Source organism: Eublepharis macularius, chromosome 6 (genome assembly GCF_028583425.1).
Source record: "Eublepharis macularius isolate TG4126 chromosome 6, MPM_Emac_v1.0, whole genome shotgun sequence".
Taxonomy (NCBI): Eukaryota; Metazoa; Chordata; class Lepidosauria; order Squamata; family Eublepharidae; genus Eublepharis; species Eublepharis macularius.
The window spans coordinates 134,586,862-134,819,380 of record NC_072795.1 but is presented as its reverse complement, the minus strand read 5'-3'; the positions used below and the strand labels follow the sequence as shown (position 1 = coordinate 134,819,380).

Genomic DNA, 232,519 nt, shown 5'->3' with positions numbered 1-232,519 from the left:
ACAGGCCTGTGCATGCGCAGTTCCCATGTGGGACTGCACAGAAGAAACTACGGTGAAAAAACAATTCTGTCAGTTTCTGTTCAGTGGATCTTCTCAAAATATCTGCCCCGATCAGACCAGGCAGAGACAGATTACGGTAAACGGTTTTATTCAGGAATTCCAGTACAACCAACTAACATAAGGCAATTGCTGAGAATGTCTGTTTAACTGTAACAATGCGGACTATATACTCCTTGCCCCTCCCCTTTTCCTATGGAATGGAACTGTTGGCTTTGACAGCCTTTCCATGCTAGAAAACTAAACTGCAACTATGTAACTTCCCTACCTTCTATGACAGACAGGTTAACCCCTGTCGGACATTCTGCCCCCCCTTCTTTTCAGCTCCCCCTCGGTTTATCAGGATATCATTTGTGAAACTCCTTAACTAACTTTGGAGCTTTAACATTTTCCGTTGTGACTCACTCTTGGTGACTTTAATTAAAATGTTTCCACCGAATAAGGTATAATAATTTCCCTCGTTTGCATTTTGAATCCAAAATAGATTCTACTTCATGATGAGGTTGGCCATTCATCATCAAAGGCGGGGGGGGGGAGTCCCTGGGTCTGGGTGCCACTGGTCCTTTCAATCTGGTGCCCTTTTTAGGAGGCTGCAATGGAAAATGGGATGGACATTCTTTAAATTCTTTGGCAGCTTTAATTTTACTGTTACTCCATTAATTACTTCTGTTATTTCAAATGGACCTACAAACTTCCAACCTAATTTTTTACTAGACTGTTCTCCCCGTAAGTTCTTTGTAGATACAAATACTTGTCCCCCTACTTTTAAGTCCCATTGAGTCAAGCACTTCCTGTCTGCTTGGGCCTTGTAGTCCTCTTTTGTTTTTCTCAAGGATTATGAAATTAGGTCCCACTGTTCTACAATTCCCCTCCACTAGTTGTGGGGTTTGGTTTTCTCCTCTCCTCCTTTCTCTGGAGGAGTGTCTCTAATAAACAAGGCACAGAAGACCTCAAACCCTTGGGTGATCTTGAAAGGCAATGCTCCTGTAGAGCTGTGAATGCTGTTATTATAACAGTATTCAGCAAAAGCTAAATATTCTGTCCAATTTGTCAGGTTTTCCCCCAGGCGCTGCTGCATTGGGCACCAGGGTACCTGGCTTTGGCACCGGGGCACCACTAGGGATCATGCAGGGTCCCGCTTTGTGGAAGGAGGGGAGGTATACCTCACCCATGCACCCTCTCAAGCCACCAGGAAGCCCGCTCAATCTAGCCCTGCCCTTGTGTCTGCTGCCCGCCGCCCTCTTTCCTTGTTCACTCATTTTCTCCATCCAACCTCCAACAACTCCTACTCCACTCCTCCTACACAACCCACCCTGCCCTGTGGGTGGATTTTCCTTTCAGCCTTTCCCTGCTCCACCTGTCATACATGGCCTCCTCCTGCCCTATAACCACGGCTCTGGCTGGCCCAGGCAGCTGCACCTGTGCTTGTTTGGCTAGAAGCACTGGGCCAGCCCACCTGTGTCTTGTTGGCTGGCTGCCAAGTTTCTCCTACAGAGTGCCTCAGGCAACTCTACCTAGAGTTGCATTGTTCCTGGCATCCCCTGGGCCAGGTTATTGCCTTCTAGATGGGCTGCAGGTTGGGGTGTGGCTCTGAGCTGCTGTGGCTGCTTCTCCTCCCTGGCTGGTAAGGTTTCTGTTTGGTTAGCTGCTGGCTGGCCATCTCCACTGCCTTTGCCCTCTCCCTCTGTTCTGGCCCCCTCTGGGTTGACCCCACTCTCCCTGCCTGGCCTCCTAGACTCCCACTGGAGGGTGGGACTAGCTGGCCTCCACCTGTCCCTTCTAATCCTCTGAGACTTGGGTGCTTCTTTCCCTCCCTCCTACGTAGGTAGGTTCTGGCCCAGGGTGTTTGCTGGGGTGGCTGGGCAGCTGTCTCCTGGCTATCTCCCGTCCCCTCCCCCTGGCAAGTCCAGGGGCTGCGCCTCAGACCCCGGACACAATTATCCTGCTGATAGTTTATATAGCATCTTAGAAATTGTTCCAACACCTGATTGACTCTTTCTGTCTGCCCATCCGTTTCTGGATGGTATCCCAATGACATCCCTTGGGTGATGCCGGTCACCTCCATTAACTACTTCCAAAATTTGGCAATAAACTGTGGGCCTCTATCTGAAATTACTTTGTCAGGGAAAGAGTGAAGCCTCACTACATGCAACATGAACAGAGTGGCAGGCTTCTTGGCTGTGGGTAGCTTGGGACAAGGGGCAAAAGAACAGGTCCACCACTACCCAAATCACTGTCTTTCCTTTATTCGGAGGAAGATCTGTGATAAAATCCATTGATACTACAGACCAAGGTTGAGGGGGATTCTCCATTGGTTGTAACAATCCTGGTGGTTTTCCCCCTCTCAGTTTTCCCATTAGGCACACTTGACAGGTGGCCACATATTGGGACACATCCTTCCTCGTTTTGGGCCACCAGAACTGCCTTTGGGTAAGATTCAATGTTTTGAGGTAGCCAAACTGGCTTGCTAGCTTACTATCATGGCAATTTTTTAATACTTCTCCCCTCAGTCCCAGTGGGATATACATCTTCCCCTTTTGAGACCAACATCCATTTATCCCTTTTTCCAATTGCTCTGGTAATCCCTCCCCTGATTCTTTTTCTAGTTCTCTCTTCACCCTCTCTTCCTGGCAGTCTTTAAATCAGAATTCCACATATACACATCCAAATAGTCATTTAATTAAACACCTTCAGATGTGTATGTGACACACGTCTAAAATGGAGGACAGCTGCTGAAGGTGTTTAATTGAATGACTATTTGGATGTGTATATGTGGAATTCTGATTTAACAACTGTCAGGATGAAGAGATGAAACGGGCAGATTGCTGGCTTCCCGTCACAGTTGTTATCATTATCATCATCATCGTTGTTGTTATTATTATTACCATCGTTATTGTACAAGACCATATTCACCTATATTGTTCCATAAAAACTATTTTTGATAGATTGTTGTTGTAGACCCTTTCTAATTGCACTGTCAAAAAATATTTTTGGATTGAATGGTGGTTACTTTGTAGACATTTTTGTCAGTTTCAGGCACTAGCACTTTAAAACTTTACAGATATTCTGGCTGATTACTGTTTAGCAAAACCTTTGGGTCAAAGGAGATGTGACATTACACAGTTTTTAAAACTCCAGTCCCAGGGCCTGCCAGTTCCGATTAGGGCCATAGCATAGCCCCCTTTTATAACTCCTGTCTTTATATCTACATGTATCAAAAAGAAAGGGAACTGCTGTGATCAGATTCAGACAACTGTTTCTATGGTAGTGGGATTTGTCTCTTGCAGTTACAATGAGGCACTTAAAGGTCTGTGATGTAAGCATAGTGGCAGGTGTTGTGATTGTATAGGAGTACTGTAGTCATTCACTCCATATCATTTGCAAAATACTATGAACCCTCATTAGAAGTCTTACTAGTGACAGAGGTCACCTTTTAAAAAAAATAACGCTACTGATTTTATTCTGTGAATTCACCCTGCACCAGACTCATTGAAAAAGTTTCAGGTCGTTTGGCCCTTAACTGAACAGTTGTCAACACAGGACAGGATGATAAAAAGGGGTATTGGGGCTGATAAAAACAGAGGTATGCTAATTATTCCAATGAAAAATTATGGGACATTTTTTTCATGATGCTGTCATGATCTGGCTGTGCCAGGAAGGCCTAGCAAGGCCTCAGAAGCCGGTTAGCAGTGGGAGTAGGCCTGCCTACACTTCCCAGGAGCCCCTGGGCCATTTTGGCGCTCTTTTTGGCCAATCACAACACAGGTGGCTAGTGCTGTATAAGTCTGGGAGGAAAAACACCTGTATTCCTCCTCCCAGGGAGCAGCAGGCCAGAGGAGGCTTCTGCTAGGGGGAGAGGCCCTCATCCAGGTAGGGTGAGAAGGCAGGCCTGGCAGGCAGAGGGACAGGGAGTTCAGTTGCACTAGGGCCTTCTGTTTATTTTGCTTTCACCCATTGATTGTTGCTAAGGCACCTTGTTTGCTTGCTTGCTTGATATTAACTGACCTCCTTGTAAATAAACCCTTTTGTTTGTTGTTACTCTGCTGGGTCCTCACGCCTGTTTATTGGCCAAGCTACGGAGGTCAGACGGGTTGGGAGGGTCCTCTGGGCCTTCTCAAGGGACCCTAAATCCCAGAGGGGTGGCAGCGTAAGGTGGCACACCCCACCTGAGGCATGACATGGTGGCTGTAGCGGTGGGATGGACTAATTTTGGACCCTGATAAGGCAAAGTGACATTTGGCTTTAAAGGAAAAAAAACACCTTTTTTTTTCCTTTTGGCTTAAGGAAGCCGCATTTGCTGAAGGTGCTTGCAAGACCAAGTAAAGGTCTGATAAAGGTGCGGTGAAAGGGGTTTTTGTTTATGTTTTAGCTGTCGGGTCAACCATATAGTGAGGCTGGAATATGTAGTGCATGCTCCTCTGAACTGGGAAGACAAAATCAGAGGATGCGCCTGTTCCTAGAAGCAAGACCCAAACAAGGGCTGCTGGGCGCATGTCTGAGAAGGAAGAGACAGCCAGAACAACGGAGCCCCCAAGTGAAGAGGTCTTGCCTCTTCAGCTACAACTTAAGCAAGCAGACCTTGAGCTAGAGAAAGGGAAAGAGAACCAAGCTCGCTTGGAGCTAGAAAAAGAGCAAGTGAAGCTGGAAACAGAGAGAATGAGGCATGAGCTTGGGATGGCTAAGCTCGCAAAGGTTCCTCCTCCTCCAGATGCCACGGTGAAAGAGGACCGTCAGAAGTACCCCTTGTACAAGGAAGGAGAGGACATCGAGGCCTTCCTGCAGAATTTTGAACAAGTCTGCATTGACTGCAAGGTCCCCCCAGAGCAGTACATGGAAAAGCTGAGACTGCACTTGAGTGGTGTTCTGGCTTCAGTGTCCGGCCAGATGGAAGGCGAAGAGAGAACAGATGACAAGCTGTTCAAGCAAAGAGTGAGAGAGAGAGAGAGTGGGATTCACCAAGGAAGGGGCCCGAAAGTGCTTCAGCAGAGAGATCAGTCTTGAAGGTAAAGAGTCCTACCCACAGTTAATACAGTGACTAGGAAAAGCCTTTGACTTGTGGGTGGAAGTTGCAGAAGCCGAGACCCTGGCTGAGGTCAAGGCCCTGATGTGCATTGACCAGTTCCTGAATCCTCTTCCTGAGCACATTCGGTGCCCGCTTGTGGACAAGAGTCCTTCTACCCTTCAAGAAGCAGGCCAGTGGGCGGAGTGACTGGCTGAGGCTTACAGAGGTACAGCATTCATTGGGACTGGCATAAGAGGGAGTCTCCTAAATCCCCACCCCAGTCCAGAAAGCAGCCAGAAGAAAACGACAGCCATCCCAGCAGCAGCAACCTGTTTTCACAAGTGCGGGTGGGAAGTCGCCCGTGGTGGAGAAGAAGGTGCCACGGTGCTTTACGTGCAATCAGTTGGGCCACTTTTGGAATAAGTGACCCAAGGCCAGGACTGACATGCAGCACATGATCCCAGAGAGGCCTCAGATTGCTTCGCCTGCATTTGATCCAGAGTATATTCCCCAGCACCACCAGAAGAAGGTCATAGTGGATGGCTATGAAGTTGCTGCTTGGCGAGATACTGCTTCTCTCCTGACTACCGTCCATCGCTCTCTTATCGCTGTCAAGTACCTCCTCCCGGGAGAGGAAAGGAGGGTAAGGCGCTTGCATGAAGCAGAAGGTATTGTGCTGCCCGTCACCCAGGTACTGATTACCTATGAAGGTTGGAATGGACTTTGGAAAGTTGCTGTGCACGATTATACCCCAGTGGCCATGTTTGTGGGAGAAGATTTAGCAGAGCATGTGCTCCAGGAACCAAAAGAACACGAGCTACAGTCTGCAAAACCTGAGGCCAACCAAGAGGGAGATGTGTACACGCAGTTTCTGAAAGACTTTGCAGACGTTCCAGAGGAACTTGGCAGATGTGCCGGAAACTACGTAGGGGTGTTAACCTGCAGCCAAACTAAGAAGCTGCAGCCAGCTGAATCTGCACCAGTGACTCCTCCAGATGTTGTGGCAACACCTAAAGAGGTAGAGCCCCCTCCAGTGCCCTCAGCTGCTTTCCAGAAGGAGCAAGAGGAAGACACAAGTCTCGAGGAAGCCTGTGAACAGGCAAGGAGGGACCTTCCCCTCAGTGCAGTCACCCGATCCCGGTTCGTGATGGACAGAGGCCTGCTGTACCGTGAGTCCTTTTGACCAGGTGACCAGAGTGGCTGCAAGCTGCATCGTCAGTTGGTGGTACCGGTCCAACATTGCCTCCGACTCATGAGCCTCGCCCATGATCACCCTGGCAGCCATTCGGGGGTAAAAAGAACCAAAGACTGGCTGAGACAGCAGTTTTATTGGGAGGGGATGGGCAAGGACATTGCCAGGTTTGTCCAGTCCTGCGAGGTATGCCAGACTGTGGGGAGGTGTCATGTCTGACTGCACCCATTCATTCATGCCAATGGTTCTGCTGTCAAGTGTATGCTTTATTCTGTCAGGGGTAACTCCATTTTGTATGCCTGGAAGTATTCTTACTGCTAACATTCCAATAAATTCTCACCCATTCCCAGGTGGCCGGATGTTTACCAGTTTGAAGCTTTTCCTGCTTGTGCCATGTCTGTTCTCTGTAGCTTGAGAACCCAAATATACATACTGTTCCCACACAGATCAAAACAGCTCCAAGTTGTTTGGAAACTGGGAGGGGGGATGGAACGGAGGGTAAAAGAGGGATGTAATTTTCCTATGTAGTCATTCTGGTCAACTTTCTACTAGAACTGCCTAGGGGCTTACCTTGCTGTTAGGTAGACCTTTGGATCTGATTATGGAAAGAACTGATTTCTGAATAAAAGTTATTTAACCAAGAACCAGTGTCTTGTTACCATGAACCAGGGATCTGTCTGCTGTAGCCTTTCATCCAGAGTCTGACATTAGGGCCCTGGATAAGGGTAAAGCCCCACTTCAGCCTCTACCTGTGATTGGCACCCCTTTTGAGAGACTGGCTGTTGATGTGGTGCGGCCCTTGCTGAGTAAAACCCCGAGGGGGAAACAATATATATTGACTATTGTAGACTTTGCAACTCGCTGGCCAGAAGCTGTGGCTGTTAGCCGTATCGATGCCAACGCTATTTGCCAAGCCTTGGCAGATATATTTGCAAGGGTGGGTTGGGGGTGATGGAGCAGCTGTGGCACAGCCATGGGGTTCAGCACTTGGTGACTCTCCCCTATCATCACCAATCAAATGGGTTGGTGGAAAGGTTCAATGGGACCCTCCGGGAGATGATTAAGAAGTTTGTAACCGTGCATTCCAACAACTGGGACTTGGCTTTGCTTCAGCTCCTTTTTGCCTACCGGGCAGTTCCACACTCCAGCTTGGGATTCTCCCTGTTTGAACTGGTCTATGGAAGGGAAGTCTGTGGACCTTTGGAATTGGTGAAACACCACTGGGAGGGCCCTACCTTCCCCAGAGACTAATGTTTTGGACTTTGTGGACAAGCTTCAGAACTAACTAAAGGAAGCTTTAACACTAGCCCATAAGCAGCTGCAAGAAACCCAAGGTAAACAGAAAACCTGGTATGATAAAAAGGCCAGGGAGCGGGTTTACCAAGACTTAGTTATGGTGCTGAAGCCTATAAAGAGCAATAAAATGGACGCTTCCTGGGTGGGGCCTTGCCAGATCAAGGACCGCATTTGGGAGGTGAAGTATGTAGTCCAGTCACCAGACACAGAATTTCCTCCTCGGGTTTATCATGCAAACTCCTTGAAGCCCTATCATTCTCAGGAAGTTATTCCTTGTCATCTTATCCCAGAGCTGGTGGAGCACAGCCCGGATCCCTGGTTGCAAACCGCATCAATGGGGTTCTGGATGGCTGGACCCCATGACTTGGTCTGGTGGGGGGGGGGATCATGATCTGGCTGTGCCAGGAAGGCCTAGCAAGGCCTCAGAAGCCTGTTAGCAGTGGAGTAGGCCTGCATTCAATTCCCAGAAGCCCCTGGGCCATTTTGGCGCCCTTTTTGGCCAATCAGAACACCGGGGGCTAGTGCCATATAAGTCTGGGAGGAAAAATGCCTGTGTTCTTCCAGGGAGCAGCAGGCCAGGGGAGGCTTCTGCTAGGGAGAGAGGCCTTCATCCAGGTAGGGTGAGAAGACAGGCCTGGCAGACAGAGGGACAGGGAGTTCAGTCGCGCTAGGGCCTTTTGTTTATTTTGCTTTCACCCCTCTATTGTTGCTAAGGCACCTTGCTTGCTTGTTTAATATTAACTGACCTCCTTGTAAATAAACTATTTTGTTTGTTGTTACTCTGCTGGGTCCTCACGCCTGTTTATTGGCCAAGCTACGGAGGTCAGAAGGGTTGGGAGGGTCCTCTGGGCCTTCCCAAGGGACCCTAAATCCCAGAGTGGTGGCAGCGTAAGGTGGCTCACCCCACCTGAGGCACTGGAGGGAAAATACATATTTTTAAAATATATTCTCTATTGTGAGTCATAATAAAAAGAGAGCAGTAATTTAGATACAGTGTGGGAGTGAGACTGCAGAACTGTGGGAATTGGCTGAGAAACAATTGAAGGAGAAGAAAATGCAGTGCTCAGAAAACAATAATTTTAGCAAAGGGATGTTTCTGAGAAAGCACAGATTGAGTTCAGCTTTTGGGGAGCTCTGAGAAATTAAAAGCTTAGTCATTAGCTTAATTTGCCAGAGGGCCTTTTATAAAATTCCACGGTTCAGATCTTAATGGAAATGTAATTCTAGCAATGATCCCTATGTGATGCTTTTATTGCCGTGAATTAGTCATAATCAGCAAAACCAAAACATACAAGGAACCATTCTGAAAATGCTCAAGAATTCTGCCCCCGAACACTTTAACATCCCTGAACCATTTGTGCCATAAATGCCCCACCTGGAATCTTTAAATTTTAATACAGGCATTCCTGAAGTCTAGTCACATTTTGTTATCCAGAATTTCACTGCAAATATGCAAGGTTGTAAAATTCTCATCTAATAAACTGTACAATTGCCCCCCTTGGGCCTGAAGCAATTTTCCTCTGCTATATGCGAGGTTGTGAAATTCTCATTGAATAGACTGTACAATTGCCACCCTTGGGCTCAAAGCAGTTTTCCTCTAGATCATATGGGCCAAGCATTTGGAGGAGCTGTTAAGTATCCACTCTGCCCTTCTCCTCTTCCCTGTAGTGTGTCACATGGTATTCTTTTGGATTCCCTGCTTCCCCAAGTGGTGGAAATTTCAGAGGACAACCTTCCACAGGCTTAGTGTTGTTGTGATGAGAGATTGTGAGAGCCTGATGTGAATCAGTTTGGTTCAGTGGTTAAGAGCGGCAGGACTCTAATCTGGAGAGCTGGGTTTGATTCCCCACTCCTCTGCTTGAAGCTATCTGGGTGACTTGGGCCAGTCACAGCTCTCTTAGAGCCCTCTCAGCCCCACCCATCTCACAAGGTGATTGTCTTGAAGATAATAGTAACACACTTTGTAAACCGCTCTGAGTGGGTGTTAAGTTGTCCCGAAGGGTATATATAAATCAAATGTTTTTAATATTATTTTGAAATACATATTTACAGGTAAATTTGATCATGCAAGAGTATACAAACTCCCTGGCACAGGGCTAAGTAAAGCATTTCTCTCAAAAGTTCACCCTTTGGAGAGCTTCCCACCCCCATCCACCCCCGCCAGCTGCAGCTGCCCCTTAGATTTCTCTTTGCTTTGCTGTCCACATTCCGACCCAGGGTTGGGGTGCGAATTAGCAGTAGAGCATTGTTTTGCATGCAGAAGGTTCAGTCCCTGGCATCTCCAGTAAAAAGGACTGGGTAGTAGGTGAGCGAGGTCTGACTCATGTGAAGGCAGTTTTATGTGTTTTAAGTTTTGATATTCTGCAACCTATAAAACAGCATTGGTCTCAAACCTCACCTTGGCTAGTACGTGTATATTTTGTGAAACTGTTAGCCACCTGCCATCTAAAGCCATAGAGCAAACTTATTTTTTAACCATTCAGTGCCAGTGACTCTCATTTGACACAGCACAATAGCATTTCCATTGGTGTTTCATGCTTCCCCAAAGGCAGATGTACCTGACCTTATTAAGCCTGTGGGCACCTTTGGGATTCTGAGACAGGTGGTGAACGCAACCACAAAATGGCCGCCATAGGAGGCAGAGTGACATACACATAGGAATCTCAAGTGCAGTGGATAAAAATGGTAAATAAAAATACTCACGGAAAGAGGGGTGAGAGAGGAGAAACATTGTGGTGGCAGCTGCCACTGAAATATTATTTTAATCTGCATAGCCAGTCAGATCCTCGGTGGCATATCAGGAGCCCTGCTGCACAAGACCCTCTCCTGGCCCCGTCCACTTTCTAAAAATACTTGGTGGGTTCCAAGAAAGGTGGCAGTGGGCACCATGGCACGTCAGAATCCCTGCTTCGGGGAGATACTGATTTGAAGATTTTTTTTTCTGGCATTGGACCTGCTGTCCTGTGGTTTGGGTTTTGTAGGGACAAGTGGGGAAGAGTGGGGTGGATAATTCGCTGCTGTTGGAGATGGAACTGCTTTTTTTTTATTATAAACAACCCTTCCTAATTATCTAAATCAGGAGTCCCAAACCTTGTTGAACCAATGGTCAATTTAGGACTTTTGAAAAGAGATAGTGGGCAGTGTTGTGTAGTGGAGCAAACAACAAAACACCCAGTTTTCTTAAACCTGAAGGTTTCTTTATTAACAGTAATTGTAGGGCAGGTAACTTTGCTCGTGGGGAAAAAAAGATACAAGAATACTTTAAAGGCAGTTCATGTCCATTAGGTCCTGGGTTGTCCTGACCTGGTTCTGAAGAGTTCTGGTAGACCTTGATGGTCTGCAGGATTATCGCAGGGAAATGAAACTCTGTCCCTCTTGCACTCTGGCTTTGACTGTGGCTGTTATGTCACGTAGCAGCCATAACTGCAAGTGGTACGTTCATGTCTAAAAGTCCTCAGAGCAAGTGTTCTGCCCTGCAACAACTTATAAACAGATTAGGCAAGTATACTTGTTCCTACTTAACCATATAAGGTAATGTGCCTATAAAAGCTTTGTAACCGCATCAATACAAGGTCTTTGGACTTCGGTTCTTAGGCCCGTGCATTTATGTAAAACTAGTTTTAGTTTAATAAATTGTTTGACCTTTTAAATCTCTGTCTTAGGGTGTCTTGTGTTGGCATGCTCTTGAATTCTCAGCACAGGAGTACTTATCCATGCTTTGCGCACACATGTTGTGGAGCACTTCCTTGTTGCTCCAGGAATGATGTCATTCCTGCCGTGACAAGGAAGTGAAGGCCCCCACATGGGGCTGATTTTTATCAAATCAGCCCCACGCAAGGGCCCCCACTTCCTATTGCGAGGGGAATGACGTCATTCTCAGCACAACAAGGAAGTGCTCCGCAGCGCATGGAAGCATGCTGCGGTGCTCCTGGGCCCATTCCCCGTGTCTCTTCCCCCACCAGCGAGGTAAGTGGTGGCAGGGGGAAAATTCTGGGAAGTGGGGAATACCCTGTTCCCACCTAGGGAATGGGATCCCTAGCTGGGGCCAGTCACAGAGCAACGGAAAGTTCCAATCCAAGCATCTTTCTATGGCGTAGGTGGCTGTTTCTGAATGGGTGCTCCCTACACACACAAAGAAAATGTCTCCTTGGCACCTTCTGCTCCAGTGAGGTAAAGGAAAGTCAGGATTTGCTCTTTGCTTCAGGGAAGAGATAATCTGGGGAAGAGGGAATGGCGCACCCAGAAGCCCATTGCTGGGCACCATTTTGGGAATCTAGATGGATTCTGAAGCCTGGTGCCGTGACCCAGTGCTTTGAGCACCATTGGGGCTTTTATCAACCAAAGAACACCACATGCTTGTGGCTGTGTCCATGGTTTTCTATACCACAATCCAGGCGATACACAGATTTTCATTTTAGTGTCCCAAAGTCACTTTAAAAACTTGGCTGCTGATAAGTGAAGAAATTAGCTTCTTAGCTCACAAAGAATTTTTAAACTGTTCTGCTGTGGTTAACAGATTCTCAGCTCTGAATCCACACCTATGCTCATTTTGTCCATTTCAATAGTTATGCCTATTTTTGGCACTGGAAATCACAAAAGGGATTAATTCGTCAGTCTGTAAAGCTTGGGAACTGTAGTGTGCCTTGTTTCTAACGGCTCAAAAGGAAAGATTTGGATGAATTGTGTTAATTTTTTTGTGACTGGTCTTTGGCAATACTGTTGTGTATGCGTGTGTTTGTTTCGCTAGGAATGCACTGTGACTGACTTCACAAGCAGTAATTTATAAACTTCTTTAAAAATGCAAATTTTAATGACAAAATGAGGCCACTCATTCTTGCCTTAGAGTCTGCAACAACACTCACAATAAGGTTATAAATTCCTCATCACCAGATCTTGACTTCTCCCTCCACCCCCCGCGTCCACATAAGAACTGTCATTCTGGATTTTACTTCATATACCTGCCTGACAAAGTGGGCTGTGACTCATGAAAGCTCATACTGAAATAAATGTTCGTGTTTTTCACTGCCGCTGGACTTTATTTTTCTGATAGGCAAATCATTGTCCTTTTTTAAAAAACAGTCTGATTCGTATTTTGCAGTCTGGAAAATTCCAAATGTTTAATCCCATTTCTTATGTGTAGTGTGCCCATGCATGATTAATAATTCTTATCAGATCAGTAACCCTTATGAAATAAAATAACTTCAGATGGATTTCAGAACTATTCTGTGCACATATAGAGAAGTACTATGCTGAATTGTGCTTCATGACGCTTGCATTTATTTGTGAGATTTAAAGCAGTTGTACAATATGTGCCTGTACAATATCTGCCTACAAAATAATCATAAAATGTTTCAACTCAAGAGCATTTGGAACAGCGATTGTCCTCTCCTGTTGGCACTGTCATCTTCCCACTGCACAAAATGTATATTCTGTCCACCCATCCCATGTGTATACAGGGAACCTGAGTCAGCTAAGCAACAACATTAGGTAACTGGATGTGTATGTAGCTCTAATCAGGCCAAAGTCAACACACTTTCTAAGTGAAGAATTGCAGGAAAAAGATCTTAAATTCTTGGTAGTGACTATTATATGCCTTCCAGAAGAACTGCTATAATCAACTAGTGAGGAACATGCAAGATAGGTTAGATAAGGGTTAACTCTGCATGCAAAAACTGTGGCTATACAGAGGTCTGGGAAAGGCTGCACAGGATACATAGAGGGGGGCCTGATGGATAATGAGTGAGGTGCTCTTTCTGGCAGAAAGAAGACGGCGACGCTAGTTGGGAGCACCTTGAGAATGGAGGACCTTGCATACACTGGTGAGAGCAAAGGGCTCTGGGGCTTGAATCTTGTGAACTAAGGCTAGGATATAGCCTCAGAAGCCTCCTGGAATGGCACATGCTCAGGGACAGCCCATTTTAGACTCAGAAGATGCATGCAACACTGACAGCACTGAACGCAACCACAAAATGGCCGCCATAGGAGGCAGAGTGACATACACATAGGAATCTCAAGTGCAGTGGATAAAAATGGTAAATAAAAATACTCACGGAAAGAGGGGTGAGAGAGGAGAAACATTGTGGTGGCAGCTGCCACTGAAATATTATTTTAATCTGCATAGCCAGTCAGATCCTCGGTGGCATATCAGGAGCCCTGCTGCACAAGACCCTCTCCTGGCCCCGTCCACTTTCTAAAAATACTTGGTGGGTTCCAAGAAAGGTGGCAGTGGGCACCATGGCACGTCAGAATCCCTGCTTCGGGGGGACTTCCTGTTTGGGATCCATGGAGGTCTAACGCAGCTCCACTTGCGGAGCTGACCGGACTGCCGTTTTAACCGGCCGGCGGGGTGAAAATAGCCCGCGGCCGACTGCTCTCAGGCGGGGAGCAGGCAAAGAACGCTCAAGACCCTAGGGTGAGCTAGATCTCGGACGAGGGGGGGCTCTACACAGCGAGTCTCCCCCCGATCCTTGAGGTCCCACCTTGCGACGGGTCGGCTATAATCTCTGCGGCAGTTTTGGGGCCAATTCGGCTGGCATAAGACCTACATACCCAAGCATCGATTGGGGGAAGAAGCTGAGAGGAGAACTTAAAATCGAAACAGCGATTACAACCCGAGAAAAGTGAAGAGAAGGTAAAGATCATTATCTTCTGAGACGGGACAGATTGATATAAACAGAGAGGAAAAAAAGTAGATTTTTAAACTGCAACAGACTAGTGAAAAGGAGGGGAAGACTCGGCAGGAATCGAATTTAAAAAGAGACTAAGTTTAAAGAAGTTATTAAAGAAATGGGACTATTGTTTTGAATACCTGTGGCTTTGGAGCTGTGAGAAAAAGACACCATCGCGAGATCTGCTGTGGGAAGACGGGAGACAGGAAGTGCGTAATAACAATAGAGTGGCTGGAGAGAAGCGGCCCTTGCTGGAGGGCAGGAAGTAGGGAATCGCCATTTTTGAAAGGGGAAGGGTCGCGGCTTCAGCGGAAGAGGAAGTAGGCCATCTTGGATTACAAAATCATAGAGAAACCATAGAGAAAAGACGCCCGACATTTTGGACTCTTTAAAACTTAATTTCTATAAGAAGACCGGGACATTTAAAATAGAAAAACGTTAAATTTTACGCCACGGAGTTAAGGAAGAGAGCGGATTCGTGGGAGCGAGCTAAAGCAAGCCCCACGATGTCAAAAAAAGAGTGGCAATCGGCAATAGAAAACCTGGATAAAAACCTGGACAAAAAACTTTTAGATATGATTAAAGAACTTAAGGACACGAAATTGGAGCTGATAAAAGAGGTTAAAGAGGTTACACAGACAGTAAAATCGGAGCTGTCAGAAGTGAAAAAAGGTATGGAAACAATACGAAGTGAATTACAAGGAACGCAGCAGAGAGTTAAAACAGTAGAAGACGCGATGGAGAATTTAGCAGACACGCAACAAACAGAGATGAGATTGGTGAAGGGGAGAATGTCAGTTGCAGAAACTAAACATATGGAGAAGCAGCTACGTTTTCGTGGCTTGCCAGAAGTGGAAGGAAAGTCAGCGCAAGAACAGATGACTGAGGTGTTGGCTGAGTACCTGGGGAAGGAGGAGGAGGAAGTTGTGGCTATCCTAGATGTGGCATATCGTGTGAATTCGAGAATAGCAACCCAGAGGAAACTACCAAGAGATGTGATTGTGCAGTTTACAACACGAAATATGAAAGAGAGGATTGTGACAAAACAGTTTCAAGATCCATTGGAGATTGATGGCAAGACGATTATTATAATGAAGGAACTGCCCAGATCAGTGTTACTGGACCGGAAAAAATATAAAGTGCTAATTCAGATTTTGAAGGACATGAAAATCAGGTACAGATGGGAGTTACCGGAAGGAGTGTCCTTTGAGTTTGGAGGGGCCAAAAAACGCATCAGATCTGAGCGAGAGATGGAGCGATTTATTAAGGACAATGAAAAAGACTTACCAACAAGATCATGAGTATGGAGTGTAAAGTATTATCTTGGAATGTAAATGGACTAAACTCACCGAATAAGAGGAAAAATACTTTTCACTGGCTACTAAAACAAAAATGTGACATTGTTTGTTTGCAAGAGACCCATATCAGAAAGCAGGATGTAAAATATTTAAAATCTGGAAAATTGGGCAAAGAATATGTAGCGGCCTCCAACAAGAAAAAAAGAGGAGTGGTGTTGTACATAAAAGAGGAGCTACAGCCAAAATTTGTTATGAGAGATGTGGAAGCTAGATTTGTAGCAGTGGAATGTATTTGGAATTTAAAGAGAGTGTTGGTAGTCGGACTTTATGCACCTAACGGTGCAAAAGAAAGCTTCTTTGAGGATTTAAGGAAGCATTTAGACGATCTTGCATACGACCAGATAATTCTTGCTGGAGACTTCAATGGAGTGACAGACTTGGAACTAGACAAAAAGACTACAACGGCACAAAAGAAAAGAGGACTATTACCAAAGCTTTTTTTTGAGTTGATTCAACAAGAGACTCTTGAAGATGTATGGAGGAGAGAATATCCTAAAAGCAGACAGTTTACTTTTTATTCTGCAAGGCATTCTACATTATCAAGAATTGATATGATCTGGGCCTCAAAAGACTTAGCATTATGGACTAAGGAGGTAGAAATAATGCCTATGGTAGGCTCAGATCACAACCCAATTATGTGGAAATTTGGAAAAAAGAGAAAAAGGAAAGCATGGAGAATAAATGAGGACTTGTTACAGGAAAGAGAGAATATGGAAATACTGAGAAGAGAGACAAAGTTTTTTATACAATACAACGTGAATAAAGAAGTACCAACCAATAAAGTTTGGGATGCTTACAAGGCGGTTGTAAGGGGCATACTAATGGACTTAAATGGTAGAGCAAGAAAGAAGAAAGAGGAGAAAAGACAAGAGATTGAGGAGAAAATAAAAGCCAAAGAAACACAGCTAAAAAAGAGACCAGGGAAAAAGAAGGTATACCAGGAAATTAAAATACTTCAAGAACAGCTAACAGCAATGAGCAATAAAGAATTGGAGTGGAATCTCAAAAGACTGAATCAAAAAGCGTTTGAGGGTGCTAATAAACCTGGGAAGTACCTGGCATGGCAATTGAAGAAGAAAAGGGAAAAGAAGATAATAAATAAAATTTGCGAAGATAACAAAACGTATTTGGAGCAGGCTACCATTAGTAGAGCCTTTTATAAATTTTACGCTAAGCTGTATAATAAAAAAGAAGTAAACAAAGAATCAATAGCGTCATATTTGGAGAAAACCAAACTTCCAGAAATCTCGGAAGCTTGGAGAAATAAGTTGAATAGTGAAGTAACTGACGAGGAAATAAGTAAGGCAATACAATCTGCAAATCTAGGAAAGGCGCCAGGGCCAGATGGACTTACGGCTAAATTCTATAAGACAATGGCTAATGAACTGGCACCATTCCTAAAAGAGGTGATGAATGGGGTTTTAAGGGATCAAAGGATTCCAGAAACTTGGAGTGAAGCGAATATATCATTGATCCCAAAAGAGGGCCAAGACCTGACTAATGTGAAAAATTATAGACCTATATCGCTACTTAACAATGACTACAAAATTTTTGCGAAGATATTGGCGGAGAGATTGAAGGGGTGGCTCTCGGAAGTCATAGAGGAGGAACAAGCAGGCTTTTTGCCAGACAGACAAATAAGAGACAACTTAAGGACAGTGATCAATGCTATTGAATATTATGACAAGCGTTGTGACAAAGAGGTTGGTTTCTTCTTTGTTGACGCTGAAAAAGCGTTTGACAATTTAAACTGGGACTTTATGTTTGCCACTATGGAAAAGCTACAATTGGGAGAAAGATTCATCAGAGCAATTAAGGAAATTTATAGAGACCAGACTGCAGCAATTGTGGTGAATGATGAATTGACCAAGAAATTGACGATAAGTAAAGGAACAAGACAAGGTTGCCCGTTATCTCCATTGTTGTTCATTTTAGTATTGGAGATTCTGATGATACAAATACGTCAAGATGATGAAATTCGTGGAATAAAAATAAAGGACTATTCATACAAGGTCAGAGCATTTGCGGATGACATAATGTTAATTGTAGAGGACCCATTGGAGAACATGCCAAGAGTGATAGATAAGATCAAGGAGTTTGGAGACTTGGCAGGTTTCTTCATTAACAAAAAGAAGTCAAAGATATTATGCAAAAATATGACTAAGCAGAAACAACAATTGTTAATGGAAACAACGGATTGTGAAGTAACAAGTAAAGTGAAATATTTGGGAGTCGAATTAACTGCAAAGAACATAGATCTATTCAAAAACAATTATGAAAAACTATGGACTCAGATAGAGAGAGACTTGATTAAATGGAATAGATTGAATTTGTCATGGTTGGGTAGGATTGCAGCAGTTAAGATGAATGTGTTACCAAGAGTAATGTTTTTGCTACAGACAATACCAATCATCAGAGACTCCAAACAATTTGAAAAATGGCAGAGGAAAATATTAGATTTTGTTTGGGCAGGCAAGAAGCCTCGAGTGAAAGTGAAAGTTTTACAAGATGCAAAGGAAAGAGGCGGAATGCAACTGCCCAATCTGAGACTTTATCATGATGCAATCTGCCTAGTTTGGTTGAAAGAATGGATGACATTAAAGAACAAGAAACTATTAGCCCTAGAGGGATATAAAAAAATATTTGGATGGCACGCATATTTATGGCATGACAAAGTAAAGGTCAACTCGATGTTCCTGCATCACTTTGTTCGGAGAAGTCTATACATAATCTGGAAGAAGTACAGAATTTATCTACAAGAAGGAACCCCTTTGTGGGTGGTTCCATATGAGGTGATAGACCCGAGAGCTGTTGATAATGAACAACAATGTTTAACGTATAAAGAAATAACTAAAACTGAAGCATCCAAACTTAGAATAAAGACACAAGAGGAACTATCACCTAACTACGATTGGTTCCAGTATAGACAGATCAGAGACTTATATAATTCGGACTCTGTAAAGGGAGGTATACGAATAGAGAATTCGGAACTAGAGCAGACCCTTCTTAAAGAAGATAAGAAAAGAATATCCAAGGTATACCAAGTACTGTTGAAGTGGTATACCGAGGATGAGATAGTTAAAACACAAATGGTGAAATGGGCTATAAACTTTAATAAAGAAATAACAATGGAGGCATGGGAATACTTGTGGAAAACTACAATGAAGACAACGACATGTATTAATATCAAAGAGAACATTCATAAAATGATCTATCGTTGGTACATGACACCAAAGAAGATTGCGCTAGGGAATTTGAATACTTCTAATAAATGCTGGAAATGTAAGAAGCATGAGGGCTCCCTCTATCATATGTGGTGGTCGTGTGAGGTAGCCAGGCAGTACTGGGGGGAAATAATAAGAGAAATGAGTGAAATTTTACAATTTCAAATTAATAAGAACCCAGAACTCCTGCTACTGAACTTGGGAATGGAGGGAATTCCAGCCCAACACAGGACGTTGATATTTTATATGACAGCAGCAGCTAGACTTTTGTATGCGCAAAAATGGAAAGTACAAGAAGTGCCAACTATTGAAGATTGGACTTACAAATTGCTGTATATGGCTGAAATGGACAAGATGACAAGAAAATTGAGAGATCTGGACTCAGGGCAGTTCAACACAGACTGGGAGAAGCTGAAACAATACCTGGAGAAGAAATGGGAGGTGGGAGGAAAACTGTGGCAGTTTGAGAACTACTGAAGTATTGAAGTAGAGGGGGGAGACTTTACCGGGGGGAGAAGAGATAAATGTGAATTAATAAGCAGTCAGATTAATAGATTGACATATATATAGATATATATAGGTTAACAAACAGAACATAGAGAAAATAATTAATTATAAGGACTAAATATAAGGAGCGATTAACTAACAATATTTTCTTTTTTTTCTGACAAGTTTTGTACCAAACTGAATGTCTGAAGATATAGATGGGTCAAATTGATTGACTACGTGAGGAGAGATATATAGAACTATTATAAAAAGATAGAATGAGTAATATATATAGAGAATAAGTCAAATTGTTTGATATAAACGAATGTATGATCTATATGGTTTATGATATATAGAAATACCTGAAATTGAAAAATTGGGATAAATTGTTTATCTAAGATGGAAACAAAGGCTTACAGTTTGGGCATATAATGTTAAAAATAGTTAAGGATGTACTGCTTAGAATAATGGAGAATATATATTTGTTTTAGATAGAGGAAGCTAATAAAAGTAAGGGAAAGGGGACAAAGGGTTGGAAAGCTGTTGGAAGTCAATAAAAAGGGGGGGGGAAAGAGAGGGGGTTAGAGATGAAAAAATTGGGGAAAATTGAATGTAAATGTGGAAATAATGGATTCTAACCCAATAAAAATTTTTCAAAAAAAAAAAAAAAGAATCCCTGCTTCGGGGAGATACTGATTTGAAGATTTTTTTTTCTGGCATTGGACCTGCTGTCCTGTGGTTTGGGTTTTGTAGGGACAAGTGGGGAAGAGTGGGGTGGATAATTCGCTGCTGTTGGAGATGGAACTGCTTTTTTTTTATTATAAACAACCCTTCCTAATTATCTAAATCAGGAGTCCCAAACCTTGTTGAACCAATGGTCAATTTAGGACTTTTGAAAAGAGATAGTGGGCAGTGTTGTGTAGTGGAGCAAACAACAAAACACCCAGTTTTCTTAAACCTGAAGGTTTCTTTATTAACAGTAATTGTAGGGCAGGTAACTTTGCTCGTGGGGAAAAAAAGATACAAGAATACTTTAAAGGCAGTTCATGTCCATTAGGTCCTGGGTTGTCCTGACCTGGTTCTGAAGAGTTCTGGTAGACCTTGATGGTCTGCAGGATTATCGCAGGGAAATGAAACTCTGTCCCTCTTGCACTCTGGCTTTGACTGTGGCTGTTATGTCACGTAGCAGCCATAACTGCAAGTGGTACGTTCATGTCTAAAAGTCCTCAGAGCAAGTGTTCTGCCCTGCAACAACTTATAAACAGATTAGGCAAGTATACTTGTTCCTACTTAACCATATAAGGTAATGTGCCTATAAAAGCTTTGTAACCGCATCAATACAAGGTCTTTGGACTTCGGTTCTTAGGCCCGTGCATTTATGTAAAACTAGTTTTAGTTTAATAAATTGTTTGACCTTTTAAATCTCTGTCTTAGGGTGTCTTGTGTTGGCATGCTCTTGAATTCTCAGCACAGGAGTACTTATCCATGCTTTGCGCACACATGTTGTGGAGCACTTCCTTGTTGCTCCAGGAATGATGTCATTCCTGCCGTGACAAGGAAGTGAAGGCCCCCACATGGGGCTGATTTTTATCAAATCAGCCCCACGCAAGGGCCCCCACTTCCTATTGCGAGGGGAATGACGTCATTCTCAGCACAACAAGGAAGTGCTCCGCAGCGCATGGAAGCATGCTGCGGTGCTCCTGGGCCCATTCCCCGTGTCTCTTCCCCCACCAGCGAGGTAAGTGGTGGCAGGGGGAAAATTCTGGGAAGTGGGGAATACCCTGTTCCCACCTAGGGAATGGGATCCCTAGCTGGGGCCAGTCACAGAGCAACGGAAAGTTCCAATCCAAGCATCTTTCTATGGCGTAGGTGGCTGTTTCTGAATGGGTGCTCCCTACACACACAAAGAAAATGTCTCCTTGGCACCTTCTGCTCCAGTGAGGTAAAGGAAAGTCAGGATTTGCTCTTTGCTTCAGGGAAGAGATAATCTGGGGAAGAGGGAATGGCGCACCCAGAAGCCCATTGCTGGGCACCATTTTGGGAATCTAGATGGATTCTGAAGCCTGGTGCCGTGACCCAGTGCTTTGAGCACCATTGGGGCTTTTATCAACCAAAGAACACCACATGCTTGTGGCTGTGTCCATGGTTTTCTATACCACAATCCAGGCGATACACAGATTTTCATTTTAGTGTCCCAAAGTCACTTTAAAAACTTGGCTGCTGATAAGTGAAGAAATTAGCTTCTTAGCTCACAAAGAATTTTTAAACTGTTCTGCTGTGGTTAACAGATTCTCAGCTCTGAATCCACACCTATGCTCATTTTGTCCATTTCAATAGTTATGCCTATTTTTGGCACTGGAAATCACAAAAGGGATTAATTCGTCAGTCTGTAAAGCTTGGGAACTGTAGTGTGCCTTGTTTCTAACGGCTCAAAAGGAAAGATTTGGATGAATTGTGTTAATTTTTTTGTGACTGGTCTTTGGCAATACTGTTGTGTATGCGTGTGTTTGTTTCGCTAGGAATGCACTGTGACTGACTTCACAAGCAGTAATTTATAAACTTCTTTAAAAATGCAAATTTTAATGACAAAATGAGGCCACTCATTCTTGCCTTAGAGTCTGCAACAACACTCACAATAAGGTTATAAATTCCTCATCACCAGATCTTGACTTCTCCCTCCACCCCCCGCGTCCACATAAGAACTGTCATTCTGGATTTTACTTCATATACCTGCCTGACAAAGTGGGCTGTGACTCATGAAAGCTCATACTGAAATAAATGTTCGTGTTTTTCACTGCCGCTGGACTTTATTTTTCTGATAGGCAAATCATTGTCCTTTTTTAAAAAACAGTCTGATTCGTATTTTGCAGTCTGGAAAATTCCAAATGTTTAATCCCATTTCTTATGTGTAGTGTGCCCATGCATGATTAATAATTCTTATCAGATCAGTAACCCTTATGAAATAAAATAACTTCAGATGGATTTCAGAACTATTCTGTGCACATATAGAGAAGTACTATGCTGAATTGTGCTTCATGACGCTTGCATTTATTTGTGAGATTTAAAGCAGTTGTACAATATGTGCCTGTACAATATCTGCCTACAAAATAATCATAAAATGTTTCAACTCAAGAGCATTTGGAACAGCGATTGTCCTCTCCTGTTGGCACTGTCATCTTCCCACTGCACAAAATGTATATTCTGTCCACCCATCCCATGTGTATACAGGGAACCTGAGTCAGCTAAGCAACAACATTAGGTAACTGGATGTGTATGTAGCTCTAATCAGGCCAAAGTCAACACACTTTCTAAGTGAAGAATTGCAGGAAAAAGATCTTAAATTCTTGGTAGTGACTATTATATGCCTTCCAGAAGAACTGCTATAATCAACTAGTGAGGAACATGCAAGATAGGTTAGATAAGGGTTAACTCTGCATGCAAAAACTGTGGCTATACAGAGGTCTGGGAAAGGCTGCACAGGATACATAGAGGGGGGCCTGATGGATAATGAGTGAGGTGCTCTTTCTGGCAGAAAGAAGACGGCGACGCTAGTTGGGAGCACCTTGAGAATGGAGGACCTTGCATACACTGGTGAGAGCAAAGGGCTCTGGGGCTTGAATCTTGTGAACTAAGGCTAGGATATAGCCTCAGAAGCCTCCTGGAATGGCACATGCTCAGGGACAGCCCATTTTAGACTCAGAAGATGCATGCAACACTGACAGCACTGGTTGGTAGGCAATGTGGGGACGCCGGCTGCACGAGGCATGGAAGGTGGTGCAGGAGCCTGGCCTCCCATTCTTTCCTGATCAACAGAACAGTCTCTTCTGCCTGCTGCATCTCAGGTTCTACCGTTGGCACCTTTAACATAGTGATGCACCTGATATCTGTGGCCACAGATTTACAGAGAGAATTCCGAACATGCCTTAGTTTATCAGCATTCAACATGCTTGATAAAAAAAAATAGTTTGTAGGATATAGCAGTCTAATACCTCATTTTCTTTGATGATTCATATTATTTTGCCTTTTGTTCTTGCACATGCAAGCTTCCCTTTATTCCCAAATGATCGTTTTATACCAACATTGTCATCAAATCCCCATCAGTGAGGCATTTGACAGTTTTGCTCTTCCATGACCAGTACAACCTGCATTATTATTTCAAGGCAGTACAGGATATGCTCATAGATGTTGTCTGTGGCCACAGAAGGCAGTATCAGCAAATTTTTGTGATCTAGTTGACATATTTCATATGGATTGGCATTAGAGTGGTGATAGTGTTAAGACAACTGTGTAAAGCATGCCCACTGGTGGAAAGTCTAGCCTGACCTTTCTTTAGCATCTCTGGCAAATTAAGTTGATTAATTTAGATTACTATAATCTGTTCTGCATTGGGCCCCCTTTGAAAATGGTTTAGAAACGTTACTTGGCCCAAAATGTGGGGCCAGGCTATGGTAAGGGGTTAGTTACAGGGATGCTGTTGCTCCTATGCTGAAAGATTTGTGCTAGTTACTCATCTGTTTCTGCGCGCAATACGAAGTGTTGGTTCTTACCTTTAAGGCTCTAAAAGCCTTAGGGCCAGGGTACTTAGCGTCTCTCTACACGAGACATCTGACAGATGAAAAACACGTGTCGGGAGATGCAATGTTAACTGGGAAGGGTAGTTTAAAAAGACAGAGCCTGCGGAAGGGCAGAGGCTTTGCTATATACACTGGGCTGTGAAATGCCAGAAGGGAAACTTCAGCCCATTATCATCTCTCCAGGTCCAAGTCTGGCTCTGGAAGACAGGTCCAGCCCATTTCCATTCCTGGCTGCCCACTGGTTGTAATCCCACACACTTTTAGACTGGAGAGGTGAAACTGACAGAGCCTTCTAGGAGGCAAAGATGAAATTAACAAACCCTCTGAGAAGCGATCTCTGCTGGCTCTGTCTTTTTAAACTACGCTTCCCAGCTAAGATTGTGTCTCCCTACATTTGATGAACATGCACCGAGGCGTCTTGTATAGAGAGACACTTAAAGAATCACCTTTTCCCATACTATCCAGCCCACCAGTTAGGATCTGCCTCTCAAGCCCTGCTCTCTGCGTCCCTGCTTTCAGAGATGAGATGGGTGGGCATTACAGGGCATTTTCTGTAGTGGCACCTCACCTTTGGAATGCCCTCCCTGTTAAGGCTCGCCAGGTACCTACTTTCCTTTCAGTTCCATGCAATTACACATCTTTGTACCCAGACTTTTAATTAGGGATTTACTCTATTAGTTTTTTTAATGGTCAGCTCTGATTTATGGATATTTTTTATGTTGCATATGTCCAGTGACTTATGTTTTTAATGGCTTTTAAAAAAACGGTGTTTTTTAATTGTAAGCTGCCTTGAGCAGGTCTATGAAGAGGCGGCCCAGAAATATTCTAAATAAAGTGATTGATTGAAAAGGCTACAGACTGACAGCCTAAGCAGATATATACCCTTTTAAGCCCATTGGCGCCAAATGACTTCGAAGGGTGGCTGAGGCGGGCAAGCCACCCAACGGGCCTCCTGCCGGTTGATACCGGAGGTTGTGCGATGTGTGTGCTGCTGTTTAAATGAATTTTACACTGATGTTTTAATATTTTTATGCTACCATTTGATTTTATATTTTCTGGTTGTAATCCACTCTAAACCCACTTGTGGGGCAACCAGAATATAAATCTAATTAAATAATTAAATAAATAAACTCTGCTTAAGATGTCACTGTGATTTCCAAAGTAAGACCCTCCACAGACCGCTGCCAGCTGTCGTGCCGAATCCAGATATGTAATTCCATATTTGCATTGTATGGGGAAACCAGGGTTATTTACCAGCGTTTTGGAGCAAGGGGTAAGAAACCTCTACTGGAATGAAACACTAAGCTAGAAAACTAAGGAGAAAATGAGGAGAGGGATCAAGAAAATGCTTTCCTTACTTTTAAAGAAACGGAGAACCTTCCTTCCTTGCTGCTGCTACTCCTGTGACAGTAAGAAAGCAGGTGTAGGGCTGCCCAAATTGCGCTCACATGACTCGCAGTTCTGCCGTCCCAGAACTTTCTAGGTTTGTATGTAGTCTGTGCTATATGAGTGGCTGCCAGGGACCAAAATGGAGCCTTATAATAAAGGAATTGTGTTGACGGTGTTGGGATACAGAACCATTGATTCCCCCCCCCACCCCCTTTGGAAGAATCATAGTTGATTCAAATTTAACATTTACTTCAAGCCATAGTGGGATAGTCATTAGAGCTGTGAAGAGCACAAAGGAAGAAACTGGTGCAAACAAGCACAGGATTAATTCTAGCATGTAGACAACAGAGAAGCACAGCTTTGGCCTGAGATCAGAACTGGCCTCATGAAAAACAAGGCAGTTTCATATTAAGGAGTAGGATCCCGTCACTAGGGGTGTGTGATCTGGTGTTCCTGATCTGGCTATATAGCCGGAAATAAACTGATTCATCATAATCTGGCTATGCCAGGTCACATCAGAGAATCCTGAACCAGTTCAGGATAACTAGATTATGATGGGCTGGATTAACCGGGTTAATTCGGTTAAATCTGGCAAAAGCCTATTGGCTGGCTGTTTCATGGGCTTCCTGGGCTTTGTCCAAAGAGGGGAGGGGGAGTGAGGCAGGAAGGGGGAGTGAGTGGCCAATTGGTGCAGGAGTTCTTGTCTGGCCAATGGGGGTTCTTGGATAGGAGCCTTTTTCAAACTGCCTATAAGAAGTTCAAAAAGCAGGCTTGGCTCAGAGCAACCTCCACTTTGTGTAGATCTGGTCCTCTGGAGACTGTGCCGAGTCTGCTGAGACTGAGAATCTCTCTACACGAGACATCTGACATGTGAAGAACACGTGTTGGGAGATGCAATGTTAGCCGGGAAGGGTAGTTTAAAAAGACATAACCAGTGGCAGGGCCCAGGCTTTGCTATACACTGGAACTGTGGGAAGGGGCTATGAAATGCCAGAAGCGAAACTTCAGCCCATGATTTTTCTGATGTGAAGTTGGTTCCTTTGCTATAGTTTGATTCTTTGGGTTTTGTTGTTGATTCAGCTTGCATTGAGACTTGCTTTGGGAAGTGGCTTTTGGCAAGGGATTGCCCCTTTGCTTAAAGTTTCTTTGCCTGAAAAGCCTTGGAAATGTTTCCCCAACGGGAAACAATGGAGAGTGGCTGGGGGTGGGGGGTGGGCCCCTTGTTCAGAGGCCTACAGCATTGGACCCTGGGGTCCAGTCTTCCTGAAACTTGGGGGATCTTTAGTGGACAGGATGAAGTGGGTTCCAGAGAATTTGGTGGAGTTTGCTTCCATGAATGAGGAATAATGGCCAGATAAATTTGGGATTCTCTATTCTTACCAAACAGGATTAGAGAATCTGACTGAATTTCAGGAATGCTGAATTTTTATGATTTCTTTGATACCTGGATCTGCATTAAACTGATTTTTTTTTTGGTGCACACCCCTACCAATCACAACATAGAACATATGGATTATAGACTATTCCATATTTAATGAGCTGAGGGCTAGCTTAATCATCCGTCTCCTTAAAAATATGGAACTGCCTAATATGAGACCACAGGTGACTTGATTATTATCGGATACAAATGATTCCGTTACTCTTTCTGTGGCAAAATACATAGGGGCTATAATGAAACATCAGAGACATGATTCCAAGGAAGGCTCTCCCCATTTTAATTTCTGCTTAAGGCAATACTAGATGGAGAACTACTCTTTTCCTATAGCGAGAAAGGCAGGGTCGAATATAGCTCCTGTGCTGTCTACTCAAGCGCAGGAGGAACCAGAGTGGGAGCAAAGTATAGCCTGAGAGCATCTGGGAGAAGAAGGAGACAACCTCCTAGTTATTCAGAACAACAAGCAAACCCAATTCAGAAGCTTTCACAAGGATCATGTGCAGAGGCGGATCTACTGTGAAACTAATGAAGCTTAAGCTTCAGGGCCCCGAATCTCAGAGGGCCCCTGAAGCGACTTTTTTTTTAATGAGTGAATTTTTCAACAAAAATTAATGGAGTTTTTAAAAAGTGTTTGTTATTAAAATAAGGGTATTTTCGTGATAGAATCGTAAGCCAGTGGGTTGAAGTACTTAATATTGACCTTGGAATGGAGCGTGCTCGGTGCTGTAGCCTCCCCTAAAGTGGGCTGGTTGTTCCCAGCAGCCCAGCCTGGCCCAGGAAGAAGCCACAGCAGCGCCAGAAGGGGGCGGGGAAAGGCCTGCCCAGATCTGGTCGTCTCAAGGCCTGCTTTGGATTATGGCAGGTACATGTTGGTAACCTGTGCAATTATTAGAGAGCTTTTAAAACAAAGGTGAAGTTCCTTCTTGGGAAGTTATTAAATGTTGGTTTGGAATTATTAAGACTTTTAATGGGAAATTCATGATTGTGAAAAATATGTGATTTTATAGTTATTAATCCTTTTAGTACTGTTGCAATACATCTTTCTTAGTATTCTATTTGTTAATGCTTCTGAGGAGTTCGGCCTGGCTACGCACCAGAAGGGTGGGGAAAGGCCTGCCCAGATCTTGTTTCAAGGCCTGCTTTGGCTAATGTAAATGTTGGTAACCTGTGCAATTAGAGATCTTTTAAAACAAAGATGAAGTGGGATTCAGGATTCAAGCGAGAAGAACTGCAGCTCTCCAGGTACAGCCTGGAAATGTCACCTGCTGTTCCAGTATTGTGAGCGTTAACCTGGACTTACAATACCTGTATCACTTATATGTTTAGGCTCTTTGTGCTGTGCATCTTTGCGGATGCTGAAGATATTTGTAGCCAATGATATCCTAAAGAGCCTTAATAACATCATCCTCATCCTCATCCTCATTATTTGATTTATATACCGCCCTTCAGGATGACTTAACACCCACTCAGAGCAGTTTACAAAGTATGTTATCATTATCCCCACAACAACAGTCACCCTGTGAGGTGGGTCAGGTTGAGAGAAGCTGTGATTGACCCAAGGTCACCCAGCTGGCTACACGTGGAGGCGTGGGGTTCTCCAGATTAGAGTCCTGCACTCTTAACCACTACATCAAACTGGCTGTCTTGCTATGAAGTAATAGCAACTGGACTGGAATGAATGAGGATTCCTATGATAATGCATCTAACATGAAGGGCTTGGAGAAAGGGTTGCAAGCACTCTTTAAAAACATTAACAGGTATGCAGATTATGTCCCATGTGCAGCCCATTCACTCAACCTTGTCGGAGTAAAAACAGTATCTGTGCCTGAAGTTGTTGACTATTTTGGCATTTTGCAGGAGCTGTACGTTTTCTGGATCACCGCGAAGATGGGGAATTTTAAACACACAGGGCAATCTAGATTTTTTCCCTAAAGAGTTTAAGTGTAACTAGATGGTCTGCTCAATATTGGTCACTCTTGGTTATTAGAAATGGCTATACATGTATTTTACACTCAAACATTATTTTTGAAGACTCAGAAGAGAAGCCTGAATGTAAACAAGATGCAAAGAATTTATACCACAGGTTGGTAAAGTTGGAATATGCTATTTTAACAGTTGTTTAGGAAGAAGTTCTTGAGCGTTTCAACAAAACAAGGAAGAAACTCCAAACCCCTGGTTTTGATGTATTTGAAGGTTATCTTTTGCTATTATCTTTACTTTTGTTTGTTAAAGAACTCCAAGAAAATTCAGCTGACTGGATTGCACACGATGAATCAGAAGCAAAAGCTTTGTGTGAAGATGTCATCTCAAGTTATTCTGATGCTTCCAAACACATTGTTACAAATAAATGTTCAGGTGGAACAAGCGGCAGGGCTTCTTTAAAAGGAGCTGACAAATTTAGGATAGAAGTTCTAAATCAACTCTATGACTGCTTGGTAATCCAGTTAGGCAAGAGGACTGACCCATCTGAGCAGATTGCAAAAAGGTTCAAGTTCCTTTCAGAACTGGTGAACAATTCTGAAATTGGACAATATTAAACGTATAATATCGCATTACAAAGATGATGTCGACCACAAATTAGTAAACGAGTGTTATCAGTTCAAAGACTATTTACACCTTAGGAAATCCAAGAACATAGACGAAAACACACCATTTAAAATGCAATGTGCAGAAGTTCTTCAGCTTATTTGTGAGAAACACCTGATTGAAGTGTTCCCTAATAGTACTATTGCGCTTAAGCTGTACTTGACCATGCCTATCACAAGCTGTGAAGCAGAAAGCGATTTCTCAAAGCTTTCGGTCTATCATGACTAAAGAATGCTTAAATTCTTTATGCATATTGTCTCTAGAAAATGACATTACAAGGAAGCTCTCATATGACAAAACTATGTGAATAGGTTGCTAGAAAAAACAAGTATTTTGTAAAATGTGCTTCATGTAGTATGTATTCTCATAGGTGTCTAAAATAAAAGATTATATTAACTATGGTCTTTGCTATGTTTTATTTTATCATTCTATGATGCATCATGGATGTATACAGTGTTGCCCTAATTTTCATCCCCCATAACTCAGAAACTATAAGGAAATCTTTATTCACACAAGTGACTTTGACATGTTAGATATCCCAGTACAGCAATTTTAATCAAAATCTGAGATGTAGTGGTTAAACTTTTTAAAAAATTGTGGTGATCTGCCACGGACAACCCAACTGAAGAAGGTAATAGTGGTTACCCAGACTTCATTGCTGGTGGGAAGGGTCTCAATGGCTGATTCCGCACATGTTGGATAATGCACTTTCAATGCACTTTATCAATCGTTTGAGGTGGATTTTTTGTTCCGCACACAAAAAAATCCATTCCAAATGATCTATAAAGAGGACTGGAAGTGCATTATCCAACGTGTGTGGAATCACTCATAATATGGCCCATTTTCAAGGGCTCTACTACACCACCCTGTTCTCTGCCATTTGGGCCTTGAGGTCCTTGCAAGGGCAGCAAGGCCCTTTGGACCTTGTTGGATGTTGCCCTATTGTTGCTGGTTGTGAAGGGGCCCCCATAACAGTTCAAGCTTCAGAGCCCCTAAAAATGTAGATCTGCCCCGATCATGTATCATTTGACCCTCTTGGTACAAGGCAAAACCCAGAATGAATCCTGACCTCCTGACTCACTAGGATGCCAGAGATACCCACCATGGATCTGAGACCCTTCATGCTGCTCCTCTCAAGAAAAGAATGAACTGGCACGTGGATTACATTTTCATTTTTATTATTTGAGATGATTGCTTGTTACAGTATACTCAGGGCTGTTTCGCATCTCTGTAGGCAGTTATATTTTCTTTTCTTTTTTTGTAAACACAGCATATAGTGTAGTAGTTAGTTTATACAAAGAAAACTTTGCCCTGCCTCTTTGTCTGAGGACAGGGCTTCCTTTTAAACCATTTTATCCTAATGAGATGTTCAGACCTCTTGCATGGAGAGAATGGTTTACAATGTTTGGCAATCTGACTCATTGATTTCTGTAATAATGGAAAGAGGTAATGGAAAGACACAGAACCACACAGCAGAACCCTAAGAGACAGAAGCAATACTTTGGTATAACCTTTGACTATGCAAGAGTATCCAAAAAGAACACTGGGTGACCATTCCGGCATTCTTCAGACAAACAAGCATTCCCCGCCCCCGCCCCCCGAACGAATGAAATTACAAACAAAGGCTGTTTTCACACTGCTTACCGGCCACGGATGTTCCGTGGCCAGTAAGCAGTGTGAAAACAGCCAAAATGCTGTAATGTAATGCCGTCTGTCAACCATCTCATAAAAGTTCAGTAAGAGATCATCTTCCAAAACACCACATTGAACTTAAAACATCACTTAGCTTTGCTCTTTAAGAAAAAACCCGTGGACATTTTTCTATACTTGTAGAGCAAAGTGAGCACATAAAAAAGGAACAGAGGCTTAACTAAAAATTTGCACATGAATTGCAAAAGAAAAAAAATACTTGGAGTTGTGTCAGTTTAGCATTCTCTGGAGGCTGGTGCAGATGCAATGCTGGCTGCCTGTTAACTGTGGTTAACCAATTAAGAAACAGTCTTGGGAACCCATACTTCCCCAATGGGAACTCCCTCCCTTTCCTTTCAACTGTGTTCTGTTTGGCTGCGCCAATGTTAACTATGGTTAAGTTAGGATCTTCATGGTTTCTATTTATCCAGAATCTGAAACTGCAGATTAAAGTGGGTTTTGGGTATTGGGATATGGAAAAATCTAGTTAATCTGAAACGTGGTTAACATTAGCATCAATAAGCTGCGGTGAAGGGGAGGACACACAGGGAAATTTGCTCTAAGGAAATGTTATTTCTTGAAGTTGACTCTCAGCTTGTTAATCACATTTAACTGGGGGCCAGCTTTACACCTGCATCAGCCCTTTGACTGTGCAAGGGGTGGTAGAAATTGAGAAATTTGAGCTGAGCGGACTAGAACCCACTGGGTGAGACTACAAACCAGGTCCCGTCACGTTAGCTCATTTCAAAACATCCTGAGCAGATTTGGAGACATCAGTAAAATGAATGTGAATGAAAATAAGTTATATCCGGTGAACATTATGAGATCCAGTCTCTAATACAGCATATCTGGTATCAAAGTTTTCCATTGTGCTAAAGTTTAGAACAGTTTAACCCTGATTTAAAAACAATCCCCCCCTCTTTTTGCATTAAGACAGAACAATATATTTTCTAGAGATTTTCAAGACTGTTAACGTTGAATCTCAACACTGACCTGAATCACTCAATGCTCTTAACTCAGAACTTGTTACTGCCAACAACATGGTAACACTTAAGCAAGCTCAGGAATTTTTGGAGCAAATTGTTCCCATTGTATCATTTGTGCTTCGTGCTTCGATCAATTCGCCTTTCCTTAGCATTGACCACAGAAGTAGCAGTTTGCAATGCAGCAACAGGGTTTCTTCCCCACCCCCTTTCTGACAGTTCCAGGACCAGGCCATTGCCCTAAACTACTGTAAGCATGAAGCTCACTGGCCACAAGTAATACCACACTGGACTACCTGGAAGCAGGCATGAACCACAACAAGCACTGGAACCGCAATATGACCCAGTTTGATATGCCTTTAACAGGAGAGAAAGTCAATTATAATATTCATCATGACCAGAGGTGGGGAGCACTGGAGGAACTGCCAAAATGTAGAGGAAACATTTCCCATTTTAGAAACTCCTGTTGCCATAACCAGTTATTATACAAAGAATGTGCCAAGGGGAGGGCCACTCTTTGGACACTTACTCCCCCTCCTGAGTCCGTTACCTTTCACAAAGACACTGTTAACTATCAAACTTGTCCATAAATTTTGCCGCTGAGGGTGAAACCATCCAGTTAGCATATACACTATCATTTGCATATCTTGAAAACACAGACATAGGGCCATCGCATCTTGTGAGTGGAACGGGGCTCTCCTCAGGCCAGTTCGGGTATGACATGCCTAAAAATGAAAACAGATAATTTTTTCTGCACTGAAGAACCAAAACTTCATGTGCAGACAGTAAGGCCCTTGGCAAAACTCCCTTCGACAATGGAAAGCCAAATTGCAAAATTAGGGGGGTTTTCCACCCAGAACAAATAGAGAATTATGTTTCAAAGGCACTAAATGAGCAAAGTTGCAATGCAGGCCAAAAACAATGGAAAGAAAAAAATAATAAAGTGCTCTTCGGAGATAGCTCAGGACAAGCACCTGACAATTCTTTGGATATTTTCATGGGAATACAATGGCAGGTTGGTTATTGCAGTAGAGTATTCCTGTGATAAGTAAAGTGCTCAAAGTAGTAATAGATAGGCCTATGCAATTCTGAAAACACTTAGCATGCTTGTTTTAATCCTGAAAACACTCATCCCATTGAAACCAATGGGACCACATGTAGACAAGTGGTTGTTTTCTGTTGTCCTGGGCACCAGGAACAGTTTCTAGAAGGGCTACCAACTACTATAAATGTCCAGTTCAACTCTAGCTCTTCTTTCCCCTCCTGCTGAATTGCTTAGTTTTTCCTGCTTAGTTTGGGGGAAATTCAGGACTGCTCAATTGCAAGGGCCGCATTAAGGCTAAGAGGGTTAAGAAATCAAACCCCAATTCAAGCGTTTCTTTTTGAACCTGAACCTAATGGTGGTAGGCCAGACTGTCCAAAGGGGCATTCAAAGAATTCCTTGACCTCAAGCCTAGCATTTTTTTTAAAAAAAAGACCATAAATTTGGGAACCCAAATATTAATCTGTTTTGATAATCGGGGCTTCAAAATGAAGCTCTGAACCAGTGCTTAGATGTTGAGAATTTTTTAAAAAAGATGGGGCTAAGAGTGGAGGGGGATGATTACATAACTTGAATTAAAATAATTTCAAAGAGTAAAATGGCATGTATTTGATCAGAGACAAAAAATTGCAGGAGTTTTGGCAAGAACCGTCTTTACTGTCCATCTCACCACCACAATATTAAAGCACATTCTTTTTAAAGACACTTGCGACAACATTCAAAACATGGCTTAGGTGCTGACATTTCCATGAGAAACCAAAAAGCATGTGAAAACAGCAGATGTTGCTTTGTTGTGGCCCTCACCAGTTCGGCTTCCCAAAGAACTCTACGGCTGCACTTGCTCTGCTCTGACTTCCCGGTATTGTAAGCTGATCCCTCCCCCCAAATTTCACTCCTAACTAAGCAGCCATGGCTGACTGGAAACTTGAAATGTACAGGAGACGTTGGGATTCGGGAATCTATCTGAGTAAGTGTGAGAAGAAGATGCAGTGGATTCTAACAGTGAAATCCAAACACCAAGCAAATAAAATTAATTTTAAAAAATCCCATCACTTAAAATTAGAGGCACAAAACATAAGCGCTTCCACCCCACAGATACACAAAAGTATAGTTTTAATGGGATATTTGCTAGCATTATTTTAAAACTCCCCCTGAGTGTACTTCCCTGATCTAGGAATTTTTTTTAATCATACAATATATATTTAGTAATGTTGCACGTTTTCACATCCTTTTAAATTTTGTTTTAAACACAGCTGCAAAAAATGGCTAAAAGAAGAACCTAATGCAGAGTTGGACAGTGACAAATGAAACAAACAAAAAAAGACTTGCCAAGCAAATTTTGGTTGGTTTCATTCAGACAAATAACACTCTAAAGGGTGTTACAGAGACTGTGAGGACAGTGCAGAAGAAAATCACTTTGGGGTGTGTGTGTTGCTAGAATCTAGTAAATGCATGTGAAATTCTACCATAGAGTTTGTTTTCAATCCATGTGGAAGGGAGGGTTCGAGGGAGGGGTGCATTATTACAGTCCACGAGGGGTGTCTCCTCTTCTGAGAGTCCATCATCGTAAAGCAAGGAGTCGGAAGGGGTAGAAGCTGCAAGGTCTAAATAGTCCTAAGCAGATAAAGAGAAAGCTAGGTTAGAGGTGGTTAATGATACCAGTTTGGGGCTATTGTTTCTATGCGTATTTCTCCATCCCTTAAAATGAACAGCAGAGTAGATGAGATCACCAGCAACTTCTGCTTCCTGCAAGAGTTGTATCCTTGGTGACACATTTGTTTGGAGTAACACTAGACGTGCTCCCTCAGACATATGCTCAATTACTACTCCCCATGAGCACTGATCCTTGCCAGCAAGTTAACCCAGTAAGTCTGGCAAGCAAACCTGGCAATCCTCCCCCTCCCCGATCCTCTGCCTCTTCCAGGGTAGAGAAAGGGTAATGAGTAAGATGATCGGCCAGGCGTGGAGGCCTCCCTAAGCAACCGATACACCAAGGTCTTTTAGCCTGTGTCGAGGGAGCTGCTTCAGAAGCACTGGGTTTCTGTGATGAATCTGGTTTGCTAGCGGAGGGCCTGCTGGAATCAGAAAGACCCCCACCCCACAGTCACACACATGCTGTTCCTGATTTCTACATTTGGGAATAACAAAGATTTCCTTTTCTCTATAAGAAAAACACACATTATTTTGGAATGAACTACTTTGCTAGCTCCAGTGCTCACTCAGAGCTCATAAGGGACTATGGTGTCTTTAAACAACGAAGGTACTATTACAGCCAAACTGTTGTGGAAAACTTCTTTCCCCTAATCTAGTACCTTAATTACAGGGGAAAACAAGGTTGCGCTTGCCTGTAACTGTTATTCATCGAAGTCTCTTCAGGCACACATGGGACTGCACAGGCCAGCTGCTCAAAGAGCCCGGGAGAGCTCAGGAGGGCAGGAGGGAGGGGATGTGTGCCTGAAGAGAAGACCTCAATGAACAACAGTTACAAGGAAGTACAACCTTGTTTTCATTTCAGTCTTCTGTGCAGTCCCACATGGGAGTTTAACAAAGCACTAAACAGAGGAGGCAGGGTAAAGCTCTCAATCAATCAATCAATCAATCAATCAATCAATCAATCAATCAATCAATCAATCAATCAATCAATCAATCAATCAATCAATCAATCAATCAGTTTATTACGGTCAAAAAACAGCATAATACAGAAACAAGAAATTATACTACCCTAAAATACGATTTAAAAATGTAAAACCAATATACGATTTCAAATGTAGTACCAAATGCATTAAAAAGTAGAAAGTTATATACATATAAATGTCCAAATAAGTAGATACAATAGTTATGGCAGCATTATCCTACAAAATTATGCCATCCAGTTTGTACCTTTTGATCCAAGTTCAAAATTTAGATTGGCATATATGGTAAGATACAACAAGTGCATTCATTCTAAATTTAAACATATCTAAGAACTGAATACAACTATGTATTAAAATGAATAAAATTTAACATCTGATTAACATTTCTTAGAAGAAGTAATAATATTCTGTCTGATTACACTAGCCAGGGCGCAGATTCTTGCTACCTCGGCAGTAATTTCTTTACAGCCATCAGCTAAAAGGGTAAAGCTCTCACCGGAACAGAGACACTGCAGCATCCCTTCTGGTACTGACTTCCATTGCGTAGCGTCTGATAAATATGTCTGCTGTCATCAGTTAGCAACTTTTCAAATATCCTACAAAGGAATTCCCCTGAGGAATGCTGCAGAAGACATTTGGGGTCTGGCTGAGTGTGCTTGGACCTCAAGGGAGCAAGGTAAGTACGTTAATTGGTAGCACAGCTTGTACAGTTTGGGCAGAGGGTACCTTACCCCAATCTGGCCAAGAGTGGCGTATAAAATGTTGGAGATCTTTCCCAAACAAGTTGGTAATGTCCAAGTAAAATAACAGTGTTCTCCTCACATCCAATGTGTGAAGGACCTGCTCTCCATCAGAAGTAGGCAAAGAAAAAAAAAAGACTGAAAGTACAATCTCCTAGGAAGTATGAAATTTGGATATAATCTTAAGGAAAATTTTCAAGCTGGGCCTGAGGACCACCTTCTCATTTTATATTTTAAGGAAATAAAGGTCCATCCTTAATGCCGCTGGCTCACTAGCTCTTCTTGCTGACATTATGGTCATCAAAAATGCCACCTTCATAGAGAGCTGGGCTGGCAAGCAAGTGACTAGGGGCTCAGAAGGCTTAGCGATAAGTTTGGCTAACACTAGAGAGAGTGACCACTGAGGTACAATCGGTGTGACAGGTGGAAACATATTGCCCAGTGCCCTCAAAAACAACTTGGCTGTATGATGAGAAAACAAAGTTTTGCTATCTACTGGTGCGTGGAATTGCTGCCACATGGACTCTGATGGAGGAGATCGAAAGCCCAGAACGATACAAGATCAGCAGATACTCAAATGTATCGCAAGTTGGGCATGTAGCAGAACAACTTCCCTGAGAATCACCTCTACTAGTGTGCATATATGATATTCTAATAGAGAGCTTCTGGGCATTTAGCAACACTTCTTCTACTTCATGAGAGAAAATAACTCGAGATAGCAGGACCCATCCTGTCACAGAATCACAGAGTTGGAAGGGGCCATACAGACCTTCTAGTCCAACCCTCTGCCCAGTGCAGGGTCAGCCTAAAGCATCCCTGACCAATATTCGTCCAGCCTCTTCTTGAAAACTGCCAGGGAAGGGGAGCTTACCACCTCCCTAGGCAGCTGTTTCCACCTTTGAACTGCTCTGACAGTGAAAAAGTTTTTCCTAAGATCCAGCTGGTACCTTTCTGCATGTAATTTAAGCCCATTGCTTCCAGTCCTATCCTCTGCTGCCAACTGGAACAGCTCCCTGCCCTCCTCCAAATGACAGCCTTTCAAATACTTAAAGAGAGCAATCATGTCCCCCCTCAATCTCCTCTTCTCCAAACTAAACATTCCCAAGGCCCTCAGCCTTTCCTCGTGGGGCTCAGTCTCCAAACCCCTGATCATTCTTGTCGCTCTCCTCTGCACCCTCTCGATTTTGTCCACATCCTTTTTGAAATGAGGCCTCCAGAACTGCACACAATACTCCAGGTGTAGCCTGACCAAGGCAGTATAGAGAGGGGCTATGACCTCCTGCGATTTTGACACTATGGCCCCTTTGATACAATCCAAGACTGAGTTTGCCTTTTTTGCCACTGCATCACACTGCTCATATTTAGTTTACAGTCCACTCTTACCCCAAAACCAAGCCCTGTGACACCCCACTACACACCTCCCTCTAATCTGATGAAATGCCATTGACCACCACTCTTTGGGTGCTGTCCTCTAACCAGTTCCCTATCCACCAAACTGTCCTATAGTCCAGTCTGCAGTCTTCCAGTTTACCCATTAGAATGTCATAAGGAACTTTATCAAAAGCTTTACTGAAATCCAGGTAAATCACATCGACAGGGTTCCCCCGATCCAGTAAGCTGGTCACTCGATCAAAGAAGGAAACCAGGTTGGTCTGGCAAGATCTGTTAGGAACAAAACCATGCTGACTTCCCTGGATCACTGAGTGGTCCTTCAGATGCTTACAGATTGATCCCTTTAAAATCTGTTCTAATATCTTCCCAGCAACAGAAGTCAGACTGACCGGCCTGCAGTTTCCCGGGTCATCTTTCTTCCCTTTCTTAAAGATTGGGATAACATTCTCTCATCTCCAATCTTGTGGCACATCCCCAGTCCTCCAGGAGGCCTTGAAGATGATGGACAGGGGTTCTGCAAGTTCTCTGGAAAGTCCTTTGAGCACTCTTGGGTGCACACCATCCAGTCAGATGTAGTCTGGATGTGTCGTGATGCCAAGCCTGCCTGTAGTATAACAGATCTAGTTTCCGAGGCAGGTGCATATAGCACCCCTGGTTAGTAGGGTCAATAGCTGGAACCATGGCTGTCGTGTTCTGCTGAGCATGTGTAATGGTAGAAACATGGTTGGAGGAACCAAGCCCGCTCAACAGATCTGCTTTCAAGTGGACTGAACTTGCAATATGGACAGCAGGAACGGAAACCCCATGACATAAAGCCTAGTCCCAAATCTGCAAGGCTTCCAGGAAAAGTAGATGCAATGTAGGGCTGCCAATCCCCTGGTGGGGATGGGGGATCCCCCACTCCCAGCCTTCCCCTCCGATGCCACTCACCTGGCCGACAAGGGTGGGGGGAGGCCTGGGGAATGTGCCTGGGAAGCAAAAATCTCCTGGGCCAGCACATACTAGGTGTACTCCCAGAGGGGTGCGGTGATGTCACTTTACAGCCTGGAAGCATCCCTGCCATTGGGCATGGTGATGTCATTTCTGGAAGTCAGGGATAACACAGTTTTGAACCCTGGAAGTGGCAGATGTATACATTTTTGACCTATCGAGTCCAGTTTTCTGCCCTTCTTGTCAGCAGGCGTGGAATGCACCCCCTGCCTGTTCCACAATCAGTGATGATCAAGAGTGGGGGGATGCATGAAAAGAAATGCACAGTTATCCTCTTTAGTTTTATACCTTCCTTCCACTTTCCTGGAGGTGGCTAGCACAGAGGAAGGTTTCTCCCACAAATAATTCATTAGTTCTACAGAGCCCTCTATCATAGAGAAGGCTGCAACCAAAGGATCCCCTGAATAAAGGTGTTGCAGGATCTTGTCCTTGGGTTTTAGCTGTGCTGAGGACATGTCAATATCCAAGGATTTTGCCATCCTCATCATAGAGTTTAAAATAATCATTTGGGGATATTGGTTCTTCATCCTCTATTGTGTCATCCGGAGATGGATCCAAGGATAAACTGGCACTTTGACTGGATTCAACTATATCCTTCTCTGAATCCAGCAGTTGAAAGGCAAGTGAACACTATGTTGGTACTCCTGGCACAGCCCAGCATCAAGTAGACCTTCTCAGAACTGGAGATGCTGGAGCCCTTGGAGAGAAAGGGCAACAGCTGTCACCCCAGTCTGCTGCAAATGGAAGAGGCATATAGCACAGATACCTCGGTAGACATGATAGGGGCCATGGCTTCCAGAATGCCTTTGACTCTGATGGCTCGGCTCTATGGTATGCTGTGCTGAATCCAGTTCATATACTAAGATGGAAGAGGATGGGGAACAAGATCAAACGGAGGGTGTCCTAGGCACTTCCATCAGTTTGGGATCGTTGCTCATGGCCTCCAGTTCTGCGGCCCTTTGTCAGGTTCTAGGAGTCTTGTGCCTCCAGCATTTGGATTTCATCTTAGCTTTCTTGATGGGAGGTTATGAGGCACCCTGATGCAGACTTGTGGCTTCAGGTGAACCCAGGGCTTTTTTTTCTGGGAAAAGAGGTGGTGGAACTCAAGACCGTACAATGACGTCACTTTGGGTCAACTGGAACAAGGGGGGAGTTTTTAAAAGTTTAAATTGCCCTCGATGAAAACGGTCACATGGCCAGTGGCCCCGCCCCCTGATCTCCAGACAGAGGGGAGTTTAGATTGCCTTCCGCGCCGGCAATCTCAACTCCCCTCTGTCTGGAGATCAGGGGGCAGGGCCACTGGCCATGTGACCATTTTTAAGAGGTGCCAGAACTCTGTTCCACCGCGTTCCCGCTGAAAAAAAGCCCTGGGTGAACGTGAACATCCAGGATGTGTGGATCCCAATGCGAACTGACATGGGTTGGAGTGGACAACAGGGCTCAAGTTGACAGCTCCCTCGACTGGGAACATTTACGATTCCAATCTGAGGTCATATCATGATTGATGGTTCTGGTCTCAACTCCCAGGGATGCAGGGATGTTGGGTCTTAAAGAACTGTGTGCTCTGCTGGGGCAGAACGTTGCTGCCAAGCTGCTGGTGCTGGTCAGTGCGTGCTCTCTTTAAATGAGTATCCTTTAAATGAGTATCTCTCCACAGGCATTTGGAGTAAACAATTGGCAGTGTTTGCAAGTTCCAGGATTATGTCCCTTGTCTAAACGCAGCAGGCAGAAGGGGGAACCATTCCTTTCCATCTTTAGTGCACTTTTTGAAAAGCGCTGTATCAGCCATATTAACACAATTTTTCTTATCTGCCCAAAGGAGAGAAACGGTGGCAAAGAAAAAAGATGAACAAAGAAAAGGATCCATTCGAAAATGCCTACATATGACAGACTGGGCTTTTATATAGTAGCCTTTTATATGGTAGGCTCTTTCAATGCAGTGGAAAAAGAGCACCTGAAGGAAGGGGAGTGACCTCCCGGGAGTGTGGGCTGTTTGGGCAGGAACACAGCCACACCTGCACTTCAAGAGGAAGGGGCGTCCCTTTGAGGACTTTTAAAGCTAAAAAGACCCTCAGCGGTTGGCCTGTACACTTGCAGTCCTGTGTGCCTGCACAGAAGACCAAATATGAACCACACTTCCCCGGTACTCAAATGGCTATTCCTTAGATGTGAATTAATCATCAGCCTCGTGGCAGCAAAAACATCAATTGCTCTAAAATGGAAATTGCAATCTGCTCCAACTATCTCCACATGGCATTTGAAAATATGGGATCATATGATAATGGAAAAGATTTCAGATGGTCTTCTCCGATTTGAAATTTACCCTAAAACAACTGGGTTCATTGAGAAATGGCTCCCATTTCCTGAGCACATTACCAAAAAGGATATCCTACCCCCAAACCCAGTATATCTGAAACTCTTATATAATAAAATTTAGTTATCTTAGCAATATAAGATATCTAGAGTTACTTTCTGTTGTGTGCAATGTTCAGCCGTGGAGTACATACTGGTATCATTAGTAGAATGTTACTGCTCATATCTCTCTCATTTGCAACTTGTTGTGTTAGCATAAACTTAATATGTTTAATTGGCTCTGATAATATGACCTGTTATCTGTAATTCGTTCTCAGATATATTGTAATCATTGAAACGTAATTATGATAGAATCAAAATTTGAAAAAATAATGGCTATTCCTTGCTGAAGATGGCCTTGGTGGTTAAAGATTTGACCAGCTTCACATTTTGTCTTCTGTCTTAAAAATTCCATTTTTGGCACTATCCAAAGCTGCCCTATTTAATGGATTTTCTAGGTATCTTCTGTCACACACAGCAAGAGGCCACTGCACACCGCCACCTTGTCCACTCCTGATCCCAGCTGGGTGAAGGAAGGGAGCAGGCATTGCCGCCTGCTCTGCGCTGACCCCGACCTGGGCTTCCCGCCGCAGTGCGCTCTCCGGAGAGACGGGCTGCCTCATCTGGGCTTCCCTCCACAGCAGCGCCTTCTGCAATGCAGCAGGGTAGGAAGTGCGTTGTCTGGAACACAGTTAGCCTTTCATATGGTAGGATTCTATTTAAATACCAGGAAGGGGCACCGTGTGATGTGCAATTACTTCCCGTCTTTCCAGCACTACTGTTCTTGTATTGATCTTTCAAATGTTGTTCCTTTGTCCTTGCTGCAGTTCCTTCTTCTCGAATTTGAATGGATGAAAAAACAGACAAAGTCTTACCAATGATCTGCGTATAAATCCTTGCGTTGGGAAATGATCTTCCCAGCTAGTTTTTATGAAGAGTGTGGAAACTCAGAAAGCACTTACCCTACTCTTTACCATCATTTTCTCCAATTCTTTACTGATCTCAGCAAATGTTGGCCTCTTATCTGGTTCCTGTTTCCAGCAGCGAAGCATCAGATTGTACCTGTGGGAAATCACAGAATAAGAGACTATTATTAAACAAAGGCTTCTGTTTTTCCTGTTGGGCCAAAGGTCTGCTAAAGGGGGGGCATGATCTCGTCCTCTGGACCTGCAGAAGAACATCCAGTCCCAGAAGTCGACAGCTGCACAAATGGAAGCGGAAATGCAGTGCCAATAGCACCTGAATTCAGTCTCCACGGGCTGCTCCGGTGAGCCCTTCTCACAGTCGCTCCACATGTTTCTTCTTTTATGAGTTCTGCACAGAGCCAACCCATGCTCCATGCGGACAGACATCACCACGGGGATTGGCTTCTATTAGAAAAACAAGCATGTAAACGGGCTCAGAAAGCTGCCTATGGGGGAGGGAAAGCTTCGCTTTTCTCCCAAGCTTTTTCCTCTGCACAAAAGAGTGCAGAAGGGAGACATTTTCCCATTTCTGCTGCTCCACGCGGACATATTTTGTGCACAAGCGGCAGCAGAAAGGAGAGAACTCTCCTTCCTCGCGCTGTTTTTGCATGGGGCAAAAAAGATTGAGAGAAAGGCAGGACCTCTCCCTCACCCGGTGGCAGCTTTCTGAGCCCATTTGCACACTCGCTAGAAGCCAACCCCTGAGGTGATGTGCATCTGCGCAGAGCATAGATTGGCCCTGAGCAGAACTCGTTAAAAAAAAAATAACGTAGTGATTGTCGTTGTACCAGGCATGCAATTCAGCACCAGGCCAAGACATGGCAGGGGAAGGCCCTCTGGCCAGCCTGCAGGCAGGGTTTGTTTTTGTTCAGATGATGGGGGTGAGGGGCCCAGCTCATGGATGTGCATGTTACTGGCTGTTTGTGCTAGGATAAATATGCACAAATGTAACTGGAGTCTTTCGTCTTGGCTCCTGGGAACTGGCCTCAGAAATACCATACATTTGGTCAGGGCTTTTTTTCAGGGGGAACGCAGTGGAACGGAGTTCCGGAACCTCTTGAAAATGGTCACATGGCTGGTGGCCCCGCCCCCTGATCTCCAGACAGAGGGGAGTTTAGATTGCCCTCCGCACCGCTCAGCGGTGCATAGGGCCATCTCAACTCCCCTCTGTCTAGAGATCAGGGGGCGGGGCCACCAGCCATGTGACCATTTTCTCTGAGGGCAACCCAGTGAGTTCCACCACCTCTTTTCCCAGAAAAAAAGCCCTGCATTTGGTAAGGGATGCAGACCCACCCTGCTCCTCCTCTGGCTTTTTCTCTGGGAGGGGGAATGTTGCATAATGGCACTTCTTGGCCTCCGTAGAGAAAGGTTGGATTGTGCTTAACATTATTTTACAACATACGTGACCGCTGCTTCCCCCAACCATCAGAATCCCCAAGTGTTTCTTTACCGTGCAAATCACAAGCTGCTTCTGCATGCCTGGCAGCAGCTTAACCGTAAGGGGTGCCTATGCAGAAAGGAGGACCTAGCAAAGTGTGGATCCTTTCAAGTGATTGCACTTCTTTGTTTCATTCTGAGGACTACTGGCATGCAGAATGTGGGAGGGGCCTTCAGCTTCCTGAACAAATCTGCACTTTTTAAAAAAAAGCGAGCAAGTTTCTAGTTATGAGTATCATGTTATGAGTGAAAATGTGCATGCAATGTCTGCTGAAATCCTAAAAACCAAAGGGGTAGCCAAGTAGAGTTTTCAGGGGTCGGCAGTTGTGCTTCAGTTTTTTGTCTCTCCCCCTTGACTAAGAAGACTAATCATGTCAAATATTAAAAACTGTGCAACTAATGCTTTATTTGCCCAGTACCTATAGGCCACAGAATGAAGCTTTACTTCAGTGCAGGTTTGTTTCTTAATAAGTGAAGGATATAGATCACGCTGCCTACGCTCCTTTCTCAGGAGGGAAAAGGAGAAACATACAGAGGCTGGCAGGTCAGAACAGCCAGGAAGGCTGAACAACAGGCAATATATATGTTCAGATCAGTTTTGGGTTGGTCTCTTTAATTAGAGGATTTGACTCCAGTGGCATCTTAATGACCAACAAGATTCTCAAGGCGTAAGCTTTCACAAGTCAAAGCTCCCTTCTTCAGAGACAGCAAATCCTGCTGTTCTACCACAAGACCAACACGGCTACCTGCCTGAAACTTTTTAATTACAAACCTCTTTTGTTCGCTGTCTTGCAGCTAGCACTCTAGCAACAGAAAGCAAGTTTAGCCAGGATGGCCCAGAAAAGTAAAATAGTAAAGAGTCCAAAGCACCTTTAAGACTAACCAACTTTATTGTAGCATAAGCTTTTGAGAACCACAGCTCTCTTCGTCATCTGAAATGTACTATTTTGCAACTACAGACTAACACATTCAAATCCTCTGGATCTACGGCCAGAAAAGTAAGTCACTATGAAAGTAAAACTGAGGAACATATTGCACACCTCTGAGAGATCTTGTTGAATCAGGAAGATTTCCCCCCTCTCAAAAGACACAGAAAAAGCAGTCCCTGGGGCTTTTTAAACATTACCCTGGCTATGTGGGAGTTGATTTTATGAGAACACCTCCTGTGTGGCCAGGAGAACAATAAATGTTAGAACCAGATGGATGGGGGCTGACTGCATGTGTCCCAACCACAGACTTGGCACTCTGTGGGGGCGGGGGGGCGGGGGGGGGGAGACACAACGCCATGTGGTGCGTCCTGTGCAACTGGACCCAGTCCATGTGGTTGTTTAACTGCAATCCCAGCTGGGGGGGGGGGAAGTGGCTCGTTCCTAGATCGGGTAGTGTTTAAACAACCTCACCTTCATCTCTGAAAAGGCACGGCTCACCCAGAACGTGTTACGATTGAGGGCATCCTAGCGATGAGTGTACTGTTCCTGTCACCTGCTGAGTGCATGATGCACTTTCTTAGGGGTGTATCAGAAAAAAAAGAAAAAGAAACAGTTGGGTCTTCTATTAACCACACTGTCTTCCAGCTCGTACCCTTGTTCCATTTGTATGTCAGTTATATGTCGGATTAGCATGGCAAGGGATGCCCTCTCCATGTTTAATTTTTTTTAAAAAGCAAAACATTCCAGCCTAGTTCTATTAATTGCAATTCAATGCACTGCAGCAGTGAGCAATTAACATTAGACCATAATCAGGGAAGAACAAAGACTTCAGATAATTTCAGTAGACTCTGATTAATGATCCAATATACCGAAACTGCATTGTTCTTGCGCCCATCCACTCCCCACAGAAAGACCCTCCTGGGTGCTGTAAGACAGCAGGGGTCAGCTGACCCCAGTCATCATTCCTGTTTGGGGGCAACTGCCCTTGAGCAAGCTCCTGGAAAACAGCTGTTCGCTCTCCAAGAAGCCTCCAGTATGCATAAGGGTTCTCAGGGGCACAAACATCTATTGGAGGACAACATGACATTTAACACAAGGCATCCCAGAGTCTCTCTACACGAGACATCTGACAGATGAAGAACACGTGTCGGAAGATGCAATGTTAACTGTAAAGAGCAGTTTGAAAAGACAGAGCCAGCGGCAGGGCAAAGGCTTCGCTATACACTGGAGTCATGTGAAGGAGTGGTGAAATGCCAGAAGGGAAACTTCAGCCCATTATACCCTCTCTCCAGGTCCAAGCCCGGTTCCGGAAGGCAGCTCCAGCCCATTTCCATTCCTGGCTGCCCTCTGGTTGCAATCCCACAGTTAGACTGGAGAGGTGAAATTGACAGAGCCTTCAGGGAGGTGAAGATGAAATTGACAAACCATCTGAGGAGTGATCGCCAGCTCTGTCTTTTTAAACTATGCTTCTCGGCTAACATTGCATCTCCCTACACTTGATGAACATGTGCCAAGGTGTCTCATATAGAGACACTCAGAATGGTGAGATTAGAATGTTTGCAGATATATGCGATAGTGTCACATGATCCTGAAAACATTCTAATCCCACCCCTGTTTTTTCCTCATTAGAAGTTATGTACTCACTCTTTGCAAGGCTGAAGGCAGGTGCCTCCAAAATTATGGGTTTTCCTCACTCCCAAGACCTTTCATTAAAGGTGAAGAACAGAATGTCTCTCCACTTGCTGAACACAGAGCTAGCCACCTGCACTGTTGCCAATACATGATAAGACTTTCTGCCTGGTAAAGCCCTAAGATGGAGCTGCTAATCATGTTATTATCAACCAGTGGAATTTGGGTAAGGTTTTTCGATCAACAAAACGTGCAGCTCGAAGGGACTTACATTTCCTCACTGCAGTTTTCTGGCTTCTCCATTCTATAGCCTGTTTTCAAGAGGTTAAACAGTCTTTCAGGAGCAATACCCGGATAAGGATTTCCACCCAGGGTGACAATCTCCCACAGCAGAACTCCAAATGACCACCTGAAAAGAAGAGAGAAATGCATGTACTGGGAGCATCAGGATGTAATGGGTTTATAGGAAAGGTCTCTCCTGTCCCTGTAACTGCATATGAATAAAGAAGGGCAAAATTAAGGTTACAAATGTAAAACTGCATGAAGGTTTCCAGTTTCTATACAATGACATACACAATTGCACATAGAATGGAATGCAGTGATTTTGAATTTTAGGATGTGAAATTCAGTTTTAGGATTATAAAATTTGACTACACTGCAAACAAAGCTTGTTAAATTTTTTAAATTGAAATTTTGCTGAACTGCAATTTGAACCTTCAGGTTTCATTTTGAAAAAAAAAAAAGATTTTTCCAGCTCATAAATAAACGAGGATTAATCAGTCACAAAACACAAAATAGAGAAAGCTAGGCATGGCTGCTCCATGGAAACCAATAGCAGTGAAGTGCTTGGCTGCACATTTCCCTGTTGAATTGGGCGGGGGGGGGGGAGGGTTGAGGTATGCCGAACAGTCATGGCCTCCGTGGCAGGGACTGAATCATCAGGCTTTGCATTTGCAAGCTGTGCTCAACTCCCCGAGATGTCTCTGAAAACCACACGGAAAACCTTTTGGAAACTCACTTCTTTCCCTCCATAGAAGCATTTGCTCCATTTCACAGGTTCTGAGCAACTGACTTCAGCAAGAAATGGCTGCATAAACTGAAAACCACTCATCTCACTTGGTCATATGATGCTTTATCTCTAAAAAACCATGATAACCATAAAACAAAAATCCCTGGCACAGGTTCCTTAGAGCCTGGAATCGTTGCGATAACCTTCCACAATATTTTGAAGCCCGTCTGTTCTCCCTTCATGCTTTTTGCTGTTGTTAATGCCTCCTCCACACCACATTATAATTCTCTCTAGGCTGATGCCAAACAGGTTTTACACTGATTTGGGATTTATTTCTAAAGACCACACTCATTCAAGTAATACATATTTTTATTCTTGCTCCACACACTCCTAATTTTATCCTCAAAATGGTCCTTTGAACCAGTTCAGAGAGAGGAACTGGCTCAATTTCATACAGTAAACTTCCTGGCCAAGCAAAGATTTGAACCCAGTCAGAGGCAGCATGTTGGTCTTTAGCTTTAATTTTCTTTTAAAAGGCAGGGGGCTGTATTCATCCCGGTAATTTTTTCATTTCTTAATGCATTTGTAGTTTTGTTAATCCTGAAAATAAGCCATGTGAGTGACGGAGGCGGTAGGAGAGGTTCTAAGTATTTTAGGAGCATCGTGGATGAATAAATTACCCTGCGGACAGTAGTGTGTGGGCTGGCTCTGCGGAACTGTGAGCCTGAGTTGCAGGAAAGCAAAGCTGTGTGTGTGTGTATTTAGAGGCAGATTGGAAAATACAGTACCTTGCAACAAGCCAAATATGTAGGAACAGCCTTGAAAGACTTCTGGAGGAGGCAAGAAAAGATGGGAAACTACAGTTGTGCTCACAACAAGCATGATATTTTCGAAAGCCTCCATTAAATTTGACAAAAGTAGTAAAATGCTTGGTGGCACATCCAGTTGCAGTTTATAGTGAGACCGTAGGGTCTTCAAGGCAAGAGGCATTCAGAGGTGGTCTGCCATTGCCTGCCTCTGCATAGTGGCCTCAGACTTCCTTGGAGGTCCCCCATCCAAGTACTAACCAGGGCTGACCCCGCTTAGCTTCCAAGAACTGACAAGATCAGGCTAGCCTGGGCCATCCAGTTCAGGACAGTAAAATGCTCACCAAATTGAAAATGTGTACGGAAATGCAGCCATGCCACGTGGGCTTTAGCTGCGTGGCTGGGCGAGTGCTAGCGGAGCCTCACCGCTGTAGGCCACATCCATTCTTGACCCTTGGCTTCCATGACTGTGGAGCATGGTGGTCTTTGCTACTTGGTTGCTAAGCATGAAAATAGGGCTGAGAGGACAATGCAGGGGTAGTGAAATGGCTCCTGTGGATATCACAAATGCTCTTTCTGGCTCCCTAATGCAGCCATATTCCCCTGTAGGGAAAGATCGTCTTGGAAAAGGGTCCTCTTACTATAGCAAAGGTCTTCAGTCGAGGACATTACACTCAGCTTTGTCAGCTTTCCCTCCTTTTTTTTCCTGCTCAGAAAAGGATACCAGAACAGTAACTTGAATCCTCTCTGCACTGTGTGCGCCTCAGGCCCGTTCATTGCTATAATTTAAACCTCAGGTATCTGGTATAAACATGTAAGTAGTTCCTTGCCAAAAATGTATCTAGTCCAGGCTTTGGTTTCCGAGTGTGACCAGCCAATGTCTCTGAGGGCTCACAGACGTGGCGAAAAGGCAAAATATACCCGTCGTTCCCGGGAACTGGTACACGTAAGTGCTAAAGGGAAGGTCTGTGGTCCCGTGGCAGAGCATGTGCTTCGCATACAGGAAGTCCCAGGCCCAACTCTCCAGTAAAAGGATCTTGGGTTGCCACTGCCAATCAGAGGAGAGAACACTGAGCTAGATGGACCAATAGGAACGGCCCACATTATGAAGTATACCATTTTGTCTTCAAACCTGGAGGTTCCATAAGCTCAAGTTGACTGATGAGCCCAGGCCACCAACAGTGCATTAGACAATGATTACCAACAACAATTCAAAACTATTGTTTGGGTCTAATAGTGTATCACTGCTAACTGGACGTTTAGCATTCATCTCCCAAGAGTCATGGAGTGGAACAAAGCCAGAGGTGAAGCAAACAAGCAGGTCAAAGCAGATCTCCAGATCAGTGCACAAAAAATGACCGGGTCTGACAGCTATTTGTTTAAATATAAAATATACCGACTTACACATCGCTTTGTGTTGTATAGATATGATCAAAGAGAGATTCTATTGCCATCCATTTGACAGGTATCCGGCCCTAGAGGAAGAAGAAAGATTACTGCTTTTTGGTGAGCTTGAGTATGGCTTCTCATGTCACACCTGACACGGACATTTCACTTCTGCCACATTTATCTTGTACAAATTGACAACCCCTCCCCCGTGACGTTTCTCCGAGAGTAACTGCCTTTTCCTTCACATGGATATCAGCAATACATATTTTGAGAAAGGTACAAGTTGTACCACCAATATATTGGTGTGGGGAGGGGTGTGTGTGAAGAGCTTGTGAGGAAATGGTGGAATCACTGAGTTTGGCATATCAGAATGCAGAGTGATGAAATCTCATTTCTTCCCCACAATGACGGAAAGTTTTCTGAGTTTTTAAATAAATGTTTTCTGTACAATCACAAAGGCTAGAAACTTTATTTAAAAACAAACGTGTTTTCATAAAGGTGTGATCAGTTCAACAAACTGTGTGTGTTTTTAGTATGTAGCATTGATTTAAAATACAATTTTGTACAATTTGTGTTAAGTGGTTGTAGGCTATTAATGTTATTATCATAAGCCATTTAACTGGGCATCCATTTGGGTGGGAAGATAAGATGTAGCTTAAACAAAAAGACAGAGAAAGGTGAGAAACATCCCGCAATCTTTGGTCACATTGCAACACTGTTATGGGAGAAGCAATCCACCAAAATATAAAATCTTCTTTGACTATAGACTATATATATAAGATTGAAAAAGGTAAATATTTATAAAGCATATCTTAAATTTTGAAGTCTGATCCTGTTACAATTAAGGAACCAGTCTTCATTCAATAGAACAGGCTTCACATTAAATTTTGACTGCACAATTCTAAAAATAAAACACTGAGTACTGTTAAAAACATTTCTAATAAAACAGAAGCATTACTGGCAGCTGACGGTAGTTCACCGAGGTGAGCAAAATGCAGGGCTTTTTTTCAGGGGGAACGCGGGGGAACGGAGTTCCGGAACCTCCTGAAAATGGTCACATGGCTGGTGGCCCCGCCCCCTGATCTCCAGACAGAGGGGTGTTGAGATTGCCCTCCGCGCCGTGGGTTGAGGGCAACCCAGTGAGTTCCACCACCTCTTTTCCCAGAAAAAAAGCCCTGGCAAAATGTAATTGGTTTAAAGGGACAGCAACCAGCCAAACTGGCAGACAATGGATGGCAATCACATGGCAAAACCCTTGGTGTGTGGAATGGGGTGGGAGTGCATGATTTTGTGCAAACCTCTAAAAAATTGCTCTTTTTAAATTGGGATCTGAATCTTTGTCTATACTCCAGTTCAGAGATCCAGAGGAGTTAGCCGTGTTAGTCTGTAGTAGCAAAATCAAAAAGAGTCCAGTAGCACCTTTAAGACTAACCAATTTTATTGTAATATAAGCTTTCGAGAATCACAGTTCTCTTCGTCAGATGCATGGAGGACAAAAAGAAACTGGTCAGATATAGAGGAGGAGAGGGGAGGGCGGAGTAGATGCAAACAGCTCCTTCTGATATGGAGATGCAAACAGCTCCTTCTGATATGGAAATCAGTTTGCTTCTGTTGAGGAAATCAGTTACCTCTGATAATGAGATAACCATTCATAGTCCCTATTCAGTCCCAGCTTGACAGAGTCAAATTTACATATGAATTCCAATTCAGCAGCTTCCCGTTGGATTTTATTTTTGAAAGGTTTCTGTTGAACTACAGTGACCTTTAAGTCTTTGATGGAATGTCCTGGTAGACTGAAGTGTTCTCCCACTGGTTTCTGGACGTTGCCATTTCTAATGTCAGATTTGTGTCCATTTATTCTTTTGCATAGAGGTTGGCTGGTTTGTCCAATGTACAGAGCAGATGGACATTGTTGGCACATGAGGGCATATATCACATTGGAGGATGAGCAGCTGTAAGAGCCAGAGACAGTGTAGTTGATGCCATTGGGTCCTGTAATTGTATTCCCTGAGTAGATATAAGGGAAGAGCTGGCATCTGGGTCTGTTGCAGGGCCTGGTACCTGTGCTGGTGACTCTGCTAGCCGATTCATGATTGAAAGTGAGAAGTTGTTTAAGCTTGGGGGGCAGTCTGTAGGCAAGGAGAGGCCAAACTAGATATGACGTTCAATCACATGAAAAAATGTCTGAAGGCCAGCTTCTCTAATGGGAGAGATGATTTTCAGAGCAGAAGTAGCATGTGTATCCATGGGGTGGGGGGTGGGGGGGTGGGAGAGGATTCTTAACCTGTCTCTGCTCACTGCGTTGTCATTACAACTCTCCAAAGAGGACTTAAGTGGGCTTTTTTCTCAGGGGCAATCTGTATTCTCAAGCTTCCAGGGTTTGCAGTGCCACATTGGGTCACGTGGTTAAACAGACCCAGCTCCCTGTCTATTTCCAATGACAGCTGGTGGCTCCTGAGATCCCATTCTATAGTGAGCAGAAGTCTGTATGCAGGTACTCCTATTTTAAGTAGGGCTGCACCTTAGGCAATGTTTTAAAAATAAGTCAGCGTCTCTGTTCTCTGGCTGAAAATAGCGATCGCAACATACTGAGGCTGGTGGTTTCCTTGGAACCTGTCAAACCTCCTGAGCAATAAAATCAGTTGCAGATATCAGTGACTCTATGCCCTACCTTGCTGCGCTTGACGTAGGAGTCCTCCTCATAAACATCACGTGACAGACCGAAATCAGAAATCTTCATCTTACGCCCTTCTGCTACCAACACGTTTCTGGCTGCTAAATCTCGATGTACAAGCTTTGGAAAAAGAACAGAAGACAGTAACCATCACATCAGTTTCTCTGAGGACCAGAAAGGTCCTTAGAGAAGCTAAGCAGGGAGGCGGCACCATACCTTCATTTCAGCCAGATACTGCATCCCACGAGATATCTGCCAGGCAAATGAGATGAGGTCTCCCATGGTCAAGGCCCGCTCATCCGGATTATCCAAGTAGCTGGAATTCCTATTGGCATCGCTGCCCACGTAACTGGGCCCCACTTTCCGGCTTTCCCTCAGAAAACTGCGCAAGGAGCCATATTTGGCATATTCAACTATTAAATACAAAGGCCCTGAGGTAAATAAAGAAAAAAAAATCATAAGTACAATTGGGTCAACTTGCTTGCAAGAATCAGATGATATGTCTGCTTTAAAAACAATCAATAAGTATTCCCTATGAAAAGCTGAGTGGGGTACAAGGCCAGAAGCACTGAGGGCTTCTACAGTCCGTTAGATAAGACACCTGCAGCTTCAATGAGCCTGTGAAAGCAAAGCAGTTATGGCACTGGCAATATGGCATCAAGTTATAGCATGAGACATTGGTTCAGAACAACAGGTCAGCATCAAATAATGGCATGGATGGGGCACAGACATGATACCTGGTCTGAATAGTGACCTCACAGAAAAAGCACACACTGGAAAGAGATGAGACATGCTTATTTCTGGAAAGATGCCTTTGGGTGACACACTGATTAATGGAGCAGCACAGTATTTCTTCTAGAGTCAAAGTGAAAATCTGTGACGTTTTTAATTTTTATAGGATATTTTGTGCACATCTTCATGCAAATTGGTTTGCTTGAAAAACCAACAGAAAGAGTTCAGTTTAAAAGGCATGCATTACATTTGGCAGCCTGTGGCAATTCTCACAGTATCTTTCTATTTCCTGCACACTAATTAGGTACGGCATTTTAAAGCTTTCAAGTGCATGCGTTCACAAAAAGGGTCTTGACATTTCAGTCCATTAGCAAGCTCTTCCTCAGAGCCTCCCGCATGAATCATCTCGGCAGGGCAACAATGTGGAATTTGCAAAGCTCTTACAACTTAAAACATACCAGGGTGGATACTAAGAATCACACACAGGAGAAGAATCATGGAATGGATCTCTTTCTCTGGCCCCTACAACTCTCTGCCCCTTTTGAAAGCTGCTCCTGGGGGGCTACAGTACCCTCGGAAGCAAACTGGGAGGGCTGCAGAAGGGGATTTAAATCTAGATCCATACAAACTTTACAGAAGGGGTCATCAGCAGAATCTGCCCTGTAACATTTTTTACTCTGTTTTGTAGAAACATTTGTTCAAGAGTAAGAGGAGGGGATTTCTGCCAATTTCCCCTTCTTAACTACAACCCAAGACAGAAGTTCTCCTATTCTGCAGCATCTGATTCAATTCCTAAGAGCCTCCTGAAACCTCAAGAGCAGCTTGGAGAGAGGGCAGGGGGTTGCATTCCTGTAAAGGAGGAAGAGACTTGTTCCATGAATTCTTCCTGTGTATGATACATAGGATGGATCTCTTCAACTTAACAGAAATGCTCAGCCCAGAAGCAAACACGACGCCCAGCATTTAACCCTCATGCACCAATTTTACACAAGGATGCTAACACAGGATTTAAATCTAGATCCATACAAACTTTATTTGAGGTGATAAAATGATGAATAAAACGAAATTTTATGCTGGAATAATTTAAATTCTATATCTACAAAAAAGGATTTTTTCAATCCACACGTATTGTGCAAAGTAATCAAATCTGCACATACTTGATAATTTTGCAAAAAAAAATTGTTTGCTTTTGATAATTATGTGGACCCCAATGCTTCACCCCTGACCCCAGGCAGACCTGTTAAGCTGCACCCCCCTGATTTCTGCTATCTCAGTTGGCAATGCTAATAGCTATACACTTTCAGACCTATATCTGCCTCCGTAAAGGTTGGGGTTTTTTTTCAAAGGGGGTAAAGTCCCAGGTAGTGGATTTATCAGTCCAGTAGCAAATTTTGCAGGGTATTCCTGACAGCTGTGCCAAAAGTAAACATTTTCCCCCAAGGTTATATTTACCCGGTGCTTATAGGAACATATAGTTGAATATCGTGAACTAGGCATTCCAGATAACAATTAGATTATCTTGCACTGGGCCACACCCTCCAACAAGGCAAAATTATGAATTATGGATCAGCTCCTTAATTTCAGCAAAATCAGCAAAATTTCCTTAAAATATGAAACTGGTGCTATGGAACAATGATCACTATCAAAGGTAATCCAACAAATGGCACACCGTTAATATGCCCACCTAATTGAATCTTGTATATCCTGCACCCTTAATGGCAACAAGTGACACAGTCTTCATGGTAAGAGACACACCACCAAGATCTCCCCAATGGATACTCAGTTTCCAAGCAGACAGGTGCCTGATTTTGACTGGGACCACAGCACAAGGGGAGAAGGAGCTTTAAGCCTCTTCCTTGAGCCATTTCCCCAACCATTAAGGAAACCTGCCAGGCTATGGATGACAGGACACTGCAGACAGATCTCTGGCCCATTTGCAGTAGAGTGCAGTAACAGCAGAGACCAGTAGATAGCCACCTGTAAGCTTGAGAAACAGTTAAAACACTAACAAAGAGCAAATCAAAGTACATCAAGCCTCTGTTTACAAATACTGGCATCCAGCATCAAGCACTGAGCAGTAGAATCAAAATTGGCATGGATGGCTGGGCAGAGACATATGTGACAAAACCCATTGTCACACCCTCTGTGGTCTCTGACTGGGTGCCCGGCTCCTTTCCATGGGGGGAAGGGTTCCCAGTGGTTCTTCCTTGGCCTCGGGAGGGTTTCCTTATCCCTTAGTCCTGGCCTTTTTTTGCAGAGAGTGTCCCTGCATGAATTCCTCACACCACCGTGCCTTCCACCTTTTTGGTGCCATCTGCTTCCCTGATTAGCCTGTAGTCTTGCAAGGAATCTCTCTCTATGGCCAATCTCCAGGCCTTCCCTCAGCTGATGGTCCCTTGGCTTCTTCGACCTGTACTGGGCCTTCTGCGGAGCATTCTGCCCCATAGTTCCCCCTGATCTTGCTAGATCCGTGTGAGTCTCTCCTGCCCTGCCACTTGCGAGATCTCCCCAAGCCTGGGCCTTTGGAGGTTCTTGCTGGGTTGCCTCCACCTGAGACCTGCCCTGTGCCACACCACTTCCTCCTTGCCTGGGCCTCTTTGGGCCTCCACAGGCCCCCTCCTGCCCTTCCCCTTGTTGGCCCATTGCCAGCCTTCAAAGGCCCCAGAGACTGGGTCAGGCACCACGCCTCCATCAGCAACGGTGTCCCACTTTTGGCCTGGCCATATTTACTTCTGCGTTGACCACAATATCTTGCTGCCTCATGAGGCCACTCAGCTGGCCACACCCATCAGTGCATGCGGGGCCCTCAACAGTGTGAACAGCAGCTCCACGGAATCATTTTAGATCCAGAAAACCGCATGGGACAGGGATTAAACCCTATCTCCTCACATTCCATGGTCCTGATCCAAATTGGACCCCACACCCCTAGGAGTTCCCAGCAGGGAACACACAGTACAAGTCTCATAAAAGGTCCTCTAGGGCAGACCCAGACATGACTGTGTAATGTTAAGCCCATACAGAAAGTTCGTAAATAAGCTCTTTCATCAAGCCATTTGTAGGACCAGGCAAATAACGGATTCCAGTTGAACCACAAAGCTTCCTGAGTGACCTCACTCAGTCTTAATTCACAGGACCCTCTTGAGGATAAAATGGGAGACCCCCTCCCCACATACACCACCCTGGATGTAGAGGAAGGGCACAACACAACTCTGATTTATACATCACCCTCCTTCCAGCCTACGCCGGAAATGTCAAGTTCTCTGAGGCCTGGCGAGCGTGCACATGGGATGTGCCACTGGCAAGTGGCCAGACTCCCCACTCCCTAGAGGGGAGGCAGCCCGCCAACGCCTCCCCCAGCCCGCCAGGCCTGGGGGTGCCACCGGCGAGCGGCCACACACCCCGCCCCCTAGAGGCCCTCATGAGGATAAAATGGGAGACCCCCACATACACCACCCTGGATATAGAGGAAGGGCACAATACAACTGTGATTTATACCTCCAAGGAAATTATTCAAAGAGATGCTTTGTTAAAATGATAGCAACTGTAGACTATACTACTGCGTACAGTCTACTATTGTAAGTATACATCTACTGGTTGTTTCTACATCATTTAATGTGTCATGTCAAATTGCTTGTTTGTTTCAGCACTGTTACAGCTCTGTATCAGATTTCTGATGGTTTTCAAGATTTCTGCAATCTACATCCTATTGTACTGTTTTTTGAACGTCCCCAGCTGTTGATCGTATTGAATTGCACTGTGTAATCCACCTTGAGTCTCAGTGAGAAAGGTGGAATATAAATAATGTAAGCAAACAAATAAATAAATAAAAGAGAGATGGTGAAATAGACAGCTGGACAGACAGACATCTGTTCCTTTGCACTAACTATTTCTGCAGCCAATTTTCAACTATTCTGTTTATTGAAGGTTTTCCTTACTTCTGAAATAAAGGCTACCATACAATTAACTAAATAAAAAGAGGGGGAGGGACAAAATGAAAAGATGAACACTAAAGGAAAACAATACCCAAGGACTGTATTTTAAGTAACAGGAAGCATACGAAATAATTACCTACTGCAGCATTTCTCAGTCTTTTGACCGCTGCAGCATACTTTTTTCTGAAACCAATCTGGAAGCACCTCACAAGCTTTACTTGTAGAGTATGTAAGAATAAAAACTACCTACTTTGTGTTTTGCATGAGGTATACTTCTGGTTTCAACTGGGTAAGAAAGCACAAGGTGACGAGTGGAGGCAGCAGAAGTTTAATGTGCTATTTGGAGATTTCCTGTGACTTGGAATAGGACTTCTTTTTAAAAAGGAAAATGGAATCCTTTTAGACTCATAACTGTGATGAAGAATTTCCAAGATGCTTCTGTATTTTATTCCAAAGGACCTACATCAGTAACACTGAAATCCGAAGCAGGGTCACTCCAGTCTAAGTCCATTGAAACGGGCTTAGAACGGAGTGACTCTGCTTAGATTTCCACTGTAAATGTAGGCCCAACAAAATCAAACTACACCTGCACTGAAGTTCTCAATTTAACTGGTCAGCGTTGAAATGCATTGGAGTTATTAGTTATCAAGTGGTGTTGATTTTTTATTTCAACTCTGTTCCCCGATCCCTGCCTCCACCCTCTCATAATTTTGGTTTGCATCTGTTTTCTTGGCTTACACAGCTAATAGCTCTTATATTCATAAATTTTTAAGTGCTTAGGTCTTTCTGGATGTAATGGCAAAATTCATTTGACAGACTTGTGCATATTTAAAGACGCTTGAAGCTTCTATGCTCAACAATAATTAATCGGCGTAATAAACTGATTATGGATAGGCTGAGTCATCCTTCTGGCCATGTCTTCTCGGAGATCAGGTAATTTCCCTGGTCAAAGATGCAATGGAATTACTACATCATACCTGATGCAAAGACACGGGGAAATTACTTGCCATAACATAGCAATAAATCATGCAGAGATGCATGCCCTCCTTTAATGGCCTGACCTCTTTCTTTTCGTGGCATGTGCTAGCATTATTCTTGTAGAACATCTCAGAGACCCACCAGATTACCAGGGTGTGAGCTTTCAAGAATCAAAGCTCCCTTCAGCAAACGCTGGAAATCCCCGACCCTGGTCTCTAAGGTGCTACTGGACCCAAATCTTGCTCTTCTACTACTGGCCAACATGGCTACTCACCTGAAATTATCTCCAGGTTCTTACTGAGTTACTGACCCACTTTTTGCTCCCACCATCAACTCCATGAATCCCTAGCACTTACCATCCTGGCTGCAAGCTCCATAGAGTTTGATGACATGTGGATGGTTGACCTGTTTCAAAAGATTGAACTCCGAAAGCAGATCTCTCAGTTCGCTCTGGGAAGCATTTTCTGCAGAACAGGGCAATAAAGGAGAGGCAGTTAGTTAAGTGGGTGTGGAAAGATATGAGATCACCTTATTAGGAAAGGAGTATTAGGAAAGGCCTGATTTTGTCAGATCTTGGAAACTAAGCATGGCCGGTACTTGGAAGGGAGACCACCAAGGAAGACCTGGCAGAGGAAAGCCATGGCAAACCACCTCTGCTTCTCACTTGCCTTGAAAACTCCTGGCTGGGGTAGCCATAAGTTGGCTGCGACTTGCCAGCATACACATACATAAACGGTTACATTTCCCCATAATATTACAATATTCACAGATGAGCATCTTTCTATTACTTGGCCATCTTTAATGCTTATTTGCTGCAAATTAGCATGCTATACAGTTTGTGGGAAGCCACAGCTAGTTTTTTATGTGACGATTACTAATGTAAAGTGACTACATGGTCATTTTTCATTGGAACAGCTATTTATTTACATACTTTTAATATTTATTCCCTGCTGTTCCTTTCTGAAAACGAACTCCAAGGTGGCTAAAAGCGCAACTTTTGTTTCACTAAGACAGGTGCAGCCTGTCTGCTGAAATCCTCACTTCTATTCACCTAGAAAAGAAATAGGGACCTTTTCCTTCTTTTCTAACCCATTCAGAGTTACTTGTCCTAACATCTAATTAGCACAAAGCTTGACACTGTGAGGTCACCAATGAGGTCAACAGTCCCTGATAGCTGTTGAGGTCCTTGAGGTAAAATAGCCCCCATAAAGTTGTTGGGGGTCCCTGAGTCTTCTCTTCCTGAGGGTTTTGACTCACTCAGGGATGGCAGACCGTTTCTCTACCACAGAGCATAACAAGTGGACCAGAGAAGAAACAAGAAACACATCATTGGGGTAGAAGAGACCATAGTAGGAAAGGTGTTTTGACAGATTCCAGAGGAAAGAAACAGATCTGTCCAATGTTGTCTGACAAACTGGTGAGTCAAGCAACAATAAGGACTTCTAAGAGTGTTGAAGAAAGATTTTCTTTAGGAAACAGGTATGGAAACTCCTGTCAATATGGCTTGAGGGACTGAAAATGGCTCCCTTGAATTTCAGACAGGATTCACAGGAGTCAAACGACAGTTCTCTATGAAGAGAAAATTAAGCAAGCATGTTTCATTTTATGCGTGGCAGCTTCCTTTTCTAGAAATGTACTTGGTCTGTATTTATTAAGTGGCCTCAGAATTGACAATTTTTAAAAAAATTTTGTGAGAGGATAAAATAGAGGGATATCAACTAAGGTGAGCAGTTAATAGGACAAAAAATAAACTAACCATGTGTGCTGGAATCCATTCCTTATGTTTTTGGAAACTGATCCTACTAGCTCAACTAGATTCCTCAACTAGCATGCCCTGTTGGCAGTTGGTTGCCCTAACAACTCCTGATGTTTCAGTTCCAACATTCTGCTATGGAATAAAATGCAAGAACTGTATGGTGGGTGTAGCTCCATGTGTTGTTACCCATCCTTCAAAGTGGGTGAGTTATTTGATGGTTTGGGATGTTGGGCTGGTTTAGCAAAAGGAAATGGACAGAGCAAACAAACACATTTCAGGAACTCAAACAGTAACACTGAAGCAGTAAAAAAGAGCATGAGATCAGTAGAACCTATAAAACTAACAACATTTGTGGTAGGGTATGAGCTTTTGTGAGTCACAGCTCACTTTTTCAGATTACTGAAGTGACACTGAAGTGACCCAACTGAAAGTATTCTCTGGTTATCATCATCATCATCATCATTTATTATTATTATTCTGCAGCCAGAATTCTCCAAAAGATTTATCACCCCAAGAGGGACATCAATTATTCAGATACCTTCTCACATGAGAAAAGCATGGTTAGGTATTCAAACAAACTCCACAGACAGACCTTTAGAAGTAGCCATTTTAAGTTATTACTTGCCCCACACATGAAAATGGCATGATTATTACATAATTTGGCCACAATTTGATTGTTATATAAACTAGTATTTGAAGAGTGTTTAGAGCTTAGAGGGCTCTACAATAGTACACAGAGAGCTTGGCTGGCGACTTCAGCTTCCTTCTGGCCCTACAGATTTTTAACTTGAAATTATTTTCTCAACTTTGTTGCGTGTTCCAGCAACTTATAATTGCAATTAATATAATAAGCATCCCAGGGGCATAAATGTGCTAGATTTGCTGGCCACTTATTTACTCCTGTGTTTTATTGCCATGCCCATATACTTTCAGTCAAGTTTGTGGTGCTACAGGAAAGCAAGGTATCTCTAGGTTTTTAAGGGGTGGAATATTAACAGGTCATTAACAAGTATAATTATAAAATGCTTCCAACTTGTCAATAGCATTTTTGCAATTCCTACCTCTTATCTTCTCCCAGTTCAGGGAACTGGAATAATGAGTGTACATATGTGAAGAGGCTAACCTGGTCCCTCCTCCACTTCTGTCACATTATGGTGCCAAACCCAAAATGCTAGATAATGGAAGCTGAAGATCTGGCCATGGTATATAGACAGAGGAACAGTAGCTGGAGAGAGCTGATGGGCAGAAAGTTCAATACAGTAAAATATCTGAAGGCAAAACCGAAAGTCTTCTAAAAAGCTCTTGAGGCACCTTTGATAAATGACAATTTAGATGAGTTCCATTGGCCCTCTTGCCCTATGAAAACGACTGTCCTCATGAACACAGCACAGGAAAATGTCAGAACATAAAAAGAACGCGTCTAGACACCTGAGTACAATTGTGGGGAGGGGGGCTGCCCTTGGAGAGCGTTTTGTCTGCAAGTTAGACCCCCTGACTTAACAATAACAACATCATCATTATCATCATCAGTTATTTGCAGACCTTTCCAGAGAGACAGTACCTTTGAGCATTTTCACAGCCACTGTTGTATAGCCAGCTTTCCCTTTGAGTCTGAACGCTGTCGCCTTGACAACTTTTCCAAATTCTCCTTCTCCAAGGGTCTTGCCAAGCACCAGATTCTTCCGAGGAAATTCCCACTTTGGGTCCTCCTGGCAGGAAGAGGGAGGAGTATGAGTCATGAGTCCATCAACATTTAACAGGTCTAATGGTTAAAAAGTGTCATATTAAGACCTGGGACATCTCGATTTGAAGGCCAAGCGAGTTCACCGGGTGGCCTTGGGCCAATTGCGCTCTCTCAGCCTACGCCACTTCACGGTATTGTTGTTGTGAGGATAAAATGGAGGAGGGGAGAAAGCTGTCGTAAGCTACTTTGGGTCCCCACTGAGAAAGAAAGGGAGGTATAAACATCTAAAGAAATAAATATTGTGCATTTTCCACTCCTCCCTACTCTGTCCACCGGGAGCCTCACTCTGCTTTGGAGTCAAACAGAAGGCATGGGAAATAAAGGCCCTGTTGGCTGGGGAGAGAAAACTTCTCTATCCTCACACAAAACAAGACACTCTAGTGATGGTCTGAGTGGCCATGAACCAAGTGTACATGTGCAGAGGGATACTTTCCCCTGCCAAAGTCAAATTCACCTGAGCCTATTTATGCGGTGATTTTGGAGAGCTTGAAGTTTGCAAGATTACTGAGCCAGATACAGCTGATCTGCATCTATAGAGATTTCCTCTGTTTGAGGTGTCTGAATACTGGACCATAACAAATAGTGGAATTTTCCATTAAGCAACTGCAGCTAGTGGGAAAAAATAAGGTGCAAACTGCAACACAATCCTGTGCACAAACCTGGAATTCATAAACACGCATGCTAAATCAGTATCATTGGAATACATAATTCACTAGCCAGGCAGCAACCTTGCCAGCACTGCAGATCTTGCCAAATAATGGAATTCTGGAAAAACTCAAATGTTGGAACATGCCGCTTTGCAAATCCATTTTCTGTACAGAACTTGGGATTTTAGAAGTGTGAGTACAGTGCAGAAAAACTTTTCCTGTGATTCTTGATTAGAGCTCCCATACTTTATTTTCATGTTCAGGGGTAGGTTGGAGTTGTGCCAAAATTTAGACCTGGAAAGCATAATGTCTCTGCTGATCTCAGAGCTATGAAAGCAGACAAGAGAGTTGCCAACCTCAAGGTGGGGCCTGTCGTTCTTTTAGATTTACAACTGATCTCCTCCTTGGAGGAACTGGCAGCCTCGGAGGGTGGGCTTTATAGTATCACATGGAGCTCCCTCCCTACCTAAACTTTTCCATTCCCAGGACACAACCCCCAAATCTGCAGGAATTTCCCAATCTAAAATTGGCAACCTGAAAACAGGAGAAGCTAAAGTTTGAAGTGTACCATACAAGTTTGAAGGGTACCGGACAAAAACAAAAAGCTGGGCAGGGTGTATTTAAAGCAGGTCTCACCATTCAGAGGCTTCGTGTTGTCTGCCAATAACAATAATCGATGAGATTGAGTCTATACTCCTTCTGCATGTGAAGAATATTATGAGGACTGAGGACACACAGTTCATGGTAGCTCTGTAGACCCTAGCCCTGAACCTCCTGGCCCTAGAATCTCCAATATATACTTTATGAGACTATGAAAACTAACAGTGCAATCCTAAGCAGAGTAACTCCAGTCTAAACCAATTGAAAGCAATGGGCTTAGACCAAAGTAACTTTGTTTAGGATTGCAATGTAATTTTTGTCATAGTTGGCAGCAATTATGATAGGTCATATATCCCTCCCACTCAAGCCTCAGTGATGCTAGGAGTGAGCAAAAAATACTCATTGCAAAAATAAAGCAAAAATATTGGTAGCAGACAGCGCCCTCAAGTGTCAGGCTATGGCAGATAGATCCCTGTACCATTTGCTCAAGAAAACTAGGCTCTTGGTTAAATGGCTTCATTCAGAAATCAGATCATTTCCACAGATATGTCCATAGGATTACTCAGAAGCAAGGTAAGTATCTAAGCAGTAAGAGCAGGCTGACAGGAACAGTGACCTGTGGGAAAATCCTCTTAACCCACACGTTTGCTCCTTCCCCCGCCCAAGAGGGGGACACTGAGAAAGCAAGAGATCAAAGTTGAGACATAGGAGTGCATGGGAGAGAGCAGTATACAAGGTCAGAAGCACTGAAAGTTTCTACAGTTCGTTAGATAAGGCACCTGAGGCTTCAATAAGCCTGTGAAAGGAAACAGTTACGGCATTGGTAATATGACATCAAGTTATAGCATGAAATATTGATTCAGAAACATTGGTTCAGAAATAACTGGTCAGCAAAACAACAGGTCAGCATTAAGTATTGGCATGGATGGGGCACAGACATGACATTCTGCCCCCCTAAAGATGGCCCTCCTCCTCAAGGGCCAGGTTTGTCAGCATAACGTTTGTGAAAGTTTGAAACAAGTCTAGGTGCATTCATATGGGATTGCTCTACCCATTCTTGTAAGATTCATCAAAGTCTTTCCACCTGACTAGGTAGAAAAGTTTCTTGAGTTTTATTTTAGAATCCAGGATTTCGTCAACTTCATAATGAATTTGTCCATCTATCAGCATTGGGTCTGGGGGCCCCCGTTCTGGATGCCATTGGTCAGGTGGGGGAGCCTTTTTCAGCAGTCTGAAGTGGAACACTGGGTGGATTCGGTTCAAATTCCTGGGTAGTTCAATTTCTACAGTTACTTCGTTAATTAATTTCTTTACAGGAAAAGGTCCTAAGTATCTCCACCACAATTTTTTGCTAGGTTGCTCCCCTTTAATGTTTTTGGTGGAAATATACACAAAGTCTCCTGGTTGTACTTTCCATTGTTCAGAGCATTTCTTGTCAGCAAATTTCTTATAGTCCTCCTTAGCTTTTTCCAACGTTTTTTGTATGATTTCCCATTGGGAAGTTAAATTAGTCCACCATCCTTTTAAATCTCCTGGTTGTTGGGACCCAGGGGTTGTAGCAAAAGGAAAGACGTTTCCTTCATATCCATATACTATTTTAAAAGGAGTAGCTCCTGTAGATCTGTGTATTGAGTTGTTATACGCATATTTGGCAAAATCAAGAAAATCAATCCAATCATCTTGTTGATAGTTAATGTAGCATCTTAAAAACTGTTCCAGCACTTGATTTGTGCGTTCCAATTGCCCGTCGCTCTCGGGATGATAAGCGGAACTAATTACTTGTTCAATCCCAGCAAGTTTGAGAAGCTCCTGCCAGAAGTTGGCAATGAACTGTGGGCCCCGGTCAGAGATCACCTTATTAGGAAAGAAGTGTAGTTTGACCATGTGTTTGATGAACAGGCTGGCTAGTTTCTTGGCTGTAGGGATTGTAGTACATGGAATAAAATGAGCCCGTTTTGAAAACAAATCCACTACTACTAAAACGACTGTATATCCTTTCGAGGGGGGAAGATCTGTGATAAAGTCCATTGAAATCACAGCCCACGGTCTAGGAGGGGTTTCTAAGGGTTGTAATAGTCCAGGGTTTTTCCCCCTCCTAGATTTACCCATTATACACACTGGGCATGAGGATACATATTGAGAAACATCTTTTCTCATTGCTGGCCACTAAAACTGTCTTTGTACTAAGTGTAGGGTTTTAAGATACCCCAAATGTCCAGCTGTGTTGGCATTATGACATTGTTGTAAAATTTCTTTTCTTAAGCTGTCTGGGATGTATAGTTTGCCCATTCTGTACCAGTGGCCATAGCCCTCCCGTTTCAGATCGGCTTTGGGCACGTTCCCCCCTCCCTTTCTGTTTCAGCTTTTATCTTTTCTCTCCACTCTGAGAGATCAGGTTTCGTGTTGCTTTGTGTTTTCGCAGCTTGACTGCGTGTTGTCACCGCTCCTCCCAGTTGAGCTGGTGAGAAAACCGTATCAATTATCTCCTCCTCCTGGCTGTCGTGTTGGGGTATGAGCGAAAGTGGATCTGCAAGGAAATTTGATCGGCCAGGGAGGTACTTTAGTGTGAAACTTGTCTGTGGTACTTGTCTGTGCCCCATCCATGCCAATACGTCATAGCTGACATATGGTGACCCCAGGTGACATACGGTGACCCCTGCTTAGCTTTTGAGATCTGACAAGATCAGGCTCACCTGGACTATCCAGGGCAGTGCAAAGCAAAAAGATGGACAATCTGTGACTCTGCATTTCTGGATGAGATTATTTGGAGGAAATTAAGATTTTTTTAAAAAAATATTACTATTATTACATCATACAAGGTTAGAATTTGGGGTGGGACAAGCCTAAAAGTAAAGGTGCAAGCACCAAGTCATTACTGACCCATGGGGGATGTCACATCATGACGTTTTCTCGGCAAACTTTTTATGGGGTGGTTTGCGATTGCCTTCCCCAGTCATCTAGACTTTATCCCCAGGAAATGGGTACTCATTTTACCGACCTTGGAAGGATGGAAGGATGGGTTAACCCTGAGCCGGCTACCCACAAGCCTACTCAGTTATTTAAAGGGTAAGGCCAGTCTACCTAGTTATCACCATTTTAGGTTCTCCTTTAACCTTTGACGTGTTAGTTTCAGGTAGGTAGATATACTGGTCTCAGTAGGATGTAAGTCTTGTGTCACCTTAGATACCAAGATTTTTAGTGCATAAGCTTTCCAGAGTTAACACTCCCTTCTTCAGTTACAGGAGGAAGCCTTTATATCCCAGTCAGCGGTAGGTGGAGTGAAGCAAAGAAGGGAGTTGGGATGTAAAGGTACAATGCAGCTTGATTAGAGCAGAAATTAGCATCTGTAGTGAGATAAGAATCCTGTATCTCTATTCAGGGGTTCCGTTGTTCTGAACCTGCAGATGAACTCAAGTTCAGCAATCTCACATTGTAATCTGCCCTTGCCCTGTACCTTTACATCATGACTCCCTTCTTTGTTTCTCTCCACCACATCCTGACTCCCTGAATCTGAAGGGAGCTGTTGAAAGCGTATAGACTAAAAATACTGTATAAATGAAGATGCAAAGACGACAATTTCTCAAGTAAGCAAATGAGCGTTATATGTTGTGCTAGAATGTTCATACAGCTGCAACAGGGAATATCCAAGTAATAGGGTTGTTAAGAAACATTCAAATAATTAGTTGCAGGCTTTCCAGAGAACTAGTTTACTGTAATCGAATTGCTCATTCAAGTAGAACAAGTGATCATTTATGGTTCCGTACCAAAGCACATATAACTTACCAAACAAGCTGTTGTATTAGATGGAACAGCCACAGAACTGAACAGAACATTTTCTACTCATACAAGTCTAATTTTCAGGAAGATAACTCAAAGCAAGTTGTTTTCAAATTCTCAAAAGTGTATGAAAATTAGCCCTTTTTTTTCCACAAAGGAAGGAACCTGTGCAAATATTAGCAATACTTATCACACATTCACATTGTTCAAAATGTTTTATAGAATGTGTTTGCTGTACTATTAACAAAGGAAAACTGTTGTCTCCAATTACAGCAGGGAGCCCAAGAGAGTAATTTGCCTAAGGCTACTGAGGGATTTCCTGGCAGAGGCGTGATTGGAAAGGGAGAATTCCTGATCCGAAGTGCAAGCTCTTATCCACGGTATTATTGATCCCCCCCCCCAATGACTCAAAGCAGTGTATGACAGTATTCTCCCCTCCTCCATTTTATTCTCTCAACAACAACCCTATGAGGTAGGTTCGGCTAAGAGAGAGCGAGTAGCCCAAGATCACTTAGCAAGCTTCCATGATATATTGAAAAAAGCCTCCTGGATTGCAGTCTGACACTATCCACTATACCACACTGGTCCTATACTATACCAACTGCATGAAAACACAGTACTATAACCTTCTGGGCATGACTAAAAGTTTAGACTGTGGTCTTGCTCATTCATTACAGTTGGCCCTTAATGGGGATACATATACACATCAAAAGAGACATCCAGTCTTTTCAGTGGGACTTGAATAAGCAACATGTGACTGAGGCCGACACAAATGAATATCCACACTGGCTGTGCATCTAGAATTCTGCTCATGCATGAGAATTGTCTTTGTTGGAGCACAGTGGTAGAATTCTGTAGGAGTCTTGATTGCACGGACATTATGTATAGGGATAGTAGTAGAGAGTGCCCTCAAGTCATAGCTGACTTATGGCAACCTCTGCTGGGGTTTTCATGGCAAGAGAGGTGGTTTGTCATTGCCTGCCTCTGCAACCCTGGTCTTCACTGGAGGTCTCCCATCCAATTACTAACCAAGGCTGACCCTGCTTAGCTTCTGAGATCTGACGAGATCAGGCTCTCCTGGGCTATCCAAGTCAGGATATGTATAGGGATATGTAAAATCATTACTGTTATTAGAATTTTAAAACAATTCTCAAAAATCCTCAGGTATTTTGTCTAATTCTGAAATTTTCTTGACAATTCAATTTGGATGAAGCTTTGGCCGTAACTCTACATTGTACCTCTACATCCATCCAGAAGGTTAAAAAAGAATGACTGGCCAAAGTTAGCAAGGCTGTTGCCACATTTGAATGTTAGAGACGCATAAACAAGCCACCTGAAAACACACTATCCCTCCCCTAGGAGGTCTGCTAGAGCACCTTCAGGTTGCCATTGGAAACCCAACAATTATATATTATTCATTTTAAAATGTATTGTTATTATTTTAGATATAACCTTGTTTTGAGGATGGAGAGGATAGGTAATACAGACCATTAGTCATAGTAGAGCAAGATTTCTTTCCCCTTGGATTTTTCAATTTAAAGTGGTCAAACCATGTGCAGAAAGAAAATCTGCTTGTGACTTGGTTATGACTCAACAATTAACCTGTGTAAATAGAAATAATTTTAATAAACCAATCGAACCATTTCCTATGGAACTTTTTGCTATTACAAAGTGGTATAGTACAATTGCACTCCTATGCACACCTACTTCCAGGTTAACATGTTGTGAGTATTCATCAAAACCAGTTTCAGTGTAGTGAACGTTACTTAGTGTGGGGATGCAAGGTTACACGACTCTTGGGGTAGCTCCTATGGAACTAAGGTTACTGCCATTTGAATAGTGTTATAATTCATCTGTCAACTTAATCCCAGTATCAGGCGTTATTATGTAAAGAGATGTACTGAATATATTGTGTGACACAATTTTAGCACCTGAGAGATGCAATTTTTTTTTGAAAAGTTTGATGTTTTCATATTTATTAGCTATTTATTACCAAATGATGCCTTGGGTGGGATGGAGATCAATTAGAGGTGGGAGAAAACAGAGTTCTAAACTGATGTATGCTACTTATAAGGATAAAGTTCCTTCAGTGCCTGCCCTTACCATCCAAGTTAAGAACTCTTGTTTTTGAATATCCCTGCTCCAAATCATGTAAAATAGCGAAGTTTCTCCTGCTAAAGGTTTTCTTGCAACAAGACAATACACCATTAATGAGATTCTTCCATTCTAAGCAACTATAAGCTGCAGGGATATATATTTTACTTACAGGTATTTTAAAGGCATCTACCGACCCTTGGTTTTCAGAGTCCATTGAGGGTCGCCGAACGTTAGTTGATGAGTAGCTTATAGGATAGGATTGGGCCGGGCGACGGAAGGTCATCTCTGCTGAGGCAATAGGTGGCTTTGGAGAATTTTTGTGGTAACGATGGATGAAGTAGGAAGAAAGGAGCACTGAAATAATGAAGGAAAGTAGGACGCCTCCTGCAATCACTGTTTTGCACATGTCATCACACAACGGCTCTGTTGACAAAGAGGGGATCCATGAGACCACAGGAGCCCAATTTCTTACCTTCCATGCCACTTAATATTCACATTTACAACATCTCTTTTGAGTCAAAGACTAACCACAGAGCAACACATTCCATTCAGCGTTCTAAGTCCACTCAAGTCAGTGGGCTTAGAAGGATGTAACTCGGTTTAGGGTGGCCCTATTAGTAAGGAAACATATAATTTAGTTACCTTAAGAAAACTATCCCTCAGTTGTTGAAGCTACCCTCACTGTTCCCTTCAATCATAAGTCTGTAATGGTCTATGCTATAAAATCAGGTTAGATCAAGATGAGGAGAAAATAGTCCATTCCCAAGTCAAGCCCTTTGACCAACAATTACTTGGAGGCTATCATCAGCTGAAAGTGAGGATAGCCCTGGGAAGCTAGCTGTGTCATTTTAAAAATTGTAATATTTCTATCCTGCTGCTCCATATAAAATCCCCAAGCCAGCTCACAACTAATCATTAAAAACCCACAGCAACAACCATGTAAATAATACACAAGCATCTACAAAACAAACTTTTCCAGAGAGGGAGACATGTAGCAAAAATAAACAAACAAAATGTCCAGTGGCACCTTTAACAAAATTTACTCCTGAAAAAGAATTCCTGAGCCAGAGTTCACTTCGTCAGATGACCAATGCAGACTAGCAGGTTTTTAATACAACTAAGATCAACATTTTTTAAAAAAAGTCAGCCACTCCTAAACAGGAAGAAAATCAACTACAGAAAATCAAAATAGGAGAGCTTTAGAAAAACCAGATGAAAGCTCAGTGAATAAAAACATTTTTGCCTGAGGTCTAAAAGACTACAAATTGGGCACCAGGCTGTTCTAGCAGAGCTACCAAAAGAGCCCCGCATCAACCAGTGGTCAAATTAATACAAGCAGACCCAGTACAGCTTTTATCTGGCAATTTGAATTGTGCTAAGAAATAAGATGACTGCCTCTGAAGATCTTTTAAAACCAACGAGATATCGTCCATATAGCCAACACCCTTTAAGCATCATAGCAGGCGCAGTTTGAACTAGCTGAAGTTTTGGGCAGTCTTCAAAGGCAGCCCCTCACTGCAGTACTCTATCCTGGATATAATCAGAACATGAATACCTGTGACCCAATCACACTTCTCAAGGAAGGACCACAGCTGGTGCACCGTCCCAGATGAGCTAAAGGTGATACAAGCTGCAGAAGAGAACCACGTTTTCATCTGCAAGCTCAGATTCAGCAGGATTCCTAAACCAAGCAGGATGGGTGTGACTCCCAAATGTTGTACACCTTCATCCCCCGTTTTGTAGCCACACTGGCAGCCCTTGGGTTCTTCTGCTTGCTGCTGTTCTTGGCTAGCAGAAAGCCACTCTCAGTTTTTTTTAAAGAAAGGGCAGGACAGCACAATTAATGTTAGTATTAGTATGTTTCTATAATGCCAATAAAGGTACTCTTTACAAAGTAAAAGCTATGTATCACTTCTGCAACACAGAATTTCACACCTGCTGTATGTATGATGAATGATGCAGATCTGAGTAGAAGCCACTATGTTGCAAGTTGCCACTGGCGAGGGAGGAAGTACTCCTAAAATGATAACTTACCCCCCAGCTCATACAGTGCGTTGGCCCATGTAGCCGCTGATGACATAAAAATTAGTTCTAATTCTTAGTTGCATGGACAGCCAGCATGGTGTAAATGGTTAGAGTATCCGACCAGGATCCAAGGCCCAGGTTCAAATCTCCAGTTGGCCACAGAAACTTGCTGGGCAACTCTGGGCCAGTCACACACTCTTAACCTACCTCACAGGGCTGGTGTAAGGAGAAAGCAGAGGAGAGGAGAATGATGTAAGCTGCATTGGGTCCCCCCCAATTGTCATTGATACTAACTGTACTACTCTCACACTGTGTAATCAGCCTTGGGTCTCAGTGAGAAAAGCAGGCCATAAATGATATATATAAATAAATAAGTATAAATAAAGTATATAAATAAAAAAAATAATTCAGACTCACTGCAAGCATATGTTGAGCTTAAAATGAATTGAAGAACACTGAGTTAATGGTGGTGGTAGGGAGAGTAGTTAAAATGTCTCAGAGTTTGCTATACATGAAAACCAAATGTTACGTTGTCAGGATGGACCGTAAGAAGGTTTTTGTAACTGAAATGTTACATATCTTTGCTTTTAAGCCAGTTGCCCTGGAACAGTCATTAATAAGATGTGAGACATCTTATTTGGATACATATGTTGAAGATTATGTCCCCTTGCGGACTCACTGATAAGAAAGATTTGTATCTTTTTTGTAACATTGTCCAGGATGGGGGGGATTTCTCTTATGTTAAGATAATTGAGCTGCAGATAATTTGCAATGAATTGACAAGTTGTTTTAATTTTGATCTGGCAAGGTAACTGTACTAAGTCATTAAAGAAATGTTTAGAAGTTGAATCATGCCATTCTTAAATTCATTTGCTGTAAAGGAAGATTGCGGGCTGTATGTCTGTGTCGAACAGCTCCATTTCTGCTCTCCCAATGAACAGTCAATGGAAGCTGATGGAATGCTGGGGCTGCAGGAAGTTGAGATCTGTTAGAACACTTAAGAGGAGAAGGATTTTATGCTGCTGAAGGAATAGCCAGCTGCTGACAGCTGTTATATTTTATTGTAACCCTCCACTGCTATGATAGTGTGGGATGATGAACTCGCATATTAAAAACAATGTATTCCAGTTAAATTTACTCACTCTTATGTTGTTGATCTTGTAATTAAAAGTTAACTCTTTTTTCATCTATTTAAGCCTAGTGGGCTGGATGCATATGGAATCAGGGAAAACAATACACATACACAAGTTATTCTGGTCACAACCAAGTTATCTAATGAACCAAGAAAAATAAATATTGAGTTGCCTTACTCCAATTATCCTGGGCAGTAGCTGGATGAGAGGTAATGAATTTAGGAAACTGGCTGTCCTGTCTGGTGAAGTCTCTGGGAAGAAGAAAAACAGGACCCTGTGTGTACTGATGGCGAATTGTTACTGCTCTAAACTGCCTGTGTAGCCCAGTCCCAGTGAAGTGAGGTTTATGGTGGGTGGCAGTGGGTAAGGGGATCACAATACTACCACCCCTTTTTTAAATAAAAAACCATTGTAGTCCTTCCTATTTGGGATAATATTACTACTCTTGAGATGTTCTATCACCATATTCCACCGCTCTTCGTGACTAGCTTTCCACATATTTATGATTTCTTCCTCAAAAAAAGAATTATTTGTTATTCTACACATTACATACACCTCCCATATTTTATTACCATTGCATCTTCATAGGTGGGGTATCCGATTTCCAATGTTTAGTTATTAACAATCTTGCCGCTGCCAACAATGTTGAAATCAAAACTATATATTCTCTTTTCAACCTACAATTGTGCCAAATATCAAACAACAACACTTTAACATTATAAGGGAAATAAACTTTAACCATTTTTAAAATCTCTTCATAAACTTCCCTCCAGAAGACCGGAATGGTAGGGAGTTCCTTTCATTCTACATTTCCTCCATCAGTTTTAAAGACTGATTTAAGCTTAGATGGAGTCAAATACCAATATGAAAACATTTTATAGTATTGATATTTAATACACACAATTCTCGATGTATTTGACGGTGAAGCCCAAATTTTTCCCAGTTCAATCCAGTTAACCCTCTCTCTCTATCCTTTTGACACCTTATGACATATCTTGGTAAGGGGAAATAAAAAATATCTACCAAATATTTATATATCTTCGATAACCGACCCGTCACAATATTATCTGAATCCTTTAGCAGTGATTCAAACGAAGTTAGTTGTCTTTTTAAAACATCCTTTCTTTGCAATGAATATATTAAATCACTTATTTGGAGATATTGGAACAATTCAATGCTGTTTTCCAGTTCTCTCTCTACTTGAGTTTTAGTTGTTACTTCTCCTTTTTTATCCCAGTCACAGTCTATCTAATCCTCTTACTACCCATGGATGTGAGGGTTTAGCTAATTGAAGGGGCAGAAACCATTCCTGGTTCAGTATACTAGCTACTGGTGATATATCTGGAGCAATAAACATTCGTAATTTATCCCAAATTCGTAACATTGCCCAGGGGAATCCATTTCTCTTATATGTTATGTTATTGAGCTGCAGACGATCTGTGATGAATTGACAAGTTGGTCTTGCAATGTAAACTGTACTAAGTCTTTACAGGAAATTTAGAAGTTGAGTCATGCCATTTGTAAATTCATTCAATGTAAATTGAGATTACAAGCTGTACACTTTACATTGAGAAATGCTGTGACCAGTCTAATCCTGAAATGGAAATTAGTAGTACTTTCTTCACAAGGAGGAACAACTAATCATTGAGCGTGGATATCTGAAGAAGTTACTCGTACAAAATGAGTCAACAGCTCGGGGAACTCATCAGTTATATTTATTGTTCAGTGTGACATGTTAATTTGCTCTACAATATACTTTTTGCACTGTCATGACTATATTTATACCTATTGTTTGGCATATTTATATTCATTGCCCAGGATAACGTATTGCAGCATTCTATAGGTATGTGTTGATTGTTTACAATATTACATTGCTGTTCTTCAATATAGTCCTTTGCTATTACGTGAATCCGTCCTTCTTTGGTTGTTTTGGATTGTGATCATACCAGCAGAGATTGCAGGGTAGCAGTTGGGGAATTTTTTTTAAAATGCCTTTTTATTCATGAACGAGCAGCTGGGATGGTGTGTGACTTTGCATTAGTGGGCTTCTTGATGCTATTAGTAATATTAACCTTATATTTCAGGAATTTTAAGAGATGCAGCTGCTAGCCTTTTCCATGTGATAAAGGCTATGTAAATGTTGGCTTCTTCCGTCATGGTTCATGGGAATACCTAGTGATGTTCCTTCATTTGAAGATGGATGGCAATTGTTGAGAACTTTTGTTTTTTTTTTTTGAAAAATTTTTTATTGGGTTAGAACATTTTTATTTTTACATTACAATCAATTTTCCCCTAATTTTTCGTTTCTAACCCCCTCCCTTTCCCCCCCTTTTGTTGACTTCCAACAGCTTTCCCACCCTCTGTCCCTTTTCCCTTACTTCTATTAAATTCCTCTGTCTAAAACAGATATACATTCTCCATTATATTAAGCAGTGCATCATTAACTCCTTTAATTATTATACACCCAAACTATACATCTTTAGATAAACAATTTATCCCATTTTCCAGTTTTGAATAATTCTATATAAACCTATATATCATAAACCATAAAAATTTCCCACATTTAAATCAAACAATTTGATTTGTTCTCTATATATTACTCATTTCAACTTTTTATGGTAATTCTATATAACTCCTCAGATACTCAATCAATTTAACTCTTCTATACATTCAGTTTGGTGCATATAAATCTTGTCAAAGAAAGAAAATATTGTTAGTTAGTCAATCCTCATGTTTAAACCTTATCATTAATTATTCTCTATCAGTTGACCTATACATATCTATATATATCTCAATCAATTAATCTAACTGCTTATAAATTCACATTTCTCTTCCTCCCCCGGTAAAGTCACCCCTCTCTTTTATACTTTTATTATATTTCAGTAGTTCTCAAACTGCCACAGTTTTCCTCCCACCTCCCATTTCTTCTCCAAGTATTGTTTCAGCTTCTCCCAGTCTGTGTTGAACTGCCCTGAGTCCAGATCTCTCAGTTTTCTTGTCATCTTGTCCATTTCAGCCATATACAGCAATTTGTAGATCCAATCTTCAATAGTTGGTACTTCTTGTACTTTCCATTTCTGCGCATACAAAAGTCTAGCTGCTGCAGTCATATAAAAAATCAACGTCCTATGATGGGCTGGAATTCCCTCCATTCCCAAGTTTAGCAGCAGGAGTTCTGGGTTCTTATTTATTTGAAACTGTAAAATTTCACTCATTTCTCTTATTATTTCCCCCCAGAACTGCCTAGCTACCTCACACGACCACCACATATGATAGAGGGAGCCCTCATGTTTCTTACATTTCCAGCATTTATTAGAAGTATTCAAATTCCCTAGCGCAATCTTCTTTGGTGTCATGTACCAACGATAGATCATTTTGAAAATGTTCTCTTTAATATTAATACATGTCGTTGTCTTCATTGTAGTTTTCCACAAGTATTCCCATGCCTCCATTGTTATTTCTTTATTGAAATTTATAGCCCATTTCACCATCTGTGTTTTAACTATCTCATCCTCAGTATACCATTTCAGCAATACTTGGATATTCTTTTCTTGTCTTCTTTAAGAAGGGTCTGCTCTAGTTCCGAGTTCTCTGTTCGTATGCCCCCTTTTGCAAAGTCTGAGTTGTATAAGTCTCTAATCTGTCTATACTGAAACCAGTCATAGTTAGGTGATAGTTCCTCTTGCGTCTTTATTCTAAGTTTAGATACTTCAATCTTAGTTATTTCTTTATACGTTAAACATTGTTGTTCATTATCCACAGCTCTCGGATCTATCACCTCATATGGAACCACCCACAAGGGGGTTCCTTCTTGTAAGTAAGTTCTATACTTCTTCCAAATTGTAAATAGACTTCTCCTTACAAAATGATGCAGGAACATCGAGTTGACCTTTACTTTGTCATGCCATAGGTATGCGTGCCATCCAAAAATTTTTTTATATCCCTCTAGGGCTAATAGTTTCTTATTCTTTAATGTCATCCACTCTTTTAGCCAAACTAGGCAGATTGCATCATGGTAAAGTCTCAGATTGGGCAGTTGCATTCCGCCTCTCTCCTTTGCATCTTGTAAAACTTTTACTTTCACTCGAGGCTTCTTGCCTGCCCAAACAAAATCTGATATTTTCCTCTGCCATTTTTCAAATTGTTTAGAGTCTCTGATGATTGGTATTGTCTGTAACAAAAACATTACTCTTGGTAACACATTCATCTTAACTGCTGCAATCCTGCCCAACCATGACAGGTTCAATCTATTCCATTTGATCAAGTCTCTCTCTATCTGAGTCCATAATTTTTCATAATTATTCTTGAACAAATCTATATTTTTTGCAGTCAGCTCAACTCCCAAGTATTTCACCTTACTAGTTACTTCACAATCCGTTGTTTCCATTAACAATTGTTGTTTCTGCTTAGTCATGTTTTTGCATAATATCTTTGACTTCTTTTTGTTAATGAAGAAACCTGCCAAATCTCCAAACTCCTTGATCTTGCCTATCACTTTTGGCATGTTCTCCAGTGGGTCTTCTACAATTAACATTATGTCGTCTGCAAATGCTCTGACCTTATATGAGTAGTCCTTTATTTTTATTCCTCGTATTTCCTCATCTTGTCGAATTTGTATCATCAGAATCTCCAATACTAAAATGAACAACAATGGAGATAACGGGCAACCTTGTCTTGTTCCTTTACTAATCGTCAATTTTTTGGTCAATTCATCATTCACTACAATTGCTGCAGTCTGGTCTCTATAGATTTCCTTGATTGCTCTGACGAATCTTTCTCCCAGTTGTAGCTTTTCCATAGTGGCAAACATAAAATCCCAGTTTAAATTGTCAAACGCTTTTTCAGCGTCTACAAAGAAGAAACCAACCTCTTTGTCACAACGCTTGTCGTAGTATTCAATAGCATTGATCACTGTCCTTAAGTTGTCTCTTATTTGTCTATCTGGCAAAAAGCCTGCTTGTTCCTCCTCTATGACTTCCGAGAGCCACCCCTTCAATCTCTCCGCCAATATCTTCGCAAAAATTTTATAGTCATTATTGAGTAGTGATATAGGCCTATAATTTTTCACGCTAGTCAGATCTTGGCCCTCTTTTGGGATCAATGATATATTCGCTTCGCTCCAAGTGTCTGGAATTCTTTGATCCCTAAAAACTCCGTTCATCACCTCTTTTAGGAATGGTGCCAGTTCATTGGCCATTGTCTTATAAAATTTAGCCGTAAGTCCATCTGGCCCTGGCGCCTTTCCTAGATTTGCGGATTGTATTGCCATATTTATTTCCTCATCAGTTACTTCACTGTTCAACTTATTTCTCCAAGCTTCCGAGATCTCTGGAAGTTTGGTTTTCTCCAAATATGATGCTATTGATTCTTTGTTTACTTCTTTTTTATTATACAGCTTAGCGTAAAATTTATAAAAGGCTCTGCTAATGGTAGTCTGCTCCAAATACGTTTTGTTTTCTTCACAAATTTTATTTATTATTTTCTTTTCCCTTTTCTTCTTTAATTGCCATGCCAAATATTTCCCAGGTTTATTAGCACCCTCAAAAGCTTTTTGATTCAGTCTTTTAAGGTTCCACTCCAATTCTTTGTTACTCATTGCTGTTAACTGTTCTTGAAGAATTTTGATTTCCTGATGTATTTTCTTTTTCCCTGGTCTCTTTTTTAACTGTACTTCTTTGGCCTTTATTTTCTCCTCAATCTCTTGTCTTTTCTCCTCTTTCTTTTTCCTTGCTCTACCATTTAAGTCCATTAGTATGCCCCTTACAACCGCCTTGTACGCGTCCCAAACTTTACTGGTTGGTACTTCTTTATTCACGTTGTATTGTATAAAAAACTTAGTCTCTCTTCTCAATGTTTCCATATTCTCACTTTCCTGTAACAGGTCCTCATTTATTCTCCAGGCTTTCCTTTTTCTCCTTTTTCCAAATTTCCACATAATTGGGTTGTGATCTGAGCCTACCATCGGCATTATTTCTACCTCCTTAGTCCATAGCGCTAAGTCCTTTGAGGCCCAGATCATATCAATTCTTGATAATGTAAGATGCCTTGCAGAATAAAAAGTAAACTGTTTGGTTTTAGGATATTCTCTCCTCCATACGTCTTCGAGAGTCTCTTGTTGAATCAACTCAAAAAAAAGCTTTGGCAATAGTCCTCTTTTCTTTTGTGCTTTTGTAGTCTTTTTGTCTAATTCCAAATCTGTCACTCCATTGAAATCTCCAGCAAGAATTATCTGGTCATATACAAGATCGTCTAGGTGCTTCCTTAAGTCCTCAAAGAAGCTTTCCTTTGCACCGTTAGGTGCATAAAGTCCGACTACCAACACTCTCTTTAAGTTCCAATTACATTCCACTGCTACAAATCTAGCTTCCACATCTCTCATAACAAATTTTGGCTGCAGCTCCTCTTTTATATACAACACCACTCCTCTTTTTTTCTTGTTGGAAGCCGCTACAAATTCTTTGCCCAATTTTCCAGATTTTAAATATTTTACATCCTGTTTTCTAATGTGGGTCTCCTGCAAACAAACAATATCACATTTTTGTTTTAGTAGCCAATGAAAAATATTTTTTCTCTTATTCGGTGAGTTTAGTCCATTTATATTCCAAGATAATACTTTACACTCCATATTCATGGTTTTGTTGGTAAGTCTTTTTCATTGTCCTTGATAAATCTCTCCATCTCCCGCTCAGATCTGATACGTTTTTTTGCCCCTCCAAACTCAAAGGACACTCCTTCCGGTAACTCCCATCTGTATCTGATATTCATGTCCTTCAAAGTCTGAATTAGCACTCTATATTTTTTCCTGTCCAATAACACTGATCTGGGCAGTTCCTTCATTATAATAATCGTCTTGCCATCAATCTCCAATGGATCTTGAAATTGTTTGGTCACAATCCTCTCTTTCATATTTCTAGTTGTAAACTGCACAATCACATCCCTTGGTAGTTTCCTCTGGGTTGCAATTCTCGAGTTCACACGATACGCCACATCTAGGATAGCCACAATTTCCTCCTCCTCCTTCCCCAGGTAATCAGCCAACACCTCAGTCATCTGTTCTTGCGCTGACTTCCCTTCCACTTCTGGCAGACCACGAAAACGAAGCTGCTTCTCCATGTGTTTAGTTTCTGCAACTGACATCCTCCCCTTCACCAGCCTCATCTCTGTTTGTTGCGTGTCTATTAAATTCTCCATCGCGTCTTCTACTGTTTTAACTCTCTGCTGCGTTCCTTGTAATTCACTGCTAATCGTTTCCACACCTTTTTTCACTTCTGACAGCTCCGACTTTACTGTCTGTGTAACTTCCTTGACCTCTTTAATAAGCTCCAATTTCGTGTCCTTAAGTTCTTTCATCATGTCTATAAGTTTTTTGTCCAAGTTTTCTATTGCCGATTGCCACTCTTTTTTCGACATCGTGGGGCTTGCTTTAGCTCGCTCCCACGAATCTGCTCTCTTCCTCAGCTCCGTGGCGTATAATTAAACGTTTTCCTTTTTTTTAAATGTCCCAATCTTTGCCAAAATTAATTTTTTATATCCAAAATGTCGGGCGTCTTTTCTCTATGGTTTCTCTATGTTATTATAATCCAAGATGGCCTACTTCCTCTTCCGCTGAAGCCACGACCCTTCCACTTTCAAAGATGGCGATTCCCCACTTCCTATCCTTTGGCAAGGGCCGCTTCCCTCCAGCCACTCTATTGTTGTTACGCACTTCCTGTCTCCCGTCTTCCCACAGCAGGTCTCGCGATGGTGTCTTTTTCCCACAGCTCCAAAACCACAGGTATTCAAAACAATAGTCCGATTTTTGTAATAACTTCTTTAAACTTAGTCTCTTTTAAAATACAACTCCTGCCGAGTCTTCACCTCCTTTTCGCTAGTCTGTTGCAGTTTAAAAGTCTACTTTCTTTCCTCTCTGTTTTTGTCAATCTGTCCCGTTTCAAGAGATAGCGATCTTTACCTTCTCTCCAGCTTTCTCGGGTTGTAATCGCTGTTTCGATCTTAAATTCTCCTCTCGACTTCCCTCCCCGATCGAAGCTTGGGTATGTAGGTCTTATGCCAGCCGAATTGGCCCCAAAATTGCCGCAGAGATTATAGCCGACCCGTCGCAAGGTGGGACCTCAAGGATCGGGGGGGAGACTCCTTGTGTAGAGCCCCCCCTCGTCCGAGATCTAACTCACCCTAGGGTCTTGAGCGTTCTTTGCCTGCTCCCCGCCTGAGAGCAGTCGGCCGCGGGTTATTTTCACCCCTCCGGCCGGTTAAAACGGCAATCCGGTCAGCTCCACAAATGGAGCTGCGTTAGACCTCCATGAATCCCAAACCGGAAGTCCCAATTGTTGAGAACTTTTGAAACATGCATAGCTCAGGAAACTCATTACCATTCTTCATGTGTTTACAGATGGTCATCACATTCCTAGCATTATCTCATCATTAATCATAGAATCATAGAATCATAGAGTTGAAAGGGGCAATACAGACCATCTAGTCCAACCCCCTGCCCAGTGCAGGATCAGCCTAAAGCATCTCTGACAAGTATTCATCCAGCCTCTTCTTGAAAACTGCCAGTGAGGGGGAGCTCACCACCTCCCTAGGCAGCTGATTCCACTTTGGAACTACTCTGACTGTGAAAAAGTTTTTCCTAATATCCAGCCGGTACCTTTGTGCATGTAATTTAAGCCCATTGCTTCGCGTCCTACCCGCTGCTGCCAACTGGAACAGCTCCTTGCCCTCCTCCAAATGACAGCCTTTCAAATATTTCAAGAGAGCAATCATGTCCCCCCTCAACCTCCTCTTCTCCAAACTAAACATTCCCAAGGCCCTCAGCCTTTCCTCGTAGGGCTCAGTCTCCAGACCCCTGATCATCCTCGTCGCTCTCCTCTGCACCCTCTCGATTTTGTCCACATCCTTTTTGAAGTGAGGCCTCCAGAACTGCACACAATACTCCAGGTGTGGCCTGACCAAGGCAGTATAGAGAGGGGCTATGACCTCCTGCAATTTCGACGCTATGGCCCCTTTGATACAACCCAAGACTGAATTAGCCTTTTTTGCCACCGCATCACACTGACCTATTGTTAATAAATATAGTTTTAAAGTTGTTCAGTTTTTTGATAGGTTTCCTCTCTTTTTCCTTCTTGTTACTGGAAGAAAGTTAGACATCTGAAATGAGACTCTGCTATTCTGGATGGTGTAACCTATCCTTGCATTTCATCTTTGGCCAAGGGCTTCCAAAACACAAGTCCAGTGGCCCCTTAAAGACTAACAACATTTATTCCAGTATGAGGTTTTGTTTGACAGATTTCACTTCTTCAGATACAATTTATTGTATTTTTTATCTTATTTATGTTATTTATAGTCCGCGTTTCTCACCGAGACTTGTGGATTACACAGTGTAGGTCAATACAATCAATAGCAAGGACATTTAATAAACAATATTCAATAAACGATGGGAAAAAAGAAACATTTACTTAATTGGAAGATGTGTACTTCCATCTATCGTCTTTACATTAAAAAAAATCCCCAAGAACATAAAAGCTTTTATCAACACAAGATGAGAATGTCGATTAAAAAGTGTTGGAGTCTTCAGTACTTACTGTGCAGTTTTAAAAATGAGTCAAATAATCTTCAGGCTCACCTTTGATATCATCTTTCTCACAATAACAGTTTTCTTCTGGGAAGCAGTAACAAATTCCATTTCCTGCCTTGATTCCGGTAAGACCTCTCTCATGACCACCAATGATGTTGGTATCTAAATGAAATACAGATGTAAGCAAGCTCCGTTCAAAGGGTAGAGCTTGATGGTTCATGTTAACATGTTTATTCTGATGAGTATTTGAAAACTGGTTCAAGTTAAAGCAAGGCAATTGTCCATGGGCGAGAAAATTAAGAAATGTCTTCGGGGTTTAGTTTTTAAAATGGTATGAGAGCTCATTTTGTGTCATCAGCAAGGTGATTAATATTTGCTGCTAAAGACTCGCCCGTCTTAAACATGATATTAGCAATCAATGTAAAGATGTGAAGTAGCTCTTCCATATTTTTCCGTAGGCATGGATGAGGAAGTGCCGTTAAATTTATGGGGTGGACACTGTAACAGAGAAACATCCTAACTATCAAACATGATACGGGCTGGAGGGGGGATTGCCAAGGGATACTCAAAGAACTCGTAGTACCTATCACTGGGGCTAGGTGACTAGTTCCATGCTTGCTCAGTCCTGAACATTAGCAGTCTAGAGCAACAGCACAATTATCTGACCCACCAAACAGATTTCTTAAGCTAGAAAAATCTTTCCGCGGCTGCCCTGTGCATCTGCAGTCCCTATGTGGGCCTGCATAGAAGACACTCAACGAACAACAGTAAGTGTAACCCTGGTTTTTCATTATCTGGATGGAAGAGACTGGGAACCACCTGTATTCTGTCCTGAGCTACTTGGCAGATCTGATACGTACAATGACTAGAACATAAAAATAAGACTTATAGCACAATGCACCAGACAAATGGATGATAAAATGTCTAATGCCAGACATAAAGCGAAAAAAAATCTCATGTCTTAGATGATTAAGTTGGCCACACTGCTACTGAATTTCCGCACATTAAAATGGCAATAATAATACCTGGCAGTTTTTGCTGAGCACTTGAAGATACTCATTTGCAAAGCACTCAAACAAGTACTGAGAGTAATTGTATTATATTATTCTTGAGCATTAAACTCGCTAGGCAGGACAGGTATTATTTAATAGAACCACGCTTTTTTTCAGAACTAAAACACAAAGCACAGGTTAATTGCAATGTCAGAGCCTAATTTAATAATATTTGCCAAGAAAATAATTTCTGTCAGGATATAAACTTTATTACTGTATCCTTTGCATCTACATTAATCCCAACCTTGCACCTGGAAAACTCAGAAATGGCCTCCGCAGGAGAGGAGTTGTGGTTGGATAAGCCCCCAATCCCCCCCCAAACAAGAAAATGCCAGGAATAAAATGTTTTTCACATACCTAAAGGAATTTGGGGGATTGTGGCCAATGGAATTATATGCTTTAACCCTTTACCTAAATAAATTGTGTCAATAATTAAAATATCTAATATCCAATCTATACAGTCAAACGTGAAAAAAGAGAACCACTATAAAATAAATCAACCTGCACATGTATTTTGTCCCTGGAATGATTCCCAAATGCCTTATTCCTTAAAAATAGTCACATCTCCTACTCTCCCCACTGACTCATAATCAGACCAGTTAAGTTTATAGATAATCATGACATCCCATATTGTCCTGCACCAGACCCCCACCAAATGGTTTTCTGTCAGGTTTCCTGGGTTTGTAATCATTGTTTTTGCAGCTTCTTAGAGGAGATAGCTGAACCCCTTTAGCCCATGTGACTGCAGTTACAGACTTGCCCTAGTCCCACCTTTCAGGTTTAACAGTAAAGAAGTTCTATATAGAAATGAATACTGCATAAGCAGCCGGTCCAGGGGTGGGTGGGGGCCTCCTTGATCTGTTTCCTGTGGGCCAATACACAAAGGACTGCACAGTTCCCTGGAGTTTTAAACACCACCCCCTGGAACTTTTGCACAGCTGAGGTACAATTGGTCTCTAGGACTTGGATTAAAAGATGATGTAAATTAAAAGCAGAGGAAACACATCTCATTTTTTGTTCCATGTCTTAAGTGTTAGCAATCAGACCCCTCCTCCTGCTGAGGGGCAGTTTATGGATATGAAATCATAAATACCCTCCCTCGTATAGCATACGTACAAGGCACTACCTGGCCTGAAATAAAACAAAATGGATACCAGCCAGGTAAGAGCCTGGAAAAATATTTTAGAAGAGTCAGAGGGGTTGACTGAATAATAGCCCCCTCCACGCCCCAGAGAGATGGATAACTTAGGACAATGATGCTCCCAGAAAGCCCTTGACTCATCTCATCAACGCCCACCCTTACTTCCCCACACCCATCTACCCTAATCAAAAAATGCCCAAGCTACTCAGCAAACCTGGTAGCTTTTCCCATCCAGTACTCAAAGAGTCATCAAGCACCATTCACACCTATAGTCCACCTCAGGAAGACCCATTAAGCCTCTCCGAACTCCATTGTTCACCTCTGGAGAAACCCATTGTTTTGAGGGCGAAGATGTCAGCTTGCCCCAGGGAGCATTTTGCCCTATTTTGCCTGGACTCCCGAGCTGCCATTGAGTGTGTGTGTGTGTGTGTGTCTTAGATCCGAACACACATTCCCAAATCCATTTGTGCCTCTTCTTTGTGAAATGCTAGTCATTTTTCTGTTGCCTCTATGGAGCTCTAGCCTTGAGACTGGTAACTATCACCTTCCCCAAAACTGCTTCCCCCCCTTTTCCTCCCTAATTTTCTCTTAGTTAGCCCTGTATATGTGCTGTGTGTGGTTTTCTGTATATTTTCCCTTTCATTTCTCTTTAATAAAAAAAATTCCAGTTGCACTTCTGCCTGGCTTATTTCGAGAGTTCTCTTAAGGAAAAAACCCCCGTAAACACTGGTGGAGAATCCCAGTTACCCTTTCTCGCTTTATCTCATTTAAGCTAATTTCCCCCAACTAATTAGGAGACTGCCTATTTGGATAACACAAAGAAGTGTTCTTCCCCATTCAACTATTTTTGCATATACACCTTGCATATATTACCTGAACTCTACAGGCATCTGAGTACCTCATTTTGCATTCCAAGTCCAAAGAAACCTTTTCACTTTACTCAATTCAAAATGCACCCAAGCATTACAAAGTGGACAAATTCATTCTGAGTCAAATATGAGGGACTTCATAGACATATCTGCAGCAAACAAATTATATACCAACATGGTATTCTCTTTTATTATTCATATTCTTGAGCAGTTTAATAACATGGTGTGTGATCTGTCATCTATAATTGCTTGAATAATTTCTAAAACTTCATAATAAGACTATGCTTTTCTAACATGGGAGTCCTCATGCAAGCAGCTGAAAGCAAAACTTGCCCTGAATGCAAAAAAATTCAAATACAGTGGAACTATATATCTGAAGTGTGGGGAGGGGGGGCACAAACCTAAAGCAATCTCTGCCTTTTGGGTTCTGTATTTTTTGGATTTTGGGAAACCAATTTTCAGCCTAGAAGCAGAAAAGCAAAACTGATATAAATCGAAAAGTGAACATGGAAAAGGCTGGTTTACATACTTGTGCAATCTTGAGGACATATCCTTGGATCTTTGCTCTCAACTGTATCACATTTACCATCTGGGCAGGTCCTGATGCTAGGACTGCAAGTAGAATAGTTTGGAGTAATTCCTAGAACAGGAAAAAAACAAAGGGAAGATCATTCCACATCACTTTCAGCACCTCCAGGAGCGCTGCAGTGCAAGAATGATGAATTTAAATATCACCATGAGATCTTACAATAATGCTGCATAGTGGTTCCACGCAGGACAATGCCATAGTACAGATTACAAACACTGAAGTTTTATCAGCTTGTATAGTTTTTTGCAGCTGAAAACTCTTTGCACATTCTTTTGGGAGAGTTCCAGATAGATGTTAGTCCTTAACAACAAAACACCATGCTGGAGTAAACTGTGTTATTCTTTAAGATGCCACTGATCACCTGTTTTCTTTTGGATTTATCAATCCTGTACCACCATAGAAAAATATCTACGAGACGTACAATAAGTATGGGATTGGTGACTGAGGCTGGTGGGCCTCAATGCACTACTGTTTAATTCCATGGAAAAGATAAAAAGAAAACGTAGTCCTCCTCTTCCCCATCCGGATAATGATCCCATTGTTGGTAGGAAGCCCTGAGATTCATGCTTTTATGTCTTGAGATGCCTTCTGGCCTCTCTTTGTTATAGCTCCCCGCTGCCCTTTTACTGTGCGCAGACACACACACACCTTTTGCCAACCAAACGAAACACTTTATGCATCTGACAAAGTAAACTCTGGGGGAGGAATAAAAAGTTACAGTCTACAAGCCAACTGTGTATGATACACAAAATGGACAAAACGCAGATGAAACTTGAAACAATGTGACAATATTCTATGCTACCTTAGCAAGGTAAAGTGGTAGAGAAGAAAACTGTGGACCATCCAAGGGATAATCTCTTATCCCAGAGATCCCAAATATAAAAGTTCACAATAAATTGGTATGATGTCAAGATCCTGCTATATTATTATTAATTTACTTCTTTAAAAATAAAGGGCAAAAATCAAACGTGGACAAAAGTGAGCGATAACATGTATTATATAATTCTAGCACTAAACCCAACCAATTCTAAAAAAATCCATGATGACTGATGGCATTGGGCTGTAAGAATTTAACTCTGGGTTTATGTGCTGTTAACCCAGACATCCATCCTGACAGTTATATATTTATTTTGATTTTATTTATCTTGATTATATCATAGATCATATAATAATTATGCCATAGAGGACAGAGGCTGTCAGAAATCTTTCCAAATTCCTGCACAAATTTCACGCAAAAGCCTTTTTGGAGGGAGAAGTATATAAAAGAGGAATGCAGAATAGAAGGGAAGATACCTTCAGTTTCTCGCAACTGGGCTGCAACTGGGCAAAAATACCTCTCTAGAAACACTGAAATTGTAGCTGGAAAATGAATAACAGCTAACACCCTTCATGAGGAAAGAAATTGTTTCATTTGGTAGCTTAGGAATCGTAAGGAAACATGGGAGGTCCCCTGTTCCTCCCTTTCAGAACACCAGACAAAGGTCTCTGTTGATGGAGGCACTGACTTGCTTTGATACTCTGTCCGTCACAAATTTAGCTCCAAGGAGGTTGACTGGGGAATATCTGAGCCTACCTGTCCCACTTCCCTTTCGCCACTGGCACCTCCCCGTTAACACTCCGAGGCCACCACACTCTTCACACTCGGATCGGGTCTTGCTTCTAGCACACGAGTCTAAACAGCCTTCATCATTACGTATCACTGTGAAGAAGGGAAGAAGACTGGATCACCAGACAAACCTAAAATAATCTGTATTTACAAACTTCTTGCAATCCAAACAAAACAAAAAGGAAAATTCTCTTAAAAGAAACACTTTGTGATGCAGCAGAGCCCTATTTGACCAAACATTTGACCAAAGCCCTATTTGATAACATAGACAGTGAGTCCACAGATATACCCATGCCTTTAATTTTTTCCACAATATATGCTGAACAATTTGACACATTGGGCTCTGAAAGCATTTGATATATAAAGCTCCCAGGGTCACAATTATAATGTAAACGTAGCCAGTATTTAAACGTCCTAAGCCAGGCCCTCGTTTCCACTAGAATTAAACCTGTTTCTAAGCAGATAACTGCATATGGGACACACTTCGGAAGGCCCATGTTAAATTAAATCAGCAAGTTGCTGTTCTCTCACTCTTTAGAATTCTTTATTCATCTCCCAGAGCTAGGTGACTGACTAATGATGTTTTTTCTGCACTGTTGTCTCTTGAGAGGGGTACAAGTCAAGGTTGTCCTCTTTCTCCTCTCATTTTTTGTTTGGAACTCCTGGCCTGTGCCATTAGACATAATAACAGTATCCATGACTTTGTACATAACCCTCTGGAATTTAAAATTATCCTATATGCAGATGATCTTTTATTGTTCATTTCAGAACCTCAGTCTTCCATTCCAGTATTAATGAACCTGATTAATACTTTGGTGATGTGTCTGGCTATTTGATTAATTGGACAAAATCTGAATTGATGCCATTGGGAAACAATATATCACAGAGTGTATTTGCTAATGGACATTTTCAATGGTGCCCAGATGTCATCACTTTATCTTGGAATATTGATTCCAAGAAAGATTAAGTATATGATTATGCAGGGCTTTAAAAAGTTGATTGCTGATATATCCTTGGATTTGGACAACTTGGGCAACTTCAAACCCATCTCTATGAGGAAAAGCAAATATGCTCAAAATGTTTATTGTACCTAGAATTAGATATGTTTTGCATGCAATTCTTTTTTATATACCTTGCAGATGTATTCATAAATACTTTGTGTTGGGAATTGGGGGGGGGGTGCCCTTACCATTCCAGCTTTCTCTAAAGTGGCTGCAACTTCCATTTAACGAAGGAGGATTTGGCTTTCCTGATCTTACTTTATGTCATCAGGCATACTTATAACTTGTATGAATTACCGGGACTGCTCCTCCCAGGGGTATGGTCTATGTTGGGCTCTTTTGGTAGTTTCTTGTCTGCCCCCCCTCCCCCTTTTAAAATGAATGCATTAGGGGTCTACTCATGTTAAACTGGATTGCATTACTCCTGCAGTTTCTGCAGTTATGGTGCATAATGTCACAACAATATCAATTTTGATCCATTTTCACATGCTAACAACATTATGAGCCAATCCAGGCCTTCTATGGAAGGCCTGGAGAGATAGGGGGATTTTACTTTGAATCAATGGATAGGTTATGATGATGAGTTTCTGTCATTTACTCAGCTGTCTAGATATAATTTGTCAACTTTTGCTGAATGACAATATTTACAACCACATTTGTTGGTATCCAAATATGTTCATGCAACATTGCGTTTTTTAGTGTCTCCTACTTTTGGAAACTCTCACTGAATCTATGCAAAAAATGAAAACGACAGTATTTGTTTATAAATATTTGATGTCAGTTAATAAATATAACATGCAGAATCTTAGGAACAAATGGAATAAGGAGTTAGATTACCCAGTTTTGCCTAAGCAATGGGATGCGGCCTTAAATACTGTACCTGTCACTTCTGTGGATCTTAAGCTGTGACTTATTCAACAAAGAATTATATTTAGGGTATACTGGACAGCACAGCACCTTCTCAGAAAAGGACTAAGTACAGTGTCTAACTGCTGTTCCTGTACTTCATAGGACACATCTCTTAAGCATATGCTCTGGCTATGTCCAACTATTCATCCTTTTGGGGAGAAAGTTATCACTCATATTAACTTTGTATTAGAATATACATTTAACTTTGAAGATATTTGAATATTTGATTCCTTTGAAGTCAGCTCAGAGACTCCAGTCTGTACAGCGTGCCATAGCTTGGTTATTATATGGAAATAGGCAGAGCTCCTGATATTACACCCACTGGCTGCCCACCAGTTACCAGGTTCAATTTAAAGTACCGACTATCAGATACAAAGCCCTGCATCGCCTTGGACTCTCATATTTGCAGGATTGACTGTCATACATTGTGCCACAACAGTTTCATTCATCAATCAGGGGCCTTCTGTGGGTGCCTCCCTGAAAACAGGCAAGATCAACAACCAACGGTACACATGCTTTCCATGTTGTGGCCCCCACCTTGTGGAATGGTCTGCCTGAGGAGGTCAGGAGAGCTACAACACTCCTATCATACCACAAATTATGTAAAATGGCACTGTTTAGGAGGGCTTTTCTATAAAGGTAACAGAGCTATAGGGGTGTGCATTAAAAAAAAATCTGGGAAATCCAGATTCAGATTTCAGGGATCTGAAAAAGAAAAATTGGGATTCCTGATATCTGGAAAAGATTATCTGATCTGTTTAAGAAAGATCAGAGAATCCTGGATTTATTAGCCCATTGTTCCCTATGGGAAAAACTATCCGGGGGAGGCATTTTTCAAGAAAATGCCACCAAATTTTCAGAGAACCTACTCCAGTCCTAACTATCCTCTAAAGGACACCAAGTTTCAGGAAGATTGGACCCCAAGGTCCAATTCTATGGGCCCCAGAAGAAGGTGCCCCCTGCTACACTACATTGTTTCCTATGGGGAAAACATTTCCAAGCAGGATCTCAGGCAGAAACCCACAGGGGCAAGGCTGCCAGTGGCCAAGGGAACACTCCCAGAGGCAAGAGGGATCCCTCTAGAACCAAACTGAATTAAGGGGACCAACAGCAAACCAGAGAAGCATGCCAGGAAAGAGGATTCCACCCAAACCAAAGCGAAGCGAGGGACGCTGTTGCAACTTAGCCCAGCGGAACCAGCGTCACCCAAAGACGCCGGGCAGGCAAGGAGAGCTCCTGTAGGGACTGGCCACTCCCTCTCCCCTCTCCTGCCTCACTCCTTCCTTCCCCTTCCCTCTTTGGGAAAAAGTGAGAGAATCCCAGGAAGGATTCAGCCAGAGGCTGAAGACGCGTTTTCTGGATTTACTCGGATTCGCCCCAGGATCTGTATCTGGGTTCCCAGGCTGGATCCCGGACTCCCTGATTTGATTCAGGAAGGCTGGATTTAGTTGGACTGGCAAAAATCTGGCTTTTTTCCTGACTCATGGATCCAGGGCTATACTCATCCTTTCATTTCATTTATTTATGTATTTCATGCTTTCCTCCCCAGTTGGCTTAGAGCATCATTCTCCCCTCTTCCTTTTTCTCATAACAACAATCCTGCAAGGTAGAACATGTTGAGATTATGTGACCAGGCTCAAGCTCACCGAGGAAACTTCCATGGTAGAAGTGAGGATTTGAACCCAAGCCTCCCAGGATCCTAGCCCCAAATTCCACCCACTACACCACTCCAACTCTCCAAACAGGAAGGTCCAAGGTGGCATTTACAAAGGGAAAGGGGCTGCAGACTGTGTGCCGGACACAGTCACGGCCTGCAGCACGTATTATCCAGTTGTGTTATCCAGTTGTGTTATCCAGTCGTGTTATCCAGTTGTGTCTCTGCATTGTCTTCTGCAACCACATTCGCTCATTATCATCTCTCCTCTTTTCTCCATTTGTGACTTTTTTTGTCTTCTTTTCCTCCTCCTTTGCTGCTTCCCCCCACAGCTAAAAATTTAGACTCTAAACTCCATGAGGGTATAATTTTGTGAATATTATTCTGCAAATAGCCCATGCACGTTGAGGGCATAAGTTAATGCCAACTGCAAAAATGACAATAATTCATTTATAGTCCACCTTTCTCACTGAGACGCAAGGCGGATTACATAGTGTGAGATTAGTACAATCAATATCAAGGACATTTCCATAAACAATGCCACAGGGTAACTAAATTAAAATTTACAAAGAAATAACATTAGCAAGAATCCAATACAGAACTGAAGAAATGCTGAAACAGAGCATAAGCAATTCTAGGGCTGACATGAAGCAACACAGAACTACCCAGTAGGGTCATACTTAAAGCAACAGGTTGTACGTAAGGCAACATAGTGGTGAAGTCTATGGCCCCTAACTCATTAATGAAGCATCTCTTTGAGACCACCTTCCTATAATACAGCCCTCCTACCTGAGTAAAAAGCCCTTTTGAATAATTCAGTTTTGCATTGTTATTTTACAGAAAATAGGCATATTATATGATTGACTGAATATTCAAAAATTCAGTGATCCTCAAGGAATTCTGAATACATTATGAATAAAGCATCAAGTACATCTTGTGTGGATTCTTAATCTGTAAGAGTTGAGCTTCTTAAAAGAATTCCCACAGGGATTCTTGGAATACACCATGAACCGGAAAGTATGACTCTGGTGTGTTCCAGAGTTCTCTTGGGGTACATCTAGATTAACAGCAGTACTGTAGGGGCCTATTAAAATGACAGCTCTTCACTCACAACATCAAGACTTAATTCTAAGAAATACCCCACAGAGAAGCTTTCAAAGATCCCTCCACAAATGGTAGTGACACCCAGGCCTTGCAGCCAAAGTCTGTTCAAGTAGAGAAACATTACAACTGAGGCAGAGGCAGCCCAGCAAGCAATGCCAAGAGGCAGCTCTGCTCCAAAATTAAGGCCAGTCACCCCTCAAAGATTTCCCCCTGCCCCCAGTACTGCCCGCAGTCACAAACCTACCTTTCCTTATGCCTCATTTACATAGAAGAATGTAACTGCTGCATGAAGTGGTCTGAGTATAACAACAACAACATTTAATTTATATACCACCTTTCAGGACAACTTAACGTCCACTCAAAGTGGCTTACAAAGTGTGTTATTATTATCCTCATGACAATCACCCTGTGAGGCAGGTGAAGCTGAGAGAGCTCTGAGAGAGCTGTGACTGGCCCAAGGTCACCCAGCTGGCTTCAAGCGGAGGAGTGGGGAATCAAACCTGGTCCTCCAGATTTGAAGTCCTGCTGCTCTTAACCACTACACCAAACTGGCGTATAACCAGACATTTTGCATGTTTTAGCTAATGGAAGACCTCAGTTATTCTGAACCCATCTTGCTACAAAGTTAAGCATTCACTTACGTTTTCCATCCAGGATAACTGTGAGGTAGCTGTGAGCTTCTTTTTTGCTCTGCTTCTCTACAGCCAGGACAGGGTACTGGATTTCTTTGCACTCGGGTTTCCGGAGCACAGCAGAGTCATTCACATAAAGGCTTCCATCCTTGTCTTCGTGGCTTTGCACAATATTCACAGCATAGCAACTGACATTTGGGGCCTGTAAGCTGTACATGATATTGATGCCACAAAACCTCATGCAGTTGTTGATGCAGATTTTTCCTATCTAGGCTCAAAAAAAGAAAAACACACAAAATCCAATGAAAACATTACCAACAAAAAACAAAGCCAAGGTGAGTTGTGAGTCCGTGACAAACATACAGCTGTTAAAGCCACAGGCAAGCAATCATGTATTCTAGGTTGACAGACTCCCAGTGATTCTCAACACACAATTTTACACAAACTTGATGAGCTGGTGAGAACTGGATTGGTAAAAAAAATCAGATGTGACTGCGCGGAACAGCTTCTCCAAAGGGCATTTGAGTTTAAGAGATGGAACTTTTGTTGCTTTGCATAACTGTCTTAGCCCAGGTCACACACCCCAAGCATATTTCCCTTTCCTCTCCCTCACACATTCACAAACACCCTCCTCTCTTTTATCCACACTTTTCTCTCCAAAGAATTCCAAACAAATAATTAGCTCTGAATAAAGCACATATTTTGCATTTTTTTTCAAAATAAGCAAAGCACAGAATCAGATTTTGGCCTATGGATGGGCCTGGTCATATTTGCAAACCCTGATATGCAAATTTATGAATACGCAAGTTTTCCTTATATCATGAAATTAGACTTAAAAAACAAGCTTTCTTTTCATGATCCACAGAGTCAAAAGTTTTGCTTTAATCTATATAATACAGGCTGATTTTCTTCTGAAATCCCCTGGCATGCTCCATTAACCATTGTAAATTTGCAATACGATCTCTAGTGCCTCTTCCTTTTCTGAATCCAGCTTGAACATTTGGCACTTCTCATTCTATATATCGTAAGAGTTTCTGTTGTAGAATTTTAAGCATCGCTTTGCTTAACTTGGGAGGCAGCCCAGAGGGGCAACAGGCCCAGGTCCACGTCCTGCTTGGCAAGGGCTCGTTGGTGATCTCTGAGGCAGGCAACCAGGGCTCGCTTGCAAGTTTTGGTGAGATGGTCTCTGATGCTGCTGGCATGTGGTCAGCTGGTGCCTCTGCTGTACCAGCCCCTTCCTGACCTTGCTGCTCTTCCTCTGAGCTCTCCAGGCCTGAGTCACTGGCCTGGTCAGAGGGGTCATGACGACCTATGGAGTCCCATATGGGAATTTAATCTCATATGACTTTTGCCTACTTATGCTCTGTTCAGTAGTGTTTCACCTCTGGGTTCAGTGAGCAAGCAGTTCACTCTGAAGGCTCACAACGAAAGGGCTTCACGCCTTCAGGCCACCCTACGGGAAAGTGTCCTGAAGGAGACAGAATCAGCTTCAGGAGACAAGGCCCAGAGAGGCCTCCTCAGATACACTGGTTCCAGCCTCAACCTCGACATCGTCTCCATGGATGGTTCCACGACCACAATTTTCACCTTGGAGCTAATCTGAACCCCTCTACCCCAAAAGCCGAGTTCAAGTCTAAATATTTTGAGAAATCTGCCAGGTCTTCCACCAAGTTGCCTCATTAGAAAAAGACTGGATCATGCACCACTTTGCTTCCAGCAGAAGTCTTGGATCCAGCGCTACTTTCAAGGACTCCTCCGCCTACTCCATGGCCAGGGCATCATTCACCGCTCTTTCTTCCTGAAGGTAAAATTCTAGAAGGATGGGAGACCTCCATTCCTATCTCCCCACTGCCCCCTTCTCGGGAGTTCAGATATCCAAGCTCGAGAGGTGTTTCCAGCATTCCTCCTTTGGATTCAGAACTGTTGTTGCATAATATCTATCACTACCACCACCAGCCCCACCACTACCATTACTTCCAATATTCATTTGATAATAATAACAACAACAACATTCGATTTATATACCGCCCTTCAGGGCAACTTAACACCCACTCAGAGTGGTTTACAAAGTGTGTTATTATCCCTGCAGACTCAGAACAAAACACTGAGTGGATACCTCCTCACAAAATAGTAAAGAGTCCAGTAGCACCTTTAAGACTAACCAACTTATTTGTAGCATAAGCTTTCAAGAACCACAGCTCTCTTCATCAGATGCAAGCTCTTTTTGTCAGATGCATAGCTCTCTTTGTCAGAGGATGCATCTGACGAAGAGAGCTGTGGTTCTCGAAAGCTCATGCTACAAATAAGTTGGTTAGTCTTAAAGGTGCTACTGGACTCTTTACTATTTTGCAACTGCAGATTAACACGGCTAACTCCTCTGGATCTATGACCTCCTCACAGGATCCTGGCCAGAGCCTAGCCCAGCTGGAAGACGACAAAGAAAGTTACCAACTTCTGGAAGATATACAGATACGCCTGCAAGCTGACTCATAGTTAAAAGCTTCACATTCAACAGCAGAACTAAAGGCTGTCATTCTTACTTGTGAAAAGTTGGCAGCATTTCTGTTCACTGTGAACTGGTATGTGATATTCGGAAACTGGATGCTGACTGGAAGAATGGAGATGTTAAAGTGCAGCATGAGGGATTTGTCCGGACCCTGGTATTCTGTGTCATTGACGATAACGTCCAGTTGGAAGGAGCGGCTTTCAGTAATTGAAATAACTTTATTTAGCACCAGTTCTGCAAAAGAGAAAAATCAAATTCATCCCTTGTAAGCACAGTGGAGAACACAGCTTTTGGGGAAAAGTAAAGAGAGGATGGAGGGAGACACCCAATGGACAAAGTGAGCAGGATGAAGAAAGAGAAAAAAATGCACAGTAGCAGAGGAAGCCACTAACAAGGAACTAACTGGAATTCACAGCTGAGTTAGGTGAGTCAGGGAGAGAAAAAAATCTCTTTGAAAATATACCTTAACTAGCTTGATACCCATGCTTCACTACAGTATTTAACTACTTTAAATCCAGTTGTAATACTTACGGGTATGTAAGATTTTTTTGGTTTTTGTGTGTGTGTGTTTTTGAGCTGCCAACCCTAGTGAACTTTAGGGGAAGACTGGGAGGTGCATTTGACCTCAGGACACATTCAAAGACTCTCAAGAGCAAGTGCAGACTGTTTAGAATGTGTGTGGGGGGGTGAGAACCAATCAGCCCACATATGCAAATGTCCTTGGAAGGCTGGCCCAATCAGGGAAGAGTGGCTGAGCTGGCAGTGGGCAGGGGCACAAGCAGGCAAGCAGCCTGCCAACCCCACAGGGAAGCTGTATCCCTTTAGGAAAACACATTTGACCCCTTGTTTCTCCCTTAGGGGGTGAATTTCTTAAAATCCCTTCTTAGTGGGTGTTTACATCATGAAAGGAATGTTCTCCACAAATATCACGCTTCTAGGGTTTGGGCTGGGTGTTGATAAGTCAGTCAGGACACTTCTCTTTATATATATATAGACAGATGATACTAGGATTGAAAAAGGAAGATAGGAATAGAAAATGACAAGCAGGGGATCCATAAGGACTCACCCTGTGGAGGGGTGTGTGAGTCCTTATTCCCCCACCCAAACTAGTCCTTCTCCCCATGTTATCTCTGCTTTCTCTCTCCCTTGCAGTCCACTTCTCCTGCTGCCTTCCCTCCTCTCCAGTCCCAATTTCTCCTCTTTCTGCTCCATTTTTCTTTCATTCTTACACTATGGCTTTGTTCCCCCACTCCTACCACCCAATCCCCCTTCTTGTCTTTTCTGCCTGCCAATTCCTCAGCTCAGGTTTCAAAATGAAACAGAATCAGCCATTTTTGGATTTCCTAGGCAACGGGGGATTGTTATCTGTGGTTGTCTAGGCAATCTAAATTAGCTGCCAAGATCTCATGAAGCAACTGTACAAGATCTAGATATTTTAAAACTTTTAATTAAATTTTATCCTCTTGTTTTTTATTTTTTTTATTAAGAATTTTCAACAAACCTGGGGTTTCCTGTAGATTTGTAGAAAATTCTCTTTCAGTATATGACCCTTCTTGTGGATTTTTGGTTTGTACATTGGGGCCAGGATCAGAATTGGATATATAAATCATCAGAACTGTACACTAGAGCCACAATGCATTCCAAAACGGGTTCCATGTTACGTATCTATAGACTTGTTATTTACTGTGTGTGTGTGTCATGCCCTCAAGTCATAGCTGACTGATGGCGACCCCTGGTGGGGTTTTCATGACAAGCGACTATCACAGGCAGTTTGCCATTGCCTGCCTCTGCAACCGTGGTCTTCATTTGAGATCTCCCATCCAATTACTAACCAAGGCACACCCTGCTTAGCTCCTGAGATCTGACGAGATCAGGCTCACCTGGGTTATCCAGGTCAGAGAACTTATTAAAATATTCATTAAAATATATATATAACCTGCCTTTGATAAAAGTCAAGTGCAAGTTATTAGAGCATGTCCTATAGCAGACTTTGGACCAAAGCTATTGACTCCTGATTCAATGAAGTATGAGCAAAATGGCAAATAGGGGTGTGCAATTTGAGTTTCCAGTTCGGGATAAATACCCGAATCTGACCCAATTTGTAAAGATTCAGGATTTCTGAATCTAGCCCAACATGCTGGCCCCTATTTGGAAATGCCAAATCAAAGCTTCCCGAATCGATTCGAGTTGCTTCCGGAAGCTTTGGGGCTTTAAAAACCCTAGCTGGCTCCAGCTGACCCGTGGAGGATCCCCCGCAGGCCAGCTGGAGTTTAAAGGGATGTTGCTCTGCCACGCAAGCAGCAGGGAAAGGGCCCTTACAGCGCTTCAGATGGCCTGCAGGGAGAGATTCCCCCTCTGGCCAGCTGGCATTTAAAGGGCCTTTTCCCTGCCGTGCAAGCGGCAGGGAAAGAGCCCTTTCCGGGCTTCAGCTGGCCCGCATCAGGTGAAGACTAGCATTATGTTTCAAACTGAATGCCTCACTTTTTCACCCGATGTGATTGCACTGGGTGAAGAAGTGAGGCGTTCAGTTTGAAACTGCTGTCATTCACCCGATGCGATCGAGTGAGGAAGCCCTGCCGCTTCCCTTTGCCCACTGCGGAAGGGGCCAGGGGATTCCCTAGCCCCTCCTGCAGCGGGCCAAGTGTGTGTGTGTGGGGCGGGGGTTAAACCTACACTTTTCTAGCCTCTTGCAAGCGGCTAGAAAAGTGTAGGTTTAAACTTCCCACCCCGCCACTTATTTGACCCGATGGGAGGGGGAGTAGGGAATTAACTCACTCCACTTGCTAATAATTTAGAAGATTAATGAGGCAAATAAATGCAGCAGTGGTTGCTTTTATCACATGACTACTCTGCTTATAAATAAGTACACCCACAAACTTACTGTATTCATGCTGAGTTCCTCTCACTTGGCTGCCATTTGGGTTGAAGTAGATCTCATTGAATATATGCTCCACTCGAAAGGTTTCTTTGACCCATGCATCTGATGTGCTGATAGTGCCGGTGTACTTCTTTCTGCTATTCTCAAGTGGGAAAATCGGAGTAGTGTCTGCATCATAGACCATGAGTGTTGCTAGAACAGTGCCCTTTAGAAGAATCAGAGAACAGGAATCAGGTGAGACGTTTTTGTGGGTGCCCTGTACATTGTAAGGCTGGGACTTAAACATTCCCATAAGACACAAAATTTTGATCAAAAGTACTTTTATGTAGGATGGATTTACATAACTGTGCTTCCAATGAAATGATAGAAAAATACATTAGACCTCGTTCCCATGAAACATCAACATCATATGTTGATTCTCCTTTTGAAGATGTGCAGATATTGGCCAAGATAAATCTTGAAGAAAAGTCTACCACAATGAATTTGTCACTATGTGAATGAGGTATCCATCAGCCTTCTAAATCCTTCTATAGTTCATTCTCAAAATAGTCTAATTAAGTTCTTTGATAGGGTATCTTAAGATCAGAAGAGCTTCATCCTCTATTCAGAGATCTTTGATATCAAGTAAAGAGATAGCCCAAGGTATTTTGGTGTCTGAAGGAAGAACATGTTTCAGTTTGGAGTATGTATATACAAATAGCTAGAAGATTGGGTGTCATTTCAGCATGATGCAATACTATGCTTCAAGGTCATGCGTATCAACATCATGGCCAACGGCATGGGTTCTTCCGATGAACAAGCATTCAAGAAGGCAAGCACTGTTTCCACAGAGATACTCAAACATCAGGAACCTTGCTGAGCCTGTGGGCCATTTGGAATTTTGAGAGGGAATGTAGCGGGTGCAACCATAAAATGGCTGCCATGGAAAGTGGGACGAATCTCAAAATGGCTGCCATTGGTACCATTACAAATGTTGGGAGGTTCCAAGTTAAGTATCATGCTATACTTCCAAACAGGTGCTCCCACAGGTGACATCTCCTAGGTTTTTCTGAAACACCTCCTGTTACGACCCCTTTCTTTCTCTCAGTTAGATTTTTCCTTTAACTCTTTTCTTCTTCCCCCCTCTGGGCAGAGTGCTGCCACCAGGAGTTATATTCCAAAATAACTTAAATTTCCCCTTTAATAACGTGCCCAAGCGTCAAGCCCCTTCGTGGGACTATGTGGCCCTGAGGATAGGAATGGGATATGGGAATAACAGATACTCTGGGAGAAACAAACAAAAACAAAATAAACTTTTATTTTTACAATAAGCGTATCATTTTCATATTATTTCTTAAGCTTGATGGTTTCAAAAGAGTGTTATTTGTTCTTAAAGTTACTTTTCACAGACACAGTCACACAGATCTTCTCTCAGGCACACACACAGTTTGCCTCTCTTGCCCTGACCGAATGTTCCCTCACAAACATACATAGTTCAGGCTTCCGCACAGGTTATATTTCTCTCAGAAATGCTTAGACTCGCTCAGGCTGCACACAGCTTGCCTGCTTTGCCCACACCGAATCTTTTCTTTCCACTCAGTAACTGAAACTGCAGTTCACTCCTCCCACTCCCAGTCATCAACCAGTCATATCACTCCCTCATCCCTCTCTTTCACCCCCACTCTTCATCTGTACCACACCAAGCATTTAAAGACACACACACACACATTTGAAATCATTACACCTTCCACTTGACCTGCTCCAGAGCGGTGGAGGAAAGTCAGGATTGGTTCTTTGCTTTGGGGAAGAAGAAAGTGGGCACCAGAAAAACCACTGTTGGGCACCATGGAGCCATGTTGGAGAACAATAGCCTGTACAGAGTATTCATACACTGGACTGCAGCATAACCAATTGTTTTCCATGCTGCCAGATGCGCATAGGAGGGCTCTGACACGTTCATTTATGAACAAAGTAGAGCAAAACTACACAGTGTGCACAGGCCCACCCAAAACTTTATTTATTTAAAATATTTATATTTTCACATTTCAAGACAGCTTCTCACTTCTCAGCCTTTTGGCTAAGATCAGTTCTTATCAACTTACAAATCACATCAAAATTTAAAATCAACAAAATAACCCCCGCCAAATAGCACCCCCTTCCTCCTAATCTGAAGTGACTTCAATGTTTTGTGTAAATAGTAGTGGACAGAATAACTTGTGGTTTACATAGCTGCCTGATTACAGTCTTATTTTTTTCTTAAAATAGATCTTAGGATCATGGCCTGAGAGATACCCCGTTTAATATTCTGCCTCATGAACTGTTCCAGAAAAGTCACACTGGTACTCTGTGTTGTGCTAATTTGGTTGATCGTAATAAAATTTCTTACATGAATTTAAGTTTTGGATTAAAAATAATGGAAGACACAGCTCCCCCACCAAGTACCATGACTGCTCAGCCTCCATTTATTTTAACTGGACTACCACAGGGCTCCGATATAACCTGGATTATTAGTTTTAGCCTCATGCTTTCCCTGGCCAATACTACAGATGTAATTAACCTTAGTGATACGCAATACATGGATTATTATTTTGCAAATCAGTAGTCCTTCCGTTTGAATTTTAGATAGCCCCAAGAAAGTGACGAAGGTAAAGTTTGGCCTGTAGGTGGCAGCAAACACCCAAAAATTGTAAGCTCCCAGCTCCCTTCCGATGGGAAATCTGACAGCTATGGAAATACTGCCAAAGAAATTCATGGGCATAAGACAAGGCAAGATACATAGCTGAAAGAAATAAATACAATCTACAACTGCATTAAAAATAACTGTGTGTATCACAACATAGTTTCTGGAAATTTTAACATAATTTTTATGTGGAAGAGAGCACTGATGTAACTGCAGTCTATGAACCGTTCTCCAAAGACAGAACAAAGATTCCAAAACAGTTGGGAGCTGGCTAAGAGGCTGGTCCACGAATCTGGTTGAATACTACCTGTGCCATGAGTTCACCAGGTGACCTTAAGAAATCCACCCCCACCCCCACCCCCGCTCTCTCTGCCTTATCCCACACCTGCAATATCACCATTTACCAATTATAAAATTGTGGGCTGCATCTGTCTAGTGTCACCAGAGGATAGGAAAAGGTGGGGAATGTTCCACGAATGTGATTATGTTGTGGGTCACATTTTCCCTTGACATCTTCCACTGATTGTTGTTGTTCTATGAGTTTGTTTTTTAAAAAGCCCTACCTGCCAGGTGGCGAGCCCCATCTTTTGGGAGGAAAAGGTTATTTGGAGGTTTTATTTCATATGTTTTAAACTGATTTTTTTTAAATGTGATTTGTAAGCTGCCATGAACCACAAGTTAAAGGCAGGACATAAATATTTTGTTCGCCGCATTTGTGTGTGCTTTTTGGAAAGACCTACAGCTAGTGCGCCAAGGCTGCCTGTGCCTTCTGTCTTTCTTTGCATACTTGCTTGAGTACGGTACTTATGGCTAGCAATCTCCTGCCAATTCCCTCTGTTGCCTGCCCACGCCTCAGGCATCAGCAGGAGAAACTAGGAAGGGGGGAAATAGCAGGGAAAGGCCTGGTACACCAGGGGCACGTTGGCACCACTTCCAAGTTAAACTAGAAGTGGCGAAGAATGCTCTGGCATGATGTCAACAATGTGGTGACATCACTTCTGGGAGTGTGGGAGTGACGTCAGTGCATCATCAGCAACAGCGTGGCATTGATGATGAGTGGTAAGACTCCCCCATTGTTTCCTGGCAACCCTACGCTGGAGAGAAGGAGCAGGACAGTGAGGGGAGATCACTCAGCACTGGGGAGGATTCCGTTCTATCACAAACAGGTGAGCTGCTCCCCCTCCTCCTCTCCCATGAATGGCATGTGACTTCCCATCCTGTATTCGCAGTTCAGTGTATCCCAAGTTGCTGCCCGAGGATAATGTTGGGTCTCCGGCCTGGAAGGGCTGAAGACAAATGGCTCTTTAGCTTGATCAGAGATTTCATACAGAACTCTCTGGACACAGAACCAAGATTTATCTTTCAGGGACCAGAACTATACAGAGCTGTGGAAGTAGCTGTGGATAAGACACGTATTTTAAGGAAACTGTAAGAACTGTGAAAGCGTCCACCGACTCTGTACAGCAGTGTTTTCAACAGGGAATCTTTACTAAGCTCTTTCCCAGAAACTTGTGTACGCCAGTCATTGGACCCCGACGGCAAGAACGTACGCATGTTTATGATCTGGCAGGCACCTTGTTTTGCTTTGGACTGTAACAAAGTTCAGAGAGAGTAGATACTGGTAAAGCTTCCTTCCAGAGAAGTTCCCCCACAGTCACTGGTCCTCTTGTTGAGGAGCCCCCAATACATTTTCAAGAACCCGTGGGGTCCCCTGGCACATAGCTGGAACCAAGAGACGTTCCACAGGCATATCAGCTGCTGATCATATCAAGCTGAATGACTTACAATGTCTTTTCTCATTGTTTCTTAAGGTTTCTTTTTCTGTGCAGTATCTCTAAAACAAACTCCAGAAAAAGACTCCAATAATCTCACAAAGCACATTTTAGTCTTCATAAATAACACGCAGGGCCGGATCTAGCACTCCCGGCGCCTGGGGCAACGCTTGCTGGCCCTCACACACGCGCACAGCGCGTGCACGCTCCTGACGCGGCATGATGATGTCATTTTGATGACGTCATCACGATATGCACCGGAGGCAGTGCGGGGGGCTGAGAAGCTGCCCGAGCCATTCGCTTCAGAAGCGAATGGCGCGGTCGGCTTTGCAGCCCCCCACACTGTCTTTCGCCTGCCCCGTGGAACAGGGGGTGACCGGCTTGCTGTGCGCCCTCTGTCCTGCGGAGCAAGCAAAAGTCAGTGCGGGGGGCTGCGAGGCTGCCCACGCCATGTGCCTGCCCCACGGGAAAGGGGGCGGCCAGCTGCCCCCTCTCCTGCGGGGCAAGCGAGTGGCATGGGCGGCTGCGCTGCCCTTTGCCTGCCCTGCAGGACAGGGGGTGCGCTGCAAGCCGGCCGCCCCCTGTCCTGCGGGGTAAGCAAAAGGCAGCGCGGGAGCCTGTGAGGCTGCCCGCGCCATGCACCTGCCCCGCGGGACAGGGGGCGGCTGGCTGCCCCCTCTCCTGCATGGCAAGTGAATGGCGGGGGCGGCTGCGCTGCCCTTTTCCTGCCCTGCAGGACAGGGGGTGTGCGGCAAGCCAGCCGCCCCCTGTCCCGCGGGGCAAGCAAAAGGCAGCGCGGGAGCCTGTGAGGCTGCCCGCACCATGCACCTGCCCCGCGGGACAGGGGGCGGCCGGCTGCCCCCTCTCCTGCATGGCAAGTGAATGGCGTGGGCGGCTGCGCTGCCCTTTGCCTGCCCTGCAGGACAGGGGGTGCGCTGCAAGCCAGCCGCCCCCTGTCCCGTGGGGCAAGCAAAAGGCAGCGCGGCTGCCCATGCTGCCCCCTGCACGCTCTGGGAGCTGCTTCCGGCGCCCCCTCCCTGGCGGCGCCGGGGGCAGACTACCCCCCTGCCCCCCCTCTAGATCCGGCCCTGATAACACGGGAAAGTCAGCTCCCAACATAACACTGGGCATTCCTGGCCCACGGCTGAAAGCGTTCCCATGAGTGCTGCCGCAAGGAAACCTCCCCCCGGAATCCTTGAGCACAACAGTCGATTCATGGAAGCTTCTTCCCAACTGTATGTGGACCATCAATCCCAGCATCAGTTTTCCACACATATGTGGGCACAAAAGCATTTCAACATAAACTGGAGAATGTAAAATATCATGGGAATTCTACAAGATTCAAGTCCAGATCTCCAGGGTACCACCTTGCTAGAGTTAATGCTCCCTTTGTCAGATACCACTACTGGATTCGGATCTTGCCGCTCCTGCCATTCTGCAGAGCAACACAGCTAATAAGGTGAAACAAAGTTTACAAGACATCCTCATTCAATAGGATTCCAAACCACCAACCAGGCACAGTACAGTGTGGGGGAGGGGGAAAGCAAATACCTCTTTCCTGCAGAACTCCACAACCGCGTCGGCTGTGTTGGTGCCGTTAGGAAGGAAAGGGGGCGTGTCATCTTCATCCAACACAGTTACAAGTAAGGGCACCTCTTTGGAGGTCTCCTTGGAAGCATCTCTCACAGTGCACTTGGCGAGCAGCTCGTACTTCTCCCGTGTCTCCCGATCTAGAGACCGCGTCACTCTGATAGTTGTGGTGTTTTGATCGTAATGAAATGGCAGAGATTCATCTGAAACGTAAGTGCAGAAAGTGCATCTCTTTCTCATGAATCACTAACGGATCAGGAGCTGCCCTATTTTAAGTCCCCCATGACATTCTGATGGGCAAACTGGAAGACTGTGGACTGGACTATAGGACAGTGCGGTGGATAGGGAACTGGTTGGAGGACCGCACCCAAAGAGTGGTGGTCAATGGCGTTTCATCAGATTGGAGGGAGGTGTCCAGTGGGGTGCCGCAGGGCTCGGTTTTGGGCCCGGTACTTTTCAATATTTTTATCAATGATCTGGATGAAGGAGTGGAAGGGCTGCTCATTAAATTTGCTGATGATACCAAATTGGGAGGGGTAGCAAACACCCAAGAAGATAGAATTAAAATTCAACAAGACCTGAATACTCTGGAGAAGTGGGCAGCTGTGAATAGGATGCAATTCAACGAAGACAAGTGCACAGTATTACATCTGGGCCACAAAAATGAGAAGCACAAATACTGGATGGGGGATACACTTCTGGGCAGTAGTATATGTGAAAGGGATCTTGGGGTAAGAGTGGACTGTAAACTGAATATGAGCAGTCAGTGTGATGCGGTGGCAAAAAAGGCTAATTCAATCCTGGGTTGTATCAAAGGGGCCATAGCATTGAAATCGCAGGAGGTCATAGCCTCTCTCTATACTGCCTTGGTCAGGCTGCACCTGGAGAATTGTGTGCAGTTCTGGAGGCCTCACTTCAAAAAGGATGTGGACAAAATTGAGAGGGTGCAGAGGAGAGCGACAAGAATGATCAGGGGTCTGGAGACTGAGCCCTACGAGGAAAGGCTGAGGGCCTTGGGAATGTTTAGTTTGGAGAAGAGGAGGTTGAGGGGGGACATGATTGCTCTCTTTAAGTATTTGAAAGGCTGGAGGAGGGCAGGGAGCTGTTCCAGTTGGCAGCAGAGGGTAGGACCCAAAGCAATGGTCTTAAATTACATGCACAAAGGTACCGGCTGGATATTAGGAAGAACTTTTTCACGATCAGAGTAGTTCAAAAGTGAAATCAGCTGCCTAGGGAGGTGGTGAGCTCCCCCTCACTGGCAGTTTTCAAGAAGAGGCTGGATGAATACTTGTCAGAGATGCTTTAGGCTGATCCTGCACTGGGCAGGGGGTTGGACTAGATGGTCTGTATGGCCCCCTCCAACTCTATGATTCTATCAAGTGGAAGGAGGGGGAGCCCTGCAATTCTGTGCCAGAAGTCCACAATTTACAATTAATACCCACAAGAATGGTGTCAAGATGCAGGCAGGGCATGAAGCCGGTTGCCAAAGCAATGTGAGCAATCTAGAGCTGCTCTCAGCCTGTGCCAGAGTAGCAGGTGGTACAGACTAAGAAGCCATCCCAAAGTGCTATGCTTTTAAGACCAACAATAAAACAAATCATTATTATATCTACTACTATAGTGGGTGCCTGTCCTATCCCAGGGCACCCTCCCCCTGGGGGAGAAGGGATGGAGCAGGAGCACTGCCCAAAGGAAGGCAGCTGCCCAGTTGCAGGGTGCAGGAAGCGCCGCGGGGCCCACATGGGGAAAGGATGAGCAGTCAGGAAGAAGGCCACCCCCTCCTAGCTCCCTGTGGAGCAAAGGCCTCCTCTGGGGCAAAGGCTTTCTCAAGAGTAGGAGCAGGGAAGCAGAAACTGGGAGCAACAGTGGAAGAGGGCAAAAGGCCCCAGCTGAAGGAGGTGAGGAAGGCAGCTGACAAGGAGCTGTGGGTAATTAGGACTGGAGCCTTTGCAGGCTGGAGAGTACCTAATCATCTGGGTAGTGGCATTCCTGGTCTAGATGGAAGCCAGCAGGAATTTTTCCCATCTAACCCAGGCAGATAAGTTTCCCCTCAGCTTAACCCTGTGGAAAGAGTGCACCAGCCAAGTCAGGAGTTTAATGAGTTGGGAGAAGGACTGGAAAAGCAGCTCCAGCCCCTAGGCGTGAGCAGAGGAAGATGATGATGAGTAAGGAACTGGCTGGGCTACAGGGTGGCACTTGGTCTCTGAAGCTGGCATTGTAAAGAAGCCAAGCTGTTGAAGGGCAAAACAGGGTTGCACCTACCTGTAACTGTTGTTCATCGAGTGTTCTTCTGTGCAAGCACACATGGGACCTGTGCATGCGCCGTTCCCATGTGGGACTGCACGGAAGACACAAGGATGAGCCCTTGGCTCAACGAATCCCAGGCACCCTGGCACCTAGAAAAGTTATTATGGCACGTAGTATTTTCAGCAGTGATTTTATTTTTATGATCCTCAAGAGAACAACCTTATGTCATAGAATCATAGGGTTGGAAGGGACCTCTACGGTCATCTAGTCGAACCCCCTGCTCAATGCAGGAAATTCACAAATATCTCCCCCACGCGCGCACACACCGTGACCCTTAGCCCATGCCCAGAAGATGGCAAAACACCTCCAGGGTCCCTATCCAAACTGGCCTGTGGAAAATTGTTACCTGACCCAAAGGTGGTGATCGGCATTACCCCAGGCTTGTAAGAAGGGGCCACAAAAATATAATTTGCTGTATAACATAAAATATATGTATATGAAGTTTTTGTCAATGTTTTACACCACTCACTGGTGGTAGAGAAATTTTTAACCCTTTGGTTTTCTCAGCATTCCAGGCTTAAATTGTTGGAATTCTCTGCTTGTAACCCTATTTGTCCATGTTCAGTTATGAGGACTTTGTTTTTATTGCTGTGTGAGAAATTAATTTCTTAACCATATGCTTTATAGACTTTCCAATGTTCAATTAAACAGTTTTTAAAAGCAAGAATGGAATTAAGAGAAGGAGAGATTAGGTTAGGATTAGAGGTTAGCTTTTTGTTGTGATGGCAAAAATGGCAACTCCATATTTATATACTACAACAACTCTGTCCTAACTTTAAGTTCTGAGAAAACCGTGGATTGTTTAGGATTCGGTTTTATGGCGGAGTTAATTTAAAAATATGGTCGGTCATTAAAATACAAAACTCTAAAGGCTGGAATATAAGCCTGGCTCCTAAATATTGGGGCTTGCTCCTAAAGCCAAAGAAAATTTGTTAAGGTTTAAAGCAATCTATACATTTCTGGTTTGTTGACTGGTCTTTGGCACTGTGGAATGCAGATGGAAAGAACCCACTCCCTCAGGGAGGAGAGATGAGGTCCCTGGCCCTGGGGGCTTCGTCATGGTTTCTGCAGCAACACTTGGCCCCACAATTAATTTTTTGAAAGAAGCGCTAAATTAAGTTCAGCCCCAATCCACTGCCTTGATTTTATATAACCCCAAATGGAACACGTTTGGTCTCAATTCCATTCTGTCCGCTCCAGCCATACCTCCAAACCTGCTAAGTCAGGGGCAAATGCTTTGATTCTACTCTCTGAATGTAGGTAACAACAACAACAACAACAACAACAACAACAGTGTTGCTTAACTGTAACTGCTGTTCATCTAGGTCTTCCATGCAGGCACACATGGTACTGTGCACGCGCAGGCCTGCCGATCTTGGAGATTTTTTAATAGCTCAGAGCTACTAGGGGGCAGTCTCGCCCTTCAGCGCACCTGCGCGGCCGTCTTTCCCACCGAAAACAGCTCCTAAAGGGTGGGGGACCCCCAACGTACCCTCAGTCCTCTTTCGCCGCCATACTGCAAAGGTAAGCACTAAAAGTATTAGCGGGGAAGGAGGGAGGGTATGTGTGCCTGCACAGAAGATCCAGATGAACAACAGTTACAGGTAAGCAACACTGTTTTTCATCTACAGTCTTCCTGTGCAGTCCCACATGGGAGATTACAAAGCTTAAATACCTGGGTGGAGGCAGTAAATTCCAATCACGAGAAGATCGACTGCAGGGCCGCTGTGCCAACTGCGGTCTCTCTTCTATCTAGGATGTCCAAGGCGTAGTGCGTGACAAACGTGTCTGCTGAAGCCCATGTCGCTGCTTTACAGATGTCCTGGATCGGAACACCTCTCAGGAGGGCTGCCGAAGATGCCTGGGATGGAATGCACATGAACTTCCAACAGACAAGGTAAGTTTGCGGTTTTATAACACAGTAAAATAGTTTGAACTACCCAACGAGCCAAAGCCTGAGAACTGGCCTTTTTACCCTTTTTTCGACCCCAGAAACACACAAAAAGGTTGGAACCAACCCTAAAAGGCCTAACTCTATCCAAATAAAATAAAATGGCTCTACGAACGTCTAACGCATGTAGAACCCTTTCAGCCTCTGAAGAGTGGCTAGGAAAAGGTTGGTAAGGATATTTCTTGAGAAAGGTGAAACTTCGAAACCACTTTAGGCAAAAACCCCACCTTAGTTCTAAGAACTGCTTTGTCCACGTGGACCTTCAGATAAGGAGGCTCACAACGTAAGGCAGCTAACTCACCCACTCGTCCGGCTGACGTAACAGACACCAGGAAGGCCACTTTCGGAGAAAGGAAACGTAAAGGACAAGCGGCCAGGGGTTCAAAAGGTTTCGACATAAGCTTAGCCAAAACCAGAGGCAAGGACCATTGAGGGACTAAAGGCTTAACCGAGGGGAACAAATTGTTTAAACCCTTTAAAAATAACTTTGATGCATATTGAGAGAATACCATCTTTTTATCCACAGGAGGGTGAAAGGCGGAAATAGCCGCCAAGTATACCTTAATGGATGCATTGGACTATCTCCCTTGTTTGAGTTCCCAAAGGAATTCAAGAATCTCAGGTAAGGAAGAAGCCGGGAAGTCCACACCCTTCCCCTGGCACCATAAAGTAAACCTATTCCATTTCAGAGGGTAGGATTGGCCAGTAGACAAACGCCTCGCATTCTCTAGGACATAATTTACTTCTTCAGAAAAGGTTCGTCCTGCAGGATAAGCCAGGCCATGAGTTTAATTTTGTCTATCCTGTGGTGAAACACCTCCCTCCAGAGCAGTAGGTCCGATTCAAGTCTGCATTCTCGAGGGGGAGTGGAACCAAGGCTGACGTGGCCAGTATGGGGCTATCAGAATTACTGATGTCCTGTCCGCCTGTATTTTGCTGATGACTCTGGCTATCAGAGGAAAAGGAGGAAATGCATAGAAGAGGTGATTTGACCACTCTAGTTGAAACGCGTCCCCAAGAGACTCGTGGCCTGCTTCGCCTCTTGAGCAGTAGTGGGGAGCCCTGTGGTTTTCTTCTGAAGCAAACAGGTCTATACCGGGACAACCCCACTCGGTAAAGACTGGACGTAAGTAATCGTCTTTTAGGGACCACTCGTGATTGTCCCCATGCAACCTGCTGAGATGGTCCACCATCGTGTTGTCTACACCAGGAGTATGGACTGCTTGTAGCCATATTGAGTGATCTACAGCCCAGTTCCAGACCTTTATCGCCTCTCTGCATAGAGTAACAGATGCAGTGCCCCCCTGTTTGTTTATATAAAACATGGTGGCTGTATTGTCTGTCAAAATCTAGACTGTCTTGTTCGTCACGAGATCTGAAAAGGAAATCAAGGCATACAACACTGTTCTCAGTTCAAGCAAACTGATATGTTCCTGACGCTCCAGTTTGTCCCACCTCCCATAAATGTAGGAGTCATTGCAACGCGCACCCCAACCTAGGGTAGATGATCTGTCATAATTGAGATCTCGGATTGTACAAGTTGGAATCATTCACTGGAGGAAGCTACAAGGGGTTCGGCCATACTAGACTTGATATTAACCAACAGGGAAGAATTGGTAGATGAGATGAAGGTGGTGGAGACCTTAGGGGGAAGTGACCATGTCCTTCTTGAATTCCAGTTGCAGTGGGGAGCCAAGGAAGTTCGTAGCCAGACTCGTAGGTTAGATTTTCGTAGGGCCAACTTCGATGAACTCAGAGGCTAGATGAGAGTCATTCCGTGGGGGAGTGTGCTGGAAGGAAAAGGAGCGAGTGAAGGGTGGGCCCTTCTCAAACACGAGCTTTTGCAAGCTCAAGCCTTCACTATCCCAGCAAGACGGAAACATGGTAAGGGCTCCAAGAAACCGATGTGGATGCACAGAGAGCTCCAGAATAAGCTAAGGGAGAAAAAGGAAATGTTCAGGAAATGGAGAGAAGGACAGACCTCTAAAGAGGAGTATATGAGGGTTACTAGGCACTGCAGATCAGCCATCAGAGAGGCCAAAGCTCAGTACGAGCTGGGTCTGGCCAGGAGGGCTTGCTACAACAAGAAAAACTTCTACAGATATGTGAGAAGCAAACGCAAGGTAAAAGAGGCAACTGGACCACTGTTGGGAGTAGATGGAGAAACTCTGATGCAGGACAGAGAAAAAGCAGACAGGCTTAATGACTTTTTTGCCTCTGTTTTCTCCCTGAAGAACTCAGGCACATCTAGAAATAGTAGAAAATGTGGCAGGACACCTGAGTGGCTAATTGACATTGACAGAGAGGTAGTGGAGAGGCATCTGGCTGCACTGGATGAATACAAATCCCCTGGGCCGGATGGGGTGCACCTAAGAGGGCTGAAAGAACTTTCCAGAGAACTTGCAGAACCCCTGTCCATCATCTTCAAGGCCTCCTGGAGGACTGGAGATGTGCCACAAGATTGGAGAAGAGCGAATGTTATCCCAATCTTTAAGAAAGGGAGGAAGGATGACCCGGGAAACTACAGGCCGGTCAGTCTGACTTCTGTTGCTGGGAAGATATTAGAACAGATTTTAAAGGGATCAATCTGTAAGCATCTGAAGGACCACTCAGTGATCCGGGGAAGTCAGCATGGTTTTGTTCCTAACAGATCCTGCCAGACCAACCTGGTTTCCTTCTTTGATCGAGTGACCAGCTTACTGGATCGGGGGAACTCTGTTGACGGGACTTATCTGGATTTCAGTAAAGCTTTTGATAAGGTCCCCCATGACATTCTGATGGGCAAACTGGAAGACTGTGGAGTAGACTATAGGACAGTTCGGTGGATAGGGAACTGGTTGGAGGACCGCACTCAGAGTGGTGGTCAATGACGTTTCATCAGATTGGAGGGAGGTGTCCAGTGGGGTGCCGCAGGGCTCGGTTTTGGGCCCGGTACTTTTCAATATTTTTATCAATGATCTAGATGAAGGAGTGGAAGGGCTGCTCATTAAATTTGCTGATGATACCAAATTGGGAGCGGTAGCAAACACCCAAGAACAGAGAATTAAAATTCAACAAGACCTGAATATTCTGGAGAAGTGGGCAGCTGTGAATAGGATGCAATTCAACAAAGACAAGTGCACAGTATTACATCTGGGCCACAAAAATGAGAAGCACAAATACTGGATGGGGGATACACTTCTGGGCAGTAGTATATGTGAAAGGAATCTTGGGGTAAGAGTGGACTGTAAACTAAATATGAGCAGTCAGTGTGATGCAGTGGCAAAAAAGGCTAATTCAATCCTGGGTTGTATCAAAGGGGCCATAGCATCGAAATTGCAGGAGGTGATAGCCCCTCTCTATACTGCCTTGGTCAGGCCACACCTGGAGTATTGTGTGCAGTTCTGGAGGCCTCACTTCAAAAAGGATGTGGACAAAATTGAGAGGGTGCAGAGGAGAGCGACAAGAATGATCAGGGAACTGGAGACTGAGCCCTACGAGGAAAGGCTGAGGGCCTTGGGAATGTTTAGTTTGGAGAAGAGGAGGTTGAGGGGGGACATGATTGCTCTCTTTAAATATTTGAAAGGCTGTCATTTGGAGGAGGGCAAAGAGCTGTTCCAGTTGGCAGCAGAGGGTAGGACGTGAAGCAATGGGCTAAAAGTACATGCACAAAGGTACCGGCTGGATATTAGGAAAAACTTTTTCACGGTCAGAGTAGTTCAAAAGTGGAATCAGCTGCCTAGGGAGGTGGTGAGCTCCCCCTCACTGGCAGTTTTCAAGAAGAGGCTGGATGAATACTTGTCAGAGATGCTTTAGGCTGATCCTGCACTGGGCAGGCGGTTGGACTAGATGGTCTGTATGGCCCCTTCCAACTCTATGATTCTATGATTCTATGATCCACCAATCGAAGGAAAGGAGGACTCTCCGAGGGATACTAAGCTTCTTGGACTGAGAGTCTCTCTCTCTCCAACAAATACAGAAATAAACCACAACTGTAAGAGGCGCATATGTATCATCAGCAGAACTCCCCACAATCAACCAATCATCCAAATGGGGAAAATACAGCAGCCTTGAACCCTAAGGAAGGCAATGACCACTGCAATGCACTTTGTGAAAACTAAGCTTCTTGGACTGAGAGTCTCTCTCTCCAACAAATACAGAAAACTCTCGGGTCGTGGATAAACCAAAAGGGAGGACTCGTTACTGGAAAATTCGAGTACCATAAGTAAAATGAAGAAACTTTTTATGTTCCTGAAAAATCGAGATATGAAATCCAAAACCCCAAAGCACGACTGTGAGGGTAATAGGGTCAGCACCGTCTGTAAGGTGGTCATTTTAAACCTGTGGACCTTAACAGATTTGTTCATCTCGCAAAAGTCCAGGATAGGGCGGAGACCACCATTCTTCTTCTCTACTACAAATAAATTAAAATAAAACCCCAAAGGTGAGGTTTCGTTTGTCACCTCTTCAATAGCACTCTTGTCTAAGAGGGCTGAGAGTTCATCTAGCACCCCAGGTTGACAACTTGGAGTAGAGAAAGTTGGGACCCAGAGACAAGGAAACTGAAAAAATTCAACTTTATAACCATTTCTAACTATTTGTAAAACCCAAACATCAGAGGTGATATTGCACCATTCATCAAAAAACAAACTCAGCCTGTTCCCAAGAAAACTTGTGGGATTGGGGTTGTTCCTTGGCCTGTTGTTGATGACCTCCCTGCTTATTCTTGTGCCCTTGCTTCCTTCTCGAAAAGGACGATTGCGGGCTTCAAAAGGGAGGTCCTCGACCTTATTCCTAATCTCTGCTGGTAGAGCTGTGGTCCTCAGCCACGCAAACCTACGGAGCACAACAGCAGAAAGTAGAGACCTGGCGGAAGTATCTGCCATGTTTCGGCCCACATTAATCTGGTGGTGGGATAGACGGACAGCCTCCTCTTGAATCACTCGAAGGAAGACTCTCTGATCTTCCAGCAGTTGTGGAATGAACGTAGCAACCTTATTCCATAGAAGCAGTTGGTATGCGGACATCATTGCAGCATAATTCGCAATTTTAATTCCAAAGGCCACAGAGGTATACATCTTACGTCCCATGTTGTCAATCTTCCTGCTCTCTTTGTCCGAGGGGCCAGACAGGGACCCCTGCTTAGGCTTCGCTTGCATATCCTCGGTAACTAAAGAGGACGGAGGGGGACGAAGAGACAGGAATTGACACTTGTCATCTTTGACCCTGTAGAGATTTTCCACCTTCTTGTTCGTAGCAAGGGTGGAAGCAGGCTTCAAGTTCAAGCCCAGGAGAAGTTCAACTAGGCCCTCAATCATAGGAAAAGCAACCGCGGGAGTCGATCCAGAATATGTGTGTTTAAAAATCTTGTCCCTAGAACGTGGTTCCGTAGAAGCCACTTCAATCTCAAGAGCCTTAGACATCCATTGAAGGAGCTCATTGTAAAGCCCTAAAATCACCTGTGGGTGAAGCGTCCTTGGACAGACCGATCACACCCTCAGGAAAATCAGATGGAGGAGAATCTTAGGACCTTGAGCATCAGAACCGATCCTCATTCTCAGCATCCGACAGCCTCAGGGATCGCTTCGAACCCGAGTACAAACACGCACGTACTGATGGAGATCTAGAACGCTCTCTGCACCTATAATCAGAAAAGTAAGAACTCTATCTATGATAGTAGTGCAGGGCCTGGTTGTCCCGAAAATGGTGACGGTCATAATACTCCTGAAAAGGGAAATTGGAATGCCCCGAAGGTGTGAGCGGCTTCTCTATCAGGATCATGTCCTCCTCTGTCAGGCTTTTAGAACATGTGGTACTGGGGGGACAGATTTTAGAGATACTCTCTAAAATCTCCTTATCCTGTTTAGAAGATTGACGCTTCTTCTTCTTCTTTTCCAGAACGGGACCAGATGGATCCGAAGAAGCCATAGGAACCGAAGGTTTTGGAAACAAGGAGAAACTGCATTGGCTCTGAGAAGACCGCTGGTTCAAAGCCATTCCACTCTGAGGCCTCCTTGATTCCGATGGTCTTGGAGTTGTGGAACCTTCCCATGGAGTTGGAGAGTGAGAAGCAACTGCTATCGATGCCGAAGGAGTATGTGACGGTCTCAACTCTGGCGCGCTCGAATCCGAAGAGGTAGGTAAAGGTAGGTAAAGGACTTCGCACCTCTGAAGTGGTTGGTTCCAACAGGCGGGACTCGGTGTGGGCCGGAGAGGAACGGGAGCAAGGTGTCTTGGTCCCCGAAGAACTCGGTCTGGGCTGGGTAGACTTTTTGGAGGTGGCAGAAGGCATGGTGGCAAAATTGGCTGCCGCCATGGCTCACTGCCATAAAGAGGTTTGCAGTCTACCCGCCCTTTCTTCTCTGGCCTTTGGAGTGAAAGTACGGCAGTGTTTACAAGCCTGTGCGTAATGGTTCTCCCCTAAACAATACAGGCAATTAGAATGACCATCAGACCAGGTCATTTTTCTATCGCACAAAATGCCCCATTTGAAAAAGGCTTTCTCCAACATTTTCACAGAGGAATAGGAACGTCGTCAATGAAGAGCTACTATCAGAACCTTTAAGGTCGTCAGCAAAAGAGGAACTGGGGGTACGTCAGGGCGTCCTGCCCTTTAGGATCCATTTTCGGCAGGAAAGACGGCTGCGCAGGCGCACTGAAGGGCAAGGGCGCCCCCTAGTGGCTCTGAGCTATAAAAAAAACTCCGAGATCGACAGGCCTGTGCGTGCACAGTCCCATGTTGGACTGCACAGGAAGACCGTAGATGAATAACAACATTTGGCTTATATACCATCCTTCAGGACAACTTAACACTCACCCAGAGTGGTTTAACAAAGTGTGTTGTTATTATCTTCACAACAATCACCCTGTGACATGGGTGGGACTGAGAGAGCTCTAGAAGAGCTGTGACTGACTAAGGTCACCCAGTTGGTTTCAAGTGGAGGAGTAGGAAATCAAACCTGGCTCTCCCGATTAGAGTCCTGCCGCTCCTAACCACTACACCAAACTGGCTCCCACTGCTTAAGGAAGGGCTAGGGGAACACAGGAAGGAGTTACAGCGTTCACTCCTCATAGCTGCCCATACTGCCTATATGCCCTTTCACAGATGGCAGTGTGTACAGCTAGGAATGCCACTGTCATGGCCACCAGGAACACTGATGCTTTGTGTACTACCACCCACATGCCCTTCTCCAGTAGCACTAGGCAGCATATGCAGCTGGAAGCAGAGGTGACAAAGCCCTCACAAGGAGCCGGTAGAAGAGTGTAAGTGTAGGCATCAGAGATGTCTGACTAGGGAGTCTGCAGCAATGGGCCTCACCAGCAGCCACAGGCCCTGGCAGCTGCCCCACCTTGCCATTTGCTGATGCCAGCCTGATCTCAGCAATAAGCAGCAGGTATGCAGAGTAGAGGCAGGCAGCCATCTTGTGCATATTCTATGGAATCCAGGCAGACAGGTTCAGGCTGTCAGGTGCTCAGGATCACCTGTCATATTCAATACCCCCTGCAGCTGAAGCTGGTGCTGTTGGGGTGATTCCGTCATTTGAACCCGGGGTGGGAAACTGAGAATGGGAGGTGTTTGATCCTGTTGTAATCCCTCCTGAGTCTGGAAGCCTGCTTGACCTTAAGAAGTCCATGAATCACACTGCCTGTTTTCCTGCCTGCAGAGTTAGAGGACTGTTAGGAGAAAGGAGGGAGGGGGATTAGGAGTAGCCTTGGAGCACTCTATGTCTGCTTGATACTTATCTGTAGCCACCAGTTGTAGCAAGGATGGTGTCAGTGTATGATACTGGCATATTATTAATAAAGAACTGTTACTCCTGAAGTGAAGTCTCTTGAGAGTTGTTTGGCATCCTTACACAGGCTGGGGGGAGGGGCGGGATACAGGCAGATGCCCATCCCCCCTAGGAAAAGAAGGCTCAAACCAGAGGAGATGAGAGGAAGGACCTGGGACTTCTGTTCATATCAGCAAGGATCAAGTTTCTGACATGTTCTGTTGTCTTTAACTTTATTTAAAAGTTTGCACGGGAGTCCCAAATTTGGATCAGGACCATGGCATTGGTGGTGGAGGGAAGGGAAACAACTTTTTACCCCAGCCATGAATCATTTTTTGTCAGCACAACTTTCACACTGGAAGTCAGTTGGACTGGGAGAAAAATGCTGAAACTGACGAAGTGTTCGGGAGTCCGGAGCATGGAGGAATTCACTTTCTGCTCCTGCCTGCTCCATATGAAAACTAGGCCTCCTCACCCACACCCCGTCCTTTAGCTGAGGAACCTCGCTCGCACACCAGTGCTCTCATGCCTCCATGTGCTTTGTCATGTAAAACAACAACTTTAATTGCCAAATAGCAGGATTTGAGTCCAGTGGCACCTTAGAGACCACCTTAGAGATTTTCAGGATAAAAGCTTTTGAGAATCAAAGCTCCTGAACATTTTTTGTTAGTCTTGAAGGTGCCACTGGACTCAAATCCTGTCGTACTACAGAAGACCAACACAGCTACCTACTTGAAACTATCTTAATTGCCAATAGTCTATGGACACTTCCTCCTTTCTGTGGGAAATCTGGCAGGGAAGATCATTTGGGAGATTAATATAATAAAGGATTCAACCCAAATAGATGAGGGAAAGATTACAGATGGAAATGTGTTTCCTATTGAAATCAGTGGAAACAAAAAAAAGGAATATAATAAGAAAACTTAACTGGTATGTCTGCAACGTTTATTAGGACATATTCCTAAAGCTCATAGACTTATGGTAATAGATTTTCTTTATTCTGGCAATAACATTTCTTGCACAGAAATGGAAAAGTGCAAAATATTTGAAAGTAAGATCTTGGTTAGACCAAGTGTGGAAGATAGCAAGATTATTAAAATTAACTGAATTAGTTATGCTAAGGGATGGACAAACTAATCAGGTTTATTTTTCTGAGTGCTTGAAATCTTTTTTACTAATTTTGGAGAGAAAAGTTACATCCATCTATGTATACAATTGTGCATTATTTTTTAAACAGATTGATTAGTTTACAATTGTAATAACTAGTTTATAATTACACGGGTATTTGAAAGATGATATAGTTGGGGAGTTTTTTAAGCACAGTAAGCATTTGTTTATTATTATAAGATCATTTATTGGATGTGATAGATTATTCTTTGAATAAAGATTTAAAAGAACACTGAACTGGAATAATAACAAAACAAATAAAGGAATGTTTATAAACTGAATCTAAAATGAACCACTTTTGTTATCTCATCCCTCTTCATCTAACAACAACAACAACATTTGATTTATATACCACCCTTCAGGACAACTTAATGCCCACTAAGAGATGTTTACAAAGTATAATTATTATTATCCCCACAACAATAACCACCCTGTGAGGTGGGTGGGGCTGAGAGAGCTCCTAGAAGCTGTGACTAACCCAAGGTCACCCAGCTGGCTTCAAGCGGAGGAGTGAGGAATCAAACCTGGCTCTCCAGATTAGAGTCCTGCCGCTCTTAACCACTACACCAAACTGGTCCAATCTGTGTTTGGGGAATGCCAACTGGCAACATTCTTGCTTTACCTGCTATCACCTTGTATGAAATGCTGATGTTCTGGCATGGCTGTTGCTGAGGGAACAGCTGGAGCTGGTGAAATGTTCCTGGCGGTTTGTTCTCCTTGATTTGAAAAGAGAGGTCCATATCCGTGAAACACATTTGGCCCAGTGCCGTGGAATGGCAAGATGGCATGGTAGCGTTAATGACAGAGAGTGTCACCTTGGCATGTGGTACATGCTGCAAATTGTATGAATGTGCACTTTGACATTCTTTTCCTTGGAAAGGTTGGGATGAGAGGAGAACTGGAAATACCAGCTTCGACATTGTCGCCCAGCTTCCTCCAAGTACTGGAACAGGAAAGAAATCATAAAGGAATGCATGATGACTTAGAGTTTTAGCAATTCCCCCATTATTCCATCTAGCTAAACCCAACTGTTAATTTCCTCTTGCCCTGTACGAACCCATTTCCGAAACCCAAATTTTCACAACCTCCACTTTCCTTACGCTTTTCTTCCTGCAGTTCTGAATAGGTGCAGGGGTGAAATTCATGTGAAGGCTGACCTACCTAATTGATCTCTTTTTTTGTAGTCTTGTTTAACACACACCCTGTGCGCTCTGCCCATATTTCTGTTTCTTTTTTGCTTGTGGGCACATTATACTAGTCTGGATTATGGTGGGTTGACATCAGGGGCAAGGGAAACCTTCTTTCGGTCTTAGAATTCCACCCCGAGTTATACAGAATTGGTTTGTGGTTGGTCACAGTTCAGATGAGAAAAACACAGGACTCTTGCCCACTGAGGCACTATTTCTCTCATTTGACAGCATTTTATGATACTGTAAGAAGATGATTAATACACACATTTGTTGTCTTTTTAAAGTAAGGATGTGTTTCTGATACTCAAAGACACAGGGCCGGCTCCAGCGTTGCCGGCACCCGAGGAAGCTTAATGCTGCCTCTGTGTGTGCGCGCGCGCGCGGGGAGCCTTCCAGCCCTCCCATTCAGTTGCTCTGCGGGCCAGGCATAGCCGGACACCTTGGCCGCCGGCTGCGCCTGGCCCGCAGAGCAACTGAACGGGAGGCTGCCTGCTCAGCTGCCCCACACTGCCACCGCCAGCAAGCGTTCCTGGCCGCCGCCACTGGCGGCAGCTCCATGGCGCGTGCCCCTGCCCCCGGGTTGGCACCCCTCCAGTGCCTTAGCACCCTGAGGCGGCTGCCTCAATGGACAGCCCGGCCCTGCAAAGACACTATACTCATAAATGTTAAACCATGATTTGGCATTATATGGGAAAGTTAAATCCCATTTCCCACCACTTTTCATATTTTCTTGCACATGCTTCCATCTTTCATGGCAAACAATTTTGACAATATGTCCAAGTTAGCAAACTATGGTTTGCAATTCAGGTTTCTCGGTTAAGTTCAGACTATAATTGGCGGGTTCAGATGTGATGGCAAACTCGGTTTTGCTGTGAAAGGAGAAGTATGGCAGGGTACACGAGGAAGGATGGGCTCATATTAGCCTAAGGCTCACTCACGTAACACCAAATCACGGAGTTGGTGCTATGCCCAAACCAAACCACTATAGCTGTTTCGACCACCATAGCAAGGACTTACTGTGTCACTTACACATTTTATGCAAGTCTTTCTCTAGACTCCTGTTGAAGAAGAGAAGTCCTGTATTCTCTTGGATCTGAAACCATAGATTTTTATGAATTCCATCTCTCTGGATAACGAGATCAGGGCAGAGCCCAAAGTGGACCTCTTCCTCCTCAGAGTCTTTCAAGGCATGGATGCGCAATAAGGGCAGTCCGACGGGCTGATCAATGTAGACATTCTCATGATATTCTTTCCTGGGAACATAGAGTCCAAAGACAACTAGAATGGGAACAGAAATTAAGGAAAGTTAATGCAAGATTCATGGTATCTGTGCTGCAGACATATTTGGAAATGCACTTTGGGAAAGTCCGCAGGGTATTTCAACAGAGGATATTTTTGTTTGGCTTGTTGTTCGGATGATGCCAGCTGGTATAGGTCTGCAAGACCAAAAAAAACCTGATTCTGTGGATGGGAGGAAAAAACAGACTTGACGATCGACAACGTTGTGTCCAGAGTACCTGACGCATTTCAAGCACCTGTCTCTCTGCCCTCCCCCTCCCCCTTCTTTTTTTTTCATTCAACATATTTCCTGTTTATAGATTACCTTGTGAACAAACACTCTCCTTCCACTGGCTAACTCATGAACCTATATCAAATCAGCACTTTGTAAAGTCACATGCAAATTTATCTCTAGACTTAAATCAATTTAAGAGTCATGAGTCATTTTCAAGTCTTACACACAAATGCCGCACATAAAGACTCAACAAGTTTGTGGAGCCCATCTATGGCAAAGGCAGCAGATCTCTGTGCAGTGGATCTAACTGGCTCTTTTGATCTGAATGCCACTTTTATTTCCATGATACTAAGCAATTTGAGAATGATTTTTTAAAAAAACCATTTCCTATAGCTCCATTCTCAGCAGGCAGATTTGAAGTATGGTTCTAACATCTCCCAAGATTGCTGCCTTTGCTTATTTCACACAAATCTAATCGTGGTAAAATTTGTTATCAAAGAAACACAGGCAACCAGGTGGGCTTTGCTTTACATAGTTATTTCATTAAAATCAATGGGTCTGAAAATCACCCAGGGACTGTCAGACTGTGGCTAGATAAGGCTCTTCCTACAGGTTCCCCTTCAAAAGCAAACAAGAGTCCATTGTTTGAATAAGGAAACTTTACTGCAGAAAAGGTCCATTATAGTCCACTGTCCTGAATAGGAGACTCAGGATGGTACACGATCATTGTTACCAATGAAGGGCAAAGCATGAGGTACAGAGTAACAGTTACCCACTGAACCAGCCTCCCCCCACAGTTCTCAAAACAATATCTTTCAGTCTTGGGAAGTTGCTCTCTCTCAAGGCCAATGCTTGGTGGAACGGCGTTAGACAAAACAATCTCCTCCGGTGAGAGATCTGCCTGGGAAGTGGTGCACCTGTGGGAAAGCACTTAAACACTAGAAGCATTAGAAAATGGAGTCAGTACAGTTTACATATACATTGGACCTGACATTCTGCCCCCCTTAAAATAGATCCCCCCCTGGTTTATATGGGTAACGAGTATGAAAAGCTTTGGTTAATCTAGGAGCATGAACATGTGCAGAGTTCACCCATTCATCATAACCAGAATCAAAGTCCTTCCACCTAATGAGGTAAAACAGCTGTTTACGTTTGAGTTTTGAGTCCAGAATTTGTTGCACCTCATAGTGTATTTGGTCGTCTATCAGAGTAGGGATGGGTGGAGCTTTGACATGCCAGTTATTATCTGTTGGAGCTTTTTTTAAGAGGCTGACATGGAATGTATCATGAACATGGCGCAAATTCTTGGGCAAATCTACCGCAACAGTCACTTTATTGATTACCTTGCGCACAGGAAAAGGCCCTAGGAACTTTAACGCTAGTTTGCGGCTGGTCTGGGCTAGTTTTAGATTCTTGGTGGAAATATAAACATGATCTCCAGGTTGTAATTCCCAACCGGCCGCACGATGGCGATCTGCGTATTTTTTGTAATCCTGTTTGGCTTTCTCGAGGTGTTGTTTGATGAGAGTCCATTGTTGAGCTGCCTCCCCCCCACCATGAAGATACATCTGGCGAACTAGAAGAATGGAGAGGGGGAGCGTCTAGCGGGAAAGGGTTGAAGTGAGCTCCATATACAATTTTGAAAGGAGTCTCCCCTGTGGAAGCATGCACACTGTTGTTGTATGAGTATTCCGCGAGAGGGAGAAGGTCCACCCAATTATCTTGCTGGAAATTAATATAACAACGAAGGAATTGCTCTAAAATCTGATTAGTTTTTTCGGATTGCCCGTCGGTTTGCGGGTGGTGGCTTGAGCTGATTCCTTGTTCAATATTCAACATTCGCAAAAGCTCCCGCCAGAAGTTGGCAACGAATTGTCCGCCGCGATCCGAAATCACCTTGGACGGAAAAGAATGTAATTTTACGATGTGTTTTAAGAATAAATCTGCCAATTTCCGCGCGGTGGGTACAGCAGTACATGGAATAAAATGTGCTTGTTTGGAAAACAGATCTACCACTACTAAAATGCAATTATGTCCTTTTGAATCGGGCAGATCAGTGATAAAGTCCATGGAGATTATTTCCCAAGGTCGGTTAGGTGTTTCTAACGGTTGCAGGAGGCCCGGAGGTTTTCCTTTCCGAGTTTTGGCGCTGAGGCAAATGGGGCAGGAACCAACATATTGGGAAATGTCTTTGCGCATGCCCGGCCACCAGAATTGCCGTTGTATCAGATGCAACGTTTTTAGGTACCCATAATGACCGGCCGTGGGGGCATCGTGACATCGCTGCAAGACCTCCCGGCGGAGGCTGCCGGGGACATAGAATTTGGTCCCGGCCAACCAGTCCCCCTGTGGGGATTGAATCAGTTTCGTTTTGGGCGCTTTATCCCCCTCCTTTTCTACTTCAGCTTTAAGTTTCGTTTTCCAGTCTTGGCTGTGTGGGAGGGGCTGGCTCGCTCGACTGCGGGTAGTTACCACGCCTCCCAACTGCTTAGGTGAGAAGACAGTGTCTATAGTCTCCTCCCGTTTGCTTTTGTGTTGGGGCATGCGCGACAGGGCGTCGGCCAGAAAATTAGTTTTGCCCGGGAGGTAATTTAGAGTGAAATTGAATTTGGAAAAGAACTCTGCCCATCGTAATTGTTTGGCATTCAGTCTGCGGGGGCTTCGAAGGGCCTCCAGATTTTTATGATCCGTCCACACCTCGAAAGGGTGTCTCGCCCCTTCTAGCCAATGTCGCCAGTTTGTGAGGGCTGCTTTGACAGCAAAGGCTTCCTTCTCCCATACATTCCAATTCCTTTCAGCCTCAGAGAACTTCCTCGAAAGGAATGCACAAGGCCGTAGCCTTTCATCCTCCCCCTTCTGCAGTAAAACCGCCCCAATGGCCGTATCGCTGGCGTCGACCTGCACTATGAAGGGAGAGTTTTCGTTGGGGTGGGAGAGGACGGGTTCTGAAACGAACTGTTTTTTCAGGCATTCAAAGGCTGTTTGGCAATTGGAAGTCCATTGTATTTTGGAGGAGGGTTTCTTTGCCTGGTCCCCTTTGTCTTTGGTTCTTAATAGGTCTGTTAGGGGGAGCGTGATTTGGGCGAAATTTGCAATAAAGTCTCTGTAAAAATTGGCAAAACCCAGGAAGGATTGTAGTTCCTTACGGGTAGTGGGAGTTTGCCATTCTCGGATCGCTTGTATTTTAGATGGATCCATCTTCAAACCCTCTGAGGAAATACAGTAACCAAGGTAGGTGAGTTCGGTTTTGTGGAATTCACATTTGGCTAACTTGATGGGCAGTTTATTTTTCATTAATACAGCCAGAACCTTTTGAACTAGTTGGATGTGGTCCTCCTCAGTGTCTGAGTAAATTAATACGTCATCAAGGTACACCACAACTCCTTTATAGAGGAATTCATGTAAGACTTCGTTTATCATGGACATAAAAACGGAGGGGGCTCCCGCCAAACCAAACGGCATAACTAAGTATTCAAATTGTCCGAGGGGCGTATTAAACGCTGTTTTCCATTCATCCCCTGCCTTTATACGAACGTGGAAGTAAGCATCTTTCAAATCTAATTTCGTAAAGATCTTACCTTGGGCCACGACGTTGAGTAGGTCTCGGATGAGCGGGATGGGATAGGCGTTGTTGGTTGACACAGCATTAAGTCCTCTAAAGTCCGTGCATAGTCGGAGTCCCCCATCTTTTTTCTTCACGAAGAGAACTGGAGCCGCATGGGGACTATTGGCCGGGCGGATGAATCCCCTTTGGAGATTGGTGTCGATGAATTTCCGGAGCTCCTCCCGTTCACGGGGATTCATGGGGTAGAGTCGGCCTTTGGGCAGGGAGGCCCCCGGCAATATCTCTACTGCGCAGTCGGTTCTTCTGTGCGGGGGCAAGGTATCTGCTTCCTTTTCGGAGAAAGCGTTCAAGAACGGCCAATAATATTCAGGAATTTGTTTTATGTCCTCCCGGGTGAGAAGAGCCGTTTCGGTGTGGGATGGATCAGCGCCCCAATTTTGGTCCCATCGATGGGTTTTACAGTTCGCGTGATTGAAGGTGACGCATCCTTCTGCCCAGTTAATGTGGGGGTTGTGATCACAGAGCCACTTGCTGCCTAAGATTAACGGGTATTTGGCCGTCGAGCTAATAACGAAAGATCTCTTCTCCCAGTGTTGGCCCATGCCTGTGACCACTGGAATGGTCTCGGTGGTAACAGGGTTCATGTTAGTGCCATCCATTTGTTCAAAAATAACTGGGTTCTTCAATTCGCGGACTGGCAGGACCAATCCGTTGACTAAGGCTGGGGCGATGATATCTCTTGAACAGCCCGAGTCAATAAGGGCTTGTACACGAATGTGCATCTTCCTCTCCGGGTTCAGTAAAGTCACTGGCATGAATAGTATGGACCCAGGCGGCCGGTCCCGTGTTGGGACGGGCTTGGGGTGGATCTGTCGTTTGGGCCCTTTTACGACAGATCCATTTCGTTTCCCGACGAGGGGCTTTCTGGATTCCCCTCCACACCTGGGGAAGCGGGGTCGTATTCCATCACCTCTTCCGCCTCCAGCCCCCTTTCTGAAGCTGGTCGCTGGGAAGCGCCGCGACCTCTGTGCGCTCGTGGAGCTGGAGTCGGGGTTGGACGCCGTAGTTGGAGTGGAGGTCTTTGCACAGGCCGGTAGGGGCATTGTGCTGCAAAGTGACCGGCTTGTCCGCATTGCAAACACAGCCCTTGCTGCCATCTAGCATCTCTCGCTCCACGAGTGGCGTATCCAGCGCCCCGTCCTCCCCTCTGTAGAGTCAAGGGTCTCCTTTGTCCCGTTTGTTGTTGTTGTTCAACCAAACGGACTTCCAAGATGCGATTCTCAACTTCGCATGCAAGTTGGATCCAGCCTAATAGCGTAGGAGGATTGTCCTGCATAAGGGCTCTATCTAAAAGTCTCGGGTTTAGCCCTTGCTTGAATAGGATAATCTTGGTGGATTCCTCACACCTAGGGCATTTGGCAGCTAGTTGTCGGAATTTCGTAATATAGTCTCTTGCCGACATGCTGCCTTGTCTAATGGCTTGCAATTCCGTTCGGGCCCTAGTTTCCTCTAAGGGGTCCTCGTATTGTGCACGAATAGCATCCACCAACCCCTGGAGAGTATTCAGTTCTGGGGCCCCAATATTGTAGAGACCTACATACCAATCCGCAGCTTTGCCTTGCAAGCGAGAACCGAGATGCTCAATTTGGCTGGCCTCGCTACCAAAGAGGTGTCCCCACCGGTTGAAGAATTGCACCACTTGCACTAGGAAAAATCCTAGCTTGGAGGGATCTCCATCAAAAGTAGCTTCCAGTTTCACCCAGCCCATCGGGAGGTCTTGTCTCGGAGCCGGTGCAGGGTAAAAATCCGTCGGAAGCATCAATGGCCTTTGAGGTACGAGGATGGGTCGTTGGGGACCCGGTTGTGGCAACGGTGCTGGTTGCGCTGGCGGCGGCATCACCGGCTGAGCTGGCGGTGGCGGTCTTGGTTGGGCCGGTGGCGGTAACGCTGGCCGAGCAGGCGGCGGCAACCGCGGCCGGGCTGGTGGTGGCAACACCGGAGGCGCCGGCAGTAGCGGTTGAGGTGCAGGTGGCCATCGCGGTTGGGTCATGATTGGCCGTTGAGGGGCGGGTTGGTGGGGTCGTAATGGTATAGGCCCCACCGGTTGATTTGGAGGTGGTAATACGGGTTGGTCCGGTGGCAAACGTATTGGTTGCTGTAAAGGTATTAGTTGTGGTCGAAGCGGAAGGGGCCGCAGCAGCGAAGGCCTGATGGGTGGTGGACCGCGCGGGCTTGCCCCTCCCGGCGTCATTACTCTGGGAAGCAGAGGCTGATCTTGAGGCGCCGGTAGACCTTCCCTTGGGATTTGCTGAATGGGGACAACTTCTGGCGGTTGCTGAGGCAATTCCTCCCTAGGAGGAGCCGGAGGTTCTTCTGACTGATCCGGCCGGACCGTTATTGGAGAAGCGGGAGGGGGTATCACCAGCGACGCGGGTGGACGGCTTGGCCCTTCTTCCCCGTCTCTAGGCCCCTCAGCTGGAGTCTCCTCGGGAGGTGGATCCCCGTCCTGTTTAGGGGTTTCCGTTGGGGCTTCTCCAGGTACCTCAACTGGAGTATCCCTGCGAGGCGGGACTTCGTCTAGTTTAGGAAGTTCCGCGGGGGGTTCCCCTGGTTCCCCAGGGCAGGATTCCTCCTCACCTGAAGGCGGCGGCTGCCACGGGGCGACATCCATCGGATAGGAAATAACGCTTTGGAGAGTAGCTATTTGTACAGCCATTTCTTCTGGTGATAGTCTCTCTCCTGCCCCCATCGCTGCGATTAGATGAATGGCATGAGCCAAACTTTCCTCCATGTCGATCAGTTTAGCTTCCAACTGTTGCATTCTACTTGGACCCGGTTGCCCCATCGTGGAACCTCCCTCAGTTGCAGTCACCGGGGAAAACGGCCCCCAAGGCGGAGGGTCTCCGTGATCGACTTGCGATCTCGCTGCTAGAATTCCTTTGGCTAGGCCCGTCACTGCCGAGATGCCGGAATCCACAGCATGGGTGCGACTTTGCATCTGCACCCAACTTTGTTCAGGAACTTCCGTTGGCTCTTTCCACGGGGCAAGTTCCGAATAATCCCAACTCAGGGCGCCGCGGCGGGATGTGTCCCCGTCCGTCTGTACGGTCGTCCTGTTCCAAAACAGCCACGGTTGGCTGCTGTCCAATTCAGGGACAGTCTCTAGGCTTCGGCGCCCGTCCATGGAAGCTCGTGGATGTAGCCCACTGGCCCGGCGCTCTCTCGTTTTTCGGGGTCTGGCCCCCCACTCCGACGGCGTAGGTAACGAGATCAAGGGGAGAGCGGCAGCCGTCGGCCTTGTCCCCTCACTGCCGAGATCGATGAGAGGCGGAGTAGTGGTCGAAGCTCCGGTCCCGGCTGGCACCGGTTCCTGAGGTTCTTGGTGTTGCGCTGGTTGACTGTCGGGAGACGCATACGGATCAAACAAAGGATCCCTGTCCGGGACAACTTTGGATTCCGCTGGGCCCGACTCAGGCATGATTGGTAACAAAATGTCAGACTGTGGCTAGATAAGGCTCTTCCTACAGGTTCCCCTTCAAAAGCAAACAAGAGTCCATTGTTTGAATAAGGAAACTTTACTGCAGAAAAGGTCCATTATAGTCCACTGTCCTGAATAGGAGACTCAGGATGGTACACGATCATTGTTGCCAATGAAGGGCAAAGCATGAGGTACAGAGTAACAGTTACCCACTGAACCAGCCTCCCCCCACAGTTCTCAAAACAATATCTTTCAGTCTTGGGAAGTTGCTCTCTCTCAAGGCCAATGCTTGGTGGAACGGCGTTAGACAAAACAATCTCCTCCGGTGAGAGATCTGCCTGGGAAGTGGTGCACCTGTGGGAAAGCACTTAAACACTAGAAGCATTAGAAAATGGAGTCAGTACAGTTTACATATACATTGGACCTGACAGGGACCAGAACGCAGAGGTCAAAAGCAGGATTACCTGAACTCTTATTGCCTGCTTCATGCAATTTCTTACACTTTGACACTTTTATCACTTCAGGAGCTTTGTCAAGGCAGCTGACTGGCTCCACCAGTTAGGGCTGTGGCTCAATGGTAGAGCATCTGCTTGGCATGCAGAACGTCCCAAGTTCAATCCCTGGCATCTCCAGCTAAGATGGGAACTATACGAAACACTTGATACATGAAGAACAGGTGTCAGTTTTCCACAAGTTTCCATGGGAGACAGAATGGCTGCTCAATGCAATTCTCTGCTCCTCTTGCTACCCTAAATGGTAGAGAATCATATCGAGTGGCCATTTTACCTCACTACACTTCCCATGGACACGTGTTGGGCATCTCGTGTTGTTCCCCTCTAAAAGGATCAGATGGTAAGTGATGTGAGGGACTACCACTGCTGCCAGCCTGAGAAGGCCATTGATCGATCCAGATTGGCCTTGATAGATCAATGGCCTCATTCAGCATAGGGCACCTTCTTGTGTTTATTCCCCAAACGAAACTGTAATTGGTGCCTAGAAAAAAGGCACAGCCAAGATACCAGAATTGTCCTGGGGTCTTTTCACACCCAGGTTTCCCCACAGCTCAGGAGCTGACTTGCAGCCATTTTTCTCTGATCCTCTTCACATCATTGTTTTCCCTTTGTTATCTTTCTGTGTTTTCCTTATCGCTTGTCTGTGCTTTCTCAAACCACCCAATCTGTGAAAACATGGAGAAATAATAAACAAACTACAGAACAGCTGCAAATGGGAAATGATGTGAGAAAGTTTGGAGAACAAACACTGCAGGTCATCGCCCAAGCCATAGGGAAGCCTCCTTGTGAAAAGATCCTTGCTATCAGTACAGTACTTGCCACTGCACTTGCATACACGATAGGAAAGGAAGGAAAAGACCAAGTGACATTGCTGAAGTTCATAGTTTCAAATATGAACGGTGATGGCAGCAGTACAGTCCAAAATGGACCTTTGGACACTTACTGTGAAGGGTCCTTCTCCTCTGAGGAAAAGAGGACATCTTGGGTGATTCCCACCGTCCAATCAGGGAGGCAGGAACTAATTTTCTTCCTCTTCCTGTCTGGCATGTGGGACACCCTCTCTCTTCAGTTCAGGTGACTCCACAAAGTAGTAACATTGAATTTATCATTCAGCAACTGTCAATACTGAGAGAAAAAACACATGTTGCATTAACATGTACTGTAAATAAAGCATAACCCGGAGGAGGTAGAAGAATGAGGCAGCAGGGTAGAGGACGACGAAGACCCAGGGAGGGCAAAATGTCCTCCTTTCCTCAGAGGAGAAGGACCCTTCACGGTAAGTGTCCAAAGGTCCGTTCTCCCTCTGAGGCGGAGGACATCTTGGGTGCTCCCAAAGCAGTTTCCAGTTTCTGGGTGGGATGTGGTCTTCGTCCACGATCACGCACTGCAGTACTTTTCCACTACAGTCGCTGTCCGCTGAATCATATAGATTTGGTTTGTATCATCTTAATAAGGTCAAGACTGACAACCTTGTTGCTGCCTTGCAGACTTCTTCTACAGAAGTGTTCCTGTGTAATGCTGCACTGGTAGTAGCACTCCTCAAAGAGTGAGCTGGTATTCCACAAGGAACCTCTACGAAGAGAATTTTTAGGAGTTTTGATAGTGTATGTTTTGCTATTGGCACCTACCCCTGCCGAAGACATTTTCTTCCCCAAACTGAGGGGAGATATATTTAAGAACAGTAAGACTGACTTTCTGATTTGCACTGTTCGGAGCAGATAGGCCTTGAGCCTCCTTCTGACATCTAGGTGTGTCAGAGCCTCTCCCTAGTCTATTTAGGGTACAGGTAGAAATATGGTAACCTTATCTCTTGCAAACTATGCAGTTTGGAATACGCTTTTGGAAAACAGCATGAGGCATCATCTTACCATTGTGAAAGATACAGAGTTCAGGTCTGACTAAATCTTCTGGCAGACGCGAACATAATAAGGAAGATAGTCTTCATTCTCAGCCTTCTCAGGGGAACATCCTTGACCGGTTCAAATGGATGTTTGATCAGGGCTGTGTAAAATGTCTACTGAGTGAGGGCTTCCCAATAAGAGTTGTAAATTCTGAGCATAAACTATTTTCTGAATGCTAGGAGAGTGCTGGCCACCTCTCTGGAATATCCCCATCTTAGGAAGGTGTTCCTTTCTATTTCCACACAGTTAAGCAGAGTAAGTCTAAATGAGAGAGCCAAATCGGTCCCTGCTGTAACTTGACCAGAGAGGTCAGTAGGATAAGAGGTGGAAATATCACCATCTGTTGGAGGGTGGAAAGGCATGGTCTGTTACTGGTAAGGGTAGTAATACACAGAGGAGGACTAATGGCCACTGCAATGTCAGGGCATCTGCTTGTGGGAAGAACAAACCTTGTCATGTACCCCAGTAGTTGATGGCTGTGTTGGGACGCACATAGGTCCATGAGGTGTTGTGAAGTGCAATGTTATCCATTGGATGAGATGTTTCTTAAGGAACTATCCCCGTTGTCCCCTCAGCCAGTCTGCCTGGGAATTGGATATGCCTTTGGTGTGTACAGTTCTGATCGAAGCTAGGTGACCATCCTCCCAGGTAAGTATCCTTGCTGCCACCTTGTGCCACCTCGAGGTCTTGAATCCCCCCTGCTTGTTTATATATGTTTTGTCTGCAACCGTGTCCATGCAGATCTCTGAACTGGAACAGGGCCAGTTCAGAGACAAATTGCTCACCTTTATAAGTCATTGATAGGAAGACATGCCTAACCTGATTCTTACACCTGTAAATATTTGTTGTTCTTAAGGGGTCATGAATCTTTTGCTTTGCATTGGGTTGGTGACCTTGGCTCAGATGGGTTTTGATCTGAAGTGGTATCTGAATGGGAAGATCTGTCTTCTCCATGATCTGTTGTTAATGAGAGCTAAGAAAGGTCTGAAGTGGTCTTGCCTATAGACGACCCCAAAGGTATTGCATTGTAGGTGGCCACTAGCCAACCCATCAGTTTCAGTAGTGTCATGCTCTTCCTGATTTTGCACTCTGATGACAGTCTCAGTCAGCTGTTTGGTCTTCCTGACCTTTTCTTGGGTGAGGGATAGAAAAAGCCCTTTTGGTGACTGTGATCTAACCCAGGTGTTCAAACTTGTAGGAACTGAATGGTGAATTGAGTGTTGTGGTGAGATTTTCTCGTGAACTTGAACTGATCAGGAGATCGTCTGGGTGCAAGTGAACATGAATACCCCCTGTCTCTGAAACGTATGATGGGGTTGATCGTGAATTTTGTGAATACTCTTGGTGTGGTGGACAGGCCAAAACAGGATGGCTCAGAACTGCCAACTGTTGTTGTTGTTGTTTACATAAAATCTTAGGTATTGTTGATGGGCTGTCAGAATTGGTACATGGAGGTATGTTTCTGTGAGATCTGTAGATGTCATGTGTTCTTCTGATTGATTGGTCACTGCAACTGAGTGCAGAGTCTCCATTCAGAAGTGATACAATTTGATAAACTTGTTCAAAAACTTTGAGGTCTAATAACACCCTCCAGTCCCTGTTCTTTTTAGGGACTATGAAGAAGATTGAGTAGACCCCTTCCTGGTGGGCAGCTTTCAAATTGTATGGAATAGCCTTGTGAGACTATTTGTAAGGTCAGCCTGCTTGTCAACCCAGGCTTGACGGTAAAGAGTAGTTGGCCTCTCACAGGGACAGCTAGCAAGTCCTGTCTTAGAGATCTGGGTATTAAGGTTGGATCTCTTTCCATGTGTGGAGAACTGTCTGTTTGATCTTGGGACAAGGTAAGCATTATCCCCACAATACAGCTGGAGAGCTGGGACTGAGAGGACTGGTTTATCCAAGGCCATGTGGCAAGTTCATGGCAGTAGTGAGATTTGAACCTGCAGAGTACTGCATCACTGTTACTTAACCACTATACTACAAGTGGGGTCTTGAAAGGACCCCCCTCATTAAACGGCTGCCTAGATTAACCCCAGGATGGCCATTTGGAATCTTGTCTGGACATTAGTAGTGTGTGTTGTGAATAAAAGGCTGAGGGCCAATGGATCGCCTCTCAGATTGTTTGAGTGTTTTTGGCAACACATTCTTCTGTCCTAGGTCTCAATCTAGATCTTTCCCAGGGCACCCCCAAATAGCTTGTCTCTCTGAAAGAGGTAAGCCAGGACGATATTTTTAGAATGTGAATCTGCTGGCCATGCTCTTAGTCAAGAGCGCCGGCTTGTTACTGCTGTCAAGACCATAATCCTGAAAGAAAAAGGTAAATGTATCCAGGATGACGTCTGTCTTGAAGGTATTGGCCCTTACATTTCTGTTTGCACCTTCAATGGGGGCAGCTATTGTTGTATGGGAGGAGCTGGATCAGTTTCCAGATCCATACTCCTGACACTCTTGAGGCAATTGAAGCAATAGCTGTAGCCTTAATAGCCATGGTCACGGCCTCGTGAGCTCGTTAGCATGGCCTCTCTCCTCTTGTCTAAGTGGTCTCTGACCGATCCTTACCCATCTTCTGACCACAGCCCAGATGACTGAAGTGTAGCCACTGGAGTTTCGATCACAGGTACCTGCAACAACTCATAGCAAAGAAAGGTAGTGAGTACAGTTTGTTTTGTTTTGGGACTAAGTTTGGGGATTATTAATTGGCTTATGGTTTAGACCACTCAGCCTTGAACCTTTTCCCCCAATATTCTGGAAATGGGAGGACCTTTTCTGAGGAACCTTCACTATGAAGAGATTCTTGTTTCCCTGGACTGGATTTGGTATTCCCAGTCTAAGGGTCCTACTCCCCCAAGGGTAATTTCTACAGCTCTAAGGCTATGAATGTCTTAGGTAGTAAATACTGGTAGACCTCAGATTCAGACAGCTGGGCTGACTGTTCTGGTAGGGATATTTCCTCCTCTTCCACATCTGAAGGAATTCATCCTTCTCCCTGTCATTACAGACTCTATCTGAGGGCGATTCCCCTACTCCGTGGGGATCCCTGACTGATAAACATTACAAACTGCCTTATTTTGACTCAGACCATCGTCAGTGTTATCTCCTCAGACTGACAGCAGGTCACCAGGGTCTCAGAAAGAGATTTTTCCCCTCATCTACCTAATCTTTTAAACTGGAGTTAATGGGGAACAAACCTGGATCTTTTGCATACAAAGCAGAAGCTCTTCCACAGAGCTACAGCCTTACTCATGGAGGGAGGAGGAGGTAGACACCACACCACTATTTCCTCCCTCCTGGTTAGTCTTAAGAGTTAAAAGGTTCAAAGACACCAGCAAGTTTGCGCCCTTTATACATTACCCATCTGACAGGGAAAGGCAGGGCTAGATCCTGTTGTAAAAGCAGGGCTAAATCCAAAGGGGAAAGGCCTGCTGTAAAATCTCCAGCCAGGAGATTGGCATGGGCACATTCACATGGAGCCAGGGCTGAGGAGATTCCTGGAATCTTTATAGGGCCGAGGTGCTTCTGACTGGCAAAGTAACAGGATTTCCTCCCTCATAGTCAGTCTAATTGCTGACAGGAATTCTGGAAGTATAACACGCTCGGGGGAACACTTACGTGGCACTCCTGGGCTGGTCGGCTGGAGCTCTGGGTGTCTGGATTATGTTTCAGACGTGTCTCTCCTGCCAGGAGATTGGCAAGCACATCTTTGAGATTAGGCGGGAAGTCACTCATCACGTTGTTTCCCGCCAAAATTGAGCTCTGCCAGGTGGCGCTGTTCTCAGCTGGCTGGCTGAGGCGCGCTGTTTTAACAAGCTCCCTCTGTGGAAGATGGGGCTGTTGAGAGGCCTGCGTCTCTTCCAAGGCCATTTCCTCGCCAGGGAACCCATACAGCCTCAGAGGCATGGTGGGGCCGGCTGGGCCTGTTCCCGCCGCCGGTAGGACGGCTCCGTGGGAACAGCCCATATTCTCCTCCATGAAGCTTTCCTCAGAGTCCGATGACTCTCTAGAGGCCATATCGTCCTCTTCTTTTCTTTCTTTGGCAAGAGGAGTAAAAGAAGAGGAAATGGGAGGAGAAAGACTAAGGAGTAAGGTAAAGAATGGTTTGAGGAAGAAAAAAGATAAATAAGAGATAGAGAGAAAAAAGGCAGCAGAGCTAGTCTGCTGAAGAACTGCTCTCCCTGGAGGCAGGAACAGAACGGAGGAGAAGGTGGTCCCACATGCTAGACAGGAAGAGGAAATTCCTGCCTCCCTGATTGGATGGTGGGAATCACCCAAGATGTCCTCCACCTCAGAGGGAGAAGTTCTCCTCCCTCATCTTTCTTATGTACCAATCTGCTGTCTGCTCAATCCACAGAGGGATGAAGGTCTCATTTTCTCTCTCTCCAGCACCTTGAACATTTGGAGGCTAAAACCGCATGTCAAGTGATAGGAATCCTAGGACATGTAGTCATGGTCCCTGATGTCCACTCTAAAGATGCACATATGAAAAACTACATTTACCAGGATCCCTTGCAATTGGAATATTGATGAAAAATATATTTAAGGTTCCAGGAACAGGAATGGGAGAGGAGCAGAGCTCCTTTTGGAGACCTCCTCTTGCCTGAGAGGTCTTGGGAGTTTCTAAGGGAGATTTTGCCATCAACAAAGAAGATCCCAGGGAATATTGCACATTGCAGACCCATGTTCCCATTTGGAAACATTACATAATCTTCTTAAACAGGGCTTTTTTTCAGCTGGAACGCGGGGGAACAGAGTTCTGGAACTTCTTGAAAATGGTCACATGGCTGGTGGCCTCACCCCCCCCCCCTGATCTCCAGACAGAGGGGAGTTGAGATTGCCCTCCGCACCGCTCAGCAGCGTGGAGGGCCATCTCAACTCCCCTCTGTCTGGAGATCAGGGGGCGGGGCCACCAGCCATGTGACCATTTTCTCCGAGGGCCACCCACTGAGTTCCACCACCCCTTTTCCCAGAAAAAAAGCCCTGTTCTTAAAACATCATCATGAATCATGATATCACCAGGTCCCATGATGAATCCTGACTTCGTGATTTGCAGCTGATTATTTCTTCTACATATATTGTTCATTAAACTAATAATCTGGTGAAGTAATAAACCAGGTGGATATTTACAAATAATTTCTCATCAAACAGACAGGAGCCTTGCAGCTTTCTTAATTGGCAGAATGAAAAGAAACAGCTACCGAGAGGACTGGCTTATTCCTTCTTGCCCTTGAGAGATAATGAAATCATTATCGACGTTTTATTTTGTGCCATTACCAAGTGTGTTGTTCATGACACATATTAAGACATAAATTCTCTCTAAATGTGTCATTCTTTAAAAAAACACTTACGTAATAACAGAAAAAATGTACAACTCTGTCAATTCTTCCTTGCAGTCCCTACATACAGATCTCCCTCACAGAACACGCATGTGGTGTTACTTCAAAACCTTCTTCAGAACTGTTCTTTTTGTCAAAGTGTTTGGTTGAACCCCTTAAAACCTCCTTAGATTCATGGAATGACATTTGCTAACATCATCCTTTGATAAATAAAATAAAATGAAAATAAAAGCCCTTACCACTCTTTATCCACCCCCAGGCATTCCTAAGGTCCATTTCAATAATCACTTAAGCATTTGTGTAGCATTTTTATTATTCAAAGTGCTTCAAGCATTTTATCAAATTCATAGGCCAGTTTTATTACCCCATATTACAGACAGATTGCTACCAGTTGGTCTTAGGCTGCTGAGGTGACATTTGGATTAGATCACAGAGGCTAATGATCACTGATGTTAAGTTCTACATAGTTAGTTATATACATGGGTTTTACTGTTTTTTTGTTGGTCACTTGCTCTGAATTCTGACATCGTTTGGGCCTTTAACTGTAAAAGGTTGCAGACTCCAGTCAAAGGTTTCCGTTCTCTAAGTATTATAGACTATAAACAGTGTAACCTAAGAATTCCTTACACTACCTTTGTGGTACTTTCAGATAGTAGCTTTTTATTTATACGGGGAAAACTGGGCCCCACAGTGGAAAAAAATATACTTTTCTTTTGTTCCCAGCAAGTTACTATATCTGATTGAAAACAGCCCATGTTATTAATGTAATTATACACCTATCCATTTCAATTGTCAAGCCAAGCCATTGTTTAGACAGAGGAGATAATGATGCAACCAGGCTAACATAGATACATGCTATTAATAATGTGCTATTTGTGGCTGAGCATCTGATTTCAGCAATCAATTAGAATGGGAGGAGGGAGGGGGATGGGTCTTAAAATGGTTACTTTTATTAATGATGATTGACAATTAAGTTTGATTGAAAATATTTAACTACCAGCTGCTTTACCATCCTTGCATAAAACAATAAAGTCGACAGGCCTAAGTAGTTGTCAGTCTCAGAAGAGAATTTGCACAAAATCAATTTCACATGCGCTTTCGACCAGTTGTACAGAAAAAGGACATCCATGTGCACATAAACAAATCCCCTCTCTGCAAGAAAAGAGATGCACATTACTAGGCGCATACATATTCAAAGCAATTCAACACACACAGTTCAGGAGAGTGTTCCTACATCACATTTGTGACCGGCGCATAAGAGTTTCATCCTCAAGGCTTTGTAGCAGACGATGTTTCCACACAACAGATGCACAAAATGAGTGCACACAGACAATCCTCTCCCATACAAAGATGTAGTGTCAATAGTGTATGGCACTGCCAAGTTTACAGTATGCACCACCAATCACAGCAGACCCCACTTTTTTGCCAACTGGATTCAGAACAGAAACCAAGGGGCATGGGTTACTCTTGCGTTTCTTATCTCTCTGTGCTGTTTTCACTAGTGGTATGCATTTTTTTAAAAAAATGTATTATTTGGATCTAGATAGCCACAATACCATATATATTTGGTATTCTGATATTAGGATCCAAAAATACTGATTTAGTATTCAGATCTAGGTTTTATTCAGCTATCGTTCGGCTCCTTATTCACTAGGAGGAATATATCCAGAGGGGTGGGGGGGAGGGGGTTTTGTGAAATCATCACCAAAATTGCAGGAAATCTTTTCCTTACCACCCACTAAAGACCCCCCCCCCAAATTTCAAGAATATTGGACCCAGGGGTCCGATTCTATGGGCCCCTGAACAAGCTGCCCCAAGCACTCTCCATTGTTCCCTGGGGGGGGGGGATTCCAAGTTGGCTTTCTAGCAAAAACCTTAACCAAACACACACAGAGGCAACCAATGGCCAAAGGGCAAGGCCCAATCCCAATGTAAACTGAACCAGGAGAGCCCAAGAGAACCAATGTCAAACCAAAGAATCTGTCAGGCTATGGCAGATAGATCCCTGTACCATTGCAACAAGAAATAGCGGCTCTTGGTTAAATGGCTTTATTCAGAAATCAAATCATTTCCATAGATATGTCCATCGGGTTACTCAGCAGCAAGGTAGGCATCTAAGCAGTAAGAGCAAGATTGACAGGAATAGTAACACATGGGGAAACCCTTCCTCTTAACACACACATTTGCTCCTTCCCCCTCCCAACAGTAAATAGGTCTTTTGGTGCAAATTTGCCCTGAGAACGTCTCGCATAGCTGTACTATCAAGTTGAGTCACTGAGAAAACAAGACAGCAATGCACAGGAGTGAGCAGTATACAAGGTCATGAGCACTGGAAGTTTCTACAGTCCGTTAGATAAGCACCTGCAAAAAGCCTGTGAAAGAAACAGTTATGGCATTGGCAATATGATATCAAGTTACAGCATGAAGCATTTGTTCGGAACAACAGATCTGCATTAGCCTTAGCATTAGTTAATGACAACAGCATCAGCATTGGCGTGGATGGGGCTCAGACATGGCAGAATCTCAATGCCAAATTAGAGAATCTCAATACTGGTAACAATGGCTGTACCCGTAATCTCTTCATAAGATACACAAGGAGGGAGAAACCCCACGGGTAACTGACAGAACTTATGGTCCACGCCAAATACTTAATCAAGTGAAAAATTCTTTAAAGTGCAAGTGCAAGTGCTACTATAACCATTCAATAAATATTTAACAGTTCATTCTCATGCAACTACATACACATCACTTATTATACAATACATTGAACTCTACAATCACAATAGGTACTGCATCGACAAAATTTGCCAGGTACAACCGAAAATCCTGAAGATACGACAGTTCTTTTAAATATATTTCTTCAATTTCTCAATTAACACTCCTTCAGTGTATCATCCTCTCCATTCAGATGAAAATGGATGTGCAGGTAAGGAACAAGCCCTTCCTCACGCTCAATCTGGGGCCGGCTACAAACATCAGATTTCGTGCCCACTTCGTCAGGAGCGTGTTTCCTATTAAGGATAGAGGTACATCAACTTCCCAGTTTCATTACATTAATACCTTAAATGTTACAAAATTCCCCTATTATACTTACACATCACATCAGAGGTACATTTTCGTAATACAAATTGGCAAACAGTCGACCCGAAGAAAGGCGGCCGTGCATTCTCTGGCGCGCCCACTGTTCATGTAAATTACACTCTTATCGCGGCTGGCTAATTGATTACCCTCCTCGTTAAAGCTACAAACCCCCACTAAGTCAAACCCCACCGAGGCAACCCTATTTTATAAATAGCAGTTAAGTAATAATTCGTTGTTCAATCCCTTTGGTCTAACAGAGTCGAGCTTGAAGATCCAGTAAGCCTCCCGACGAAGGAGCCAAGACTGGACCCCTTCTCGCTCACCTCAGATTACAAAGTAAACCTCAACAACCTTGGAAAAATCTTACTGGGGCGGAAATTAGAGCGATTAGATCACTGAAGGAAGATAATACCATCATAATAAAACAAGCAGATAAAGGAGGAGGAGTGGTTGTTCTGGATCGGGAGGTGTACCTAGGGGAGGCTCGGAGACAGTTGGGCGATACATCTAGTTATTTAAAAATGCCGTCGGATCCAACAGACCATATTAAAAACATCATCAGGGTGGTCTTATGCGAGGCTAGAGAATCAGGTGACATTGATGAATTATTGTATAAATCCTTACAGACCCAGAGCCCCCGAACACCATTATTTTACATCCTACCAAAAATACATAAAAAGGTCTTCCCTCCCCCGGGCCGCCCAATCATTTCGGGTTGTGGGTCCCTTTTGGAACCACTTGCCATTCTTATTGATTCTGTTCTCAGACCAGTGGTGGCTGGAATACAACCCCTACTACAGGATACCAGGGATTTCATTAAACGTATAGAAGAGGTCTATATGAAAGAAAGAGCAGGGTTTCTCACTATGGATGTGTGCTCGCTGTATACCATCATCCCACATGAATCGGCACGAATGGTCGTGGAGGAAGCTCTGACTATTAATCAGGACTGTCAGCTTCCGAAAGAATTTTTGCTCCAACTGTTAGACTTGGTGCTTGAAAAGAATTATTTTCGGTTTGAGGAGGATTTCTACTATCAGCTTAGGGGAGCAGCGATGGGTAGCCCGGCGGCACCTAATATAGCCAATCTGTTTATGAGTAGATGGGAGAATCGATTCATCTTACACCCATCTAACCCATTCGGGATAAATATAGTTAAATATTTTCGATTCATAGATGACCTTTACTTTGTGTATGAGGATATTGAAGGTGTAGAAGATTTCTGTGGCTGGCTTAATAGCAGGGATCCTGATGTCAAATTTACTTGGCAGTACAGCAAACAGAAAATTAACTATCTGGATGTCATCACTTATAGAGGTGGGGATAATAGGATTGGAGTAAAAACTTATAGTAAGGAGACAGATAAGAACTCTTACTTGGATTTTCAATCCTTCCACCCGCGCCACTTAAGGGAGAACATCCCCTTTGGGCAGTTGCTTAGAATCAAACGTAACTCATCATGCACATCGGATTTTGAGAAAGATGGTAGGTCGTTATGTAAACAGTTTGTTAGGAGGAACTACCCAGAAAGTGTTGTACATAATGCTTGGTACAGGGCAGGACTGGTGGATAGGAAATCCCTTTTTGAACCTAAGACGAAAGAACAGAACAACAGAATAGTGTGGGCATTAGACTTCACACCAAGAGCTAATCAGATCAGAAAGATAGTTTCTCAACACTGGAATCTGGTGGAAAGCATAACGGGATGTGAAATGAAACCTAGGGTTGGTTTTCGCAAGACCAAAAGCCTTAAAGATATGTTAGTAAGGGCTGATGTTAGTGGGGGAACCCATGTACAGCGATTACCAAAGGGGAACTTTAAATGTGGGCAATGTCAGATTTGTGCGATGCTATATGAAGGCAAGGAGATCTCCATTAAGGGATATAGACATATCATTGGCCATTTCGCAAATTGCCAAACGAAAGGGGTCGTATATGCCCTTGAGTGCCCATGCGACTTGATATATATTGGCTGCACTCTGAGACCCATCAAAGTGAGGGTGCTTGAGCACATTTCACGAATCCGAAACAACGTGATGGAGGCACCACTTACTCAACATTTTAAGGAACAGAATCACCAGGAGAATAATTTTAAGGTGATGATTTTGGAAGTGGCCAATAGAGGTGAGCGAGAAGGGGTCCAGTCTTGGCTCCTTCGTCGGGAGGCTTACTGGATCTTCAAGCTCGACTCTGTTAGACCAAAGGGATTGAACAACGAATTATTACTTAACTGCTATTTATAAAATAGGGTTGCCTCGGTGGGGTTTGACTTAGTGGGGGTTTGTAGCTTTAACGAGGAGGGTAATCAATTAGCCAGCCGCGATAAGAGTGTAATTTACATGAACAGTGGGCGCGCCAGAGAATGCACGGCCGCCTTTCTTCGGGTCGACTGTTTGCCAATTTGTATTACGAAAATGTACCTCTGATGTGATGTGTAAGTATAATAGGGGAATTTTGTAACATTTAAGGTATTAATGTAATGAAACTGGGAAGTTGATGTACCTCTATCCTTAATAGGAAACACGCTCCTGACGAAGTGGGCACGAAATCTGATGTTTGTAGCCGGCCCCAGATTGAGCGTGAGGAAGGGCTTGTTCCTTACCTGCACATCCATTTTCATCTGAATGGAGAGGATGATACACTGAAGGAGTGTTAATTGAGAAATTGAAGAAATATATTTAAAAGAACTGTCGTATCTTCAGGATTTTCGGTTGTACCTGGCAAATTTTGTCGATGCAGTACCTATTGTGATTGTAGAGTTCAATGTATTGTATAATAAGTGATGTGTATGTAGTTGCATGAGAATGAACTGTTAAATATTTATTGAATGGTTATAGTAGCACTTGCACTTGCACTTTAAAGAATTTTTCACTTGATTAAGTATTTGGCGTGGACCATAAGTTCTGTCAGTTACCCGTGGGGTTTCTCCCTCCTTGTGTATCTTATGAAATTAGAGAATCTCGGCAGAACCCAATTGAAGCAAAGGGCAATGTTGCAAGCCCAACAGAACCAATGTCACTCACAGAAACCAGACAGAACCCAGGCAACACCACAAAACAGAACCAAGTACTAACACCAATCATCCAGCAGAACCAGCAACCCAGCACGAGCACCGCGATGGCAAGCAAATACAGTAGCAGGGCCTTAAGATCCCTCTCCCAAGGAAGGCCTCGGAAAGGGAGAGGGAGGGATAATTTGGGATAAGCCAAGTTCTCCCTCTCTCTGCACTCTGCAGCTCAGACTGTCGTCCACTGGCCAAAGGGAGCCTCATCAAGACAGAGCTGCAGCAGCTTCCCTTTCTCACTGGCCCGCCTCTTCCCTCCCACACTGTAAAGAAGAAAGTTTAATTAACACAACGCAAAAGCATTCGGTGTTAGTTTCATTCCTGGGGCTTCTGCAGGTTTGCTTCTGCTTGTTTCAATTTAACACTGGCACTTACACGGTGTTGATTCTCTGCTTCCCCTGCCACCCTCTCTTCCTGTCCCAGCAGCAAGAGAACAAGACTTTGGGTGCTGCTTTTCTTGATTTTCTGTACACAATTGTGCGAAGGTCCAAGGACTGAACTGGCTGAGCTGGTGGTTTTTTGATGTGTGTGTGTGTGTGTGTGTGTGTGTGTGTGTGGAGGGGGGAGATTCCACGATGTAGTGTGCATTTTATATAGTGTGCCAATGGGATATGAATATTTGTCAGAGATGCTTTAGGCTCAGCCTGCATTGGGCAGGGGGTTGGACTAGAAGGTCTGTGTGGCCCTGTGATTCTGCGATAAAGTGTCCTGCTGGTTTTCTATCTAAGTTTAACTTTGGAAAGAACATTCTGCCCCCGCCCCCCGACAAAGGGTGCAGGCACAAGAAGAATGTGCTCATTCAGTCACTCTCAAAGTCCTGAAGTTCAGAAAACCGAAGCTGACCTTCAGGAAGATCAACAGCTCAAGTCTGCAGGGGAGCACTAAACGAGACAAGGAGGGGCTCCCCAGGAATCTATGTAGCCACTAGAAAAGAGGAACAAACCGCCCGAGGAGATATGAAATATAACAAGCAACCAATCTCATTGGATAGTTCCAACAAATAATATCAAAGTGCAGCCAAGCTTAAAGTGCCAATCATGTATCATACATCCTATATAATGCAATACAATAAATACATGAGGTAGCATAAATATCTAGATCAATCTTGAATAAATATGAGTAAAGTCACAGTCACATACAATAGAGTTTTGGTCACATAAAGTCTTCCAGACCAACTGGTAATTATTCGTCTTTATAAAATCACAGTCCTTATCGCTATTCCTTTCAGAATCATAGATGTAGAGGAAAGTAAGTAGAGGGACAAGATGTAGCATCAAAAGAAATTCACAAATGGTTTTTATTTTCTATTTTGGCAGATATTTGCCTTCCAGGGGAGTGAACGTGCATCCAGGTTCAAATCCAGAACATGAATGAAACGAAAAGCCAACGGGTTTGCCAGCGTGTTTATAATCCTGTTTCGAACCACTCTTCTTCAAGGGCAGAAAAACACTTCAATGGTTGTCCATATTCTGTAAGCAGCTACAATTTCAACACCAAGTTGGCCATATGTTTGATGGTCACGGTGCCAGACACCTCTCCCACTAATGCGAGACAACTCTTTCACATAGTCACTGGCAGCCTTGCAAAGGGAAGGCACCATGGTCCGAGCAGGGAGCGTGTGCCAAAGACAGAGTTCTTGGAGCAGCCCGTGGAAGCCAGTATCTTTGATGACGAAAACAACTATTCTAACTACACTAGCAAGCTGTTTAATTTCTGTTCAAGAATCAAGCAACTCCCTTCTGAAAAACAGAGACTTAGGGTTGCCCTATGGCTGCAAACACTTCTTTTCTAATCCACCTGACCTGACTTCACTCAAGCAAGGTAAGCAGCCTCATTGTTTTACTGTGGGTCTATTTATCTATTTGACGACAAAAACCAGAACCCTTCTTACTGCCTGTACAAGCCTCTTTAGGCAAAATCTCTGCTTATCCCTAAACTGAAAATTAATCTGTGTTTTTAAACAAGGCCTACAGGTCATCTACATTAAAACTTTATTCGTTGACCTAGCAACCTATTAGTTTGCCAAGCATGCAACAACAACGTAGAACAACCCTAGAAGAGCTCCCCAAAAGTCCACTAGAGGCAAAAACTGCTGTGCAGCATAACTGCTCTTCTTAACTGCTCTTTAATACAGGCAAAAAATAACCTGCCCTCCCACAAGAACAGCAACTCTGAACAACTACAATGAACTGCAAACAACTCTTTTGCGAGGAATGGAAATGGGCTGGAGCTGCCTTCCAGAGCTGGGCTTGGACCTGGAGAGAGGTTAGAATGGGCTGAAGTTTCCCTTCTGGCATTTCATAGCCCCTTCACACAGCTCCAGTGGATAGCAGTGTATAGCCTGCTGCCAGCTCTGTCTTTAAAAACTTTTAAAACTATCCTTCCCGGCTAACATTGCATCTCCTGACACGTGTTCTTCACATGTCAGATGCCTCATGTACAGAGACTCTCAGATGATACTACGTATAAGGAAGAAATCTAGGAGAAACTTCCGACACCACATCTGTGCCTGTTCTGCAGTAATCAGTGTATGTGACATTTGAACAGGAAAAACATCAATATACTTAAGGCCTAATCATACAGTTTCCAGATTGTTCAAGAAAACCTGACTGCACTTTTCAGGCCTCTGAAGACTGGATTTTACACGAGTATGCTCTATTCAAATGTACCACACATGGATGTCTGAGGGATGGGACGGGAAGGAATAATCCGTAGGAAGAAAGTATCACCCACTGCAGACACCCGTGCAGCTCAATAGTATAGTGTGGTGTAGGATACTGGAGACCCCATATCCAGGCCATGAACCCCATATCCTCTGCCATGAACCAGGCTGGGTGACCCTGGGCTAGTCTAGGGTTGCCAGCCTCCAGGGGGTGACTGGAGATTGTTATGCCTGCCAAAGGCTATCTCCTCCAGTGCCCCACCCAGTAAGGCCAGGAGTAAGAAGAGGGTTTGATTTATTTAGTTGTTGCAACAGTGGGAGGGAACCAGGCCTTAGAAGCCCCCAAAATTGCTTCCCTCGGGCTCCTCCCTTGAGCAGCAGAGGTTTTATAGCATTTATGATATCACAATATCATCATACCTAATTACAATATGATTGGTTCATAGTTATGTCGCAACTAGAAATTTCAGTACGCGTGTCACCATCTTTTTAGTGCAAAGTCAGCTCATATCCCATTTGCACATGTCTGATCCTGCAGAATAAGCCATTGTCTAAATATGAATTGCTTATAGCAGACACATACGAAATTGCTGCTTCTATTAGTTCCAACAGCATGTTAATTATTATAGCTGAGCTTGGCCATGGAATCAAGATCTCCCAGAACTGCAACTGACCTCAAGGCCACAGAGATGAGTTCTCCTGGAGAAAATGGCTGCTTTGGAGGGTGGACTCTAGGGCATTATACCCTGCTGAGGCCCCTCCCCAAGCCCCACCCTCTCCAGGCTCCACCCCCAAATATCTAGGAATTTCCCAATCCGGAGCTAGCAATTCTCTTTGACTTGCTTGACTGGGCTGTTGTAAGGATAAAAAAAGAGGAGAATGATGTGCACTACCCTCAGGGCTTAGGAGAAAGGGTTTCAAAATGTATTAAGTAACTACACTTTGTGTGTGTGTATCGTATAATAGGAAACTCCCAAAGAGAAGTTCTTCCCGAGGAGCTGATGCTAAGCAGATGCAACCTTCAAAGCAAAAACAGATTTCTGCCGTTTGCTGTATCATGTTAACACAACTGCATGTTTTCCTCACTGGGCACACATTCAGGAAAAAAAATTAGGGATTGAAAAGGTTGAAAAGAATTAAGGACACTGACGTCAGCTTAAAGAAAACTTTATTGATAGTTGTGGAGTAACAGAATGAATATTAAAGTTTTTAGCTCTTCCAATACACCGAGGACTTTAACTGCAAAGGCAGGCTTTTCTATATAGACACCGAAGGCTGTGAAGCCACGGAGGTGTAGTGGTTAGAGTGTTGGACTAGGATCTGGGAGGCCAGAGTTTGAATCTCCACTCTGTGAGGGAAGCCTGCTGGGTGACCTAGGGCCAGTCACACAACCTCAGACAACCTACCTCACAAGGTCATTGTGAGGATAAAACGGAGTGTAGAAGAATGATGTAAGCCATTCTGGAAAGAGAAGCAGGGTATAAACGACACGAATAAATAGTGCATTAAGAACCTGAGGGTGGAAATACACGTTACTAAGTATCTAGGAATGCTCAAGTGTAGGATTGTATGTGTAGTCCTTAATTCACGTGCAGGCTGTTCTTACTTGGGGTACGTGCATGCAGCTTTCACGGGAGCTCCCTTTGTGTGATCGCATCTGCAAGAGATTCCGGAGGGCTGTAATTCCAGCCACTGGTGAGGCTGAGGCCAGTGGATCAATTGAGCACAAGAGTTCTGGGCTGCAGCAGGCTGTGCCAATCAGGTGTCTGCATTAAGATCATAATCAGTACTGCAAGCCATGTGGAGCCAGGGCCCACCAGCTAGCCCAACTGGCCCAGGTCAGAGATGGAGCAGGTCAAAACTCCTCTCCCGGTCAGTAGTGGGATTGTGCCTGTAAATAGCACGGAGGCCAAAGTCTTCCCCCAGCGTATCAACCAGTACCAAGAAGTTTGCTGCCTCTGAATACGGAGGTTCCTTTTACTCACTGTGGTCAGCAGCCAGTTAACGTCGGGCCTTTTCTCCACAAATCTGTCTACTCTCCACAAGTTATTCAGATTTCACAAGATCCTTCCTTCAAGAGTTCTAAAATAGGTTAATTTACCTTCATCCGATGCTCCTCTCTTCAGGAAAAGCTGCTGGAAAAGAAAGATAACGTGCCATCTCTAGCTTTACTTTTCTCCTCTTCTCCATTCCCACCATTCTTATTCCTTCTAGCAATTCCTCCCAGCAGCTCCTTTGTGGCATCGGCCCATTCGAGGGCATTTCCTGACCTTGCTGTGATACTCTGGACGTGGCTTTCATGGGAGATACAGATCGCCACCTCCCCTTCTGCAAAATGGGGCTTTCCAGAGAACCCTCGAGTGATTTTGTTTTTGATTTTGTTGCCACTTATTGTGATTGCTTATGTTTTATGTATTTTATTGCTTTTGTGTGGTAGTGCGCTTTCTCTATGTCACCTTCAGTCTATGTTTTTGGTTTTTTTTTTAAATAAGGCAGTGTCATGTCTGCCTGCCATTCATCCATGCCATTCATATATTCTCTGCTCACTGTAGTGATCTATTCAATATATTGATACTCTGTGTGCTTTCATGTCATGCTCATATACTGTAACCATTATAATCCAGCCATCCTTGGCCTGCCTAAAAACCAAAGTACTAATGCTGAGCCTGTTATCTCTGGAGTCTGCTTGTTGACCTTGCAACTGTACTGTAACTTTTCACAAGAGACAGAGGGAGTGGATTCTTGTAATCTTTTACCTTTCTCTGCCCAGACAAAGTTATTGTGTTCTCATGAGACTTTGGGATTTTCGTGCCTAGTTGCTAACTGCCCAAGGGGAGGGGGGAATCATGATCCTTATATCCAGGTGCATCTGTTTGTAACCCCATTCCTGCCAACTTACTCATCTATGGATGCACCCATGAACTTACTGGATCTCTAAAATAAAACCTTTTCATCCAAGACACTGGAGTGCTTGCTGTGAGGGGGTTTGGGGGGGTCTATCTGCCATAGACTGCTGTCCCTAGAACTGACAGGCAGTCTATAAATATTTCAAATAATAAATATGACGTCGTGTATAGATGCAAAATCAAAAAGAGTCCAGTAGCACCTTTAAGACTAACCAATTTTATTGTAGCATAAGCTTTCGAGAATCAAGTTCTCTTCGTCAGATGCATGATCCCAACTGGTCAAATACAGCAGAGGAGGGGAGATAGGGGAGAGAAGGGGACATATATCAGAAGGGGACAGGATGCAATTACGGGGAGGCAACCAAAACATTCCTTTGCTAGTAAATGTAAACATCTCCTTTTGGTGTGGAGTCAGTTTGCCGTGTTAGTTTGCTGCAGTACAAGCCTCCAATTCCTATGTAGTATAAGCCTTCGATAACCACAGCTCTCCCTGCCAGATGCATCTGACAAAGAGAACTGTGGTCCCCGAAAGCCCACGCCAGGCGTCACTGGGCTCCCCCAGACCACGCCTCTATAAAGGAAATCTGTTACCTGTGATAATGTGATAACCAGTCATAGTCTCTATTCAGTCCCAGCCTGACAGAGTCAAATTTGCATATGAATTCCAATTCAGCAGCCTCCCGTTGGATTTTGTTTTTGAAAGGTTTCTGTTGAACCACAGCGACCTTTAAGTCTTTGGTGGAATGTCCTGGTAGATTGAAGTGTTCTCCCACTAGTTTTTGGACGTTTCCATTTCTAATGTCAGATTTGTGTCCATTTATTCTTTTGCGTAGAGGTTGGCTGGTTTGTCCAATGTACAGAGCAGAAGGACATTGTTGGCACATGAGGGCATATATCAGATTGGAGGATGAGCAGCTGTAAGAGCCAGAGACACTGTAGTTGATGCCATTGGGTTCTGTAATTGTATTCCCTGGGTAGATATAGGGGCAGAGCTGGCATCTGGGTCTGTTGCAGGGCCTGGTACCTGTGCTGGTGACTCTGCTGGCCGATTCATGATTGTAAGTGAGAAGTCGTTTAAGGTTGGGGGGCTGTCTGTAGGCAAGGAAAGGTCTTCCACCCAGGGCTTCTGAGAGAGAGGTATCATTTTCCAGGATGGGTTGTAGCTCACTGATGATACATTGGATGGGTTTGAGCTGGGAGCTATAGGTGACAACCAGTGGTGTTCTGTTGTTAGTTCCTTTATGTTTGTCCTGGAGCAGACTGTTTCTGGGTACTAGTCTGGCCCTGTTGATTTGTTTCTTCACTTCATTTGGTGGGTACTGTAGTCCCAAAAATGCTTGTTATAAATCTCTTAAGTGTGAGTCTCGGTCGAGAGCATTGGAGCAGATACGGTTGTAACGTAAGGCTTGGCTGTAGACAATAGACCGAGTGGTATGTTTAGGGTGGAAGCTGGAGGCATGTAGATATGAGTATCGGTCTGTTGGTTTCCGGTATAAGGTGGTATTTATTCGTCCATTATGTAGTTGTACAGTGGTGTCCAGGAAGTGTACCTGTTGTGTAGAGTGGTCCAGGCTTAGGTTGATAGTAGGGTGAAAGTTATTGAAGTCCTGATGAAATCTCTCAAGGGCTTCCTTCCCATGGGTCCAAATGATGAAGATGTCATCCAGGAATCTTAAGTATAGTAGTGGTTCCAGTGGATGGGAGCTGAGGAAGCGTTGCTCCAAGTCCGCCATGAATATGTTAGCATATTGTGGTGCCATGCGTGTGCCCATGGCTGTGCCATTAACCTGTAGATATAAGTTGTCACCAAATTCGAAGTAATTGTGAGTGAGTACGAAGTGACAAAGTTCAGTGGCGAGGTGTGCTGTGGTTTTGTCCGGGATAATATTCCGTATGGCTTGCAGTCCATCTGCATGTGGGATATTGGTGTACAGGGCCTCCACATCCATGGTTGCTAGGATGGTGTCATCTGGTAGGTTGTCAATGGACTGTATTTTCCTGAGGAAGTCAGTGGTGTCCCGTAAGTAGCTGCGTGTGTTGGTGGCATAGGGCCTGAGGATAGAGTCCATGTATCCCGAGACTCCTACTGTGATGGTGCATTTTCCTGAAACAATTGGGCGTCCTGAGTTACCTGGTTTGTGGATTTTGGGTAGTAGGTAGAATCTTCCTGGTCGTGGTTCCTGGGGTGTGTCTGTATGGATGCATTCTTGTATGTCCATGGGGAGTGTTTTTAATATTTTATTGAGTTCCCTTTTGTATTGCTCCGTGGGGTCAGAAGGTAGTATTTTATAGAATGTTGTGTTGGAGAGTTGTCTTTCTGCTTCTTGTATATAATTATGTTTGTCCATGATGACAACTGCTCTGCCTTTGTCAGCTTCCTTGATTACGATGCCAGAATGTATAGATGGACACAGTTTGAATGGGAAAGCTCCTGTGGGTTGGTATTCATCCCTTTAGGGTCACATGTACAAACTTCCTAAGAGAATCATGCTAAAAAGCAATCAGTTTTCCCTGTTTGTAGAAAAATCTGGCCAGAATTTTGATTGACTGGTGATTGTAACCATCATGAAGCCAATTCTCACTCCCCTGTCCAGAGAAATTTTTTACAAAACAGGTTGGCTTTTTTTTAAAGAGTAAAAAATGTTTGACAGACAAACGTGACAGGTGTCCTGATTTTTTAAAAAATGTCTGGATGAACACTGAACTTAGGCCCAGATGTGAGTATCATTAGAGGGATGAAAACAGGAGGCAGCAGAGCTTGCCGGCAGCGGGGGGGGGGGGGGGGGGAGATTGTACCTAACAGGCAGATAAGCCTACATGTATTATGGAGGTTATATCCTAACTAGCCAACCCCTTCTGGGAAGAGAAGTATTCAGCCTTTACTCTAGTGATGCTTTCTTTCAATCAATAAGTGATCAAGTTCAATAAGTAAGGAATAACTGGATGAGATGTAACTGTTGAATAAAAGATTCCTATTGAAGTGAAAAAGAATTCACTATGGAGCACGCACAGCCCAGCAAAGTCCAGTTTTATTGGGCAGTTTATGGCATCACGTCACATCTGGGTCAAATTTACCCTACTCTTTCAAGCCATCAGAAAGAAGAAGATGCCAGAAGATAGCATCGTCATTCATTTTTATTTGACAGCCATTGACTGCAAATGCAGCCACTTTCCTCGTCTTGCTTATAACTAGAACCCCAGAAAGGCACTAAAAATGCCCTTGTGAAATCTCTGGAAGAGGCTGTGTGTACATTTGCACACGCACACATACTAGGACCTAGACCAAATGCTCCAACCTAAAGGTTGCTCCTTTTAGAGGAGGTGCTTGTATATCTTCAAAGGAATGTGCTTTACCAACCCAAGAACTACTTGAAAGCTTGCATTCCCAAGGGCTACTTACACATTATTTATTAAAATATTTGTGACCTTTATTCCCGCTCATCAAAGAGGGCTCATCAGCATGTACAAAATACAGGCACAGCAGAGAGAGAATTAAAATCTGAACCATTAAATCACAACCACACCATCAACCTGAATAACCAAATAGAAGAATAATGTGCCATTGAATCGCAACCAACTCATAGTGACCCTTCCCATGGAGCCTTCCAGTCATAAGATGAGCAGAGGTAATTTGCCATCATCTTCCTCTGTCTAGCATAAGAGCCCCGTGACGCAGAGTGGTAAGCTGCAGTACTGCAGCCCAAGCTCTGCTCACGACCCAGAAGCCGGGTTCAGGTACCCGGCTCAAGGTTGACTCAGCCTTCCATCCTTCCAAGTTTGGTAAAATGAGTACCCAGTTTCCTGGGAGTAAAGTCTAGATGACAGGGCAAGGCAATGGCAACCCACCCCGTAAAAAGTCTGCCAAGAAAACGTTGTGATGCAATATCCCCCATGGGTCAGTAATGACTCAGTGCTCAGTTCCTCTGTCTAGCAACTCCAGTCTTCTTTGGTGGATTCCCATTCAAGAACTGCCCATGGCCAACCTTAAGTTAGCTCCCAAGCCCTGACGAGCTCAGGCAAACTAGGCTAATCAGGCTGCTGAATAACTAAATTAGCCTCCACTCCAGCTCTTCCTAAACAGAACTGTTTTACGCTGTTTTACACTAAAGCTTACCAAGGCCGCAGCCCTCGTTACCTGTACTGGACATTCATTCCAAAGGGATAGCACAGCCACCAAAAATGCTTGTGATTGGGATGGGACAGGTGTAATGATCTCGGGTGGGAGATCAGACAAGTGAAACATGTGAGAAGACATCAAAGACTTAAAGGTTGCTGTAGTTCAACAGAAACCTTTCAAAAACAAAATTCAATGGGAGGCTGCTGAATTGGAATTCATATGCAAATTTGAATCTGTCAAGCTGGGACTGAATAGGGACTATGAATGGTTATCACATTATCACAGGTAACAGATTTCCTTTACAGAGGCGGGGTCTGGGGGAGCCCAGTGGCACCTGGCGTGGGCTTCCGGGGACCACAGTTCTCTTTGTCAGATGCATCTGGCGCAGAGAGCTGTGGTTATCGAAGGCTTATACTACATTGGAATTGGATGGTCTGGTTGTTTTGCTGCTACAAACCAACACGGCCAACTCCTTTGAAGCCTCATACAAGCCAATTAATCTCCATATCAAGAGGAGATGTTTACATTTACTAGCAAAGGAATGTTTTGGTTGCATCCTCCCTCTCCCCCCCTAATTGCATCTTCTCTCTCCTCCCCTCCTCCCCCCTCCTCTTCTATATTTGACCAGTTTCTGTACCATGCATCTGACGAAGAGAACTTGATTCTCGAAAGCTTCTGCTACAATAAAATTGGTTAGTCTTAAAGGTGCTACTGGACTCTTTTTGATTTTGCTACCACAGACTAACACGGCTAACTCCTCTGCATGTGAGAAGTTGTGAAGGACTTTATAGGTAAGAATCAGCGTCTTAAACTGAACCTGGAAACATAGGTAACCACTGAAGGGATTTTAATATAGGCATGGTATGACTAAAGCTAGGTGCTCCAATCAGCACAAAAATCAGCTTTATTCTGTATGAACTGGCATTTCTATATGGTCTTCAAGGACAGCGCCACACAGAACCCATTGCAGCAGTCCAACCTGGAAGTTATAGAAGCAGGGGTCAGTGTGGCAAGACTGGCTGAATCTGGAACATGGGATGATTTCCAAAAACAGACACGGTTGTGGGGAGCATTCTTCACATCCAGGCTGACCTAATTATCTATCAAGAAGGCTTGATCAAAAAGTCTCTTCACACAGTACATCACAGTATGTCCCACTGGATTCAGAGGAGGAAGTACAGTCCTCTCCAGAGCATCAGCTTTGCCAGCCAGACCTTATCTTAGCTGGTTCCAGTTTGTTCTGCCTCAGCCACCTGACTGCAACACCCAGGTACTGATCAAGAACAGACTGCTGCCGACGGGCCTATTTAAACAAACAAAGAGCTGGGGATGGCACCCTACTGCAGGACTACAGACAATCTCCCTGAAAGATCCGATACAGATGTTTAAATGCGCTGATGAAAGGACAGGAGTTTGCAGAACAAATCCCACAACTCTGATTCAGAATCACCAATGAAAAATTTCTTCAGGAACATCGTCAAGGCAATGTTGTTCACCGGCAGTGTTCTGGGGGGGCGGGGGTAGGTGTTCATACCACTCATACCATCAGAGAAGCCCTTCACATGCAAGAGACTGCAGTTCCCCCTCAAGGCCTGCTTTGCTATGACGATGAACAAGCCCCAGGGGCAGACACTGAAGGTGGCAGGAATTGACTTGAGGGAGGACTGCTTCTCACATGGGCAGTTTTATGTGGCCTGCTCCAGAGTGAGCTCACCCAGCAGCCTGGTGATCCCAGCACGTGAGGGGAAAACCACCAATGAAGTCTACAAAGAGGTCCTTCAGTAGAAAAAAACCCCGGTTGTACATATTTTTCACTTTATTTATTGCACTACAATCTTTTCCTTTTAAAATCTCTTCAATAAATGTTACATTTCAAAATTCACTTCATTGGTTTTCAGCATCAACACACTTCGCTTTATTCAAACACCTTTGTGAAGCTCGGGTACTATGCTATTATACTACAAAACCAACTCAAAAAAACCCAAACCACAAACCAAAAAATGTTACATACCCGTAAGTATTATAACTGGATTTAGAGTAGGTAAATACCGTAGCGAAGCACAGGCATCAAGCTAGTCTATATATATAAAGACAAGTGTCCTGACTGACTCATCAATGCTCAGCCCAAAGCCCTGGACCTAGAAACATGAAATTTGGGGAGAACTTTCATTTCATGATGTAAATACCCACTAAGAAGAAATTTTAAGAAATTCACCCCCTAAGGGGGTCTAAAGGGGTCAAATGTGTTTTCCCAAAGGGATACAGTTTCTCTGTGTGGTTGGCAGGCTGCTGCCTGCTTGCGCCCCTGCCCACTGCCAGCTCGGCCAGTCTTACTTGATTGGGCTAACCTTTCAAGGTCATTTGCATATACAGGCTGATTGGTCCTCACAACATTCCACACCTCATCCCACCCCTACCCCCCAAGACAGTTGGAACACAGAGGCTATTTGCGTCTGCAGCTTGATTGGTCCTCACCCTCACACACACACGTTCTAAACAGTCTGCAGTTGCTATTGGGAGTCATTGAATGTGTCCTGAGGTCAAATGCACCTCTCAGCCTTTCCCTCAAAGTTCACTAGGGTTGCCAATCTCCCTGTGGGGCCTGGATTTCCTGTGTGGCTGGCAGGATCTTGCCTGCTTGCACCCCCTCTCTCTGATTGGTTAGCTGTGGAACTCTGTTCTAAGGTAAAAATCAGGTCAAGGAAACTGCAGGCAGTTGAAGAAAGACGGTTCAAGAGTCCTGAATTGGGATAACATGCTTAGCTTTATTCAAACACCTTTGTGAAGCTTGGGTACTATGCTATTGTACTACAAAACCAACTTAACACCCCCCCCCCAACCAAAAAATGTTACATACCCATACGGTCTGTCTTGTCTAGTCAGATTAGCAGAGAATCTAGGACTTGAGGAGAAGGTCTTTCACATCACCTCCTATCTGACCATTTTACTGGGGTTGAACTTAGGACCTTCTGCATGCCAAGCAGATGCTCTGCCACTGAGCCATCGCCCACTCCTTCAACAGCTTTTCTCGTTTACCATGTCAGTTCCAAGTTAACCTCTGTCCTGTAGCTTGGCCAGCTCCCTTCTCATCACCTCCACCTAGTCACACCTAGGTGTTATGGCTCCTTGCCTAGCCTGAGTCCTCTCCCCACTTATTAAGGCCCTGTCCTGGCCATTTCATTCTTTATTCATTGTTATTCCCAGAGGGAGGGCACGCTGCCTAAGTCAGGTGGGAAAATTTCCTTTGGGGTTCCCTCTGGGCTAGGAATGTTTTTGTCTTTGAAAAGCTTTCCCCCCTCCCCTGCCTCCCCACGCTAGGGACATAATGCTGTTTTCAACTACAGTTCCCACATAAAATTGTGTCTGCCACATGTTAAAAAACATGTGCCTGGCATCACTTGTAGCTTAGCATTGGTACGTTAAAAGGTCATAGCCAGATGATGCCTGTAAAGACCGACTGATACTTGGTCCCTAAAAAAACCCACATCCAGCTACTATTTTTGTTATTACCTGTTCAGGCTTATCCATATTTAGATATTAAAATCTAGATTTAATGACAGCCTTAAAATGGTATCCCATACATACATTATGATGTCTTATCCAACATTAATATTTAAGCTTACAATTTGGAGAGTATATGCAACACAAAGTATTGCTTTTTCTTTTTTAGCAAATGCAAATGCTAGTGTTTATAATTAAACTGCATCCAAATACAGTTTTGCGCTGAAAGATCTTGAACATTCAACAACTAACAAATTTGGGGATAGACAGAAGGGTGCTCTATCAAAAGTGACTAATTATCATTAAGGGGGGGGGACAATCTGGCACGAGAAAAACATATATTCAGAAAGGGCTGTTGTGTAGGCAACTCCTTAGACTTAAGGCCTGATACCCTGTTCCAGGAGAGCCCCGTGGCACAGAGTGGTAAGCTGCAGTACTACAGCCCAAGCTCTGCTCACAACCAGAGTTCAATCCTAGCGGAGACCGGGTTCTTATAATCGGCTCAAGGTTGACTCAGCCTTCCATCCTTGAGTACCCAGTTTCCTGTGGGTGAAGTGTAGATGACTGGGGAAGGCAATGGCAAACCACCCCATTAAAGGTCTGCTGAGAAAACGTTGTGATGCAACGTCCCACCATGGTCAGTAATGACTCAGTGCTTGCACAGCTTTACCTCTTACCTGTGCCAGGGCGAGTATGCCACGAAAGCCAGTGTGATGTAATGGTTAGAACAGGGGTCCCTCATCTTGTTGAACCTCTGACCCTTTTAGAATTTTGATGGCAGTGAGTGGGTGCCACCACAAAATAGCTGCCATGTTGGGCTGGGACCCAGCAAAGAATGGCTACAATGGGATACTAAAGTCAATCACAAAATATTGGAAAGCTGAAAGCTCCCCACCCCTCATGTCCAGTTGATCAGACATGCCCTGTGAATTCCATGATGAGAATGCAACTCCAAGGATCACAAGGGGCCAATGTGGATTGGGAATGTAGCATGCAGTGAGAAAGGTCTTAAAGCTTCCCTGCTCTGAGCTTTGTCCCAATCTGATATGGCCTAGGAGCCACTTTGGAGGGAGCTAATGGGAAAACTTGAGATGTACTGTTTGTTTTTTAATTTTTTCCCCCTGTTTTGCACTAATAAAATAATTTAAAATTTTTTTAAATGTACTAATGGGCTGCACCTGTGGAACAGGTAAGTTTCCCCAAAGGGGCAAACAGAGAGCCCAAGAGCCATTTCTGGTCAGGAAACCAGCACAAGAGGAAGGCTTAAACTCCACAGTCCTAGGACCCCACATAACTTAATTTCCAAGTTGGGAATTCCTAGACCTCGCTTGTTGACCAGACCTGGGAAAAGTGCATCATGCTTTTAGGTCCTTCAGTATAAGATAAATTACAAGGTTATTGTCAAAAGAGATGCCAGTATTTATGATGTTCTCCCCTCTTAGCTTGAGTCCTGAATGCCCCAAAGGCACCCGTATTCCATAAAGAGGTTCCTGTACACTGTTCCAGCACATACCCCCTGAAATAAAGCCCTGATTATTCTGAAGACAAAACAGAAAGGGCGCCCTAAGCCCCTTGGAGGAAGAATAGGCCAGATTTGTCTCAACTATGACTGGGTTTTGGGGGGTGGGGGGGTTGTCAGGTGGGATCAATCTTGGCTAGGTCCAGTCTTGCCCTTTGCATTCCAAAATGTAATTAACACTATTGAAAACAATATGATTTTCTTACATTGCTCTTTGTGTCCAGGCAAACAGTTATACCATACTTTTGCATGGAAATTTCCTACCTGACCTCTCCCTCTAGACTTTGGTGTGGGGGGAGGGGAGTAGCATTCCAAGTAAGGAGAACTATGGCTAGTAAACATCTCAGTCGATGTCCTCACAGCGAAGAAGTCAATCTCCATTAGAGTTGCCAAGTGTTCGGTTTTCACCCGGACAGTCTAGTTTTTTTTTGAATTGAGTAAAAATACTGGACATCTGGTTTCTCCCTTACAATGATCTGAGGGGGCAGATGAGGGGCACAACCATAGAAGAAATGCAGACAGTTTGCAAAGACCCGAGCAGTTGCAGCCCTAATCAAGTGCAAGAAAGTAATTTACAAACCCCAGTGTGGTTGCTAAGTGATTAAGTCTCTGCAATGCATCAAGCTTTCTGCAAAGCATAGCTCAGCCAGTGTAAAGCATAGCTCAGCTCAGCGAGTTCAGTTCCAATCTGTGCAAGCAAAGGGCTCAGGTCTGCAAGAGAGGCCTGTGCAGAAAAGGAGTTTGAATTTTACAGGCACCTGAGCAACCCAAGGCTTTTCTACTTTACAAAGGGGGAAAAATCTTCAGCCAGGGACTGGCAGCCCTACGTGGCCATGTCTTCTTGGCAAGTATTCAGGGCCTGAAACATTCCTCCAGCCAGATGCAGCAATCAACGGCCTCTTAGGGAACACAGCCCTACTTGGATTGACTTATAGGTAGGGAGGTGGGGACAGGAGCTAGACATGGATATGGCTTGAAGAGAGGCAGCTACAATGGGTGGGGGGAATCCCTTAACCTGTTCTCACAGTGAGCTAGGCCACGGAGAGTCTACCCTCTTTGCTTCCTAGTAGTTAACCATTTGGGATAGCCCTCTAATCTGTAGATCTGCAGAAAGCGCCTTTCTCCCATCCCTTAGTTTTGGACAACAAGTGATAGCGGTAATAAGATACAAAATCCTATGGGAGTCCTGTTGCATGCCATTCCTATAGGGGGTCCTATAGTAACTATCTGCTTTACGTGTTGTACTTTAAAACACTCTGAGTGTGTTTTAAAATACATTCTGTTGCTAAGGAAGATGGAGGGCTGTGCGTAGCATTTCAAACAGTGATGTGGGTTTTCTGGGAACATTTGAATCGGGAAATTTGTGCCATTCAGATTTAAATAAATAATTTCAATATTTACATAATGTTAGCGAAAGAAGACAAAATACAGAAGCATGGAGCATGTACAAGCCTTGAGGTTTGTCTATGTTTCATAACGCACATTTAGCCCATCTTACGTGGTTGACTGTCAACACAGCAGCCCTCTCAACTATTAGATAAACTTTGAGGAGCCTTCACACCTCCACTTACGTTGGAAGAAGACTCATTTAGAGGATGGATGGACGGACACACACTCCAATATATTTACATGTGTGTGTGGGGGGGGGGGTGGGATTTTCATGGGAAAATACAGCATCAGAAAAATCTCTGGAAAATTTTCTGCCCCACATCACTGATTGCAAATGAGAGACACCAGGGGTACCTCTTGGGGGGACCTGCCATTTGTTCTGGAGGAAGCATTGATCTTCAATTTTAAATATGGAAAGGTGGGTGCACTTGCTTAGTGGGGTACAAAAGGCTCTTTGTATATGCAGAGGTTCTTATTTAACTTTGTATCTATTTCTTCAGAAAAGAAGCATTCCTGATGAGTGGGCTGGAAGTGTTAAACATAAGGTTGCCATCCTCCAAGCGGGGCCTGGAGATCTCCTGGAATTACAGCTGACCTCCAGACCAAAGAGATCAGTTCCCCTGAAGAAAATGGATGCAATGAAGGGCAGATTCTACAGCATTATACCGCACTGTGGTCCCTCCACTCTCCAAAGCCCACCTTCTGTAGGACCCACCTCCAAATCTCCAGGAAAATGTAAATATAAATAGTATTATCTTCTGAATAGAATCTCTCTCTCGCTGTCTGATTATTTGAAGATTCTTACAAGACTGTTTCCCACCATATTGTCACTGTAATTGCTCAGTGAATGACATTCTGCTGTGAAGTGCTCTAACATACCGGAAGTAAATCAAGAACTATCAGCACGACAAGAGTCTGTATTAATATTTATAAAAAAGTGGCAGATGGCAAAGATAATGTAGGCAGACAGATTCCAACTGAAATGAATAAATAAAAACACAGAGAAGCTTAGAACATTCTGGCTGCATCCAGCGATCACAGTTCACTGTGGTTAAAAAGAGGGATTATTGAACTAACCAGAGATAGTGCAGTGGCTGGTTGAAAATCCAGTTAAGAGTCAGCAGCACTGCTTTGCTGTTAGAGTAGGCTGCTTTGCACCAAGGCAGCCTACCAGAAGAGGGAGCCGCTGGCCAGAAACAAATGACTGGTTGCCACCATCCATAAGAGCCTGGAGGAGACAGAGTAGCTGACCCAGCAGCTGCCCAGCAGGGTTGCCAGATTGGTCCAGAATAATACTGGAACCTGGGGGGGTGGGCGGTATTGATGTCAATACTTACAATTTTTAATATATTCAGTTGTGTGCTTTGTGCGCATGTGCTCCCACCCTGGCGGCCACTGCTGGGCAGCACCATGCAGCCACAAGAAGCTGGGGGAGCAACTCTCACTGGCACCACATGCAAGGCTTTGTGCCTAGGCTGACTGGCCCCTCCTGGGCGGTGCCACGCAGCTTCGGGAGGCTGAGAGGGTGGGCTGGCCACTCCCAATGGTACCACACAGGAAGCCAGTAGCTCGGGCTGGCTGGCCACTCTTGGGCGGCACTGAGCAGCCGCAGGAGGCCAAGCAAGCAGGTGGGCTGGCCACTCCCAATGGCGGCACGCAGGAGGCCGGGTGCTCAGGCTGGTTGGCCACTCCCAGGTGGCACTGTGCAGCTGCAAGAGGCCAGGCACCAGGGTTGGCTGGCTACTTCTTTGGGCCGGCAGTGGCATTCAGGAAACTGGGCTGGTGGCACCAGGTGTTCAGTTTCTGGAGAACATTTCTCCTGGACAGTCCGCAAAAATACCTAGATATCCAGGTGAAAACTGGACACCTGTCAACCCTACTGCCAAATTGACACAAGGGACCAATGGAGATTCACATGGCCTTGTACAGACTAAGAGTCAAGGTAAATAAGAAGCCAGGCATGGGTTCAAACCTGTGGCTGGTGACGCAATATTACCTGGGAACTGTCGTTTTCAAAGACAGAGCCGCACACTGGGGGATGGGGGAGAGGAGGGATTCCTTCTCAGCTCTCTGCCTAGCAGCCGTCACTGCTTCTATCAATTCCTCAGCCAGCTACCTTCCCCTTCCTCCCACTCTGGCTGCTCACCCACCTCCCTCTCCCCCCCCCCATGCTCTGTGGTGGCGGCACAGGTTGTTGTGTACCTCTGCCAACTTCTTACTGCCTTCACTCCCACCAGGGGAACGAAGGCAGGAGGAAGGTGGTGACGGTGTGCAATGGCCTCCACTCTCCCCCAGAATGTGTGTGGGGGGGAGGAAGGCAAGCAGCCACCAGAGGCGGCCAGGTGGAGGGCAAGCTCAGAGGAAATCACCTCCACCCCCCAGCATACGGCTCTGTCTTTGAAAACTACAGTTCCCAGGTAAAATCGCATCACTAGCCACGAATCTGAACCTGTGCCTGGGGTCTTGTTTAGCTTGATTCCCAGCCATAGATCCTCAGTCAGAGTAACATGCGTCATCTTGAGTAAAGACCAACATGCTGCCAATATAAAGACCAATACAATCCTAGAGAAACAGACTGGTTAAGAGTTTGGGAGATAGCTAGAGTAGTGAAATTAACTGCACCAAAGCACAAAGATTCTGGGAAACTACTTTGCAACGAGTGCTGTGCTATAATAAAAAGACGCAACATTTTAGCTCTTGGGAAACAATGTGGGGAGGGGAAGGCAGGAGCCCCTCCACCCCCCCCCCCCCGCGCCACAGTCCTCCAAAGGGTCTGGCCCTCCTCAGTGATTTTTAGAGTTCTAAGCCCCCCCGGCTCTCAAATGGCGTCTTCCACCCGTGGCAGGCCCATTGAGCTTGACCCTGGAGGCCTGCAGGGCGGCCCTGGGCCAGCCACACACTCTTGGCCTAGCTTACCTCAGATGATTGGCGTGAGGGAAAAAATGAGGAGAGAACAATGTCAGTCATTTTTGATTTCCACTGGCGAGAAAGATGAGGTATCAATGAATGAATGCAAGAATGAATCAAAGAATAAGTAAGAAATCCAGAGAAAGCCTCTTTGTTGTTGGCTGGACACGTGCCAGAGAAAACAGAAAGAAATATGCCCACCGACACCTCAGATGAAAGTGTTTTTATTGTGAGAGTTGTGATTCTCTTTTCAGAGATTCAAGGAAGCTGTGAGATCAGCATTCAATTAGTCAATTCAAGAAAAGAAATAGCATTACCCATGTTCCTTAAAAGTGGCAAGAAAACATCCTTATTTCTATTCACAAAGTGCCAAAAAGTTACGCATGGAAAGGAAATACTCTTGGGGAGAAGCTATTCTATTTTGTTCCTCTTTAAAACTTTATTTCCTGTACTTATGTATTTCAAGCACCAGAGCTTGAGGATCAAGGACACGTATTGCTATTGAACTTTTCAATTGAAAATATGTTAGCGCATCCACCGCCGGCACCAGGGTTTCTGGCGCCTGCGGCCACCCTTTCATGTGTGTACATGCAGCATGCGCGCGCCCCCCCCCCAGACTGTGTGATGCCATCATCACGTGATGACGGCATCACGCAGTAAAGCCAGGGCCATTGGCTGGCAGGTGGCTGGGGAGGTGCGAGGAGGCTGCCCGTGCTCTGCCTGCCGCCCCGGCTCCCTGCAGTCCCTGACCTGTGGCTGCTGCTCCCACCCGGGGGCGTGTGGTGGTGGTGGTGGCGGCGGCGGTGGCGGTGCAGGGCTGGCCAGCGGCGGTGGCGTGGGCCAGGCACACCAGCTCCGTGGCGTGTGCCTCCACCCCCGGCACCCCCTCCAGTGCCCCCTCCAGCCCCGCAGCGCCCGCGGCCCCCGCCTCACAGCCTCAATGGTGGCACCGGGCCTGAGCACATCTTTTAATTGAACTTATAGCCACATGTGTGTGTTTGTTTTAAGTATAATAGAAAATCTATAAAACTATTATTGTAAACTATTGCTCATATTTGTGAACTGCCTTGCTTAATTAATCATGAAGACTTCTCTTTCTAGGAACCCTTAAATACTTTTCCACTGCAGATCAGTACTATGAGCCACTGCGGTGTAGTGATTAGAATGTAAGAGTAGGATCTGGGAGGCCCAAGTTCAAATCTCCACTCTGTCCTGGAAGCTTGCTGTGTGGCCTTGGGCCAGTCACACATTCACAGCCTAACCTACCTCACAGGGCTCTTGATGTGATGTTAAAATGGAGGAAAGGAGAATGAGGTAAGCCACTTCAGGTCCCCACTGATGGAATAGGCCTTGGTCATTGGGGGGTGCTGCATGTCTGTATGTGTAACTCTCTTTATAGGATGCTGCTTCTCTTTGTTTAAGGTGGGAACGCCTCCTGACTCCTCCTCTGTGTCTCTTGGGTGAGTTTGTCTCTTCTTGCCTCATGGTCTTCCAAAGAGGAGGATGTGTATCTCAGAGCTCCTGCCATGAAGGCCTCATCCACAAACCCACCTGCAGCCTTGCTGCCAGATTCTGGCCATGGTTTATTAATAGGGCAAGTGACTCTTTAGATTAGGACTCTTTCTCTCTACTCCAAGATATTGATATGGGTGGAATCTACCTCAATAAACAGTAAGTTTTATCTTTCTACAATTTGTCTGAGGATTATTTACTGCATGTTGGTGTGCCTTCCCTTTTTAAAAAGTGACACACATCTTTATCCATGTGGATATGCTTCTTTTTTTATTCAAAAAGAACCATCTCCAAACTGTTCCAGGGCTGGGAAAGCAGAGGCACCCGGGTGATGCCGCCCAATCAACACCAGGGACACTTGAACAACCTGGTGATGTGAAAAGCAACAGGGATTAGCACAAGAGCAGGGAAGGGCCTGGGTTCGGTTCACATCCTGTTCACTGGTTGCAGGGACCTGATTTTTTGACAAGAGGCTCAGTAGTTTGTTGATCTGTTTGTTGGTATCTGACAGGTTGCTTCATGGTTTTCCTTCACCATAGCCCTCCTTTCGAACCATGCAGCACACAGCAACTGGCTCTTTGCGCAGGCACATCCTCACAGCCCAATTGAGTTCTCCTACCCCAATCCTTGCTGCATAACTGCTCTGATCAGCAAGCAATTATCTAAATATATAATTACATGAACCACACATTATATAAATCATATATATGCCGTGTTTCAATAAAATTCAACCCTTTTGTGTTCATGTAAGTAGTCTTTAGTGATGCTAATGTGCACAGATCAGTTTGAATTCGTGGAGTCTTTGTGCATGCCCATTTTTGGGGGGGGGGGACCCAATGCAAACCACTTCAGCAGGTGTTTGTGTCCATATGGCAGAAACCGAACACACTGGGAGATTGACTTGCCTGCATTTCAAGCCCAATTAGCAGATACAAGTAAATTTCGTAAAGCTTCCCCACAGTGGACTACTTTAAGTACAGCAGTTCAAGCCTGCTGTGGAACTGACTCCCAAGCAGACACCGCACCACTCCACCAGACCTCCAGTCTTCTCCGCAGCCAAAAACCCTTTTAAGAACTTCAAAAAGATACTGTGTTTCTGTAGCATGTCCTATAAAGCTGCCTAGTCTAAAAGCAAACTAGGAGGTCAGCGATAAAATCCAGCCACAACGGGGGAGACAAATGAGCCATATGGTTGGAAATCTACTGCCCAAACGGGTCCATGGATTGCTTGAACAAAAGTGAAGGGCCAGTCTACATGTTAAACTCATTAAATGGAGCTGGCTGGAAGTGACGCTGTATCCCCAAAGCGGCTCTAACATGCAGTGCAGCTCATTATATGGCTTTTTCCGAAATACATTTCTGGCAGTGGCTGAAGCAGTTGTGCAAATTCTCCACGTGATGAGGTGTTCTACATGTTAGAGCAACGGCATGAAGATCCTGCACGGATGCTCAAGCCAGCTTCACATAATGAACAATAGCTCTAATGCCAGAAACAGGCAATCTCCTCCCGCCCCAGGGAACTAAAGAGGGGCCGCTATTCAGGGTCTTGACACTCATTTCATTTTTATCACCTGCTAAACAGGCTTGCTGGGTTTGGTATTGTCTCAAAACCTACTGAACTTCACAGGGCAGAGGAAACCATCGACACAAAGGAAATGCACGTGCGATACCACGCAACGCCTCTCTCAAACCACAAGCAACAGCAGTTAAAACTGCAGTTCTTGATTTCTCAGGGCTCAATTTGTAGACCAGAGTTTCCCAACCTTTTTTCCAAGGAGGCAACCCTAAATTAATTTTTCAAATTATGAGGAACCTCTACCTATGAATACATTTACAGGCCATGAACAGTTGATTCCGGGGAGTACTATTCAATTACTGCTAAATTATTTCTGAAGTGAGCTGTGGCTCATGAAAGCTCACATCCTACCACAAATTTTGTTAGTCTTACAGGTGCTACTGGACTCTTGCTCTTTTCTACTGCTACAGACAAACACGGCTACCCATCTTGATCTCTCTTGCTAAGTTATTGTAAAGAACATTTATTTGTAGAGATGTGTGTGTGAGAGAGAAATTACATAACCTTAATAACCACAGTATTTCAAGAGGTATTTGGAAATTTTTTCCAGTATTTCAGATTTTCAATTTATAGAACCCCAATTCACAGAACCCCTGATGATGTTCTGTGGAACCCTGGTTGGGAAACACTGCTGTAGATCACAAAGGAAATCACAGGAAGAGATTTCAAAAGGCTTCCAGGGACCTGGTCTTGAATCTTACTACCTTCCTTTCCTTTAGTCATTCTATGGCAGAACAACTCCGACTGAACCACAAGGGCTGCCCTGTTCAGCCCTCCAAGACATCTAGTAGGCACCAGTGGCCACCGAACCTCCGTCTAGTAATGTGCCACTCTCCCAACCCATTCTACCCTCGGAGGGGTTTTCTCTCCATCTTATGGCGCCACTACCACCAACTGGCTGTTTTAAGAATTACCTGCTGAGAGGGCCAGGGCTCACAGCTTTCCTTCCCATGTTACCATTCTAAGCCCTGCCTTGTGCCCAGAAACTGCTTACCATGGAGATGGATTGCCGCATTTGTGCACACCCAGTGAAATAGTGATTTCCCAACTGATCACTTCTCTTCCCCTGGCGCCTGTTTTGAATAGTGTGTTTGAATGGTGGAGGTCTATATGGTACAAAGAACAACTACCAACAACTTGCAACATTCAAAATAGTAAAGAATTAGTGAAAAAGTAAAATGTCCCCTTCTGCATGCTCTTGGTACAGCAACAGATTGAGCAAGGGACACAAAAGAAAGATGTAAATACACAATTCTTCTGCCCCTCTCTCTATACGTGCCCTAGCTGATCTTATTCCAAGGCAGCCTCTTTAAACTTAGGTGTTACAGAATTCTAGCAGCCTCCCATTACCAGGGCTTTTTTTCAGCAGGAACGCGGTGGAATGGAGTTCTGGAACCTCTTCGAAATGGTCACATGGCCAGTGGCCCCGCCCCCTGATCTCCAGATAGAGGGGAGTTGAGATTGCCCTCCATGCCGCCAAGTGGCACAGAGGGCAATCTAACCTCCCCTCTGTCTGGAGATCAGGGGGCGGGGCCACCAGCCATGTGACTATTTTCTCCGAGGGCAACCCGCTGAGTTCCACCACCTCTTTTCCCAGAAAAAAAGCCCTGCCCATTTCCTTGTAGTCTTGGTCCAGGCAGCCAGTCCTTTTGTCTGCTCCACATGGCAATGGCGGCTGGCAAGACGGAGCTCAGGTGTGAGAGTTCCTTCCTCCAGAATGGACCTTGCAAAAGAGACCACCAAAATGGACCCCTCTCCCTCTGTGCCAAGGGATTTTATCATCTCTGTCTGCCCACACCCTGTTGGTCAAAGACTCCTTTCCTGAAACTGCCAAGATACAATCTAGCCACTCATGCTCCCAAGTGTCTGTGATCCGCCTATGTGGCAGACTGTCAATGAAGGTGTGAGCTGACCATTTCATTGTCCTCGGTCAGGATGGCCATTAGCATTTCCAAAACTTTGATGGTGGGTACTTGGTATTTGGAAAGGCTTGGGAGCAAATTACTTCCCCCTTCATGTATATTCATATATTCATGTAAGGGAGAGGAAAATGTCTAAAACTCAAGGTGGAAGTTTCATCGAGCCCAAATCTCCAAATAAATGCATTTCTCCACACATTTATATAGGAGGTGTGACTTGGTGTTTAGGCACATGACTGAAGCACAGGATCGTTCCACATCGTTAAAAAGCAAACACAACCCTTGGGAACATTTCTATAAGGTAGGCATTTGATCAGTTCCCCCTTCCTAAACCTTTGGCTTTGTCAAATCAAATACCAGATAGTATGTTTGATGTGAATACGGAGCATGGAGCCCCTCAAAAGGGCAGACAGACCCCTCCCTATGACAAACAGCACAAGAGGAAAATAGCACAAGAGGAAAGCTGAAACCCCTCCCTCCCCATTTGCCACGCTACCAAGCCAAATCAGGCCCCAGTGTACTTCAGAATGCTAGTTCTCCAACAACATGTAGGACTGCAAGTTGGACTAGGAAAACACTGATCTAATTTGTGTTGAGCATCAGCCTCTTGGATGGTTCTATGTTGGAAGAAGGGTCAAATCCACAACCTGCAGGCCACAGCAGGGACTCAGGCTCTTTGGCCATTTCTGGCATCTCAAAAGATCACCCCCCCAGCACACTGCATAAAATGATGTTTACAAAACTATATAACATGACTGTAGACTCTTGTCATTAAATTGATTTATGAGCATTGCTGACTGATTAATTACTTTGTTTTCTCAAAGTTCCTTCCTGCTTATTTGTAAGGAAATAGTCAATTAAGAAGCTAATGAATTCTCTCCAGTGACAAAATTAGTTTGGGAGGCTGTGACCTCATGGAAGGAGGCATCAAAGCTAGTTAACACGACTGCCCTCTTCCCACCCCCACCCCCACCCCCGCCACCATGTTCCACGCATGAAGGAGATTCTGATGCACAGCAACTACCCGTTTAAGAAGGAAAACCAGGAACTCTGCTGCGGCTCAGGCGAAAAACACCCTACATCGGAAATGGACTGTAACATTAAGAGCAGATAGAGGTACTAATATATAAGCTATGGCAAAAAGTTTAATCCCTAAAGACTCGGAAGTGCTGCCATTTTCCACTTTCAATTTTAGACACACAGCAAGATCATTACGAAACTTTCAACAATTGGGGTCACAGCAAATCTGCCATAGCTCAGAGCCCCAAACAAATGGGATCAGAAATATCAATCTATGAAGTGAGTCGGGATGTCTTCACCTGTAACATTTTTATCATAAAATAGTTATTTAAAACTGATCATGTGGAGAACTGATTATCTGGCAGAATTTGGGGCTGCAGAAAATGCCACCCAGAAAGAGAATAAAGTTCACTGGATGCCCAATTGCTACAGATCACGAGAGTCCTCGGCACATCCGTTTCTGTTCTGCTTCTGGATTTCTTGTGGCTGTGCACACTATTCTTGATATGATTTATCCTTACCTACCTTATAGAGTTCTTAGACATCTAGACTACTGAAAAGTTATCATCTACACTAATGTGTCTTTGGTAGTCCTGTTCTGTTTCAATGGGAAAGTGGGAACTAATTCCAGGAATATCTACATCTTTTTATGTTTATTTAGTGCTTGGTCAGGCACTCTATAATATATGGTGTGTATAAAACAAAAACCGCTAAGGAACGCCTCATAGCCGAAACGCATTTCATTACATGTGTATAATGGTGTATGTAACAGTACCTGGTCATTTTTAAGATGCCTGTAAATGTATGCCATCCTGATGTGTATTGATGCAGTTGTTCAAGAATTTCTACTCTAGGAGAAGGTACTTAACCAGAGTGATATTGTTTTAATCATACAGTTTTAGTTCTTGGAATTTGATTAAAGGTTTTGCTACTTCTTTTTTTGGCATCAGTCTTGGCACTTCTATGTATAATTTTTTTTTTCTTTCAACCTTTTCAGTTACTCAACCCTTGGACAAAGCAATTTCTGTTCAGTTTGATAAAAGCTTTTGCTTTGAGCTCTGCTTTCATTTTCTTTGAGCTCTACCTAAGCCACTAGGTATATCTAGGAAGTGTCCTCTGGGCTGTCCACTGCCTCTACAGGGTGCCACTAATCTCTGCTCCTACATCCCTAGAATACACTCCTGATCTCATTCAAGGAACTTCCCTCTGAGTCTTGGACGATATGTAACACATCAAAGAATTATTTGGAGTCATTGCCTTGCACCGTCGTGGTGTGTAATAAGGAGAGGGCTTGGCCAAAGCCTCTACTGCAAACCATGCAAAAGCAGAGAAGGCTAAAGAGCTTCCCAGCTGTGGAGAAAATGGCAGAGGTGCATGGAGGCACATTCTTGGGACAAGAAGCACGCTGGTGAATAGACAAAAAGCAAGGGGGGGGCGCCTCAGCCATGGGTATTCATCTGTCACAAGGTGGAGAAACCACAACCTAGCAATTACAATATCAAAACAACCATCTCTCAATCCTTATAGCTGTAAAGTGACACACTGCATATATTTTAAATAGTTCATATGCCAAGTTAAATAGTTCATATGCCAAGTTATATATACTTTTCATACAAATTTGTACTGTAGAAAATAAATACAAAGACCAGAACATTCCGTAAATATTTCACAAAGCTGTATAAAAAGTCAATAGCTGTTCTGTAGAAAAGTGAAGTGTTCAATCATATAATTTATATTGTTTGGCCTTCCTTTTTTTTAAAAGCAGATATTCTTCTTTTCTTTCTAGGTGCATTCAAGAGGAACACAGAGAGTCCAGATTCCAAGACATGGGTGAGTAGATGTAAGGGTCTCTGGTGAAGAAAAACTTAAAATAACACACTTGTTTTCTTCCTGAATAGGACCTTACAAACAGGGAGCGCAACCGCTGATCCCCAGATCACTGCCTAACAGTAGGCCAGCAGTTTAAACCGTGCGTTTCATCAGAAACCTTTTCAAGGACATGGATTTACAGGTCCAAAAATTATTGTCAACAGATAATCAACATGGTTTCTACGCGCTTCAAATGGAGGGCCATCAATCAGAGCAGCCATATGTAGATCCTGGGGCCGCCTCTTTTGTTTGTCTTTTTATCTGTCACAAGGAGCACGCTAACTTGCTTCTCAGCGACAGCACACCTCACAATAACAAAGTAGGGCATCTGCTGGATTTTTCATCTTGTGCATTTAATTCTGTGGAAACCGAGTTTGGGATAAGGTTAATGAGCTCTGGAAAAATACCGTCAGCATTTTCAGTTCTTTCATATGTAAACTGAATCCTACTCCCCTGCCTTTCATAGTGAATCGTCCTTATGGAACAACAGGAAGAATAGATCACATATTCTACAACACGCTGTATCTGAGATGCTTTCTATTAAAAACTTATTTTTTTCCAATTTGCTATCATTCAAAGTTGCAAATCAACATTCGCTCAAGCATCACAGTCTTACCATTTCTGGATCAACCATTTTCCCTAAAAGAATCAACATTTATTGTCTGATAACTTCTGCAGAGTTCACTCTTGTTATTAAATGGAGACCTTCTTCCATCTGCTAAACTTCCTAAAGGGAAATTCTTACTAAACTGCTGTGCTGCGGTCACACGAAGCATCATATCCACCCTGCAAATTGGAAGCACCAATTCCCTAATGCCTGTTTAATTACAGTTTCTGATGTTTATTGTAAAGACATATGACAGCACAATTCGCCCTGGCTCCACACTAGCCTTGTTAATGGAGAGTGGAATTTTTTTTCATAAAACTCATTTTTTTAAAGATATAGCCATTGCTTCCTCTTATTCTCTTTCAAACAAGAAATTTCTCTTTCATTTCTCTGAGCAACTCAGAGAGCGAAAGGCATGGTGGAGGAGAAACATATGCACGTGCTCCCCCATTGTACCAGTGACGGAGGAGCCGCTGGGTGAGCAGAAGCCGAGCTCAACAGAAAATGCCTCCAAATAGGTGGTTTCGACTGAGCTCAGCTTAAGCGCGACCTGCAGTTCCTCTGCCTCGGTAATTTTCCAGCATGATAGGGCAGCAGGAATCACCTCCAAATGCGCTGGAAAATGTTTTCTGGCTTGACAGGGAGTGCACGTGCACAAAGCGTGTGCCAGGCAAGTAAGTACCCCACTGCCCCCCTCCCCCGTCAATCAGGTCTCTGCACCTCCACCTGGGCCCCTAGCAACTCTACCAGGTATGAGAACATTCTGTTGGTCTTTAAGGTGCTGCTGGATTTGAATTGTGTACTGCTACAACAGACCAACATGGCTGCCCACGTGATCCAAAGAAACAACGGTTCTTGGATCGGCCGTGGGGAAAATCAGCTTCAGGTGAAAACCTGTATGATCATTTGAAGCTGCCTTATAATTTTTTAAAAAAAAAATTAAAAAATATTTCCAAAATAAAGAGGGTACAGAAAGAAGAGGGGGAGTTACAGGGTCAAAGGAGGGGTAGGATTTTGCACTACAAGAGTTATTAAAATACAGAGTACTCAAAACACATCTTAATCAGAGTTAATCAATATTAAAATAAAGAATACATATACTATTCCAGCTACTGAGTATTTTCACATTTACCTTCACAAACTAAATACATTATGCAATCTACCTCATCATTAATATTTGACCATTTCCATCTTATCATAGCTTTATATTCAATATTTATCAATATATAAACTTCATTCCGTAATTGCTGCACTATTTCATCTTAACTTTTTATGTAACTGATTAATATAGCAATCATCTCTACTTGTCCCTAATGTTATCAATGTTTCCAAATCTCCAAACTATTTTAGCAATTAGCAATAAAATATTTAATTATATATTCATACCTTTCTTCCCGTTAGACTATAAGCACTAATAAGCTATACACAATAAGTCAGTGCTTTATAGAACTACAACTTCTTATTTATTTTATTCTTTATAAGCAAAATAATTCCCCCATTTCTCTTCAAATTCACTTATTGGTGTTCTACTTATATAACTCGTCAGTTTTGCCATCACTGCATATTCTGCCATCTTGTCTTTCCAAATTTCCTTGGTTGGGCATTCATCTTCTTTCCATTTCCTCGCAAATGTCACTCTTGCCGCCGTCAACAAATGTCTGAATAATTCATGTAATGTTTTATCAATATTTTCTGGTATTATTCCCAGCAGCATAGTCTGGGGTTTTAAGGCAAAATCTAGTTTTAAGATTTTTTGCATCTCAGCATGAATGTCTTTCCAGAATTTTTTACTTTTTTTGCATGTCCACCACATGCGATAAAAAGAGTCATCCGCTTCTTTACATTTCCAACATGACCCTATGTATTTCTTGTCCATTTTCTCAATATCCTTTGGCGTGATATACCATCTGAAAAACATCTTATACCAGTTTTCCCTTAGCGTTTGACTTGCCGTGAACATTATACCCTTTGTCCAAAGATTCTCCCACTGTTAAAATGTTATTTCTTCTCCAAAATTTTGCATCCATTTTACCATGCAGATTTTAACTTGTTCTGTTTCTGTATCGTATTGAAGTAAAAGTTTATAGTTGTATAGAAGCTGTCTTATACTGAAGCAGGGTACTGGTTTACTGGAGACAGTAGTGTAGGCTGGCAGGATTTGGCACCTTAGAGACCAACAACTGGCAGCAACTCTCCAAATCTCAGAGGCTCCCACATCACCCACTACCTGATCCTTTTAGCTGGAGATGCCGTGGACTGAACCTGGGACCTTCTGTATACCAAGCAGCAGCTCCACCACAGAGACACAGCCCCTCCCTCAGTTCATAAAACGGACAAAGTGTACAAAACAAGGCAGGATGGATGTTCTCTTCGATTCACATTTTCCTCAACAAATTCCACAGATCCAGCTGAGATTTAAGTTCAATAAACAAATGAATAAGCCCCTTCCCAATCCAGCTCATAAGAAACGAAAGTCTTCCACTGTTGCATTAAAATGTATATTTTGTGGCAACAGTTCTACAAGATGCTGATTCCCGTATTTCAGTCAGCCCCATGCACAGGAAATTCCTTTGGTTCCAGTGTGAACATCTCCAGTACACAGTCCTAGCATACTCATAGTATTTATGAAACCGAAGGGAGATAACATTTCTCAAATGCTATTCTAGAGTATGTGAATGCCCAGAAAAAGACAGCAGTGGGCTACACAGTATTATCTACACCACTCACCCGCGGGCTCAGGCTTCCCATATGCTTGGCAAGTGAGCTTGCTACTCTCCTACTGAACCGAGGCCATGCTGATGGGGACAGGTGTGGTCTTTCCTGTACCTGATGTTCTTCAGGTGGTCATTTGTGGCAACATCCTTCCCTACCATAGCTTTCCCTTACATGATTGCAGGGAATTTCTTGTGAGGAGGACTGAAGAGGCCCACCATTCCCCGATGCACATGACTCACGAGTGGGAAAAAGCTCTGAAGGGGAGATGAGCACATCGTTCTCCGAAAAGCTCTGGAGCCTCCCATGGTGTGGGTGCACATGCAGTTCCCACTTACAATAGCACAGGTGACGAGTTGATGAACCATAGTTATAGGTAAGTGAAACCAAGATGTCTCATTTGCCAAACTGAATATAATAAAAAAAAAGGGGGGGGGGAGAGGAGAGAATAGTTACCGTTGGTCTTTATATTTGTTCACATAAGTTAGTGGGAAAAGAAGAAAGCAGCTGAGTTTCTAGAGACCTTTTCCAACAGCTTTTAAGTGCTTATTTCAAAATTAAAGTTTCAGTAAGAATTAATGCAATATTTGGCAATCTTCCACACCGGGGTGGGGTGGGGGTGGGGGGAGAGAGACGCTTGCTTTTCATTGCATAAAGACTTTTGCTCTCACAGCTCAAATTGAAATGTTCCTCTTTTCTCTCTCTCTCTCTCTCTCTGCAACTATTTGGATAGTTTACTGTGCTGCAGTAGACGGGTATTTCAATTTGTTGCAAGGATTTTTTGAAGAAGTTGCCAAGTTTATAGATATAATTTACTGGCAATCTAAAAACTCTGAAACGGAAAGGAGAAAAAAAAAAGATCAAACCAGTCTAGGACATGGTTGGCAAGCACATACCAGTTGGATGCAGACCAACAGCCTCTTGACTTTATTGGCACTCAGGACAATTAAGAAATGCTCCCTCCCGTCAGGAAGGCATTCAAATGAAGCGGCTCTCACACTGGTCACTCTTCCAGTGATTTAGCCCAGAGCACTTCCACTGGGGAAGAAGGGCAACAGTCCATATATACAAAGGCATCCAAAAGGAATCAGAGTTGCCACCTGACGGACTGGGTATGGGGCACAGACCCTTATGTCCTCCGATACTGTAGAAAACAAGAAATGAGGGGAGCAAGGATTTGGCCAGCCATTCCTGTTTTTTCCCCACAAGCATGGGATACCTGAAACCTTGCTAGCCACATTGTGTGGGGGGTGGGTGGGAGGGTGAGACAGGGCTGGGAAAGGAATGGGTGGAAGATGGTGACCTACCTTAACATGGGCTAGCCCTGAAGAAAATCTATCATTACAGGCAAACTTCCCTGCAGGGCAAAGAACAGCTGCCTGGGGCCACTTCAGTTCTCAAAAATAGTGCAGGAGAAGGCTAGATGAAGCCGCTTCTCCTCGTACAGCACAGTTATGAGCAGAATACGGCCCTGCACGCTCAGGAAACACTGAACCTCTGCTGCACGAGGACTTCGGCACTTCACTGGACTCCCAGGAGGCCAAAAGGTATGTTTTGAAAAGGGGGAGGGGACTTCCAGCTGAGAGGGGCAAAACAAGCCCACTCCAAGTTGGCCTGGATTTCAGAGACGTGCATAGAACAAATCCAAACTGGAGTCAAAGCTTTTGGCTTGTAAAGCTTAACCCCCCCCCCCAATGGATCCGATTTCAGAATTAAATGAGGGTTCCCATTCCATTCTGTCGACATTAGATCAAATTCCGTTTCAATGGACTTATGTAGAGCCATCTGCTTATCTCATGACATTTGACTGGAACATCTGCCTTTTTAATAATAATAATAATATTTGATTTACATACCACCCTTAAGGACAACTTAATGCCCACTCAGTGTGGTTTTCATAGTGTGTTATTATTATCCTCACAACAATCACCCTGTGAGATGGGTGGGGCTGAGAGGGCTCTAGGAGAGCTGTGACTGACCCAAGGTCAATCTTGGGTCAAGAAGAAAGGAAAGGAGGTGTCGTGTTCTGGGAGTTATACTCTGTCCCTATCTTTACCACTTCTCAGGAAATGAGCCAAGAGTTCATCAAAATATTCTGGTTTGGGTGTCAGCATATATTTTACTAATTTTTTTAGAAAAAAATCTCCTTGTACTAACAGAAGAGTTACATTAAGGCACTGTGAGCACTGTCAGGTGTTGTGCAGTCCAACATTTTGTGCTCCTTTACAACTTAGCCTCCACGCAGCTACATTTTCCATTGCTCTTTCACAGCTGCAGTTCTCTTGTTCTGCAGGTTGATGGTGTGGACCCGTAAACATGGCTTCCAGGTCACGTAAAGGTTGAACAAGAATTTACTTAACATGTCCAAGTTAATGACATGGAATACACATTTGAAGGAATGTTTCTGACAGCAATGAGGAAAATAAACAAGACCCACATAATGGGATCAGAAATGGGACTCTGGGGGTGGTTTCTTAATAAAATGGCCCAGCTAGTGTAATTCCCAATTATCACCATGCTAGGCTGAATTTCAAAATATTTATAATATCTCTATCATATAATTATGTATACAATTATGTTTATAATTGCATCAGTATACAATTTCTCAGCAAAATAATACAGCTTCCCACAGACAAATACAGAGGTAGTTGGAGTCTCTAATTGGTGTCTGTTTTTCTTCCAATTCTTTGATGAAAGCTTCCAACCCTCCACCAACAAACAGGCCACCAATATGCGCTTGTTTTCATGTGCTCCTTCATGCCGCTTATCATATCCAAATATCTTATGGAACCAAAGCCTTTGAATAGTGTTTCCTTCTGACAGCAATTTGTTCTCCTTAGGAATAATTCCTCAAGGAATAAAGGCAACTGTCTGTTTTCTTCTGCACCGGCCCAAGATTTGTCGCTGAGAAACTGTGTACTGATGCAATTGTAAACATAACTGTATACATAATTAGAGGTATTATAGAGATATTATAAATCTTTTGAAATTCAGGCTAGCACGGTGATATTTGGAAATTACACTACCATTTGTACATGGCCAAGAGTCCCCAACAAGCACCCTTGGGATTCTTGTCATAGATATAGCTAAAACTGGATATGACCAAGAAAGCCATACAGGATTCCTTGGCACCCAGGAACAAGGCCAGCCCAGCCCCATAACAGGCCACAAAGGGAGTTTAGGTGCCTCACTGGGTTGGTTTGAGGATAAAACGGAGGCAAGGAGAACGGTGCAAGTTGCTTTGGGTCTCCATTAAGGGGAAAAGGAGGGAAAATGAAGTTACATAAAATAATGGAAAAGAAATCACTACTGCTAAAATAGTGTGTGGGGGGTGTCGTTCAAGCTTTTTTTGCTCAACCCCCCCCCCCCATATTACAACATCCATATCTCACAAGACTTTTGTTCATACAAAACCAGCATTATCGGCACAATCCTTTCGGGTGGTCAAAGAAGATGCCCCCTCATTTTTACACCAGGAGAAAAAGCTGGTGGGATCCAGCCCCACATAAGTCAACATTAAATATGTCTGCCAGCTTTAAGGAATGGCCTTTTAAAATACACTGATGGCACATTAGGTTACTTCTTGATCATACCCTAAAATATAATACTGGCCTTACTGAAAACAAATTGCTTCAAGCCCTGTAGGAAGGATATATGCTATGGTAACATCAAAACTTGACTATTGTAATGCACTATACATAGGTCTCCCATCTGAGTTAACTAGGAGGCTCCAACTAGTGCAAAAGGCTGCAGCTCGACTGTTAGCAGGAGCGAGTAGGAGTATGAGCATCACTCCCATCCTACAGTCACTCCATTGGCTACCGTGCTCAGTTCAAAGTATTGGTTATCACAAAGCTCTTCACGGCTTTAGTCCAGCATACCTACAGGACCACCTCCCTCCCTATGTCCCTCCACGGCAGCTTCGTTCATCTGAACAGGGTCTCCTGCAGGTGCCAGCCTGCACATGGATGAAATTAGCAGCAGCCCGTACACGGACTTTCTCTGTGGTGGCCCCTACCCTATGGAACGGCCTGCCTGAGGAGGTCAGGAGAGCCCCCACTCTCCTGGCTTTCTGCAAACAATGCAAAACCGAATTATTCAAAAAGGCTTTTTTTTCTCAGATAGGAAGGCAGTATTGTAGGGAGGGAGTCTCAGATGTTTTGTTAATAAGTTAGGAACCATAGACTTCACTGTTCTGTTGCCTTACATATTATCTGTTGCTTTAAATATGTACACCTATATACTACCTGTGCTTCATATTGTTTAATGAAAGTCCTAGAACTGATTATGTTCCATTTCAGCAATTCTTCAACCCTGTATTGGATCCTTGCTGATGCTATGGCTTTGTAAACTTGCATTTATTTTACCCTATAGCATTGTTTATGGAAATGTTCTTGATACTGTATGGAAATGCCTTTCCTTGTCCTTGCTACAGATTGTACTAATCTCACACTATGTAATCCGCCATGAGTCTCACTGAGAAAGGCGGAATATAAATGACATAAAATAAATAAATAAATATTGGTTTTTAATTATGGCCTTGGTTGGAATGAGGAAAGTATATTCAGAGATAGAGGATACATTTGCTGGACTTCCTTTTCTCCACAGAGGCTTCATTATCAGAGAACTGTCCAAAGTTAAAGTTGTTCAAAGCCTTCCCCCGCTCATAAATTTTTCTAAGGGTGAGAACCAATAATTGGGAACCACTTAGTCAAATCACTTCAATGCTTACTGTGCCGCAATTGTGGAGAACTGATTGTCTGACACACAATAAATCCAAAAGAGTCAAGGGCAAGTTAGAAGTATCCTCTGGGTATATTTGAATTCCTTGTCTGTAGGCAAGGAAAGATCTTCCACCCAGGGCTTCTGAGAGAGAGGTATCATTTTCCAGGATGGGTTGCAGCTCACTGATGATACGTTGGATGGGTTTGAGCTGGGAGCTATAGGTGACAACCAGTGGTGTTCTGTTGTTAGTTCCTTTAGGTTTGTCCTGGAGCAGACTGTTTCTGGGTACTAGTCTGGAAAATGGTACCTCTCTCTCAGAAGCTCTGGGTGGAAGACCTTTCCTTGCCTACAGGCAGCCCCCCAACCTTAAACGACACAATCATGAATCGGCCAGCAGAGTCACCAGCACAGGTACCAGGCCCTGCAACAGACCCAGATGCCAGCTCTGCCCCTATATCTACCCAGGGAATACAATTACAGGACCCAATGGCATCAACTACAGTGTCTCTGGCTCTTACAGCTGCTCATCCTCCGTGATATATGCCCTCATGTGCCAACAATGTCCTTCTGCTCTGTACATTGGACAAACCAGCCAACCTCTACGCAAAAGAATAAATGGACACAAATCTGACATTAGAAATGGAAACATCCAGAAACCAGTGGGAGAACACTTCAATCTACCAGGACATTCCATCAAAGACTTAAAGGTTGCTGTAGTTCAACGGAAACCTTTCAAAAACAAAATCCAACGGGAGGCTGCTGAATTGGAATTCATATGCAAATTTGAATCTGTCAAGCTGGGACTGAATAGGGACTATGAATGGTTATCACATTATCACAGGTAACAGATTTCCTTTACAGAGGCGGGGTCTGGGGGAACCCAGTGGCACCTGGCGTGGGCTTCCGGGGACCACAGTTCTCTTTGTCAGATGCATCTGACGGGGAGAGCTGTGGTTATCGAAGGCTTATACTACATTGGAATTGGATGGTCTGGTTGTTTTGCTGCTACAAACCAACACGGCAAACTCCTTTGAAGCCTCACACAAGCCAATTAATCTCCATACCAAGAGGAGATGTTTACATTTACTAGCAAAGGAATGTTTTGGTTACATCCTCCCTCTCCCCCCCAACTGCATCTTCTCTCTCCTCCCCTCCTCTTCTATATTTGACAAGTTTCTGTACCATGCATCTGACGAAGAGAACTTGATTCTCGAAAGCTTATGCTACAATAAAATTGGTTAGTCTTAAAGGTGCTACTGGACTCTTTTTGATTTTGCTACCACAGACTAACACGGCTAACTCCTCTGCATCTATGACAATAAATCCAGTGTGTGTTACCAACAACCTAGGCTTAACAGCACCCTTAGTAGTAAGCAGTCAGCTTTTAATCTGCTACATATGGTTTCTGGTTATCTGTAACAACGCTTTGAGGCATTTCACTCCTAAAATGAGAGGTGCAGAGATTCAAATATACCCAGAGGATACTTCTAACTTGCCCCCCCCCCCCAAGAGCTGATTTTCTTTACTCAATGGTACTCTACACATACTCAGGTCTAAACTACTAGTTTTTTCCATGTTTGTTTTAAATGATAGTTTCCTCCACTTCTCTCCAAGAAGAGAAGGGTGTGGCATTGGGGAGAACTTTAACCCTTTCCTCCTCTTACATTTTATCACTAGAAAAAGCCATTTCTGAGCTGTTTTCACCCCTACTAGGGGAAATAATGAGTATCTGTATATATTTCCTAGTAAACGCCCCTTAAAGGAGCCCTTTCTTTCTTTTTTTCTTTTTTAAAGTCTATCTATCTAGTACTGCTGGGTGAAGTTAGGGGGCGGACATTGCTACCTGCTCTGTTTCTGATCCCAGCCAGGTGAAGGCAGGAGGCAGGCATTACCGCTTGCTCTGCACCTGATCCTGACCTGGTTTTCCCACCGTGGCACTCTTGGAGTGATGGGCTACCACTTCTCGTCTTCTCTCCACGGAAGCGCCCTCTGGAAGCAAACCAGGGTAGGAAGAAAGTTGTCTGGAACACAGTTAGCCTTTTATATAGTATGATAGAGAGGGAAACTTGTCCCTTTAGGATGCTGTGTTCCTTCCTTCATATGACTTGAATCCTCAATACTATTTCTAGTTTCATAAGAAACCACGAATCCATTAACCTATCAAAGAACCATTGTTTCATTGGATCACGTGGGCAGCCTGCCCCCCTTCACATGGTTGGGATCAGGCATGGAGCAGGTGGCAATGCCTGCCCCCGCCTTCACCCAGCCGGGATCAGGAGCGGAGCAGGTATCAATGCCCAGCCCCCTTCACCTGGCCAGGATCAGGCACGGAGCAGGAGGCAATGCCCACCCCTTTCACACAGCTGGGCTCAGGAGCAGAGGAAATGGCAATGCCCCCCCCACCTTCACCCAGCCAGTATCAGACACAGAGGAGGTGGAAATGCCTGCCCCCCACTCCACCCTGCCTGGATCAGGAGCGGAGCAGGTGGCAATGCCCTCTCCCCCTTCCACCTGCCAGAATCAGGTGCGGAGTAGGCAGCAATGTCTGCCCACCCTTCATGTGGTTGGGATCAGGCATGGAGCAGGTGGCAACGCTTGCCCTCTGCCTTCATCCACCCAGGATCAGGAGCAGAGCAGGTGGCAATGCCTGCCCCCCCTTCACCCTCCTGGAATCAGGTGTGGAGCATGTTGCAATGCCTGCCCCCCCCCCTTCACCCAGCCAGGATCAGACATGGAGCTGGAGGCAATCCCCTCCCGCCTTTACCCGGCTGGGATCAGGTGCAGAGCAGCAGGCAATGCCCACCCCCTTCACCTGGATGGGATCAGGTGCAGAGCAGCAGGCAGTGCCCGCCCCCCCCTTCACCTGGCCGGGATCAGTCACGGAGGAGGAAGAGGAGGAGGCAATGCCTGCCTGTCTGCCCTCCCCTTTCTAAAGCCTGTTCTATTTTTTTTCCCAGAATGGGCTTTGTTACTAGTCTGAAATAACTGACTTATTGTGGCAACTTGGTTAAAGGATATGCTACAGTATGCTTCCCAATAAATATCAGTGAACTCTCTAAAAATAACTACACAGATATAGTCTAAGTTGATTAGCAATAATTGTTCTGACTCAGTGTAGACACTGATGGGTGATGTCATGTATAATATTCTCTTTAAATGATTTTACGAGATGTAGCTGTTTGAAGAGCTCTTATAAGCAACGACATCTTCCTGGTTTTAGAGTGGATGCCAACAGTCTAGTATAGGCCTAAAAATGACATGATATGAGATTATATCTTGGTGGTTTTATGCTTCTCCCATTTTATGTGGCTAGAGAAAAATGGAACAGAGGAACCTCTGAATACACCTTTGAACACAAACACACACAGACTGTAAAGTGTTCACTTCATACATGATGACAGAACCCGGAGGGGAAGGCAATGAAGAGCAGTTCTCTGTTAGGCTGAAAACTGTTGCTGAAAACAGTTGCTTTCCCCTGCTCACATGAGGTTGGTCTACTCACCACCATCATTGTATTCAGGTGCTCGACCCTTGACAAGACAGAGGTGGAATTAGTTGCCCATTAAACAGGGGTGGGGGGTTATTTAAGGCACTTGTCCGTCAGAAAGCAAACCTGCCACATTTACACTGCTACTTTGCATACTGATGAAGATACTCTTATAAATTCTTGCCAAAAATTGAGTTATTACTGGATCAGCATCTGTCAACAGAAAAGAGATCACTCAGGTTCCAACTAAAATGACTTTTTAAAGGTGCCATTATAAAGAGTTTTAATATGTTAATGTTTCCATTGCATTTGTATCTTACAATATCTTATTCTGCTATGTATTTTATTCTGTTTTACTGTACTGGTTTTCATGCTTAAGACCTCCAGTCAAAAGAACTTACCAATAAAAAGAAAGGAGAAACGAATGCCAGAATTCAGCAGAAAGCCAGCTTAAACTGAGACCCGTTGAGAAGAGACTTTTTGGGTGCGCTGCTTTTGGAAGTCTGCAAATATCTGATGAAAATATACAGGCTTGGATCCAGTCAGGGCTCATTTGGAGGGGGGACGCACCAGAACGCCATTCCTGTAGTTCCCCCAACAATCAGGTGGCCATGCCCACCTGACTGTGAAAAAATTTGGGCCATTTAGGCCGCGATCAGGGCCGAAACAGCCTGGATCAGCTGCGGGAACACTCCCCTGCCCAGTACCAACCCGATCCTGGCCTTTTAGGCCCCAATCCGGGCCAAAACGGACCCAAAATGGCAATTTTTTGCCATTTTGGGCCCGTTTTGGTGTGGATCGAGGCCGAAACTGCCCAAACTGGGGCCGAAACCATCTGTATTGGGTCAGTGCCAGGCAGGGGAAGCCTCCCCCACCCAGCACCGACCCAGTCCCAGCTGTTTAGGCCCCTATCCGCGTCGAAACGGACCAAAATGGCTGTTTTCACCTATTTTGGGCCCATTTCAGCACGTACCGAGGTCCAAACCATTCAGATCAGTGCTAGGAAGGGGAAGCCTCCCCTGCCCGGCACCAACCCAATCCCAGCAGTTTACGCCCTGATTCGAGCCAAAACGGGCCCCAAATGGCCATTTTCGGCCGCGATCAAGGCCGAAACAGCCCAGATCGGGCCTGTATGGGCCTGGATCGGGGCTGAAACCATCCGAATTGGGTTGGTGCCGGGAGAGGGAAGCCTCTCCCTCCCAACACCAACCTGGTCCAGGCCGTTTAGGCCCTGATCCGGGCCAAAACAGGCCCAAAATGGCCATTTTCAGCCTGTTTCAGCCAGGATCGGGGCTGAAACCATCCAGATTGGTCGGTTCCAGGTGAGGGAAGCCTTCTCCGTCTGGCACCGACCTGGTCCCAGCTGTTTAGGCCTCAATCCAGGCCAAAACGGGCCCAAAATGGCCATTTCTGGCTGTTTTGGCCCTGTTTCGGCCTGTTCTGGGCGAAACCATCCTGATCAGGTCAGTGCTGGGTGGGAGAAGCCACCCTTGCCCAGCACCAACCTAGTTCTGGCCATTTCAGCCCCGATCCGGGCCGAAAATGGCAATTTTTGTCCATTTTGGCCCCCTTTTCCACTGGGATCAAGGCTAGAACGGCCGGGATCGGGTTGGCACCAGGCGGGGGTACCCTCCCCTGCATAACACTGACTTGGTCCAGGCTGTTTCAGCCCTGATCCTGGCCCAAACGGGCCCCAAATGGCCGTTTGGGGCCCATTTCAGCCAGGATCAGGGCCAAAACCGCCAGGATTGGGTCGGTGCCTGGCGGGGAACCCCTCCCCTGCCTGGCACCGACCCAATCTGTGCCGTTTGGGGCCTGATCCAGGCCAAAACGTGCCCCAAATGGCCCTTTTGAGCCATTTTGGGCCCCTTTCGGCCTGGATTGGGGCCAAAACAGCCCTGACCGGGCCATTGCGAAGTGGGGGAACACTCCCCCCTCGGGCAGCCGCAAATCCCAGCCATTTCAGCCTGGTCAAGGGGCGTTGTATATGCTAATGAGTGATGCTAATGAGTCCCTGCAGCTCTTTTTCTACTAAATGACCCCTGGATCCAGTGATGTACAAGCAATAATATAAACAGAGCAGTTCTCCTTGCACAACATCTTGTGCAACACCTAGCACTTTCCTCCCTATAAATTAAAGTGCTCAGAAAATGGTTGTGCAGTGTCTTGCACAATAAGATGCACAAGTGGGATGCCAGAAGTCTGACAGGGCAAGCGATTACTGGTCTTTTCCGTGTTTCTGCTTGGCTGAGATCTCGAGTGGAAATTTTGCACCACATTTTGCACTCTATGTTTTTGAAAAGGGACTTCGGGGATGTTTTGAATTTTTGACCTATTATACTCTTCTAAATAGAAAATGGGTTAGTTTTGTACCTGTTATGATGTGGGCAAATGGCATGAAGGTCTTACAGACTCTGTTACATATCCTTGTGTTGAAAAGTGATGAAAAACCTGAAGTATCTGTTTTTTAATACGCAGACTGAGTCATTAAAATCTTAGAGAAACAGATCAAGTTAATTGAGGAGGAGACTATTTAAGATAGTGAAGATAGTCTATTGAACACCGTGTCTCTTGCTCAGCTCTGTTATGTCTCTGACCAGGGAGAGGTAAGTCCCAGTAGCAGATGACCCAGTAGTGAGTAGGGGATCCCAGGCTGTCTGGAAACATAGAGTAATACGAAAGTATGGCATTTGTCCAGATCTAATTCCCTTTGGGCTTCACATCAAAACAGAACACCAAAATAATTCTTTTCTGAAGCAACCTGGATTTTAATTCGCAGGGCACATTGGTAGTCAATTCAGTTCACGCAACCTACATATGTAGTGGTAAGCTTTGGAATTGTTCTCTTGAAACAGCAGGGAAGAGAAAGAAGTTATTGCTTAAGAATGATTATTTATACAAGAGTGAAGTGGAATATGCAAACAATCTAGTGAGTCATCTGTTGCCAAAGCTTTGCTCTTTCTTAAAATGTATTTTCCGACGTGTTGTTCAATGTAGATTTCCATCTTTCACCACTTTTCCTTGGCTTTACAGAACAAATATCTGCTTTCCCTCCTCTGTTCTTTTTCTTTTTTAATCTTTGTATTTATCCCTTTCCAGCAAAACAGTGTGGCTAAAAAGTTCTTAGCTTAAGACCAAACCCAACTCTGTTCTGAGCTCTGAACTTTATGGGCGAGCCTCGCAGATCGGAAAATTATAGCAAGGCCAATATCTGACAATAGTTACCCACATTAAGCTAAAAATATAAATTGTGCATTTACCATTTCTACTTCAAGTTTTCCACATGTATTTTCCAGCCTTGTACCCTTCAGGTCTGAGCAATAATGATGTTTGCCTTTGCAAGACTATTTTGAGATCATAAGATCGTTTATGATCTTAAAAACTACATTTGCCAAGTAATCCAACAGGAGGAATGCGGAGGGGCAAGCCAAGGGGTCTTTTGGCCTCATCCAGAAGGAAGGTTATTTCTTGCACAAAGGACCTTCTCCTGTTGGGTTCAGCATCCCCCCTCCGGTCCATGAGTCCTCCTTTCCTTTGTGTTTTAGCTCTAGTTTCCAAGCCACACCCAGTTCCTGCCTCATTTACCTGGCTCACAAACACACAAAGCTGCTCACAAACACACAAAGCTGCTTTCCACCAAGTCCGACCATTGGGCTATCAAGCTTAGTACGGTCTACTCTAACTGGCAGCCACTCTCTAAGGCCTCAGGGAGAGGTCTTATTATATATTGAGCTTGGCGCTCAAAATGATTTCAGCCCAAAGTAATTTCAGCTCAACACAACATACTTTATTGCAAGCCAGAACAGACAGGCCCAGACAGAGATAGAAGCTCAACATGAGCCTATATATACACACAAATCCCGCCCTGATAATAACCAACAACCAATAGCAACATGCACCCTAGAATACCATCATTTGCATTAACTATATACAATGTATCAGATTGGCAGGCCAGCGATTGGTCTTTATTACTCAGGACCAATTGGCTGCTGCCTACAGATGGTAATCAATGAATGTGCAGACATCAGGAACCTCGGCACAACTTGAAGCTCAACACAGCGCATAACACTCAATGAACCAAGATACATTAGAGGCCTTGATAAGCCGAAATTCAACCCAATACATAACAGGTCTTTCATGTCATCTATTACCTGACCCTTTTGACCAGAGACATCGGGGATTGAACCTGGGGTGTTCTGCATGCAAAACAGAAACTCTACCACTTCTTTAGCACTATGGCCCCTCCTCTCATGAGTAGGCCATTACTTCTGCTAGACTCATGATTTGGTCGTCTAGCACTGGATATTCATTTTCAGATTTATATCAACTACTTCCATCCGGTATTAATCAATGTTGCTATCGTGCCTAAATGTTTTCTCATTTTTTTCCCTAGTTTTTTCCCTAGTTTCTCTTCTTCTTATGTTTGCTCCAAAATAAATGTGACAAAGTTCAGTATTACTTTTTTCAATGAATATGTATAAATTGTGTTTGGCCACTGAAAACCATTTTCTGTAACAGTCTGCCATAGTCTTTAGTGTTTCTGAATTATTGTTGTTAAGCGCTTTCAATAAGAAAAGACGTTGGACTCTGAAACTCAACTGACATGTTCAGGGCTGCTTCTGAATTGGACGTGGTCAATAGGAGTGGCTTTGGAATATACCTGCTTGTTGTATCAGGGGTCTTTTGGGGACTTCTGAAGATGTGAGAAACAAGGATTGGCTAAACATAACTGTTCCAAACTCTGAATAGAAAAATGACAAGCAATTAATTTGTATGTCAGCACAGCAAACAGCGTGTGCATGGGTGGGGGAAGAGAAGCTTGCTCCGTATGAGCTATTTTTCTATTTACGTAGGGGGTTTTTAACACAGAAGAATGCCTTCGTATGCATCTGCCCTTCTACCATTTTGACACGAAGAGTTGATCAAGAGTTAGCATTTAATTTTCTTACTCCAGCAAGAATACAAATAGCTAGGAAATGGGAAGGCATACAAGGTCTGTGTTTGGATTAAAGGTATTTGGGGTGATCTATTATGATTAAACTTACTCATTTGATAAGATTTTGAAATGAAACAGTAATTACAAGATTAAGAATTTTTATGGAAGCTGGAATCGATTTATAAATTAGTGGGATAAATGATCTCATCAGAACTTTTCTCCGGAGCTTTTAATTCTTTTGAAGAGGGGTTTTTCAGGTGGCTATTTTTATATTTTCAATCTTTTGTCATCTACGTCTATGAACATTCCGTATTAAGATTTTTAAATTTTTTTTGCTACTTCTCACATCATGTTTGATCCCACTCACCAGTCATGCCCATATTTAAAAATAAGCAAAAATGAGAAAACCAGAATGTGACAAGAAAACACAGTGCTGAACCCACAAAGATAAACACATTACACAATGCACCTCTGAGATCTATACAGATCTCTGTACGGGGCTTCAAAAATAATTCTGCCACGAAAACAAGCATTTTGTAAACACACCCTGTGCTTTGTTTTGCCATGCGCTGATAACAGCATCCTGGACTTTATTTCCTCACATTGGTATTCTAACCTTCCCCCAAGCAGCTCAGGTGGACTCAACCCATTTTGTCCCGATCAAACCAAAGAAGTAAATTTGGCTGAGAAATAACATCTTGGCCGTTTCCAGACGGCTTACCTGGCTCCAGAACGTTGCGCCATCTTGCGGGGAAAACGCGAAATATCGCGTTTTCTCGCGCGAGTTTTGCGCGACATCATGCAACGTCGCGCAAAACTCACACGAGAAAACACGATAGTTCGCGTTTTCCCCGCAAGATGGCGCAACGTTCCGGAGCCAGGTAAGCCGTCTGGAAACGGCCCTTGTCTAAACCCACTCAGTAAGGTTTGGAGGATTTCAAACCAGGTTTCTGTACAATATCAACCCGTCACATCGATTGGCCACGAGCACCTGCAGCCTCGGAGGCATGTCACGCTGCCCACGTGTGCCAGAAAGAAAAGATGCAGGAAGGACTTGCAAACAGGGCTGCTGCTGCTGCTGTGAAGTGTGAACCAGCCCAAACAGCTGTCCGGAAAGACGACTTTTTCAAAAAAAAAAAAAAAAGATGAATGAAATGAAGACCAATCTGACACTTTAAAAACTCCCATTTTTAAATGTGACTCGTGTCTTCAATTCACTTATAGTTTTACAGTTTATTCTTCTATGTTGTTTACAGTCCTGTTCAGGGCTTTTTTTCAGGGGGAACGCGGTGGAACGGAGTTCTGGAACCTCTTGAAAATGGTCACATGGCTGGTGGCCCCACTCCGATCTCCAGACAGAGGGGAGCTTAGATTGCCCTCCGTGCCACTCCAGCGGCGCGGAGGGCAATCTCAACTCCCTTCTGCCTGGAGATCAGGGGGCGGGGCCACCAGCCATGTGACCATTTTCTCCGAGGGCAACCCACTGAGTTCCACCACCTCTTTCCCCAGAAAAAAAGCCCTGGTCCTGTTTGTAAAATATAGTTTCAAAGAGTTTAAAAGGCTCAGCAGTTTAATTTTTTGTGCTCTGTTTGCATAAGCACTCATTCTTCTCCAGTAACAGCTGCTCTGATTAAACTTTTCTTAAGGGGGGTGGTATTCACCTCTGCCGCTGCTCCACCTGTCTCGCTGGCCTCAGTAGCTACCCCCCTTTAAATCTACGGCCTATTGTTCTTGGATGAGTACCCTTCAAATGAAATGCCATCTGTGGTCTCTGTTCCTGAGGCAGAGGAAGCTGACACCAGGTAATGCAGTCAAGGCCTCTCCTTATTGCTGTATCACTTATCAGCCACGGGCAATGAGGCGAAGACGGCGAAAAACCACCAATATCCTTTTGGTTTCTGAATGTCAAACCATCCTTACCTGTTATTTATTTTCTAGTAATCTCTGTCATCAAATGCAGATGTTTACTGAGTTTACTGAGGCAAAAGGAGAGCTCTTTGCTTCTCAGGTTCCCGCTGCAAAAATGATTCATGGAAGCTTTTAAATGGGCCGGATGGATCACAGAAATGGGTGGCAAGAATCTGCTTTCAATTAATTATGTCTTTCTTGCCCCTTTTTGCAAGCCATTACCCTACAAGATAAGTCGTTTGCAAGCTTGGTAACAGGATAACATTCAATCTCTAGAAGAGGGGTTCGTAAAAAGCATGAGCAAGGCTAGTTCAGGAGTATGATGCTGTAGGGAGCGCCGCTTATTTTAAAAAATATATCAGGTATTATGTTCGAAGTCTTCCCACCACAAACACAGAAAATTTTATCAAAAACAAGGAGCTTATTCTGCCAATGAAGAAAGCTGACAGGAAGAAAATTGATTCATTTGAAACGTGGTGCTGGATAGAGGTGGGCACGAACAGCAATATGAATAAAAAAGCCACGAAAAGTCCAATCAGCTGTTCATGAGTGAGCTGTTCGTGAGGCCCCGTTCTGGGCAAATGTGTTCGTTCCAAGCCCGTCAGCCCTTCGTAAAGTCTGGCACCTTTCAATCAATTCCCCTGGCAACATAGGCATGGACTGTCTGAACTCTTTCTGGCTTTCCTTCTGGCTTATAACCCCTCAAAGTAGCTTCCAGCAGATAGTCCAGTTTTTGCCACTGTGAAGAGAAAGTGACATTAAAGGGGGAGACAGTGAGGACTATGTCCCCTGCAAATTTGGTAGGTATTGGACATTGAGATGGTCAGTTTGTAACCCCTCACATTAGCTTCCAGCAGACAGTCCAGTTTTTGCCACTGTGAAGTGAAAGTGACGTTAAAGGGGGAGACCCATGGATCATGCCTTTCCCAGCTCAAGTTCAGCTAAGTCCCAAGGTGGCCATTCTGGTTCCCACGAACCTCCAACTACGAACATGTTCGTGAACATGTCATGCCCGTCGATGTTCGTGAATCCCTGTTCGTGGATGGCAACAAACAATGAACATCGTGTTCAGGTTTTTTTTCCTGTTCGTGCCACCTCTAGTGCTGGAGGAGAGTTTTTGGATACCATGGGCAGTTAAAAAAACAAATAAGAGAGTACTAGATTAAATCAAGCCTGAATTCTCCTTAGGAGCTTAAACGACAAAACTGAGGCTATCATACTTTGATCACTTCGTGAGTAGACAAGACTCTCTGGAAAGTTCAATAATGCTAGGAAAAGAGGAAGACCTAAAACGAGATGGCTTGACTCAATAAAAGAAGTCACGTCCTCCAGTTTGCAAGATCTGAGCAAGTCTGTTAATGAGAGGATGCTTTGAAGGTTTTTCACTCATAGGTTGGAGGCAACTTGACAGCACATAACACACGAACAAGCCCGGCAAAGGTTGGTTGGATCTTGAACATTTCTGTTGATGCAGAGGACATTTTTGCTAACCCCCTCACCCACTATAGACCTTGGTTGCCCCCTTCAGGCTGTTCCTAAGGCCCCCTGTCCCTAGGAGTGCCAACATCCAGGTGGTGACTGAAGATCTCCCAGAATTACAACTGATTGTCAGGCTACAGAGCTTGGTCACCCTGGAGAAAATGGCTGCTTTGGAAGGTGGTCTCTGTTGCCTTATATCATGCTGGAATCCTTCCCTCCCCAAACCCTGCCCTCCCAAGGCTCCATCCCCATATCTGCATCTGGGGCTGCAAGAGGGGAAAGCAGAGAAGGTGCACTGTGCGTGTTATGCGTCGTCGAGTCCCTTCCAACTTATGGAGATCCTATGAATGAAAGACTTCCAAAATGTCCTATCATTAACAGCCCTGAGATGCACTACACTGATAGCAATCCTCCCATCAGCAGAAATTATCCCAAAGTAAGAGGTACAAACTAACCATTATTAAAATACAGCACAGTTTTGCATGATGTCTGAATCGAGTTTACTATTATGGTCCATTTGCAAGCTGATGGATTTTCATGGGGATGCTGGCTTCCTGAAGATCACTTGATATCCTACCATCCTTCAGAGGGGTTAGAGGCTCTCCATAACAGTGGCTTTCAAATTGTGTTCTGGGGAACCCAGGGGTTCCTTGAAAGCAAGCCAGTTTGGTGCAGTGGTTAAGAGCAGCAGGACTCTAATCTGGAGAACCGGATTTGATTCCCCCCTCCTCCACTTGAAGCCGGCTGGGTGACCTTGGGTCAGTCACAGCTCTCTCAGAGCTCTCTCAGCCCCACCCACCTCACAGGGTGTTTGTTGTGGGGATAATAATAATATACTTTGTAAACTACTCTGAGTGGATGTTAAGTTGTCCTGAAGGGTGATATATAAATTGAATGTTGTTGTTGTTGTTGAAGCTTAGCAAGGGTTCTTGACCACGGAGATCAATAACATGGTCAAAGTTTCTCCGAAAAACACCTTAAACCACAACACTGGTTGTGCTTTAAGGTGGCCTCTCAGGGCCATCCTGGGTGACCACCTTAGCAAGCCTAGCCCCAAACCCCAAGCTGTGTAAGAATTGATTATCTTCAACTATACTCCAGAATTTTCTACAGGTGGATTCCACAACAGACAAGTCAACTTAGAATGAATTCCTGCTGTTTGAAAGTTTACACTCATTCACTACAGGAAGCACAACAGGAGAAGCTGACAAAGTCAGGATAGAAAAGCTGCGCGAGGTGTCCAACTCGGCCTACCTACTCCTAAAAATACCAAAAATGCTTAGAAACAGCTATCTAGCTAGCATGCGCATTCTTCTCACAGCCTTCCTCCAAGGAGATCAGAGCAGCATACACGGATCACCTTTCCCCATTTATCTTCACAACAATCCTGTGAGGTAGGTTAGACTGAGAGAGAGAAACTAGCCCAGAGTTACTCCATGCCCTTGCAAAGCAGGGATTTGAATCAAAGTCTCCTTGCCTAACACTCTGAACACACCAGCTCAGGAATGTGGGGCAGAACTTTTTCTGATGTTCTGTTTTTCTGTGGAAAATTTTCCACTCTACATATGTAAAAATAGTCTGTTTATCTATAGTTGTCAGGGCTGTTATGTTGCAAATAGGTCATGTTAGGTGTGCTAAATGTGGGATGTGAAGCATGGACAAGCCCCAGTGCTTGTTTACCATCCAGGCTCATACATGGTATATTTGTCTTCTTTTGATAACATTCTTTAAATTTTGCTAACATTTATTTCAGTATTGAAATTATCTATTTAAATTGGAATTGGAAATTTTCCCCAGAAAACTCACATCACACCACTGTTGCTGAAAGAGCATTCTTCTTTTAAAAGGAAGTGAAGAGAGTTCAAACTAAACTCCTTCAAAAGTGGCAAATCAAGATGTTAGTCTGTTTGTAGCAGTAGAAAAGAGTAAGAGTCCAGTAGCACCTATAAGACTTTTAAAAAATTGTGGTAGGGTATGAGCTTTCATGAAGAAGTGAGCTGAGTATCTGAAGAAGTGAGCTTTGACTCATGAAACCTTTCATACTCTACCACAAATGTTGTTAGTCTTATAGGCGCTACTGGACTCTTGCTCTTTTCTACTCCTTCAAAAGTGGTTTATTTCAAAGCAGGGAAATGGGAGACGCTGGCTAATTTGAGTTTGAATCACCTATCTCATCTCCTGTTTCGTTCTTCCTTTCGTTCCACCCCAAACCTCTGGGAATTTCGGCTGGAGTAGTCACCCACATTCCTTAATAACTTTACTTTAAAAATTCAAAAGGAGCCACTGCGGCAGACTGTTCCACTTTTCAGCATTCAGAATTGGTACATAATGTACAATGTCTTTCACAGCAATATGCTTAACAGCGCTTCTTGCTCAAAGGAAGACATCCTAATTCACCTCCATTGTCTGTGTTAAGAACACTTTTGACAGCTGCCACTTTAGGCATTCACGTATCCCAACAGACAAGACACAGAGTTGACCTGCACTACAGGAAGTTTTAGGCATTCAGGAGTATCAAACATTTCAAATACAGATGAGCTTGGAAGAAAAAAATTGCAGAATTCAGGGGGAGGAGCATGGCTTTTAAAAAAATTTCATTTATACCCCGAAAGCAACTTACACCATTCTCCTCTATTTTTTCCTCACAACAACCCTGTGAGGTAGGTTAGGCTGAGGGTGTGTGACTGGCCCAAGGTCACCCAGTGAGCTTCCATAGCAGAGCAGGGATTCGAACCTGGGGCACTGAGATCCTATTCACTACACCACACCGGCTTTCTTAGTGGCAAAGCATCTACTTTGCATGCAGAAGGGTCTGTTAGTAGGAGACGTGTGAAATTTTATTTACATAAGAGAGAGAGACTTTTTTTTAAGTGAAAGGTTCATCTTGACTGCCACAGTGAATTTTTTGCACATACTGGGCAGAGCAAGCCAAGTGCAAACAGGTTTGAACATATGACTAAACATAACTTTTAAAATATTTGAAACCAAATCTTGAAAATACTGGGATGTATGCCCAGTAAGGAATGCTCAAACACCAACTGGTTCAACTGGTTCAACTGTTCACAGTCTAGACCTGTTTGAAAGGTAACTTCTTACTGTATAGTACAATTAGGGTTGCCAGGTCCCCTTACCCTCCAGGCAGGAGACCTGGAACACTCCCGGGCTATGTGATGACATCACTTCCAGGAAATGACATCATTGCACAGGCCACATGACACCCCTGGGAGCACTTTTGTGCTCTGCAGGGGGCTGAATCGGGCTGTTGCGGAGCACAGGAGTGCTGCCAGGGTGGCACTACAAGCCCTGGAATGTTCCTGCACATTATCTATGTCATTCTGTACATTTTTGCACAGCCTTATAGGAGGTCTGGCTTCCTCCTGTATTTTTAAGTAATTTGACCACTGATGACCCTGTGTAGAATCATCTCACCTGCTGCGCAGATGCCCAAACGAGACTACCAAGTGAAACTCCACCATCACAACAAAACAAACAAAACTCCTCCATCAGAGCTGCAAAGCTGTTTAACAGCTGTTTAAGGTGGACAGTGGACAGGTGAAAAGACTAGACATTCAGCTGACAAGTGACTTCAGCTGTCACTGTACATTCTCCTAGCAAACATGTTTACCACAAAGTTCCTTCTCTGCAACCAGCTTACCACAAGCTAAGCGACAAATATTTTTTTCCCAGTGGCTACTGCTCCCACAGTAAACCATCCAGACTGCTTGTCACATCTCTGGCACTGCTCCCTGATTCAGCAATGAGATTTTAGCCAGACTTTGCGTTGCTGTAGGAAGGCAAGGCAGCTGCAGTCTCCTTCCAACCTGCCCTTACACTTCTTTTGACCACCATCTCGTCCCCCATGCAGAGATCTCATGCCTCCTAAGTGGGGAATCGGAAGTCTCCGCTCAGAAATAAAGGCAATGTGAGCATGCAACAAAACAAACAATATGCCTGAAAAGTTGGGGTCTCAACCATTGTTCACGCAACTGTAGCTTCCTGTTCTACTTCAGAGAACTAAAGAAGCGACCGTGAATCCCTTCATTTATAACTCAGGAAAAAATGAAGGTTTCAGGAAGTTTCCAGAAAGGTGCCTCCTTTGCTCTGCAGCAGAATGTATTTAATTTGGAGCATTCCAATCCCCTCCCCCCACCCTCGAAAATAATCAGGAAGCAGCGGACGCCAGAAGGCTGGTTATAGACTCATCACGATTAAGTGCTTCCTTCTGGAATATCCTGGAATTAAACGAGGAAGCTTTTTAATGATGAAATGTATTAGACTGTGAAATAGGTTCCCCCCCCAGGGTAGGGCCGACTTAAGAATGTTCAAGCTGGTAAGAAAATGTGCTTTGGGAGCAATACTGAAAGCTACAATAGTAAGTTTCCAACTTCCAAGAAAGATTTTAAAAAATCAGTCAGGTTTAACTAGTAGTTACCTTTTATATTAAGGTCTGCTTGCACATACATTATATTAATGCATTGTATTGTTTCCCCCCAAGTGACAATAAATGTAAGGGCAGTGAGCTAGGGGCTTGTAATAGCTGTTTGCTCGTAAATATATAGGTTGAATAGGTGGGAAACAGGCAGGCATACTGAACCTTAATCCTCTTCTGTTCTCAAGGCAAAGTGCCTCCTCCGGCTCCACGCTCTGAAAACTGATTTCTCTCACTGATCGAAATCCATCACACCATTCATTTCAAGCCCATTCTCTAGCATGTGGGGCTTCAGCCACCCTCCAACATGGAGGCTTTCAGTACAGCCTACCCAAAGACTGTTAAGGAAGCATAAGCTGTTAGCCATCCACTAAGAAGCTATCCAAGGACCTAGAAAGAGATGGCTTTCCTTTCATTTTGCACAACAGAACAGCTGTGCCCATAACAATATAATTTAATTTTACCTATGTCTTACATGTTGCCCTCCCAACTTTTTGCCTAAAGCAGCTTACAATTAATCAAAGAACAAGAGAAATGTTCAGAAGAAATTATACAATAAAAAGCAACACGAGGGAAACAAGCTATAGCAAAGAGCAACCAGAAAATGCCACAGGTAAAGAGACAACCCAACGCCCACTGGAATAAAACTGACTTTACCTGGCACTTAAACACTGGCAGCAAAAGGACTGCTACACCTCCCAGTGAAGAACATTCTAGAATGGTGGCACAGTGTGGTGCCACGAACCACGAACCCCTGATTTCTATCATATGTATGACTAGTATAGGGAACCAGTTAAACACCAATGGGTATGTATTGTGTGTACATTTTTTTTCAACGCATGGAGCGATATTCTTAACTAACTGTTCTCCCATGATTAGGGCTCCCAGATCTCCTTACTCTCCTGGCAGGAGAGGGGGAATCTGGCACTTACCAGGGGTGTCTTCGTCATGTGTGCGTAAAGCTGCCGATTTGGGCCTCTGCGATATCACCAGTGGGCGTGATGATATCACTTAAGGAAGTGATGTCATCATGCCCGGCAGGAATGCTCCTGCTGTGCACACTTGGAAGGTTTTTTGTCTCTTGGGCCTGTTCTCTGGGCCTCCACCCCCCACCCACCCCGCCAGCCAGGTGAGTGGTAGAGGGGGTCAGAGGCTGGGAGAGTGGGATACCTCAACCACACTGGGGGGGGGGGGGACCTAGCAGCCCTGCATCATCTATTCCATACAATATCCCACCAACAGACTGTATTGCCTTTGGTAATGGGTAAACAAGTTTCTATCAAGGCACTGCCAAATTGCTGTATTGTCGAAGGCTTTCACGGCCGGAGAACGATGGTTGTTGTGGGTTTTCCAGGCTGTATTGCCATGGTCTTGGCATTGTAGTTCCTGACATTTCGCCAGCAGCTGTGGCTGGCATCTTCAGAGGTGTAGCACCAAAAGACAGAGATCTCTCAGTGTCACCACCTCTGAAGATGCCAGCCACAGCTGCTGGCGAAACGTCAGGAACTACAATGCCAAGACCACGGCAATACAGCCCGGAAAACCCACAACAACCACTGCCAAATTATCTACTAAAGAAAATATGAACGGGCAGGGGGTAGTCACACAGTTAATGAAATCTGACTCCTATTATTGAGTATACTGAACATTCTGGCAGATTGCAAGATGCTGAATGCCGCCTTACAAGGCTCTGAAACCTCAGTTTAATGCAAATTTTATCCATGCATGGAGTGTGCCGTGTTTGTTTTCTTCCCAGAAGAGAAGGCGGACTTCACTTGTCAGAAGTGTCAGCTGGTCAGGCTTTTGGAGGAGAAGATTCAGAGTCTGGGGGAGAGGATCACCACCCTTCAGGAAATCAAGGAAGGGGAGAATTTTATTGAGAAGAGCCTGGGGACTCTGCACATGCATGAAGAAATAAGTCCAAGAGAAGAAGGAAGAGTCGATCTCCCTTCTGAGCCTCCTCTCAGTTCTGCAGTACAAACCAGAAGATGCGGACTAAGTTAGGCCAAGCTACAAGTGACGAATGACACTTGCCTGGCAAGTGAACAGACGTGTATTCCTCTCTGTTCACTTGCCATTCACTTGCACTCCACTTGATCAAGTGGAGAGCAAGTGAATGGCAAGTGAACAGGGAGGAATACACATGAGTCTGTTCACTTGCCAGGCAAGTGTCATTCGTCACTTGTAGCTTGACCTATAGGCAATGCTCTGATCCACTGGAGCTCAGGAATCATTTTGAGGTGCTTGAGATAGTGATGGAGACAAAAGTGGAAGGAGAACCACAAAGACCTGGAGGAGGGAGTGAAGAGGGTATGGGGCCACATGGAAGTGGAAGAAAACGGAAGGTGGTGGTCATCGGGGACTCTCTGCTCAGGGGTATGGAACGTCATGTGTCCAGGCCAGATCCCCTACTCTGAGAGATTCAACACATCTCTGGGAGCCAGAATTCGGGATATTAAAGACCGACTGCCGAAACTGATCAGACCGACTGATCAGTACCTGTTTGTGCTGGTTCACGTGGGAACAAATGACACAGCCGTGAATAACATCGCAAGAATTAAAGAGGACTATGAAGCTCTTGGAAGGCAGTTGAAGACAGTGGGGGCACAGGTGGTATTCTCTTCTATCCTTCCTGTCAAAGGAACAGGAATGCAAAGGGAGCAGACCATACTTGAGGTGAATCATTGGCTGAGGTGGTGGTGCCGGCAGGAGCACTTTGGGTTCTGGGACCATGGGAGAAGCTTTCTTAGAGAAGGCATTCTAGCACATGATGGGCTTCACCTCTCAAGTCAGGGAAGAAAATGTTTGGAAAGAACCTGGAGAGCTGGGGGGCCAAGGAAGTTCGTAGCCAGATTCGTAGGTTAGATTTTCATAGGGCCAACTTCAGTGAACTCAGAGGCTTCATGAGAGTTATTTCATGGGGGAGTGTGCTGGAAGGGAAAGGAGTGAGTGAAGGGTGGGCCCTTCTCAAACACAAGCTTTTGCACGCTCAAGCCCTCACTATCCCAGCAAGACGGAAACATGGAAAGGGCTCCAAGAAACCGATGTGGATGAACAGAGAGCTCCAGAATAAGCTAAGGGAGAAAAAGGAAATGTTCAAGAAATGGAGAGAAGGACAGACCTCTAAAGGTGAATATATGAGGGTTACTAGGTACTACAGATCAGCCATCAGAGAAACCAAAGCTCAGTATGAGCTGGGTCTGGCCAGGGGGGCTCACTACAACTCATACCCATCCACTAGCACATTCCAGTCATGGGAATCATCCCACCAAGTCTCAGTAATTCCTACTATATCGTAGCCCTCTGTTTGCAATAGAAGCTCAAGCTCTTCTTTCTTATTGCCCATACTTTGGGCATTGGTATATAGACACTTGTAGCCTTGTACCTTTGTTTGACCTTTCCTACCCAGGTGGGTCCCCACTGTTTTCACTTCGTCATTGAAATCACCATGTCGATCATCCCCTTCCCCTTGCGGCATCAGTTTACTTTCTAGAGAACTTTCGAGAAAACTTTCTAGAGAACTTGCAGAGCCTCTGTCCATCATCTTCAAGGCCTCCTGGAGGACTGGGGATGTGCCACAAGATTGGAGAAGAGCAAATGTTATCCCAATCTTTAAGAAAGGGAAGAAGGATGACCCGGGAAACTACAGACCGGTCAGTCTGACTTCTGTTGATATTAGAGCAGATTTTAAAGGGATTGATCTGTAAGCATCTGAAGGACCGCTTAGTGATCTGGGGAATTCAACATGGGTTTGCCCCCAACAAATCTTGTCAGACCAACCTGGTTTCCTTCTTTGATCAAGTGATGAGCTTATTGGATCATGGGAACTTTGTTGATGTGACTTACCTGGATTTCAGTAAAGCTTTTGATAAGGTCCCCCATGACATTCTAATGGATAAACTGGAAGACTGCGGACTGGACTATAGGACAGTTTGGTGGATAGGGAACTGGTTAGAGGACCGCACCCAAAGAGTGGTGGTCAATGGTGTTTCATCAGATTGGAGGGAGGTGTCCAGTGGGGTGCCGCAGGGCTCGGTTTTGGGCCCGGTACTTTTCAATATTTTTATCAATGATCTGGATGAAGGAGTGGAAGGGCTGCTCATTAAATTTGCTGATGATACCAAATTGGGAGCGGTAGCAAACACCCAAGAAGATAGAATTAAAATTCAACAAGACCTGAATACTCTGGAGAAGTGGGCGGTTGTGAACAGGATGCAATTCAACAAAGACAAGTGCACAGTATTACATGTGGGCCCCAAAAATGTGAAGCACAAATACAGGATGGGGTGTTGCACCAATATAGATAAAAGCACATGACAATCAATACTAAGCAATACTAGGCCATGTACTTGTATTCTAGATGAACTTTCAAACTTTGCATGAACCGTCTGTGTGTTTTTTTCTAAGTGTTAGGTAATTCTGACAGGTGTGCTTTAATCTTTTGACAGTTAATTAAAATAGTGGACTCTATCGAGATTAATGTTCCTCTATCAGAGATTCAACCAATAGTGATCTCTCAACTTAACTTTTTCTGACACTTCTCAGAGATTTATAGTTTTGTTCTGCAAGTTTGAGTATAACATCATTTTTTACTAATTGGAAGGTTATACAATAGAAACTATGAATATTCAGTGAAGCATCAGATCAATTATCATTTGTTTGTGCTATCATGTGAATAGACCTTAGATATTTGCTTATGATGACTTATAAAAATGCAAATTCAGATAGAATGTCAGAGCTCTGATGGAAGAAATCTCTTGAGAGAATTTAGGTGAGAATTTATCTTTACCTATGCATTTCATAGAAACTTTGATTATGTTAAACTTGGTATTTATCAGGATAAAAAGTTGCAAAGTAATACTGAACACTATATAAAATAAATGTACTGATAAACAGGTGGTTCAAAGAACTTAGCTGTTTGAAAGGTCTGAAAACTAATTGCTGAAAGCTTTCCAAGAGAAAAGATGCATCTTTCTTTTGGTTAAGTAGAAGCTTAGTTTCAGACACGGGCAAAAGCTCGTTACAGAGGGATACACTTCTGGGTAGTAGTGTATGCGAAAGAGATCTTGGGGTAAGAGTGGACTGTAAAATAAATATGAGCAGTCAGTGTGATGCGGCGGCAAAAAAGGCAAACTCAGTCTTGGGTTGTATCAAAGGGGCCATAGTGTCGAAATCGCAGGAGGTCATAGCCCCTCTCTATACTGCCTTGGTCAGGCCACACCTGGAGTATTGTGTGCAGTTCTGGAGGCCTCACTTCCAAAAGGATGTGGACAAAATCGAGAGGGTGCAGAGGAGAGCGACGAGGATGATCAGGGGTCTGGAGACTGAGCCCTACGAGGAAAGGCTGAGGGCCTTGGGAATGTTTAGTTTGGAGAAGAGGAGGTTGAGGGGGGACATGATTGCTCTCTTTAAATATCTGAAAGGCTGTCATTTGGAGGAGGGCAGGGAGCTGTTCCAGTTGGCAGCAGAGGGTAGGACGCGAAGCAATGGGCTAAAACTACATGCACAAAGGTACCAGCTGGATATTAGGAAAAACTTTTTCACCGTCAGAGTAGTTCAAAAGTGGAATCAGCTGCCTAGGGAGGTGGTGAGCTCCCCCTCACTGGCAGTTTTCAAGAAGAGGCTGGATGAATACTTGTCAGGGATGCTTTAGGCTCATCCTGCATTGGGCTAGAAGGTCTGAGTGGCCCCTTCCAACTCTGTGGTTCTGTGATTCCGTGAGCGTTCCCATGTAACTCGTCTTGTGTAGAAAGACTCCGAGCAAAAGGCAGGAATGGAGCCTGAGCATTCTGTGAGCTTGTCTTGGCAGTTACTGCCATCATGTCTCTGCTGCCCTCCTGATGACTAAATGATCAGCTTATCTTCCTCAGAGACTGCACACATCCATTTTATTTTATTATTGGACTTACAGTTCGCTCTCCTCACCAAGCAGGCTCAGAGTGGGTCACATCATTTTAAAAGACATAAAACAAGAAAAAACCGGTAGCACAAAAGGAGCAAATACAATTTCACAAGTCCACCTTCAGCAGCACACACTGCACAATCCCATATAACAGTCATTTTGGGTATACGGGGGCCAGTGACAGTCAACAAATGAAAAAAAGCAAGAACCAGGCAGGGGACCCGCTGATGCCAGAAGCAGCAAAGGTCCAGGCGGCAGCTGCCTCGGCCGTTGTGGCTTCCCAGATCCTTCTTTACCATCTTGGTCTAGCAGAAGTGAAGCAAAAGGGGAAGGGAAGACCAGACAGGTGCTGCATGGAGGATTGCTGCTCTCTTCTCTGCTTGTCTTCTTGTTCCCATAATTTATTTTGTAACTTCACCCTCTAACTCTAAGGAGACTCCCCCCCCCCTGAGAAAGCAGGAATGTAAAGAAGGCATTGGAGAGGAGTCCCTCAGAAACACATTTTGATAAGCCCTGCTTTCTTGAAGATGGGATCTCCTGAAGCTTCAAGGGAAGAGGGAAGAGAGCTTATCTACCACCCGAGGCCCTCAAGTACATCCATCAGGCTAGCATCTCCATTCTGTTTGCACATTTAACTTCTTTAATTCTCTGTGTCTCCTCTCGTGGGAGTTTCTGTGCAAGAGAATCCACAATAGGCCCCAGAAAACACTGGTGAGGCAATCAAGGCAACTAAATAAGCAACCTTGCACAATATATGAAAATATTCACACTCATGTGTAAAACAGACACACAAAATTATCCTCTTCACAAGGTGTAAAAAAAACTAGTGTAAGATGAGAATATTAAGCAGTGATTCCTAAAATCAAAATTGGAAAACTACCCATAAATCACTAATGTTCCTACATCAACCTATGTTACTGAGCCAAGCTACCAGTTTCCTTTGGAGCCTTGCTAAGATTATCTATATTTTAAACTCCCACATCGAAGTTCCACAAACGACACTGTAGTATCTGCTAAATATAACATTAAATTAGTTTTTGAAATGTGTGTGCCATTAGGTAACCATTAGGAATACTGTATCCATTTCCCCCAGCAGAATCAGAGAAAATGCTGATTTAGTTAGCCAAATTCCTAAAGGTAATTCAGTTCAATAAGAGCATTTGAATTGTGATTAGCTCAGCAAACTCTTTAATTTCATTTCAGCTCTTAATAAAACATAGTTTCTTCTTGAAAAGAATCCACAGACAGGAGTCATATCAGGCAATTTTTTATTCTTTTAACTAGATCAAAACAGTTTTGATATTGCGGTATTGGAACAATTTTCTTGTCTCCACAGAAAAACTGAGGTGACTGCCTGGGATACTCCTATGTGCCAACTATGGTCTTCCGGCAACCTTCTCCTTATTACACCCTTCTTTAGGACCATCCATATGGTTATAGCTAGGGTACAAAATGAGAGGTGATGGCCTCCTCAGGGCCGCCACCGCCATTTTAAAGGACTTTTAAGTGCCACGCACTGTGACAGATGGAGGCTCTGTTCTCTTCCCCCCCCCCCCACCATGCCTTTTCAAGTGCTGAAAGAGCTTTGGAGATAGCCTTCCATGCTGTGGCCTATGGCCCCTCGTGGCATTTTTAAAGCTCTTTAAAATGGCAATCGCAGTCTGGATCTGCAGATACTGTCATGTCTAGCTTGGCCATAGGTCACAGACTTTCCCCATGCTGGATCCAGCCCTTTGTAACAGCCCACCAAGGTGGGTGAGGCAGGTACCTTCACTGGCTATATTTAGTAAAACACATTTAAAATTATAAACAGATTGACTAGTGGGCAGACAGCTCAACAGCAATTCAGTTTTCTTTATTAATGAATGCATGCCTTGCCATACTAAGATAAAGAAATATTAGAAATTTGCATCAGAAGACACATTTCTTTACTCCACATTGTCATATACTGATTGAAGTTTTCATAGTCAGTTCTTTGTTTTTATCCATAAACAGCTGCAAGCTGATTAGTATAATAGCTGTCATTTGCATAGTTTATTCTGTTAGATTCCTGCACAAAAAAATGCCAGGTACTGAGTTGCAGTCAGGTAAGCCAACTTCCCAGTTCAAAGAACAGTGACCAGCCGGTCAGCGTCCACTTGAACTTTCAAGGTTCTCGTAATGAAAACTGACTGCCACTTAACATATCCTAATCTGGTATGCAGATACAAGATTAATGTCCACAATCAGTCCACGTGAGAAACCTAATCTATTAAAGTAGTGCGCCCTATCAATCATGTTCAACTGAATTCAATGTTTCACATAAAAATGTTAGCTTTTTAAGCTCTGTATTAATTTCCTTCCAAGGAATCTTTGACCATAATAAAAACTCATCAAGAGAACACAAGCTGGACTAAAAACAGAACAAAATCTTTGTGGGTTTTTTCCCCCTACTATACTAGAACGGACCTTGAAAAATGATTTTGAATGTTTAAAAATCAGATCAAAATGTGGCACCAGGTTACTGGTTCAGAATAAGGGCACAGCACACAATGTACCAGTCTCTCTCCCCACCCAACTAACAGCAGCTCAGGAGGAAGAGGAAAGTATGATCAAACTTCACTTCCTCGAGACTACAGCACCATCCAGTTCCTATACTTCACTTTTTAAAAAAGGACAGGAGATCCACTCAGATCTTCTGCTTAACATGCATTTGATCTTAAGACAGGGACCGGTGAGATCTTGTTCAGCTCTCACTGCAAGATCTCCAATTCCAAAAGCTCTTTTCCAGACATTATGCTCACGCATACTGGGAGCCCAGCAACCACATGTCGATCCTCCCAATACATACAGCCATCGTATCACCTGCACAGGATCAACGCACGTATTCTGCAGGCACATACCATTGCGGTATGCGCAACCCAAAATTTTTTCCAGGGTTCTGATTCATGTGCACCCAAGCTGTGTGTTCACTGTTCAGACAATGTAGCAACCACATGGGTAAAACGTCCTTCTAGTATGTGTGGTTGACAGGCTCCTAGTACATACGGCCAAAACATCTGAAAAGGGCGAAGTACTTCCTTTATGGACCACTTCCTCAGATGCCGGGACACAGGCCAAGGGCTAACGTCTCACTTCACCCCACATACTGCCACAGAGGATTCAGTCTCTTCACGGCTTACTCTCTAGTCAGGGAAACGGGAAGGGGCAGCAAAGATGCCTAAAGCAACTGCTCTGCTAAGCCCTCTGCTGCTTTTCTTATCAAAGAAGATTTTTTACCAACAAATGCTTCTGTTCCCACCTAAAACACTAGCCTTAGGCACTGGCTCTTTTTTCAAGCTCTCAAAAATATTATACTACATTTTATTACAAGCCATCAATTCTTTTAAATGCTGGCCATTTTCACACTGCTTACCGACCACGGAACATTGCGCCGAGCTCCCAGAATGGCAGCATCTTCCTGGCGCGAACAGGAATCCATGACGACAGTTCTTGCGCGAAATTGTGCCAGGAAGACGCTGTTGTTCCGGGAGCTCAGCGCGATGTTCCGTGGCCGGTAAGCAGTGTGAAAACAGCCGCTGTCACGTGGATCTATCCCACCATTTGTTACTGGGTACATTTTGTACTTTCTGTGAAGCCCCACAACAGAAGAGGGATACCCAGGTCTGAATCCCCGCTCTGCCATGGAAGCTTGCTAGGTAGGGGACCTTGGGCCAGTCACACACACTCGGCCTAGCCTACACCTCACAGGGTTGTTGAGAGGACAAAATGGAGGGGAAGAGAATGATGTAAGCCACTCTGGGTCTCCATTGAGGAAAACAGTGGGATACAAATGAAGTAAAATAATAAACCCATGTTCATGATCTTTAGAAGAAAAACCAAACTTAACAAAATGAAAAAGATTCCTTCATGACTCTAGACGCAGAGGAGTTAGCCGTGTTAGTCTGTAGTAGCAAAATCGAAAAGAGTCCAGTAGCACCTTTAAGAACCTCTTAAAGAACCTCTTTAAGAACCTCTTAAAGGTGCTACTGGACTCTTTTTGATTTTGCTTCATGACTCTGCTTACATGGCTGTGAATAGGGAGATTTAACATTACTAGCCCTTCTACCCTTGCACAGCAAAATATACCCCATGTTAAAAGTCATCTCCCAACCGCGGTGCAAGAGATTCTCTCCTGAATGACCATTCTAACCTTCCTTGGCTTCTGCACCTAAGATTTTTGTTGGCTTAGACCCCAGTAGTCCAATCTGTGTTCATCTAGAGGTGATCAGACAATTGGGTTGCCAGGGACCTGGAGTCCCTCGACAGGGGATCCCCAGGTCCCTGTAGTCTCCCAGCGGGGGATTGGGAGCCAGTACTTATCCCGGCTTCTTTTATCTGTGTGTGCGTGCTCCCGGCTCGTGTGATGGTATCACTTCCACGAGTGATGTCATCTCGCGGGGTCAAAGGGCGCCCCCGGGTCAAAGGGGCCCCCTATTGCTGCTCTCACTGTGACCACGGCTGCTCGCTCTTGTCGCCACCGCCACCCGCTCTCGCCACGACCCACTCTCATTTGGCACACAGGGGCTGCAGTGGCGAGAGGTGGCAGCGGGCAAGAGGCGGCAGCCGCAGCAGTGACAGGTAGCGGCAGCAGTGGCAGAGAGCAGCCTGCTTTTGCTGCTGCCGTTGCTGCCGCCGCCACCCACCAACCAAGTGGGCACGGGCGGGAAGAGTAGGATTTGGGGATCCCCCGCCCCAGGCGGGGGAATGGCAACCCTAACAGAAAAAATTAAGTATAACTGAGCAACAAGGAAAGAGTCCACTATGATGCTACCGGCACATATATCAGGAAGATTCCTATGTTGCAGTTTGACTGAACTAATCATGGATTTCTGTTCTTCTCCCTGACAGAATGGTGAAGAATGGTGGTGAGGGAGCAGCAAGAGGAAGGCAATCTCCCATACTGTTTATCCATGAGGCCATTTTATCTGTCCAGTATGTTTTTATCTTGGTCTTCCTGTAAGGAAGGTTGGTACATAGTTATGTGGGGCTGCCACTGAAAATGACTCGGAAGTCTCAGCTGCTGCAGAATGCTTCTGTCCCTCTTCCATTCAACGACTGGAACATATTTATGAACGGATTGGTCCACTGGTTAACTTCTGGTGTGTCTGTAACCTTGAATGGCTTAGCGCACACATATCTCAGAGATTCTTGGGCCTTATAAGAACCCAAGCATTGTTTACATCTTTCCCTTCTTGATATGCAAGCATTGTGGTAGCAGGCAAAACCTCTGCAGCGAGGAGCAGGGCTTCTACGGCAATGGCTCAGGGGAGCCTCTTGCATGCTTCCTCCCTACCCCAAAGAGGATATAAAACCCATTGCTTCCAAATGCCGTAAGGCAGCTGAACAGGTGTTTCTGGTTTTGTGGTGCTGCCACAGGATAACATATTGTTTCACTAGTCACTATTAACAAGATCATTATTTATACGATTCCTCTTTTACATTCCATTTTATTATTGTTGGAATCGGCTTATTCTTTATTTTTCTTGGAAGTTCTCTCAAGCCTCGGAGAGACAGGACACAACTGCTTTAACCAAATAAACTTCACGAGCGTTATCTCCCTTTTAGAACAGAGCCCATCATTTCAAGAAATCAGCTGCATAACCAACTTCTGTTTTCGCTGTCTTCATAGTCGACTGCAATCCAAACCGGAAGTTCTCAAACAGTGTGCCACAAGGGAAAGGATATTCTGAAGCTCTTGCTCTCTCCACCATTCTCAGCTTTCTGTTGCACCTCTGCATAAATCTCTGGCCTGCGCATAGGCGCACACTCAACAGTGACTGAAGCAGAAATACAGGAGGGGATGTTTTTAAGGGTGATCATTGCTCATGCTAAAAGTAAACCTTTAAGGTTTATATGAATTAAGTATGTGTACCCACTTTACTGGAACTCTGCATGGCCAATGTCAAGTTTGTGCTGCCGTCACATCAAGTTTTCTCCCCAGCTACTAAGTTTGATAAAAACTTCCTTAAACCAGAATGGAAATTACAGCTCCATGAACATCACATTGCCCAAATAGACTGATACACAGCAAAATTTATACAAGTTCTTAACTCAGCCCTTGACTTTCTCAAGGACCTGACTTCACTGTTTAATCTCATTAGCATTTCCTAGAAATTGAGACTTTAATATACGTCCTACTCATTTAAAGAAAATTCTTCCCAGCAAAAAAAGGGAACTTGAAAGGAACATCAATTTTTAAAAGATTTTTTTTCCCTCCAGAAAGCAGCAAAGGATATTTTTACACATGACTACACTGCTTTTATTAGTTGGAGAATAGAATTTACTGACAATTATTAACATGCATTCTTGGCCCAAGTAGTGGGAGAGAGGAAGAAGGCACTTTTAAAACCAAGATCCAAATATTTTGTTCTTGAACCAGACTCAGCCACTAGTAAAGGCAACAACATTGTGTTACAAGAACAATAAGGCCCAAGAAGATAAATCCAATCATATTCTATCTAATCAATATCAAGCAATGATAAATCATATTCTATTTGCCCTCAGGAATAATTCCAAACATTGCAAAACAATTCTTGGTTTGTACTACTGCTAACTGGTACCAAATTAACTCTTTGTAAGAAAATCTGTCTTTTATTTATTTATTTATTTCAGATTTCTATTCCGCCCTCCCCAGGGCAGATAACAACATATTAAAATACAAAATACAATAAAAATAACATATTAAAATACAATAAATCCATACACATTTAAAACAGGATGGTGGACAGCCTTCACAGGGAGGGTTAAGATTTTATACACCCCTTTTTTCAGGCCGGCGGAGGCCCAGTCATATGCCTGGCAGAACAACTTCGGGTCACCATATAGCATAAAGCAGTTATGATATATATTCTGGGTTTTGATTTGGGTTTTTTTACTCACTTACCAAAAAGTTACTTCCAAATGGCTTACTTCTCATACCATCTGTAGGCTTATCCATTACGGAGCAAATATGAGACTCCCAATTCCAAGTTACTTTTGTAAACAATAGTGCATAAAGGGGTGTCCCAAAATGAGACTGGGTTGCACTGCTCGGAGATGCAAGATCCTTTCACTGATTGGCCTCTCCACGGCAGCTCCAAGCAGGGATGGATTTGCATGAACAAATGTTCCTCCAAACCTATCCAAGGCAGGAGAACCCAGAGATGGGTTGGAAGGGCGCATCAGCAAATGGAGGAGGTTTAGGCACATATATTTACCTGCCACTTTCCCCCTAAATATGATCACCTCCACATTACTGAGAGCCAGGAAACAGATGCTCGTCAGCCAGGACATGTCGTTCAACCCTATAAAAAGGGTGTAGCAGTGTGGTGGAGGAGAGTGCCCTCAAGTCATAGCTGACTCATGGCGACCCCTGGCGGGGTTTTCAAGGCAAAAGACTAACAGAGGTGATTGGCCATTGCCTGTCTCTGCAACCCTGGTCTTCCTTGGAGGTCTCCTATCCAGTTACTAACCAAGGCCAACTCTGCTTAGCTACTGAATCGGACGAGATGAGGCTCACCTGGGCTATCCAGGTCAGGATGTGTAGTAAGAGTAGTAATATATTTATTGTCTATAGCCACAGACCATTACATATTTTGCAAACCATACATCATGTCAGCTAAAAACAATTACATCTAATATCATAGTTTAAAAAGCGTTAAATAAAATAATACAGTCCTAGCAATCATGAGACCACCCCATTCAGTACCACCTTAGATCTATAATCCTCTTGGCTGCAAGTGCAAACTGAGAGATTCTGTAAGATGCATAGTTATCAATGTCTGATAACAAAAACACCAACCTCTCGATTTCAGAATATGCATTTGTGGCCGGTAGAATTCCAGCCAAAAATTTAGCTCTACGCACACTATATAACAGGCAACAAAATAGGTAATGCAGAAGATTCTCCACTGCGAGAGATCCACAAACGTGACCATCAGGGATCATTCTAGGGAGATTTGGAAGACAGGGACAGGTTTGCCAGCATTGAACTAACATATGATGTCACTTCCAGTAAAAAACCAACAGTGACGTCATGATGGTACTCTAGAATTTGCCCCCAACTCTAAACTATAGTGGTTTGGACTAATCCTAGCATGTCATTCCAACATCATTTCTGGCTTTTCGACTGAAAGAATATTCCCCCCCCCTCTCATTTTCTCCTTGCCAGACTCTGAAGCACCAGTGAGAACTGGGAGAGTTGCCAAAAGTTGACTCCCTCAGTCATTCTGAGAGGTTCTTGCTTTCTACACAAGAAGCCAACACCAGAAGAGAATAAAGAGGAAGGAAAAAGAAAGAACAGAGAAAGAGACTCAGGCAGGTAAGAAGGGAAAACAAAAGAAAGAAAAACAGACAAGAAGGTTGGGAGGGAGGGAGGGAAATAAATAAATAAAGGTGGTTTTAAAAAGAGGAGGTGGTTTTAAAAAGAACAAGGGGACACATCTCCTTGTCCCCTACCAATTATTTGGGGGTAAGATTTTCTTCCTTCCCTAACCTAAATTTCAATACTAAGACTCCTGTTCCACACAAAAACTATAAATAAGGGACTGACCTCTTCATTATCATTTGTGACTATGAGACACCCTACGCAGTAAGCAAATTACTTTCCCCATAAAATCTAATGACGCTTATTTATAAGACTTATATTCTACCAGCCCACAGACTTACTCAAGGGGGGGCTCAAGTAAAACAGCAAAATAACATCAGAAGAACAAGCCATAAGGAGAGGAAAGCAGTACCACAAATGGTTTTGCCAAGGATCCAGAGATGTGCTGTCACTTCGTGAGCCTAATATTGTGTATACAGCTGGAAAGGAACTGGGCCATGTAGATGCTTTGAGTCGCCTACCACTACCTGCAATGTCTACAATGGTAAACAATGACAATCGTGTCTTACTCATAGATTGCCTTGCCTCTCTGCCAGTGACAGCTAGACTGATAAAGGCATGGACTGATACAGATCCCATATTAGCTGAAGTCAGAGAATTTATTTTGAGAAGATGACCACATATTTTGAAAGATAAAGAATTTGTATTATTCTATCAATGTGAACTGGGTGTCTATGACGGATGCATATTATGCGGCATCCATGTAGTAATTCCAAAACAGGTACAGGAGACCATATTATAAGATCTATACCAGGCTCACCCTGGAATCACAAAAATGAAAGCTTTAGCTAGAAGTTACCAGTGGTGGCTGAGAATGGACCAAGAAACTGAGCATACAGAACAAGTGTGTGGATTGTGCCAAGAAAGCCATAAAATGCCTATTGTTGCTCCCCTCCATCCTTGGGAGTGGCCAAATCAACCTTGGAAGTTGATTTGGTCCCCTGCTGTGGATGGATGCACATTCTAAAGAGGTGAAGATTCAGCCTACGTCTACGTCAACTAGTGAAGCTACCACTGAGTAGTTAAAGAATGTGTTTCAGTATACACAGACTGCCTGAAATGTTTGTGTGACAGATAATGCAAGTTCCTTTACTAGTCAACAGTTCAAAAGATTTATGGACCAAATTGGTGTTCAGCATGTTACAGCTGCACTATAAATATCACTGTATCATCAAATGGACGAGCAGAACGTGCAGTGCAGCCCTTAAAGGAAGGTATTTCCAGAATACCAGGTGAAAGTCTCAATACTAAGTTTGGTTGTTACTTCTTCAATTATAGAAGTAAGCCACATTCTACCACAAATCTGTCTCCATCTGAAATGTTGATGGGATGGAAATTGAGGTCCAAGTTTGATTTGTTACACCCATCCCTAACAGGATGTATGCATCACAAAAAACAACAGTGACAATGGCACCATGACAGACGAGTGAAGGGACTTTTTTCTGACTGGAGATGCAGTTTGTCAAAAACTTGGCTCAGGTCCATCGTGGATACCTGCTATAGCATGAACAGAGACAGGCCTATTCTGTCACCATATAGGACGGATGAATTGTGCGAAGACATGTGGATCAACTGAGGAGACGAGTTGTCTTGCCCTCAACTGTCCCTAACATGGCATCCAAGCAGAAAGCCATGGGCCCAAACTATCCAATGTCTCTTTCAGTCTTAGGAGGTCCAACTATACATCTCTCCAGGAGCCCGGTAACTAACACTGAGAATTTGGACAAACCAATCACAGAATCACAAAATCACAGAGTTAGAACGGGCCATACAGACCATCTAGTCCAACCCCCTGCCCAGTGAAGGATGAGCCTAAAGCATCCCTGACAAATATTCGTCCAGCCTCTTCTTGAAAACTGCCACTGAAGGGGAGCTCACCACCTCCCTAGGCAGCTTATTCCACCTTTGAACTACTCTGACCATGAAAAAGTTATTCCTAAAATCCAGCTGGTACCTTTCTGCATGTAATTTAAGCCCATTGCTTCTGGTCCTACCCTCTGCTGCCAACTGGAACAGCTGCTTGCCCTCCTCCAAATGACAGCCTTTCAAATATTTAAAGAGAGTAATCATGTACCCCCTCAATCTCTTCTCCAAACTAAACATTCCCAAGGCCCTCAGCCTTTCCTCGTAGGGCTCAGTCTCCAGACCCTTGATCATCCTCGTCGCTCTCTTCTGCACCCTCTCGATTTTGTCCACATCCTTTTTGAACTGAGGCCTCCAGAACTGCACACAATACTCCAGGTGCGGCCTGACCAAGGCAGTATAGAGAGGGGCTATGACCTCCTGCGATTTCAATACAATGGCCCTTTTGATACAACCCAAGACTGAGTTTGCCTTTTTTGCCACTGCATCACACTGACTGCTCACATTTAGTTCACTCTTACTCCAAGATCTCTTTCGCATACACTACTATCCAAAAGTGTATCCCCCATCCCGTATTTGTGCTTCCCATTTTTGGGGCCCAGATGTAATACTATGCACTTATCTATGTTGAATTGCATCCTGTTCACAACCGCCCACTTTTGCAGAGTATTCAGGTCTTGTTGAATTTTAACTCTATCTGTAGAAGTTGGGTGTTTGCCACTCCTTTACTAGATGATGGACAGAGGCTCTGCAAGTTCTCTAGAAAGTTCTTTGAGCACTTTGGGGTGCACACCACCTGGTCTAGGGGATTTGCATTCGTCCAGTGCAGCCAGGTGCCTCTCCACAACCTCTCTGTCAATGTCAACTAGCCACTCAGGTGTCCTGTCATGTCCTCTACCTTCTCTAGATGAGCTCGAGTTCTTCAGGGAGAAAAGAGAGGCAAAAAAGTCATTAAGCCTGTCTGCTTTTTCTCTGTCCTCCATCAGAGGTTCTTCTTCTACTCCCAACAGCGGTCCAATTGCCTCTCTTACCTTGTGTTTGTTTCTCAAATATCTGTAGAAGTTTGTCTTATTGTAGCGAGCCCCCCTGGCCAGACCCAGCTCATACTGAGCTTTGACTTTTCTGATGGCTGATCTGCAGTACCTAGTAACCCTCATATATTCCTCTTTAGAAGTCTGTCCTTCTCTCCATTTCCTGAACATTTCCTTTTTCTCCCTTAGCTTATTCTGGAGCTCTCTGTGCATCCACATCGGTTTCTTGGAGCCCTTTCCATGTTTCCATCTTGCTGGAATAGTGAGGGCTTGAGCTTGGAAAAGCTCATGTTTGAGAAGAGCCCACACTTCACTCGCTCAGATAATCAGTGCCGAAAGAAAAACAGTATTCATTTTTATCTCTTTTCTATGTCTTTATCTATCTGTTTAAGAAACCACCTGTCCAAAAACTTTTCCATCACAATTTCTTTCTAACACTGCACAAAATGTGTCTAGACACATATTACAATATTTATGGCTTGTTCTAGCACAAACAGCTGCAAAACTGGAAGAAACTTCATACTGCAACCCTTTCACACCCCAAGCATCTAACAGAAGGCTGATGAAAGACATAGGGCAGAAGTCAGAGAGGGAAACACCACCACCTTATAAGCAGCAAAACATTTTCTGTTCCTAGAAAGTATTCACCCATTGCTAACTGTTTACCCCAGTACAATTCCCAGACAATTCAAACCCCTTTTTCTATACTTCTGTGCCAGGCTGGAAAACCAGGGTCGAATCCACATTCATCCATTACCCGCATATTTATCGGATATCTTCCGTTTGCCTCCAATCCGCAATTTTTTCCTCTTCATTCACATTCCTGCTTCCAAACCGTCTTTCTCGCGCGTCCCTCCGGTCACACGGCCACTCAAAAACCACTTTTTTGGGCGGGACCTTTTTTTCCCGCCCATTTTTTAAAATTTTTTGAGCGCACTTTTCCATTATTTCGATCTTGCCTTATAAAGAAACATCGTTGAAGATAATGATGCCTCTCTTTCCCCCACTGACAGCACTGATGGCTCTCTCCCATTTCTTTTTTGGAAATTTGGAAGCATGTGGGAAGCTTTCGTGGGCATTTCCTATGCAGGACAGTTCAGTGCCTGAATTTTACTGAAGTTTCACTTCCTTGGAGTGTCATTATTTTGATATTTCATAATTTCGATATTACAGTAATATAAAATAAAAATATAAAAAACAGTTTAAAAAGAAGTTTCGTGAGTCCGTTCTGAGGATGGATTCACCCCAAAATGATTTTTTAAACTATCAGATTTGATTCAGAAACAGCATAATCAATAAATCCAATGCTATGAAGTCAAAGTCTTTTGCAGACTACGGAGCACTTGCAAGTTGAATCAGCCAATAGGAACTCTCGGAACGGCCGGAGAGACAGGAAGGGGGGTGGTTTTTAAAAAAAACCGCGTAAATTGCGCATTGGCCCGTTCACGGCCACCGTGAAACTCCCGTTGAAAACCTGTGACCACATATTCAGGAGAAATGCGAATGAAATGCATCTGTTTAATGAGGTAATGTGACCGGCACTCGGGATTGCGTGGGGAATGTGGGGAACATGCGACTTAGAATGAGTAATGTGGATTTGACCCAGCAGGGTGTGGACTTCATTCCTACTTGGTCCTTCCGCTAACTAGGCATTCAACCATCCTGAAAAATCTAAACTATTTAGAGGAAATGTATTCTTATTCAAACTAACACGTTATATTCCTGTGTAACAGAGCCTAAACGTGTTAATCTGAAGCCATTTTGTTTAAAAACTACCATTTTAATCAGACATCATGTCTTAGACACAAGATGTGTTTTTTCCCTTTCACTGATCCGAAATGCTGTGCCCTTTGATCGGAAACAGTGTGCTGTTTGCTTATGGCTTGTGGACAGAAGTGGGAAAACAATCGATTGGTCACTTTAACTCTCTGTATCTTTTCAACTGTCCAGAGGTGGTTCTGGGCATATTTCAGCAGCCGGGAGGGGGGGGGATGAGAATGTCAAGCCGCAGATTTAAAATGTTTTTTCTCTTCTGTAACTTTTAGATTCAATCCATTGAAATAGTAAATTGCTGTACTAAGCCACCTGTTTCCTATGAGAAGAACTTGAACACCCACTTACAGTTAAGAAGGAAACAGATAGAGGAACTGGTTCTTTTGATAATGTGAGCTGAAGTTCCTCTCTCTCTCTGGAAAACAGTTCCTTTCGCCCGTGGAAGTCACTCGGATCTGTCTAGAATCAGAACTGTGTCCACCTCACATTGTACATTATCATTCTGCTGACAGCACACTGACATAAGACTCCTATTTAAGCAACACATAGTACATGTATGCATATATTCACATAGGCTACTAGGGACAAATCACACAGAATAACTTAGTAATCATACAATATATATATCCTCATATACACAGCTACAATTACATAGTTATAAGGAATTTAGGATACACTGAACCAAACAAAATGGAGTCTGAATGAACCTTTGTACAATTACGTGGTGCAATGGGGTATGATTGGAATGGGTCAGAATAACCTAGGGGATTTTTGTTGATACATGTTGTCATCATTTGAGCAATAATGGTAAATATTGGGGGATTGAGATGACCCAACTGTTTTGCAGACTTTATGATTTTTAGGTGGTTTCCTTGCCAGAGATGGCTCCGAGAGATCTTATTGGTGGAAGAGAAGGGAAGAGACTATTCAAGAATATAAGAATGAACCTTGCAGATGGCAGAGGCAAGAAGAGGGGAGGAAAGAATACAATCTCTTTCCTACCTCTTCCCCTTTCCTTTTCAGACCCAGGAAAAAGGCGAAGCTCTCTCTCTCTCCACCAATACAGACTCCTTGGTTCATCTCGGATTGGTAAGACAACTTATTATGCTTCATTGCATCTTACTGAGCATCCTTTTAGCTATGCTGCCTCTATCTCCATCTGGCTTTATAGTCTGGCTTGTTAGAACTTTGCAACATGATTTTTAAAAGCTGTTCTCTGTAACCTGTGCAAGTTGATCTGAATAAACCTATCAAATTCACAACTTGGTCTGTGTCACATCCTTTGCTCTTTCCATTTGGGGATACTCTTCCAGTGCAAGATCTCTCTTTCGCATATTAGTGTCGATTTGACCAAAAGGTTAAGCCAACACACAACCCCTATAGCAACAATTTCAACACGTCGACTGTCTTGGGGTCTTGGAACAGCTACAGACTGTAAACTCCTTCTTGAGGCTTCATAGACTGCAGGTGAGGTCCAGACAATTTATTTTTTCCTCCATACAAAAGTAAATCTCTGCATTCAGAAAATCAGTGTCCCTGCAAAGACTACGCTAGAATTCTCTGGCATGCTACTTTTCTATGCATTTGGGAATTTTGCAAGCCTTACTTGAAGTCTGAAATGGTATAGCCTCAGTTCTTGACAGATGCCATTAGCTCTTGACAGATCAAAAGATTAACATGATATGAGACATTTGGCACATTGCTTTGCTATAACCTTGAGTATGGACCAGGGATGAATAATTTCTTTAACTCTAGTGACAGCAGCTTAGGTTTCTTGATGCTACTGTAATATAATCTTCTAACCTATATTTGAAGACTCAGAAAAGCAGGTAACAAAATTATGCTTGTAAATGGATACTACAAAGGAATTACTCTCTCTCCCCACTCTTTTTTATTCGTCGGGTTGGATTTCAGCTTTATCAACCCTGCAGAATAGTACCTTAAGATCAGGGGCGGCGCGTCAATGGAGGCAAGTCGGGCAACTGCCTTGGGCACAGAGGCACCGGAGGGGGCACCCGGGTGGGTGCGCGTGCGCAGCGGAGCAACCAAGTGGGAGGGCTGAGAGGACGCACGCATGCCAAGCATTCCCCCCATCCCCTGCCTGTCGCCTCATAAACTGGAAAGGAGTGGAGGAAAAGTGATGTTTCTTTTGAGTGACTGGGGGGGGGGGGGATGAGACGGAATAATGACAGAAGAAAGCAAAAGGGAAGGGAAAGGAGAAAGTGGGAAGGCCCTAGAGAATCAGCGGGGACATTTCTCTCTCTGCCATATTCCCCCTCCTCTCTCTCTCTCTCTCTCTCTCTTTCTCAATTTAAGCCTTGGGCGAAGCTTCCACGTGGAGCAAGAGACACTCTAGCTGGCCGGGGAGCAGCAAACTCCCATCTGATCTTTTCTCCCCCTTGCGTCCTTCTTTCTTTTTTGCTTCCCCCCCACCCCACCATGTACTAAAAGGAATGACAGGAGGATTGCCCATTGGAAATAATAGGAGAGGCTTGAAGGCCCATTGGAGATAATGGAACCCAAGGATGCCAATTTACTTGCCTGGGCTCCATTGAAATGCATCACAACACAAAAAAAGTTGCAAAGAGAATGTGGAATGGATTTTCCATAAAGGTCTCTGAGACCAGACAGAATACTCTGGGAGTGGAATGATATCCCCCGGAGTGCAATGGCTGTGCCTAGCTATAGAGCTTGTGCTCCAGGACCAGGAGGACAGGTTTCAGAGTGGAATGACAGTTCATGGAATAGGCTCAGTGCCCTGGGACTGGAAGGACAGCCCCCAGAGTGCAGTGCAAGGACAGCCCCTGGGAGTAGAAGCAGCGTTCTGGGACTGGAATGACAACTCCCAGAGTGCAATGTCAGCCCCTTGGAGCAGAATCTGTGCTCTGGGAAGAAATGACAGGTTGCACAGTGGAATGACGGCCCCTGGTAGCAGTAGAAGCATTCTTGGAGTGGAATTACAGGCACCACAATGGAATGACAGCCCCTGGGAGTAGCAGAAGTGTTCTTGGACTGGAATGACAGCCCCAGAGTGGAATGACAGCCCCTAGGAACAGATCCTGTGCTCAGAGACTGGAATGACAGGTCAAAGAGTGGAACGACTGTTTCTGAGAATAGGGTCAGGGCTCTCGGACTGGAATGACAACCCCTGTCATTCCACACCTTGTATGTGCACACCTTTAAAAACTCGCAGGTCTAATCGCGGATTAAAATTTAAATTAAGAAATAAAAATTAAATTAAAAATGTAAAAAGTTTTCATTTTCCCTACATTTCTTGTGTTTTTTAAAATTGGTTAAAGGGGGGGGGGGCGCAAGTAGATGTCTCACCTCAGGCACCAGAAACCCTGGCACCGGCCCTGCTTAAGATGGAGGAAGTTCCTCCAGTTGAAGGAGCCTTCCCCACCCCATGTGGCTCTTCTAGCAGAGGAAGAGCCACTTAGGTTTGGAGGAAGGCTTCAAACTTCGCAAAGGAGGGTGGCAGGAAAGAGCCCAAACTGGACTTACACCTGCTCTGTGTCAAGTTGTGGGTAAAGTGCCGTTAAGTAACAACTGACTTACGGAGACTCCAGCAAGTTGCTTTCAAGGTAAGTGAAAAGCAGAGGTGATTTGCCATTGCCTTCCTCTGGGGAGCCTTCCTTGGTGGTCTCCCATCCAAGTATCGATCCTGCTTAGCTTCCAATATCTGACAAGATCGGGCTATAACTGCTGCCTGAAGTCAAGTCAGGGAACCCGAAACCATCTAGAGACAGACGTGACGCGAGGGATACCCAACTTCCCAAGTGCTCCGGGGCCCCGTGCAGCTCAAGAACAGGGTGTGAGGCTGTCCTCCTCCTACCATGTGGCACCCATCGCAGACATAATACCTAGTTTAGTCCTCAGTTCGTTTGATGATATGCAGCAAAGGTGTACACAGTATAAAGGATCTTACCTTCTACTTGCCCATCACAATTTGGTCTATATGGGTCTATATGATCCAGACAAAGTTAAACATTGACTTGCTCTGCTTGCTTCAGTAGGAGAGGTCAAATAATGTGCTTGCCCATTGAAATCAATGGGATTTAAAAGCACAGATCAAAGTGTGTTAAAAGGACAACAGAAATATTCAGATTTTTGTTGGCTAAAATGTAAGATCTCAGAAGCTAAACAGGGTCAGCCTTAGTTAGTACTTGGATGGGAGACCTCCAATGAAGGCCAGGGTTGCAGAGGGAGGCAATGGCAAACCGTCTCTGTTAGTCGCTTGCCATGAAAACCCCACCAGGGGTCACCATAAGTCAACTATGACTTATGACTTGTGGGCAGGATTTCATTCATTTTTTCAAACGTTAAAATATACCTTTTGGAGTTAACATTTCAACTTCTGGGGCAAAGGCACACAAAAGGTCCCCACATATATGTCTAGTCATATGGTTTGTTCATTGTCATATTGTTCATCTAATTTAAAATAAGGTCAACATGGGTAGCCATGATAGTTTGTCTGTAGCAGTAGAAAAGAACAAGAGTCCAGTAGCACCTATAAACATTCGTGGTAGGGTATGAGCTTTCGAGAGCCACAGTTCACTTCTTCAGATACATGTTGTTGTATAACGTATGAAGTAATCCTTTATGACAGAGGCAGGCAATGGCAAACCACCTCTGAAGTCTCTTGCCATGAAAATCCCACCAGGGGTCGCCGTAAGTCGGCTATGACTTGAGGGCACTCTCCACCACCAACCCTTTACAAAACATGGCTGGAGCCTCTTTGAAATTCATCCCAACTGTCACCCTCCCACACTATAAAAACACATGGACCTTTAGGTCACATAAATATGAACGCTGTGTTACACATCTTCCAAAGTGAGGCAATAGTTTCCTTGCACAACAGGCACCATTTGTGTAGGACGTCATTCATCCCCCCACTGAACACTGCCCCATGAAGAGTTTGCAACTTTCAGGATTCAAAACTGACTTTTGATATCCGGGTCCACAAGTCCAGCACCCAGACAATAAAGTACACGGTCAAGCAAGACCCACCTCCAAAGGGCGAGAAAAAAAAAGATGAAGAAAAGAGCCTTACAGGAGAGACAAGGTTGATCGTGGTTCAAAGAAGTCAAGGGGGTTCCCCCTTCAGGCTACAATCAAATCAAATTTATTGGTGAGTATCAACCGATCCACAGACCTCTCAGATGGAGACGTACCCACCCAGCCCCAATTTTGTTCCCGGGGGAACAGCAGGCCCCAGAAAGAGCAGAAGGACCCAGTGGGGGTCAGCAATGGGAGGCAGGAATTGATGGAAACCATTGCCCCCTCTTCTGAAACCTGGAGACCGCAAGTCTTTGGAAAGGTCTAGCTGGATACAGGCCATGGACTTCCAATCTCAACTTTCATGTACGTCACTATGGAATAAATAACAATACTTGATGGTTCATATAGTGGGAAGTCTAAAACTTTTAACTCCCATTGGAAAAGTTGAATTAAGATAAAGAGAAGAAGAGGATACCGTGCAGGGAGGAGCACAGTGCGGTTAATGAAACATTCAAATGCATTCCCCACGGGCCATGGACCTGCAACGTTTCCACAGTATTCAAGCAACTTTGAAGAATAAGGAAGAAGAAACTGAGCGAAGTCTGCAAACACTCACCAGACCAGAGTTCAACACCAACCAAGTTTTTAATGCAAACATTCCAGTAAAGTGTGCGGTAACTTTCAACCTCCCTCTACAGCCTTGAATCATAAACAATGGATTCTGCTGAGCAGATTCGGGTCAACCATGTTAGTCTACTGCTGCAAAATAAAGCAGAAAGAAGTCCAGCGGCATCTTGAAGTGAGTTCTGATGAAAACTCAGACTAGAATAAATGTCGTTAGTCTTTGAGGTGCCACTGGACTCCTTTATTTGCCTGTGCAAGGCCAGCTGAATGCCGGCGTTTGGATATTCCTACACAGCTCTTGAGCTTTTGGCCCGGCCTTGCATAGGAAACCTTCCCTGGACAATCTGCTTTCTGTTTAGGGTTGCATTGCTGTTGCTGCGAGCACTTCTCATTTCTGCCTGCCCTCCCCTCCCCCAGCACAGAAATGTAGCTAGAAAGATACCAATATTTCTTTTCAAAAAGACAAAGGAGCCCCACCAGGAAAAGAGGGGAAAAAACCCTGCTAACCTTATTTCTGAAAGACATTCTTAACATCACCTGTGGAACATCTTTTTTACTGGTTTTCCTTTTGTGAAAAACCAGGGGCGATACGCAGCTAACACGTGTTTATGATGAAGCAAGTTCAGCTGGGCTGGTTTGTACATACGCCCCCTCCCCCCAAAAAAAACTTTTTGAGATTTCAAATCGAAAATCTGTTTTAGAATCATATTCCTCGGCCATGAAACAGATTCTAGGAAGACAGAAAGGAATTTTATATGAATATTATGGCGATTACAAAGAAGATAAAGCACAAACGTGTTTTCAAATTCTAGATTAATTTGTACACTAATCCACGTTCCGTTCCCTTCGACATAATGTGTTCAGAATTTTAAAATGCAAAATCACTTTCCAAACTGCAAATGTTTGTAGTTCTAAAAGTACCACACTGCCAGTGGGGAACATTGCATTAAGAAAAGCTGTTGTATCTCTCTGTACTGTTCTCTCTCAGTGCCTTTTCTTGGTGTTGAAACATACATTGCAAGCACCTCAAGGGTAGGGAGTAGGATTTTCCCTTGTACTCAAGCTACTCTGTAAAGCAGTGTGCACACTGACCACATTAAATGTATGCAGGGGAAATTAAAGGAAGCATGAGGCATCCACAAAGCACACTGGCAAATGCATTAAATACTTCGATAAATAGTAAAAGGGGACTTCTAATGTTTGTATTCTGTCCATTTTATACCTGTTTTCTCTCTCTCTCTCTCTCTCTCTCTCTGTGTGTGTGTGTGTGTGTGTGTGTGTGTACACACACATGCTGTCAAGTCAAACCGAATTATGGCAACCGCCATATTTTCATAAAGTTTTAGAACACAATGAAAAAGAGGTACAGACCTTTACCATGAGCAAAGAACAAAGACAGACAAAGTCTTGTGGCACAAAGACTTAAAATATTGTAAGAACTAAGTTTCCAGCGGAAACAGCTCTGGAGCCCCCAAGAAGGATGCCAAAGTCCCCTTTTATCATCATCAGAACTCATGATTATTTAAACCCACCACTGACGGGTTTTCAAATGATTAATCCGGGCAAAGCATTAAGTGAAAACAAGCGATAGAATAGCCAAATGCCCCACCTCTAACGCTGCCAGTGATTTCAGTCTGAAAAAGGTGTTCTTTGTCTTACGGGGAGGGGTTAATGATTTAAATGGGTCCCCCCACCCCAGGAGACTACCGGCAAGACTCTTTACAAAACACCAACTTTGATTTATTCACGTAAACATCAGAAACGCTTTGGCAAACACGGCCAGATGGAGTCGGGGAGGGGGGAGATAATGGCTTTTTTCTGTTTGCCTTAGAAACTAAACAGCTGCGAGAAGCATCATCTGCTTAGCCAGCCAATAACTTTTCATCTTGACGCTTTTTTCCATTTATCAAACTGAAGACAATTTAATATAATGGGAGGGTGAGGAAAGAGAACCTGGCTCGGGGGGGGGGGCACACACCACCGTCTAACTCTGTCCTATTGTGCTTCGAATTTGGGGCATTTCATACAATCGAGTTTGAATGCAGATAGACAACAGTGTCACTGCAGATACGAAAAAGTTATAGAAATGTTCAGGGCTAGGAGAGGTGAAAGGCAGGGGCCCGGTCCAAGCACGTGAAGGCTGCACCATGGCTCTGAAGTAACCCGCACTGCCCTCCGCCGGAGCATCTAGCCCAGTTGTAACCGTTTCTTCCGCAGCAACGGCCACCGTGTGACTTTCTGAATTAAGCCAGATGGGTCTTCTGCCTTTGAAACGCAACCCCTACGCCTGTAGACCCGCGAGTTCCACTGCCGTCAATGGGACCTGCTCCCAGGTAAGTCATCAAATCGCAACCTGAGCTCGGGATAACCAGGCGCGGGGCTGCAGCGGCGCCCTCCCACCGGCTTCAACGGGATGAAGCTACAGTGCAATCCTACGCAGAGTTATTCCAGTCTAAGCCCACTGATTTCAATGGGCTTAGACTGGCGTAACTCTTCCTAGGATCGCACTGTTTAGCAGGTGCCTGCGGAATCCCTCCAGCGGTCGGGGATCAAACCACCGGAGCCGATGTACGCCTGCTTGGAAGGAAGCCCCACGCGAGCCGATGCCCTCCCGCGTCTTTGCGTTGTCTGAATCGTGCCCTCAACCTCCCCCTTCCATCAGCTCGACTCACCTTCGCCGAAGAAGAAAAGACTCACGGCCCACTTGGCCAAAGGCATTTGCCCCTTGCTCGGTAATCCCATTTTGCCTTCGCGCCTTTCCAAACGGCGGCGAAGCGCTCTCGGCGCGCTTCCAGAAGAGGCTCGGACGCCACACGCGTGCGAGAGGCCCCCTTCCAAAAAGAGAGGACGGGGGGGGGCGTTGATTTTGGCCGGGGTCCCCCAGTGCCTCAGTCAGGTCGCCCCATGGCCAGAGGGCTTCCCGGCTCTCTCCGCTGCTTCTTCGATGGAAGGGCCGGCGGGGCCGGGAGGCGGTGCCCGCAGCGGTGCCAACTTCGGGTTTCCCGGGGCGTGGGAAGGTGTGGCCGCTCGCAGACTTCCCGGCCTTCCGGGCTCAGCGCCTCGGGGAAATGCGGAGAAACTCACAACCGTCCGGGGGCCGCTGAAGCGCCGATGCTCAGCCCCGGCTCGCCTTGGCTTGCCCGCCGGCGTCGAAGGCCCTTCGGCCACCGGGGCGCGCCTTCTTCACTGGCCGCCGGAAGGCTGGGGCGAGGCGCGCCGCGAGCGAGCGGGAGGGCTGGCCGGTCCCCGGGCGCCGCGGACCCGAGGGCGCCGCCGCTCTGCCCCAAACGCGCGGGACGCTCCGGCCAAGGATGCTGCCGCCGAGCCCCAGCCAGCCGCTCGGCCCGTTGTGCGGGAGCCAGGCCGGGGGCTGCGCTTGCCGCTTGCCGCTGCCGCCTGGGGTGGTCTGGTCCGGTCTCGGCGAGGCGCTTCCCCGGTGCTGGGGGCTGAGCCGCGCTCGCCTAATGAGGCTCTTGGCAAGGCAGCCGGCAGGGCAGGGCAGGGCTGGGCAGGGCTGGGCTGGGCTGGGCTCTTCCCCCTCGCGGCGGAGCGGAGCGGCGGCTGGAAGCGCGCAGGCTGGGCAGCGAATGGACGAGCCGCTTCGCCCAACTTAATGAATAAATTGCAGCAGGAGCGCGCGGAGGGGGGGGGGAATGGACCGGGGAGGGGCCGGGCCGGGCCGGGCCAGGCGGCTGGCAGGAGCCTTGCGGCGAGGGGCTCTGCAAGAGAGAAGGCAGCGGGGGAACAGCCAGTGGCGCCTAGTGGTTAGAGCGCTGGGTCCAATGCCCCGCTCGCCCCCGAGGCATGCTTGGACAGCTGTCTCTCAGGGCTGTTGAGAGAAGAAGGTCCTTAAGGGAAGACTCGGTGGAATTGTCAGGATGTTAGGTTAGGATCTGGCAGCAACCCATTTTCCATCAGCAACCCAAAGAGCGACTGCACCCAAGAAATCAAAAGAAGGTTGAGACTTGGAAGAGCAGCCCTGAGGGAACTAGAAAACATCCTCAAAGATAAAGATGTCTCCCTGGGACCAAGATCAAGATAATCAAAACTATGTTATTCTCCGCTACTATGTACAGCTGTGAAAGTTGGACAGTGAAGATCCACGGCTTGACTAGCCGTGTTAGTCTGTAATTGCAAAATAATAAAGAATCCAGTAGCACCTTTAAGACTCACCCACTTTATTGTAACTTAAAACTTTCGAGAATCACAGCTCTCTTCGTCAGATGCATCTGGACTCTTTTCTATTGGACAGTGAAGAAAGCTGACAGGTAGAAAACCGATTCATTTGAAATGTAGTGCTGAAGGAGAGTTTTGTGGATACCGTGGATGGCCAAGAAGACAAGTAAGTGGGATCAGATCAAGCCTGCCGAGAAGCTAAAATGTCAAAACTGAGGCTGTCGTTCTTTGGTCACATCATGTGAAGATAAGATTCTTTGGAAAAGTCAATAATGCTAGGAAAAGTGGAAGGCAGCAGGAAAAGAGGAAGACCCAAAACGAGATGGCTTGACTCAATCAAGGAGGCCACGGCCTCCAGTTTGCAGGATCTGAGCAAGTCTGATAACCAATAGGACATTTGGGAGGTCTTTCATTCATAGGGTCGCCATAGGTCAGAGGCAACTTGACAGCACATAGCACACACACACTTTGGCATGGACTCCTTCTCAGCTAAACCTGCCTCACAGTGCTGTTGTGACGGTGAAATGGAAGAAGAGAAAGTGGGCTATGAATCTTGAAGTAAAATGTTTGCAGCTCTGAGCTCCTTGCAGGATTGGGGTAGGCTGGGCCCAAAGCGAGCTTCGTGGCTGAAGGGAGATTTGAACCAGCATCTCCTGGGTCCTAGTCCAGCACTGTGACCACTACACCACCCTGTCTCTTTAGGTTTACCATCCCTCTCCTAACCCTTCTTCCCCTCCCCTGAGCCAGGTGGATTTATGTTCACAACTCTGAACTCCTTGAGAGAATCTGTCATACTTTTATTCCTACAAGGACCTCAGAAAGGCACACATGGCTCTCTCTTCCTCTGTATCCTCACAGCAACCCTGTGAGGTAGGTTAGGCTGTGACAGAATGATGGCTCCAAATCACCCAATGAGTTTCAGGGCAAGGAGAGATTCGAACCTGGATCCATCTGGTCTTAGTCCAATACTCTGCTACACTACACCGGCTCTCCCAACAACCCCAGTGAGGTTGGTCAGCTGAAAGTGCAGCTGAGCACGGATCTGAACCTGGTCCAACACTCTAACCCTTATGAAACACTGTCTAGATAGATAGGATCAAAGGATACGGTTTAATAATGGAGGGCAGAGTAAAGAGGAACTATGAACAGACTTGTTATAGCTATTGCTGGGCCGACTGTCAAAAACTTAGAGAGGGAGCACTAAGTATATACAGGAGGGCATCATGTCAGTGGAAAGGACCCCACCTTCAATCTGATCCTCAAGTTAACATGAAAAGTGGCATGCTGACCACATGGGCATGGCTTCCCGAATGGCTCTCGACCACACCAAGGGAACACCTGACGTTGCCTTAACTCGACCGAGATTCTGGCTAGCAGGGGCTCTGCAGGGTCTTCCATATCACCTGATACCTTTGATGGAAGAGCGATCCTGATGCCCTCAAGGTGAGAATCAGACACTCTGCCCCTGAGCCACAGCCGCTGGCCACTGGTGGTGGTGACATCCCATCAGTTGCCATCTGCACACCCGGCTGCAAAAAACTGACAGAAGCAGGGGAAGTTTTTTCTTTAAGACCAAGGAAGAGAGTTGGTATGTTTGTAGGAAAATAAGGGTGAGAAGACGGGCAGTCAAGAGGGAGGTCCTGAGGATTATGCCCCTCCCCCCCCCCGCTTAATTTTAGCTCTGAACGTTTCTGGAGGTTTTATGGTGAAGCAACATTAGCATGGGCCACTGCATAAAAGAGTGACCCAAAGATCTGGGTCAGAGGTGGGGAGAGAAGCAGCGGCTCCAACAACTCGTGTCCTGTAACTGCCCCCGAATACAACCGGATCAGGTTCAGAATAGTAACTTGCCCCACCCCAACTACATTAAAGGTGCTGAATAATTCATCCTGGGGAAAGCAGGATGAATTCTGCCTGAGAGGGAGAGATGCTGGAGGGGAGGCCACCTCCCTGGCAGGCGCCCAGAGCAGTCCAGGACGCAGGCATCTTGCTTATTAGTATAATGCCACTTTTGAACCACAAATGAGAAGGGAGGGGAAAAAACTTTTAACAGCCTATTAGCCTTTCCAGCAAGTCATCAATACTCAGCTAAAAGCTCCAGCAAAAGAAAACAGAGCAGAGAATGGAAGCTTTTTAGACCCTCTGCCGCTTTGCCCGTGTAATAAGGTGGTTAGCTTATCACCACTGTTACACACATCTACAAACCCCCAGTTTTGGCAAGGGAAGGTTTGATAAACGTTGTATGCTCAGGGCTTTTTTTCTGGGAAAAGAGGTGGTGGAACTCACTGGGTTGCCCTCGGAGAAAATGGTCACATGGCTGGTGGCCCCGCCCCCTGATCTCCAGACAGAGGGGAGGTTAGATTGCCCTTCGCGCCACAGAGCGGCGCAGAGGGCAATCTAAACTCCCCTCTGTCTGGAGATCAGGGGGCGGGGCCACCAGCCATGTGACCATTTTCAAGAGGTTCCGGAACTCCGTTCCCCCGCGTTCCCCCTGAAAAAAAGCCCTGGGTATGCTGCAGGCCAGCTTGAGCCAGAGATGTGATCCAGGATCCTTTCACCTGCTATGCAGCAACAAGCCTGGGTTTGACACCAGTGGCACACTCAAGTGGCCGTCCAGACTGATCCCGGCTCTCCTGTAAGCGTATCTGTTTGATATGAGTCTTGACCAACGTGTTTATTGTGTTGAGCCTGGTGAGTGCCATGGTAACCACAGATGGGCTTCTGGTGTGCCTTTGCTGCTTCAACAAAACATCTCTTCAGACCAGGAGACATTACATTAGTATCTCCAGGCAGCATCTGACCAGAAAAGCTGCATAGGTCATAGGAGGACACTTGGCGCGCAACCCCCCGACCTTTTCTGACTGGCCCCAGCCCCCGTGCCAGCCCTTGTGTAGTCACACCCAAGTCCTCAAAATTTCAAAAGTATCCACTGGCTTAAAGGGATCAGGGATCCCTGATTTATATCTTTAGATACACATGTTAAAAACCTCTAAAACTGACTGTGTCAAGAAGTCTTCAACTTAGGCATTTGGGACAAGAATTATCCCTGTACTAACAGAGTCAAGGGTAAAATACAGACCTTGACACTGCCTGGGCAAGAGGGTTGCCAACCTCCAGGTGTGGCCTAGAGAACTCCTAGATTTACAGGTGATCTCCAGACAACAGAGATGAGTTCCCTGGAGAAAACGACGCTTTGGAGAGAAGACTCGATGGCATTATATAGCCTGCTGAAGTTTTTCCCCTCCCCATACCTTGCAGTCACAGGGTTCCACCCCAAGTTTCCAGGAATTTCCCTACCCGGAACTGGCAACTGCATAGGGCAACGAAAGAAAAGGCATTGATCGGAAATTTCAGGGCTACTCCAAGACATTTTGGTCCCAAAGATGGAAAGAAGTTTGCCATGAAGCCCTAGTCAATTGTGATTTTTTTTCAGTAGCTGTATTTCAACATGCATACTAAGCAAAATTTTAACAAAATCCATGACTATGATACAACCCTTACATCAAACTTTGTTGATGTGGCATGGAACGTCTGACTTAAGCATCTCGGCACCATCCTTGAAGTGCACAGTTCTGATTCAAATACAGTAGGTCCAAGGTCCTTTTGACTTACTTGCTACTCTTTTGCTGGTTCATACAGAGCCAAGCTACAAGTGATGCCTGACACAGGTTGGACACTGGTCAGCTTCCCTCAAGTTTTGATGGGAAATGTAGGCGTCCTGGTTTTACAGCTTGGCTCTCCATTACAGCTGCAAGACCAGGATGCCTACATTTCCCATCAAAACTTGAGGGAAGCTGACCAGTGTCCAACCTGTGTCAGACGTCACTTGTAGCTTGGCTCACAGACACCCATTTTAACGTATGAAATAAAAGATCAGTGTCTCAGCAGGTATAAAAACATTGCCTTGGTACCCACCAAGTGTTTTTTGGAAGTGGATGGGGCCAGGTGGGGTTTTTGCCCAGCAGGGCTTCGGATTGCCACCAAGGATTTAAATGGCTACGCAGCTTAAAATAATATAGTTTCAGTGGCAGCTGCCACCACACTATTTATTCTATTCTCTCTCTCCTTTCTCGGTGTATGTGTAATTGCCCCTCTTCTCCCTTGCACCTGGGCTTCCTCTGTGGATGTGGCTTTGCCTCCGGCAGCAGCCATTTTGTTGTTGGCTTCACCTTCTGCGGCGGCCATTTCATGGTTGGGCCACCATGCTGTGTCAAAACACTAAAGGTGCCCACAGCCTTAAAAGGTTTGGGGGACCCCTGGTCTATATCAAGTTTAATCAGTTCACACAAGTTTAATCAGTTCATTAATCACACACTCAATATTAAAGAGAATCAAGTGACCTTTAATTTGAGCTGTGAATCGTTTTTCTATGACTCCCCATGATGGCATTAGAGTACCTTTACGGAACAAAGGTAATCAGCCATTTTGATTTCCCACTCTGTCCCTCTCTTCAGCACCTGAAGGCCTGGCAACATACGGATTTCAATTCTTAGGGGAAAGAGCTTAAGGAAATCATACCTCAGTCTTATACCACAGATTTCCCATGAAACCTACATTTCACCTTCTCTGGCATGTCAAAGTTTCAGCGAACAATCGCACGCCCATGAAGCAGTACTTAAAGCTGTCACTTATATTTGGTGGTGGTGGAAAGTGCTGTCAAGTGCTGTCAACCCTGGTGAGGTTTCCATGGCAAGAGACTAACAGAGGTAGTTTGCCACTGCCTGTCTCTGCAACCCTGGTTTTTGTTGGAGGTCTCCCATCCAATTACCAACCAAGGCTGATCGTGTTCAGCTTCAGAGATCTGACGAGATCGGACTTGCCCGGGTTATCCAGGTCAGGGCCACTGTTCTATTTATGCCCCTAAAAATCGTGTGCACTCACTAAAGTCACTCCATGTGATAACGGACTACGTAAAGGGCTCAATCCTAAACATGCCTGCTTGGAAATAAGTCCCATTTTATTCAGTGAGCTTACTCCCAGGAAAATGTTGTTTGGATTGCAGCAGCCACAATAACATACCAATTAGCTAACGTTGGCAACTCCAGAATAGGAAATTCATGGAGATTGTGGTGGTGGAGCCTGGAGAGGGTGGGGCTTGGGGAGGGGCCTCAGCAGGGGATAATGCCTGGAGTCCCCTCTCCAAAGCAGCCATTTTCTCCAGGGGAACTGATCCCTATCACCTGGAGATCAGTTGTGATTCTGGGAGATCTCCAGGCCTCCCCTCGGGGTCGGCTGCCCTGCCAAAGTATGACGTGTGAGAGAAAAAACAAAAGATCTGAACGCAAAGGGATCATCTGTGGAGGGGGAGGCCTGCTATATCTCTGCTTGATTTACTGCTCTGGCCGGGTCTCCTAAATATACGACCAATGCTACATTGCTGCATTAAATGTGTTTTAGTTGTTCCTGATTCTGAAATGCAGCCAGAAGACCCTGTTCTGAAGGGAGGTCTGTTGCATCCCTGCATGAGTAGCTGGCCAGGAGTCATGCACAAACAGCCACTCCGACAGAAACACTGGGTACTACCTACACTTTTATAACCCGAAAGCAAACCTTTCCAGGTCTGGCAATGGAATATGCCTCCATTTTTAATCCAAGACAGCAGCCTGTCTTTCTGTTCTGTTCACCAAAGTCCGGGAAATGCTGCTGTGGCCAGGCTTTTTCAATCTGGCTGCTCATGCAAAACCAACCCAGCACTGTCATTAACATTACGGTTATTCCTCTGGCTCCTCTCTTGAATCATTGGCCTGCGAGATTTCTCCACCCTCCTCCTCCCCCTCCTCTTGGAAACTCTTTCCAGCTTGCTGCAGCAGCATATGCTGCACTTCTGGGCAGGAGTAGCAAAGGCAGATGATGTTGCAGATGATGAGTCAGTTATTGCAAAGCACAGAACTGTCTGTCCTCAGATCCAGGCAGGCAGCAGCACACTCCTGTTCCTGGAAAAAACAACCAGGGGCTGTCGATGGGTCAAGATGCCTCTGCGTGGTCACGTCTTGGTTTCAGTTTCATTTTTGTCATCTCTGCTTAGGGTTGCCAGGTCAAGGTTTGGAAATTCCTGGAGATTTGGGGGGGTGGAGCCTGGAAAGGGTGAGGTTTGGGGAGGGGAGGGGCCTCAGAGTGGTATCATGCCATAGAGTCCACCCTCCAAAGCAGCCATTTTCTCCAAGGGAACTGATCTCCGCCAGCTGGAGATCAGTTGTGATTTTGGGAAATCGCCAGCCACCACCTGGAGGCTGGCAACCCTCTTCTGCTGCATTGCCCTTTTTGCTTGCTGTGGCCCTTTGGGATATTTGCTTGGCTTAAGGGGGGGATGCTGGACAATCCTTCCTGTGAGAAAAGGAGGGGTGTGCTGTGTGCATTCCTCAGGTCACAAACACAGGTCTGGGACCTTGCAAAGAGAGGAAGCAGTTGGAGGGGAGGGGATCTGGAGCAGAAAGTCCCATGTTGGAGAAAGACGCCCTCCCAGCCTCTAAATCAACCTCTCCCAAAGCAACTCTTTACTTAAAAAAAAAAAAAAACAGCCGGCAAAGATGTGCTTAAATTCCTGCCCCAGTTACACTTCTTTGGCAGAAGGAAAAGAGAAGTGGATCTGCAACTTCGTTATTTTTAGGACCCCTTCACTAGTACATAAAACCTGAAAATACCAGACCAATAACGTGCTTTCTCTCTTCTGGCCCTGCTTTCTGGAATGACCTGCCTGAGGAAGTCCCAAAAGCTCCTGTGCGTCTATCATTCCGTAAACTATGCCCTAGCAGAGCTTTTCCAAATCAAAGTAATAGGGCTGTGGCAGTGTTTCTGGGTCTCCCACCACTCCAGTCCAAAACGGAGGGGAGACTGCTGGGTAGAGATGGGCACAAACCACAAAAAAACCGAACTGTGAGGTTCATGGTTTGTGGATTTTCACGAACCAGGAACCACGAACTGGCACGAAGTGGGGCAAGTTTACGAACCAATTCGTGGTTCATGGGGTTTAAATGCCCCTTTCCGGCTGCTTAGCAGCAGCAGGGAAAGATGCATTTGACAGTTTAAAGGGCCCTTTCTTGACTTGCAAGTGGCAGGTCCCTTTAAATTATCAGCTGGCAAGCGGCAAGGGGGGGATCCAAGGCGGCCGCGGTAGCCATTTGAAGGGCAAAGAGGACGTTTTCGTCCTCCTTTGCCACCCTGCGGGCCTGCGCAGCAGCGGAGGAAGCTGAAAATGGCCTTCCCACGGTGACCGAGGTAGGCTGTTTTCGGCCTCCTCCGCCACCCTGTGGGCCCACGCAGCAGCAGAAGAAGCCAAAAATGGCCGCCCCGCCCCTCGCGGGAGGAGGGGGAGAACACCACGGGCCCACAGGGCAAGGTAAGTGTGGGGCTGGGGCTGGGGGAGTGGGGGCTGGGGTTTGGGCAGTTTAAGGGGCCCTGCGGCTTGCAAGCGGCAGGTCCCTTTAAACTATCAGCTGGCAGGCGGCAAGGGGGGATCCCCCGCTGCTGCCTGCCAGCTGATAGTTTAAAGGGACCTGCCGCTTGCAAGCCGCTCGCAGGACGGCTTTACGACCCAAATGAACTGGTAGACCAGTTCATGGAAGTTCGTGGAAATGAGCTTCCACAAACCACTGGTTCGCGAACCACGAACCAACTTGGTTCGTGCGGGTTTTTTTACTCGTAATTCGATTTGTGCCCATCTCTAGTGCTGGGTACTCACCTATGTGCAGGTGCAAAGCATGCTCGTGGCCCCAGAGATTACATCAGTTCAAGCATGACCTGTTGCTTCTAGATCCAGCCAGAAATGACATAATCTCTGGGGACTGCTGCACTACATGTGTGTGCTTGGCAGCCTGCTCCCCCCTTTCTTAAGGCCTCCCCCACTGCCAGCCACTAAAGCAGTGACGGGAGGGGGGACACACAATTGATCCCCTGCCATAGCAGGGCACCTGGTTAGGGAAGATGCTTTTCTGAAGAGAATAGGACTGTAATCAATGCAATGGCTATCATTTTGTTGTACGTATTATCCTGCTCTTCTTGCAGGGTTTCCTACTTTTGTAATTCCACTTCCTGCATTTTTGATAGATCACGTCTAATTTATTTTGCATTGTTTCTAATGTTTAAATCCTACTTGTATTGCTTTGCTGATTAGCAGTGAAATCCTAAACAGAGTTACTCCGATCTAAGGTCATTGAAATCAATGGACTTAGGATTCACTGTAGATGTCTCGGGCTATTTGATTGCATTGACATGCTCTGTAATCCAGTCTGAGTCTCAGTGAGAAAAGTGAGCCATAAATATAGTAAAATAGAACAAAGTCTTCAAATTACAGTCACTTACCACCTACAGTTTTCATTTCATAAATTAAAAAGTACCTGGGGTAGAAAAGAACTCCAGAAACATACTTTTTGTGTTTGGGGTGCCTTTTTACCCCATCCCATAAATTTTCTTAGAGGTAAAAAAAAGTCCCATGAGTTTTTTTTCCAGAAAATACTGGGAAACAGTTTAAGTGCTCTGAAGAGATACAGCCCCTCTTAGTAGCCTGAGGTCTTCTAATAACCCTAGAGATCATCTGCCTCACCACAGAGGGATGTTCTTGGTGTAGAAAAATATTCTAGGTACAAATAAAATTAATGATGTATTGTCGTTAATTTTATTTATTTTATTTTTATTTATTTTATTTTTATTTACAGCCCGGAAAACCCGCAACAACCATCAAAATTAATGATGCCGTTATTTCCATCTCATGAGAAGGTGTGTTTTCAGGCTTTAGGTGTTTAGGTGTTATGAAACACAAGATATTTCGCCACCACAAACTCCCCCCCACACACACACACTTTTATGAGACATTTTCTACTCCAAGTTACATTAGAATTTTGCTTGAGTTATGAATATACAATGGGATACAATATGTGACAGCCTTTTTTTGGAATATGTTAGCAGTAGGGTTCCCAGGTGCCTGCCAGTGGTAAGCAATCTCCTGGGGGTCTGCCCCCTTGCCCACTGATCGCTGGCAATCGGCGGGAGGTGGCAAGCCACTTGGAGATGGCTCATCACCAGCAGGCAACCTGGGAAAGTGCCCACTGGGTGGTCCCCGCAAGGCGTGACGACATCACTTCCTCAAGTGATGCCGGGGCGAGCTGCAGGCGTGCTCCCATGCTTCAATGGGTCCAATTTGGGCCCCAAAGGGGTCCGAATTAGCCCTGTGTGAAGTGTAAGAGCAGACCTGTGGCTGGCGCGATGACATCACTCCCAAAAGTGACATAATCACACACCGGAGAGCACACATGCAAATCGTGCACAAAAGGAAAACACACCAGAGGCACAAGGTAAGTACCAGGCCCCCCTCCCACCAGGAGGGAAAAGGGACCTGGCCACCCTAGTTAGCAGGTGAAAAGATGGCCGTTATGTCTTCCTTGGAATCATGAAGCAAACATAACTGAGCTGGTTAGACGAAAACCTGCAGCAAACTGGCCCACCTTGGAACAGCTAAGGACTGATGTCACTTGCATTCTTCAAATAAGGCCCAGTTTAATCACAGTGCGGTTGGGCAGGAAGAACTTACCCATGAAATGTTGCACGTGCTCAACATCACATTTAAACTAGACTGTGAGAGAGCAGCTGACCCCAAATCACCCTATGAGCTTCGTGGTAGAATGGGAATTTGAACCCTGGTCCTAGTCTGGCATGCTAACCACTACACAACACTGTCTCCCCATGGCTTCAGTTGCCCTGCTGCTAACATTAGTTTTCCTTGTCATCCACAACCCCACACAATGAAGCCACTCTTTGACAGGGAGCCCCCAAATATTTCTCCTGAGCAACCCATGCAATCAGGTATCTTTTTAGCTTCACTTAAAAAAAACAAAAAACAATGCAGTGATCATTTCCATTAATAGACCATATGAGTCCTTTCTGCAGCATTAAACTTTGGAAGCATAAAATATAAATGATCTGTATTGAGCAATGAGGTCACTGCTGAATCATAGCTGTAGTCAAACCTAGGTCATAGAATTAAAAAAAAATTAATTATAAAACTTGGAGGGTACCTGAAGATAATGATCTCAGCCCAGGCCCTGCACTGAAGCATAGTTCTCCAGGCATCGGGACTCCCTAAAGGGAACTGTTCCTATTTGTGTCTCAACATAGGATACCTCAGATGCTTGAGGAGGATGTAAACCTAACTGGACGGAAGCGCATCAGAACGAAAATGGCTGCAGCATTCCAAACTGGGGAGAGAGTTCATGGATGGGAAATGCAGTGGCAACAGAACAGGAAGGTTGACCCATTTAGCTCAAGCATGGCTAAATCCACACATTGTTGGACATGCAATCATTCACTTTGTGCATTTTCCTATCTGGATAGAAGGAAAAAATGGTTACCGTTGCACAGTATCCAATGAAGTGGAGATCCCACTCAATCCTGACTAGAGAATGACTGCAAAGATGAGCGGGAAAGCTTTGTGAACTTCAGATCTATGGCAGATAGATCAGGTGACTAGGACTGCCTGGTTATGTTGCTTATTATACATTAGTTTATCCTGCTGTTTTCACATCTTATTGCTGGCATGTGCCTGGGTGGCCATGGCATCCCAGTGATTTGTGGGGCTGGAAAGTTTGATGGTGGGAGGAATGCAGTTTGAAGATGCTTGGAACCCTTCTCACCTCCATTCCATCCTTAGGAGTAATTGTGCGCGGACATCTGGGATTCCCTCATCTTCATCCTTGATGCTGTGTAAGGCCAGATGAATAAAGAATACAATCTCTGCCCTGTGTGATATCATCCAGCCAAGTGGTTTTGATCTGGCTTGCTTGTCCGAGACCTGGCTAAGCGCTGGTGAGGTAGTCGCTCTTACTCAGCTGACTCCTACAGGTTACTCGGCCCTCCATCAACCTTGGATTGAAGGACAGGCGTGGGTGTGGTTGTTGTAGTTATCCAAGATGCTTTTTCCTTCAAGAGGATCCCAGTGCCAGAGATCTCCAGCACTAAGTATATTGGCCTAGTGTGGGGTGCTGGAGAGGTTGTCTGTCTTGCTGGTGTACTGTCCTCCTAGCATACCAGTAGATACCCTGTGTCGGTCCTTGGCAGGTAGATCCACAAGCCCTTCACAGCAAACACTCAGGTGTATTGGTTGAAGTAACTTTATTAGAGATCCGTCAAGTTCAAGGTGCTCAGACAATGGAATTGGCAGAAGTGACGTGAATGGGATTGCTAGTGTTAGTTATAGGGAAGCTTCCCGCCTTTGGGACAGTGACCATTGAAGTTTGGGTGTGAAGGGGCCAAGGGGAAAAGATAGGTTTGGGCTAGACATGAAATCATCCCAGTTCTCAAGAAAGATACATCTCGAGCCAGCCGCAGCTGGCATTCAAGGACACTTGCTCGAAGTGGCTGGGAAAGCGAAAGTATATACTTGCGAGATAACAGGCTAAGCTAGCATCAATAAGGAACTTCACATGCTCTCAGAGGCCCAGTACCCAACACAGAAACATTATTGGCAGATATGCAGGCAGGCGTATATGACATCCTGCTGAGACCATCTCTGAGTAGGTGTTGTGATTCCCACGGCCAGTGGTCTTTGGGGACTTTAGCAGCCACTCTCAGAGGGTTACCATTGGAGACCAAAGATCCTCCAAGCGGTCACTGGTGTGTGGCATTCCACAGGGTGCAATCTTGTCCACAATGTTTTTTATTATTTTTTAAATTTTATTTATAGTCCATTCTCCCTTCAAGCAGGCTCAGAGCAGATTCGCAGCATATAAATATGTATAATAAAAACATATGATAAAACATTGGTAGTAATAATATAAAACTGCACTAAAATATTGCGCAAAAACATCTAAGGCGTTTTCATCACACTTCACATCTCAAAACATCCTCAAGGTACATGGGGCATAGTGGCTAGGATTTACTAGACATAGGTTGGGGCATATCTCCCCCCCCCCTCCTGCTAGGGGGGGGCTGATTAGGTGATTTGTCTGTCTCAGCCACCATAAGCCTGGCAGAACTCATCAGGAGGTAGAGTGTTGGGTGCCACCAATAAGCTGGTGAGAGCTATTCCTCTTGCTGAATAAGTAGCCTGAAGCAGCTTTCTCAGACCGGGCCTGGTGCCTGGATGCGGTGATCAAACGGTTAAGACAGCTGGCTGAAATTCAATCCATCTAAGACAGAAGTTACGTGGTTGGGGGAGGACTGCGTCTCTGGAGAGGGTTCAGCTACCGGCTCTTGATGGGATCCAGTTATCTTTGGTGGATTCTGTGAAGAGCAGGGGATTGGTTGGTTGGATACATTGCTATCCTTGGATAGGTTGGTGTCCACGGTGGCAAGGTCGGAATTCTACCATCTTTGCTGGGCTCACCAGCTGGCCCCGACTGTCTCGGTTGGATCTGGCCCCAATGATTCATGCCACGGTCACCTCCAGGTTAGACTACTGTAATTAAGTCTATCCATGGCTGCCTTGAAGACCCTTGAGAAAATGCAGGTGATCCAGAATGTAGCTGCTAGGCTCCTGATCATTTCATCATGGTTTTATGGCAGCTGTACTGGCTTCCAATTGGTTTCCGGATCAAATTCAAGGTGCTGGTTTTAAACTTTAATGCCCAGCTGTCTTGATATGATCCCCCAAGAAGTCTGGGTTCTTCATGTTGCGGCTTAATGGTGGTGCCTGCCCCCGAGTGACTCGTCTCTCTTCCTCCAGATCAAGGGCTTTCTCTGTGGTGGCCCCATCCTAGTGGAATGCTCTGTCCAACAATATGCATGGCCTGCAAGACCTATCTAGGTTCCAGAGTATGCAAGGCAGAACTGTCTCAACGGACTTTTACTGAGCCATGAAGTATCATGGAGTCTTTACCAGCTGTTTTTTTCTTTTGTACTATTAGTTGTATTCTTGTGGGACCTCTCAATTGTAGTATTTTTCTTAGTTTTAATACGTAATA

General features: G+C 44.5%; 1 protein-coding gene across 1 annotated transcript; it reads right to left on the bottom strand.

Annotated features, from left to right (window-relative positions):
• Positions 1 to 30,428: 30,428 nt before the first annotated feature.
• On the bottom strand, positions 30,429 to 218,583 carry RET (ret proto-oncogene). The gene is made up of 20 exons (XM_054982760.1): positions 218,126 to 218,583; positions 118,279 to 118,527; positions 116,682 to 117,002; positions 102,845 to 103,086; positions 96,866 to 97,067; positions 94,019 to 94,218; positions 91,488 to 91,746; positions 86,146 to 86,271; positions 84,513 to 84,623; positions 80,970 to 81,083; positions 68,359 to 68,612; positions 60,886 to 61,033; positions 57,925 to 58,032; positions 52,143 to 52,357; positions 51,924 to 52,046; positions 49,268 to 49,338; positions 46,320 to 46,457; positions 42,051 to 42,150; positions 34,448 to 34,595; positions 30,429 to 32,664 (listed from the first exon to the last, which is right to left on the bottom strand). The coding sequence occupies exons 1-20, from the start codon at positions 218,193 to 218,195 to the stop codon at positions 32,507 to 32,509; spliced, it is 3,357 nt and encodes a 1,118-aa protein (XP_054838735.1). The 5' UTR covers positions 218,196 to 218,583; the 3' UTR covers positions 30,429 to 32,506.
• Between the last annotated feature and the right edge of the window lie 13,936 nt (positions 218,584 to 232,519).

What these genes read in the sequence shown, in the direction of transcription:
- RET (XM_054982760.1), bottom strand. Translation starts at nt 218,195, where the DNA reads ATGGGATTACCGAGCAAGGGGCAAATGCCTTTGGCCAAGTGGGCCGTG. An exon ending in TGGAGTTCTGCAGGAAAGAG is followed by an intron (nt 97,068 to 102,844) that starts GTATTTGCTTTC and finishes ATTCTTCTAAAG; the next exon opens with GGCACTGTTCTAGCAACACT. An exon ending in CCTACGTCAAGCGCAGCAAG is followed by an intron (nt 49,339 to 51,923) that starts GTAGGGCATAGA and finishes TTCTTCCTCTAG; the next exon opens with GGCCGGATACCTGTCAAATG.